Source organism: Taudactylus pleione, unplaced genomic scaffold, assembly GCF_031769625.1.
Source record: "Taudactylus pleione unplaced genomic scaffold, aTauple2 ptg000139l, whole genome shotgun sequence".
Taxonomy (NCBI): domain Eukaryota; kingdom Metazoa; phylum Chordata; class Amphibia; order Anura; family Myobatrachidae; genus Taudactylus; species Taudactylus pleione.
The window spans coordinates 3,965,672-4,196,283 of NW_028284541.1; the positions used below are offsets into that span (position 1 = coordinate 3,965,672).

General features: G+C 44.9%; 1 protein-coding gene across 5 annotated transcripts; it reads left to right on the top strand.

Annotated features, from left to right (window-relative positions):
* The first annotated feature begins 3,646 nt into the window (after positions 1-3,646).
* LRRC9 (leucine rich repeat containing 9) lies at positions 3,647-154,777 on the top strand. 5 transcript variants are annotated; one of them, XM_088473719.1, is made up of 33 exons: positions 3,647-3,815; positions 27,693-27,784; positions 38,220-38,438; positions 40,675-40,815; positions 41,504-41,567; positions 42,193-42,263; positions 47,662-47,844; positions 48,438-48,593; positions 50,353-50,564; positions 57,658-57,789; positions 60,631-60,810; positions 67,789-67,903; positions 74,271-74,397; positions 83,934-84,080; positions 87,176-87,297; positions 87,500-87,673; positions 90,210-90,329; positions 91,123-91,314; positions 96,190-96,315; positions 98,172-98,312; positions 104,319-104,496; positions 108,891-109,111; positions 120,879-121,001; positions 124,618-124,748; positions 131,074-131,182; positions 136,696-136,829; positions 137,956-138,092; positions 138,748-138,965; positions 141,149-141,217; positions 143,450-143,575; positions 148,007-148,190; positions 151,806-151,983; positions 154,592-154,777. In XM_088473719.1, the coding sequence occupies exons 2-33, from the start codon at positions 27,737-27,739 to the stop codon at positions 154,629-154,631; spliced, it is 4,518 nt and encodes a 1,505-aa protein (XP_088329845.1). In that variant the 5' UTR covers positions 3,647-3,815; positions 27,693-27,736; the 3' UTR covers positions 154,632-154,777. The 5 variants fall into 5 exon arrangements, with proteins under 5 accessions (XP_088329845.1, XP_088329844.1, XP_088329848.1 ...); XM_088473718.1 differs by having other exon boundaries at positions 3,647-3,780; XM_088473722.1 differs by having other exon boundaries at positions 3,647-3,780; positions 87,179-87,297.
* Positions 154,778-230,612: the final 75,835 nt, after the last annotated feature.

Consider the following 230,612-nt stretch of genomic DNA (forward strand, 5'->3'; position numbering starts at 1 on the left):
AGCAGTATCGACTCCTGCCTGTCTATACCTTCTAACAATCGATTCCTGCCTATACCTTCTAAACAATATTGTCGCTATTCAGCGTTATGAGTCGCACAAGAAATAAATGCTTCCAGACTTTGAGTGTGGTTCCAAAGCACAAAAATATATTATTCAATATAAAAACAGATGGTTACACGCTGTGATCGAAATACAATTAGCGCAAGTAAATCATACAGACCCAAGGCACAGTTGTTACATACGCACGCGCTCTGGACCCAGATACCGGCATCAGCAATAGAAACCTCCGTCAACAGCACAGCAAGAAGACTGAGGTCTATGGGCCTGATTCAGAGCCAGACGCAATTAGCGCTCGCTCGTCCAGAAAATAGGGGTGGCTATTCAAATCAACCGTTCGCTCTTTGCTGTCTGTTCACGCCTCTAGGTCTGAACGAGCGAACAAAACTTGCGGTCGTTTTTTCTTGAAAAAATACGCCCCCTGGCCACTCGCATCCTACGTCATGTCCGCTATTTATTAGATTAATCGAGTACATCGACCAGGGTATGAACTGCTCGCTATTTTTGGGGTTGGTTTTTGCTACCACAATTTTGCGAGCAGTTCTGGCTATAAAATAACCCAGTGACGTGGTCAATGACGCTGCTGTTTTAATTATGCACACCCATAAAACGCCCGTTTTGACCTTTAAGCACGCCTGCGTTCGGATCTCCACTCCCCGTTTTCAAGCACCTTCCCCGTTACCACCCACATACGCCTACTCCTGTCACTCAAATTATCAGGCATTCGCTATTTTGCGAGCACATGAATTTCGACCGCACTGACTGGTTCGCACATGCGTATAACGATCCGTACGCATGCGCAGTTGGGCAAACAACGCTCGGAGCGAACGAGCGGCCGCTTACGAGCGGCTATGAATCAGGCCCTGAGTTCAGAAAGCCCACATATATACTTACAGGGATAAGCTATACAATAGACAATTTTGGCATGATTCCATTGGTTCTTCTTAAAGGTGCTTCTGTTACAGGATAGTTCATTGGTCAATTCAAATGGACACAAGTCAGCCTCCAACAGCCCTTTGTGTCCTTTTTCCCGCTGCATGCTAATCTAAGCTGATAACATTACAGAGTACATTTTAATGTTTTAACTCTCTATAGTCCATAGTTTGCAGACGCATGTTGCGATCTTCTCACCGATACCGGAAATCTGTTAAGACACAGTGGATCAGTACAACACCAAACACGGTCTGCTTACCATGCACTAAACCTTAGATATCAAATACTCTTTATTTCACAACATTAATAATTACTGAATAAACCTTGAATATTACACTTTAATGCTAGGGAACCTTTTATGTAAGTGTGCAGTGTGTAAGTATTGGGGAATTGAGAAAAGACGCTAGTTAGTGCTGTGCGACTATGTGTTTTGTGGAGTACACCATGGTACATGTTTTGCAGGGTTAGTCATTTTATATGTTTTAATGACTGTCTGTATTTACATGGTGAGGACTTTTAACTTCTTTCTCTTGCGTGGGAATCGCACGGCGCTAAATAATAGCATCGCCGTATGTACTTATAATGGGCGAGATTCACTAAAATGGCCCTGGGCGGCCAGTCGGAAAATGGCGTCTCATTGCCATTCGCAAAATGGTGTAGCGCAGATTTAATTTTAAACCGATCCTGTCTCAGCCAATTGTCCGGCTTCGACAGCAATCTCACACTGCAGCCCAGCACAAGCTGTGTGCTGAGCTGCTGTGATGGGGGGGGGGGGGCAACGCCGGGCCGGGTCCCTCTAGCAAGCCTGGGCCCGGGTAAACTGTGGCCCGGGTAAAAAGTTCTAGAATCATACTTGCCAACTCTCCCTAATTGTCAGGGAGACTCCCTGAAATAGTAGCAATCTCCCTCACTCCCTGAAGAGTCTAGCAATCTCCCTGATTGTACCTTACCCCCATTATCTAGCTGTTATATACAAATGGGATCTTCAGTGCCATTTCCCTACATTGGTTATAAGGCACACTGGGGCAGATGTATTAACCGCCGAAGCGGCATCAGCGCATGTTATGTGCGCTGATACCGCTTCTCCCCTATGCATGATTGGGGGGCTGGGCGGTAAATGACAGGGGTGCTATGCGCCCGTCATTATCGGCACTGCTTCTACAAGATTGCAGCGCCGATGTGCTTGGCTATGTATGAGCGATCAGTTCGCCTGATCGTTCCGCCAGCTGCAGCTATCGATATCGACAGCTGCAGCTTGGCGATGCCCTATCCCCACAGCAGAGATAGCGCTGTCCCTGCTGCAGTGGCTGCCGGCCCAGGAGTGAGACACAGCACTAGGTTGATGCGCTGTGTGCTCTAGTAGGGATCGTCGGTGGGGGGAGTTTTCACTCCCCCGCTCCAGCCGAAGAGATTTTAATACATCTCATCGTTAGTGCTTCCTGTTTCGCAGGAAGAGTTATAGCAGCACGATAAGTGCCGCAATAATACATCTCCCCCACTGATCCCTATGGCTACATCCATTTTCTGAGTGTGTTTTCATCAACAAGTAGATCTTACTAACTGCTTTGGGGTTTATTTATACGTGGCTGTAAGTCAATTTAATGACACGCCTCTCAGATGTAGCAGTACACGCCCACTTTACCGCCACGCTCGCAGACCCTCCAACATGACCCCTTCCATCTGGTACAAATTGCTCTGCTCCTGGACTTCCTTCTTAATTGATGATTGCAGACACCTGTGGTGAAACACCTGTCTCATCTATTAACTAGTTCAACACAGGTGGCTGCAATCATTAATTCATGCTTCCCGACATTTAGCTCCCTCCTTCCGGGAGGGAGCTGTCGGGCTTACAGGGCTGGGGACGTGACGCGGCCAAACGGGGCGGGGCCCGGCACATGATGCGGCATTGGTGGCGGAGCATGGGGGCGTGACAGCATGATCGCGTCATCGTGGCTCCGCCCCCTCTTCACAATGCCGTGATTAATGGCATTGTGCAGCCGGGGGCGAGCCACGATGACGCGATTCAGCGCGAATCGCGTCACCGGCCCCCCTGCTGCCGGGGTTTGTACTTAAAAGCGCGGGGGGGGGTGTGCGGGCACATCGCCGGGAGGATTGCCTGCCTTCCCGGGAGGTCGGGAGCGGCACCCGATTTTCGGGAGGCTCCCGACCAAATCGGGAGGGTAGGCAAGTATGCATTAATTAGGTGGGAAGTCCAGGAGCAGTGCATTTTGCATCCGGTGGAAGGGGTCATGTTGGAGGCTAGGCACTCATAGGCGTTGCTTTCAAAATCTCCCTGAAAAGCTTTTTCAAAAGTAGGGCAAGCATGTCTACAATGTGTCTGTCATTAGCTACTGAAGCAGTCTTGGGAAAAGTAAATTGATATTTGGAAAGGGAATATATACTGTATAGCTCAGTTGTACAGTATATTCCCTTTCCAAATATAAATTTTGTTTGGCGTTTCCCCCACTTCATCAAATAGCCATTCACAAAAGGCATTATATCTGTATTTATAGCTGAGCTGTAAATACTTGAGACAGATATAATGCCTTTGTGAATGGCTATTTGATGAAGTGGAGGAGACGCCATCTTGGCGGAGATTTTGTCTCCCTGTGGAGCAGCTCGCTGTGTTGTCATAGCAACGGTGTCCCGGGTAACGAACACAACATGTGCTGAGAGGTTTACTAGGCCTCGGGTCACGGGTGTTGATGAGAGGCGGACGAGAGACTCGGACCTGACGGGACGATCGGACGGAGGAATTCCCGAGAGGTACCGGGGACCTGCACGGGACAAGTAGGCGGCCATTTTACTAGAGCCTAGGTAGAAAAGTACGTCAGCAGCAGCTGCTCAGTGCTCACCCGCAGTCTTGCAGCTACTACTTTGAACGGAGTAGAACAGAGCCTCGAGGTAGACACTATTGTGGGACTACTAGTCCCAGCATACCTGACATCTGGGTGGCATGGCTGGAGAGCAATAGATTCCCCTGGCTTATTTTAGTATAGGCCAGGTTCTGGGATATCCTTCCCTACGTTTTGTAGAAGGACGTCACTTTTATATACAAAAAAAATCTGAATGATGTTTATTCGCAGATAGTAAATAATTAAAATAAAATATATATATTTATGTATACATATTTTATTCTCGCTAGTAATAAAAAAGTGTTTAATGCAGTAAATTTATGAAGTATTTTGACACATACTGTAACATGCTGATGAGTCTTCATGCATAGAAGTACTAGACCCATTGAAACCTTGACTAGTCCTAATGCCAGCAAAACTGAAATGGGCTTTTTGCTATTTTAAAGGGTGGTAGGTATATTCAACAATGGGTTCCCCATTGGTGACCAATAAAGGATATAATTATAGCTAAAATAAATGTTTGTTTACAAATATATGTTTACATTTAAATTTTCTTGCAAATCTGCTACTGACTGCCCCATTCAGGGAATGGCTTCCGGTGCAGTGCACATAGGTGATCCAGGTCACACCGGTGCAGAAGGGACCCTGACTGGCCAGCAGTGAGATATCCCAGCTTACTTCCTGTATAGCCAGGGAGCTGAGAGCTGAGCATTTTGCAGTGATAGGAAATCGGACACACACACATGGACGGGTGGACACTCTCTCTCTCTCTCTCTCTCTCTCTCTCTCTCTCTCTGCAGACTAGACCAGGGCTTGACAAATGTTTCTAAAATCTAGTAGCCAGGACGAAAGTGTAGGAGCCAGACCCCCCCCCCCCCCTTCCCCTTCCCCTTCGGCAGCATTACTGAGCACCTACGCTTCGGCCACCAACCCCCATGGCCACACCACTAACTGGGTACCCCAGGTAAACCACCCTCCCATAGCCACATTACTGAGCAGCTAACCCCCCTCTCCAGGCAACCAACCCCCAGAAAGACCACCCCTCCGCAACCAAAAAACCCCGGGCAAGCAAAGCCACCGCCGGCAGTGGCCGAACTAGAGAGTGGTGAGCCCAGGTGCAAGAATATGCTTTGGGCACCCATATGCAGTGCCCACAGTAGTGCCCCATTAACATTGCCCCTTATACAGTGCCCCCACAAGTGGTCCCCCTATGCATTGCTAGTGTTCCCTCTAGCTCCGGCGGGAGGCAGGGCGCCGGAGCTAGAGAGGGCATATCCGTCCGAGAAGGGGGCGTGGTCATCGAAAAGGGGGCGTGTCTATAAGACGCGTCCCCTTTTCGTCACTCTTGGGGGCGTGCCCGGCACTTACGGACACGCCGGGCAGCCCCCAAGCCCTGCAGACAGGGAGAATAGATGCCGGGCGCATGCGCTCTGCGTCTATTCTCCGGCGGTGACCGGGCCACCGCACATTTCTTCACCCGCGGGACACTGCGACCCGCGGGTGAAGACGGTTCCCGCAGGCTGTTAGGGCAGGGCGCTTTTTGCCCTCCTTCTGGAGGGCAGGGCGCTTTTTGCCTTCCAGAAAGAGGGCAGGGCGCCGCGCCCCGCTAAAACAGCCTAGCGGGAACGCTACATTGCCCCAGTAGTAGTCCCCCAAAGCATTGCCCCCGGTATTAGTCCCCTCTATGCATTGCCCCCACTAGTAGTCCCCCCTATACAGTCCCTCCAGTAGTAGTCCTCACTATGCATTGCCCCTAGTAGCGCCCCCCCTATACAGTGCCCCCAGTAGCGACCAACCCCCCTATGCAGTGCCCCCAGTAGTGGTCCCCATATAAAGTGCCCCCAGTAGTGGTACCCCTATGTAGTGCCCCTTTAATCAGTGCCCCTAGAAGTGGTCCCCCCTTTGCATCACCCCCAGTAGTAGTCCCCCCTATACAGTGCCCCCAGTAGTAGTCCCCCATATGCAGTGACCCCAGTAGTAGTCCCCACTATGCATTGTCCCTAGTAGCGGCCACACCCTGTACAGTGCTCCAGTAGCGCCCCCCCCCCATACAATGTCCCCAGTAGCACCACCCCCCCTATGAAGTGCCCCCTGTAGCAACCAACCCCCCTATGCAGTGCCTCTTACACACACAAACACAAAAAAACAATAACGCAACTTACCTGATCCTCGCTCCTACCGATGACCGCCGCTGTCCTCTCCGGGCCCGCTCTCGCCCTGCACTATGGGATCGGAGAGACGTCATGACGTCTCTCCCATCACCCGCTGCGGGGGGAGCCGGAAGTCGGAGCTCATGAGTGATGTCCAGCCAGCTCCCTCTGTCTGTCTGACTCTCATCGGCTGCTATAACAAACACACTGCTGCCGCTGACGGCTGTGTGGTTGTTCTGTATTGTGGACCGCACGGTCTGCACTACACTAGCGGCAGCAGGGGGTTGCCCTCACATCTGGTCGCCAGTCAGCCAAATCTGGTCGCAATGGCGACCTGGCCCACGGGTTTTGTCGACCCCTGCACTAGCCGATATGTCGTCCGATCCGGCCGGATCGGACGACATATCAGGCACATCGTCTAGTGTGTACCGTCAACGTCATCACTTGTCGGACCTGCATGGCCCCCGTCATCACTATGCACTTGACGATGCTGGTAACCTGCTGGCTGCCGCCGCTTACGAGATCGGTACACACTAGACATTGTCTAGTGCAGTGATTCTCAAACTCGGAGCCGGGCAGCCACCGCAGCAGGGACAGCGCAGTGGTTGTAGTTTCATATAATGTTACTGTGATTTTTAGACTGTTTTTAACAGTGAAATGTAAGTCAGCTCCTGCGCCTTTTATGGATTTATATGGATTCTTCATCAAACATATGGATAATCATAAACCATGGTTGTACCTTATGGTATTTGTTCTATGTAAAACAGTATTTATTTCATGTAAAACAGCTTGCTGCTTGGTGCTATTATACACTGCTCTTTCATGTAGAATGTAGCTCTCTTATTTTGTTTTTTATAATAATATAAACAAAATGGGGTTTAGATGTATCAGTATTAAAACAGATATGTTATTTTTATACATAGATGTACTGTAAGTAAACACGTTCAGATGTAAATCAACATAAAGCTTAGAGTTTAACCATCTACATACCACAAATCTCATTGAGAATCCTTCCAACCATTTCCTGCCCCCCTCTGTTATACCTTTGTATGCACAGAGTAGGGGGGCGGAGAGCACTTCATTGGATCACTTTCTCCGCGGTGTTGCTGTACGCATGCGTGGTCTGCTGACCCTGCATGTGCAAGAGAACATTACCAGGGAAGGATGCTGCAGATCCCTCTCTTAGTAGCTATTTCGATGTGTAGCCCATAGTCTTCAGTGGCTAATGCCATCTGAGCTAGGTAAAATTCTACAATTAAGCAGCCCCTATAGACAGGGCCAGATTAACAATGGACGGATCTATCTATCTACCTATCTATCTATCTATTTATCTATCTATCTATCTATCTAACAGGTTAAAATAAGCTTACACTACAAGGTCAGTAGGACATATTAACAGATACAGCTGATAACTGACAGTTCTATAGCATGTCACATGATCAGTCTATTAAGGTTATAAATCATATCCTACCTGTATTTCACCATTTCTCTCAGTTGATAATGACAGTTCTCTACAAATTAGTGACTTTTTCTATCAAAGCTGAGTGACATCACAAAGGCTGTTTATGAAGTAACAAGTCACATGGTTAGCATACTGAGATGAAAAATCACATTCTTCAGGCATTTTGCCATTGCTTTCTATTTTTTATCTATCTATCTATCTATCTATCTATCTATCTATCTATCTATCTTTAGATTAAAATAAGCTTAAACCGGGGTACACACGGAACAATATGCTCCATGAGCGATATCGTTCAGTGTTGTCCCCTCACCTGCCGGGCTCAATGTCGTTCCCGACATTGAGCATACACACTGAACGATATCGTTCAGTGACGTCACTGGCTGCATCCCCGATATCGTTAGCTTGGCCTGCAAGTACGGCCGATGAAAGATAACGATCCGCGGGGAAGTGCGCATAACCGACAGTTCTATAGACAGTTGATAACCGACAGTTCTATAGCAAGTTACAGGAGTAGCCTATTAATGTTCTAAATCACATCCAACCTGCACGTGATAACTCTGGGCCTGATTCACTACGGATCGCACTTGTGCTTATACGCACACACAGCGCAGTTACTAATATCAGCGGTGCTATTTAAATGTGTGCATTCACATTGCGATCGCATCCTGACATAAGGACGCCCACTTCCCCTTACATCCGTATACTAGGGGAACATAGTGAAACAATCTGTAACATTGGACCCATATGCACACTTGCACAAGCCCCTGACCTTACTCAGAAATACCCCTTGGCCACGCACGCTATCAGTGCTATGGCTGCTTATGGCCACGCAGTGGATAATTTATGCACGTCCCTGCAATGGCGTTGAAACGCACTGGCATGCCTGCGTTCACCCAACCACCCCCACCGTCACCACCCGCAAACGGCACTTCCTTGCAATCACTCTGCTCTGGGTCTCTGTAGCCTCTGCCAACGCAGTTCACATCGCAATCACTAGTTCACACACTGCGATGCATACTCATGCGCAGAACGCAACAATCGACCGATTGCGTGCATATTAGCAACTGTATTCCTTGCTGAATCAGGCCCTGAGTTTTCTACAAAATGGTGACTTTTCTATCCAAGCTGAGTGACATCACAAAGGCTGTTTAGGATGTAACAAGTCACATGGTCAGTATTCTCCGACTGAAGTCGTTATAGTCGGACTAAGCTGCAATGTGAGTTGAATAGCTCCAGGACCAACTTCCCGGTGCTATTCACCTCGCTCTCAATTGAATCGCCCCCATTATTTTCATATATAGCATTTTAGATTAAAATAAGCATACCTTACATTGTGACATGTCATATCAGCAGATACAGTTGATAACTGACAGTTCTCTACAAAATGGTGACTTTTCTATCCAAGCTGAGTGACATCACAAAGCTGTTTATTATGTAACTAGTCACATTTCCTACATGCATATTGCCATATATTTATGTATAATTATTCATAATCAATCTATCATTAAAGTTAAAAATACGCTATTATTACAAGGTTAGTATACCAATTAACAGATACAGCTGATAACTGAGTGTTCTATAGCAAGTCACATGATCAGCTTATATAAATCACATCCTACTTGTGTTTCTCCAATTCTATCTATCTATCATTATTTTATATACATGTGTCCACATACATCTTATCTCCATGCGCTACAAGTTGTGTTAAACATAGTTGCGTTAAACATAACGCTTGAGTACCACGCGACTCGGTAGTGCTTGGTGTCTTTTCTTTTGACTTTTAACCTTTCAAATTAGTTTTATTCTCAAAGCGATAAATCACATTCTACCAGCATTCCACCATTTCTATCTATCTAAGTTCCTCTCCTTCTCAGTATAGACCCTTGAATTATTTCAGAATAGAATATATAGGGCTGCTTCCACAGTTGAAAACTGGTGATTGCGGCAGATTTCTCTATAATTTGCTTTATTTTTTGAACATTAAGGGGGGGATGTACTAAGTTTTGAAAAGTGATAAAGTGGAGAGTGGCAAAGTACCAACCAACCAGCTCCTGTAATTTTACAGACTATGGGTGGTATTCAATTAGCCGCTATAAAATGAAAACTTATCGCCGGATAAGTTTTCGCCCTATTCGCCAGTATTTGTGAGATCTTTTCACGTATTTTCACAATGTGCGCTCCCGATTTTGCACCCTATCCAATTACAAAACACATGGAAACGTATATGTGGGATAATTGTGCATGGCAAAACTAGCGAAAAGTACAGGACATTTTGGGGAAATCAGTCTGGACCCCATAAAAAGCCTAACTTACATTACTAGCCCTAATAAAAGTATTTTGGGTTCTTAAATTGTGTGAAATGGTTGTTATATGCATATTTGCATAAGGGTGGACAATTGATGAAAAGCAATATTTTTGGGAGAAAATAATTACTGCAGTTAAATTGGGGGTACATGGGTGCAAGTATATTTTTGTGTCTTTAAAGTGCACTTTTATACATTTCTAAAAATATACCTGCTGCAGCCACCTGCTATCCTACAAAACACCTGTCCCATCCACACAGCCCCCCAAAATACCTGACCCAGTACTTTTAAACCCATCTTCCATCACTTTTTAAATTTTCACACCAAAAATGGCATGTCATTATTAGGGGGAATGAAGTTTTTTTTTTTTTTTCTAAATGTTTTTTATTTTTTTTATTTGGATCTTTGATATAATAATAATAATTTTATTTATATAGCGCTTTTCTCCTAAAGGACTCAAAGTGCTTTACATTTACAGTATAAAATATAAAACAAGCTTTTACAAGGGACATTAGTGAATGCTTGGGTGAATAGGTGAGTCTTGAGTCTATTTTTGAAGGATTCTAGAGTGGAGGCCTCTTGAACTGTGCGGGGAAGTGAGTTCCATAAGGTTGGAGCCTCAAAACTGAAAGCTCGACCCCCAGACGAATTCCGTGAGATTCTAGGTACTGTTAATAGTCCTTCGTCAACGGATCGCAGTAATCGAGTGGGACAGTAGAGAATCAGAAGCTGCTTCAGGTACCCTGGGCCATGGTCATGAAGGGCTTTGTAAGTTATTAATCCAATCTTGAAAGCAATTCGCCATCTGACAGGCAGCCAGTGAAGGGAGTAGAGAATGGGTGTTATGTGGCTGGAACGGGGCTGGTTGGTTAATAGCCTGGCAGCTGCGTTTTGTACCATCTGCAAGCGTTGTAATTCTTTTGCTGGGAGACCAAGGTAGAGGGCGTTGCAGTAGTCTAGGCGTGATGATGTATGACTTTAGGCAGATCTTCTGAGGGAATTAAGTGCTTGATTCTGGCTATGTTCCTCAGATGAAATAATGAGGATTTGATTGTGGCTGATACCTGATGTTTAAGTGTCAAGCCACTATCCAGGACAACACCAAGAGTCCGCACATGTTTAGTGTTTTGTAATTCTGAACCCCCAAGCATAAGTCCTGTTGGTTGGCTATGCTGTAGCCCTGTCCTGTGACCTATCATAAGAACCTCTGTTTTATCAGGGTTCAGTCGCAGCCAACTGGCACTCATCCACTCCTGAAGCTCAGCTAGGCAGCCATTTAGGGTTGTTATTGGGTCATTTGTACCTGGAGCAAAGGACAGGTACAGTTGTGTATCATCTGCATAGCAGTGGTAAACCAGGCCATGACGTCTGATTATTTCACCCAGTGGCAGCATGTATACTGCAAAAAGCATGGGAGATAGTATAGAACCCTGTGGGACACCGCATGGAAGTGATACTGGTGATGAAGAGTTTACTCCAGAAGAAACTCTCTGTGACCTGCCAGCGAGAAATGATTTGAACCATCTAAGGACTGTGCCATCCAGTCCACAGAAATTTTTCAGGCGCTCAATTAGAATCCCATGGTCCACAGTATCAAATGCTGCTGAGAGATCCAGAAGGATTAAGATTGAACAATCACCTCTGTCTCTTGCCATCAGAAGATCATTAAGCACACATACCAGAGCTGTTTCAGTGCTATGTCTTCTCCTGAATTCTGACTGGAATGGATCATAAATATCATGGGTAGACAGGTGGGTTTCCAGTTGCATTGCCACCACTTTCTCAATGACCTTTCCTAGAAAAGGAAGGTTTGATACTGGTCTATAGTTGGTCATGCAGTCGGGGTCTAAATTAGGTTTTTTAAGAAGTGGTCTAACCATTGCTTCCTTTAGTGGTTCTGGAAAAAGGGCTGTTTGCAAAGAGCACTGAACTATTTTTGCAATTACAGGGCCAATAATGTCTATACACCCTATGAGAAGCTTGGTTGAGGCGGGGTCCAGATCACAGGTGGTGGGTCGCAACACTGATAATTTTAGCAATGTCTTTTGCATCCATTATGTCAAAGCTGTTCCAGGGAGACAGGTGGCTTACCTTGGCAGGCTTGGTAGTTTGGCACTCCTTTGATGGCACTGTGGGGATTCCAGCCCGGATGGAGGATACTTTATCTGCAAAGAATTTTGCAAACTCATTGCATCTTGACTGGGAGAGGGTTTCATCATGCTGCAGGCATGCTGGTTTGCAAAGCATCTCCACTGTACGGAAAAGCTGAGCCGGCCTATTGTTTGCTGCCTTGATCTCATTTGAAAGGAACTCTGTTTTCTTACGGGTGATTGTTGATTGATATTCTCTTATATGTTTGATTAGTGTTAACTTATCCTCTACCAGGTTCGTCTTCCTCCATCGTCTTTCAAGTCTACGCCCCCTTTTCTTGAGTTCACTAACACTATTGTCAAACCAAGGGGCTTGACGGTGTGGTATGAGGGGTCGTATACGCACAGGGGCAATTATATCCATTGCAGCTTTCACATCCCTGTTATAGTAATGGACAAGGGAACAAGGATCTTCACAGGCCCCCATTACCGCAGAAAGATCCAGGTTTGCTGCAAGAGCCTGGGGAGTCATGCCCCTCCTTGGACGATACCTTGTCAACTCCATGGGTAAAGTTCTATTTTGAGGGGTTGCAACTGAGAAGTGAATTGAGTGGTGGTCTGACCACGTGACTGGGTTTATATTTAGGTCAGAGAAATCTATTCCAATCTGGAAGACAAGATCAAGAGTGTGACCACTTATATGAGTAGCCGAAGGGATGACTTGTGTGAGGCCCAGAGCATTCATTGTGCACAGGAGATCTTGGCCAAGGTGTGAGAGCTCATCATCAACCCATGCATTGAAATCCCCAAGGATCAGCCATCTTTGATGCTCCAGAACTAATCCAGCAACAGTATCTGCAAATTCTTGTAGAAATATCTTTCCATCTCCAGGGGGGCGGTAAATGTGAAGTACTCTGATTCCTAATTATGTAGAACTCCGAGCAGCGATGCACTCAAATGAGTGAGTCATTTCCAATGGGTGGACCCTAAGTTTAAGTGCTTTTCTAAAGCAGATTGCCACTCCCCCTCCCCTGCGGTTAAGTCTTGGGTTGTGAATGGCAGAATAATTTGTTGGAACTGCAGCTTCCAAGATTTCATCTAGCCAAGTCTCTGTAATACAGGCAAGATCTGCAGATTCAATAAGGTCAGCAATTGTGGCAGTCTTGTTTCTTATAGATCTGGCATTACAAAGGACAGACCTGATTGGGCATACCGGAGTGCCTGTAGTTTTCTTTATATTGAGTGTGGGAGCTCTGGGGATGTCAGCCACAGAGCTGGAGTTTAATGATCTGTTCTTCCAAGCACAGGGCCATTTGATATACAGTATTAGATCAGTGGTTCCCAAACTTTTTTGAATCACGGCGCTCTAGAGTATCAGCACATGTTTTCACAGCACCCCTAAGCCAAAATGTTGTTATTCAGAAAAAAATGTAGTAAATTAGTGAAGTACATTGTGCTGACCTGTCATTCTTATGCTGGGCATACACTGCCAGATAACATGTCTGTCAGACCGACAGACATTTTATCTGGCCGGCTGCCAGCCGCAGATGTCCGCGGCATACACTGTGAGAGAAATCTCACAGTGTATAGCCCGACATCCGCGCTCCGCCCCTGGGGGAGGAGACATTTCCCTGTTCCTTCCGTAGGAAGGAACACTGGAAATGTCTGTCTGTCGGCTGCGCTGGGCATACACTGCCCGATGTGGCCGACAGTTTACCGGGTAATATCGCATCGGACGGGCATGCTGGACAATCCAGCATGCCCGACCGAGCAATATTTAACCCTCGGTCGCCCCCCCCACGCTACAATTATCGCGGCTATCCGCCGATATCGGGCGGATCGTGTCCCAATAATTGTAGCGTGTATGGCCAGCATTAGGGTCAGTTATATAGTGGTGGACAGGTTTGTGCTTCTGTTTGTCCACATTACATTGACCATAAATAATTTGATTTGGTGCTGGACATCCATTCTGAGGCACCCCTGCATGTGTCCCGAGGCACCCCAGGGTGCCGCGGCGCACAGTTTGGGAACCACTGTATTAGATACAAAATATACAATAATAATAACAAAGATAATTACAGTATTGGGTGTACATTCAACAAACTGTCAATGATACAAAAAGGAAATTATATTTTTCTTTTTTCCTTTATTTCTTCTGCTTATCAAAGTACCATTGTATCATATCTTTACTAAAAGGAAGAATGAGAAAATAAACACCAAGAAAAAGAAAGGAGAGTAAGAAAAACAAAAAGAAACCAAACCGAAAAGGGGGGAGGGGGAGGATCGCCTGCAGTCCAGTACCCCCTACATGTAATCCGATACATTAAATAAATTGAATAGGAGGGTCAGATTTAAACATTCTAGTTTCATACCATAATGTTGCACGAAAACAACTGTGAACTTGTTGGTTGGTTGAAATATTTAAGGTATCAATAAAAGATTCAAAGGAGTTATGTCAAGCGCTGCACCTCTAAAGATATTGTGTTAGAAGCTATATATTGTACTGGGAGAAAATTGTATCACTGAAGATGTACAGTGGTAGTGGAGGGAGCACCCGGCATACGGTCCAACGACTTGAGCTGCAGTCGCTTCCTCCCCAGACGGCTGCACATCCACATACTTGGATTGGGCGGCGTGTGACTTCCCTCAGAAGCACACCGCCGCTCAGACCACACTTGCGGACAGCACGGTTCAGGGAGACACCGGTCGCGCGCTCACTCGTCCCCCCTCCAGCCTGAAAACATCCCAGGCAATGACTATCATATACAAATCAAGACTTGTTCACATTTGGGCACGATCAATACCTTCCCCAAGAGATTGCGGGACGCCGTGATCTCTGCTGGAACTTTCTTAAACAATACACACGGTCACGGATCCTGTGACAATATAGAGAGACTATTCAATTTATTATCATTGCAACATCTGCATTTGTTCTGACTTTGTGGATGCATGCAGCTGCTATACTGTATTGCCATCACAATTTCCTATGATACCAGATTGCCATTATATACGTGCTAATGAGTACAATTAAGTAAAGTATCTTATCTATTATGTTTGGCTGTGTTAGTTTGAGGACAAACATGTTGAACAGATCTATCAGTAGGTGGTGACACAAACATTCTTTTTCTCACCAATAAACCATACCACTGTACATCTTCAGTGATACTATTTTCTCCCAGTACAATATATAGATTCTAACACAATATCTTTAGAGGTGCAGCGCTTGACATAACTCCTTTGAATATTACTAATACGTGAGAAGGGATTACTTGCCTGCCAAGCTGCTCCCGCATAAACACGAAACACTCCCTCTGGAGCACTGATACTTCCAATATCTATCAATAAAAGATTCCCAAACTTCAAATAATTTCTCAATGCGTTGTTCTTTATGCAGTGAGGTTTCTGTCTATGGAGTTTCCGCACAAGCAACACATCGGCAATTGGGTAGCGCGATACTTATGCGTGAAAAGTTTGCACCTGCAAACGCTTTTCATCAAAATGCGACTTTTCGCACCTAATTGAATTCCCCCTTGTGTTTGAAAAATGGCAGTTAGGAGCTGATTGGTTGGTAGTTTATCACTCTCCACTTTATCACTTTTCAAGGATTAGTACATCTCCCCCCATAGTTGCATTATACTGCATTCATGTGCTGGGCTGCTGTGAGGTAAGAGGGAGGGGCGGGAAGGGTCTGGGACCCTCCAGCAAGCCCGGGCCTGGATAAATAGTACCCTCCCTTCTCGGCACCCCTGGTCACAGATCCTGTAGTGGCTAGCCACACCACTTGAATATTGTCCCCTTCTACTACATTCCTCGGTAGTCCCTTCAAAGGACAGGGGGGGACGGGAAGAAAGGGGTGAGCAAATTTTCCCAACCCGCATTTTTTTTTCAGTTGTATTACTGATGTTCTACTGCTGGGTCCCGGGCTAAACTGAGCACAGGATGTGCAGATGCGGCATATCTACAGTAAACAGTAAGAGCCTGGGGTCGGTTTATAGTCGCAAAGTGCAACTAGAATGACCAGAGAAAAGTCACAAACATATTCCCATTTGCATGGAACTGGGCTTAGGGTGCTCTGACCCTGGTGTAAGCATAACATTGATGATGGCTGAGTCTGATTGGTCAGACTCGGGAAAAACACACCCATTTATGCAAAACCCCTAAAACTGCTGTAACACTAATTTAAAAGTGATTTCACACTGCAGGCCACACTCAATATGCACATATAAAGAATACACACACAGATACACACACACACACATTTTGTATTCGTGCCTGCTTCGCCAAGTACTGTATTACAGATGCACCAATCCACTTAGGTACTTATTGTCTGCACTATCCAGCTATTAAATGTAATGTGTTCCCCTTGTGTCTGCGATTTTTAGCAATTTCAGAACTCACAGTGAAACAACACAAACATTAAACTTTTTTTTTGCAGATGCAAGCTTTCATTATGTTTACTTGCAACTCTGAATAATGCTCAAAGTCCAGAAACCCAGGTTGCTTGTTGCTGCAGTGTTGCAATATTTTCAGTAGTAAACGTTACATGAAAATCTCCTTTCACTGGTCATGCATTGCTGTTACTGCAAACAATGGCCCTCATCAGACACGGTCGCAACCGCTGAGCGCTCGCAACCGGGTCGATGTTAAGGCCCTGCGCACGCGCAAACCCCGGAGCGATAGAGAAGTTCTCTCGCTCCGGAGCTCACTACAGAAGGGGTGGCTGTTGATGTTGATCGACAGCTCGCCCCGTTTTGTAGGCGGGCCGGAGGGGTGGCTACACAACCGGAGGCGTTCCTGACGGAACGCCTGCCGTTTTGTGGGCGGCCGCACTGACATCAGCAGTGATGTCATTGGGGAGCTTCCTGCTTGATCAGAGCAGGAAGATCCCTGGGGCTTGCATTTGCTGAGACCCAACCTTAGGGTCTCGTCGCAAGCCCCTATGGTCACGATGGTCTTGACCATCGCGACCATCAACCTGGTTGGTTGCTAAAGCTGTGGGTGGTAACCCACAGCTTAGCTAGCGACCAGGAGGCCGCACTTGAAAAGGCAAGCGGCCGTCCTCATTCAGAGCGAGCGGTCCTCTGAATGAGGGCCTATATCCTATGTCATGCGTCTAATATGAGGCACGTTCAAATGATCAGTTGTAATTTTACAAATTTATTTCAAAATATATTGTTCCTGTTATCCTGCATATGTAATAAATTGATTACCATATTTTACAAAGATACAAAATGAACAGTGTTTTGGCAATTGGTGTCAAAAACACTGCTAAAGCTGGCCATACACGCTACAATTATCAGGCCGATCTGCCCGATATCCACGGATCGCCCCGATAATTGTAGCCTGTGGGGGGGCGATCGAGGGTTAAATATTGCTCGGTCGGGCATGCCGGATTGTCCATCATGCCCGTCCGATGCGATATTTAGAGGTAATCATCGGGCAGTGTATGCCCAGCCGCTGCTGACAGACAGACATTTCCTGTGTTCCTTCCCATGAAAGGAACAGGGAAATGTCTCCTCCCCCGGGGGCGGAGCGCAGATGTCGGGGCTAATACTGTGAGAGAAATCTCACAGTGTATGCCGGGGACATCTGCGGCTGGCAGCCGGCCAGATAAAATGTCTGTCGGTCTGACAGGCATTTTATCTGGCCGTGTATGGCCAGCATAAGTTGTATCAGCCTGCTCTCCCGGGAACTGCGGGAGGCATCCGATTTTTTTAGGTAACCCCCTGCCCTCATTTTCCCAGGGTTCGGCCGGTCCGCGAGTAGCTGGCGGAGCATAATGACGATATTCTATGAGAATCGCATCATTTGGCCCGCCCCTATTTATATATGAGGGATTCACTGCATTTTACCTTGTGGAGGTGGGGCTTAAATGACGCAGATAGTCTCTCCCCGCTCCCCCATTGCCGGCCATCTGCACCTCCTCTCCGAACTGCTCCAGGAGAAGTAGGCAAGTATGTGCTAAATGCAACATACCCACTCACTAGACATCTTAAGGTGCATACACACGGAATGATATATCGTTACGATATGAACGATAACAACATTGTTCAACGATATATCGTTCCGTTTGTATGCAATGAACGACCAGCGATGCGCACTCCCGCTGAACAATAACGATATCGTCCATCGGGCATGCATGCAGGCCAATCTGCACGATATCATTAATTTTCTATATGGGAGAACGATCGTTGGTAAAATCATTGGTGTGTGGATGAACAATATTGTTCATCCAGCACACCAGGAATTTCAAGGGAGATCGTTCAGCGATATCGTTCGCTGAACAGATCATCCCGTGTGTAGCCAGCATAACAGTCATAAGTATTTCCACACTATGGGGCTGATTCTAAGTTGCAGGTAGCTGCGGAAGCCTGATTCACTACCTTATGCTGTTGCATGAATCTGTAGGGCTAATGCTGGGATCAGTGCATGTGCAAGCAGAAACCTGTGCCGCCCGCTGATTTTACGCCAGCTGCCGCAACCGTCATTGTTAGAATCTGCACGTGCGCTAGATCTGCTAGATCTGTCAGAAACAGGCTGTCTTCTCTGTACGCACAACTCAGATCCTCACAGAGCTTCTGGTACACGCCCACGACACTCCCACGGTTACATGCCATCACATCGTCACTGCCCCGTTCACACCCCCAAATGCCCTATTTTAAGGAAAGACCTCTTGCCATATTGCGTCCGACTCAGAATACAGCAATCAAACTCAAAGATGCATAAATTCGCATCTGCGCATGCGCTGTATGCAAAAACACCATTTACATCTGTGTACAGATATTAGTTTGACTCGGAATTAGGCCCTATAGATGCAAAGTGACTACAATAAAAACATCACATGAAGTAATGATGGGCTGCCTTGTGTTAGATTAAGGAGTACAGTATACACTTAATTACGCACTCAGCTCAGTTATATGTCCAGCAAAATCCTTTTGGATTTGTTTTGTGGCACCTCCTGAGCGTACCTGTAATAGTAGTTTGAGGAGTAAGATGTTTCTTAGGTTTTAAGTTCATTAAGGCATCTTCTAGATCACAAGATCGTCCGAGAGGCCTGGCTAAGATTACAGTATGAAATATGCTGAGGTCTAGACGTCTGAAAAATTATTTTTACTTTGCTTCATTTTCTGTTTGGGTATCATACCAGTATTCATTATATTATCTACACATGATGCAGTCCTGCCTCTTGGCCCAATAGCAGAGTGACAGAATTATAGTCCACTGTATCACATGTAAGTGACCATATTGTATGTGACCAAACCAATCTGACCATGTAGCAAATCTCTTCCAGCATCACAGGGGTTTATTAGCATGGCCTGGCTGGCAACATTTATCCTGGAGGCAAGCCCAGAACACTAAGCAATAAGTAGTGGCCCATCCTTTAAAGGGAGGTTTTATTTACATATAAACAGATAGATAGATGTCACATGCCCCTTATATACCATCAGACTCCACATGCCTCATATGCTATCAAACTCCTCCACATGCTTCTTTTATGTCATCAGGCCCCTCAACTTGCCATCAGATAGTTAATTAGATAGATATCATATACCCCTTATATACTGTCAGACACCTCTACATATCATTTATATGAAATCAGATTCCTCCAAATGCCTCATGTGCCATCAGCCTTCTCCACACACCCCTTTTATGCCATCAGACCCCTCCACATATTTTTTTATATGTCATTAGACCCCTCCATTTGCCCGTTACATGTCATCAGACTCTTCTACATGCAATGCAGGGAGCGTACCAGAGACCGATATACATATTCAGAGATTGCTATACAATACAGAGAGCATCCCAGAAATTGCCATACAATACACAGAGCATTTCAGAGACACTGTTACAGAACCGGGACTTAGTTATTCATACCCAGCCGACGGTGCTTCATCAAGGTGGGCCTTCCGTTACAGAGTGCTGTCATTGCATTGCTAAGAGCGCAGCCATGTTGGTTCCGTTCAGCTGAGTACCAGTGTCCTGTCACTTCCTGTCTGCTACGCTCACATGACTGATTCCTCTTATTCTCTGCAATAGCGCCCTTTTTTTTTTTAAACATCTGTTTAACTTTATTTATAAATATAATGAAGACCATATTCGGAGAAATCACAAAGAAATAATGGATGATACAAAGCAATAAACAATGTGAATAAGAACCTGCATAATTATCCATGACATCAGTGCAAACTTATGGATATCAGGACATCTGATATTGTTTAAATCAGAGGCTGGTAGCTGAAATATAGCAATTAAGTATCTTTAATACAAACTACAAAGTATGTACACTATATAGCAGTTTACAATATAATGCTGGAGGAAAGTCCGAGGTAAAGAGGGGGGGGGGGGGGGGGGCAGCAAATAACAAGAGTGCTATGCTTATGTGCGTAATGGGGTAAAGGCCGCCATATAAGGACAATTCCATCCAAGTAATTAGCATAAAGCCCTAATACATACTGCTCATTCTAATTGTTGGTATAGAAACCAGGTAGTAGTTTCAAAAATGTTGCTGATATGGGTTTGAGTGGTACTATCTAAATGGGAGATGTATAAACCCCATTATCTTTTACATTTTATCACTCCCATCCATACTTACCTACTCTCCCGGTTGTTGTGAGAGGTTTCTGAATTTTCAAGTAGTCCCCTGCACCCACGGAAGAGTATCTGGATCTCACACATCCCGCCCACTTCCTAGTGAAGTGGGCAGGATGGGGAGATGGTTGCCAGGATTTGCGGTTCCGTATGGAGGGGCTAAATGACACGAAACAGCGTCATTTAGCCCGCCCCCTCCTCGTGGTCCTGCGATTCGATGTCATTTGTCGTGATGGGGGCGGGGCCTAATGACATAGGAGCCCGGCCCCGCCCACCAACATCTTCGGCTGTGCCTCCTCTCCAGGCATGTCCGGGAGAGGAGTTATTCAAAGTCGGTAAGCATGCTCCCTTCTCAATATCTGGGGGAGAGGCTCTACGGCCCAAATACAATATTTGTAAAATCATTCGTTTGACTATATCTAGAAAGGGTGGGGTTTTGACTTTTTTTATCGATGGTTACAATTGTTATAAGCAATGGCAAAATAGCTTCTTTTTTTTTTGTTAAGAACGCTCTATTTAAAACTGCACCTGCGACTACCACACCGTCAGAACAATGTGGAAAAATACTCCTCTGTGTGCTCACCAGTATCTACAGACTCCGATCATTGTCTGAACCTGTGCTCCTGTCAGCTGGACCCCTGCAAGCTGCTGCCCCTGTGTCTGCTCCAGTTACTCTGCAACATTGAACTGTTACTGGTATCCAGTCTGCACTCCTCCAGCTTGTGTTCAGGTTGCTGCCTGATCTCCGGCTCCATTCTGGTTTAAGCTGCATCTCCTCTGGCTCCAATCTGGTTCAAGCCCCCGGCTCCAGTCCGGTTTAAGCTGCTGGTCTCCTCTGGTTCCAATCTGGTTCAAGCCTCCGGTTCCAGTCCGAACAGCCAAAGATGCTGTTCAACTCCGGTCTCATTCCGGTTCAAGCATCGGTTCCAGTCCGGATCAGCCTGCATAGCCTTGCCTGTGTCTTTCCTTCCGGATCTAGTCCGGTTAAGCCTGTTTGTTATATTCTTATCCCAGCCTGTGCAGTAGTCTGAAATATCCTGTTTATTCTAAAGATTAATATAGTGCTTTAAGTGCCAAGTCTTCAGTCTTCTGTTTTCCTGACTTCAAGCAAGTCAACTTGCCTACTCAAATAGGGTTCAAGTAGACTATCCCTGTTTGCACTTCAGAATGTATTGCTGCTCAGTAAGACTATTGTTGGTGGTTGTTGTGCTGAGGGTCCTCTCTTTGAATGTTGGGGTTCGTGCTGAGTCTCCGCTAGCGTAGTCACTAGGTGCTGTGCACTGGATCTATATCCCTTTTTGAGGCTGTAGGCACAGGCACCCAGCTCTGGTAATCGGTTTTGTGCTATCTTTAGTGGATTATAGGTGGGCTACCGATTAACTGTATTACTGGTTTCTGCACCCTGATTTCTCAAACACTGGTTCCAGACCCTTACTTCAGAATTAGAGGTTGAGTTCCACTCAATTTGTTCCAGGTACAAACTGGGAACCTTCCAGTGATCACTGACCTCGTTGGTGACACTTGACCATATACCATATGGGTCTTACCCATGAGTAGACATCTAATCTGACCTCTGCAATTACTGCATAACTCGTCAACCCTCAGCGTGTGCAACATCCGAATACAGATTCCAGAAGCAGATGAAGGTGCATAAAAGGTTTATCAGATAGAGCAAACGTGAATTCTGGGTATGCTGAGCCCTTGAACACTGGAGAGTACACAAATAATACAAAACACAGTCAATTGCATGCATGTAGAGAAATAAAGAAACTGTATACAGACGTGACTCAGCAGTGTGCAGACAGATAAATAAAAGTCCCAGTTATCAACATACTCAAGCTGCAGACAAATGAGTTCCATGGCTCAGACAGAGCGCAACAGCAAACACAGGCCCATCAGACACCAAACTACCAAAGAACATAACACAGGATACTCACTGGGGGTGCACAGTCATTAGGAAAATGCAGGTCTGCAGAAAACATTTGGCAAATATCATTGACATGGGATGTAGGTCATATCCTGGAGGTTGGGATGCTGTCGCTGGAATCCCGACACCAGTCAGGATCTCTGCGCCACCATTCCGTCTGCTGGCATCCCGACAGTAAGTATTGGAGTTAGGGGGAGGGTTAGGCTTAGGCTGCAGGGGGGGAGGGTTTAGGCTGCAGGGGGGGAGGGGGTTAGGTTTAGGCTGCAGGGGGGGGTTACGATTAGGCTGCAGGTGGGGAGGGTTAGGATTAGGCTGCAGACGGGAAGGTTAGGTTTAGGCTGCAGGAGGGGAGGGTTAGGTTTAGGCTACGGGTAGGGAGGGTTAGATTTAGGGGAAGGGTTAGGATACTTACCTGCAGGTGTCGGAATCCTAACCCAGTTGGGATACCGGTGTCTGGACTCTGAGTGCCGGGATCCTGAATGCCGGCATCGGGTACCTAACCCCTTGAAATGTGCAGGTATGCTGAATGCTGTGTAACAGTGCTGACTAGTCCAGAATAGCACTGGTAACATACTTGAAGTATCTGACACAGAGATTCAGTACAAGGAATCCAAATGCAAAAAATCCAACAAAGGCAGGAACAGATGCAGACATCGGTGTCCAGCCACTAACTTATTCAGAGACAGGAGTTAAATACCTCCACCACAGGTGCAGCTAATCAGGCAGAATTATCTTTTTACACGTAAATCCGATCATTCCAGGCAGAGTGATATCTGGACAGTAGCTCCTGGCGGAGAACAACTCATCAAGCTTCTAAAAAGAGTCAAGAGAGTGTAGGAGGCTATTAGTGGCCTTAAGCATAGTATAGGAGGCTATTATAAGCTGTCACAGGGTTGAAATTTACAACTTTTAATAATGAATTAAAAATGTTAGCCAGCATCTCTATTTCAGCAAATAAAACCGTTAAGATTACTTTGTGGGTACATTTACATATATCTATTGTGATTAATTGTAAGTATTTATATATATGCATATAAGTGCCCCCACCCCGGTGCTGCTGGAACAGACAACCAGCGGCGGTCTGGGGCAGGGCATATATATACAATATATATATATATATACAGTGCCTTGCAAAAGTATTCACCCCCCTTGGCTTTTTACCTTTTTTGTTACATTACAACCTGTACTTTATTTTAGATTTTTAGTCTGAATTTTATGTGATGGATATGCACAAATAGTCTAATTTGGTGAAGTGAAATGAGAAAAATATATATAAAAGAAAAATTCTGAAAATTGGCATGTGTAATCACCCCCTTTCCTATGAAGCCCCTCAAAAGTTCTGGTGCAACCAATTACCTTCAGAAGTCACATAATTAGTGAAATGAAGACTACCTGTGTGAAATCTAAGTCTCACATGCTCTGTCAGTATAAACACACCTTTTCTGAAAGGCCCCAGAGGCTACAACACCACTAAGCAAGAGGCATCACACCATGAAGACCAAGGAGCTCTCCAAACAAGTCAGGGACAAAGTTGTTGAGAAGTACAATTCTGGGTTGGGTTATAAAATAATATCAAAATGCTTGATGATCCCCTGGAACACCATCAAATCCATCATCATCAAATGGAAAGAACATGGTACAACAACAAACCTGCCAAGAGAGGGCCGCCCACCAAAACTCACAGACCGGGCAAGGAGGGCATTAATCAGAGAGGTAGCACAGAGACTAAAGGTAACCCTGAAGGAGCAGCAGAGTTCCACAGCAGAGGCTGCTGTATCTGTACATGTGTCCACAATAAGCCGTACACTGCATAGAGCTGGGCTTTATAGAAGAGTGGCCAGAAAAAAGCCATTAGTGATAAAAATAAGAAGACACAATTTGAGTTTGCCAAAAGGCATGTGGGTGACTCCCCAAATGTATGGAGGATGGTGCTCTGGTCAGATGAGACTAAAATTTTACTTTTCGGCCACCAAGGAAAACGCTATGTCTGGCGCAAACCCAACACATCCCATCACCCCAAGAACACCATCCCCACAGTGAAACGTGGTGGCAGCATCATGCTGTGGGGATGTTTTTTAGCAGCAGGGACTGGGAAACTGATTTGAGTCGAGGGAAAGATGGATGGTGCTAAATACAGGGATATTCTTGAGCAAAACCTGTTTCAGTCTGCCTGTGATTTCAGACTGGGACGGAGGTTCACCTTCCAGCAGGACAATGACCTGAAGCATACTGCTAAAGCAACACTCGAGTGGTTTAAGGGGAAACATTTAAATGTGTTGGAATGGCCTAGTCAAAGCCAAGATCTCAATCCAATTGAGAATCTGTGGTCAGACTTGAAGATTGCTGTTCACAAGCAGAAACCATCCAACATGAAGGAGCTGGAGCAGTTTTGCCTTGAGGAATGGGCAAAAATCCCTGGGGAAAGATGTGGCAAGCTCATAGAGACTTATCCAAAGCGACTTGCAGCTGTAATTGCTTCAAAAAGGTGGCTCGTCAAAGTACTGACTTTAGGGGGGTGAATAGTTATGCACGCTGAAGTTTTCTGTTATGTTGTCCTAAATGTTGTTTGATTCACAATATTAAAAAAACACAACTTCACAGTTGTAGGCATGATCTGTGACTGAAATGATGCACACCTTCAAACAATCCATTTTAATTCCAGGTTGCGAGGCAACAAAACATGAAAAATGCAAAGGGAGGTGAATACTTTTGCAAGGCACTGTATATATATCTATTATATATATGAGATTACCTGCTCAGGGGCACCAGCCAAAATCTTGCCTAGGGCATCAAATTGGCTAGGACCATCTCTGGACCATATTTGACTCTTTAAACATCTTTCGGGTGTTTCAGTTGTTTATTGCTCCCGTCTAAAGTGACCTGGAGCTATTCAAATTTTTGGCGAACAGCCCAGAGGTTGCACTTTTAACACCCTCCTGTGTAGGGCTTCCCATGCAATTAGGGTGCAAGAATGCTGCCATCACAACCAGTGCAGGGCTGGTCATGCAAACAATTGAATATCTCCCGGTCACATTAGATAGGAGCGATAAACAGTTGAATTGCCCCCTTTGAATAAATTTTTATTCATTGGATGGGGTATGCCTCAGGAATTGCACTATACCCTGATATTTTTACAATAAAATTAGGACTTTTGCCTAGCTATCACCTCCTCTGGAAGAGCGAACTAAAAACCACTCACTCACTTTGGGCCTGATTCAGTAAGGTTCTCTGTTGTGTACGCAACTACGAATTCATATGGAACGCAGCTGCGACTATGCTAATGCCTGCCATAGCTCATCCGGCATAGAGACGCCCACTGCTGCTTTATATCCGTACTACCTCGCACTCCTGCGTATTTATCGTTCCCTTAGACACACATCGGCCCGTTACGCACAATTTGCACCATGTCTGACCAGCTGCAGAAACTTTAAGTCTCGTCGCACGCAGTGAGTACTCAAGGGGCGTATTCAATCGCAGTGGCTAAGTTATGCACGCCCATGCAATGGTGTTCCAACGGACAGACACGCCTGCGTTTCTACGACCACTCCCCCGTCACCACTCCCAGACACAGCCTATCACTCTGCAATGGATTCCTCTGCGCGCGCGAAATCGCAGTGCGTTGGCAGCGCATGTGCAGTGCTGCTTATACGCATGCGCAGTTGTGAACAATCGACCGATGTGCGTAAATGAAATTGCGTATGCTGCTGATCTGGGCCTTTTACGCAGATTCCTTTTTGAATAGCAAGATGTTGTGGCTGCAGGTTTTATCTGCGTTAAAAGCAGGGCTGCATTAAAATCGGATTTAAAAAAAACAAACAAAAAAAACGGATTTATTTGATTTAAATCAGATTTTTTGGATTTAAATAGGATTTTTTAAATTACATTTTTTACATTTTTAAATTGAAAACGTTTACTTTAAAAAAAATGTTTAATTAAAAATCATATTTAAATCAAATAAATCTGTTTTTTATATATATATATTTTTTAAAAAAAACAAAACGATTTTATGGAAGGTTGCGCAACCTAGTGTGCGATTAATTAAATTTGTCCTTTTTTTTTAATAGTGCAGTGAGTTAAATTGCCAACCATATAGTAGACTGTTGGCCAGGCTTCTTGTACATGAGAATCTTTCCTCTATATTAAAAGGTCCATTTTATGGTCATTCTGTTATTCTGCCCAGCACTGATCTATTTACGTCAACCTGATGTTCATTCAGCCTGATGAAAAGCATTGTATAGTTATTTTTAGTGCAGTCATGTAGCCACCTGGTGTCCAACTCTCTGTACTGCGGTTTTACTGTCATGATGGATCTTATTTCACAGCAAGGCTTTATTAGGAACAGGCCATCATTGAACTACAATTTTATATATATATTTAAAAAAGTGGCCTAAAAAAAAATAAAAATAAAAAAAAAAATATATATATATATATATATATATATTTTTTTTTTAGGCCACTTTTTTAAATAATACAAATATACAAGACCAGGGTATACAACATAATCCTTGTAATGAAGAGGAAGTAAAGAATATAGCAAGGTACTTATGTTACAATATTGACAAACACATATTTATTTATTTTATTTATTACCAGTTATTTATATAGCGCACACATATTCCGCAGCGCTTTTACAGAGAGTCCATTCACATTAGTCCCTGCCCCAGTGGAGCTTACAATCTATGTTCCCTACCACATACACACACATACACACTAGGGTTAATTTGTTGGGAGCCAATTAACCTACCAGTATATTTTTGGAGTGTGGGAGGGAACCGGAGTACCCGGAGGAAACCCACGCAAGCACAGGGAGAATATACAAACTCCACACAGTTAGGGCCGTAGTGGGAATCGAACCCACGACCTCAGTGCTGTGAGGCAGTACTGCTAACCATTACACCATCTGTGCTGCCCATATGATTTTAAACATTCGTTAACAATAAAGGAGAACAAAAAATAAGGAGAGGGGGGGTTTGGGTGGGAAGAAACTTTAGATTAACTACAATGCTGTGTTTTTTTATATATTGCACACCCTCAATCTGTCTTAAATTCATATCAAAAATAATATTTCTATTCTATGAGAACCTACTGGGGGATAGTTGATGATACAATCTCATCCTCCAAATATCCTCAGCGGGTATAACTATAGGAGGGGTACTCCACGGAAAAAGGAAAGAAAAAAAATGTATATTCTTTTATTCATTTATTTTATAACCATCATACACTTTGCTGAACATATTGCCTGCTTTTGATGTTTACATCTCTGCTACTTCAATATATATTTTTCTGCTGTATAATGAGTTCATTCTTTGTGCCTTCTTTTATTCAGGAACAGAGACTTGGAATGACTATCGAATACCGATGCTATGAAAAATGGGCTCTATAGACTGCTTGAACACAGAAGAAATTATTAAAGAACTGGTAAAAATCTAGGTTTTTAATTTCATCTACTGTATGGAATGAAAACTTAAAGCACAAATATTTACAGGGACTTGAAAGAAGGTTTACAAAACACTAAAAAAAATGAATGTAACCTTGGGATGCTCAATGAAAGTTTAATGATTCCCTACCTTTGCTTTCACTGAAATTGGCTGCAATTAAACACAGAAATAAATGTGAAATAGCATTATAACAGTAATAGATCAACCGCAAGAACATATTATGTTGCAGTGACAATTACAAGAAAAGTATGTTGTTTTCTTGAAAGTAACAGAACACGAACAGTCACCAGTTTAAACTTAAAAAAGTAATTTACAATTTGCAAAAGTGATAATTTTTTTTTAAAATGGAGAATGTTTTTATTCAGATTGACATGTGATGTGACACGATAGACAAAAGAAAGTCACCAAACATTTGTTCATTCACAGGAGTGGCAAACGCAGAGTTTTTAACAAGACAGAAACATGGGGGGAGAACAATGGACATTGGAGAGATAGGAAGAGGGTGGGGGTCCCATCCGATGCAGGTTCGAAAGACATCCTAATGTGATGTTTGCCTTACAGTAGGAGCATAAATATTATTATTATTATTATTATTAATAATAATAATAATAATAATAATAATAATAGTAGCAGGCAGTATTATAGCTCCTGGACTCCTTGAATAGCCACCAAGGACTCCAGACAGCACGAAGTTCCTGAAGCTTATCTGCACCCGACAATAATACCCCTTTCACACTGCAATCAAATAACCCGGGTTACTGCGCAGTGTGAAAGGGCCCAGTTGAAATAACCCAGGTCGAGCGATCCGGCATTTCAACTTGGGTAACGAGCAGGGTTGAACACAAGTTCACCCCGTATCCACCCGCCAAAGTCCCGAAGCCCGGCATACTGTCGGGAGTGGACTGGCGGTATGTTTAGGGGCTCCCGGGGTGGTTAGGCTAGGGGAAGGGGAGGTTAGGACTAGGCACCCCTACAGGAGGGTTAGGTTTAGGGTGCTGGGAGGGGGGGTTAGGTTTAGGCACCCCTAAGGGAGGGTTAGGGTGGGGGGGGGGGAGGGTTAGGGATAGTTAAAATATTTACCCTGTCGGGATCTTCAGTCTTCTGTCTTCCGGCGTCGGTATTACATCCGCCGGGCTTATGTCTGGCGGTATGTGATACCGATTCCTTATAGCGGGATATGGGGCCTGTGACCACTCCCAGACGCTCACAGCCTATCACTCTGCAATGGATTCCTCTGCTTGGAGTTTGTCAGAATTTATGGGTTTTTGTTTGTCAACCGGCCTCTTGAGGATTGACCACAAGTTCTCAATGGGATTAAGGTCTGGGGAGTTTCCTGGCCATGTACTCAAAATTTTGATGTTTTGTTCCCCGAGCCACTTAGTTATCACTTTTGCCTTATGGCAAGGTGCTCCATCATGCTGGAAAAAGCATTGTTCCTCACCAAACTTTTCTTGGATGGTTGGGAGAAGTTGCTCTTGGAGGATGTTTTTGTACCATTCTTTATTCATGGCTGTGGGGGCGATTCAGACCCGGACGCTAAGCCGCGATCGCTTGCATCCAAATGGGGCCGGGTATGCAAATTCCTCGATCGCACTGTCTGGTGTAAGGACGCCCTCTATGTCTTAGAGAGCGACGGCAGAGTGAGAGCACGCCGGAATAAAAATGCCCACTTTTCTTTCTTAGCACACGTCATCTCCAGGAAGTGTGTGATTAATCAGAACCATCGAGAGCCATCGGAGCTGCACGCAGCGCTTGATGTAGACCCTACCCCACCGCAAGCACTGCGATCACTGCAGGCTGAAATACAACCAAGTGACGTGTACAATGACGCTTCCATGCTAATTATACACACCCATAAAACTCCGTTTTGATGCCCAGACACGCCTACGTTCACAGCACCACTCCCCCGTTCACAAGCACCTTCCCTTGTTACCACCCACAAACGGCGCTATCTGTCACTCAAAGTAGCGTCCAGTCTGTGCACCATGAGCGCACAATTCCCGAGCGCAGTGAGTGACTCGCAAATGCGCATATTGACGCATGCGCAGACGGGCGACTATCAGCCATAGCGAGCGATCGCGGCTTAGCATCCGGGTCTGAATCAGGCCCTGTGTTCTTAGGCAAAATTGTGAGTGAGCCCACCCCCTTGGTTGAGAAGCAACTCCACACATGAATGGTCTCAGGACCATGTAACATGAAGGTCACCAAAGGAAGACACAGGTGAAGAAGCAACTAACTATCCCACAAGTGATACCTATGCCCGTGTCAACTGGTGAAACGCAATGAGGGAAATCCCAGGAGGGAAGTCAGAGTTAGCAAACAATGGTGTCAGGGGGGATAATAAGGTGATGAAACAAGAGCATATCCACAAATTGTTCCAACAAGCCAGTGTAGGACCTTTTAGTTAGATGGCAAACTGTAGGTATCTTAGGCAACCCGAAAGCAAACCATATAGAGGAGGAGAGCACTCAACCTTTAACTGCAACCCATTGTTAATTTGACTCCCCCACAGCTCAATCCAATATCTGCCCCAGCACTACAGCCTCAAAATCTATAGCACAATGTGGAAGTTGATACTCTCCCCCCGCCCCAATGACTGCAGCGGAACAATATATCACTCCTAAAGTGGTATCTCTGACCCCCCACCCCATACAAGATTTATAGGGAGCGTTTAGAGTAAGTGAAGAACTCTCGGGGGCACATTCATCTTTATAATGCTGGATCCTCCCAGCCAAGAGAAGTTCCCATCATGCCACTTCCTAAGGTCTAGGCGGAGTTTATCAAGCAGAGGCCGGAAGTTGTCAGCAAAGAATCGAGACGGGATGTAATTATGTTACCGGCGTCTAGAATACCGTCCACCAGGATACTGACAGTGCAAGCCCGACTTGGGATTAAAGATAGGCGTCGAAATACCAACACCTATCTTTATTCCAATGCCGAGATCACGACAGCCGGCATCCCGAACTGAAGTAAGCTGGGACAGGTTAGCGTTAGTCGCGTGGGGAAGAGGGGGTTTAGGGTCTCCTGGGGGAGTGTGAGGCACCCCTCGGGGAGGGTTAGGGGAGGGGAGGGCTAGGTTTAGGGTGCGGGAAGTGGGTTAGGATTAAGCACCCCGGGGGAGGTTAGAGTTAGGTACCACCGGGAGGAGGTTAGCGTTAGGCACTACTAAGGGAGGGTTAAGGTTAGAGGGGGACAGGGGAGGGTTAGGGTACTTAACAGCCCCAGTCGGGATGTAGAGCCTTCGATCTTCTGGTGTCGGTATTTCACTCAGCGGCTGATAAGTCGCCAGCATTACATACCGATTCCATCGAGACTAGTCATTGTTAATGTGATGCCCAAATACTTAATGCTAGATGGGAGCAAAAGAATACTTCAAACCCTCCGCAATATGAGGAGGTGCCATCAAGTTTACTGCCTCAGATTTTGAGTCAAATTTATGGAATTCAGCAACAAGATTAGGTACTATAGACACAGTCAGAATGGATAAAAAGGTCATGTACAAACAATGCCAATGTATACTTACAGATGCCTATCCGCAATCCAGAGTTTATCTCTGGGTTTAACCTGATCATGCATGCCAAAATGGTACATATGATTTTCTGTGATGCCCAATACTATTTTTAGTTGTGTTAGTGTGAAGGGCTGGCTGGATTGAGGGTATTCCTAGCTATGTGTGTGTCAGTTTTGCTGAGAGGAGATTTAATTTTTCAGCCTGGGTTTATTCATATGAGATAAAGGAGCAGAGAGACATATTTAGATGGTTGTTTTATGCTTTGCAAGAGGGCAAACACCTTGAAATCCACTTGGGAGACAACACGGCACGTATAGAACCATTGTGGGACCACAGATTTCTCCTTCATCCGCTAGGGGACACTGGAGGACTTCAAGACAGTGGGATATAGATGGTGCTGAGTGGAGTTGGCACTTTAAATTTAAATGAAGTGTGACTAGCTCCTCGCCTCTATACCCCCGTATAGGCCAGTATTAGTTTGTGCCCGAGTGGGAGCAGGTCACAAAAAAGATCTCTCCTGCTCTTAGGGCTAGGATAGTTTTTAATAAATAGAATTCCTATAATCACTGAGGACAGACGGGCAGTAGCTGCAACTGCCTGTCTGCTACGCGGGACGCTGCCGGAGGAGACCCACTCGCAAGTGCATGCACTTAGCCTGTGGTCCCCGACACCTGAGACCTCAGTCTTCAGGGGAGGGCCACATGCCGCGGCTTGCAGCGCGCATCGCGGACCCTCCACAGTCAGAGCCAGCACCGGCAGCAGCAAGAAGCCTCCACAGCACTCTCCTTGTGAGTACAGCTGGCTCCCTGATTAGCAGGGCAGCCATCTTAGCGCTGACAGCGGAGGCCTCACAGACCCCCCACAGAGCGCGCCGACGGCAGCATAGCCGCCAGCGCGTCACTTTGTATGTACAGCTGGCTCCCTGATTAGCAGGGAAGCCAGTTTATGGCTATCAGAGGCGGCCTCAGAGACCACCAGTGAGCGCGCCGACGTCAGTACAGCCAGCGCGTCTCTCTCTCTCTCTCTCTCTCTCTCTCTCTCTATGTACAGCTGGCTCCCTGATTAGCAGGGAAGCCAGCTTATGGCTATCAGAGGCGGCCTCAGAGACCACCAGTGAGCGCGCCGACGGCAGTACAGCCAGCGCGTCTCTCTCTCTGTCTATGTACAGCTGGCTCCCTGATTAGCAGGGAAGCCGGCTTATGGCTAACAGGCGGCTTCCTGTGTGCTCCGGCTCCCTGACTAGCAGGGTAGCCAGTGTTTTCCGGGCATTAGGCGGCTCAGCATAAAATTGCAGAGACAGTATATATATATATATATATATATATACATATAAAAGAATGTACTGGGTTAAGCGCCCGTTTACAAAACGGCGCTAGAGTTCAGGGGGCGGAGCTTAGCTCTGACTTCCTTCTCCTGCCTCCCATCAGCCCCAGCGTTTCTCTGCAGACTGCTGGCGGCCATTACAGGGTGAGGTAGCGCTGGACAGCCTACGGACCTGTATGTATCACAGCAGGGGTTTAGGCTAATGTAAAGTGAGTGTTTTGGAGCATAATAATAATTAAGCCTTTGTCTGGCATTCTGGCACTGCTAGGAGTGCCGTTGTGGGCAAGTGTGACTGTCTCCAAACTCTCTGTACCCCAGTATATTCTGTTTTTTCTTACCCTGTCACTTAACCTCTTGTGGTTTGTGTGGGGTTTGTATGTAGCATGACTGGCAGGTCTAAGGCTTAGCAAAAGTTATTTACCTGCAAAAAGTGTGGAGTAAAATTTACACAGGGACAGTCATCTACCTCCAGATTGTGTGACGGTTGTTATATGGATCAGCAATCTGCAGAGATGTCAGAACCACCGTCTTGGACGCAGGTTACATCTGTTATGTCCTCTCTCTCGGCTGAACTGGAGGCTTCTCGCAGAGAAAAAGAGGCTTATAGGTCAGCTGCTACAGAGGAACCAGCATGGGCGAGATCCCTAGCTGTTTCTATGGAGGGGATTTCCAAAGCCATGACAATGGCATCCGCTCCGCAGGTCTATAAAAAGAGATTGTTACCCTCAGTCCTCCATTGGGATGACCCAGAGGAGGAGGAGAATATGCCGGAATTAGAAGAAGGTGAGTATGCCCCAGATTCACCTAAAGAGCCTCTGGAGTCTGAACCTGAACCGGTATCAGAGGGAATAGAAGCCTTGATTGCTGCAATACGACAGGTATTGCAAATACAGGAAGAAGACTCAGGTCCTGCAAAACAGTCTTTCTTTCTTAAGAAGCAAAGACAAGCTACGGCTTTCCCTATATCGGAAGAGCTGGATTCCCTTCTAACGACAGCCTGGGAACATCCAGATAAAAAGTTTCAGATATCCTGGCGTTTATTATCATTTTATCCCTTTCCAGCAGATAATAGAAAAGCTTGTGAAACTCCCCCTACATTTGATACATCTGTATCGCGATTGTCAAAACAGACTACGCTCCCTGTTCCTGGAGTCACATCGTTAAAGGACATGTCCGATCGGAGACTGGAGAGCACTCTTAAGTCCATTTTCACAGCTGCAGGGGTGACTCTTCATCCAGCGATAGTTAGCTGCTGGACTAATAAGGCTATCGAAATTTGGGCTAAGCAATTGGCGGATGGAATGAAAAATCAGCTGCCAGTGGAGGAACTCATTCCGCTAGCAGAACATATAGGTGAAGCAGCAGCTTACCTGGGAGAAGCGTCTAAGGATGTTTGTTCTATTGCCTCCAGAACTTCAGCTCTGGCAATTTCAGCATGGCGGGCGCTGTGGCTCAAAACTTGGCAGGCTGACGCAGAATCCAAAAAGGCTGTGGAAGCACTCCCTTTCACTGGAAGTGTTCTTTTTGGCGCAGAATTAGATAAATGGAAATCTCAGGCTACTGGAGGTAAATCCACTTTTCTACCAACTACTGCTCTTCCACCTAGACGATCATACTCGGGACCTTCGTTTTGGTCCTTTCGGGCCCCAGGGCGCTCACGTGGTCGTTTCAGAGAAGGACCATCAACGTCCCGTGGTTCCAGAGGTCGGGGTAGAACCGCAGCCACCACAGGCTCGAGTGTACAGGTGGTTAAGTCCACTTCTAAACCCAGTGCATGACGGGCTCCACTCTCACCTGGGTGACCACAGAGTGGGAGCGCGTCTTCGGGACTTCAGCGAGGTCTGGACGGAAACCTGTGCGGATGCTTGGGTCCGAGATCTAATAATTTGGGGCTACAAGCTCGATTTCCAACTGCAACCCCCGAATCGTTTTTTTACCACAGGTTTGCCAGTTTTCAACGACAGAAGTATAGTCTTACAGAAAGCAATAGACAGGCTTCTGTCCATGAAAGTGGTAATCCAAGTCCCCAGTCATCAGAAGGGAAAAGGATTTTACTCCAGTCTTTTTGTCGTTCCGAAGCCGGACGGCTCGGTCAGACCCATTCTAAACTTAAAGGATCTCAATCTATACTTATGGATTTTCAGGTTCAAGATGGAGTCTCCTCAGTCGGTAATTGCAGGCTTGGAGGAGGGCGAGTTCATGGTATCTCTAGAGATCAAGGACGCCTACCTGCACATTCCCATTTGGCCACCTCACCAGGCTTTCCTGAGATTCGCAATTCGGGATTCACATCTCCAGTTTTAGGCCTTGCCCTTCTGCTTATCTGCGGCCCCACGGGTACTCACAAAGGTTTTGGCTGTGATGATGAGTCTCCTTCGGAAACAAGGAATCACTATTATTCCATACCTGGACGACCTACTCCTGAAGGCGAATTCCAAGGATCAACTATTACAGGACATCACCCTGATGCACAAACTCCTCATTCGTCATGGATGGATCCTGAATTTTCCCAAATCGCATCTGCAACCGACACAGAGATTGCAGTTTCTAGGAATGATCATGGACACAGTGTCTCAACGCGTGTTCCTTCCCCAGGACAAGATAACTTCCATTCAGGAGATGGTGAGGTTGGTCCTTCGACTTCGTCAGGTTTCGGTTCATGCATGTATCCATCTTCTGGGGAAGATGGTGGCAGCCTTCAAGGCTGTCCAGTACGGTCGTTTTCACTCCAGACCTTTTCAGCTAGATCTCCTATCACAATGGTCGGGATCCCACCTGTTTCTTAACAAAAGAGTCAGGTTACAACCCAAGACTCGGATTTCCCTACTGTGGTGGCTAAACTCAGGTCACCTTGCGGAGGAAGATTCAGAGAGTGGGATTGGACGCTTTTTACCACGGATGCGAGTCTAAGAGGCTGGGGGGCAATAATTCTGGAGCATCACTTCCAGGGATGCTGGACAGCACAAGAATCGAGTCTTCCAATCAACATATTGGAGGTAAGAGCAGTTTTCTACGCATTACAGACAGCAGCTCACTTTCTGAGGGGCCGAGCAGTCAGGGTCCAGTCCGACAATGCCACAGTAGTGGCATACATAAACAATCAAGGAGGCACCAGAAGTGGTGCGGCCATGAAGGAAGTCAGACGGATTCTTATCTGGGCGGAAAGCTACGCAAGGTCGATTTCGCCAATCTTCATACCTGGCGTCGAAAATTGGGAGGCAGATTACCTCAGTCGTCAGGATGTACATCCAGGAGAATGGGCTCTACATCCACAGGTGTTTCAGCAGCTGGTCCAACGGTGGGGTCTTCCGCAGGTCGACCTCATGGCATCCAGGCAGAACCATCAACTTCCCCTTTACTGCTCTCGAACAAGGGATCCACAAGCGGTGGCTGTGGATGCACTGTCAACACCATGGCGGTTCCAGTTCAGTTATCTGTTTCCTCCATTTCCCCTTCTCCCTCGAATACTTCAACGCATCAAGAGGGAACAGGCCAAGGTCCTGCTGATAGCTCCGGACTGGCCTCGCAGAGCTTGGTACTCCAACATTCAGCTCCTGTTGGTAGTCAATCCGTGGCCTTTACCACAGAGAGGATCTGCTCCTTCAGGGTCCTTTAGTCTATCCAAACTTAAAGCAGCTACGTTTGACGGCGTGGTTGTTGAAAGGGCCATCTTAAGACGTAAAGGGATACCTTCCAAGGTGATTCCTACGATGCTTAGAGCCAGGAAGGAAGTTACTTCCAAGCATTACCATCGTATTTAGAAGGCATATGTAGCCTGGTGCGAACGTAGAGTTCTGCCTTCTACGGAGTTCAGTCTTCCCAGATTTCTGCTTTTTCTGCAAGCAGGTTTCTCAGCGGGCTTTAGGTTGGGATCTCTGAAGGTACAAATTTCAGCACTCTCGGTTTTCTTCCAAAAGAAATTGGCCTTATTACCGGACGTGCAGACTTTTGTGCAGGGTGTGGTTAGATTGCAACCACCCTTTGTTCCTCCTACAGCTCCATGGGACTTGGACTTTGTCCTGTCTTTCTTGCAGTCTTCGCTGTTCGAGCCTTTGGAGTCGGTGGAATTGAACTATCTTTCATGGAAGGTATTACTTCTGCTGGCTCTAGCTTCCGCCAGGAGGGTGTCGGAGCTGGGAGCTTTATCATGTTGTCCACCATATTTGGTATTTCATGAGGATAGAGCTGAGCTACGCACCAGAATGGATTTTCTGCCTAAGGTGGTTTCGGCCTTCCACATCAATCAACCTATTGTGGTTCCGGTTCTTCCACAGGATTCTCCTTCTTCTAGATCCCTGGATGTGGTTAGAGCTCTTCGCATATATGTAGACAGGACGGCAGCCATTCACAAGTCAGATACTCTCTTTGTTTTGTATGATGCTGCTCGTCCGGGTTGGCCAGCTTCCAAACAGACACTGGCTCGATGGATTCGTCTGACCATACGACAGGCGTATATGGCCTCGTCTAGAGAACCTCCATCTTCCATTTCCGCACCTTCCACTCGCTCAGTGGGAGCCTCGTGGGCGGCTGCTCGAGGCGTTTCTAAGAAATCTCTATGCCGGGCAGCTACTTGGTCGGGCCGGCATACTTTTGTTCGGTTTTACAGATTTGACACCTTTGCGACTTCTGCGGCACAATATGGTCGGTCTGTTTTGCAGGGTTCGCAGCGCTTTCCCACCCGTGATGGTAGCTCTGGGACGTCCCCACTGTCTTGAAGTCCCCTAGTGGATGAAGGAGAAAACAGGGTTTTGGTACTTACCGATAAATCCCTTTCTCCGATTCCACAGGGGACACTGGACGCCCACCCGGCGCTTTTCTTCCTGCCATACCTGTTATGCCTATTGGTGTCATGTTTGTTGTCTAGGGTGATGTTATGAATGTTAGAGACATGTTTGTCGTCTCTTGTTTCATTCTATTTTACTTTGTTTTCACCTTTCAGTTGTTATGTGTACTTTCGCCTCCTCCTCTTCTGTCAGTCTTTTTTCTCTGCTCCCCTCGGGCACGGTTCTAATACTGGCCTATAGGGGGTATAGAAGGGAGGAGCTAGTCACACTTCATTTAAATTTAAAGTGCCAGCTCCACTTAGCACCGTCTATACCCCACTGTCTTGAAGTCCTCCAGTGTCCCCTGTGGAATCGGAGAAAGGAATTTATCGGTAAGTACCAAATCCTGTTTTTACAGTTCATAAATGACCCTATAAAATTCGTACATATGAAATGTGTTGCAGAAATACTATTAGAATACATTGCTGGTTTCTTTTGAAGTGCAGTTAACTAAGAGTGGGTAAAATAGTAATCATTAAAGGTGATATAGCTTTCAGGACAATACTTAATAATTGTTACCTTTGATGTAAATAAAAGCATAAAACGTTGCACCAGAGGAAATAGCAATCTACAGCTTAGTGAACATCTATAATTCTATGGAAGAATGACTTGATAATGCTGACGTGTTCTTGTACTGGAGATGTAAGTGCTAAAGATCTTTACAGTCTAAGGGTACAAAGTTAATCTGTCAATAAGAAATGTGAGTTACTGCGCAGACCACTAATTACAACTTGCAACCATTGTACTTTATGTTGCAGTGCTTGTGTAACGGTGTAAATTACGAGAAGATTACAAAAGATGGACCAGCAACAAAAACACTTGAAATGTTTTTTTCCGGCTACGCTAAAATGGTGGGACTGTCTTATTTCCCAAATCTTACCCACCTGACAGTGATTGGACAAAGTATAGAGAGCATTAGTGGCCTACAATCCTGTCTGTTACTCCAAGAACTGTGGATTTCTGAGTGCCAATTGACAGTAAGTTTCTCTCCACCCGTGGTGTTTAGATGGGTGTTACAAGATAGCGATGATATTGTTATATGAGCGGAAATAAATAAAAATGCAAAAATAAGAAAATGCAGTTACAAAGGTAAAAATAAAATGAATTATAGATACATCATGGTCTGGCCCAGCAGGAGATGGACAGAGTAACACATAACAGGTCATTCCAGCAGGCCAGCATGCATGGAGCAAGTTGTATTTTAATTTGCTCTTCTTCTACACACCGGGAAGAATTTAAACAACACTATTCTAAGCAAATATGGTGTCTAAGAATATAAAGACAAAATAAGCAGCAGCACATTTAATTCATATTTGTATAGGGAGAAGTAGAGGCATGTTGGTTCTTTCAATGTGGTGAAATTAGTATTGATTTTAAACAGATACTCAAAGCCAGATCATCCTTTATTCAACCTTGGCTTCTGCCTAGGTCCCAATGGGTGTGGAGGGGCATAGATTACTGTATGCTTTTTTTGTTTTTTAAGAAATAGGAGGAAATGGGCCCTAAATCAGTATCTTGCCATATAGTCTTAATAAGGTTCTGCAGATACTATATGAGTACGATACCATCTTCTAAATTGATATGAGTTCCCATAACGCTACTGGCAAGGACAGTTGTCAGGATGCAAAATGGCGTACGTTTCAGTGAATGTTCTGAAATCTGTAGTGACACAGGGCCTGATTCAGAGCCGGACGCCATTTGCGCTCGCTCGTCCAGAAAAAAGGGGCTGGCTATTTAAATTAACCGTTCGCTCTTTGCGGTCTGTTCACGTCTCTATGTCTGAACAAGCGAACAAAACATGCGAACGTAATTTTTTAAAAAACGCCCCCTGGCCGCTTGCATCATACGTCATGTCCGCTATTTATTAGATTAATCGAGTACATCGGACGGCGTATGAACTGCTCGCTATTCTTGTGGTTGGTTTTTTCTACCACAATCATGCGAGCAGTTCTGACTATAAAACAACCAAGTGACGTGGTCGATGACGCTGCTTTAGTAATTATGCACACCCATTAAATGCCCGTTTTGACCGTTTGGCATGCCTGCGTTCGGATCTCCACTCCCCGTTTTCAAGCACCTTCCCCTGTTACCACCCACAAACGCCTCCTCCTGTCACTCAAAATAGCAGGCATTCGCTATTTAGCGAGCACACGATTTTCGGCCGCACTGACTGGTTCGCGCATGCGTATTAAAATCCGTACGCATGCGCAGTTGTGCGAACATCGGTCGGAACGAATGAGCGGCCGCTATCGAGCGGCTCTGAATCATGCCCACAGTGAGTAAAGGCGCGTATCCACATAGCGACATGGAAACGACAGCTCGATTACGACATTGTAATTGTTCTGTCGTTTCCATGTATAGAGATGTGCCTACACTGACCGTTCACTCGTTCAGTCCAGGCACATCCATCATCCCCGCACATGCTGAACCTGACGGGATCGTCAGGTTAACCAGCATGTACGGGCGATGATAGATGTTGGATACGACCAGCGGGCACGCGCATCGCTGGTCGTTTCCGACCAAAACATGCCTGACGCATGTGCGATTTGCAAGCGATTGCACGATAACGAAGTCGTTATCGGGCAAACGCCTGCTAAAATCGTGTAGTGTATACCCCCCTTAAGGGTTCGGTACGTGAGGTCGACACTCACCATAACCACACTATAGGGGAGATTTCTTAATGGTTGGAGAGAGATAAAGTGGAAAAAGATAAAGTACCAACCAATCAGCACCTAACTAATTTTTCAGACACAGCCTGTAAAATGATAGAATCTGATTGATTGGTACGTTATCTCTCTCCACTTGTTATCTCTCTCCAGGCTTTGATAAATCTCCCCCTATGTCCACCATGACAATGCTGGTGCCGAATGCGGACATGGATGCAATGCTGTTTAGAGCATTTTAACCTTGGGTGCTTTACAACTTTAAACATGCATGGTTTAAATGCTCTAAGTAGCATTACACCCTTGTCAGGGTCCCAGTCCGGCATTATCATATGGACGTGCTGTGGACATAGTGAGGCGACCTCCTGACCACATCCCAGCAGAGGGAATGTGATTTCTCAGCACAGATGTTGCACTTATCCTAGAAAGCAAAAGCAGCGAGGGTACTACCAAATATTCGTCTTGCCTTATGTTGTCTTTTTTTTCTCAGGCCTAATTACTTTTCTCAGTCTTAATTATTACCTTATTATTATTATTTTTTTTATTACAGAGAATGGAAGGTCTCCAAAACTGTTTTCATTTGAAAAAACTTTTTCTTTATAATAACCGGATTACTACTATAGAGGCTGTGGAAAATCTAACTAAACTGGAAGTACTGTGGCTGAATGATAATGAAATTGAAATGATACAGGTCGGTACACCATATAACTCTATTATAAACTGAGGCAAATAGACAAATATTTGCCCTATACATTTATGTTGGGTACACACTCCACGATGTTTACCCAGCACGAAGTCGTCCGCAGCGGGTCCCGGTGGGGGTGCCGGCATCGGCAAGTGCGTAAACCCATTGCCACTGCTGGCAGTGACGGAATGACTGCTGATCCGATGGGCGATGTCGCTGATAACACGTGGGTATGCCCCTCGTCAGCGACATAGGGGGTACACACTGCACGATGTGGACGATATGTCGTCCGATCCGCTGCATCAGCTGACATATCATCTAGTGCACAGGTTCTCAAACTCGGTTCTCAGGACCCCAAACAGTGCATGTTTTCCAGGTCTCCTCACAGAATCACAAGTGAAATAATTAGCTCCAACTGTGGATCTTTTAAAATGTGTCAGTGAGTAATGAGTACACCTGTGCACCTGCTGGGTGACCTGGAAAAAGTGAACTGTGTGGGGTCCTGAGGACCGAGTTTGAGAACCACCGATCTAGTGTGTAATCGGCTTTACATTACGTTGTAGTCACAGACAAAAATGTTCGACACATTGTTATTTTCTTCAAACTAAAGTGATTGATTCTATTGCTTTATATTAGTTGCTAGATTTTCATTCATAATATAAAAGTTGTTTTGTTCTTTCCCCCCCTCCGCCAGGGATTGGATACACTGCAAAATTTAAAAGAGCTTAACCTGGCTGCAAACGTGATATACAAAATAGGTATGTTAGGATAAACTTCTCAAAGGATGTGTTGTGAATTCTTCCCAAAAAGATGTAATCACGTAATCCATTTAATCCTACCTCTTCCTGGAGAGTAATGTAGCATGAATCTGGATTAGTAAATGCTACTGTGTATATAGACAGTGTAAAAATCAGTGCATGTAGGGTTGTGTAGCAAATTAAACTGGATCTTCTACCCTGACAACCTGTTACCTTTTAAAGGTTAGATGTCACACATCTTACATCAAATGCCAAGTGCATTTTGACAGCATTTACTTTTTTCTTTTCCTTGAATGGTAAATGTATTCTATTTTAACAATTATTATAATTTTTTGTTATTATTGCAAGCATCACCTATTGTGATGACCCATTGCTTACTCCACCTATTTGTATGTAATAAACAGGTTTGTTATCCTGAATATATGGTCCTTGCAAATTACCGCTAGACAGTACGAAATATGAATTTGTTCTTATGCTTCCATTTTTTTCCTACCCCTACAAAATTACCAATTTATCTTTGTACGTTACGCTTAGTAATTATGGTGGTGCACAAAGTGATAGACCCGGCCAGCCTGTGGTCCATGATAAGCTTGTTACTTATATATATTTGTCTTTTGCTTTACAGGAAATTGTTTAGATCCAAACATTTGTCTTGAGCGGTTAAATCTATCAGGCAATAAATTATCCTCGTTTAAGGTATTTATATATTATTTTATCTGCATATTATTTGCAATATATATATATATATATATATAATTTTTTTTTGTTACTTTGATAAAAGGGTGTGCATCGCCCTGAAACGTTGGAATAAAGTTTAGCATTTTTTCATAAGACCTTTCAGTGCCGCCGTTTTTGCATATATATATATATATATATATGTATATATTTATAAACATAGGCCCTCATTCAGAGCCGCTCGTTAGCGGCAGTACGCTCGTTCCGAGCGATGTTTGCACATCTGCGCATGCGTACGGTTTTTAGTACGCATGCGCGAACCAGTCAGTGCGGCCGAAAATCGTTTGTACGCTATATTGCGAGTGCCTGCTATTTTGAGTGACAGAATGAGGCGTATGTGGGTGGTAACAGGGGAAGGTGCTTGAAAATGGGGAGTGGAGATCCGAACGCAGGCATGCTTAAAGGTCAAAACGGGCGTTTTATGGGTGTGTATATTTAAAACAGCAGCGTCATTGTCCACGTCACTGGGTTATTTTATAGCCAGAACTGCTCGCAAATTTGTGGTAGCAAACACCAACCACAAGAATAGCGAGCAGTTCATACGCTGGTCGATGTACTTGATTAATCTAATAAATAGCGGACATGACGTATGGTGCGAGCGGCCAGGGGGCGTTTTTAACAAATAAACGAGCGTATGTTTTGCTCGTTCGTTCAGACTTAGAGGTGTGAACAGACTGCAATGTGCGTACGGATCATTTGAATAGCCACCCCTTGTTTTTAAACGAACGACCGCAAATAGCGAACGGCTCTGAATGAGGGCCATAGTCCAGTTTGAACGTATGTTTTACGTTTTGCTAATGTCTCTCTGCTACGTTTTCTCCCTCGTAAATCTGTGAGGCATAAGTGTCATGAAGTGTGATGTTCACAATTATATGCTCTGTTTCTATTCAGAAAAAATACATTGTCCTATAAATAGCATTTCTATATATTTTAATAGAGCTCTAGATGAATATGAGTCATAGTTACTTACAGAGTTACAGAGTCAGCGACGTTGAAAAACAAAGTTCTATCAAGTTTTTCTAATACCCCTCTCAGACATCTCGAGATTCCCGGGAATTTGGCCTGCCTCAGCCAAATTCCCGGGTAGCCGTGTCTGTCTGAAAGGTACCTACCCTGGAACACGTTCCCAGGTAGCCGCCCCTGTAATCGACCAGGGTTTTTCCCGGGACTTAAGTCCCGGGAAATTACCCTGCTTCTGTCTGAATGGAGCTACCCGGGAATTTACTACTCCCGGGCAGCACCAAGCAGCTTTTACATGTAGTTGACAGCGCAGAGTGTCCTATAGGACGCTCAGCGCTGTTGCTTTGAGCTGACAGCGCAGAGCGTCCTATAGGATGCTCAGAACTGCTGCTTTGAGTTGGCAGCGCAGAGCATCCTATAGGACGCTCAGCGCTGCTGCTCACCACCCCCAGCACCGGCCGGCTGTGCCACAGCAGGCCGCCTGCACTCCCGCTGGACCACCAGGGAATGAAAACAAATTTTAAAAAAATGATAATAATAAACAAAAAAAATCTGCATTATGATTGGCCAGCTTCCAGCTGCTGAATGATGACATCATCATAATCAGCCAGAGAGGGGATAGGCTAGGAGGAGCAGACGGCAGAGAAGAGCCAGGTAAGCAGAATAACCCTGCTCTTGTCTGAAAGGGGTCTACCTGGGAATTTCCCTGGTAGACACTGTAGTGTGAAAGGGGGTTCTCAACCAAATACCCGGGAATTTGCACAGGAGAAATCCCGGGTCTGAGCAGGAAATTTCCCGGGTTGTATATCTGAAAGGGGTATAAATCCTAGCTGTGCTAATCCTGGGGAGTGGGTGAACAGACCCCAGCAAGGGGGTGTCGTATGTTATGTCGACATTCCGAATGTCAACATTGTGAATGGATAGACCGCAAGGTAGCTGCTGTTTTATATTCACAGCGAAGGAAAGAAATATTTTCCTGGATAAATCACCCCAAAAATCACAATTAATAAGCATGGTTATAGATACCATTTCTTGTCTCAAAGGCTTGCAATTTAGTTCTAAATCCAGTTGATAAACTGGCCATTAACATCAGTATGTCAGGACTTTGCAGGTGTTTAGCGCTGGTTTGAAGGGGTTACCTATCTGGGCGTTGGTGATGCGGTGGGTGAGATGGCAGAGATCTCGGCCATGACGGCTGGCAGCACTGGCTGGTGTACGGTGGCCGGAGATCTGGGGAAGTTTGGCTGGTGTTCCTGTGTGTCTGCATAGTGGGTGCCTCCATGTTGGAGACCATCAGCTGACTACCAGTAATCCAATTGTCAGCCAGAGGGAGTTTCTGGGCCAATCAGTGCGCTGCTATGCCTATAAAGCCAGTCTGGCCCAGAGGGGAATTGCCGGTGCAACAAATCAATAATCCTGGAAGCTGCTTGCTACTGTGCTCGCCACTGCAGTTGTTGGGTCGGTCCTAGTGCCCTGTGAAAACCCTTGTTGGCCTTGTGCCTAGCTATTGCACGGTTGAGTCTCGGCACTCCTCGCCAGTATTGTTGATCCTACTGTTTACATCCTGTATAGCTGTTTCTGCTCCGCAACCCAGCACATCCCAAATAGCTGATTCTGCACCGCATCCCAGCACATCCCGTATAACTGGTTCTGCACCGCATCCCAGCCTTTCCCATATAGCTGAATCTGCTCCGCAACCCAGCACATCCCGAATATCTGGTTCTGCACCGCATCCCAGCACATCCCGTTTGGCTGGTTCTACTCCGCATCCCAGCACATCCTGTATAGCTGGTTCTGCACCGCATCCCAGCACATGATACGGGTCATATTGACCCGAACAGTACATGAGTAGAGTAGACTCGAGCAGAACAGCAGAGTTAAAAAGCAAAAAGTGACATACAGTACATAGCACTTACAGAGCACTTACATTTAAATTTGTTACAGAATATTACATAAAAACTATTGGGTCTTGCAAGTCTGCCTACCAGAACCAAGCATCTTAGCGCAATAAATCATGTGCCCTGGCAAGATGTATTACAGCCTGGAATCCCGGTTATGATATGCCACGTCTCAGTAGCCGTCTGCTGGATGGGGCTTGGACAGCCTACAAGAAAGTTTTATGCATACTGTGAAAAAAACACTGGAAAGGTTGTCAAGGGTAGATATATATGCCCCAGGCTTTTATCTTCTGTCTGGTAGACAGAAGCTGATTAACAGCCTTTATTGCCACACCACCTGTGAGAGGCTGATAAAAGGAGTGTAAAGCTGAGTACACACCTGAAAGATATATCTGCAGAACCTCCTCCCCAAGTCACAGATCTGACAGCAGCACCCGCACCCCTCTCCCCCCACAAAGTCCACAACTCACTCAAACACCTGCACTCCACACCCTTCCCCCGGATCACGGGCGTCTCCTGCACGTCAATCACCGCACAGTCTCACTGGTCTGGACTCTTATTGTCGATTCCATCTTACCGGCTTCCCACCTACCCCACAGGTCCTGTCACATTTGCCCCCGCCTGTAATCTACTTGCCTACAGCTCTGGTGGACCGCGCTGAAACTTCTGTCCCATGCCGCCACACACTGCTGCTCCCATGCAGGCTTCAGGATCTGCGCTCCCTGTCCTCTCCCTCTAACTCAGCCTTCCGTCCACCCCACAGGTCCTGTCACACGCTGGCAGGGCTCCCGTTGACAGCTCCCTCCGGCCTTAGATCTGCCTCCCCTCCAACACTGTCCCGGCCCCCCTCCCTGCCTGTCATCTACTTACCTGACACAGCTCAGGTTGACTACGCCGACACTCCTGTCCCACGCCATCGTGCACTGCTGCTCCCACGCGGACTTCAGAGAACTGCCCATCCAGGTGACAAGCTGAACGGCCAACCTATTGGGCATCGTCGGGTCGGCCATACACACAGAACGACCTATCGGGCATCGGCTGTGCAGCAGAGCCAACTCGATATGGCTGTGAACGACGTCGTTCACAGACATATCGTTAGTACACACCCGCCGATCAAGTAACTATATATAGGCCGATCAATTGATCGGCCAATATATCGGCCAGTGTGTACCCAGCTTAAGTCTCTGTAGTCAGTATCTCCCTGTCTGGGGAACAGGTCAGAGGCCTGTTGAGAGACACTGTGATTACTGAATGTAAATGTTGTGCTAAATACTTATGTATTGTGAGAGGGGCGTTTGCTCTTTTCACTCAGAGAGGGAATCATTTCGATCAATTAGAGCGAGAATTTACTTTTATGTTTTGTTTATTTTTGTGCTGGTAATAAAACAGGATGCAGTCATGCGGCCGCCGGTCACAATCCCGATGACAGAATGCCGGCTAGGGATTATTGATAGGCATGAAAATACCGACGCCTATCATAATCCCGATGCCGGAACCTACGACGACGCAGGACCGAATGAGGTAAGTACGGTCCGTGCGTCCTCATAGCCGCAGGGGGGGGGGTTAGGTTTAGGGCAACCCGGGGGGATTTAAGGTTAAACCCCAGGAGGGTTAGGGATAGGCTAGGGGAAGGGGGGTTAGGGTTAGGCACCCCCGAGGGAAGGTTAGAGCTAGGCAACCCCCCCCCCGGGAGGGTTAGGTTGGTTTAGGGTGTGGGGAGGGGGGGTTAGGTTTAGGCACCCCAGGGGGGAGGTTAGGGTTAGGCACGAAGGGGGGAGGTTAGGGTTAGGCACCCCTAAAGAAGGGTTGGGGGGGAGAGGGGGAGGGTTAGGTAGTGGTAGTCCGGCGGTCATTCATACCGATTCCAATTAAACTAGCTGCAAATTTTGTACCAAGGCCCTGGACTGGGGTACTACTGCTTAGCTGCTTCATGACAAGTGCAACCGTTTACCCCAAGAGAAGGCAACCTTAGCTTGATCTTGCCATAATACATATAAAAGGATTTAAATTCTGTTTTCCACATCGTCTATACTACCTAATAGAAACATTCGAAAGGTATAAAATCAAACACACACTGTGCCACTGATCACAATAGATTATACAAATCTTGGTATTGACCTCAGATACATTTATACTTACGGATTGGGTCAACTCTAAAATATGTCTTTTCTTATTGTAAACTATACCAATTTGTCTAATTTTTATTATATTAACCTCTCCACCCACTTAATTAAGTTTGCGTACCTGAAGTTTGGACCTATGTTGCTCTAGTATACCAGCAGTACCACAGCAGAACTCAATGAATGCCTGAATTTATGGGTTAGAGGTGGTAGGGGTTACTGGTCTTTTAATGAACTATTCAATGAGAATGGGGTCAAGAACTGCATAATAGAAGACAAATAGGACATCATTCGATAATGAGCAAATATATTCAATTCACAGTTTAACACTATCTTGCGTTTTCCAACACTTCGTTCAGTCTTATGTTTCAATTTTTTCAGGAGCTCACAAATTTATCAAGACTGGTAAACCTAAAGGATTTAGGCCTTAAAGATCCACAATACACTCCCAACCCTGTCTGCCTTTTGTTCAATTATGCCACCCATGTGTTATATCATATGCCACAGCTTCAGAGACTGGACACACGTGATGTATGCCACAAACAAATCAAGGATTTAGCAGAAGTAAGTGACCACAGTCTCTGCAGACAATACATGTGGTATTTATCAGTATCACACCAAACTAATCTATGGCTGTGTTGTTTGGTAGCTTAGACAGCTTTTGTAAATTGCACTAATCAATATTTAGAAATGCTGGAACTGAGCAAAAGCCAAAGAGATGGACAAAATGACGGCTCTTATTTCAGATTGGGCGTAACATTAAATTACAGTTTTTCACAATACAGATGTGTACACCCGCTGTTGCACACAGGATATAGGCATGCAAAATATCATTTTAATCAGCAGAAGCTGCTGGAGCGTCCCATGCACATCGCTTTGTGAATTAGATGCATATGAAAGTAAAAAAAATCGCACAAAAAGACGCTTGGCGCTACCGAGTCACACCAGAGCTTGACGCGTCTAGAAGGGCTGTTTAATGCTCAAGGAAGTAAGATGCATGTGGACACATCTGTATTGAACATTTTTACACTTTTCATTCCTGAATTAAAACTTTCATTGAAATCACTTTTTAGTTATCTCCCAATTCCTGTTAATAATTATTTCTGTTGCCTTTTTTTTTTTTTTTAAAGAATGACTTAAAAACATTTTCTTTGAAGTTTACAGCGATGAAAAAAATAATGTTCTATAACATGCATGTAAAGAAGATACATAGAACACTTGGGGAAGAATTACAAAAATTAAAAACACAGAAGTGGACACTGGAACAGGCGCTGGTGGGCAGCATTAAACTACTTACTTTCCAAGTGAAAAGTGTGAGTATTAAATAACAGTGGATAAGAAAAATACTATCCGTTTATCCTAACTTATAATCTTTCTGAAAGTAGACACTTTTACTTTGCATCTCTAAAGTCTTTTCAGAAAATAAAGCAATTGGTAAGAAGTCTAGGTGGAAAAATTAGACATTTGGGGGGCGATTCATTTCAAGGCAATGGCTGCATATTTCCTGCAGAAATGGTCGGAACCCTGGTACCTTGCAGCCAAAAACATTGCACAGTTTTACCTTGAACCCTTTGGAGGTGAGGAGGAAAATGTGCAGCGTTGGACTACTGTAATTTATGCAGAATTGCGCAGCTGAGCATCACGACAGTTTATCAAACCGAAAATCAATTTTGGATGTTTATTCTGTAAACTTGTTGATCATTTTAGAGCCTCATATTGTGAGAATACATGAGCTCTCAGCACAATATTAAAGTATATCAACAGGCTTAGGTAGAAAAATATACAGAGGCAACTTAGGTGCAATCCGAATCCACCTGATCACATTTGTATCTTGGGCAAAGGTTACAGAAGCATAGGGGAACTCTAACCATTGACATCATATATGGTTAAATGTAAACTTAGCATTTCTGCCCAGATATAGTGTATCTGTCCTGGAACTCTTTGTCTAAAATACACAATTAGCATATCCTCAGAGCCAATAATGGCAAAGGACACCGTACGCAACAGCTTCGATCAAAATGCAACTATCCTGGGGCTTTCCTATATAACAGTGTTTCTAATGCCAGTCTTCAGGGACCCCTAACAATGCATGTTTTCCAGATCTCCTAGTTGGTGCACAGGTGTATTCATTACAGTCTGACACATTTTAAAAGATCTATAAGTGGAGTTTATTATATCAATTGTTATACTGAGGAGATCTGTAAAGAATGCACTGATAAGGGTCCCTGAGGACCCCTAACTGCGCTATTCTTTGCACTGTCTTTGACATCTATATAAGATTTCAAAAAGTACCCAAGGGTCCATACATTTCGGACAATGAGAAGTAAATCCAAACCCCAAACTTACATAAACGCTCCGGTGTAAAGGTAGTTCTATGAATAACAAACAATTGGATCTGCTGAAAGCAAACAGCCGCAGTAGATTCCCAAGGACTACCTAGTGCCCCTACCCATTGCTGACCTCTGACCCCTGAGCCTTGCCCGTTGATTTTATACTATATGACTATCTGACCTTGATTTCTAGTTTGGTTCCATTCTGCTCAAAACACACAATGGGCACAGCAAGGTACAGGACATGCTAGTGTTATTCCATGTACATTACCATCAGCAATCCAGAGCCCCAGTTTATTACACTTCATGGTAAAGGAATGTAATGCTGCCCATCCACTAGCAGACCATAGAAACGAAAGCACGATTACGACATTGTAATCGTGCTGTCGTTTCTATGTCTATGATAAGCCTACACTGAACGAGCAGTCGTTCAGTGCAGGCTCATCAATCATCTGGCAACATGCTCAACCTGACGTTATCATCAGGTTGTCCAGCATGTTTGCACGATGATAGATGTCTAAACGACCAGCGGGCACGCGCATCGCTGGTTGTTTTAGACATTTTTGCAGACGATTTGCAAATGATTGAACGATCGTTATCGTTCAATCGCTCAACTTAATCGTCTAGTGGATGGGCAGCATAACAGTGTTTTTTTTTTTTGTTCTATCACATAACTAATTAAGTCACAAATTTCTATAGATGAAGTATGTGTGCACATATAGTATTATCTTGTTATTTTTAGTTAGAACGGGACCTAGCAAATCTACAATCATCAGAAAATTGCCAAAAAGACACTTCCAGACCTTACGAATGTAAAAACCATCAGCTGGTTCTCAAAGACTCTGATTCATGGGTAAAGGAGCAGAGCAGCAAAAATTACTCGGCAGAACACATGTGCCAAAAGCTGGATACCCTGAAACAAAGAGTCCACTTCTGGACCATGAGGATGGATGAGTATGTTTTATTTATTGTGAACCACAAATTTGTTTAAACTTAAAACGTGACTGTCAGTAAGGGTTGTTTACAGACTTCAGCTGCAGAGCATGTTCCCTTATGCTGGGTACACAATTCATTTGAATGGCCGATATATCGTGTGCACTTCTGCCAGTGTGTACAGATGATATGTCTGTAAATGACGTTGTCCACAGACATATCCTGTTGGCTGTGCAGCACAACCAATTGCAGATATATCTTCTCATTGTGCTATGTTTATGGGCGGGCGGCTGACCGCCCGGACACTTGCTGCAGAGGCCATCGGGGAGGGACTTGCGGCCAGAGGCAGTGATGGTTGGTCACTGTGTATGAGCAACCATCAGCTGCTGATATATCTGCAGATCAGTCGATCTGCAGATGTATCTTTCCAGTGTGTACTCACCTTCATGACATGCAATTTTCTATGTGGTCTGCGCACCCATGTACAGATCTGAACATGTCTATGCGAAATAAAATATGGAGACTAAGGGGTCTATTTACTAAGCAGTGTTAGGAGGCAGAGTGAAAAGTGATAAGGTGCTAGCCAATCAGCTCCCAACTGTCATCTCACAGGCTGTGTTTGAAAAATGAAAGGAGCTGATTGGCTGGCACCTTATCACTTTTCACTCTGTCTCCTAGCACTGCTTAGTAAATACTGTAGACCCCTAAGTAGCTTGGGCATATGACACATTGCTTAATGTCTGCAACACACAAGATTTTGTTTTCAAATGATTAAGATTGTGCGAATATGAGGGCACTCATGGGTCTACATGGCGATGCCAAACAAAATTCTAGAAACATAGAATTTTATGGCCTCATACCCTTGTTGATCCTTAGCTTTTTTCAGGACAACATTATGTATTTTCTTCTCGTGTATAAATTTACCTACTGTATTAGCTTCTACCCCCTCTGTCAGAAGACTGTTCCACCTATCCAGAACAAAGTAATTTGTCCTCACGGTTCCCCTAAATATACTATTCTCCAGTTTTAGGCCCTGATTCAGAGCGCTCGCTCTGAATCAGGGCCGTCCTTCTTAATTTTTAGAGCGGCCTCCTGGCCGCTCGTATAGCTGTGGGTGACCACCCACAGCTATAGCGAGCGGCCAGGAAGATGGTCGCGATGGTCAAGACCATCGCGACCATCGGGCTTGCGACGAGGCCCTTGTGGTAGGGCCGAAGCCGGAGCCGAAGGCACTCCCACTGACATCACTTGTGATGTCAGTGGGGCCGGCCCCAGACGGTAGGCGTTACCATGGGCTACGCCTCCGTCTGGGCAGCCATGCCCCTGGCACGCCCACCAAAGGGGGCGTGCTGTCACTCACCATCGACAGCACGGCCCCCTTTGGTACGAGACCCGGAGCGACGGCTTGCCCGTCGCTATCCGGGTCTCGCGCATGCGCACGACGGAGTCGGCTCCGTCGTGCGCATGCGCACTAGGCCAACATCGACCCGCTTGCGAGCGCTCAGCCGCTGCTGCTGCTGCCATAATGGAGATAAATGCAAAAGTGTGTATTCTAGAGTTGCAGCAGTGTTGATGTAATTCTTCTTTCTACAGAAGAGAAAGAGAGGAGATCACCTGGCAGTCTGGTACTGGTACCAGGACTTGCACATTTAGGGCTTGATTCTGAGTTGCAGGCATGCCCAAATGTGGTCGCACTCAGCATGTAGATGGATTATGAATACTACTAATGTGTATGCATCGCGCTGTGCAATTTTTTCCATGTGTCATCACTATCATCGGCATGGAGCACCTACCCCAATGCTAGATGCCAGGGATATACCCACTACTCGTCCAGAGATACACAAAGTTGTGTATATTTTCTTCTGCGCATACACAACTTGTTAAAACTCGCAAGATGCGACTGAATTGCGACCTGCGTGCGACTCAGGATCAGATCCTTAGTGCAGAGCCTCCTGTGCTGGGATAAGGGTGAGGTGAGGGACAGTATATTAAAACTATGCCCCTCCCTGCACACTGCTTCACACTGGGTCTCATGCAGACTGCAGTCCTTTTATTTTTTCCTGGGGGAGTAAAGGAACAAATTAGGAGTCTTCTCCTAAAGCGGATGCCCCTATAATACGTTGGTCAAAGGCCACTACCATTCCTATCCTTAGTGCAGCCTCCCTCTAAAGATGTCTTGCATTGGAAATTAAAAGCCCATTGTACAGTATGGTAGAAAAGTGGCCAGAACAGCTGTTAACTAAGTAAACCGAGATTAGAAGTTAAGACATTGATTGACCACATCAGGGTACCTTATTGGAGCCAAAATCTTCCCTCTATTTAAACCCTTGGAGTATGTGGAGTTAATATTCATGGAAGACCATGCTCCCCTTTTAGCAAGCTCTCTGGAGAGAAGAGTTAGAACTAGGGGCTCTGTCATGCAGATCGCACTAGATCATATTTCATGTAGACAGGGCTTTTTTGCATTCAAAGGGCCTGATTCAGCAAGGATCACTATTGCGATTGCCAGGACCGGCTCCAGGCACGCTTCTTGTGTGCGGCCGCACAAGGATGCCGAGGTCTGGCTGGAGAAGTCCCCCGTCCCCATCCACCTGCTACCATAATTATTTTATACACAGGAGGAGGGCGCAGTGAAGGTAGGGGCGGATGGGGAGCACGGGACGGCGCTGGATGCCGAGACACTTATCATCAGCCCTGGCAATTGCGGTAGCAATTGCACACGCAGTTCTGCTGCGAAAGTATGCTAATAATTGCAATCGCAAAGCACTCACACGGACAACATGCAGACGCCCACTTCCCCTCTCGCACATCCGTAATACCTTGCAATCCAGCCCAAACATCGGTAACATCGAAGTACATCGGAGCCACTCACACATTTAAGGCATGGCTGACCCTACCACTAAATTGCTAACTTTCCTGCACACAGTGAGAGCTCAAGCTGCGTATGGTATTGCTGTGGATAATTTATGCACGCCCCTACAGTGGCGTTCAAACACACTGGCACGCCTGCGTTTCTACGACCACCCCCCTGTCACCACCCACAAACGGCACTTCCTGTCAATCACTCTGCGATGGGTCTACGTAGTCACTGCGATCTCTGAGCCTTATTCAGACCCGCTCACGAGCGCTGAGCGCTCGCAAGCGGGTCGATGTTGGCCAAGTGCGCATACGCACGATGGAGGCGGCTCCGTTGTGCGCATGTGCGAGACCTGGATAGCGACGGGCAAGCCGTCGCTCCGGGTCTCGCTACAAAGGGGGTGTGCTGTCGATGGTGAGTGACAGCACGCCCCCTTTGGTGGGCGTGCCGGGGGTCGTGGCTGCCCAGACGGAGGCGTTCCCATGGGAACGCCTACCGTCTGGGGCCGGCCCCAGTGACATCACAAGTGATATCAGTGGGAGTGCTCTCGGCTCTGATAGAGCCGAAAGCACTCCAGGGATTGCGGCAACGAGACCTTACCACAAGGGTCTCGTCGCAAGCCCGATAGCTGGTCACCCACAGCTATGCGAGCTAAAAATTAAGAGGGACGGCCCTGATTCAGAGCGAGCGCTCTGTCAGAGCGTCCGGCTCTGAATCAGGGCCTCTGTCCCAATCGTATTGGGACATTCGCGCATGCGCACTGTGATGAATACGCATGCACAGTGTGCCACAGTCGGCAGTCCAGTACACTTTAGCAGTTGCGATCCTTGCTGAATGAGGCCCAAATTCCTCCTTTCAATCTTAGGTAGATCACAATGACACATAAATCAGCATACAGTCATCCTGACATTAGTTATTAGTTAGTTACGGGGTGCAAGAAAGCGGTTGAACAGTGATCAAGCAGACTATTTATAGACGGATTATGTCCAAAATTTGGCAAGCATACATTAGAGCTGTGAGGCCTAATAAGGAGAATGTAAGGGACATTCTGCCAATTTGGAGAATACTTCCTCGGCAGCACGGCATAGGGCCTCAACTATGCAGCTGTGCTGGGCGGCCACCTGGTCATTAGAACATAAATGTACTTCGTTAAACAGGTTCCATGTGTTGCATGCAGAGATGCTAGTTTTTTTAAGTTTTGGTATTAGCTACAGTATATTAGAGCATTCCCTCTTGTATAGGCATATTTGGGAGGTCTCTATGGTTCCACTGTCTCCCAATTGGACCTGTGAGAAAATAGGATTTTTCTACTTATGTTAAATTACTTTCTATAAATCCATTAGAGGATACCGGATGCCCACACTTTACGCTCGGGTTCTCCCCCTGAAAATGTAAATTGTCTGTTGTGGGAGGACATTTTCTTCCTTCTCTCTCACTTTTTTTTACTTACATCTCTCCTGTTCTATGGGGCTGAATGAGTAAAATAAGCGGTATCCTGATGGCTAGGGGATATAGAGTAGGAGCTCAGACTTATGTGAGTTTGTTTTCTTAAAGCTCCCATGCTCATGCCTGGACCTCTGTAGCCCATGGTCCAGTCCCCATGCCCCAATGGATTTAGAAAATTTATAACAGGCCTGCGGGCCTGATTCAGCAAGGAACGCACAGGAGAGAGCGCACTCACTCGGCCGATATTTTTGCACTGCGCATGCGTATACATTGCACTGCGCGTGCGCGACCTAGTCAGTGCTATTGATACCTCTAAATCTCTATACCCAAATGTCCCTATTTAGCGCTACAAGTCACATAAGAAATAATTGCTTTCCAATCCAGTTGTGGTTCCAAAGCACAAAAAGTTATATTGTTCAGTGAAAAGTATAACGCGCTGTGATCTAGACAATTAGCGCAAAAAGCAAGTAAATCCAAAGGTACAAGCCGATACATACGCGTGCGCACTGGTCCCAGTATACAGTCGTCTATCCAGAAGACTGTGGTCATCCAAGGAGAATGGCTGTATACTATAATCAGTACTCAGGTTATATACCTTACATAGTTCAGCTCTAACAAAGAAACTAGTTGACAGATTTCCATTGGTTCTTGCTCCCGGACATTCTGGTACGATGCAGGTCATAGGTCAGTTCACGCAGCATCACTGGGGGTATGTCCCAGTTCCTCAGACGTTGCTTTGTGTGGTTTAAACTAGTCAAAGACACTACATACAGATATACATTCTAACCACTAATTTCCTATAATTCATAACTTCCAGATGCATGATGCGATCTCCTTGCCGATAGAACCGGAGATCTGCAAATAAACAGGGATCTAGAATGGTACCAAACACAACATGTCTACTAGCTTATGTACCTTAAATATCATATACATTACATTTCACAACATAAGCATTTGCTAATAAAACCTCTAATATTGACCTTAATGTGAGGGAGCCTTTTTATAATTGCGTGCATGTGTAAGTGTGAGAATATTGTGTAAATTCGCTAGTATGCATTGTGCGTATATGTGTTTTGTGATTATCTGCTTTGATGTACAGCGCAACTATGCATGTTTTATATGTATTATCTAATGCGCGTATAGGTTTTGATTGGACTTTCAACATTATGCTCTAGCAAAACAGACGCACAACGCTAATAATCAAATATAGCATCGTACACAATGGTATCGTACTGAGGATGCAAAATGACGTAGTCAGAGGCGACACAACATGGCGTCGCCAGATATTAATTTACAAGATTTGGTCTCAGCCAATCATCCGGCTTCGACAGTGCGATCAGGTTAGGGTACGCAGACTACACGCAGTGTGTATGCAGACCCCTCTGATATTGATCGACAGATAGTGCCATTTGTGGGTGGTGAGGTGGGGTTGGTCAGGCGAACGCAGGCGTTATAATGCCATTATAGAGGCGTGCATAATTAAGCCAGTGCGGCTGCATATGCAGTCTCATACCGTAAGCTGTACACAGGAAGCGGCCAAAATCCTGCGGCAGGTCAGGTCAACCACTATTATGCTAATGGGTCCGATGGTCCTCGATGTTACCGATGTTTACACTATCTTGCGTGCTGGCCAGGCTGTGAGTAAAGGGAGGTGGGCGGCATAGTATGGGGCTGGGCGTCTGCATATTCCTCTGTGAGGTCACCATTTGGTATGAATACGAGGTGTGGCTATTAAATAACAAGACTGATGCTATAATTTATGTTTCTTTATATTTCTTTATGTTCCCCTTCTATGTACTCCCCTTCTGCATCCACACACCGCTGCATCCTTATTTTCCATTGGTCAAAGCCGTGCTGTAGCTCATTATCTGTCAGCTGTCTCAACAGCTCCATCATTTTCTTCTTTACCTCAGTAAGTGAAGCAAAAGGGGTTCCTTTTAATACAGATGTGACTTTAGGGAAAAGAAAGAAGTCACACGGTGCTAGGTCTGGCGAGTATGGAGGGTATGTTCTAGCACTGCAATCTGTTTCTCTGCCAATACCTGCTTCACAGAGAGAGCTGTGTGGGCTGGTGCATTGTCCTGATGAAGGATGAAACATTTTTCTCTGGCCTTTTTCTTCTGATTCTTTCCCGCAAACTTGCTAGAACATTTTTGTAGTAATGTTGATTTATCATTCAGATGTGGAGTCGACGGTCAATTGGAATAATTTTCTAAATTTTTTCCACATTTACATTTGTATTTGATGTGCAAGGCCTTCTGGGAAGTTCATCATCTTCAACATCCTCATGACCGTCACTAAATCTTTTGTTCCACTCAAACACACATGCATGTGACATACAATCTGTCCTGTAAGGCTCGGTTAGCATACGGAAAGATTCGGTGGGCATTTTGTTCAATTTACCAAAAAATGTAAAGTTAACACCTTGCTTTACCATTGAACTAAGCATTTTTACGACACACGGGAAAAACACAACTTCTTTGAACGCTGTGTGACAACTAACTATATGTTTGAGAGGGGTGGAACTTGCAAAACCATTTGGGGATAGTTCAAGCTCAATGATACCCCACTCCATTTTAACTCACGCAGTATGGGTTTTTTTTATTATAAGTATAGTCTTGTTATTTATTAGCCACACTTTGTATTGGTTCAGTCTATATAAGGACTGCCTCTAATGTACGTATAGTAATTTATGCCCCGATATTTAGGCTGTCCGAATCTACCAATAGCCTTATAGATACAGGTGATCTCTTAGAAGATGAGCAAACAATAATCTGTACATATCTATCTTCCACCCTGTTAATGTTTTAGGATAGACACTTTTCATGAGAGACAAGTTGTAAAGACGAAAGAGTACTTTGATCTCCAGGTCCAGTTCTTACAGACGGAGCTTGAAACCGTAGGGAATGTTCGCTTTGATGAAGGCACTCCATTAGATTCATGGTAAGCTTAGTCCATGACAGCTGTCATGCTAAGTACTGTGTATAAGTGTGTGTAACAAAAGGATGCATTGTGGATCTGAAAGCTGTACTGCATACGGTGGACTGCTAAAGCCTAACAGTGTGAACGTTAAACAGTGTACTATTTATCGCACCATCCTGTGTGCTGTCTTTATCTGTTACCTTATAGTCAGGGGTGTAACTAGAACTATTATGGCCCCATAGCAAAATGTTCAGGGACCTCTTCTGCCATGCACTACTCAACGCGGGGCGGGCGCTCACTTAGTGAGCTATGTGAGCAGCTTCTCCTTTCTTGGCAGTTTGCTGCAGACACATCTGCTGTCCCGGCCAGCTCTATCTCTTCACTGATCATGTTGGGAAGAGGCATGCCTCCCCCCCTCCCCAGCAGCAGTGAGGACACTGAGCTGGCCAGGACAGTAGATGTGCCTGTGGCAGCACACTGCTAAGAAAAGAGAAGTCGCCCACAGGACTCAGGAGGTGAGTGCCCACTGCCCGCCATGCTCTGAATAGTAGTAGTGACTCACTAGGGTTCAACGTAACTCTGTGTAAGAGGAGGCCCGGGCCCCGTAGCAGCCACACCCTTTGCACTTACTGTAGCTACGCCTATGCTTATAGTACTCCATTTTTCAGCCATGTAATACTTATCAATATTAGACGTACGGATGTGTCCTTACACATCTTTGCTGCAGTTGTGCCAAAAACCTCCGCTTGGCGCACCAGGTCTTGTGAGACTTTGCTAGCGCTGGGCGTCTTTTTTGTGTCTTTTGCTGTGCTGATTAATTTGCAGCTTTTTTCATTCCGTTCTGTTGTGCGTCATATACAGACTCACACAGGTGCACACAGATATACAAGTGTAACATGTCAAACTAATCAGCACAGTCTGATGGTGCGTCCTAGTTGCATCGCATTGCGGCTTGGATGCATTCTCTGGCAAAAAAGATGCCCGGCACTAGCAGAGTTGCATGGGACCTAACGGCTCACTCATGCCAGGCAAGTTGTGCTGCGTGGCGTATTGAGGCTAGATGTATGAGGACACATCTGTAGCTACACTGAACATGTATAGTTGTGCTACCATATTCAGAAATGGAGTTCCTATAAGAAATACTTTAGGGGTAGCATGTTCAACAAGGACTACAGATGTTCAGGGGTGAAAATAAATCCAGGTTGAGTTATTTCTGACTTTAATGTATTGTGCCTGTAAAATATATCACCAAATTTATTCTCTTACAGGTAACCTCTTGACATTTTTTCTTTTATTTCTTAGCTAGGTTAGTTAAAATCAGTGCCATAGCAGGGAACAAATGCGCCCAGGGCCGGCCCCCGCACATGTGATGTAATAACCCCTCACAAGAGGTGGCCAGGTCCAGGTAGCTCAGCGCCAGTCTGTGTTTTTAGGACGCAGCGGGCGGCTCTCCAGGCTGCAGGGTGCAGTTCCCTGCTAAATAGGGCTCTAGATGGTACAAGTCTGTGGATTGAAATATTTAATGCCAGCAACCAAGTGACGTGGTCGATGACGCTGCTTTGTTAATTATGCACACCCTTAAAACGCCCGTTTTGACCGTTTGGCACGCCTGCGTTCGGATCTCCACTCCCCGTTTTCAAGCACCTTCCCCTGTTACCACCCACAAACGCCTCATTCTGTCACTCAAAATAGCAGGCATTCGCTATTTAGCGAGCACACGATTTTCGGCCGCAATGACTGGTTCGCACATGCGTATTAAAATCCGTATGCATGCGCAGTTGTGCGAACATCGGTCGGAATGAACGAGCGGCCGCTTACGAGCGGCTCTGAATCAGGCCCTAAATGCTTTACAGATCCTTCCCGACACTTGTATTGCAAAGACACAGGGAGTTATATTTACTAAAAGTAGTTTTTGGCTGATTTTGGGTTGATTATTGGTTGATTTTGTGTTTCAGTGTCTAAATTGCACATTTACTAACAGATGATTTTTTACATCTTTATTTTTAAGCAATGTCAAAAAATCATCTCTAAGTGATTATATGATTTAGACCCTGAAACACAAAATCGACCAAAAATCAGCACAAATTGACATTCAGTAAATACACCCCTAAATAACACATTTACTAACAGATGTTTTTGACATTGTTTAAAAAAAATATGTAAAAAATCATGTTAGTACAACCTGCACAACCAAAGATATCGCTGATGGATTTCCCTCCAACTTTCTGTAGTGCAGGGCAAATGATTTTGGGTGCACACACTGATAGATATCTATGATAGATATCTCTGATAGATATTTCAGTGAAGTCATGTCTTTACTGGCAAATCTTAACAAAATCGTCCAAGTTGGCCTGCATGTACGGTCGACCATACATATCGTTATCGTTCATGCGGGAACGCGCATCGTTGGTCGTTGGTCAATTGTTCACTGCATAAAAATTAACGGTATGAACGATTTATCGTTGAACAATATCGTTATCGTTCATATCGTTCAGGAAAATCGTCCCATGTGTATGCAGCATTGACCCTGAAACATAAAATCAACCAAAATCGACCTTTATTAAATATACCCGCAGGGTCTCAGGGTTATTGGGTAATTGCAATATATCACAATGCTGTACCTAGAGTCTAGAGCTGTGTGTTACATCTGCATGTCACATTATATCAGTAGAGAAAAGATATTTTCCAATGTGATACTTCCCCTTCACGCATACATGATGCAGTTAATAATATGTTAGTAAAAGTTCACCTACAGCTATTGTCTTGCACACGTTATCATTCCTATAAATTCTGTTTCCAGCTCAATACTTTTCTGTCAGTTTAAGTATTTTAAATGAAACATTTTTACTTCTTTGTACACAGGTTTAAATCTTGTTATGACTTGATTTTATCACGCTTCTGTGCATTAAACTTTAAAACCTTCGGGATCTCCGGAGTGAAGATAAATCAAATAATAAGAGTGCACAATCGCTTCCTGCGATCCACATTTGAGGACAAAGTGCAGGATTACATGGACAATGATGATCGCGGTGTCACCCCAGAGTAAGTGTCAGACTCAGGAGGTCATTTACAAAGCACACAGAGGGGCTGAGAGTTGGGAGCAAAGCAAAAAAAAAAAGATGGAGTAACTTTGTACCTGGACAAGCCATGTTGCACTGCAAGGGGTGCAAATACATTTACTCATTGGTTTTGCCTGCAGGGTAAATACCGGCTGCTTTTGCATGTAGCCCACAAATGCTGGCATCCGTGTAACTGCACATAATGTAGAGGTGACAGTGTTCTCCCCAGAAAATGTTTCCAGCCGGGTAGTATCAAGAAGTAGCCGGGTGGGGCCTTCGCAATGATAAAATGTTTTAAACTCTGACCTTATAATTTAAACTTGAAATAAAATTTTTATATATTAATTCTCCTCTTATTAGAGGCCCAGTTGTCTGATTATGAAAAGCTGCAGTCTGTAGGATCTGGTCCTTTTTATACAGCTCCCAGATACTGTCCCCACTTGCAGGCTCCCAATGTGGCGGGTGGTGCACCCGCAAAAAACAGCCTGGGGAGAACACTGCCCTCCCTTACCATTCCAGCCCGACAGGTCTCAGGCTGCTCCCCCACTGGCTCTCAGTCAAAAGTATCCATTATGCAGTGCCCCCTGTAGTTATCCCCATATGCAGTGCCCCCAGTATTTGTTCCCTTTATACAGTGCCCCCTATAGTTTTCCCCTTTATGCATTGCCCCGTGTACTTTTCCCCTTTATACATTGCCCCCTGTAGTTTTACCCTTTATGCATTGCCTCCTGTAGTTTCGTTTTGCCCCTATGCAGTGCCCCCAGACTGGCCCCTTATGCAGTGCCCCCAGACTGGCCCCTTATGCAGTGCCCCCAGACTGGCCCCTTATGCAGTGCCCCCAGACTGGCCCCTTATGCAGTGCCCCCAGACTGGCCCCTTATGCAGTGCCCCCAGACTGGCCCCTTATGCAGTGCCCCCAGACTGGCCCCTTATGCAGTGCCCCCAGACTGGCCCCTTATGCAGTGCCCCCAGACTGGCCCCTTATGCAGTGCCCCCAGACTGGCCCCTTATGCAGTGCCCCCAGACTGGCCCCTTATGCAGTGCCCCCAGACTGGCCCCTTATGCAGTGCCCCCAGACTGGCCCCTTATGCAGTGCCCCCAGACTGGCCCCTTATGCAGTGCCCCCAGACTGGCCCCTTATGCAGTGCCCCCAGACTGGCCCCTTATGCAGTGCCCCCAGACTGGCCCCTTATGCAGTGCCCCCAGACTGGCCCCTTACACAGTGCCCTCAGACTGGCCCCATATGCAGTGCCCCCAGACTGGCCCCTTATACAGTGCTCTCAGACTGGCCCCAAATGCAGTGCCCCCAGACTGGTCCCAACCCAGAATTTACCTTAATATGCTGCTCAGCGCTCCCGCTACCGCTGCCTCGCTCTGACTGGATCTAACTAGATCCAACAGGTGCGCAGAGCAGGCTCCTCACGTCGCGGGTGATGTCATGATGTCACCCGCGCAGTGCATCACTGGGAATGCTTGCCTCTGAAGCGATTGGAGGCTTCTTTAGCCTCCGGTCGCTTCAGAGGCCAGCGTTCCATAGCAGACAGAGGCTGGCCGGGAATGCGGCGGGGGGTAGTGCCACGCGATAGGCTGTTTCTGCCGGGCGATGTGCCTGCAGTAAACAGCCTGGGGAGAACACTGAGATGAGCTAGGAAATGCCCCTTCCACATCTAACTCTCTCTGCACATGTTACATCTCCCCTACCTGCAGTGCAGTATGGTTTTACCAAGGTGCAAAGTTACATTACTGCTTAGATGCCATGACCAGCGCACATCAAGGTCCAAACTTATTCTCCACTCTGGTGCATCTAGCTCTGCAAAGAGGTTGAACACTGTGCAGTAGTGTAAAGCTGGGTTCACATCAGACAATGTCAACAGGACCCAGCATGCGGCAAGTGCATACACATTTGCCATTGCCTGGTTCGACGGGGGGAGGGACGCGCCATGCTGCAATCTGCAGCATGGCATTGTTAATGACATCCCCCGTTAGCCCTGCAGTAGGGCTGACGGGCAATGCCGCTAACGACCCACTGGGTCGCGCATATCATGGGTACACACTGGACAATGTAATTGATAATTGGTATTTCGCTCCGATCCGTGGAATCAGGCGACATATCGTCTGGTGTGTACCCAGCTTTAATATCATATGGAAGTTCACTCTCCAACCAACTTACTACAATCCCCATGATTGAATTACATTTATTTTTCTCCTGAAATACTGCTCAGTCCGTGGCTTATATCAGTGTTTCCCAAACTTTCTTCATGGCACCGTAGAGCATCAGAATTTTTTTCATGGCACCCCTAGGCCAAACTTTTATTATTGAGAAATTCAGCAAAAAATATACAGTTAAGTAATTTGTGCTTATATGTCATCCTTAGGTTCAGTTATGTGTATGTCATCCTTAGGTTCAGTTATGTGTATGTCATCCTTAGGGTCAGGTATGTGTATGTCATCCTTAGGTTCAGTTACAGTATGTCATCCTTAGGGTCAGGTATGTGTATGTCATCCTTAGGGTCAGTTATGTGTATGTCATCCTTAGGTTCAGGTATGTGTATGTCATCCTTAGGGTCAGTTATGTGTATGTTATCCTTAGGTTCAGTTACAGTATGTCATCCTTAGGGTCAGGTATGTGTATGTCATCCTTAGGGTCAGGTATGTGTATGTCATCCTTAGGTTCAGTTATGTGTATGTCATCCTTAGGTTCAGTTACAGTATGTCATCCTTAGGGTCAGTTACAGTATGTCATCCTTAGGGTCAGGTATGTGTATGTCATCCTTAGGTTCAGTTATGTGTATGTCATCCTTAGGGTCAGGTATGTGTATGTCATCCTTAGGGTCAGTTATGTGTATGTCATCCTTAGGGTCAGTTATGTGTATGTCATCCTTAGGTTCAGTTATGTGTATGTCATCCTTAGGGTCAGTTATGTGTATGTCATCCTTAGGGTCAGTTATGTGTATGTCATCCTTAGGGTCAGTTACAGTATGTCATCCTTAGGGTCAGTTATGTGTATGTCATCCTTAGGGTCAGTTACAGTATGTCATCCTTAGGGTCAGTTATGTGTATGTCATCCTTAGGGTCAGGTATGTGTATGTCATCCTTAGGGTCAGTTATGTGTATGTCATCCTTAGGGTCAGTTATGTGTATGTCATCCTTAGGTTCAGTTACAGTATGTCATCCTTAGGGTCAGTTATGTGTATGTCATCCTTAGGGTCAGTTACAGTATGTCATCCTTAGGGTCAGGTATGTGTATGTCATCCTTAGGGTCAGGTATGTGTATGTCATCCTTAGGGTGAGGTATGTGTATGTCATCCTTAGGGTCAGGTATGTGTATGTCATCCTTAGGGTCAGTTATGTGTATGTCATCCTTAGGGTCAGTTATGTGTATGTCATCCTTAGGTTCAGTTATGTGTATGTCATCCTTAGGGTCAGGTATGTGTATGTCATCCTTAGGGTCAGTTATGTGTATGTCATCCTTAGGGTCAGGTATGTGTATGTCATCCTTAGAGTCAGGTATGTGTATGTCATCCTTAGGGTCAGGTATGTGTATGTCATCCTTAGGGTCAGGTATGTGTATGTCATCCTTAGGCTCAGTTATGTGTATGTCATCCTTAGGGTCAGGTATGTGTATGTCATCCTTAGGGTCAGTTATGTGTATGTCATCCTTAGGCTCAGTTATGTGTATGTCATCCTTAGGTTCAGTTATGTGTATGTCATCCTTAGGGTCAGGTATGTGTATGTCATCCTTAGGGTCAGGTATGTGTATGTCATCCTTAGGGTCAGTTATGTGTATGTCATCCTTAGGGTCAGTTATGTGTATGTCATCCTTAGGTTCAGTTACAGTATGTCATCCTTAGGGTCAGGTATGTGTATGTCATCCTTAGGGTCAGGTATGTGTATGTCATCCTTAGGTTCAGTTACAGTAAGTCATCCTTAGGTTCAGTTATGTGTATGTCATCCTTAGGGTCAGTTATGTGTATGTCATCCTTAGGGTCAGTTACAGTATGTCATCCTTAGGGTCAGTTATGTGTATGTCATCCTTAGGCTCAGTTATGTGTATGTCATCCTTAGGGTCAGGTATGTGTATGTCATCCTTAGGGTCAGGTATGTGTATGTCATCCTTAGGGTCAGGTATGTGTATGTCATCCTTAGGGTCAGGTATGTGTATGTCATCCTTAGGGTCAGGTATGTGTATGTCATCCTTAGGGTCAGTTATGTGTATGTCATCCTTAGGGTCAGTTACAGTATGTCATCTTTAGGCTCAGTTACAGTATGTCATCCTTAGGGTCAGGTATGTGTATGTCATCCTTAGGGTCAGTTATGTGTATGTCATCCTTAGGGTCAGTTATGTGTATGTCATCCTTAGGGTCAGGTATGTGTATGTCATCCTTAGGGTCAGGTATGTGTATGTCATCCTTAGGGTCAGTTATGTGTATTTCATCCTTAGGGTCAGGTATGTGTATGTCATCCTTAGGGTCAGGTATGTGTATGTCATCCTTAGGGTCAGTTATGTGTATGTCATCCTTAGGGTCAGGTATGTGTATGTCATCCTTAGGGTCAGGTATGTGTATGTCATCCTTAGGGTCAGGTATGTGTATGTCATCCTTAGGGTCAGTTATGTGTATTTCATCCTTAGGGTCAGGTATGTGTATGTCATCCTTAGGGTCAGGTATGTGTATGTCATCCTTAGGGTCAGTTATGTGTATTTCATCCTTAGGGTCAGGTATGTGTATGTCATCCTTAGGGTCAGGTATGTGTATGTCATCCTTAGGGTCAGGTATGTGTATGTCATCCTTAGGGTCAGTTATGTGTATGTCATCCTTAGGGTCAGGTATGTGTATGTCATCCTTAGGGTCAGGTATGTGTATGTCATCCTTAGGGTCAGTTATGTGTATGTCATCCTTAGGGTCAGTTACAGTATGTCATCCTTCGGGTCAGGTATGTGTATGTCATCCTTAGGGTCAGTTACAGTATGTCATCCTTAGGTTCAGGTATGTGTATGTCATCCTTAGGGTCAGTTATGTGTATATCATCCTTAGGGTCAGTTATGTGTATGTCATCCTTAGGGTCAGTTATGTGTATGGTGGTGGACAGGGTTCCGCTTCAGTTTGTCCACATATTTCATGATTGGCAGCCATCAACCCATGGCACCCCTGCAAGTGCCCTGCGGCACCCATGGTGCCACTGCACCCAGTTTGGGAGCAACAGGCTTACATTATTCATGAGAGTGAGGGAAAATCTGTACCATCTTTATTATATGTACCACTGTATGCAGGGGTGTTGGGGGGGGGCTGACATGGATGCGCAGCCACACACCCAAGGTGTTGAACCATGAACAGCCATGAGCCTATGGTCCCAGTTCTACAAATTTGCAACGGGCCCTGGCCCCCACACACAAAGGCCATACCTCTTTAGTATAGGTGCCCAATAAGCTTATTAGTCATATTTGCAGTGCCGCAACTATGTAAATGGAGAACACTAGACACCCTGTATTTTATGGTAATAATAAGCTCTGCCTGCTAACAATATAAATGAATGATGCGCGTCGTCTATAACTTCTCAAAGGCTTTTCCTGGCTGACTAGCTGCTGGACTCTTAAGTGAGACATTTCTAAGGCAAGGTACAGCGTAAAATCAAACAAAGCTACTTTTTAAACTACTTAAGCTGTCTTTTTGAGCAGATTATAATAAGTATATAAATATATGGGTTTTTAAAAAATAAACTGCATATCACTCAAAAACCTTACCAGACAGAGGCCCTCATTCAGAAGCGGTTGCAAGAAGTGACCGCTCGCTCTGAATGAGGGCGGCCGCTTGTAATTTTAAGTGCGGCCTCCTGGTCGCTACCTAAGCTGTGGGTTACCACCCACAGCTTTAGCGACCGACCAGGGTGATGGTCGCGATGGTCAAGCTCCCCACTGACATCACTGCTGATGTCGGTGCGGCCGCCCACAAAACGGCAGGCATTCCGTCAGGAACGCCTCCGTTTGTGTAGCCACCCCCCCACCCCGCCAACAAAATGGGGCGAGCTGTCGATCAACATTGACAGCCGCCCTTTTGTAGTGAGCTCCGGAGCGAGAGAATTTCTCTCTCGCTCCGGGGCTTGCGCACGCGCAGTGCGGCTGCTGCGCCTGTGCAGGGCCTTAACATCGACCCGCTTGCGAGCGCTCAGCGCTTGCGACCGGGTCTGAATGAGACCCAGCGACCTTTCACTTAATCAGCACAAAAAAATATAAGGATCAGGCATTTTCTTCATTGGGGCATAGCACATGTTGTTTTTCTTCTTCTCCAGTATTTATATTTGGTCACCTGATTTGTATGATTGCCGCTTTATGGTGCATACACATGGTCAGATTTCTTATCAGATAAGAATGATAACGATGGTAAAAATCGTTCATGTCTTTGACATGTAGTGCATGCTTCGACCAACGATGCGCATTCCCGCATGTCAGATAACGATCTCTGACATCGACTGTTTGCAGTCAGATTTTGACGATGTCAGTTCATTTTAATACTGTCATAAATCGTTCAATCGCTCATCGTTGATGAAATCGTTCAAATTGTTGTAAAAATCGTTAAATCGTTCATCAAATCTGACCGTGTGTATGCATCGTAAGACAAATATATTAATACAGTAATGTAAGTGAGTAAAGGGGCCTATCCATTAGGCGACCTGAAAAACTGAACGACTAGCGGTCAGTCCTTCAGGTCGCCTAGGTGCGGTGCCCGCACTGAACGGCGTTCACTGAATGTCATTCAGTGCAGGAGACCAACCTCCCTATCTGAGAACATGTGGAACCTGACGATCGTTCCACAGACAGTCGGCATCGGCAAGGACCCAGCGTGCACGCACATCTGGTTTTGGTCGCATCGTTCAGAAAGTCGTCTAATGGGTAGGCCCCTTAACCATCACAAAAAATATTCATTATCTTGTTACTGATTTGCTTTCACTTTCTGGTTTGTAACAGCTACAAGAAGATGCTGGAATATCTGTTTTACACCTTTGATCCAAAATGCTCAGATGAAAAGGATAATATTCTACAAATTTTGGAGTATGGATTTAAGGCCACAAGAATGTCACAGGTAACATTTATTTTTGTATGCCATGTATATGAAATGTTCCTGATCACTTTGTCTCCTGCCTATTGCCATAGAATGTCCGGGAGACTCCTGAATTTCCTGAAGCTCTCTCGCATCCTGTCCACTTCTGCAGTAAAGCAGGCGGCGCACACTCTGCAATGGCGGCTGGGGTGTGTTGACATGATTCACTGCACCTTGACCCCTGCAGTTACCCCTGGGAGTTCCCCAACAGTAACTCTATAAAGTCAGCAACTATGCTTTATAGATTAGCCAGTATTGCACTATGGGCCTGATTCAGACCCGCTCGCAAATTGTGGCCGCTCGCTGGCAAAAAGGGGCCGGATATTTAAATTAAGCGCCCGTACTGCGTCTCGTAAAGACGCCCTCTATGTCTTAGCGAGCCCCGGGCAATAAGCGCTCGCTAGTGTATAAACACGCCCCTTTGCCACTCGCAACACACATCATCTCCGGTATTTGAAGGATTAATCGGTAACATCGAGAGCCATCGGAGCTGCACGCAGCGCTTGAGGTAGACCTTACCCTCCCACAAGCACTGCGAGCAGTTCAGGGTACAAAACAACCAAGTGATGTGTTCAATGACTCTACTTTGCTAATCATGCACACCCAGAAAACTCCGTTCTGACGGTCAGACACGCCTGCGTTCGCAGCACCACTCCTCCGTTCACAAGCACCTTCCCCTGTTACCACCCACAAACGGCGCTATCTGTCACTCATTCCACTGGGCAGTCTTTTCAGGGCGAGCGAGCAAAATCCGATCGCTCGTACTAGTTTGCGCATGCGCACTGTTACTTATACGTATGCGCAGATGGGCGACCATCGCTCAGAGCGAGCGAGCGCAACTTAGCGTCCGGGTCTGAATCAGGCCCTATATACATAATAAAACTCTGCTTTGATGTATTTGTAAAACAAATAAAATCAACATACATAGAAATTGAATAAATAAATCTGTTTTGATAATCAGATATTAATAATTGAATAAATTCCAAGGACAGATAATTTTAGTAGTAATAGAGCCTGGAGTTCTACAAATATTTGATATAGGCTGTGTCTTTCAACCCTCGATTATAAGAGGTTGTAGTTTTACTTAAATCTGCCGAGGGAGGGAGGGGCACAGACCTCTCTGCGGCTAGTTCCACATCACCGGCTGGAAGGGGGTGTGAGCGGGAGGACCAATGGAAAGCCTCAATCACTGACTAAGGTGGTCAGTGATTTGATCAGTGGTAAGTCTAAAGGCCATTACTCGCTCCTAATTCTCCTGGATCTCTCTGCTGCATGTGACACTGTTGACCAAGCTCTTCTCATACAAAAACTACAATCCTTAGGTCTCCAGGACACAGGGGTCATTCAGACCCGGTCGCAAGCACCGATGTGCTCGCAACCGGTTCGATGGGTACCCCTGCGCAAGCGCAGCGAACACACTGCGCGTGCGCAAGCCCCGTTGCCAGAGATAAGACTCTCTCGCTCCGGAGCTCGCTACAAAAGGGGCGGCTGTCGATGATGATGGACAGCTCGCCCCTTTTTGTAGGCGGGCCGGGGGGGTGGTTTCCAAAACGGAGGCGTTCCTTAAGGAACGCCTACCGTTTTGTGGGCGGCCGCACTGACATCATCAGTGATGTCAGTGGGGAGCTTCCTGCTCCATCAGAGCAGAAAGCTCCCTGGGGCCTGCAAGTGCCCAGACCCAACCTTAGGGTCTGGTCACAAGCCCCGATGGTCGCGATGGTGATCACCATCGCGACCATCACCCTGGTCGCTAGCTAAGCTGTGGGTGGTAAGGTAACCCACAGCTTAGCTTGCGACCAGGAGGCCGCACCAAAAAAAAAAGAAGCGCCCGCCCTCATTCAAAGAGAGCGATCACTTCTTGCGACCGCCTCTGAATGAGGTCCACTGTCCTATCCTGTCCTCATCCTACTTCTCAAATCGCTTTTGCAGTGTTAGTTTGTCTGGATCCACCGTCTATCCGATACTTCTATTATTTGGAGTACCGCAAGGCTAAGTCCTATGCTTTACTCTCTATAGCACCTCTCTTGGGAAACTAATCAGCTATAGATTGTAAGCTTACAGCAGGACCCTCATACCTCTCTCTCTGTCTGGTATGGGTGTGGTATGATATGTCGACAGTCATGATGTAGATGGTGGTGAAATGTTGACATATCGTCCTGGTGGCCCAACGGTGACTTACCTGTTTCGGGTGGCTGCAATGGCTCCAGCTTGGCTTCAGGGTCCTGGTGGTCATGTGACCGTCACTTCCAGGTCAGACCTCCGATCCTTCAACGTTCTGGTATTTTTCTGCTTTCCTTAACTCTCCCTCTATTGCCTAACCCTAACCAACCCCTGGCCTTTAGCTTTACCCTAACCTATCCCCGCAGCCTAACCCTAACCTCCACTGCAGCCTAACCCTAACCTCCCCTGTAGCCTAACTACCCTGCAGCCTAACCTTAATCTCCCCCTGCAGCCTAACCCTAACCTCCCCCTGCAGCCTAACCTTAACCCCTTCCTGCAGCCTATCCCTAACCTTCCCCTGTAGCCTAACCTTAATCCCCTCCCGCAGCCTAACCTTAACCTCTCCCTGCAGCCTAACCATAACACCCTCCCGCAGCCTAACCCTAACCTCCCGCAGCCACCCTAACATTAACCCCCTCCCGCAGCCTAACACTAACCTCCCCCTGCAGCCTAACCTTAACCCCCTCCCGCAGCCTAACCGTAACCTTCCCCTGTAGCCTTACGTTAACCCCCTCCCGCAGCCTAACCCTAACCGCCCCCTGCAGCCTAACCTTAACTATCCCGCCCACAGCTAAATCTAATATCGACATTCTGACAATGTCGACATTTCACATATCAACATTGTGTGCATGTCAACACGTTGCCTGTCGACATTTTGCCAGTGTCAACATCACAACTGTCGACATTGTGGCGTTGACATGATAGTTGACAATGTCCACATTTTGACTACATTCTGTCCATTAATATCCAGTCTTCATTAATTACTGTTTTGTTCCCAATTGTAAAGTGCTACAGATTATGTTGGCTCTATGCAAATAACTGCTAATAAATAAATTATAATAAATCAGTCATCTCACTATTACCCTCACCCAGCTTTGCAGCTATTTGAAAATGTCAAACTTTATAACATAGCATAGCCCTGCGTCTAGGAGACATCATATTCTGAATGTCTAAAGCCATCGTTAATCAAAACTCAGAATCTTCTAACTTCATTTTTATCCTAGAAGATTACTAAAGGTGCCCATCCACTAGCAGACATGAAAACATCTGCACAATTACGACATTGTAATCGTGCAGTCGTTTGTCAGTCTGTGATGAGCCTGCACTGAACGAGCAGTCGTTCAATGCAGGCTCATCAATCATCTGCAAACATGCTCAACTTGATGTTATCAGGTTGTCCAGCATGTTTGCACGATGATAGATGTCTAAACGACCAGCGGGCACGCGCATCGCTGGTCGTTTTAGACATTTTTGCAAACTATTTGCAAACGATTTATGAACGATTGAACGATCATTATCATTCAGTCGCTCAACTTAATCGTCTAGTGGATGGGCACCTTTACTTGTGATTCGGCGTTACATAAGATACAGCGAGACCACTAATATAGAATATTTTACATACAGTCAGCATATTTTCCATTGATAACAGTGGGAGTGAGCAAGCAGCAGTAAGCATGTGTCAGACGTTAGGAATCTCATCAATGTACTATATCGTATTTGGTTATGAGTAATCTAGAAACAAGAACATGTACTAAGAAGAAGTGTGTCAGTTACCAAAAACAAAAATGCGTTACCTTCCCCCATAAATCTTGTAACTTTGGCCATTTTTGATAACGATTTATTACTTTTCTGATAAACATATAAATACAACAAAAGATGGCTGCTCTCAGTCATTCATCCCACATTCACACCATACACTCAGTGTGCCAAAAGGCTAGACTCCATCAGGGCTCGGAAAAGTAACAAAGAGAAGGCACCCTACTGGAAACTTAGAGAAGTAGGATTTCACTAGGACAAACGTGAGTTTGTTGGCTTATCAATCCAAATTGCCCATACGTCCAAAAACTAACATATGTGGCATTACCTTGCCAGTTTCCTCTGCCTCTGTGTAGTCTGAACGTTCAACTGCATTTTGGTTTTGTGTTTGCTAATGTCAACAGGTACTGAACTTAAAAGTATTCTCAATCACACAATCACATTACTGTGCCTAATCAACAGGCTATTTTGCTATTCAGTACTGCTGTCTGTCCTTATCTGTTTAGCAGTTACTGACCTGTTTTTTGTTTTTTTCTGGCCATCCCTGTCTGCTCATGAGCCTTTTCTCTTCTTGTGTCCTGGCCAGGAACCAGAGCTACTTACCCTGATCCGTGGTCTGTACTAGACTATATCTCTGTCTCATCATATTATAATCTTCTTCATGGTGTATCAGCTGATTCCTAGTGGTGTTAGCCTTGGACTTGCTGTGAAGCCCATTACCTTCTTTCAGGGTTCATGGATGAGCAGCGGTCACCCATTATCTTTTGCACATCAGGTGCGCTAGTGTCATGTTCACTTAGTTGAGCTACTGCACATACACAAAATGTACTGAAAACCCCTACGACACATGCGTTACCCATGAGTGTACACCCAAATGCGCTGTTGAGTACAGGGTATCAGAACTGATCAGGGAAAACCATGGGTGTTCCGGGGTGGTGACTGGGAGGTGGCCTAAACAATCCGTTGCCTGGGCGTGTTATGGGAGTGTTGCGAGCGTGTCAGTGAAAGCGTCTCTCAGAAGCAGAGCCATAGCCCTTCCCCTGGTGTACAGTCATGCGCCTGAATGTGCAAGGGCTGATTGGTGCAGCTTTAGACGCTACCATCGGACGCAACATTGAAACTTGCACCAGCCGCATGCTAGGCAGAGTATAGCCTCCAATGTGGGCGATTAAGCGCCTGATCGCCTAATTCAGAATGTGTAGAATGGGCCCTGCAATCTCGCTCGCAGACCCACCAAGCTGCAGCATGATTGACCTGCTGCGGTGTTTGGGGGGCGGTGCGAGGGCGTGCCTGGTCACCGTTCCAGGAAACGGAGGCACAACGATCCTGTCTTCCGGGAGCGAGCCCAGGGTCTGCGTCAGCGGATGCAGATTCCTGTCTGCTTACGTGACTAGCACCAGGTCAGGATGCGGGAAGCTTCAGCTCCCGCAGCCTGACCAAATCAGCAACCATTATGACCATTGGTTGCAATGGTGATCCCAGTGCTGGGCTCGCAAATGCAGCAAGGAGGTGTCTGACACCATTTGCATCTGAGATGGACGGACTTACATAACCGCTTGTCTGCTGCTCTGCAAATGCCCTGAGTTTGCAACCAGTTCAGCAACACTCCCCATAACATGCCCATAAGAAGTACCATCTCCATGCGCCTGAATAACTGCCTCCCATGCACCGCCCAGGAACGGAATTGGTATGAAATACTGGCGGCTCAAATCCCGACAGCAGCATCCCGATATCTGAAGATCCCGACAGGGGTGGTAAGTATTCTATCCCTACCCCTCTCCCCCCTAACCATTCCTTAGTGGTGCCTATCCCTAACCTACCCCCTAGTGCCTAACCCTAGCCTCCCCCCCAGTGGTGCCTAACCCTAGCCCCCTCTACATGCACCGAGACCTATCCCTCCCGTGGGGTGCCTAGCCATTACCCCCCCCCCCCCGGTGGTGCTTAACCCTACCACCCCCTCCCCATAGCTTAACCCTAACCCTCCCTCAGAGGTGCCTATCTCTATGTCCCCCCAGGGGTGCCTAAACCTAACCCTTCTCCCCACCCCCCCACGGCTAAGACCTAAGAAGCCCCGCTTACTTTTGTTCGGGATGCCGGCTGTCAGGATTTTTGGTGTGGGGCTAAAGCTAGGCCGCCGATAATCTAACTACATCCCCCGGGAAAGCCTGATACATTTCCAATACATTTTGCAACGTGCGTCTCAGTCACTGCTGTGACTCTGTGTATACACACTGTGTAACGCATGCACCTTACAAGTCTTTAGATGTTTGCGCACATGCACAGCAGCAAAAATTGCTTAACTCTGTGAACAATGGCATTGCGGGCGACTGAGAATCACGCCCTATATTGCTTCTCCATAGTTTTGTCACTTGCCTTTTAACTTTCATCCCCTTCTGAGTTTTCTTCAAGGTATTTTGTCTTTATACAATTTTATGCTTGTATAGAGAAAGACATTTTAGTTAATGTAATTTGGTGGAAAAAGGCTGCGGAATATTGGCCTAAACTGATGGGGTTACAGGGCGTTATCTCAGATATAATTTGTTTCATTTACAATTGTCTTCATCCCTAATGTGTCATGTTGTGTTTTCCACAGCTGGATGAACAAGAACAAGACGATACTGTTCTTCTCTCTAATAGTTTGGGATTTGTTGAGACTTCTAGATTGGAGCAAGCAACATCCCAGGAGATAAAGCATCATGATCCAGAGCTCTTTAAACATGGTAACCTAATTACAGCTGCACATAAGTGATATATGAAATTCATAGATGAGACGCTGAATCCAGCATAGCTATTTGAGTGCTTTTGCCTAACAGCCAACGAATGCATCATGTTCCATGTAATTACTTTAAGAATCATTGTGGAATGCGTCAAGTTTTACATGAGGTCTTGGTTCCATATGCACATTAATGCAGATAGAATAGCAATTCAAGCACTTCCTGGAAACAAAATACTCACTGTCATTTCCAATCTTCCAACTACACTGCAATCAGCATTAGTCACTGCAGAATTATTGTTAGTTAGATTTACTCTAGTGTTACTAGGAGCAAGACGACTGAATACTTGTGGGATGTTTATGGATGTGAGTAAGGGGTAGGTTGTTACAATGACACAAAATTGTACTAGTTGAAATATGTCAATTCAAAATTAATTTCTCTTCATCGACAATGCCTGAGGCCAGCAAGATTCCATAAATACTTGCAACTTCTGGGGTAATAATTTTTAGTCACACCTGGAAAAACTTAAATGTAATTTTCATTCAGTTAAGAGTGTCTTGGTGCATCTGGTTGTCACAATAAAATCTCAAACTTGTTGCAAATACCAATGACCCTTGCTCCACTGAATTGAAGCACTAACATAGTTAAGTATCTCTCAACATGTAGGAGGGACAGATGTAACTTCCCACAGGTCTACTATTTGGGAACAGCATTTTGTTGGAAATTCATTCCAGGTGGGGCTCTTCTTAAAAGTGTTTGATACTTTTTCTCAGTATTATAAGTTTAATTATTATTTTAAACTCCAACTCTAACAAAATAAACTTGTGATGCAGAGCAAAATTTCGATCACCTTTTGTTAGGGAAAATTATTTAAACAAGATAAAGTGATTTTTGAGCTGAGGCAATAGCCATTTAGTTAGTTCTACAATTGGGACTTTTTTTTTCTAGTGAGAAGAAGGCCAGAGATGAGTAATAGTCTAATCAGGAAATTAGAAGTGCATGAATATGAGTTTTGATGGTGTCCATGATGATGGATCTAGTTGAGGAGGTTTGGCAATGGTGAAGTGACAAGGGTGTGAGACTGTGGGGGGAGCGAAGGAGAGGGTATAGTTGAGGAGGACACCTAGGCACTTGAACAGAAGAGTGTATGATGCAGTCAATAGAAAGTGAGAGCATAGGAGGTGTGGTGGTCCTGGATGGGGACAATATAAAAAGTTTGATTTTGGACATGTTGAGCTTGAGAAAGTGTAGGAACATCCAGGAGGAGATAGCAGAAAGACAGAGACACCAGAAATGACGGAGGGATAGAGGTCAGGGGAGGAGAGGTAAATTTGGATGTTATCAGCACATAGGAGGTACTAGAGACTGTAAGAGTTGACGAGATCTCCAAGGGAGTAGGTGTAGAAGAAAAAGAGAATGAGGCAAAGTACAGACCCTTAGGGGTAAATTTACTAAGAATCGAGATGACAATCTCAGGAGAGTTTAGGCATGTTTTTCAACTCGCACATTTACTAAAGGCAAAGTCGGGTGAGTTAGAGAGAGATTTCTCTCTTCTCACTTGTAAAACTCAGGTGAGATAACAAACTCGAATCTTATCACCATCGGGCAAACGCGGAAGTACTTTTCACCTAAAAGATACAGCTCGCAAATTTGCCAAGAATCGAGATGACAATCTCGGGTGAGATGCCAGCAAACTCTGCCAAATTGTAGTTTTAAACACTCACCTCCAGAGCGGCGAGTTTGCCAGAAACATACACAGATCAGTGTGATTTGTGTATGTTTCTGCATGTAAATAGTTAAATTAGAATTTATTTAAAAAAAAAATTACATAGGGTCCCCCCAAAAGCATAACCAGCCCCAGACTTGTCAGCCTGTCCTGGTACCTAAAATTATGGGGAACAAAACGAGTAGGGTTCTACCGTAATTTAGGTACCAGCACCAGGCTGCAGGAACAGGGCCTGGTTTTAAATATAGGGGGAAAAAATTTGCGGCCTCTGATTGACTGGGGGGACGTGGGAAATCCCGTGACGTCCTGTCAGCTGGCATTCGCATTGTATTGGTATGTGTGACAACACACATACTAATACTTGACCATTTGGTTTCGGGTAATCGGGTTTCCTGTAATCTTTGGAACCAGGACCGGCTGACAAGTTCGGAGACGGTTATGCTTTTGGGAGGGTGGGAGGGCCAGGTCTAACACACAAGCAGCCTGCACATATCTCACTGATATGTGCAGGCTGCTAGCTCTGGAGAGGATTTGCAGAGAGAAAACACTGCAATCTTGGGCAGTGAGTAATCTCATCTTCACTTGCAACTCGGGGGAGATATCTCGATCTGCTTCACCATCGGCCATCTCACTTTCAGCTAAACTCACTTCATAGTAAATTTGATAGATGAAAAGCGGGAAAATCACCCGAGATTCGGCGATGCAAATCGAGATTAAAAAAAGTGGATTTTTGGTATTTACTGTTGAATCCTTTTCTCTGAGTCAGGCTGGGGGACACTGGACCATGAGGTTGTAGGTGGGAAGGTGTGGAGTAGGCACTAATGACTGAAATCTATAAACCCCCCCCCCCCCCCTGCGACCCCTGACTCCAGTGCAACTTCAAAAGTGCCTGGTAAGGAGAAGCAATATTCAGTGACACTGTCACAAAAAAAATAACGAAATTGCCGGTCATTTAAGACCCAAATCATAACTCGTACTCAATACAACTGAGCGTGAGGGAAATCCTCTTTTCTCTTTCCTCAAGGCTGGGGGACACTGGACCATGGGACGTTCAAAAGCCGCCCCCGGGGGAGGGAACGCTCAGGTTGCCTGACCGGAGAACTGTACGTTCAAAGTGGGCGTCACTGGAGGCAAAAATATGAAACTTGTAGAATCGTGCAAATGTTTGGACAGAGGACCAAGTAGCTGCGCGACAAACTTGTTCAGCTGAGGCCCCGTGAAGCGCCGCCGAGGAGGCCGCCACGGCCCGAGTGGAATGGGCCGACACCCTGGCTGGTGCTGGGCGCCCCACATCAGAATAAGCCTTTGAGACCACTGAGCGGAGCCATCTTGCAATGGTCTGCTTCAGGTTTGTGGGCGTCGTAGAGGACCAACAGAGAGTCCGTCCGACGTAAGTCCGAAGTTCGGTCCAAGTAAATTCACAGGGCCCGGACAACATCCAACAGTGACAGATCGTCCTGGTCCCCTGAAGACTGTGAAGGTGAGAACACAGGAAAAATTATTTCCTGGTTCAAGTGGAAAGATAAAACCACTTTCGGTTGAAAAGAAGGAACCATTCTGAGAACAGCCCTGTTGTCATGGAAAACAAGAAAAGGTGGTTTGCAAGACAAGGCCCCCGACTCACCGACCCGCCGAGACGAGGCAATGGCCATAAGAAAAACCACTTTCCACGTGACGAACCGCAGGTCCACGGATTCCAATGGCTCAAAAAGAGCCGACAGAACCAGGGGCAAATCCCAGGGCGCTACTGGCGGCTGAAACGGAGGCTGCAAGACCTGGGAGGAGAACCAGACGTTGCTGAAAGTAAACGTACAGAGTCGAAATCTGTACCTTCAAAGATTGAAGTCGCAAGCCGGCTTCCAAACCACCCTGAAGAAAAGCTAACAGCCTTGGAAGGCGGGACTGGGCAGTATGCACTCTGCGCCGCTCACACCACATGATATAGGTTTTCCAAACCCTGTGGTAGTTCTGTACGGGAACCTGCTTCCGCGCCCGGAGCATGGACCTGATGACTGAAGGGGAAAAACCCTTAGCTTTCAAGAGCTCGGTCTCAACAACCAGGCCAACTGAGGTAGGTCCTCGTGACAGAATGGCCCATGCAGAATAAGATCTGGTCGCAGCGGAAGACCCCAACCTGGACCTGCGGCTAGCTTGAGAACCGCGGCGAACAACGACCGGCGCGGCCAGTTTGGAGCCACTAGGATGACTGAAACCTGCTTCTTCCTGACTTGACGGAGTACTCTTGGTAACATGGGAATTGGAGGAAAGATGTATGCCAGACGGAAGTTCCAGGAAACTGTCATGGCATCCACTGCGAATGCCAAAGGATCTCTGGACCTCGCACAAAATCGAGGGACCTTGCGATTGTGGCGAGATGCCATCAGGTTCACCTCCAGCAGGCCCCATCTCTGGACCAACTGCTGGAAAACCTCTGGGTGGAGAAACCACTCCCCTGGCAGGAAATTGGTCCTGGTGAGGTAGTCTGCCTCCCAGTTCTCTGCCCCCGGTATGAAGACAGCTGAAATTGCCGGGACAAACGTATCTGCCCAAGTGAGAATGAGACTTGACTCTGCCAAGGCAAGCGCGCTTTTGGTTTCCGCCCTGGTGGTTTACATACGCCACCGCCGTGGCGGTCTGTTTGGATCCTCACAGGCCGGCCAGGAGGGCCTGAGCCCCGCACAGGGCCAGATAAATGGTCCAGAGCTCCAGCACATTTATTGAAAAACCTATCTCCAATGACGACCAGGTCCCCTGTAGACAGAGGATCTCCGCCACCGCTCCCAAACTTGCGTCTGTGATGACCATGATCCAGTTGGGAGTAACCAGGGACCGACCCTGGAGAAGGTGATCGGTAATCAGCCACCAGCGAAATGACTGACGAGTGCTGTCTGACAGAACCAGCAATTGAGAAGAGAGGTCGTCTGAGCACCCCGTCCAATTACGGAGAATCTCCCACTGGAGAATCCGTGAATGGAAGTGACCGTACTGGATGGTCTCGAAGGTAGAGACCATCGTGCCTAGTAACTTCATGCTCAGCTGGATGGACGAGGAGCAGACAGCACTTTCCTGATTAAATCCTGAAGGGCCCGGGCTTTGGGCTCGGGCAAGAAAACTCTTTCCAGTGCTGTATCGAAGATCACACCCAAAAACATCAGACGTTGGCACGGCCTGAGGTGACTCTTCTCGAGATTCAGTATCCACCCGTGATACTGTAACACCTGAACGATATGATCCAGGTGGAGCTGAAGTTGGGCAGCCAAATCCGCCTTCACTAGCAAATCATCCAAGTAGGGTTCAATCGTTATACCCTCGGAATGCAGTAGACTCGCTATCGCTGCCATGATCTTTGTGAAGACCGTCGGAGTAGAGTATGATGTCCCGTCCAAATTGGTATGTAGAGATATGCGTCTCTGATGTTGATAGACGCCAAGAACTCGTTTGCCGACATACCCTGGATTACTGACCGGTGCGATTCCATGCGGAACCGATCCACCAATAGGCTGGCATTCAAGGCTCGCACATTTAAAATCGGCCGATAGGTGCCGTTGGGCTTTTGGACCAGGAACAGGTTGGCGTAAAACCCCCGTTCTTGTTGAGACTGTGGAACTGGAGCTATAACCCCTTCTGAACAGAGGGAATTGATCGCCTGGTTTAAGGCCAGTCTCTTCTCCGGCTCCCTGGGCAATGCCGTGGCGAAGGAACGTTGCGGCGGTGGCCCCCTTAGGTCGATCACATAACCTCGGGAGACAACGCCCCCTACCACTGAGCGCTCCATGGTATGGATCCAAGGCGGATCAGGACCCTGGTAACTGACCCCCGCAACTGCGGGTGGTGATGGCAACATAGGGGCTGGCGCTGCCTGAGCTAGTTCCTCTCTCTGGCGGAACAACAGCACCAAGTCGGAGAGCGAGCGGTTCATAACCTGAGCCCAAGCCGGCTCCTCCGCAACCGGAGTGGCTCCCCCTCCTGGATGCGCACACGTGGGCCCCAGCTGACAGTCCACACACAAAGCCCCTGCATCCAGCTGTCCACACGGTAATTTAACCTGACACTGGGCACATGTAAAAAATATAGTCATAGTGGGGTTTTGGCCCTTTGTGGACTTTTTGTCCGTCATTAGAGCACCCCCCTTCCTGCGCTGCCCTGCCTCAGCAGTCAGCCCAGAAAAAAGAATAAATCAATAAATAAATTTATAACATGCAACAATGAAAATGCAAACACTCCCAAACAGGCACCACAAAAGGATTCAGCAATAACTGAAAAAACTACTTAGCTGCACCCCGCAGAGGGAAAGGAGTTTGAGATCTCTCTGTCTTCCCTCCATACTGTCAGTCTTGTAGACTGAGCAGCCCATGCAGCTTCCAGGAAACCTGTATTGTGCCGCTGGAGGGCGGGGGGAACCAGCAGACCATGGCTCCTCCCACCGCCATACTGAAGCAAGCTCCCTGGCTCCTTCCCTCAAGTGCTACTCCCCTCAGTGGGGAAAGCACTTGGAATAACCCGCGTTCATCGCGGGTGACCTGTAGTCGGCGCTCCCCCCTCTGGAGCCGCCGTCAGTAAGCCCGGCAAGATGGCGCCGCCACCCATGACCACGCTAACTGCCTGCACCTCTACCAGGTACAGCAGCGCGCAATCCCCGGGCCCAGAAGGTCTCACAGAGACCGGAGTGTGTAGGATGGGGAAAGAGCTCAGCTTTACACTCCTGCTATGCGCTGCTACCATTAGCGCACCGCACCTATAGGTAAAAATACAAATAAATCTTTACAAATAAAAAGCCCTAAGCTAAAAAACAAAAGGCTGCAGTGCAAGCCCCAGGCAGCTTCCTGTTCTAACAGAGCAGGAAGCACCCTACTGACATCACTGGTGATGTCAGTAGGGCCGCCTACAAATGACAGGCATTCCTTCAGGAACGCCTCCGTTTGGCCACCCCCCACCACGCCTACAAAACGGGGCGAGCTGTCGATCAACATCGACAGCCGCCCCTTTTGTAGCGAGCCCCGGAGTGAGAGAATAGGCGCTTGCGAGCAGGTCTGAATGAGACCCTAAATTCGACCATTCTCGATTCTTAGTAAATTTACCCCTTAGAGTACTTCAACAGGTAGAGGGAGAGGTGGAGTCAGAAGAGGAGACATTGAAGGAGCATTTATTAAGGTAGGGGGACAACCAGGAAAGGACAGTGGACCTTATTCAGAGTCGGTCGCGAGTGCTGAGTGCTCACAACCGACTCGATGTTGGTCCACAGGGCATGCGCACGACGGAGACTGCTCCGTCGTGCGCATGCGCGAGCCCCCGCTAACGACGGATCACCCGTCGTTAGCGGGCTCGAAGCAGACGGAGCGAGCTGTCGATGTTGATTGACAGCTCGCTCCGTTTGCTGGGCGGACTGGGGGCGTACCCGGCCAAACGGAGGCGTTCCTTTCGTAACGCTTGCCATTTTGTGGGCGTCCCCACTGACATCATCAGTGGTGTCAGTGGGGAGCTTCCTGCTCAAACAGAGCAGGAAGCTCCCTGGGGCTTAAGGTTGACAAGACCCTACCCTAGGGTCTCGTCGTAAGCCCCGATACCATCGCGACCATCTCCCTTAGCGGTCGTTAGAGCTGTGGGTGTTAACCCACAGCCTAACGACCGACATGGAGGCGGCCGTTCAGGATGCAAGCGGCCGCCCTGTTTCTGAGCGACCGCTTGCGTCCTACGACCGCTTCTAAATGAGGCCCAGAGTCTTAGGGGTAAATTTACTAAAGTGAGAGTTTTTAGAAGTGAGTTTTAAAAGAGATGTTGCCGATAGCAACCAATCAGATTCTACTTAACATTTAACTAGCACCTTCTAGAAGATAATAGCTAGAATCGGATTAGTTGCTATGGGCAACATCTCATTTAAAACTCACTTCTAAAAACTCTCACTATAGTAAATTTACCCCTTAGAGACCAAAGGACTGGAGTGTCTGATCCACAGTATCAGAGGCTGCAGGTTAGGCCAGGGGAATAAGTAGAGAGCTGACCCTTGGATTTTGCAGCAATGAGAACATTAGTTATTAAACCTAGTGAGTGCCTGTGGAGTGGAGGGAGAGGAAACCAGACTGAAGTGGGTCAGGGAGGTAGCAGGAGGTGAGGAATGTTTTGGCAGCTAAAGATGACCCTTTCAAAGGTCTTTGAGGCAAAGGGAAGGAGAGAGATAAGGCGACCAGATGAGAGGGACAGATTGAAGAGGTGAGTGAGGGGGTATCAGTCATCGGAAGAAAGGAAGCAAAGGAGGTGAGAGGTAATGGGGTCAAAGGGGCAAATAGAAGGGCGAGAAAAAAAAAAGGGCAAGGAGCTCATCCCCAGCGGCAGAGAAGATGGGCAGGCTGTTCAGGCAGTTGGAGTTAGGGTAAGGAGGGGAGGGTAGAGGAAAGTGTTGAATGTGGCCAAAAGATGGCAGACATTGGAAGACTGGGAGGAAATGAGCAACTTGTAGTAAGATTGTTTGGAGAGAGAGGGCTACGAGAGAACGTTGCAAGTGGGCGTCTCAGTCTATGCCCATTTGACCACACGGATGTACATAAAGGAAGGAATTTGTATAAAGTCGCAGACCGCCAATAGATGCTGCTGCATGTGCTTCTGCGTCCACATCTGAATCAGGTCCTCTGACCAATAGTGACATGATAGCATTCTACGTTTCTCCTCATCCCCAAGCTGTTCTATTGGATTGAGATGTAGTGGCAGTGGTGGCCATTGGAGTACACTGAACTCATTGTCATGTACATGGAACCAACTTACTGTTACCTTTTTCCCTCTGTGACAGGGCTGCCTCTTGGGGCATTCGACCAGTGCGGTTAAACAGGGGCGCCACCCCATAGAGGGTACAGTCCTCCCAACCATCTAGATTTCAGCGGGACAGTCCCATTTTCGGACACTGTCTCGCTGTTCCACTCGCTGGCCACAGTGTCCCGTGGGCGGTCGGGAGGTTGGGGACACCCACCGCGGCAGCACTGCTTTGCTAAGCAGAGAGCGGTGGTGCCGGTGAAGATGAACGGATGGCGTGTGCATGCTCGCAGTGTCCTTTCAATACAGGGAGAGGGCTGGGGGACAGCCCAGCTACTGACGGAGTGCTGGGCTCGCCCCCAGCATGATGTAAAACGGGAGGTGTGCCATGCAGACACGCCCCCAAATAACATCATGTGGTCTATGGAAATGATGCCACGCCCACTTTTTGGGCACGCGCTATACTGGCACAGGCCTCTGCTCCACCTGGAGCCTCCTCTTCCATGTGACTATAACATAAGACTAATAGCAATGACTCCTATTTATCACCATATTGCTGTATGGTCCCAACTTTCCCCGCATAACACCTGTATATAAGAAATATGTTTTCTACCATTCAAAAGAAAAAGAAGTTGTTTGAAGATAATAAATAGAGCAATCTGCCATCCAGCAATTCTGCTGAGTGAGTTCCACAAATCTGGACCTGCTAATAGCAACTGATAAATATACATACAAAAACTATACTTTTTAGGTATTTATTTATTTTTTTATTTCCATTTTTACTTAGTAAATACAGTTATTTATTTAAAAATGGTTTCTCTTAAATTTTTAATCATCTGAGTTTAAACATGCCCCTAATGAATACTAGACCTTGCACTCTGTACCTCCAGCCGTGTAATCGTTTGTTTCTGCACATTTGCTTATGTGATAACTTTTTTTCTCTATTTTTATTCCAAAGACTCCGTGTATTTGTCTGTACCTTTTATCTTGGAAATCATTAATAAAACCAATGACGAGACAATCAGTGCTGCTGAACATTCGCCATCTAATATTGTGCTGTATTTTCTATCATCAGGTAAACTTATCATTGCCAAAGTGTTTCTGGGCCATAGCGTTCAGGCACAAAAAGGTCTTCCTCTTACTCCTGCTAATTATCCTAATGCTACTTCAGTCTTCAGACCTCTGAAATTAAATGACCATCTACTATGTTCTTCAGATGATGGTAGGTTGATGTACATTAACTCATTATATAAAAAATTACACGTAAATTGCATGGTTTATTACCCATGCTTTTTACGGCAATGGCTGTCTAAGTATTGTATTTAGAACCAAAGCTAAAACATAATATTTGTGTATGTTGGGTCCTGCATCCTGTGTGACTGTGCCTATTAGACTGGGTGCCCACCAGCCATTCTTTGCAAACAAGTGGTGCGGCAACCACCTAATAATGTCAATATTATTTGTTACAAACCCCTTATTTTCTATTTGTTATATTATTCTGCATAGCACAATTATTCAGCAGTAAAATAATCAACAGGAAGTGCATATATGCTTAACCACGATGGGACTCGTTTATGAACCACTAGAAATTCGGGCACACACCTGTTCTTAATTTGCACATGTGCGATTACTTCTTCATGCATGTCAAGGTGCACCCCCATTTTATGGTCATTGGCGCTGACTTCGGCTCATTAACCTCCACCTACAGTAGCTTTACAGGTTGGTGGATACACCTATAAAATGTGCCTGGTGGCAAACAGTGAACTGTCACTATAATGACCGGCCTGCTAATACTTTAGGACCACCTCCCTTCATTCATTTAAATTAGAAAATACAGAGAGATTTTATATAAAATACTGTTTAGTTTATATTCATTTATGAGTTAGATTAAACACAAGAAAGACGGGACACTGGGAAGCATCTCTATAAGGCACATATTCAATTTGAAGCGTTAAGTCCAGATCCACGTTAAGTTACCGCCGATGACGCCATTATCGCCTGTTTTGGTTTTACCCCGTATTCAATTTGAAAGACTTTCCGCCTGAGCGGAAAGTCAATGCAATGTAATAGGCGGTAAAGTATCGCCTATGAATGGCAGGCGGAAAAAAGTGCAGAATTGGGGTTTTGGGGTGCAACCTTGCGGGAACCCCCCTGCAGCCTTCAGACAGTCCCCCAAAGGTAATATCTGTGTCAAAAAAATAAAAAAAAACCTTAAGGACACCCCAAAAATTTACTTTGAAAAAGGGGGCAAAAAAAATTAAAATGTTGGGGTACAAACTTAAAAACTAGCGAACTTGACTCTGGGGGGGTCCCCAAGTATGCTCCAAGTGTTTTTTTGATTGCAGGTGTTTGCGGCAGGTGGATTTTTCAAGATTTTTTCAACTTCACTTTTTCAACTTTAAATATGCTGACCCCCATTTTCAAGTACCCCAAATTTGATGGGATAACTTATTTTCTGGAAAAAATACTCCTAAATACTATTCTGCATCAGGTATAGAAAAACGCTATTTAGCAGATATTGAGCCCATTTAAAAACACCAAATACCTTCAGCAAGCCAAATCGGGGGGTACCATAGCTAACCGCCATGTCAGAGCATCATTTGGGGGGTGTCAGGCTGATTTCTCCAAAACTGACAGTACTTTCCGCTTGTTAAAGTATCGCTGGGTCCTTTTATGCGTACTTTCAAATTGAATACGGGGTAAAGCATGCACGCGCGCGATACTTTACCGCCTCCAAAACAGGCGAAGTCGGCGTTAAGTCCAGGCCTCGTTAACTTAACGCGGCTCGGCTCAAATTGAATACGGCTCTATGTATGTCATTATGTGAGTAGGGGTATGCAGTACTTGCAAGTAGCAACTTAAATAGCTGAATTTGCAAGTTTTCCTAACGGCACAGACTATTGATGTGAGGCTCCTATTCAAAAAAGTGCAGTAGCAATTGCACTTCTGTATGAAACACATTTCATACTGTACATTCTGTATTTCTTCACACAGGATACATTGTTACTATGCTATAGCTACTGTCACAGTTTTTGGCAACAAGTGGAGTTCCTATTATCATACGTTTTTTCCTCCAAGGAACTAAACTACCAGTAATTGGATAGCATTTACCTAGTGTCATGACACTCAGCCATTATTAGATACATCTGCAGATTTAGGACCATTGTTGGGGTTTATTGTATGTACATTTATTTGTATTGCCATCATTGTTTCTTTTAATAATTTTATATGTGCCTTTGGCCATGTCATTTATATATTAAATATTGTCATTATTATTATTATTTAGCAGCGCACGTCCAGTGTGTGTTTTTTGTTTGGTATCTATTATTGGAACTTTCACAGTAGGTTCCATCTGGACTTGCAGCGCAGTATTATTTTACATATATGTTTTAATACTTTTTCTAGGGGGGACTAGTTAAGCGCCGTGTTTATTTTTATTTTTTCGTGGTATACTGTACATTCAACCTGTTGGTCTGCTTGCTGAGCTACAGTATGATGTACGTCTGAGCTACAGTATGATGTACGTGAGCACTTAAGGGGCCCATACATCTGAGGAACATTTCCCTGATTCCCCAATCTGATCCGTTCCGCTGATCGGAAACACTGATCGGTGGCCATCGATGAATGAAAATGGGTCTGGGAATCAGGGAAATTCTCAGTGTTGAGAATGAGCGAGTGAGCCAGGTTCTGTGCAACTCTGCTAGCGTCTGATACTGTAAAGGGTTCTTGGCATAAAAAAAGCTGCGGCTGCTGCATTATAGAAGTTCACATGCTGATTGAGAGACACACGCACAGATACACAAGTGTTGCATATCAAATTAATCAACACAGGCTCCCGGTGCGTCCTAGGCGCATCGCATTGTGACTTAGACGCATTTTCTGCAAACAAAGATGTCACGCGCTAGCTGAGTCTCATGTGACCAGGCGCATCGAGAGGGGCTGTTTGGCGCGACTGCAGCAAAGACGAGTGTGGACACATCTGTAAGCACTACAGCCTTATGTTTTATATAGTCATTGCCATATAATGTATAGTAAGGACTGCAGAAAGGTCATGCAACTAGAGTTCAGAGAGGACGGCTGCAAATTCAATTCCCCTAGTTGGACAGAAATCTCACTTAATGACCAGCAGAGAACTTGATGGGCGTTTCTTGCCATCAATATTGATCTATTGTGTAATTAGCTAATGTATGCTGATATTTACCTTCCGCAAACATGATGGCCACATTCAGCACCAAGATCAGTATAGTATTACAGTCTATAAAGGTATGTGTAGTTGTATTTCATTTTGAGGTATATTATGTGTTTGCATTCTTTCAGAAGCATGTTCTTCCAATGTATACGGGAACTGTGACTGCAGCCTACGTCGGTGTGAATGGATCTTGTTTGACCTTGAACTGGTCCTGCCAGAGTACATCGTTGACTTTGAATATATTACATCGGTACAACATTCAGTTTTATTCTGTTTTATTTATTTAAAAAATTTTTTTAATAATAGTTGTTGTATTTGACTGAGGTCAGAGGACCTCTTACATTCATTTTTCAAATCTGAGTAGATACAAACAAGTTGGAGATAAAGTGCATCTTTTTCAACTTTTATACATTTTTAATAACATTTTCAATATATTTTTTTCATTTCATCAGGAAAAATCCAATACGTATTTCATTATAAAAGATGACAATCTCTCTAAAGAATTGAAATTGGATGAAGAGCTAATTTCCATGGAACCAATTATTAAACCCAGGCCTAAAATAATTAGTCTTGATGAAAGGACAATTCTTTCTGTAGCAAAAGCCACTGTGTACAGTCAGATAACTGTAAGTATATCCGGACTGTATCTGATGGTATTAGAAAATGACTTAATATCTTGGTTGATTTCTATTCAATACAAAATATATTACGGGACATCTTGAAAATGATGCAATTCCATGGTATGTATTAAATCAAGGCTGTACATTGGTTCAGTCGGCACCATGCAATAGACCAACTCTCAGGCTGCAGTGCTTACTCTTCTTCATTATCTCTGATTTTCTTTATTCTTTTTTGCCTTCCTTAAAATGTAAAACATCTGATGACAACTGATAAATAAACTGTATGAGACTCATTCTGCGTTGGGTGTACACCCGCATAATTACCATTAAATCTGCAAATATATACTGTGCAAGCCCCCCCCCAATAAAAAAGGTGCATGCCTACATCAATGTTTGGATCATGCTTGAAAGATGGAAAGGGGAGGGAAGGGACGCGCAAATACCAACCGAGTGAGTGTATGCGCATTTGTAAACTGAGACAGATCCGCACATAGACTCAAAAAGAACTGTCAGCAGTCGTATCACTTCCGAGGGGCTTCAGGCTGGTGTAAATACACGCTAGTAATGATGATGGTCACTAACGCTAGCTATCTGCTATTGATTGACAGATTGCAGATTCACCTCTGTGCTTTCTTCTGTGCTCAGGCCCATTTCATTTACAATAGTTTTTTTCTTCTATCACTCACACACAAAAAAGAAGATTATACTTTCTGTATCAAAGAGGGTACTTTATAAAGCTGTCTCACATGCGACTGGTGCAGAGCTCGGATGTGTCCTGAGATGCCTCCAACAGAGCACATGGGCGTATATTTTATTTATCGTGGAATTTTTTTACTCATGACTGAGCCCCTATATGATGAACAACACAAATCATTTATGGGGGATCACAAAGTAGACCCTTATATAACCGCAGTCAGCCTCACTAGTACCAGGAAAGATTTGGTGGCAACAGATATAATAATATGTGAGACATGCAACAACATTAAGGAACAAATTCAAATTCTGGATCACATGATAAAAACACTGAATCCAATACAATGATCACACATACAGGTTATTGCAAAACAAGTAGGGAGGCTAACGTGTATTGTAACGGGCACAGTTTCTGCTGTATGAGAACCTTTGGAAATAGCTCCTCCTTTTATTTAGTTAATACCCGGTGGCTCCTCCACAGAAAAGTGAGTCTTGAAAATGCAGCATTCTGCATATGTGTAGTGTGACACAGTTAGGTTAGGGGGTCCCTCTCCTGGGTAGAGGACTCCTTCCTTACACACACACACAGCAGCAGGGAAGCAGCACACCAGTCTGGATGCAAGTACAAGCTGGTCGGCGCCAGTCTTTATTGTACAATGTCAGAAACATAAAGAAAACATAAACGTAAATCCTAGCCCTGTCGGGGCACTAACTTCACAGGTAGTTCCCTCATTACCAGAACCTGGCAGGGCCTAATGCCCTCGCCAGCAACAAAGCACAGCACAGTACTCACAGATAGGTTTTCCAAGTGTCTCTGAGCAAACTCCCTGTCTGCTCTCCCAGGTGAGACAATCAGCCCTCAACACACTAGGCTTATATTGGCCACTCTCAGGTGGAAAACTAACAACTTGTTACCAGGCTGCGAGAACTAAAACCTGGAGTGGCCGTGGGTGGAGCCCTCCCTCTCCTCTCACCCACAACCCCCAGGTCCCAAACCGGCTTTTCACAAAGCCGAAACTCAAGCCTGCTACACTGCAGACTTTCTCCTGGGGATTTTAAACACATAGGACAGGAATCTGGGATAAATGTCCCTGCCACAGACCACTTTACCAGTGATCCTATCACAGTAGTTATTCTTTTATTACATCGACCTGCTTGTATGTGTTCTTTTGCATGATCGTCTGCAGAAATGTTTGGCAGATACAACATTTTTGCACATAGTAAAATGTTCAACCACCAAATGCAGCTCATTTCGCCCATATATTTATTCCAATGTAGATATAAATGTATAAATTCCTCTTTGTCATTCCCTTTTATATGTTGTGCATGTTTTAGTTTCTCTACAGTCTATGGTAATCTGCTGTAATGCCTGTCTCTGGTGACTAGAATACTGAGTCATGGGCAGGCTAATATTTAAATGTCTAGTTTGTTTTATGACTATGTTTTTTTCCTAATTACTAAGAGCTGGGAAATATGCTTGCTATATAAATAAATATTAATAAGAATCTTTGTGTAGGGCTGAGGAGCACCAGTCTCATGCACAGAAAAAGGTTTTTCTATTTAATTTTGGGGGCATACTTACTAGGCAGTGGCTTTGAAAATCCACCACTCGTTGCTGGTTCTGGCTGTGAGATTTAAAAGGGCAATAATATTAAATGCCAAATCAGGATTGTTTTGCATATAATGTTATTGAGCTTTTAAAACCCGATGCCAGAACGGCCAATAAGTGGCTGCTTTTCAAAGTCACCCCTTAATGCGTGATAGCCCTGAACTTTTATAATAGAATAATGAGCACTGATTTTATTTAATATGATCAGGTACAATAATACAATAACTTTTTTTTATACAGATGCTGAACTTACATGGTAACAGTTTAAGTAAACTGAAAGAAATTTCAAAGCTGCGTTGTCTCCGAAAGCTTATAATAAGTTTCAATGAGTTTTCCAGCCTGGAAGATGTCTCATGCCTGGTGAGAAATATTTTTATTAGCTTGTAAATGTGTGAAAAGAAGGGATTTGTATTTTTAATTTTTTTTGATACCCTTTGCCTTTGCTCATTCCTCCCGACAAAACACCATCCACCCGTCTCTAGTTGTATATAGTAAGTAATGACCTGGCCTTGGCATTTGTTCTTTATGCATAGAGACAAACGGGCGCTGACTACCATGCTGAAACTTAATACATAAATTAGATTTCTAATATACATATTGTTTACACTAGTTGTATGTTTATCTGTTAAAATGTTTAAAGAAGTGTGTGTATATATATATATATATATCAGTGATGTGCGGTCAGGTGAGGCAGAGCCTTTCCTGTCATACATAGGTATACTCCAGAGTTTTGACTATAAAAATTTTAAGAAAAATGTAAAGAAAATATTTGTATTATTGTAATCATTTTTATGGTCAAAACTCTGGAGTAAAAAGTGTATGGCAGGTGAGGTGAGGCACTGCCTCCCCTGTCTACCTTTTCCACACATCCCTGATGAAAACACATCAAATTTCCAGCACTATATACTGCTGCACCTTTGTATAATGCCCTCAGTTTCATATATGTATCTGTAAATCTGGCTTTGATACTAGCCAGTGCCTCCTCGGCCATTTACCTCGCTGCACGTCAATGATTGAATGTATGTATATATACATTCAATGTGACAACTGATTTTCTTATCTGAACTGATTAACTTCAAAGAAGTACAGGTGTTATTGTTTATCTCTTTTTTCTGATTCCAAAAACAATTCTCTCTATTCTCACTAATTACAGCCTAATTTGGAATATCTGGATGCCAGCCATAACCACGTGACGACTCTGGAAGGAGTTAAAGCTTTGGGGAGGATGAAGCACTTAGACTTGAGCTGGAACCAGTTAACAAAAACTAGAACCGAAATAAACATTTTGCACAAACAAGCAGCACATCTTCTGTCATTGAATTTAGCTCACAACCCCCTGCAAAAGGTCAGTCTGACTAACAGGAGCAGCATAGACCTGCAAATACCCACCCTTCCTTTATTCTCTTATACAGCCATTTGGGCTAATTCTTAGATGGGAGCAAAGCAAAAAACAGCCAGTAGCTTTACACCTTGATAAGACCATGTTGCAATGCAGGTGGGGCAAATGCAAGAGGGCAGCTTGCCCCCCCCCAATATTTGAGAGAGGCGCCAAGGACACACTGAGGACACTGCACATGTGCATTACTGGGAGCTGAGTAAGTACCATGAGACACCACAAAAGGTCAGCGCTCTGATTGGTCCATGAGTCCCTGACCTGTGTCACCAGAGATCAGCAGCAGCCTCATGGGAGGATTCACCCGAGCCAGGTAGCAGTTCCTGACGGATCTGTGTAATCAGTTGATGCTAGAACGAAGTGGGCTAAAGGGACCTCTGATGTAACAACCATGTGACCCGCAATTGCAGGGAGAGGGGCAAGGTCGGTGTGCTAACAGTTTTACTATCCACGTGGATATCTACTGATAATAGTAACCTGTGGTGGGGAAAACGAGCCACCTTGCCCGAAGAATGGCAAGCAATGCGAGCCCGTGAGGGTACACGTTGGGTGTTCTGAACTTGAGCCATCCTTGCTCCTGCCCTCGCGGGTCACATGGTTTTGCCATAAGTGGTCCTTTAGCTTACTTGAATTTAGACCTAACACTGTGTAATATTTGCTGAGTGCTGAGGAAGAATGGAGCCCCTGTATTGAACAGAAATAGTTACTTTGTTGGATACACAGTTACAGCTTTATGTAACATGTCTATATCCTACTGAAATCTGAGGGCTTTTTTTGTTGTTTTTTATAACAACATTTTTTTGTTGTTTGGTTTTTGGTCATTATAATGTGAAGTCTGAGCATACATACCTTCCTCTTCTCCGTGTAACCAGCCCAGCATAGTGTGTGTAGTGGTGTCTGATAATAATTCCCATGTGTGGCATAGATGCATTGTGCACTGCACCTAGTGCTAAACTCACTGCATTATTAGTTGTTCCAAGAAGTGCGGGATTGGGAGTCCCTATGTCTGTACTTGGGTGGAGTCTGATGTTGTAGTGCGTGTTCATATCTGTACATAGGGCGGCCAAATGGAGCAAAGTTTGTGACATTTGATATATATATTTGTTTTTCATCCTTGAATTTATTTTCTTGTTTTGTACCTACAGAATATTTGCATCGGTATGTGCATATAGTACAGGGAAAAGATGTATACACTGGGCTCAATCCTATTAGGTGCAAGTGCGGTCATGTGAGCTGTTCTCATGGGAAAATCACGTTGCATGATGGTCTTTGTATTCCTAGAACGTGGTTCAGCACACTCTAATGATAAGCTCCTAAGCCTACGCCATTTACAACTCCTGGCAGCATGCAGTTGGTGCTCAGGCCGGGCGACAGGGGCTACAAAGGGTACTCCTGTCCCGGGCCTCAAGGTTTAGTAGGGCCCGAGGGTCAAATGGGGCTATTGTGCTGGCAGCATACCCTTCCAGACGCAGTATGGCACGCCCGGGATCTGACGTTGATACCGGGAGATGTGAGTTTTCCGTACTTACTATGCTGAGTGCTCCGAGCTGCACTGCACACTAGAGGGATGGAGAGCCGGCGGCTGGCCCTTGCAGGGGCTGAGAAAGCTGCTGCTGTCGGCTGTGTCGTGGTATGGAGAGAACACACACACTTGAGGGGGCCCCTCAGAGATATTATAGTACTGGGCCCCACGACTTCTGTTGCCGGCCCTGTTGGTGCTGGTTGGATAAATTGTCTGTAGTGGGACGCGCTATTGGCTGCATATGTTCCCTGAGATGCGCGGTAGCGCTGTGTTAGTGATGTCTCTGTCTCTGTGAGTGAACAGACTGGGAGAGAGCAGCGATGTCTGTATACCGAGGCCAAATTAGCAAAAGCAAAGACCCCTCAGGCTTACTGATCTCAGTCGTCAGGTAGGTGGAGTGCAGTGGCGGATCTGGGGGGGGGGGCGATTGGAGCGATCGCCCCCCCTAGCACAGTTTGTCCGACCTTTATCATCTCTCTCCTCTGCATCATTAAGTTCAGAGGAGAGAGATGATAATGGCTGGGCTTTGCTGTGCTGTGATCGGAGCTCCCGTCTGTCACTTAGGGGGATGTGTCAGTGACAGGCTGTCACCTGACCCGGGAGCCGAGGAGGAAGCTATCACAGCCGGCTCCTCACACCCTGTGATCAGCTGTGTGGTCTAAACAGACCACATGCTGACCATTGCTAAAAAAAAAAAAAGCAACTTACCTCTGTAAGGGAGCGAAGATCGTGGCTCCGATGATGTTCTCCCTCCAGTCAGCTGGTCTCCTGGCTCCTGCACTGTGACCCTGGTCAGCTGCTGCATTAAACAGCTGACCGTGTTACAGTGCAGGATGGGAGAGCAGCTGGCCGAAACCCGGAGGGAGAACATCACCGGAGCAGCGGAGGTAAGTGAAAGTAAAGGGGGGGATGGGGGGTCGTGGGGGGGATTGCCGCGAGGGGGGGTCGCAGGGGGATGGGTGGTTACCGCGAGGGGAGGGGCAGGGGGGCGGAATTAATAATTAACTCGCCCCCCCTAATACAACAGTCTAGATCCGCCCCTGGTGGAGTGGCGGGTTACTCCAGCTGCCCCTGAGGGGGTGACAGTCAGCAATTTAGGGGCACCAAAATTATATTATATCTTTCCACCCCCAACCTAAAAACGTTGTGGCACCCCTGGACAGATGTATAATGTGCAGAGAGAATTATTGGATGGGGAGTGTCCAAATTGAAATCTAAATTGCAGTGTGAAAATAAAGCTATCCAGCATTTGTGGGCTACATGCAAAAGCAGCTAGTATTTACCCACATGCAAAAACAATAAATGTATTTGCACCCTTTGTATTGCAACATGGTTTGTTCCTGGTACCAAGTAACTTGCTTTTTTTTTGCTTTGTTCCCAACTCATAATTGGCTCCAATTTGTGTTCAAGTGTTACTTATGTTACTTATGTGCCTATTGTTTCATGATTGTGTAATTACAGGGCCATACAGATGTGTCCACATACATCTTGCCTCCGTGCGCTACAAGTCTTGCTCAACATAACTCCGGAGCTCCGCGAGACTCTGTAGCGTTGAGTGTCTTTTTTTTGTGCTGCTTTTTACCTTCAGATGCGACTTATTCGCACAGCGATGTGAATAGGACGCACAAGCAGCTTCTGCTGATTAAATTGATATGCGGCATGCCTCATTTCTGTGTGTGACTGCGGGTTTATCTGCATGCGAAGTACTACGTTACAGTCAGCGGCAGCGTCTTTTGCGGCAGTTGCAGTGACACCAGCGGCCATGTTCAGACGGAGATTCTGCACCTCCACAGGGCTGTTGCAATCTTGGATGATGACACCGGTGGTGTGTCTTACTACGCACAATAACGTGCACCTCTGATCAGGCCCTTAGTGTTCACTGTGGTATGTTTGTAGCGCCATTGTTCTTGTATATGAGCATGCAAAGGCAAAATATTACATTGTTTTATTTTCAGTTAATACTTTAACTACTATATTCCCTAACAATACTCTATTGCAGTTGATGTGATTTTTTAACATACAGACATTCCTCACTTAAAAACCTACTCGTTTAACAACCTTACGACCAGCACTCTCACCAGCTGGAACCCATAGTACAATGACTAAAATGTTATTCTGAATGTCTTTTTTTTTTATAACTTTTATTGTACTGTACAGTATGTAAGAGTTATGCAAAGTAAAACAGTCACAGTATCAAGTTTGAGTTTCCTTTAGACCTTTTCTTTATTTAGAATACATAAAAATGATTACCTCCTGGCTCCTCGTTTAGTAACCAATTCGTTTAACGACCTAGGGGCATATCCAATTAGCCCCGAACACTGTTCGGGTGCTAATTAATCCCCGTGATCGGTGAGAAACAGGGATTTTTCGCCGATAATCCCCGATATTCGCCAATATTTTTTTTCTCCCTATCCTATTAATTTGGGTGAATTAATAGGATAGTTCGCCCGTTAACACATAGGAGCCGCGATAAGCTCGCGGCCCTATGTGTTCGCACCTTTTTTTGGGTGAAAAAACGGCACTTATCGTGTATTTTTTTTCGGGACACATCAGGTCCCAAAAAAAACCCCTGATAAGTACCTTTGTCAGGCCGACTTCGGGGCCAATTGGATAGCCCCGAGCGAGCCCTGGGCAAGCTAATTAGCCGCGGTAATTGACCTCGGCTAATTGGATATGCCCCCTAGTCAGTCGTTAAGTGAGGAATGTCTGTATTACAAAAATAAATCCTAACAGAAGATTGTAATTGGTTGCATTTATGCTTCCGCTGGCATGAGAAAGCCATCAATGTTTATTAAGAACCCAGAAATATATATTTTGCTTTGTTACACGGTCTGCAATAGGAAAACATTATCTGACTCAACAAAAACTCAATTACTCAGTTTCATCTCCACTAAGGCTGTCGCACACATTTAGCATATTGTGATGTCTGATGGTCTGAGCGACACCAGATTTTCTGTCTTTTCACTGTCTTCATTACGAGCTCTTCACCCATCCTCATTGTACAAAATCCAAGATTGAATGTCAGAGAGGAAACTCAGGCTTTCTTGTGACTTTAATAAGGAGGTCATCATTTAGCTGAGACTGGCAATTGCAACAGCCACTTTCATGAGTTTTCATTGAAACATCTTGAATACATGACCTAGTTTTTTTTTTTTGTAAAGCCCCTTAGAGGCAACACAATGTGATGCTGCTCCTGTGCTCATGTGTAATACACATGGTCATTATTTCCATTTAACTGCAAAAACAGGACAATAAAAAGTTACATATGATAGAGACCATTAGCTGACATGGCTGTTCTTTCCAAGCCAGCTCTAGTGCGTATGGAAGTGATTGGAAGGTTAAAGTCGCTGACTCATTTGGATGGGGTCCTGATCACCGAGGATGAAGCTTCTGAATCCTCAAAGTTTGTTTCTGGAGCCCGAATTACACAGGTTTCTACTTTTTTATGGTATTAATGTATATTTGCTTTGAGAAATAGTTATAGAAGCAGGCCCTTGTGTTCTGAAAGGGAAATCTGCAAGCTTCACATATCCCTGATTAGAAGTATTAAGAAATAGGCCATTGGGTTACATGCTTATGCACCATATAAATGTCTTCATATGAATGTTAAAACATATAAACATATTTTCCAGTAATCAGCGTTCTCCCATTTATTTGGTCAATGTTTTATAGGGACTTTTATTTTCCTTTTTGACTGCCATTGTGGCCCCAAACAGATACATAATGCAGAGCCCAATCTGGTGACTAGCATACATAGCAGATTTATTATACAATGCAGACCCCAATCTGGTGACTAGAATACATAGCAGAGGTATTATACAATGCAGAGCCCAATCTGGTGACTAGCATACATAGCAGAGGTATTATACAATGCAGACCCCAATCTGGTGACTAGCATACATAGCAGATTTATTATACAATGCAGACCCCAATCTGGTGACTAGCATACATAGCAGAGGTATTATACAATGCAGAGCCCAATCTGGTGACTAGCATACATAGCAGAGGTATTCTACAGTGCAGACCCCAATCTGGTGACTAGCATACAGAGCAGAGGTATTATACAATGCAGACCCCAATCTGGTGACTAGCATACAGAGCAGAGGTATTATACAATGCAGACCCCAATCTGGTGACTAGCATACAGAGCAGAGATATTCTACAATGCAGAGCCCAATCTGGTGACTAGCATACAGAGCAGAGGCATTATACAGTGCGGAGCCCAATCTGGTGACTAGCATACAGAGCAGAGGTATTCTACAATGCAGAGCCCAATCTGGTGACTAGCATACAGAGCAGAGGTATTATACAATGCAGAGCCCAATCTGGTGACTAGCATACAGAGCAGAGGTATTATACAATGCAGAGCCCAATCTGGTGACTAGCATACAGAGCAGAGATATTCTGCAATGCAGAGCCCATCCAAGTAGCAAACCCGTTCCTTTAGGTATTGTGGCTGCTACTGTATGTAACATCTCTGTAATAAGCACTCCATATTCACCAGTTGCCTTTAACCACTTACCTGGCTAGTTTGTACAAATTCTATTTGTCACAATGTGATTTCCTAGTACAGTGTGCTTACAGTGTACCTGTCACGTATGCACTTTAGAGGCAGCCATTTTGTTGGCTGAAACAATATTAATAAAAATGCCTTAATAAAGATTTACAATCAGTGTCGGACTGGACCACAGGTGTACAGGGAAAAACCCCTGTGGGCATCAATGCCTGAGGGCCACACCTCCTCCAGGGGTCAGGTTCCAGACTATGCATTATAGGAGTACATTGTTACTCTAATAGATACTCACTAACTTGGTGGAGCAGGACCAGGGTTTGTTTCTATGGAAACTACATGAAAGTTATCCCTCCTGCCTATCAAAGTGGTTGGTTTTGATGCACCCCTGTCCCCTCCCTGTTCTTTGCAGGATGACTCTCTAATTATTGTCAAAGTCCCTCTGTGATGTCTGACCAGACCTCCTCTGGTGGCTGCTCACACCCCTTAAGCATGGGCCCCTACAACTGCATTCCCCTGGTGAGCCCTTCATGCCCCAGTCTGACACTGCTTATAATTCATTAGGAGTAGGAACTAGTGACACCACTAAGGCACGATGAAAAAAGTGATAATACTCAAATGGTTTCTGCATCTTAATATCACAGCTCCCTTTACACAACATACTGAATTCTTCTGTCCAACCACTAGTTCTTACAAGGGACTAGCAACTTAGCATGAGTGGAAATAATAGAAAGACTCAACTCTTTATTTTCCAGTTAATCAATGTTGTATTTTCAGGCATCCCTGCGGATCAATGCTAGAACCGATGACGTTAGACCGCGCTGTCTTAGTGTTCTACCTACTGCTCAAATCTTCTCTAAAATTAGCAAGAACCGCCTTGATCCATATGCTGAATTTAATGACAGCTGGTATCAAACGGTAAGAAAAACATTTACTCACAGGCATGATACTGTATATTCTCTAACTTTTATAAGTAAAGGAAATATTTACGGAAAATATCAATATGTTAATATATGTACAAGATTAAAATATTCAAACATCTGTAAAAGAGCCCTGACTTTTACAGTGAGTAAATATTCAATGACTGATGTAGAGTTGGAAGCATTTTAGAATCTGGCTGGAAAAAGAGATTCATCATTTTGCACAGTATCTCCAAGTGTTTGTGCATTGTGTGTCCATCTCAGCAAGAGTAACATGCACCAGGAGAAAACACTAGTATATGTGCCAGGTTTATGCTTGTTGTAAATGCTAAAGTTACAGTACACCTTTTGTACACAGTATAAGTATTTAATAGTATAAATAAGACAGTCTGGGGGTGATTTAATCGGGGACAGCAAATTTGCTACTTTTAGGGGTCAATTTAGTTGCAAGCAATGCCAACAATGTGCCATTGCAATGGCATGGAAATGCCAGCAATGACGCACCAAATCACCCCAATTTAGCCCAGAAATCGCAGATTTTGTTTGCAGCTCCATAGGGCTATGTACAAACATACAGTACACATTCTCTGAGCAACCGGAAGTGCAGCATATGCTTGCACTAGATCGCGGGCAATGACACTTTTGACTCAATTAAATTGACCCCTTAGTGTTTTGCAGCAGACTCCACTGAAGTGAATCTGTCCCTCTGTGTCTGGCAGTGTTAGTAATAAACGCTAAAGTCACATTTATTGTTATTTATTATTTACCTTCACTGTTTCAAAAATACTTTAGTGAACCAATATTTGGGATAAATTAATATATATTACTTCCTTTTGATTTGTGCTTTTCACATCACTTAATTATTCTCTTACACCAAAATGTTCAATATTCAAAACATGTGGAAAAACACAAACATTTCCATAGATGGTGCAATATGTACCAACATATATATTTCTTTGTATAACAGCACTAAAATTATTATTTATACTATATAAAACATGCCACAATGATTAAAGATTGGAGGCTTTACCAGATTCTTGTGCAGTGTGCGGGTATGTTTAAACTTTAAAGATGGAGGCTCTGGAACCTCTAACTTGCTTCACAAAGTCATCTTGTGAGGCCCTATGCTAGTGAAGGGGCTTGGCCAAGTATGGGATGTGACCTCACCCTGATTGGTAAACGCTGCTCTATGAATAATGTGCATGCCACCATGTGGGAGAGAAACATTGCTCCGCCGCTTTGGCTGGCTCAGGCCTCCCATACAATTCCAGGCATTGGTAATCTGTACTAGGGTTGGCCATCAACCATCAATTGTTAGAAGCCATAGATGGTCACCCATCGATGGCCGCAGGTTTTTACCATTGATGGCGGACAACCAGATGGTCTACTGCCCTCGATGTGGGCCGTGGGCTTGTTAGACAGTCAATAGGTCATCAGGGACAAAAGGTCGACAGGGACAAAAGGACAACATAGAAAACTTGGACATGGATAAAGATTGACCGGTACAAAAGGTAGACAGGGTAAAAAGGGTAACACAAAAATGGTCGACCCATTTTTTTTTTTTGTTAGGGTTAGTCACTTATCAGAGGGTTCGGTTTGGGCACTAGAAGGAACGGTTTGGGTTAGGCACTTACCCCGACGGTTAGGGTTAGGCACCAGGAGGGAGGGTTAGGGTTAAGCACCAAGGGGAGGGTTAGGGTGAAGATTAGGGTTAGAAAAGAAAAATCATGTGTCAACCATTTTTGTGTCAACCCTTTGTCCCTGTCGACCTTTTGTCCCTGTCGATCTATTGCCTGTCTAACATTTGTTGTCTAGCTAGGCATTGTCTGTCTAATTCCTATCTATCTTTTATTGTACTATGTAAAGCGCTGCGGAACACTTGTGGCGCCATATAAATAAAGGATAATAATATACCAAACCCGCACTGCAGACAGAGGGCTTGACTCAGCTTGGATCGCAATTCTGCATACGCACGCACTTCACCTGCGATAGCAAGCCAAACCACTGCGATTGCAATGCAATCTCAGCACCACATAAGGATGCGCACTTCTGTAATACTTAGCAGAATAGCGAAACCATCGGTACAATCGAGTACCATCGGACCCATACGCACACTTGCACAAGCTCTGACCTTACTCAGGAACTGCTAACAGCCACGCATGCTATGAGACCTTACACTGCATATGGCTTCGCAGTGGATAATTTATGCACGCCCCTGAAACGGCGTGCGAACGCACTGGCAGGCCTGCATGCGGCCGACCATGCCTCCGTTACCACCCACACATGACACTTCCTGTCAGTCACTCTGCGATGTGTCTGCGTAGCCTCTGTGATCGCAGTCCCCATCGCAGCGGCATGCGCAGAATGCAACAGTCGGCCAGTTGAGTGCGTATTAGCAACTGCGAACCAAGCTGAATCAGGCCCAGAGTGTAATGCGCAGCACAGAGCTACTAGGCTGTCAGCCAGCTGCTGCACCACACCTGATTCAGTCAGTCACAGTGTGTATGTGTTGGGAAAAGGCTGGGTTGGGCCGCCTCGCTGACTTGACAGGCTGAGGTAAGCTGTCAGTCAGCAGTCCAGCCCCGCCCCCGGCTCACTCACATACACCACAGTGCTACACTGATTCTGTCTCTGACATCAACGCAGACCAAGTTTCTTGTGCGCATCCACAAACCTTCGATGGTTTAACATTGAATAGTTTAGTACCATCGATGGGTAATGCTGGATCTATGACCGATGGTGGGCGCACCGATGGCCGTCCCTAATCTGTCTCTGTTTTATGCGCAGTGTGGAAATACTTATTTTACCAGACAAAAAGAAAATGTCTTGTGCGCCCAATTATACGTCAGACACTCAGAGCTTATACTATCAAATGTAAAAGTACATGCGCCCCAATTATACGTCAGGCCCTCAGAGCTTATACTATCAAATTTAAAAGTACATGCGCCCCAATTATACGTCAGGCACTCAGAGCTTATACTATCAAATTTAAAAGTACATGCGCCCCAATTATACGTCAGACACTCAGAGCTTATACTATCAAATTTAAAAGTACATGCGCCCCAATTATACGTCAGGCACTCAGAGCTTATACTATCAAATGTAAAAGTACATGTGCCCCAATTATACGTCAGGCCCTCAGAGATTATACTATGAAATGTAAAAGTACATGCGCCCCAATTATACGTCAGGCACTCAGAGATTATACTATGAAATGTAAAAGTACATGCGCCCAATTATACGTCAGGCACTCAGAGATTATACTATGAAATGTAAAAGTACATGTGCCCCAATTATACATCAGGCCCTCAGAGATTATACTATCAAATGTAAAAGTACATGCGCCCCAATTATACGTCAGACACTCAGAGATTATACTATCAAATGTAAAAGTACATGTGCCCCAATTATACGTCAGACACTCAGAGATTATACTATCAAATGTAAAAGTACATGTGCCCCAATTATACATCAGACACTCAGAGATTATACTATCAAATGTAAAAGTACATGTGCCCCAATTATACGTCAGACACTCAGAGATTATACTATCAAATGTAAAAGTACATGTGCCCCAATTATACATCAGACACTCAGAGCTTATACTATCAAATGTAAAAGTACATGCGCCCCAATTATACGTCAGACACTCAGAGATTATACTATCAAATGTAAAAGTACATGTGCCCCAATTATACATCAGACACTCAGAGCTTATACTATCAAATGTAAAAGTACATGCGCCCCAATTATACGTCAGACACTCAGAGATTATACTATCAAATGTAAAAGTACATGCGCCCCAATTATACATCAGACACTCAGATCTTATACTATCAAATGTAAAAGTACATGCGCCCAATTATACGTCAGACACTCAGAGATTATACTATCAAATGTAAAAGTACATGTGCCCCAATTATACGTCAGGCACTCAGAGATTATACTATGAAATGTAAAAGTACATGTGCCCCAATTATACGTCAGACACTCAGAGATTATACTATCAAATGTAAAAGTACATGTGCCCCAATTATACATCAGGCCCTCAGAGCTTATACTATCAAATGTAAAAGTACATGTGCCCCAATTATACGTCAGGCCCTCAGAGCTTATACTATCAAATGTAAAAGTACATGCGCCCCAATTATACGTCAGACACTCAGAGATTATACTATCAAATGTAAAAGTACATGCGCCCCAATTATACGTCAGACACTCAGAGATTATACTATGAAATGTAAAAGTACATGCGCCCCAATTATACGTCAGACACTCAGAGCTTATACTATCAAATGTAAAAGTACATGCGCCCCAATTATACGTCAGACACTCAGAGATTATACTATCAAATGTAAAAGTACATGCGCCCCAATTATACGTCAGACACTCAGAGATTATACTATCAAATGTAAAAGTACATGTGCCCCAATTATACATCAGGCACTCAGAGATTATACTATCAAATGTAAAAGTACATGTGCCCCAATTATACGTCAGACACTCAGAGATTATACTATCAAATGTAAAAGTACATGCGCCCCAATTATACATCAGACACTCAGAGCTTATACTATCAAATGTAAAAGTACATGCGCCCCAATTATACGTCAGGCACTCAGAGATTATACTATCAAATGTAAAAGTACATGTGCCCCAATTATACATCAGACACTCAGAGATTATACTATCAAATGTAAAAGTACATGTGCCCCAATTATACGTCAGGCACTCAGAGCTTATACTATCAAATGTAAAAGTACATGTGCCCCAATTATACGTCAGACACTCAGAGATTATACTATCAAATGTAAAAGTACATGTGCCCCAATTATACGTCAGGCACTCAGAGATTATACTATCAAATGTAAAAGTACATGTGCCCCAATTATACGTCAGACACTCAGAGATTATACTATCAAATGTAAAAGTACATGCGCCCAATTATACATCAGACACTCAGAGATTATACTATCAAATGTAAAAGTACATGTGCCCCAATTATACGTCAGGCCCTCAGAGCTTATACTATCAAATGTAAAAGTACATGCGCCCCAATTATACATCAGACACTCAGAGCTTATACTATCAAATGTAAAAGTACATGCGCCCCAATTATACGTCAGGCACTCAGAGATTATACTATCAAATGTAAAAGTACATGTGCCCCAATTATACGTCAGGCCCTCAGAGCTTATACTATCAAATGTAAAAGTACATGCGCCCAATTATACGTCAGACACTCAGAGATTATACTATCAAATGTAAAAGTACATGCGCCCCAATTATACGTCAGGCCCTCAGAGCTTATACTATCAAATGTAAAAGTACATGCGCCCAATTATACGTCAGACACTCAGAGATTATACTATCAAATGTAAAAGTACATGTGCCCCAATTATAAATCAGGCACTCAGAGATTATACTATCAAATGTAAAAGTACATGCATGTTGCCCCTACACAGTGGAGACAATGATTTTGTTAACTGAATGAGAATGCAGCCTGTCAGTGACATCCCTGAGGCTAAAGCCCACAAAATGGTCAATTTCTGGCAACTGGCAATGAATGTAGAACTCGCACATGTTGTCTTTCTAAACCTTTTATTTTTCTATATACTTAGAGTTTTTAGCAGCAGGAAAGACAGCTATTATTCGTAATCTCAGAACACGGCTCTCTGAGGTAACATTTCTCCCAGCTACGATCTGGCTGATCATGTGAAATCTTGTCATTCTCTTACAAAGAGAGGTTAAGAGCTTGACTGTCAGTTTAAATTCATCTGTTTCCAATATGGCTGTAAGAATGATGTATCTTATATGATAACCATAGTGTTCAGCGCTCAGATATAAAGGAAGTACACATTTGTAGCTGTTGCCAAGGCAACCAGGATTCGTTGTGTCTTGATTTATTAACCCAGGATAACCATTGCGGTGGAAATGCTTTGTCAGCATAAAACTGGTTTAAAATAGTTTTATCTCAAATCTTTAACTTGCACATTTCTTCCAGATTACATCAGTAAATTTTGATGGACAGAACCTCTCCAAAATGGCACACTTAGAGAAACAAAAAAACCTGCGCTGGGCATCATTCAACAGCAACAATCTGGCCAGCATTGAAGGCCTAGAACATTGTGTGATGATAGAAGAGCTCTGTCTGGATGAAAACTGCATCACAAAACTAGAAGGTATTCTGTTTTCCCACACGCTATGTAGCACAAAGGCAGCTTCCTCACTGCCTGACCCCAGGGGCCAGACTGTATACTGCCAAAAAGTGCACCACCCCTATAAACTCATATTCTCAAAAAATGCCGCACAAACTATTATCCTGTTTCTCATAATGGGCCTGATTCTCTGACACTATGCCGACATTCACACAAATGATTGAGCACATGTCCCATCGTGTTAGCGCATAGCATCGCAGGACTGATTGCACTGTCCCAGAAGTGTAATGGGTGTTTCTGGGCAGTGACTGGGAGGTGGCTATTCAGGCGCATAGAGATGCACTGTTTTATGGGATTGTCGCGGGCATGTTGCCCAAGTGGTTGCGAACTCAGATGCTTAATCGCTTATTACATTGTTAGCCATACTCTGAAGGAGTTTCTGCACCTAGCATAGGGCTATCATATATAGCTGTCATATATACAGTACTTGTCAAAGTCTAAGCACACCAGTATATTTTAAGGAATTTTAAATTTAACTGCACAGTAACTAAATAAAACCTGTTTTATTGGCTTTGTTTACAATATAAACTGTTTGAAAAATAAGGAAATAAAAAAAAATACTTGTTTTGACTTTTAGGCAAGTTTATTTAGGTAGTTTTAGGTAGTCTGCTTTCTTTGAAGTGATGACCCTTAGCTTTGATAAGTGCTTTGCATATCCTTGGCATCCTATCTACTAAATTTTCCAGCTTTTGGCAATCCATTAGACTCCAGCAGCTTTGAAGATCCTCCCAGAGGCCCTCAGTGTTGGTAGGCGTCTGTTTTCGGACTTCCCTGTCTAGTTCTTCCCACAAAAGCTCGTTGGGGGAAACATCTGGTGATTGAGGTGGCCATTCCATTTTTGTTACGACTTGAGGGTCTTGTTTCTTTTGCAATTATTTAGTACACAACTTGGACATATGTTTTGAATCGTTATCTTGTTGGGAAACGAAATTCTGACCCACAAGTCGCCTTCCGGAGGGAATCGCATGACATACTAATATGTTGTGGTACACCTTTTGATCCATTATTCCGTCAATTCTGACTAAGGGCCTGATTCAGACCCACTTGCGAGCGGCTGTCCGCTCGCAAGTGGGTCGATGGTCTGCACTGAGCATGCGCACGACGGAGGGAGCTCCGTCGTGCGCATGCGCCAGACACGACGAGCGAAGGACTTTCCTTCGCTCGTTGTGTCCGATCAAAGGGGGCGTGCTGTCAATGTTGATTGACAGCACGCCCCCTTTGGTGGGCGTGCCGGGGGCGTGCCTCCCTGACGGGGGCGTTCCCACGGGAACGCCTCCCGTCAGAAGCCGGCCCACTGACATCACTAGTGATGTCAGTGGGAGTGATTTTGGCTCTGATAGAGCCAAAATCACTCCGGAGCTTGCGGTTGAAAACCTCAACCGCAGGCTCCGGCTCGCAATTTCGATGGTCGCGATGGTCACGACCATCGCGGCCATCAAAATGCACGCTCGTATAGCCTGTGGGTGGTGACCCACAGCTATACGAGCGTCCAGGAGGACGCTCCATGAAAATGGAGCCCGGCCCTCATGCAGAGCGTGCGCTCTGCTCAGAGCGTACGGCTCTGAATGAGGGCCTAAGTCACCAACTTGCCTCCTCCATGCTTAACTGTTGGCGCTACACAGTCTGGGAGAAAGCGCTCACCTGGATACGACGCACAAAAGCCCAGCGATGCGAGCCAAAAAATAACAAATTTCGATTTGTTGTTCCAAAGCACCCTCTTCCACTGTTCCTCAGTCCAATCTTTATGCTTCTTAGCCCATGCGTACCTTTTTGCTATGTTTGTAGCACGTAGAAGTGGTTTTCTTACCGCAACCCTACCACTAAGGCCATATTCCTGCAAGTGCCTGGCCACCGTCCTATCGGACAAAGGCTGGGAACGACTTTTCCGCAATTCCCTTCCTATTTCCGGAGTGGTCAAACGTCTGTTTCGCTTGCTAGTAGTCACAATGAAGTTGTCCTCAGGAACTGCATGTGTGTAGCATTATTATGTGTATAAGTGGCTCTGCCACCGTGGGCATTTATTATATATACTGTAGAAGTGGTACTGCTACCGTGGGCATTTATTATGAGTATAAGCGGCACAGCTACTGTGGCCATTATTATAGTATACTCATTTTTTTTACACATTTCTATCAATTCTCCGGGTTGCATCAGTGCGGAAATAATGTATTTTGTTCTTTTTATCATACCCCATTCATACACAAGTAGCAGAATGTACGATAAACAAGCTTCTTTTCGATTTCAGGGGGTGTGTTCAGACTTTTGACAAGTACTGTATATATATATATATATATATATATTTTTTTTTTTTTTATTTTTTTTTTTTAAATAAATGCAAATTAAGTACTGTAGTTTGTTTTTTATGCTCATTTTTATTTTGTTCATATAAGAAGATATCTTTACCTATGATATTGCAAATTAGTTTTCTATTCATTAAACTCTTATTATTGGTTGACATTCAATTTGTTTTCCAGACCAACCTTTGCAAACTGATTCGGTAGCCACATAATAATGACTTTTTTTAGAAGCTTGGTTTTGTGGGCGTTTGTGCTGATCTTAGCGTTTACCTTCAGTATATCACTTGTGCAGAGCAGATCATTGTGCAGATTTTCCATTGAAATTAGATTAGTTTCTGAACCTGCACACCCAAACTTTCATGCTGGCTGTCTGGCATGAATCTCATAGACGTGATGTATTAGAATGGTTATAGGGAAAAGTACAACTTCCTAAGCTAGCAAAAGCCACATATATTAACAGAAAGACAAACTCTTGATGAATGGCAATTATGGTTCAATGTATCTCTAAAGACAATAAGACTCATTTAAATAAATGTGACCTCTTGTGCCAACTTTTGTGCAAATTGATTTTTTACAGGAGCAAAGATTTGTGGGCCAGAAAGTGGCACCTGTGGGAATGCAAATGCTTACACGTCTGCTGGGAGGAGCTCAGTGGACCCATGGGTGTCAACTTATGAGCACAAATAAAATGCCCCTACGTTTGTATAAATGCATAAGATTGAAATGCCATTTTTGTGGGACAAGATAATATAAACATACTTCCCAACATTGATAAAGTCTGTAGCGGGTCTCCTTGCGCGCTCGCATGCAAAATGGGGCATGACCCTGTGACCTGCCTAAAATGCGGTTTTCTCCTCGCCCTCCGTCCTTTGAGACCAATCTTCTGAGGTTTTCAACACACCATTCATGGTGACACACTCAAAACATGCAATTTTGCTCCTACCAACCATTCGGAAAGCAAATATGAAGACATCAAGTGATGATTGTTTAGGCCACTGATTCTCAAACTCGGTTCTCAGGACCCCAAACTGGCCATGTTTTCCAGGTCTCCTCACAGAATCTGAAGTGAAATAATTAGCTCCATCTGTGGATCTTTTAAAATGTGTCAGTGAGTAATGACTACACCTGTGCACCTGCTAGGTGACCTGGAAGATGTAAGTTGTGTGGGGTCCTGAGGACCGACTTTAAGAACTACTGGTTTAGGCGAACGAATAGCAAAATGTGATCTTGACGTGGCAAAGTCTTCCCCGGTCTCCCAATTCTTGGCAGATCATTGGTAGATCCGGTCTCCTTAAATGTGACAAATTTCGTGCCAACAGTAGACTGGTTATACAGCCTATTCGTTCAACAAACTGTCTTCCAGAATACCCCTTCTTGGCAAACACTGTCACCTGAACATGTGTTTGCTTTGCTGACACAGGTCAGAGGCTTTAATTGCTAACGACAAATGGAGAGAATGCAGGTTCCATCATCAGGAAGCCGATCACCCGACGCATTCTAAGAATACGATGGGTGGCTTTTCAGGGCAGCGATTGTGATGCCTCCTTGGCCTTGTGTTCTTGGCAGCGCTATCGGTCGCACACCCCAAGTGACAGCCCTGGCTGCTCCAAATCATGGAAAACACTTCATCCAAAAAACCCAAGTCCTAAGCACTCCAGATAACACATCCTATACCTGAACATGAAAGAAGTGACTACTATGGTGGACTTTCTGGAGTGTATGGTATAAGACCATGGGAGGAAAATGAATGAATAATGGTTTCTATGGTAAAAAGTGCCATTCCAGAACTGAAGTAAATATGAGAATTCTGTATGTGATATAAAGTAATACAATATTTACACCCATAGTTCCGTATGCAACAGACACCTATTTCCCCAAACTGTGTAGCACTTTGTCTATGTGATACTGCTATCACTCCTATCACAAAGAACACGGAGGTGCTTTTTCAGCATAAATGGTTGAGTGACAGGTCCACTCAGCAACCGCAGGCACTGCCATGGACGTGCTTTCTGTGTAATCTGCATATTTTAATAGATTTCTCTTGTTAAAATTATTTTCCAGGGCTTTCAAAGCTTGTGAGACTTCAGCATCTCAGCATTGACAACAATCATCTTACCAGCTTTGACAGGGAGGTTATTGATAATCTGTCTCATCTTCACTACCTCTCTGCTGAGAGCAATAACATCACTTCGCTGGCAGGATTGCAGAAAGCCCACTCACTTATAGAACTGTATCTGAGCAATAACCAGATAACTAACAACCAAGAAATCTACCACCTTAAGGTAAAGATTTTATATGCAGTTATTTTGTGTTTATGCAGTAAAAACCGTTGACATTTAATGCAGCAAGAGATTTAATGTTTTATACTAATCCCTGTGTAAATGTACAATGGTCAACTGTGGGATTTGGAGAGTTCAATCAGTTACCTTGATACAGGTTGCCTACCTCTGTCTTGTTACATACTTTAGATGTAGTTTATGTCGGCACTTGGAATACCAGCGCCGGATTCCCAACCGCCGGCATTCCGACGGTAAGTATTAGGGCCAGGGGAAGGGTTAGGGTTAGGCACTAGGGGGAGGGTTGGGTTTGGCTGCAGGGGAGGGAGGGTCAGGCTGTGAGAAAGGTGGGTTAGGGGAAAGGTAAGGGGTTAGGGCGTCGGGATTCTGATAGTCAGGGTGCCACTGTTGGCATTCTGACTGCCGGCAACCTGACCGCTGGCATTCCTTACCCAACCCTTACATCTTTAGTGATCTTCAACTTACACTGGGTACACACTTGATATATCATTTGTTCTTTCAACGAGCGATATATCGCGAGTGCAGCAGCGGGTGTGTACACCTGATATGTCTGTGAACGACGTCATTTACAGACATATCAGGTCGGCCCTACATTACAGCCGATGCCTATATATCTGAAAGATACAGCAGTATATCGGTGCATCTGGCTGTGTATACGGGTACCCACTATCCGTCCATACACTTGCTGTTGCGATGTCAGCCCAGGCATATCAAGAGGCCGATCGGTAAGTGTGTATAGCTTACCAATAGGCCGCTCAGACGCCAGTTCGGTCTGCTGACCGATCCGTCGGTGCAGTGTGTACCGGGCATAAGGACGACAAATAACATATTTGGAAAACTTCTGAGAAGTGCATATTATATACACTAAGCTTCCAATAGAAACTATAGCGCCGTTATGATGGGAGATGTTAGGTTGTATTCTTTACTTTTATATTTAACGCCTTTAGATCACCGTTTCCCAAACTTAGGGCCTGATTCAGACCCACTCGCAAGCGGCTGTCCGCTCGCAAGTGGGTCGATGTTGTGCACTGCGCATGCGCACGACGGCGGGAGCTCCGTCGTGCGCATGCGCCAGACGCGCCGAGCGAAGGAAAGTCCTTCGCTCGTTGTGTCTGATCAAAGGGGGCGTGCTGTCGATGTTGATTGACAGCATGCCCCCTTTGGTGGGCGTGCCGGGGGCGTGCCTCCCTGACGGGGGCGTTCCCAAGGGAACGCCTACCGTCAGAAGCCGGCCCACTGACATCACTAGTGATGTCAGTGGGAGTGATTTTTCTCTCTGATAGAGCCAAAATCACTCCGGGCCTTGCGGTTGAAAACCTCAACCGCAGGCTCCGGCTCGCAGTTTCGATGGTCGCGATGGTCAAGACCATCGCCGCCATCAAACTGCACGCTCGTATAGGCTGTGGGTGGTGACCCACAGCTATACGAGCGTCCAGGAGGACGCTCCAGAATTATGGAGGGCAGCCCTCATTCAGAGTGTGCGCTCTGCTCAGAGCGTACGGCTCTGAATGAGGGCCTTAATCCTCAAAGCAGGGGTGGTTTAAGAGAGATGGGGACCCATGTGTAGTCTCCATACCCCCACACCCTGCCAGATCTACTGCGCATGAACAGATCTTTGGAAAAATTCCACCCGCTCCAATTACCCTGTGATAGAGAGGTCAGTATAGGTAATAGGGGCAGGGTCTACTGGACACGGGCCAATGTGCATTATTATAGATACGCCCATGCCTCAAAGACTCCATACAGTCCAGGTTTTAAGGATATCCATGCTTGAGTACAGATGGATAAATCAAAAAGACAGAGTGTCAGAGAGACGGAGCCTCACTGTCACTTTGGACAATACATGTAATATTTCATACGGGCAGAAGGTGGCATTTGGGGTAGAAGAGACCCCTTTGTTATTTACATCATATATTTATGTATTGTTTGTTTTGTGGTTTTTTTCCCAACGAGTTTAATAAATAAAACAACATTGTAATCTTACAAGCCCCAACAAATTGCACTTTCTAGTAATATATAGTTAGCAAGATATCTAAGACAATAGTAGGGTGAGCATTACATGACACGTAAAACATTGGCAGACATTATTACTACACAAACATTAAAATCAGGAAATAATACAAAGCAGAAACGCGCCACCTGGGAACCAAAACTAAACGGTATGGGTATTGTGTGGCTTATCGACATTCAGAATGTCGACAAAAAAAAGGGGTACAGCTTTATGACGAACATGGCATGTCGACATGGTAGTGTAATGCAGTGTACAGCATTGTAACTATACCCGCTTTAGAACTTTAAACATAATGATAAATCATTATGTTTAAAGATTTAAAGCCGACACAGTTATAATGCTTTACATCACATTACTACCATGTCAGCATGCAGGGTTCAACATGCCGCTGTCCTCCTTGTCGACATTCTGAATGTCAAGCTCACTACATCCCAATCACACTCTGGGCTTCATTCAGAGGCGGCCGTACGGTCTACGACTGCACGGCCGCCTCGATGTTTGTCCAGTACGCATGCGCACGAGGGAGCCGGCTCCTTCATGTGCATGTGTGAGACCCGCTACGACCGTCTCTCTTTCCAAAGGGGGCAAGCTGTCGATGTTGATTGACAGCTCGCCCCGTTTGGAAGGCGGGCCGGGGGGGTGGCAGCCCAAACGGAGCCAGAAGCGCCGGGACAGAGCCAGAAGCTCTCCGGGGCTTACGACAAGTGAGACCCTACCCTAGGGTCTCGTCGTAAGCCCCGATGGTCGCGATGGTCTATGACCATCGCGACCATCACCCTAGCAGTCGTTAGAGCTGTGGGTGTAAACCCACAGCCTAACGACCGAAAAACAGAGGCCGGCAGTCAGGATGCAAGCGGCCGCTCAGTTTCTGAGCGACCGCTTGCATCCTCCGACTGCCTCTGAATGAGGGCATCTATTCCCAGACACATCACCTAGAAACAGACAGAAATGTCTTAATCATAAACTAAAAACAAGTACACCTATTATATGCAGCAATGACTACCACAGTGCACCAAAGCACAGATAACAGACAGTTTAAATGCCATTTTTTGGCAGAAGTTAAAGTAGGTATTCATAAGAACTATTTAACAGAAGTAAAACCATAAACACTAGAGACAAGAAGTGACTGGATAGTTCCAGCCTAAAAGAAAAGTCTGAATCAAAGGTCCCTCCCCCAATGACTAATATATTTGGAAGGGTTAGATACGGGATCCCAGCGGTCTGGATGCTGATGGTCAAAATCCTTATGGATTTTGGTAAGTATTTTAACCGTAGCCTAACCCTAACCACCCACCCCTCCTGCAGCCTAACCTTAACCCACCCCTCCCGCAGCCTAACTCTAACCATCCTGTCCCACAGCCTAACCCTAACCCTCCCCCTAGTGCCTAACCCTAACCATCCTATCCCGTAGCCTAACTCTAACCATCCTGTCCCACAACCTAATCCTAACCCTCCCGCTAGTGCCTAACCCTAACCATCCTATCCCGTAGCTTAACTCTAACCATCCTGTCTCACAGCCTAATCCTAACCCTCCCCTAGTGCCTAACCCTAACCATCCTATCCCATAGCCTAATCCTAACCCTCCCTCTAGTGCCTAACCCTAACCATTCTATCCCGTAGCCTAACTCTAACCATCCAGTCCAACAGCTTAATCCTAACCCTCCCCCTAGTGCCTAACCCTAACCATCCTATCCCGTAGCCTAATCCTAACCCTCCCTCTAGTGCATAACTCTAACCATCCTGTCCCACAGCCTAACCCTATACCTTCCTTCTCACAGCCTAACCCTAACACTCCTCCTATTGCCTAACCCTAACTATTCTATCCCGTAGCCTAACTCTAACCATCCTGTCCCATAGCCTAATCCTAACCCTCCCCCTAGTGCCTAACCCTAACCATCCTATCCCGTAGCCTAACTCTAACCATCCTGTCTCACAGCCTAATCCTAACCCTCCCCCTAGTGCCTAACCCTAACCATCCTATCCCGTAGCCTAATCCTAACCCTCCCTCTAGTGCCTAACTCTAACCATCCTGTCCCACAGCCGCCTAACCCTATACCTTCCTTCTCACAGCCTAACCCTAACACCCCCCCTATTGCCTAACCCTAACCATTCTATCCCGTAACCTAACTCTAACCATCCTGTCCCACAGCCTAATCCTAACCCCCCCTAGTGCCTAACCCTAACATCCTATCCCGTAGCCTAACTCTAACCATCCTGTCCAACAGCCTAATCCTAACTCTCCCCCTAGTGCCTAACCCTAACCATCCTATCCCGTAGCCTAGCTCTAACCATCCTGTCCCACAGCCTAATCCTAACCCTCCCCCTATTGAATAACCCTAACCATCCTGTCCCGTAGCCTATCCCTAACCCTCCCCCTAGTGCCTAACCCTAACCATCCTGCCCCGTAGCCTAACTCTAACCATCCTGTTCTTCAGCCTAACCCTATACCTTCCTTCACACAGCCTAACCCTAACCCTCCCCCTATTGCCTAAACCTAACCATCGTGTCCTGTAGCCTAACCCTAACCCTCCCCCTAGTGCCTAACCCTAACCATCCTGTTCCACAGCCTAACCCTAACCCTCCCCCTATTGCCTAACCCTAACCATCCTGTCCTGTAGCCTAACTCTAACCATCCTGTTCCGCAGCCTAAGCCTATACCTTCCTTCCCACAGCCTAACCCTAACCCTCCCCCTAGTGCCTAACTCTAAACCTAACCCTAGTACTGTCGGTATCTGTCGGCATTGTGACCGTCGGCAACCTGACCGTCGGGATCCTGACTACATCCCATTTGGAAAGCAGTTGCTGTACCCTGTAGATGTAATCAGAGGGAGAAGTTTACGAGCCTTTGGTGGTTTCAGTGTTAATATTGCAGGAGCACATATGAAATGCAAAATATAAATTAATCATTTTCATCAATGGAGGGAGGTGAAATTCACCAACATATTTGTGTCTTATCTGATACCTTCAATAGCCCTTGTTGTAATCTGATTGCAGCAATAAGTGCAAATCACTACCTCAAAGAGCCTGGGAAGGATACTCTCTGGGCAGTGTGGAAATGACAGTCAGTGTAGCCTGGAGACCGCACAGCTCGTGTGATCCAAGTGTCTCCATCTCCTCCTCTTCCCAGGAGAGGGCATCTTTGAGTAGATATAGTGTGTATATATATATAATTATATATATATATATATATTAGGCGTGTGCACCGGCCACTTTTCGTGTTTTGTGTTTTGGTTTTGGATCTGGATCTTTCTTCGTGTTTTGGATCTGGATTGGTTTTGCCAAAACCACCCTTCCGTGTTTTGGGTTCTGGGTTTTGTGTTTTGGATCTGTATTTTTTTTAAAAAAAGCATAAAAACAGCTAAAATCACAGAATTTGTAGGTTTTTCTGCTCCTATGCTATTATTAACCTCAATAACCTTAATTTCCACTCATTTCCAGTCTATTCTGAACACCTCACACCTCACAATAGTGTTTTTATGTCCAAAAGGTTGCACCGAGGTAGCTGGATGACTATGCTAAGCGACACGAGTGGGCGGCACAAACACGTGACCCGTCTAGGAGTGCCACTGCAGTGGCAGACAGGATGGCAGTTTGAAAAACTAGGCCCCAAACTGTACATAATGCAGAGAAAAAAAAGAGGTGCAAGATGGAATTGTCCTTGGGCCCTCCCACCCACCCTTATGTTGTATAAACAGGATATGCACACTTTAACAAACCAATCATTTCAGCGCCAGGGTCTGCCACACAACTGTGGCTGAAATGATTGGTTCGTTTGGGCCCCCACAAAACAAGCTGGCAATTAATCTGTCCCTGCACAAACTGGCTCTACGGAGGCAAGATGTCATCCTCATCCTCCTCATCCACCGATTCCTCACCCTCTTCAGTGTGTACATCCTCATCCTCACAGAGTATTAATTCGTCCCCGCTGGAATCCACAACCACAGGTCCCTCTGTACGTTCTGGAGGCTGGTCTCCCTGGAAGAGTTGATAATTCATTTTATGAACATCATCTTCTCCACATTTTGTGGAAGCATCCTCCTACGCCTTTCGCTGACAAGGTTCCCGGCTGCACTAAACACTCTTTCGGAGTACACACTGGAGGGGGGGCAACTCAGGTAAAATAGAGCCAGTTTGTACAGGGACCTCCAAATTGCTTCTTTTTCCTGCCAGTACAGGTACGGACTGTCTGACATGCCTACTTGGATGCTGTCACCGATGTAATCCTTTAACAGACAGACGCACGCTTGTCGCTGCTGCTTTGAGGATGCAAGTGCGGCTACAGCCCACACAATTCACAAAGACAGAAAAAAAAATAAGAATATTTTTATTCTTTGTGGAGCGCACTTTGAGGGTTACACCACCCTTTAACAGACAGACGCACGCTTGTCGCTGCTGCTTTGAGGATGCAAGTGCGGCTACAGCCCACACAATTCACAAAGACAGAAAAAAGAAGAAGAATATTTTTATTGTTTGTGTAGCACACTTTGAGTGTGTCACCACCCTTTAACAGACAGACGCACGCTTGTCGCTGCTGCTTTGAGGATGCAAGTGCAGCTACAGCCCACACAATTCACAAAGACAGAAAAAAAAAGAAGAATATTTTTATTGTTTGTGTAGCACACTTTGAGGGTGTCACCACCCTTTAACAGACAGACGCACGCTTGTCGCTGCTGCTTTGAGGATGCAAGTGCGGCTACAGCCCACACAATTCACAAAGACAGAAAAAAGAAGAAGAATATTTTTATTGTTTGTGTAGCACACTTTGAGGGTGTCACCACCCTTTAACAGACAGACGCACGCTTGTCGCTGCTGCTTTGAGGATGCAAGTGCAGCTACAGCCCACACAATTCACAAAGACAGAAAAAAAAAGAAGAATATTTTTATTGTTTGTGTAGCACACTTTGAGGGTGTCACCACCCTTTAACAGACAGACGCACGCTTGTCGCTGCTGCTTTGAGGATGCAAGTGCGGCTACAGCCCACACAATTCACAAAGACAGAAAAAAGAAGAATATTTTTATTGTTTGTGTAGCACACTTTGAGGGTGTCACCACCCTTTAACAGACAGACGCACGCTTGTCGCTGCTGCTTTGAGGATGCAAGTGCGGTTACATCGCACACAAGTCACAAACACATTAAAAAAATAGATTTTTATTTTTTGGAGCACTTTGAGAGTTACACCACCCTTTAACAGACAGACGCACGCTTGTCGCTGCTGCTTTGAGGATGCAAGTGCGGCTACAGCCCACACAATTCACAAAGACAGAAAAAAGAAGAATATTTTTATTGTTTGTGTAGCACACTTTGAGGGTGTCACCACCCTTTAACAGACAGACGCATGCTTGTCGCTGCTGCTTTGAGGATGCAAGTGTGGCTACATCGCACACAAGTCACAAACACATTAAAAAAATAGTTTTTTATTTTTTGGAGCACTTTGAGAGTTACACCACCCTTTAACAGACAGACGCACGCTTGTCGCTGCTGCTTTGAGGATGCAAGTGCGGCTACAGCCCACACAATTCACAAAGACAGAAAAAAGAACAATATTTTTATTGTTTGTGTAGCACACTTTGAGGGTGTCACCACCCTTTAACAGACTGACGCACGCTTGTCGCTGCTGCTTTGAGGACAGTATCATATGCAGTGACAGTAGACTTGTCATTAATTGTTGGCACGTCCTTCAGTCCGGACCAGATGTCCAAACCAGCCCTTGACTTATGACACAGGCGCACACTTGGCGCTGCTACTATGTTGATGCACGTGCGGCTACAACGCACACAAGTCACAAACACATTAAAAAAATAGTTTTTTATTTTTTGGAGCACTTTGAGGGTTACACCACCCTTTAACAGACAGACGCACGCTTGTCGCTGCTGCTTTGAGGATGCAAGTGCGGCTACAGCCCACACATTTCACAAAGACAGAAAAAAAAAGAACAATATTTTTATTGTTTGTGTAGCACACTTTGAGGGTGTCACCACCCTTTAACAGACAGACGCACGCTTGTCGCTGCTGCTTTAAGGATGCAGGTGCGGCTACAGCCCACACATTTCACAAAGACCGAAAAAAAAAGAAGAATATTTTTATTGTTTGTGTAGCACACTTTGAGGGTGTCACCACCCTTTAACAGACAGACGCACGCTTGTCGCTGCTGCTTTGAGGATGCAGGTGGAATCTAGACGGTATTTGGAACCGGGGACACACTACCTCCATCAATTGTCTAAATCCCACTGCACTAATGGCGGATACCGGACGCACGTCTAACACCAACATAGCAGTCAAGGCCTCAGTTATATGTTTTGCTTCAGGATGACTGCTGTCGTACTTCATCCTCATCGCTAGGGACTGTTGGAGGGTCAGTTGTTTAGTAAAAGTAGTGATGTTCCTACTTCCTCTCTGGGATGATGAACAACTCCCAGCAGCAGCAACAGCACTAGGAGGAAGTGGTTCTTGATCTTTCCCTATTTTATTTTTATCGGAGAAAGTTTGGTCCTCCATTTATGTTATATTGATATATACGTGCGGCTAAAGCGCACACAAACACAGAAAATATTTTTTTATTTTTGCTGGAGAGTAGTGCACTTTGTGGGTTACACCACCCTTTAAGAAATGAGCCAGCCGGCTCTTTACTTATGGGACACAGGCGCACGCTTGGCGCTGCTCTTTTGTTGATGCACGTGCAGCCACAGTGTACACAAGTCACAAACACAGAAAATAATTTTTTTTTTGGTTTGGACTGGAGTGTACTTTGGGGGTTACAGCACCCTTTAACGGTCAAGCCAGACGGCCCTTTACTTATGACACAGGCGCTCGCTTGGCACTACTTTGTTGATGCATGTGCGGCTACTGCGCGCACAATTCACAAACACAGAAAATATATATTTTTTTGGTTTGGACTGGAGTGTACTTTGGGGGTTACAGCACCCTTTAACGGTCAAGCCAGCCGGCCCTTTACTTATGACACAGGCGCACGCTTGGCACTACTTTGTTGATGCACGTGCGGCTACTGCGCACACAATTCACAAACACAGAAAATATATATATTTTTGGTTTGGACTGGAGTGTACTTTGGGGGTTACAGCACCCTTTAGCGGTCAAGCCAGCCGGCCCTTTACTTATGACACAGGCGCACGCTTGGCACTACTTTGTTGATGCACGTGCGGCTACTGCGCACACAATTCACAAACACAGAAAATAATTTTTTTTTTGGTTTGGACTGGAGTGTACTTTGGGGGTTACAGCACCCTTTAACGGTCAAGCCAGCCGGCCCTTTACTTATGACACAGGCGCACGCTTGGCACTACTTTGTTGATGCACGTGCGGCTACTGTGCACACAATTCACAAACACACAAAAAATATTATTTTCTTAGCACTTGGGGGGAGCACCCCTGATGGACAGAGCACCCCCTGGAAAACACTACAGCACCCCTTTAGGACTGGGACACTGCACAGGACTTTGGAGTGGACACAGCCCCTATGGAGAACTGACTGCACAACACAGTCCAGCCAGCCCCTATGGACTTTGAAGTAGTGGACACAGCCCCTATTAACAACAGCAGCACAGCACAACACAGCTAGCCCCTATGGACTTTGAAGTAGTGGACAGCAGCAGCACAGCGCAGCACAGCACAACACTACTCTGCACTACACTACACAGCCCAGCCAGCCCTAACTTCCACCCTCCCTCTTCACTGTCCACAGCCGAGTGAGAAAATGGCGCCGACGCGGGTACCTTATATAGGTTCCAAAACCCGCGAGACTCGGAAGGCGGGATGATGACGTTTTGCCTCGATTTCAGATACGAGTCAGGCGGGAAAAGTCGAGCCTGACTCGGATCTGCCTCGGATCGGGGGGGTTCGGATTTCAGAAATCCGAACCCGCTCACCCCTAATATATATATATATATACATACAGTCAGGTCCATAAATATTGGGACATTGACAGAATTTTCAGATTTTGGCTTGTATTCACTACCACAATGGCTTTGAAATGAAACAAACAAGATGTGATTTAACTGCAGACTTTCAGATTTAATTTGAGGGTAATTACATCCAAATCAGGTGAACGGTGTAGGAATTACAACGGTTTCTATATGTGCCTCCCACTTTTTAAGGGGCCAAAAGTAATGGGACAAACTAAACAATCCTAAATCTAACTTTCACTTTTTAATACTTTGTTGCAAATCCTTTGCAGGCAATTACAGCCTGAAGTCTGGAACACATAGACATCACCAGATGCTGGGGTTCATCCCTGGTGATGATCTGCCAGGCCTCTACTGCAAATGTCTTCAGTTCCAACTTGTTCTTGGGGCATTTTTCCTTCAGTTTTGTCTTCATCAAGTGGAATGCATGCTCAATCGGATTCAGGTCAGGGGATTGACTTGGCCATTGCATAACATTCCACTTTTTAGCCTTAAAAAACTCCTTGGTTGCTTATGCAGTATGCTTCGGGTCATTGTCCATCTGCACTGTGAAGCGCCGTCCATTGAGTTCTGAAGTATTTGACTGAATATGAGCATATAATATTGCTCGAAACACTTCAGAATTCATTCTGCTGCTTTTGTCAGCAGTCACATCCTCAATAAATACAAGGGAACCAGTTCCATTGGCAGCCATACATACCCACGCCATGACTCTACCACCACCATGCTTCACTGATGAGGATCATGAGCAGTTCCTTTCCTTCTCTTCTCTTCCCATCACTCTGGTACAAGTTGATCTTTGTCTCATCTGTCCATAGGATGTTGTTCCAGAACCGTAATGGCTTTTTTACATGTTGTTTGGCAAACTCTAATCTGGTCTTCCTGTTTTTGTGGCTCACCAATGGTTTGCATCTTGTGGTGAACCCTCTATATTCACTCTTGTGAAGTCTTCTCTTGATTGTTGACTTTGACACATATACACCTACCTCCTGGAGAGTGTTCTTGATTTGGCCAACTGTTGTGAAGGGGTTTTTCTTCACCAGGGAAACAATTCTTCTGTCGTCCACCACAGTTGTTTTCCGTGGTCTTCCCGGTCTTTTGGTGTTGCTGAGCTCTCCGGTGCATTCTTTCTTATTAAGAATGTTCCAAACAGTTGATTTGGCCACACCTAATGTTTTTGTTATCTCTCTGATGGGTTTGTTTTGATTTTTCAGCCTAATGATGGCTCGCTTCACTGATAGTGACAGCTCTTTGGATCTCATATTGAGAGTCGACAGCAACTGATTCCAAATGCAAATGTCACACTTAGAATCAACTTCAGACCTTTTACCTGCTTAATTGATAATGAAATAACGAGGGAATAGCTCACACCTGTCCATGAAATAGCTTTTGAGTTGATAGTCCCATTACTTTTGGTCCCTTAAAAAGTGGGAGGCACATATTTAAACTGTTGTAATTCCTACACCGTTCACCCGATTTGGATGTAATTACCCTCAAATTAAATCTGAAAGTCTGCAGTTAAAGCACATCTTGTTTGTTTCATTTCAAAAACATTGTGGTGGTGAATAGAGGCCAAAAGCTGAAAATTCTGTCAATGTCCCAATATTTATGGACCTGACTGTATATATATATTCACAGTACTGCTGCATACAAAGATGCAGCTGTGAATGATATAGTGTCCACCTCTGAAACAAGCTCTACAGTATGTCCTGTTCACAGATCTTATTAATATTCTGATTTCTGTACAAAAATATATATATGTGAGCATACTGCAAAAGTCATAATATGTTTTCACATGTGACATTTTTTCCCCCCACTAGGGTTTAAACAACCTGGTTATTTTAGACTTGTCCAGTAATCCAATATCTCTGAAACATGACAACTATCGATTGTTTGTTATTTTCCATCTGTCATCTGTAAAAGCTCTGGATGGCTCCGCAGTGGTAAGTAATACTAAGCATAGTGCAACTAAGCACATTTGGGCTGATACAGAGTTGTTTGCAAAGTGGCCATAAATTTATTAAAAAAGAGTACACGTAAATATAATATATTTCCACCCATATGCAGAGATACGTCCACCAAATCATTGGCAGCAACAAGCCGTCATTGCAATCCTGTACAGATGTGTCCACATTCATCTATTCTCAAATTGCGCCAAATAGTGACTTAGCTGAGCCAAACATTTTCTATAAATATGCATCTTATGGTGCATACACACGGTCAGATTTTTCCTTCAGATATGAACGATAACTATTTAAAAATCGTTCAGTCATTCATATCTGAAGGAAAATCTGACATATCTGACATGCCTGAACGATGGACGATCTACGATGCGCGTTCCCGTTTGTCAGATAACGATATGTGACATCTGATGTGTTTGCAGTCAGACTTGGACGATTCCATTCATTTTAATGCAGTCAAAAATCGTTCAATCGTTCAAAACTTTGGTAAAATCGTTCAAATCGTTCAATCGTTCATCTGACAAATCTGACCGTGTGTATGCTCCATTAGTCACATCATTAATGTGACAAAAGTTCATTGTAAGGGGGGTACACTGACTGCTGTGGTTGGTATTACTTGTACTTCTGTGTGCATCTAAGTCGCAAATCTGGTTAAAAAAGACTTCCGACACTAGCGGCCGCGCCATGTCTCGCCATGCTTAATCTGCGACTTTATACACATTTTATACCAATTCCTTTGTGACAAAAGTGCTAATCTAATGATTCAGAGGCACACGCAATGCCATAGGGGCCATAGTCAGACTGAGAAACTGCATCTACTATAGGGCTGGTTCTAGTGACGATGATGTGGGTGATGATGTGAGTGATGGTGTGGGTAATGGTGTGAGTGATTCGATGGTGTGGGTGATGATGTGAGTGTGGGTGATGGTGTGAGTGATGATGTGATGGTGTGGGTGATGGTGTGGGTGATGGTGTGATGGTGTGGGTGATGGTGTGGTTGATGGTGTGGTTGATGGTGTGGGTGATGATGTGGGTGATGGTGTTAGTGATGGTGTTAGTGATGGTGTTAGTGATGGTGTTAGTGATGGTGTGAGTGATGGTGTGAGTGATAGTGTGGGTGATGGTGTGTGTGATAGTGTGGGTGATGGTGTGTGTGATAGTGTGGGTGATGGTGTGTGTGATAGTGTGGGTGATGGTGTGGGTGATGATGTGAGTGTGGGTGATGATGTGAGTGATGGTGTGAGTGATAATGTGGGTGATGATGTGAGTGTGGGTGATGATGTGAGTGATGGTGCGCTGATGATGACATCTAAAGAATAACCGGTGGTGTTAGCGCGCAGAGACGCTGAGAGTGGGCATCTCATCTAGCTCAAATGGGAGACAGATCTCCAATGTACTTACACCCTTAATGGGAATCTCTTCATCTTTCTTCTTTCTCCCTATCTGAATGCACTAATCATACTGATTTGCATGTCAAACTATTAAATAGATTGTATTTTAAGATATGGCCGATAGTTTCCAAACATCTTTGCCACTCTGAGGGTACTATTTTCCATGTTTTTTGGTACTGCCCCATCTTGTGCCCTTTCTGGGCGGAAGTGTGTGCCCTTATACAAGACCTCCTAGGTTTCACTTGAACTCCAGACCCCTCTTTAGCCCTTTTACATTGGTACCCCATCACTGTCCCTAAATCTGCCCGCTATGTTCTCGGTCACATTTTATGATCTGCTAGGGCCACCATAGCTCAGCATTGGAAATCTCCTTCCCTCCCTCCATTTACTAAAGTTATATCCAAAATGCAATTCTATTTCGAAATGGAGACTAGAGAGGTTCCTGACTCCATGGCCCCCTCGTCCGCTACTATGAAATGGTTTCCATGGCACTTATATCTCACAGGGGGTCAGGTGTGCCCCCTGCACAATCTATTTCACGGAGACCCTCTCCCCCTTTTATCCTAAATTAACCCCCACTGGTGGATTTGGATGTGTGATTTATTTATTTATTCTGTTATTTCAAATTTATCTGTTTGACGTCTGTAGATGACCTGTTTCCCTTACCCTTTTTGTCCTTTATCTCCCCCCCACCCATATTATCCCCTTTTCTTTTCTTCTGTAACCCCACAACATTTTGCATATATTCAATAAAAATTTATTGATGGGAAAAAAAAAGAAAGTGGGCGTCTCAGTCAGACGCAGGTTATTACACAAGGGCATGACTGATAATAGCATTTACATATTGTCACAGCCGCGACTCCGGCAACAGAAGCAAGAGCGGACGCAGGAGTGTCCATCCCTGAAGCTGGCCCCTAGTGTCCCTGGTACAGTCTATGCGACTTTGTATGCGGCTACAAGATACAACATTTAGGAAAGAGTACACATTGCTACCCATGGCAGAGCGCCTAAGACACATCAGCGCTAGGTGAATGAGGACGCATCTGTATTTGTACCTGCTGTATAGCAGTAACAAAAGATACACCGCCTAATAGGTTTATGTGTGTTTCTGTAGGTCTGCGTGAGCTGCATTTGCATAAACACGTCTTTACTGTACTCAACGTAAATTTTTACGCTATCTCCTCCTTCTCCCTTCCTGCTTCACCAGGCACAGGTGGCCGTAAGTGGCAGAATGGCAGAGTGATTTAATGTAAGATACATTACACAAACCTGCAAACATCCCAGTCTTTCTATGGCCCTATAGCTTCATCTAGTTGCTTTTCTGGACTGTGGTCTCAAAATGAATATAGTTACTCTTTTATCAACAGGCCAGTTTAATATTAAACAAGAATTCCAATGAAATGTGAAAAGAGAATGGTAAATGTAGCTTGCTACTGTACGTTTAGATTCCCTGTGGTGTATTGTTTCCTTGTAGTCCGGTTCACCTGCTGTCTGCCAGGTCTAAGCTCGTACTGGTCCCTGCTTTGCTCTATGTAGAGTATTGCCCACTTCATTCAGTCAGCCAGATATCTGACAAATACCATTATTATTAAATGTTAATGTTAATTTTTCTTCATAAACAACATAGAACATGTAGATAACCAGTTGTTTGGCCCTTAATTGTGGTTAGCCAATTCATGTCAATTTCCTAATCACTTCATACCATTTTATATGTTACTTCATTTTTACCACCATTGAGTGTAATGGGGAATGTATTTAGCGGCAAACCCGTAATCTCGGAACCTATTACATAACTCCCCTAAACAGTGTTTTCCTTCAGTTACCCTATAATCTATGGGCCTGATACAGAACTGGATGGAAATTGGGCATACGTATTCCAATACGGCGTGCATGGTATATACTTACATTCGCCAGTACTCAGAGTTGTACACATCTGGCTGTGTGTCTGCCCTCTCTCTCTGCACTTGGGCCTGAATTGGAGATGTACACCAACCCGATGGTGTGCGTACATCTCCGATTGTTGCGGTTTACACATGTGCAGACCGGACCCTGCGTGATCACTCACAGTTCCCTCAGTTGCAGCATGGTTCGTGGACCCGGCTGTCCAGTTCTGACGGCCAGGCTGAGCAAGTTTCAGTGTCTACAATGGTGATCCGAAGCAGCGTCTGCGTTTCCTGGATTTCAATATCATATTTTCCCATTTACAGGACCCAGTGGAGAGTGACAATGCCAAGGACATGTTCGGGGGTCGGCTCACTTCTGATATGATTGTTGAAAAAATTGGACACCAAAACTTTACAGAACTGCAAGAGCTAAATTGGAGATCCTCCTCTATCAGGTACAATTCCCCTACATACGCACTAGAGACTTTGGGCTTGATTCAGACCCACTCGCGAGCGGCTGTCCGCTCGCAAGTGGGTCGATGGTCTGCACTGAGCATGCGCACGACGGAGGGAGCTCCGTCGTGCGCATGCGCCAGACGCGACGAGCGAAGGACTTTCCTTCGCTCGTTGTGTCTGATCAAAGGGGGCGTGCTGTCGATGTTGATTGACAGCACGCCCCCTTTGGTGGGCGTGCCTCCCTGACGGGGGCGTTCCCAAGGGAACGCCTACCGTCAGAAGCCGGCCCACTGACATCACTAGTGATGTCAGTGGGAGTGATTTTGGCTTTGATAGAGCCAAAATCACTCCGGGCCTTGCGGTTGAAAACCTCAACCGCAGGCTCCGGCTCGCAGTGGCGATGGTCGCGATGGTCAAGACAATCGCGGCCATCAAACTGCACGCTCGTATAGGCTGTGGGTGGTGACCCACAGCTATACGAGCGTCCAGGAGGACGCTCCATAATTATGGAGGGCGGCCCTCATTCAGAGCGTGCGCTCTGCTCAGAGCGTACGGCTCTGAATGAGGGCCTTTGAGCCTAATGTACGCAATGCCGATTTTCGCGCAGAACGAGCGATTTTTTTTGTTGCTATTGCACATGCGTAAAATTCACACTGCACACACGCTCAGCGGGAATCGGTATGTAATGCTGGCTGTCGGGATGCCTCCTGTTACAATACCGACAGCGGCATCCCGATGGTTGGTATCCCGACAAGGGTTGGGTAAGTACCTTCTCCACCTAACCTCCCTTATTGTAGCCTAACACTAACCCTCCCCACACCCTATCCCTAACCCTCCCCTTTTGTGCCTAAACCTAAGTCTCCCCCCTTAGTGCCTAATGCTAACCCCGCTCCAGTGGTGCCTAACCCTCCCCCTTAGGGGTGCCTCCTAACCTTCCCCCCCAAAACCTAACCTTAACCCCGCTACACTGCTAAGCAGCCATAGCACTAATAGCTAATTTCTGAGTAAGGTCTGAGCTGTGCAAGTGTGCATATGGGTCCGATGGTACTCTATGTTACCGATGGCTTCGCTATGTTGCCCTAACATACGGATGTGAGTAAGGGGAAGTTGGCGTCCTTATGTCTGCCTGCGATCGCAATGTGAATGCAAACCTTTACATAGCAACGCTGATATTAGCAACTGCGCTGCGTGCGTATTAGCAGAATTGCAGAGTGTAGTGAATCAGGCCCAATATGTCTGAGAATGCAACTACTTCAGCGTCACGTCAGCAACACTCCCATAACACTCCCATAACACTCCCATAACACACCCATAACACTCCCATAACACTCCCATAACACACCCATAACACACCCATAACACTCCCATAACACACCCATAACACTCCCATAACACACCCATAACACTCCCATAACACTCCCATAACACACCCATAACACTCCCATAACACACCCATAACACTCCCATAACACTCCCATAACACACCCTTAACACTCCCATAACACACCCATAACACACCCATAACACACCCATAACACTCCCATAACACACCCATAACACACCCATAACACTCCCATAACACACCCATAACACACCCATAACACACCCATAACACTCCCATAACACTCCCATAACACACCCATAACACACCCATAACACTCCCATAACACACCCATAACACACCCATAACACTCCCATAACACACCCATAACACTCCCATAACACACCCATAACACACCCATAACACTCCCATAACACTCCCATAACACTCCCATAACACTCCCATAACACTCCCATAACACACCCATAACACACCCATAACACACCCATAACACACCCATAACACTCCCATAACACTCCCATAACACACCCATAACACTCCCATAACACTCCCATAACACACCCATAACACTCCCATAACACTCCCATAAGGCACCTACTACATTTTTTTAAGACATTCCTAAGACCGTGCATCCCAATCGCAACTGCGACTCAGTGCGCATGGACTCTGGACGCATGCGCAGTGTGATTTAAATTCATGCGCAAAAGCAAAACATTTCTCAACTGTGTCCAATATCGGCTTGGCGTCCGACTCAGAATCTGCTGCTAAAAGTGCAAGTTCTGCAAATATCTACACAAACTTGGATTCGTTTTTACAGATATTATTATAACTTTTACATATCATTATTATAATGTGACTGGTATGTTATTTATTAATATGTTTACAGATAAATATATAGGCAAGGGCTAGGCAGTATTATGTAATCATTGTACATACCCTTAATAGCGGGATGCCGACCGCCGGCTTCCCAACTGTCTAATCCCGGCAGGGGACTAATGACAGGCGTCGAGATCCCGTATCATTTTACCTGCGCCGGGAGCCCGATGCCCTGCATACCGATCGAAGGTAAACCGGGCAGCGGGCGTGGACAGCCGCGGGGGGGGGGGGTTTAGGGGCTCCCGGGGGAAGACCTATCGGTAGGCCCCCCCGGGAGGGTTAGGCTAAGGGAAGGGGGGTTAGGGTTAGGCACCCACGGGGGGGAAGGTTAGGGTTAGGCACCTCCCCCCCCGGGAGACTTAGGTTTAGGCTGCGGGGATGGTTAGGCACCCCTCAGGGAGGGATACGGTTGGGTGGGGGGTTAGGTTAGTAAATAGAAAAGGATACTTACCTGTCGGGATCTTCACTGCCGGTGTTCCAGCGTCGGGATTCGAACCGTCCGGCGGTATTTCATACCGATCCCCTTAATAGCAGCTCACCTGCAGTGAGACATTTGGACATATTCAGCACCATGTATCATATGTCCCTCACTCGCATGGGTGCAGTGGTCATAAGATTGTTGCAGTGTTTAAAATAAAAATGATTCTTAAAAGGTGATATGTACATACTAAATAAATCCCAAACTGCTAATTCTGAGAAAAAAAAATAATAACAACAAAAACAAACAAAAAAGCAATGTCAGCATTATTAACGATACGGACGTGTCCTTGCTCATCTAGCCTTAATACGACGTGCAGCGCGATATGTCTGGCGTGAGTGACCCACCAGGTCCCATGCTATTCTGCTAGCGTCGGGCGCCTTTGTTCCCGAAAATGTGTCTAAATTGCAATGCGACAACACTGCTAAATCAATAATAAATTTAATCAGATATATATATATATTGTGATGACTTGGGGTATTTAGCTTGGCAGAGGGTGGATGGGTGCAGTGTTTAGGTGCATATTGAGGGTCCATACACGGTTTTCAAGTAAATAAACAATGCTTTTACTTCCAGCTTGTGAATTCAGGATACAGAAAACAACAAAACACAATCCTGGTGGCTTTCCCTGTATCACACAGATATAGGCCCTGGCTTTCTCAGCCCGCAGCTTTACTGCTTCAATGTCCCACGGTCAGAGAGTTTTGTGGTCCCCCCTTGCCTCCTGCAAGGTCTGGACACCGGCCTCCTGGCCCCCAATGGCTCGCTCAGCTTCACTGGGCTCTCTGACTGTTACAGTCCCAACTAGACTGTCTCTCCCAGCCTGACTGCTCGGCCTTCTCACTAGCTCACACCTGAGCTCTCTCCACCTGACAGGTGTATCACCACCCAGTATTTCAACCCTGTGTGGGAGGATCTCTCCAATCCCACACAGAATCTGCTGCTCACCAACGCCATCTCTGGTGATACTGCCACAATTAGTGGATCCACAATAATTAAAATCTAAAAAATGATGATTTGTTGAATCCCATTGAAGAGTACTACTTCAATTTCACCATGGAGATATATTCAAACATGACCCAGCATTCATTAGTCCTGTGCATTCGAATACAGTCTGACTGTTGTTCGTACTGTGTTGTTAGTACTGTATAGCAGGATTCAGCATTGGTCCATGCATTAAAGCATAGTCCAGCAATGGTTAATATTTTTGCATTAAAACTTAGGGCCTGATTCAGACCCACTCGCGAGCGCATTGCACTCGCAAACGGGTCTGCCTCCGGCAGACGCATGTGTGAGCGACGGCAGCTCCGTCGCTCTGGGGCTCACTACAAGACGGGGTGGCTGTCGATGGTGAGTGACAGCTCGCCCCGTTTTGTAGGCGGGGAGGGGGGGTGGCTGCACAAACACAGGTGTTCCCTTAGGAATGCCTGCCGTTTGTGGGCGGCCCTACTGACATCACTCGTGATGTCAGTAGTGGACTTCCTGCTCTATTAGAGCAGGAAGTCCACTCGGGCTTGCGGGAGACGAGACCCTCCCGCAGAGTCTTGACGCAAGCCCGATGGTCGCGATAATCGCGACCATCGCCAGGCCGCTCGCACAAGCTGTGGGTAGTCACCCACAGCTGTGCGAATGTCCTGGAGGCCAGGACATAAAAAAAAGATCGCCCTGATTCAGAGTGAGCGCATGCAAATAGCTCTGAATCAGGGCCTTAGTCCAAAAAAAGAAAAAGTCAAGCACATACCAGTAATCGTTAGTATATTAGTTCTTTAAGTAAGAGGACTTCATCCAGTGAGGCTTGGTTAATATTTATTTATTTATTACCAGTTATTTATATAGCGCGCACATGTTCCGCAGCGCTTTACAGAGAATATTTAGCCATTCACATCAGTCCCTGCCCCAGTGGAGCTTACACTCTATATTCCCTACCACATGTACATACACATACACACTAGGGGTAATTTTTTAGGAGCCAATTAACCTACCAGTATATTTTTGGAGTGTGGGAGGAAACCGGATTACCCGGAGGAAACCCACGCAAGCATAGACAAACTCCGCACAGTTAGGGCCGTAGTGGGTATTGAACCCACAACTTCAGTGCTGTGAGGCAGTAACACTAACCATTACACCATCTGTGCTGCCCTAATAACACTCAATAATATCATATGACAAGCTAATTTACATGATCATCCTACTTCCGATTCGCTGAACACTCTTTATCCTGCAGGTGTAGATGAACCAGCCTTGCAGGGAAGCAAAAATGTCTTATGTGCTGTTTAATGCACCCAGGTACAATCAAAAATTCAGCATGCCACCCTCCTGATCGCTATAGTCAGAAGATCCTTTCAGCAGTGGGGAACACAGGATAACGCGTTTCTCCACCTTCAATCACTATCACATTTTTGCTTCCCTGCAGGGCTGGTTCATCAACAGAGTGTGCAGTGGATCGGAATGACTACTGTAAGCTAGACTAGCTCCCATACATTTTGTGTGTTCTGGTTTAAATTGCAATGCGATGTGACTAGGATGCACCGGGAGACGGGAGACAGTACTGACTAATGTGTTTAGTGACACCTGTATATCTATGTGTATCTGTAAACAGAACAAGCTGCGGCTGTTGCATCATAGCACTTCGTATGCTGATTGAGAGACTAAGTGGACACAAATATACAAGTGTCACATATCAAATGAATCAGCACAGTCTCCTGGTGCGTCCTAGTCGCATTGCATTGCGACTTAGACGCATTTTCGGCAAAAAGGACCCCCGACACTAGCAGAGTCTCACAGGACCAGGCGTGCTAAGAGGGGCTGTTTGGCACGACTGCAGCAAAGACGAGTGAGGACAATCTATATACAGAGTTATTTAGTGACATTGTTCAGTGTGCACAGTGTTTAATGTGAAAGCTAAAATGTGGGTTCTAGCATATTTCTGCACCTGACAACATGTCTTTAAATAAGTTCTATAACCACTTTATAGTACAGGTTGAGTCTCCCATATCCAAATATTCCGAAATATGGAATACTTTTGTCATGATTGAGATAATGAAACCTTTGATTTTTATGGTTCAATGTACACAAACTTTGTTTAAGGCACAAATTATTAAAGATATTGTATAAAATAACCTTCAGACTGTGTGTATAAGGTGTATATGACACATAAATTAATTTCATTTCTGAACACAAACTTTGCTTGAGCCACAAAATTTTGGAAAATATTGTATAAAATGACCTGCAGGCTGTGTGTATAAGGTGTATATAACACATAAATGTATTCTGTGTGTATATTGGGGTCCCATTCCCAAGATATTTCATTATGATATACAAATATTCCAAAATACGGAATATTCTGTTATCCAAAATACCCCTGGTCCCAAGCATTTTGGATATGGGAGACTCAACCTGTATTGGCATTATTTTATGTACACATCATGTAAATCTAATGGAGCCCTCTGCACCATCCACAAAACTGCTAGCAGAATATACAGGTGTTCACAGCACATGAAAGCCTTGATAATAGAGCCACATTTCTAGTCTGTCTATAATCATATATATGTGATGTACAGTGTATTTCTATCATGCCTGGCATAAATCTAACGTTTGTAATTGCTTGTCGTTTTGTGTTGTGCTCTAGATCCGTAGACCTCTCTCCGTATGACCAGTTTAGCAATGTTCATACTGTGAATTTAGAGAATAACAATCTCACATCATTTAGTGGTTTAATTTACCTATCACAATTAAAGGTAAGTTTATTTTAGTTTATTTTATTAAAGAGTTTGTCCACTGTTAGGTCATACAATGTAGCCTGGTTGCCAGGTAATGGGGAACCAGCCCCCTCTGTAATACATGGTGAAACAACCTTTATTCTTCTGTATGTCAGTAATGTAACCAGTGATTTGTCCGGCACACTCCCATGTTCTATCTCACCACAGAGAGTTTAGTAAATATACCGGTGGTAGCGTAACGCGGCTCCCACCCAATTACTTGAATTCACATCCTACATCTTCTGATCCTACTCTAAAGGATCATGTATACTGTAGTTTATACCGTCATCAAAAAAAATATACACTACACAAGTCGTGGTCTGCATTCGGCATCCCGGCGGTCGGGATGCCGACGCTTACACTACCGGCGCCAGAATACCGACGCTAGTCAGAATCCCGGCCGCCGGGATGCCGAAGGTAAGTAACGGGGTTGAGGGGAGGGTTAGGTTTAGGGATAGGCACTAGGAGGGGGGTTAGGGTTAGGCTCTAAGGGGGGGGGGCTTACGTTTAGTTGCGGGGAGGGGAAGGTTAGGTTCAGGTACTAGGGGGGGAGGTTAGGGTTAGGCACCAAAGGGGGAGGGTTAGGATTAGGCACTAAGGGGGGCGGTGTTAGGTTTAGAGTGTGGGGAGGGGGAGGTTCGGTTCAGGCACTAGGAGGGGAGGTTAGGGTTAGGCACCAAAAGGGGACGGTTAGGGTAGGGAAAGGGGGAGGGTTAGCATACCGACCAAAGTGTGTTGGTATGTTAACCCTGTCGAGATCCCGGCTGTCAGTATTTCATAGTGATTCCCAAGTCATATTCTTGGACCTGCTTCAGACAAAAGCTTAACTATATCTCTAACAATGGTGGAAGTAGATGAATAAATTGTGGGGTAGATTTCTGTGTTGTGCATTCATTGTTAAAACCATAAGGGGCAGTTGTATTAAGCCTGGGAGAGAGATAAAGTGGAGAGAGATAAAGTACCAACCAATCAGCTCCTGTATTTTTACAATCACAGCCTGTAAATTGGCAGTTAGGAGCTGATTGGTTGGTACTTTCTCTCTGTCTCTACACTTTATCTCTCTCAAATGGCTTAGTACATAGACCCCTAAGAATCAGAGCAAAAATGTAAAATAATTACAGAAATAGAACATGTAATGATCTGTACTTTTACATTAATCTTTCCATGCACTCACAGTCCAGGACCTGTAGCGATCTGCCCCTGAATGATGAATGATATAGATTATACCCTGGGAGTGACCGCACGCATACATAGAGTCAATGACAGCCACTTGAAAGGGTTAAATATACAAGCATAGTTTTTGCATGGCCTAATAATAGCGCAGCTCTTAGGAAGGATGTGTCAGCGACTGACATCACTATAAATAAGTAATATTAATATAGAAGCTGTTTATCCATCCACCCTGACTTTCTTACTTAAGTGCTCTGTGAATAATACAAGAGAACACATTCAGTCTTGTTTAATATATATGGTTACAGTAATGTAAGGGATGTTGATGGCTTCATTTGTGTTCCATTAAAGGTAATTCAACATATATTTATATTTCATACTGACATAGAGTATACTGTATATTATGTACATGATATATTTAGTTTAAGTAAAAAAAATTAAAAATGTTTTTGCTGTAATCCATATAATCTTTAGTATGACATGAGAATCAGTGGGCCCTTTCCTCATCTCATTACTACAAGGGTGGCCAGGCCTTTCTGCAGTGAATTGTTTGCACATGCTCACTTGTATTAGAGTCCAGCATACTGTATATAATGTAGGGGCTGATTCAGCAGTGGATGGAATTGCAAAGCCGCACACAAGCCGCTGTGCAACTCCGTCCTGCTAAAATTCAAATGCCTCCTGTCAGCATCTGCGATCCCTCCACTGCAACCGAGGTCGCAGCCTGGAATCACCATCGCTACCACGTGCGGCACCGGCCAGCTGAGTAAGCTTCAGCTTACGTAGACTGGCCGGCTTGCAAGGCCAGGAAGTCTGCGACCCTGGCTTCAGCACTCCGGGAACGCAGGCCGTCCCCCCACCCACCCCCTGCACCGCTACGCAAATGCCTCTACTTGTCAATCAGGCAGAGGCTTAGGGGGGCCTGGGTGCGATCTCGCAGGACCCATTCTGCACATGCACAGATACCCGGTAATTGGGAGTCTGCATGAGTATCACCATCTGCGTCCTGTCCTGAATCAGCTGCATAGCCTTCCTGCAATGTATCAGACTAGGGTAAGAGTATATCCCCCACCCTCCCTACAGGTTTGTGAGCTGGAATATCCACAGCAGCACAGCATATTTCAGGAAATTAGGTTGATAATCTTGTGAGAGGCTGTGACCTGTTCCCTGTTGGTGAGGACAGTGCTGCATATTGATAGATGCAAAGTCACGATGTGCGGTGTAGAAAAGAGACTAGAGGAAGCCACAGACTGAGAGCTTGATAATGGGGAAGGACAGAGTACTAATGTTAGGTGACTATATAAACAATGCAGGAATCTTGTGGTGTCAAATGCACCGGTATATGCACCAGGATTAATATAAACGACTTGCATTGTCTGCAACCTTTAAAGGGCCTGAAGGTCAGACTGCTGATAGGTATTTTATCTTTTATCCTCTAGCAGGAAGCAGCTACATTATCCTGAGATTAAGCAGCCATTTTGGTCCAGGTTATTATAAAAATAAATGCTTTCTGTCCTCCTGACAAAATATGGTGATATTGTTAGTCTAGCAAAGTTCTCATTTTCTATGAAGTGTCCAGGGCCCGTCGGACATGTGAAATCTGGGCCTGATTCAGACCCGCTCGCGAGCGCTGAGCGCTTGCAAGCGGGTCGATGTTGGCCCAGTGCGCATGCGCACGACGGAGCCGGCTCCATCATGCGCATGCGCGAGACCCGGATAGCGACGGGCAAGCCGTCGCTTTGGGTCTCGCTGCAAAGGGGGCGTGCTGTCGATGGTGAGTGACAGCACGCCCCCTTTGGTGGGCGTGCCAGGGGCGTGACTGGCCAGATGGAGGCGTTCCCATGGGAACGTCTACCGTCTGGGGCCGGCCCCACTGACATCACAAGTGATGTCAGTGGGAGTGCTTTCGACTCTGATAGAGCCGAAAGCACTCCAGGGCTTGCGGAAACGAGACCCTACCACAAGGGTCTCGTCGCAAGCCCGATGGTCGTGATGGTCTTGACCATCGCGACCATCTTCCTGCCAGAGCGTCCGGGTCTGAATCAGGGCCTCTGTCCTATCAGTACTGAGACTGCAGTACTTATGTAATTATTAAAGTAAATGGACACTGTGTAGACCTTTCAGTAAACATAGCTCAGGTCAATGTACTCGGGGCTCTAACTACCTGCAAATGCTTGGGTCAGATTTGTACAATGTCCTAAACATCATAGGGCTAAAATCCAGGTAGTAATTTGGAAAGTAAAGACTGCAAAATGCCTGTATATTTATGGTCACACAGTAGTATTCCCAATTCAAATTACGCCACACAGTAGCACAATCTTGATTCACCCCTGATTCACATTACACCACATAGTAGTGTCCCTTATTCATGTATGACACACAGCAGTGCCCCTTTTACACAATGCTCACATTTGTATCCCTTATATACAATGCCCACAGCAGTAGTGCCCCTTATACAATGCCCACAGCAGTAGTGCCCCTTACACATAATGCCCACAGCAGTAGTGCCCCTTATGCAAATGCAATACCCATTGTAGTGGTGCCCGTGTTGCAGTGCCCCCAGTAGTGGTGCCCCTTATGCAGTGTCCCTTATGAAGTGCCCCCAGTAGTTGTAGTGCCCCTTATGCAGTGGCTCCAGTAGTGGTAGTGCCCCTTATGCAGTGCCCCCAGTAGTGGTAGTGCCCTTATGCAGTTCCCTCAGTAGTGATATTCCTTCTGCAGTGCCCCCAGTAGTGGTAGTGCCCCTTCTGCAGTGCCCACAGTTGTAGTGCCCCTTATGCGGTGCCCATAGTGGTAGTGCCCTAATGCAGTGCCCACAGTGATAGTGCCCCTTATTCAGTGCCCCCAATAGTGGTGCCTCTTATTCACTGCCCCCAATAGTGGTGCCCCTTATGCAGTGCCCCCAGTAGTGGTGCCCCTTATGCAGTTCCCCCAGTAGTGGTGCCCCTTATTCAGCGCCCCCAGTAGTGGTACCCTTAATGCAGAGCCCACAGTTGTGGTGCCTCTTATGCAGTTCCCCCAGTAGTGGTGCCTCTTATTCAGTGCCCCCAGTAGTAGTGCCCTTTATGCAGAGCCCACAGTAGTGGTAGTGCCCCTTATGCAATACATACAGGAGTGGTGCCCCTTATGCAGTGCCCCCAGGAGTGGTGCCCCTTGTAGTAATGCCCCCAGTAGTAGTGCCCCCAATAGTAATGCTCCCTGTAGTAATGTCCACTGTAGTAGTGCCCCCTATAGTAATGCCCCCAGTAGTAGTGCCCCCTGTGTAGTGCCCCTAGAAGTTATGCCCCCTATAGTGCCGTTTACACACACACAAAAAAAAAAAAAAAACAATACGTACCTTAAGCCCTGTTCCTGCGTGCCTCTGGTCCACCTGGCTGCTCCGAGTCCTCTGAACTATGGGAGAGACGTCATGCTGCGTGGGAGGGAGCCGGGCGACCGCTGGTCACAAAATCTCAGCGGGCGCCAGGCAAATGTAGACTCCCTGCGGCGCTGGACTAAGGTGGGTTGGTGGAGGCGGAACTGGTTCCGTCTCCAAATAGAAGTGACGGAACCCAGTTCCGCCTCATTCTGGCCCACACATGATGAGTGGGCATGGGGCAAAAATCATGGTGGGTATGATTTTATGATGGTGTCTTGGAGGGACCAGTGACAATTTTGCTATGGAGCTCAGACAATTTTAGTTATGAATCTTCCCAATTCCTATAGATGAACCTACTGTACAGTTTGTGACCAAAATAACGTGTTCTGCCTCTAGCAGCCCTTTATCCCTTAAAGGTTTACGTGTGTACAGGTACCGAGCTACCCCCTGGTACACAGGTCAGATGGGATAATTGTGTAGGAGGCTTTATGTTGACTCAACACTCACATAGGCACACCAAATACTGAGGGTGATAGATACCGGGACTGAACTGGTACACATTACACCCGAAAAGGGTAGAGACTGTTTAGAAGTCTTCCGGGTCCTCAACATTTGTAAGAGAACCCAGAATCACTGAGGTGCTAAGAATAAACGTAGTGTGGATTTTTTAGGCCTGTAATTTAAGGAAATAGTGGCCTGATTTGCAAAAAATGTTTTCTTTACAAAACCACAAATCTAAATTAAATGTTGTATGAAATTGTATTGTGTATGTTGTGTGTTTTAGGCGCATGTGTGAAACACAACATGCATTTTGCAGGGAACTATGAGAACATCCGTCACCTATAATAGACCTCTCCTCTTAGATTTCTTTTGCACAACGAAATACGTTTTCTAACATCAATCTTTTTTTTTTTTTTTATAGCTGCTATTAAAATAACGCAACTAACACATCTTATGTCTTTAGAAATTGTATCTTAGCTACAATCACATTGAATCAATCCTGCCCAGACAGAAGTCTCAAAATCACTTAACCAACCGGCAAATACTTCATCAAAAAGTCAACTCCAGCGGATATGGGCAGCAAGGCAAAGGCAGCAGGTAATACACCTCACTGTCTCCAATGTGCTAAGCGCTTGTCCTACTAGATAAGGAAACAAGTGGGTGCCATGTGTTATATATCCAGGGCAGATTGTCAGCAGTTTCTGCATGATTACCCTTATTTATTAAGGGAGATATCACGTTATCTGTCTTACTCCAATATTGGAGCACACCGCTGTCCCCATTATACAAGGTATGTGGATGTTGCAGTTGTCCTATTTATTAAGCTCTGAAAAAGGAAAATTTTGAGAGCGCGACTCCGATAGCTAACGCCATCTTCCGTCTCAAGGCCTGATTCAGCAAGGAACGCAACTGCTAATACGCACGCAATCGGTCGATTGTTGTGTACTGCGTATGCATCGCAGTGCGCAAATCGGCCACTGCGATCGCAGCAGCTACGCAGACCCATCGCAGAGTGATTGACAGGAAGTACCGTTTGTGGGTGGTGACTGGGGGGCGGTCCAGGAAACGCAGGCGTGCCGGTGCATTTGAACGCTGTTACATGGACGTGCATAAATTATTCACTGCGATGCCCTACGCAGCCTGAGGCCTGATAGCTTGCGATGAAGTTAGCAATTTCTGAGTAAGGTCAGACCTTGTGCAGGTGTGTATGAGGCTGCGATGGTTCTCCATTGTAACGATTGTTTCGCAGTCTTGGTAAGACCATCAACAGCCGCCCCTTTTGTAGTGAGTCCCGGAGTGAGAGAATTTCTCTCTCGCTCTGCGGCTTGCGCACGCGCAGTGCAGCCGCTGCGCGTGCACAGGACCTCAACATCGACCCGCTTGTGAGCACATAGGCGCTTGCGAGCGGGTCTGAATGAGACCCTAAGGGTGCCCCGGACCTACCTTGTTTGGGCTGGCGTCCTTCGGCTTTTTGGCGTCGGGATTAAGATAGGTGTCGGTATTTTGACACCTATCTTAGGTCCCTTGTCGGGATTCCTCTGTCGGTATTGAGACTGGCGGCATCGCGGCCGCCAGTCTCATAACTACATCCCCATTTTATCTGACTAGACCACATTTTTTAACTCTTCTATTTCCAAAACATTGAGCGCAGTGGCTGGGAGTTACATACTTAGGAAATATGATTTTATTAAATCGATTGTGTTTTCATTTTTCTCTTTTGCAGAGATGCAATGTTTGGGGAGACTCTGCCTCCTTTAATGCAGAGTTTAGAGGAGCTTCACCTGGGTTACAATGGTATCAGTAACGTGCCCCAGCTGGAGCTCAGCAGACTAAGGAATCTAAAGTCACTGTATTTGCAGGGTAAGTTCAAACTGCTTGACTCCGAAACCTCTCTCCACAGAACGCAAGTCGTCCTAATTACTCCCGCATCGCGTGCATGGAACTAAATGAGTGCATTTATCCATTTGCAGAGATGTATACATCTCCAGACCGGGCGCATGCACAGACTGAAAACATCCACCGCTTGTGTCCGATATCGCTATTGCGCATACCTCTGAATACGGCCCATAGTTTGTTAGTCGTCATCATCAGGGCCTACTTGCATTTACTGTACCTGTAATTGGTGCAAATGATACGCTTGGAACCAGGCGTTTTTATGCTGCATAGCCCACAATACCGGTGACATGTCCTCACGGAATTTTGCGTACAGGAGAATGCCCCACTACAGCCCAGTTACACCCCTTCAGTCGCTAGTGGGGACACAAATAAAGTGTCACTCAGCATCAATCCCTTTGCGTACACTAATTACTCTGTCATGGGCAAAACATGCACTGACGGGAAGGCCCAAGGACAGGTTGGAAACAGGCATTAATAGTACATACCTCACAAAACAATTAAGACTTTTATTAGGAAATGACACTAAATTATGACAAAAGAACTGATTCTGTAAATAGAATAGTCTGGTAATCCTCACTGCATAGAGAGTACAATAGTCCTGCTCTATCTCTCACACCAGGAAATGAGATCAGCCATGTGGAAGGACTTGATGGTTTACGGTTTCTCCAAGAGCTTGTGTTGGACCATAACCGTATTAAACTTATCACTGAGACTTCATTTGCCAAGCAGAGTTCTCTAGTCTCCCTCCGAATGGAAGAGAATAGACTCAGAGACGTGAACAATCTTCTTCATCTCGTCAGGTTAAAGAAACTATTTATTGGATTCAATAAAATTCAGGTACGTTCTGTTTGTTAATGTACATAATGGTGCGTACAAACGGAACGATCGTCAGCGATCACGATATCGCTGAACTGTCTCCCTTTAAATATCCTGGTGTGCTGGATGAACGATATTGGCCCTGATTCAGACCCACTCGCGAGCGGCTGTCCGCTCGCAAGTGGGTCGATGTTCTGCACTGAGCATGCGCACGACGGAGGGAGCTCCATCGTGCGCATGCGCCAGACGCGACGAGCGAGGGAAAGTCCTTTGCTCGTTGTGTCTGATCAAAGGGGGCGTGCTGTCGATGTTGATTGACAGCATGCCCCCTTTGGTAGGCGTGCCTCCCTGACGGGGGCGTTCCCACGGGAACGCCTCCCGTCAGAAGCCGGCCCACTGACATCACTAGTGATGTCAGTGGGAGTGATTTTGGCTCTGATAGAGCCAAAATCACTCCGGAGCTTGCGGTTGAAAACCTCAACCGCAGGCTCCGGCTCGCAGTTTCAATGGTCGCGATGGTCAAGACCATCGCGGCCATCAAACTGCACGCTCGTATAGCCTGTGGGTGGTGACCCACAGCTATACGAGCGTCCAGAAGGACGCTCCATTTTCATGGAGGGCGGCCCTCATTCAGAGCGTGCGCTCTGCTCAGAGCGTACGGCTCTGAATGAGGGCCATTGTTTAACCACACTAAAAAAACACCAACGACCCATGATCAACGGTTGCGGACCACTATGGAGAGGTAACGATATCATGCATGGACGATGGTTGATATCGCAATCGTCCAGCGGGAGCGCACATCGTTGGTTGTTCATTGCATACACAGGGAACGATATATCGTTGAATGATATCGTATCGTTCATATCGTTGAAATATATCATCCTGTGTGTACGCACCTTACAGACTGTGGAAGTTTTATTTTGCCGCTTGGCAAAGTTTGTTCAAAATGCAAAAACAATTTAAAAAAGTGTTGCATTTAATAAAAGTATTAAGAATAATAACTGTAATTCATATGAAGGACCTAGGGTCTGATTCTGAGTCGCACGCAAGGCCAATTTTCATGTAGCTGAGATACTGCACGGACGTGAAAATCCTTACAAATTTGTACGGACAAACGTTACACTGTGTGTCCGCACAGAGTCGCAGTTGCGATTGAGACGCGCGGGGTGTGAAATTTATTGGAACTGTATTGGGTGTTCTTGGATGGTGACTGGGAGGTGGCTATTCAGGCATGCGGAGATGTACCGGCTTATGAGCATGTAAAGCTCCGTACACACAGAGCGGTCAGACAATGATAAAGATATCGTTGTCTGATCGTCTTGCATGTGCTGGATATTCGATATTGAACATCCCGCACATGCACCAACCCCCAAACAACTTTAACGACCCGCGATCATCAATCGCGGGTCCCTGTAGTAACCAGGCTAACCTAGTCGATATTGACCAGGTTAGCCTGCATGCATGGGCGATGGTTGATATCGACCATCCGTGCCCGCGCATCAACCGTCGTTTGGGGGTTGGAAGGGTCCAAAAACAGGACGATACGAACGATAATGATATAATCAATATCGTTATCGTTCATATCATCCTGTTTAATCGTACCGTGTGTACGCACCTTTACAGAAGTTTGCCGCAACTGCTTGCGAACTCAGGGCCTGATTCAGAGATGGACGCGATGCTGATATTTCCGCAGAACGAGCGACTGTTTGCTAATGCCCATGTGCACGCACGGCGATTGTTTTCCGACTACGTTTGTTCAGAGGAACCATTCACAAAGTGAGTGACATGTAGTCAGCATTTGGGGGTGGTGCCGGGAGGTTGTTAGAAGGATGCAGGCGTGTTTGACTGTTTAAAACACTGTTACATACAGGGGCCGTGAGAGAATGCATTACTGTCTATCTCTGAATCAGGTCCTCAGACGCTTAATAGCTCACTTTGGAGACCATACTGTGATGGAGATTCTGCATCGAGCATGGGGCTGCTGCAAGCTGTGATGGTGCATCTGGTAGTTAGGTTTAAAGACGCACAAGTTGGGCGTCCCAGTCCTTGCACAGTCCATGTACCAGTAGAGGGGCTGATACAGGCATTAGCATACATTTGCAGATGCAACTTCTACAAAAGACATAAAAAAAGTTGCCGCAGCGAGCGACTCAGCGTCAGGCTCATAGTTCAAGTAGCCATTGACCAATATCTCTATTAAACAGGAAATTTCGGAAGTAGAAAAGTTGGAGGCTATCCCTACATTACTAGAGCTTTCTATTGCTGGAAATCCAGTGAGTATCCACTAATGCAAATGATTTTGTAGATCATTTAAAAAAACATTTACATTACACTGTGCACCCTCTGAAAACAATAATAATGCATATGTATTATATTCATAAAGATGGATGGATTCCCATTGCTTTACAGGTAACCTTTGTAGAAGATCCTTTTCCCATTGTAGGTGAATAGGGGCTTTATCCATTGGGTCTGTTGGTGACAGTAGACAAGGAGAGCTCCTTGGGAAGAGGGGGTGTTTAACCTGGCCTGAATCTGGGTAGGAGGTTACAGAAAACAGCAGTGGAGGTGCTCATCGTCTGCACCCAATGTCCGATCTGGAGATAACGAAACCAAGGGAAAGGCTCCAGGCAAAATCTGGTGCAGAGGTCAGAAAAAGAGAGAAAATAAGTGGTTGGGGGGGGGGAGAACATATCAGCCACAGTTGTAAGACCCATACGCAGCCAGTAAGAAGCTCGAAGGTGGAGGAGTAATTTTCCTAAGGCCTTAAGGGGTCTATTTATCAAGCAGTGAAAAGTGTGGAGAAGTGGACCAGTGGAGAAGTTGCCCATAGCAACCAATCAGCTCCTACCTGTTATTTTATAGACTGTACTTGATAAATGCTAAATCAAAGCTGATTGGTTGCTATGGGCACTGGTTCACTTCTCCACTTTTTTCACTGCTTGAAACATAGACCCGTAAGGGAGAGATTTCTGGTAGGTAAAGTTAAGTGAAATTGGGTCGGGATCGTAGCGTCCCACACCTTCTGGGTGTCCAGTATGGCCGTGACACAGAGGCAACGCTGTCGCCTAAGATGTCTAGGGGTCCAAAATGACAGCCAATATTTTTTTAAGAGTTTTCAGGTTAGGCTGCGATTAATGTTAGGGATGCTTACCTCGCCAATGCAAAACTGCATGTTCTACATGATGATTGTTGACATTTGGGCAATGTTGGCATTGTGAAATTCTACATTTGACATGTCAACCTCCTGCCCAATGTCGACAATCTAAACGTCAACATTTTATACCACACCCCCTCAGGAAACACAAACCTAGAGCATCTTAACACTGCTGCAGAGTAAAAAGTACATTCCCTAGCATTCAGTTATCTGACACTTGGAGATCTTCTAGGCAGGGGTCTTCAACCTTGGCCCTCCAGCTGCTTTGGAACTATACATCCCAGCATGCACTGCCACTTTTTTGACATAACAGCATGCTAAAACTATGGCAGTGCATGATGGGATGTTTAGTTCCTCAGCAGCTGGAGGGCCAAGGTTGAAGACCCCTGTTCTAAGGCTTGTCTGAATTGGCATTATATTCATAGTTACTATTTTGGCTTGTATATTTTCATTAAGTTTAATGTTTGGTTCTAGACATCAGCAATCCTATAGCAGCTACTGTATGTGTATATACTGCTCCTGCTGAGCCTCTGCACACCCTGAGCTACAGAATGAATGCTGGCCATGCTCAGTGATCACTCACTTCTCAGTAACAGGACAACTTCTGTCCATCCCACTCAGATATTAATGTTATAGTGATATGTTGCCTTTCCACCCATTCTTGCTTAAATAAAAAATTGACATCTGCATTTTTTGGCAAAGCATTTGGCATTGGTGGGATGCAGCTTTCACCACTAGCAGTGAATCAGGGGGAGGAGGCAACAATATGCTTTGCTATGCTAGCTCTTCACTATAGAAACTATCGTAGATCTGCCCTGGTGGTTTGCAGCCAAGAGATAGGGGGGATTCCAGTTGCTCCTCAAAACTAAATAATGGCTAGAAGGTCTCCTTAGCAGGGGTACCGAGAATGACAAAGAAGTAATATAGTGTGTGCTGTATATAATTGAAAGTCCTTAATTCTGAATGTATAGAACTCGGATAATGAGGGGGGGATTTTCTCGTTGTTAGTGAAAACGCTTCCCGACGAGGATGTCTGCTCAGTAAAGGAAATTCTGCCAGCAACCATCTTTCGCTTTTCATTTAATTTCATGATCCAAATAGTCATAGAATGATTGGCAGTATTTGCCATACAGCATAAGTTCTCACAATGTCCTAGATACAACAAACAGGAAATGAATCCGGGCAGATATTAAATGCTAAGTAAGATTCTCTGATTGTGACAAAGGAGTTCCAAAGATAAATACTTTTCCCTGAAATGCTTCTTTGAGAAAATGGACTTATATTAAATCTCCAATGAGCAATAGCTATTGTAGTATTTCCAAAATGCTGCTATAATGTACTCATTCTCTAGATTTCCCGTAAGATGTTCCATCGTCAGCTGCTTGTACTTCGGCTGCAGAACCTGAAGATATTAGATGGCATCGCTGTGACCGCTGAGGAAAGAGCCATGGCCGAGATGCATTTCCTGGAGCAGCAAGTAAACTCCCACTTTATGCATGTGACTGCACTGGATACTGGGCATTAAACGTTGCACACAAAAAGTGTATTTACAGGGGTATTCAATTTGGAGCGAAAATTTCAGAATCTGCGATAAATTATCGCCGATGACGTCATTTTCGCCGATTTCAATTATCCCCGTATTCAATTTCAAAGACTTTTCGCAGGTTCGAAAAGTCTGAAAAAAAACGGGGATAACTTTTCACCACTGAATAGGTGGCGAAAAAAAAATGCAGAATTGGGGTTTAGGGGTGCAGGCTTAAAAAAAATAGCCTGCACCCCTGGGAATGTCATTTAAAAATAAACTGTGTCAAAAAAAGTAAAAAAAATTATTTAAAAATTGTGGTGAAAAAAAAATAAATGGAAAAAAGTGTTTAAAAATAGGGAAATAGGTTCAGGGCTATTCTGTAAGTATGCGGCAGGTGTTTTCTAGAATAGGCTATTAGCGGCAGGTGTTTTCTAGAATAGGCTATTAGCGGCAGGTACATATTTGCAGAATTTTTTAAAAATGACTTTATATGCTAGTACCCATTTTCATGTACCCCAAATTTGATGGGACCACTTAAAAAAACGAAAAAAATAACCTAAGTGCTCTTCTGCATCACTTCTTCAATGTTGGAAAAAAAAACACCTGCAGCCGCTATTTAAAACCCCGACTTTCATTTGCAGGCTAAAACGGGGGTACCCATAGTGATCCCCCATGTTTTGACAGCTTTAGGGGGGTCCTACAATTTATTCCAGGTAAATCCCGTTTTTTTCGCCGATCCTATTTCGCCGGCTCCCGTTTTCATAGCTTTTCAATTGAATATGGGGATAAAGCGGGCGCGCGCCCGATACTTTATCCCAGGAAAATCAGCGATCACGGACTTTTCGCTCCAAATTGAATACCCCTGATAGTCTGCTTTGTGTGTATGTTTCTCCATTACACTTGTTCATGATTATATCTTTAAAGCAGCAGTTTTGTCAGATACATCTGACATTCCATGAAGAGCTGACAGCCATACAGAGTAGCAAGGTATTAAGGGCCTGATTCTGAGTTTCACGCAAAGCGCACATAGAAGCGCCTATTGGTGGTTGGACTTCTGTGAATTTATGCAAATGACCTACAAGCTCCTTCCCTCGTGTACATTCGTGCAGCGGATTGTGCAAGGACAAGAGACGCCCACTTTTAGCGCCTCTGGAAGCGATTGGTATGTCCACATACGTCACCATCGGTCGTACCATGGAAACATGCCTCAGCCCTATGGCAGGCGCAGTTTCTCTGTCTGACCACGGCCTCCTATGCTTGCGGCTGTTGGCCTGTGAACGGAGCCGCTTACAGAGACATGCCTGAGAAACTACCATAATACGCCCACTGAGCGGACCATTTTTGAGTGCACTACTGGCCACTTCCCGGGTAACTGCGCAGGAGTGCCGATCGCTTTACATCCACGTTTATGATACCGTCTGAACCGATTGCAACAGCTCCTCTGTGTAACGCATGGGCCATAGGGGTTTTCAGAAAATGTAGTAGCAAATTATCACTCAATTTCATGAACATAGACATTGCGTGCGGATCGTGTGCCTGATTAGCGTGCACTGCTGAACGCAGATTCCCGATGTTTTGGTATCTGACAGGGGCCAGACCCGTTCTGCGCATGTGCAGAATGGGTCTATGAATCCGCTTGCAAACTGGCAGCAGACTGTCAGTGATTGAAAGTCTGCTGCATTTTGGGAGTGGGGAGGGGGCGGCGACAGCCTACATTACCCGAACTGGAGGCGTTTCGCCGCTGTTGAAGGGGAGGGAAGAGGACATGATCTCCGTCGGGTGACGGAGATTTCCTGGCATCTTTCTCTAACTTGCGGCGGCCGGCTGCGGGACCCTATGGGCTCAGCCGGCCAATGGTACGCAGATTAACCGATGCTGCATCGAACAACGCAGCTCGGTTAAGTAATGCACAGGGGGCGTGATGCCTCCTGTGCATTACCATATCTGCAAGGATCGCAATTGTAAAGCTGCCATAGTGCATACATCTTATATCTATAGCCTGAGTGCAGCTTTGCAATTACGATCCTTACAGAATCAGGCCCTGTGTGAGGCTCTGAAACAAATTCTGAGTCTGTTACCCAAGGATGTTAAAATCTTCTTTTATTAGGGTTTTTTGCACCAGTAAAAGCATGCAAATGGGTATGTTTGCTGTGACGCTATATTCAGTGTCACCTGTGCCCGCAGTAGACATCTGCATGCTCCATTTACTTATGTTGGCTAAAGTGAACATGAGGGGGTAAATTTACTAAAGTGAGAGTTTTTAGAAGTGAGTTTTAGAATAGCAACCAACCAGATTCTACTTAATATTTAACTAGCACCTTCTAGAACAGTGGTTCTCAAACTCTGTCCTCAGGACCCCACACAGGTCACATTTTGCATGTCACCCAGCAGGTGCACAGGTGTAATCATTACTCATTACTAAGACCTGGAAAACATGCACTGTTTGTTGTCCTGAGGACCGAGTTTGAGAACTTGTGTTCTAGAAGATAATAGTTAGAATCTGATTGGTTGCTATGGGCAACATCTCTTCTAAAACTCACTTCTAAAAACTCTCACTTTAGTAAATTTACCCCAAGGTTTGGTACTGTTGTTAGGTTACACCACATGTGAAACACATTTGTTTTCTTAATGCCAGTGGGTAACTGGCCTGGCAACATAGATATAATGCAATATAGCATTAATAACTTGTGTTTCCGAGCCAATGCATAACCACCATAAACATTAAAGATTTGCCTGTCCCAGCTACCCACTTACAGATACATCATACTTAAGGAGAAATGTATCAAGCTTTGGAGAATTATAAAGTGTAGAAGTCAGGGCTGGTGCTAGACTCTTAGGCACCCTAGGCAAAACTACTGCAGCTGCCGGGGGGGGGGATAGTCAGGAGGCAGGTACCGTCGGGGTGGGGTGGGGGGGGTAGAGAAGGAGCCGGGTGGCCGCTGGTAACACAATCTCAGCGGGCACTCGGCAATTGGGCAAGGGGGGTGATCGGGGGGCTGAGCGCCCCCTAGTAGCCGGCACCCCTAGGAAGCTGCCTAAGCTTGCCTAGTGGAAGCACCGGCCCTGGTAGAAGTGGCACAAAAGCAGCCAATCAGCTTCTCACTGTCATTTACCTAACAAAATCTTTGAAATGACAGTTAGATGGTGATTGGTTGCTTGGGGCAACTACTCTACCTTATCGCTCTCCAAGGCTTGGTAGATCTTCCCTTAAGTTTGATGCATCTGGTAGTGGGTAGCTGGGACAGGCAAATCTTCTCCAATGGTTGTGGTGATTAATAAGCCAGAAGTCTTTCCTTTATTTCTATACAAAATATAACACACGATGATAGTTTGGATGGCACAACATTACATATTAATATGTTTAGTTTCCTTCTGTAGGAAATAACATCTGCACTTGGTGATGTTGGCAGCATGATGGATAAATGTATTTGCCAGGTAGAGATTGCAGCTGGTACTGGTGCTTATAAATTGTTGGACCACAGTAGACTATTTTAAAAATGCACATTTGGATAAACTGACAACAATTGAAACACATTTTATTAAGGTGAACGTATCTAATAAAACCACACTGGGGGGCATTCATGAAAACTAAAGCACAAGAAAAAGTTGTGTTGCCCATAGCAACTAATCAGATTTGTTCATTTAGCAACTGTAGAACACAAAAGCAGACACCTTTTTGGTTGCTATGAGCTACACATCTTTATCCTCTGCTAGTGCCCTAAAGGTTTCCTTAAAAATCAATGATGGATTAAAACTTAAATTTAATAAGTATTTGAAATTTGTGCAGAAATTATTGAATCTTTCCTTTGGATCGTATGGGATCCCATATATAGGTGCAGCGCAACTGATCTCTTATATGGGCGCAAATGCCCAATGTATACTGCGCATACATCTAAAATGTACTGCGCACGTGTCCCAATGGTTATAGCCGGTGGATGCAGATCGGAATTGTATAGAGATCCATGCAGTTCTGAAGAGCGGTGACTGGGAAGGTAGGGGGTTGGCTATCTGTGACGGGAGTGGTAGGAGGGGGGGGGTGTCGGGTGTCAGGGAATGCATCGAAAGACGCAGTTTCACTGGCAGAGACGGCCATGTACCGTCAGACATTCTGAGCTACCATAGGGTTGCTCTAGTCCAAAGGTGTGGGCGATGCCCAATCAGTGGTGCGGCTTTTTGCGCACATCATCGGATTAGAGGCGCGGCAGGTGGGCGTCTCAGTAGGAAGCCCATCGGCGGCGGCATTAGCATAAATTCGCAGCTGCTACTGCACCCCCGTCCACCTCTGAATTAGGCCCATAGATCAGTCACTCATTCCAAAGAGGAAACACAAAGTACAATTTCTAATTTATTGGTCATCTTTTCCTCCGATCTACTTGTGTGCAGACATTATCTTGTCCAAACCCCGGTGTGGATGTGGTGAATCCAGTTTCCACATTAATCTTGGCCAAGCCACCGCCGTTATGCATCACGAACGTCGGCCTGCCTGGAGGTTTCCACCACTTTGCTGGACCTGATCTCCATTTAAATAATGCACAAGATGACATCTTTCCAAATGAATCAAGCAAATGTAAGTAAATTGCAATCCATTCAGTGTGTGTCTCTTGTTTTGTTATTACATTCAAATGCCTGTATTGTACACATATGTAAATGGATGTTAAACGCAGAAAATCACAATCAGGGCACTAATTCAGGCTTTCATTCCAGCGACACACTCGGGGCTCTCGGCTGGCCTGTGCTGAGCTGGGTGGCTCTTAAGTGCTAATTTCTGCACAAATTATTTTCTGCCAAGAGTTGTTGACATAATTGAGCAACCCTAAACATAGCTTTTTCTTCTAAGCACCATGTATTAAAATCACAGAGACTAATTTCTAAGCGTATGCTTAGTGCTTAGAAACAGAATCAGCTGCAATTAAATAAGGACAAAGATGTCAGCCTGTAGCAATTAAGTTGACATCCAAAACAGCCTTGCTGTGTATTAATGAAAATGTGTTTTTATAGGTGCTTCATAAACACAGACATGGAATGTGCTATATACACACAATGCATGCCAGCGTGTTTTATATACATACAGTCAGTGGGGGTGCAAAATAAACACAGGCTTTCAGAGCAGCAGGTACCAGAATAATAGCGGTCGTGGAATTATCTGCGTCACGCACAAGACTAGCAGGGTTTTGCCGTCTACGTTTGAGATCCTGAGGGTTTTTCCTTTCAGTACCACATGTTTTAGTTGTCATAATATTTTTACGCTGATGGTTTCAGCCTGAAAATAAATATTAAGTCTTAATTTTTGCAACTGGGATACAAAGCGCCACCTTAAATGCTGCTTCATTTATTGTAAATCGCTATTTTATTTTTGTTTATTTTATACCTGTTCATCAAAGTTTGCGATTGGAATCTCTTAAAGTATGTAAGTGACATGATGGCCAGCAATCTCTCTCCAGACCAGTAAGCAGAGCTAATGGGGAGGAGTGGAACCAGTTCAGAGCCCTGACCAGCATGACTTAGCTTGCTAATGAGCTTGTGATTCTAGTTGGGCCAATCTCTGCCCCTGCCAATTATGTCGGTACTCCTAGCACTTTTCTCAGGCATTGAGCATGGTGTATGGTGAGAGAACCAACAACTGGAGGACAGAGAGCTACTCAGATAATTATTTATATACCGGACACCCATATGTTCTCCTGGAAAACACAGAAGGCCAGGTTTAGAAAGAAAGATAAAATAGATTGGGTAGAGTGGGTAGGTGGGCGGTCAGAGATGCTGAATACAGTTATGATGGGTGATAGGCTTGTATAACTGAAAGTCTGATAGGGATGGAATAAGTTCCAGATTTGCAGAGCAACACGAAAGTAATCTTTCTTTTAAATATGTAAGAAATTTCACATGTGATGCACATATGAGCCACCCAGTGTCTGTGAGTGTCCACTTTACACGTGATGCACACACAAGTGGCCCAGTGTCTGTGAGAGTACTCTTTACATGTGATGCACATATGAGCCACCCAGTGTCTGTGAGTGTCCACTTTACAGGTGATGCAAACATGAGCTGCCCAGTGTCTGTGAGTGTCCACTTTACATGTGATGCACACATGAGCTGCCCAGTGTCTTGCGTGTGCACACATCACTTATGTTGCAATTTTGCGTTGAATATAAATATTCTATAGTTGTGATACTTGATCCAGTTTAAAAGTTCCACAGTCATGTCCAATTGGAATGGTTACAAATAGACAAGCTGAGATGTCACAAGGAAATATATCCAAAGTACCTGCGGTTGATCTGTATAGCGAGTGTCTCTATACACTAATACAGCAAGTGGTGGATCTGGCTTCTCGTGTCTCCAGGACAACCACCGGAGCTGGGTTGACGCTGCACCAGCAATTCCTCCATCTCCCGTGCTCACCAGCTAGGCATGCCGTGCTGTTAATACCGGAGCCTAATGAAGATCCAGCAGGCTGATAAGAGTGCTCGCATCTGACTTTCCGCTTGGTGAATTGTAATCCTTCAGAAAGGCTTGTCACATATGGAGGTACTAACAACCAGGGGGTCCTCTGATGCTTTTCACCCCATATAGATAAAGCCCCCATACTATAGGGGCGAAACGCGTCAGCGACCCCCTGGTTGTTAATTTCCTTGTGACATCTCAGCTTTAACCAGTCCAATTGGACATCATTGTGGAACTTTTAAACTGGATCAAGTATCACAAGTATAGAAATATTTATATTCAATGCAAAATTGCAACATAAGTGATGTGTTGCACACACAAGAGACTTTTTAGAATGATTATCATTATGCTTTAATGTTTGCATAATTTTCATTATTTCTTATTATTTATTTTATTGTGTATCGATTGTATATTTGCATACAGCGTGAGAGATCTATATGCTATATTAACTAATTGTGAGTAAATAAAATAATTTACCTTATGATCAACTGAGCTGTGATTGCTATATCTAATTTTCTGTCATTTCACAATTGATAGGTTTTTTAATTAGCGCAGTCCTTTGAATATATTTGTCCACTTTACATGTAATGCACACACGAGTCGCCCAGCATCTGTGAGGGTTCACTTTTGCACATTACAGCAAATATATGTTAGTAAATAAAGTGAAACTTTCTGTGTGGAGTGTTGGAACTTATGTGTGTGTACAGGTGTTGATACTGCAGAGTTATGTAAGCACACACCAGTAGATGACTCAAACTATGAACAGCCCCGTTACTCCACCAATGGTGTTGATTTAGTGATAGATATAGCAGGTACAGCTGTACTGCATACTGGAGATGGAGTGGAGCTTGATCGGAATGGGGTTTCATACAGCTCAACAGCTGGTGAGTGTATGCTGCTTGCGAGTAGTGGTGCAGGATGCTGGAACAGCTTTATATACAGGTATGAACTAAGTACAGGGCCGGATTAAGGCCCACATGGGCCTGGAGCTGAAGATGTTCATAGACCTATACTGAGAAGGGGAAGAGCTGTGATCGGTGCTGTGTGAGTGTGTTCAGAGTCACCTTGGTGGGTACACCCCCTACACTATGAACACTATGTCTCCCTAACTACATTGAAATTGAAAAATGGCATAATTTATTTTTTAGGCGGAGACTAAAAAAAACTATTTAAATACTTAACATTTTTGGCTAGTTAGGCAGCTGGTAATCATTCTGTCATGTTGATGGGCCTATTTTTATCTGGAGGCCTGGAGCTGTAGCTCCATCCGCCCCATTGTTAATCTGTCACTCTTACTCAGTACAGACAAGATGGCCCCTGCACATGTTCAATAGTAATCACAGTGGCCATCTTGGGAAAGGGCATGAAGCTTCCCTGGAGAACAGGAAGACTGGAGTTTGTCCAATATTGTACTCATATTTCTACATGGAGTTTGTGTGTTCTCCACATGTTTGCATGAGTTTCCTCCGGGTGTTCCGTTTCCTTCCACACTCCAAAGTCATACTAGAAGTATTGGCTCCTGACAAAAATGAACCCTAGTGTATGTGTGTCCATGTGGAAGGGACTTTTCAATTGTAAGCTCCTCTAGGGCAGGGACTGATGTGAATGATAACTTTTCTCTTTATATTTATCAATCAATCATCGGTTTCTGCTTCCTTTTTCCTTTAGAATGTAGGAATATGAGAAATTATAGGCAGGTTTTTGAAAATTAATTCAAGTCTAAATATACCCTATTGTATTTTAGATAAGAAGGCTAAGCACCATGGAGGAGGTGTGCCAGGCAATCCACGCAGCGTGAATGCAGAACTTGCTTTCAGGCCACTCAGAGGAGGAACAAATATTTCTTCATCATACATGGTGCAACCAGCTGGCCAAAGTCGGGCAGCACACACACAAGCCAACCATTTGGAGCACGATGGGCGGTGTGTACGACTAGTACTACTTAATAGTCACTGCTCGGGCTGTGGTCTGCATAACCCTTATCTACTTTAGTGCATTCCCTGCACCCAGTGGAGGTATCTGTTTTAAAAGCTGAACCAATAATCATGAGCACAATGCTTATCAGTGCACTGGGGACATAACTGACCATGCATCCTATGATTTCATCACCAACCTGATCAGTTATTGGGAGACATTTATATCACTGACAAGTGGGAGCCAGTGATATCACAGAGGTACACAAAACCTCCCTGATGTCACTGGTTCCTTGTGAGTTGAGGTTGCATTCACAAGCTTCACGCCTCCTGCATGCATTACTGATCCGAACTGCGTCCAAGGATGCAGCATCAGATCATCTGCGATCCCTTCGGTCGGTGGAGAGACCATGGGGGTCACACAAGCCGGCCGCCGCAGATGAGTAAAAGAGGCCAGGAATTCTCGTCAGCCGACGGATATTCTGGCCTCTTCACTCCCCAACAGTGGTGACACTCCTCTGTTTTGGAAAACGGAGACTGTCGCTGCCCACTTCCTGCCCAGAAAAGGCAGCAGACTGTCACTCACTGACAGACTGCTGCTGGACTGCGCGTAGGAACGCAGGCCTGTACTGTACATGTGCAGTACGGGTCAGGCACATTCCAATAATCGAGAATCTGCGTGGTTCCTGTCACTGCATCTGCGGCTGAATCACCCCCTGAAATCACTCTGCAAACCAACATTGAAGATCATGTCTAGCAGGGCTGCCATCAGGGGGAGAATGCCATGATTGTAGTCACATTCCCGGACAGTAGGGGGGACCCCTTCCGCAGTGGTACTGTGTGGCTGTGATCAGTGTGAATGTATGGAGTGGAATGTATTGATTGTTGAACTGCTCATGAGCCTGCCGGAGTGTGACAGTATGAAGCCAGCCCCAGACCCTGTGTTATTTAAGTGTGTCTCAGTTTTAAGGGATTGTGTGACAGTGGGTGGCCCTTACGAAGTTCAAACCTAGGCAAAAACCTAATCCTTGTCAAGCTACACCACCATGCCAAATTTGGTGGAGCTAGATACAAAATTTTGGCCGTGCATAAAGGACAATCAGACAGACACATACTTTCTCGCTTATTATATAGATGAATTAATTAAGGGTAAATAACTTCAACTGGGAATGCATAGGAATTTCAGGAACAAATAATTTACCAGGTGGAATAAGACAGGAAAGAAGCAGTCAAATGAAACGTAATGTTGACACTATATAATTCAGTAAATGTAAATAATATGTGGCTAGGGGCTTAAGTTCATACCAGGAGCCTGGAGGCAAGATGGTTGTTGGTGCCCCCCTCCACTCACATTCACTACCAACACCATCCAGTCCCAGCAGCACTCACACGCACTCCCCCAAGCAACACATTTACTATCAGCACCAATGCAGCGCCCAAGCAGAACCCACACACTCACCCTCTTTGCATTTACTGCTGTGCCAGCACCGCAGCAGCAGCAACCAGACACACGCTCCTCCCCCAATGAACTACCAACACCACAGCACATAAATACTACCTGTTGTTGGTCAGGGATTTCCGTTCTTGCTATTGTCTGCTCCAATAGCAACAGCAGGTCCTGCATGTGTGAGGAGGATGAACGAACAAAGGAGGCAGGGGCCATGCACTCAGACCTTTGCCATGCCCCTTTTATGTACATTGGTGCAGTTCCTTGCTGGAGATCCATTCCTAGAGACCAGACTCCAGGATGGGGGCCCTGGGTGAGAGAGGACCGCGGCACATGCCCCCTGGGCTCCCTACTTATTTATGCCCAGAAAGCAGAACCTGGAGCAATGGAGTAGGTCACACACCCTTACATAATGGCACTGTAGCTGTGTTCAGAGCTAACCAATCACATTCAAAATCATGTTCAGAGGTAATCACAACCACTTCCAGCAATGAAAGTGATTGTGATAAGCCACAAATAAAGATCGTCTGTTCTTGTAGCATTTCCTACAGCTTTCTTGTTTGTATCCTACCAGAACAGCCATGGTCCAGAAGAAGCTTTCACAACCTCTCATTGTTAAAAGGTACCAATATCTAGTGGGCTGTAAAAGAAATGAAAATTAACTACATGTACCATGGAACATTGAGAACTATAAGAGAAGCTATGGCACAACAGGGATATTGTAAAGATCACGATGTGTCTCAAAATGCAATGACAGGACTAGGAGTAAACTCATGTGACTTTAAACTCCTAGGTTTTACACAGGTTTGGGAAATGGTCTTAATTTTAAAACATATGTTGGGTGCTACGACAATACTGGTCATGACCCAAAGATTGCCATACCTACTGTGACCCATGGTGGTGACAGCTGCTTGGTAGGGCTGCTTCTTTTCAGCCTGGACAGGAGCTCTTGCCACGGTAGAGGTCATAATGCTTAGATACCATTATCAAGATATTTTGGCACAAAACCTGCTGGCATATGTCGGATTTTCACATTCCAACATAAGAATGATCCAAAGATCACATTCAGGCCCAAAATACATACAGTAGTTTATCGGACCCATCTGTGAAATGGAAACACTTCAATACATGTGGCTTATGTCATATTTTGCACATTTGTTTCCCCTGCAGGTTATTTGGAAATGGGAGTTTCCGTCAAAATCGAATGTGAGGTGCTGGGTCTAGAAGCATCGATGAGGAGAGCAGTTCTGAAGTTTCTGGTTGTTTATAATGATATTACAAATCTACCTCATTAACATAATTATTGCAGATATATTTGTAACACTCTGTATATGTACCCTATTTTATTCATAGGCAATGACAACTCTATTTAATAAACATGTAAATAAAATGATCGTGTCTGAATTCTATGGACGGAAATGCTTGCAGCTGCACTCAAAGGGGTGGGATATATTAGGCAGCAAGTGAACACTCTGTTCTTGAAGTTAATGTGCTGGAAGCAGGAAAAATGAGCATTGTAAGGATCTGAGTGACTATGATATGGGCCAGAGCATCTCCAAACCAGCAGGTCTTGTGAGGTTTACGCAGTGGTTAGTACCTACCAAAAGTGGTCTATGGAAGGACAGCCAGACCAACCGGGTCATGAGCACCCAAGTCTCATTGATGCACGTGGTGAGCGAAGGCTAGCCCGTGTGGTCTGATCCCACACTTTAGCACAAAATTGCTGAAAACGTTACTGCTAGCTATGATAGACAGGTGTCAGAACACACAGTGCATTGCAACTTGCTGCGTATGGAGCTGCATAGCCGCAGACTGGTCAGAGTGCCCATGCTGACCCTTGTCCACTGCCGAAAGCGCCTGCAGTGGGCACGTGAGTGTCAGAACTGGACCATGGAGCAATAGAAGAAGGTGACTTAGGCCCTCATTCAGAGCCGTACGCTCTGAGCAGAGCGCACGCTCTGAATGAGGGCCGCCCTCCATGAAAATGGAGCGTCCTCCTGGACGCTCGTATAGCTGTGGGTCACCACCCACAGCCTATACGAGCGTGCATTTTGATGGCCGCGATGGTCGTGACCATCGCGACCATCGAAACTGCGAGCTGGAGCCTGCAGTTGAGGTTTTCAACCGCAAGCTCCGAAGTGATTTTGGCTCTATCAGAGCCAAAATCACTCCCACTGACATCACTAGTGCTGTCAGTCAACATCGACAGCACGCCCCCTTTGATCAGACACAACGAGCGAAGGACTTTCCTTCGCTCGTCGCGTCTGGCGCATGCGCACGACGGAGCTCCCTCCGTCGTGCGCATGCTCAGTGCATAACATTGACCCACTTGCGAGCGGACAGCCGCTCGCGAGTGGGTCTGAATCAGGCCCTTAGTCTGATGAATCACATTTTCTTTTACATCATGTGGACAGCCGGCTGCTTGTGCGTCATTTACCTGGGGAAGCGATGGCACCAGGATGCATTATGGGAAGATTGGACCTGGTGCTGTTAGTAAAGCGTTGCAAAAAGTGTTTTTGCGGCTGCACAGTTAAAAAAAAAAAAAAATCAGCCTAGTGGGCCATAAATAAATCCTGAATCTCTGCTTTTTACGGGACTTCATAGAGAAAACGAGACACAACACAGCGGTCTGAGCTGCTAATTAATAAATCTGCCTCCTAGTGTTATCTCCTGGTAAGAGCTAGGCTCCAAAAAAGGTTAATGTTCCCCCCTGTATAGCAGGGGCAGAACACTCTATTATTATCTGCAGAGCTGGTAGAAGGCTCTGCCAGGAATCCATTATTAAGCTCATTTGAAGAGGCTTGGACAGCTCTTGTAGCTAGTTATTTTTCTACAGCGTGCTACTTGACATTGACAGCTTTCTCGGCAGATAATCATTTTAAAGAAATGCTCTCCAGCTTTCGCCAATATAATAAAATACAAGGTGTTTTGACGACGGAGACACCCTACATTTATCGTGCGAAGAGACAAAATAATACACATCTGACATGTTGTGTATGACCATGCTACTTACTAACTTCACTGCTTAATACGTTCCTTTGCTGAGCACTGCACAAGGTATTAATCTTGTTTTAGCTAGTAAATATTATGTGATAGATTGTGTGTGCATCATCCACTGCAGCCGTTGATCGTACATATTTTACGAATCGCAACCAGCCACCAAAATTTTTCTATTGTATTTTTGTAGCTCTTACGTGGACTATTTCATATCACAATAGTATTTCACAATTTGCCTTCACAAGTTTTAAGCATGTGAAGTAATGTTTCAATTGTAGTTTAAACAGATTTTGGTGGCAGTGTCAACGTTATACACAGAAAAAAAGTTGGGTTTTTTTGGCTTTTTTTTAACTACGCGTGTGGGATTTTATTTAATGATTATTTTACTTTTTTCAAACTGGAATTATATCAGGGAATGATCAATGATCAGGTTTGCACGTACTGTAGGTAGACGCTTCTGTACGTCTTGTGATTTATAAGTAAATGCAGAGTCTCTTTCGGATGCTTCAAGCAAAGAAAATGATCTTTCCCAGTCAGGGCTGATGCAGATTTCATTCTGTGAAGAACTGAGCATCCTAACTTAGGGCATCATTCAGCTTGGATCGCAAGTCTGCAATCGCACGCACCCGCATGTTGCGAAAATATGCAATCACAGTAATATACCCAGGGGCGCCGAGAGGGGGGAGCGGGTACTAATTATGCGGGCCTGGGATTGCTGGAGGGGCCAGCGGGGGCCCGAGTCCAGCACCACTCACCCTCCCTCTTACATCAGAGCAGCCCAGCACACGCTGCTGTGTGCTGGGCTGCACTGGGAGACTGCTCGCGGCTGCTAAAGCAGCAGCCAGAGCAGTCTACTATGCCTATGGGGGAGCGATCACACTGATCGCATTCCCCAATTGCTGTGTTCCAGGCTGAGGGGCACACAGCTTCGCGGCAATGCAATTTTTCTTTCTAAGGGGGCATGGCCACGCCTCCTGCGATTAGGCCACGCTGCCTGTCACCTGGGCCCGGCGCGGCTATCGGCCACCGATTATACCAAGAGAACCACCAGTTTATAAAGCCATAAGTCAGTGAAAACATCGGTAACATTGAGTAACATCGGACCCATACGCAGAGTTGTGGTTGAGCTGACCCTGACTCACAAACTGCGAAACTTCCTGTCCCCATCTAGACCTCTGGCTGCGTATGCCCTCGCAGGGGCTTAATTATGCACACCTATAACAGCGTTCAAATGCACAGACACGCCTACATTCCTTCGACCACTCCCCCCTCTCCATCCCCAAACGTCACTTACTGTCAATCATTTTCCCATGCCACTGCGTATCTGCTGCGTTCGTGGTCGCAGCGGCTGGTTCGCGCATGCGCACTGCGGAACATATGCATGAGCGGACCGGAAACTTCAACCAGGTGCGTGCGAACGCAGACCTGCGATCCAAGCTGAATGATGCCCTTAAGCCAGACACACCCTATCTGTTATTGTATTGACATGATTATTTGGAGTTCTTTAACCAATCACTAGAGAGAAATTAATTAAATGATCTTCTTTGCATAGCTTTCTTTACTAGGAGTATCTTTAAAACTAGATGTGTTTATGTATTTTGACCCGGTAATTACAAAACTTCTGCAATTTTATTATTTTTTGCCATTCCTACAAAAAACTTTGCCTATGACTTGATTGCACTGAGATACCTTTGGTTGAAAAGTAAGTTATCAGGCTTACCATGACCTCTGTATGTTCATACGTGCTAATCTCTGGATTTTAATGGGGTTTTCACTACTGCATTGGTCGAGCAAGGTTTAGGTGTATGAACCATTCATCTGTGGCAAAAGGGAGGCGAGCAGTGACAGAAAAAAAAACCTTGCACCCAGCTGCTATATAGCAGGTGGCCAGGCTGCTGAAACAGCAAGACAGCATCTGAAACTGAGGCTTGGAGCAAAGAAAGTCACAGAAAACACTGTTGTACTGTGTGAGTGACTGACTGCTGATGCTGCAGGGCTGAGGAGTGTTTTCTAATTGGCTCACTCTGAGACAGTGAGAGTCAATCAGAAATAGCAATGTGCCTTGTTGCTTAACAGCAGCCTAGAGAGTGGAGGAAGTCAGAGACTGAGCAGGGTCATGTTTGAGGCAGACAGAGTGAGAAACATCCTCCAACAGATCCATTAAGATGCCCTGATGCAGACACAGTATACAGGAAGGAGCCAGGGGAGGTATAGCTATGAGGAAAAAAAAAAACAACCATCGGAACACCATCAAATAATTTCCATTCGATGGTAGCAAACATCAGACCAAATGGTAAAACCAATAACATTGGAACAAAAACATTGATGGTTAGTAACCATCGGATTCTGATGTCCATCCCTACACTAAGGGCCTGATTCAGACCCACTCGCGAGCGGCTGTCCGCTCGCAAGTGGGTCGATGGTGTGCACTGCGCATGCGCACGACGGAGGGAGCTACGTCGTGCACATGCGCGAGACGCGACGAGCGAAGGACTTTCCTTCGCTCGTAGTGTCTGATCAAAGGGGGCGTGCTGTCGATGTTGATTGACAGCGCGTGCCGGGGGCGTGCCTGCCAGACGGAGGCGTTCCCAAGGGAACGCCTACCTTCAGAAGCCGGCCCCACTGACATCACTAGTGATGTCAGTGGGAGTGATTTTGGCTCTGATAGAGCCAAAATCACTCCAGGCCTTGCGGTTGAGAAACTCAACCGCAGGCTTCTGCTCGCACTGGCGATGGTCGCGATGGTCAAGACCATCGCAACCATCATCCTGCACGCTCGTATAGGCTGTGGGTGTTGACCCACAGCTATACGAGCGTCCAGGAGGACGCTCCATAATTATGGAGGTGGGCCCTGATTCAGAGCGAGCGCTCTGGTCAGAGCGTCCGGCTCTGAATCAGGGCCTAAATCTGCAGGATTCCCCCACCGTGAAGTGATCCTTCTCCAGCAGGACATTCAGTGAACAGGAGGCACCTCCCATGGAAGTCAGCACTGTTCTCGGACAGGGGCACCCCAGCGAGGAAGCTCAACAGGAAGCCCATTTTCCACCTGGAAGTGAGCATACAGCTGTGGAGATTGTGCAAGTGTAGGAAAGATTAAACCCATTTATTATACTTCTAGGATGAGTACAACAGCAACAATATAAATTGTGGGTGATTTTCCTGTTCTTTGCTCTAAACCAAGATAAAGATCGAAACCACAAGGTCAACTGGTTCTGATTGTTGACAGCAAAAAGGTCAACACGGTCATTAGGCCGACCATCATTGTTTAGACATGTATTTAGGTTAACAGAGTGAAATGGTCGACACAGTCAAAATGTCACCAATTAACATTTATTATACATTTATTATAAACCTAACTCCTAACTCTAACGCTACAAAATAATAGAAAAAACGTGTCAACATTTTAGTGTCGACATGTTAAAGGTTGACCTTTTAAACGTGTTGACCATTTAACACTGTCGATTTAAATAGATGTCTACAGAATGATGGTCGACTTTTTTTACCTTCGCCATTCAGAATGTGTCAACCTTCTGAATGTTGACCTTTTTTATTGTCAACCAATTGACCGGTATCCAAGATGTACACACGCTGTAGCAGTACATAAGTGTCAGTCATCCCTACACTTGTACTATTTTCAGAGCTGTTTGATCACTTCTTGGTGGAGTGTGACATAACCTGATTCTGAGAAAACGCCATCTGTACAAGCGGTTAATGCATATTTACATTGAAAGAAGTGCATGTATTTATATTACAGTATGTTTATTTAATGAAATACTAATGCAATCATTGAATGTGATTTAACATTTTAATCCTAATAATCTAAAATATTGAAGTGAAAGATGTACTTGTCTACCCCATTTATGTTCTTTGCAAGTTCAAGTAACATTCAATTTTCCTTTCTTTCATCATTGAAATGTAAAATAAATTTCAACAAATACCACTAGATGGCCCTAATGTTCTTTATAAGCCTGGACAATATATCTATGATAAAGGAAACAACATTCGCCATATTGTATTTATCAGTCATGTGTCAGAAGAAACCTTAATCATGGTATGTATATTTATTGGTATGAGCACCTAAAATTAGAGAATGTATTTATTTTATATAGGTAATAATCAGATTTGGCAGCACTAAACGGCTTAAAGCTAACAATTGTATTATAATAATCACATAGTATATCATTGTACTATAATCACTGTGATTTTGTTTAATAATAATTATCTAAGGGCCTGATTCAGAGATGTATGATCATCCGATGCTGAACGTACATCTCTGATGTTTCCGGGTCTGTGCCTGCGCTAGACCCTTACATGTGCAGAACAGGTCCAGCGATTACACTCACAGACCCCCCCCCCCAAGCCGCAGGATGATTGACATGCTGCCGCATTTGGTGCATGGAGTGGAGGCATGGATGGTCACCGCTCCCAGAAAGGGGGCGTGTCCCCCTGTTTTCTGGGAGGGACGAGGCCAGGGTCTGCGCCACTGAAGTGATCAGCACCCGGTCAGGCCGTGAGGAGCTTCAGCTCCCGCAGCCTGACCAAAGGGGCAACCATCGGTCGCTATGGTTAGGATGGTGCTTGCAAATGCAGCAAGGAAAGATCTGACACCCTCCTTCTGCATTTACATTAAGATGGATGGATAGCAAAGCTGCTTGTGTGCGGCTCTGCAATTTCGTCCATCTCTGAATCAGGCAATAAGTGCACATCATTATCAGGAATATAGTGTTGATAATGCAGAGTTGAATGCAAGTACATTAGCACAGAGGATCTTGCATATCTTTGCTTTTGGACCAAGCGTGTCCAAAAGGCTTGGTGTCATTTTGCTCAACTCATTGGACCTCATTCTCAGCGCTCGCAACCGGGTCGATGTTTAGGCCCTGCGCACGCGCAGCGGCCACACTGTGCGTGCGCAAGCCCCGGAGCGAGAGAGAAAATCTCTCGCTCCGGAGCTCACTACAAAGGGGTTGCTGTCGATGTTGATCGACAGCTCGACTCGTTTTGTAGGCGTGGCGGGAGGCAGTGGTTTCACAAACGGAGGCGTTCCTTAAGGAATGCCTGCCGTTTTGTGGGCTGCCACACTGACATCAACAGTGATGTAAGTGGGGAGCTTCCTGCTCGAAGCTCCCTGGGGCTTGCGGTTGCCAAGACCCAACCTTAGGGTCTCGTCGCAAACCCCGATGGTCGCGATGGCGTTGACCATAGCGACCATCAACCTGGTCAGTCGCTAGAGCTGTGGGTGGTAACCCACACCTTAGCTAGCGATCAGGAGGCTGCACTTCAAAAGTCAAGCATCCGCCCTCATTCAGAGCGAGCGCTCGTTTCTTGCGACCGCCTCTGAATGAGGGCCATTGTCTTTTCCTCTTAAGTTTACACTAGGGGTGTGCACCGGCCACTTTTCGTGTTTTGGTTTTGGATCTGGATCTTTCTTCGTGTTTTGGATCTGGATTGGTTTTGCCAAAACCACCCTTCCGTGTTTTGGGTTCTGGGTTTTGTGTTTTGGATCTGTATTTTTTTTAAAAAAAGCATAAAAACAGCTAAAATCACAGAATTTGTAGGTTTTTCTGCTCCTATGCTATTATTAACCTCAATAACCTTAATTTCCACTCATTTCCAGTCTATTCTGAACACCTCACACCTCACAATAGTGTTTTTATGTCCAAAACGTTGCACCGAGGTAGCTGGATGACTATGCTAAGCGACACGAGTGGGCGGCACAAACACGTGACCCATCTAGGCGTGAAACTGCAGTGGCAGACAGGATGGCAGTTTGAAAAACTAGGCCCCAAACTGTACATAATGCAAAGAAAAAAAAGAGGTGCAAGATGGAATTGTCCTTGGGCCCTCCCACCCACCCTTATGTTGTATAAACAGGACATGCACACTTTAACAAACCAATCATTTCAGCGCCAGGGTCTGCCACACAACTGTGGCTGAAATGATTGGTTCGTTTGGGCCCCCACAAAACAAGCTGGCAATTAATGTGTCCCTGCACAAACTGGCTCTATGGAGGCAAGATGTCATCCTCATCCTCCTCATCCACCGATTCCTCACCCTCTTCAGTGTGTACATCCTCATCCTCACAAAGTATTAACTCGTCCCCACTTGAATCCACCACCACAGGTCCCTCTGTACCTTCTGGAGGCTGGTCTCCCTGGAAGAGCTGATAATTCATTTTGATGAACATCATCTTCTCCACATTCTGTGGAAGCAACCTCCTACGCCTTTCGCTGACAAGGTTCCCGGCTGCACTAAACACTCTTTCGGAGTACACACTGGAGGGGGGGCAACTCAGGTAAAATAGAGCCAGTTTGTACAGGGGCCTCCAAATTGCCTCTTTTTCCTGCCAGTACAGGTATGGACTGTCTGCCATGCCTACTTGGATGCTGTCACCGATGTAATCCTCCACCATTCTGTCAATGGTGACAGTATCATATGCAGTGACAGTAGACATGTCAGAAATTGTTGCCAGGTCCTTCAGTCCGGACCAGATGTCCAAACTTGGTCCTGCCTGCCCTGCATCACCGCCAGCGGGTTGCTTAGGATACCTAAGTTTTTTCCTGGCAGCCCCAGTTGCAGGAGAAAATGAAGAAGGAGCCGTTGACGTGTCACGTTCCGCTTCAGCTGACAGTGTGTTCACCAGCAGGTCTTTGCACCTCTGCAGGCTTGTGTCGGCCGGAAAGAGAGACACCACATAGGCTTTAAACCTAGGATCGAGCACGGTGGCCAAAACGTAGTGGTCTGATTTCAACAGATTGACCACCCTGGAATCCTGGCAAAGCGAATGAAGGGCTTCATCCACAAGTCCCACATGCCGAGCGGAATCGCTCCGTCTTAGCTCCTCCTTCACTTTCTCCAGCTGCTTCTGCAAAAGCCTGATGAGGGGAATGACCTGACTCAAGCTGGCAGTGTCTGAACTGACTTCACGTGTGGCAAGTTCGAAGGGCTGGAGAACCTTGCACAACACGGAAATCATTCTCCACTGCGCTTGAGTCAGGTGCATACCCCCTCCTTTGCCTATGTCATAGGTGGATGTATAGGCTTGTATGGCCTTTTGCTGCTCCTCCATCCTCTGAAGCATATAGAGGGTTGAGTTCCACCGCGTCACAACCTCTTGCTTCAGGTGATGGCGGGGCAGGTTCAAGAGTGTTTGCTGGCGCTCCAGTCTTCGGCACGCAGTCGCTGAATGGTGAAAGTGGCCAGAATTTTTTCGGGCCACCCAAAGCGTCTCCTGCACGCCCCTGTCGCTTTTCAGAAAATTCTGCACCACCAAGTTTATTGTGTGAGCAAAACATGGGACGTGCTGGAATTTGCCCAGATGTAATGCCCGCACAATATTGGTGGCGTTGTCAGATATCACAAATCCCCAGGAGAGTCTAAGTGGGGTAAGCCACTGGGCGATGATTTCCCTCAGTTTCTCTAAGAGGTTGTCGGCGGTGTGCCTCTTACTGAAACCGGTGATACACAGCGTAGCCTGCCTTGTAACGAGCTGGCATTTCTGAGATGCTGCTACTGGTGACGCTGCTGCTGTTGCTGCGTAAGGTGATACATCTACCCAGTGGGCTGTCACAGTCATATAGTCCTTAGTCTGCCCTGTTCCACTTGTCCACATGTCCGTGGTTAAGTGGACATTGTGTACAACGGCATTTTTCAGGACACTGAGGACACTTTTTCTGACGTTTCTGTACAGTCTCGGTATCGCCTGCCTAGTGAAGTGGAGTCTAGACGGGATTTGGAACCGGGGACACACTACCTCCATCAATTGTCTAAATCCCACTGCACTAATGGCGGATACCGGACGCACGTCTAACACCAACATAGCAGTCAAGGCCTCAGTTATACGTTTTGCTTCAGGATGACTGCTGTCGTACTTCATCCTCCTCGCTAAGGACTGTTGGAGGGTCAATTGTTTAGTAAAAGTAGTGGTGTTCCTACTTCCTCTCTGGGATGATGAACGACTCCCAGCAGCAGCAACAGCAGCAGCGGCAGCAGTAGGCGTAGCAATGCAGGATCCTCCGGAGGAAACCCGGATAGGAGAGTCAGTCATGCCAGTGACATGGCCTGCAGGACTACTTCCGATCCTAACTAAGGAGGAAATTGACGAGGAGGGAGTTGACGGTGTGGTTTGCAGGCGCTTGGATACAACAGGACAACGGGATTTAGGTGTCCCTGGACTGCTTACGGTCTTAGCCAAAGTTTCTGAACTTGACAGTAACTTTTTATGAACGCGCTGCAGGTGCCGTATAAGGGAGGATGTTCCTAGGTGGTTGACGTCCCTACCCCTACTTATTTCACCTTTACATATGGTACATATGGCAAGACAGTTGTTGTCCGGATTTGGATAGAAATATTGCCAGACCAAAGAGGTGGAATGTTTGGTCTTCTGCCCAGGCATGACCGTGATGGGCTTTTTCATCCCACGGACAACAACTGTCTCCCCCGGAGCCTGATTTAAACAAACCACATCACCATCAGAATCCTCCTCGCCAACTTCCTCCTCAGCGCCAGCTACACCAGTATCCTCATCCTGTTGTACTTCAACAGTGACATCTTCAATTTGCATATCAGCAAGTGGACTGTGGGTGCTCCTTTCAGCACTTGCAGGGGGCGTGCAAATGGTGGAAAGAGCCACCTCTTCCCGTCCAGTGCTGGGAAGGTCAGGCATCGCAACCACCACCACACTTGGACTCTCCTTGGGGATTTGTGATATCTTCTTAGAAAGCACAGTTCTTCGCTGTGCTTTTGCCAGCTTAACTCTTTTGATTTTTTTAGTGGGAGGAGGGCTTCCATCGTCATGTGAAGCTGAACCACTAGTCATGAACATACTAGGGATCGACCTTAGCCGTTCCTTGCCACTCCGTGTCGTAAATGGCATATTGGCAAGTTTACGTTTCTCTTCAGCTGATTTAAATGTCTTTTTCAAGGTCATTTTCCTGAACTTTGCCATTTGGGATTGTATGTGCCCTCTACTATGACATTGGGCATCGGCCTTGGCAGACGACGTTGATGGCATGTTATCGTCTATGTCATGACTAGTGGCAGCAGCTTCAGCACTAGGAGGAAGTGGTTCTTGATCTTTCTCTATTTTATTTTTATCGGAGAAAGTTTGGTCCTCCATTTATGTTATATCGATTTGATATATACGTGCGGCTAAACACAGAAAATAATTTTTTTTGGGGTTTGGACTGGAGTGTACTTTGTGGGTTACAGCACCCTTTAACGGTCAAGCCAGCCGGCCCTTTACTTATGACACAGGCGCACGCTTGGCACTACTTTGTTGATGCACGTGCGGCTACTGCGCACACAATTCACAAACACAGAAAATAATTTTTTTTTGGTTTGGACTGGAGTGTACTTTCGGGGGTTACAGCACCCTTTAACGGTCAAGCCAGCCGGCCCTTTACTTATGACACAGGCGCACGCTTGGCACTACTTTGTTGATGCACGTGCGGCTACTGCGCACACAATTCACAAACACAGAAAATAATTTTTTTTTTGGTTTGGACTGGAGTGTACTTTGGGGGTTACAGCACCCTTTAACGGTCAAGCCAGCCGGCCCTTTACTTATGACACAGGCGCACGCTTGGCACTACTTTGTTGATGCACGTGCGGCTACTGCGCACACAATTCACAAACACAGAAAATAATTTTTTTTTGGGTTTGGACTGGAGTGTACTTTCGGGGGTTACAGCACCCTTAACGGTCAAGCCAGCCGGCCCTTTACTTATGACACAGGCGCACGCTTGGCACTACTTTGTTGATGCACGTGCGGCTACTGCGCACACAATTCACAAACACAGAAAATAATTTTTTTTTGGTTTGGACTGGAGTGTACTTTCGGGGGTTACAGCACCCTTTAATGGTCAAGCCAGCCGGCCCTTTACTTATGACACAGGCGCACGCTTGGCACTACTTTGTTGATGCACGTGCGGCTACTGCGCACACAATTCACAAACACAGAAAATAATTTTTTTTTTGGTTTGGACTGGAGTGTACTTTCGGGGGTTACAGCACCCTTAACGGTCAAGCCAGCCGGCCCTTTACTTATGACACAGGCGCACGCTTGGCACTACTTTGTTGATGCACGTGCGGCTACTGCGCACACAATTCACAAACACAGAAAATAATTTTTTTTTGGTTTGGACTGGAGTGTACTTTCGGGGGTTACAGCACCCTTTAACGGTCAAGCCAGCCGGCCCTTTACTTATGACACAGGCGCACGCTTGGCACTACTTTGTTGATGCACGTGCGGCTACTGCGCACACAATTCACAAACACAGAAAATAATTTTTTTTTTGGTTTGGACTGGAGTGTACTTTGGGGGTTACAGCACCCTTTAACGGTCAAGCCAGCCGGCCCTTTACTTATGACACAGGCGCACGCTTGGCACTACTTTGTTGATGCACGTGCGGCTACTGCGCACACAATTCACAAACACAGAAAATAATTTTTTTTTTGGTTTGGACTGGAGTGTACTTTCGGGGGTTACAGCACCCTTAACGGTCAAGCCAGCCGGCCCTTTACTTATGACACAGGTGCACGCTTGGCACTACTTTGTTGATGCACGTGCGGCTACTGCGCACACAATTCACAAACACAGAAAATAATTTTTTTTTTGGTTTGGACTGGAGTGTACTTTCGGGGGTTACAGCACCCTTAACGGTCAAGCCAGCCGGCCCTTTACTTATGACACAGGCGCACGCTTGGCACTACTTTGTTGATGCACGTGCGGCTACTGCGTACACAATTCACAAACACAGAAAATAATTTTTTTTTGGTTTGGACTGGAGTGTACTTTCGGGGGTTACAGCACCCTTAACGGTCAAGCCAGCCGGCCCTTTACTTATGACACAGGCGCACGCTTGGCACTACTTTGTTGATGCACGTGCGGCTACTGCGCACACAATTCACAAACACAGAAAATAATTTTTTTTTTGGTTTGGACTGGAGTGTACTTTCGGGGGTTACAGCACCCTTAACGGTCAAGCCAGCCGGCCCTTTACTTATGACACAGGCGCACGCTTGGCACTACTTTGTTGATGCACGTGCGGCTACTGCGCACACAATTCACAAACACAGAAAATAATTTTTTTTTGGTTTGGACTGGAGTGTACTTTCGGGGGTTACAGCACCCTTTAACGGTCAAGCCAGCCGGCCCTTTACTTATGACACAGGCGCACGCTTGGCACTACTTTGTTGATGCACGTGCGGCTACTGCGCACACAATTCACAAACACAGAAAATAATTTTTTTTTTGGTTTGGACTGGAGTGTACTTTCGGGGGTTACAGCACCCTTAACGGTCAAGCCAGCCGGCCCTTTACTTATGACACAGGCGCACGCTTGGCACTACTGTGTTGATGCACGTGCGGCTACTGCGCACACAATTCACAAACACAGAAAATAATTTTTTTTTTGGTTTGGACTGGAGTGTACTTTCGGGGGTTACAGCACCCTTAACGGTCAAGCCAGCCGGCCCTTTACTTATGACACAGGCGCACGCTTGGCACTACTTTGTTGATGCACGTGCGGCTACTGCGCACACAATTCACAAACACAGAAAATAATTTTTTTTTTGGTTTGGACTGGAGTGTACTTTCGGGGGTTACAGCACCCTTAACGGTCAAGCCAGCCGGCCCTTTACTTATGACACAGGCGCACGCTTGGCACTACTTTGTTGATGCACGTGCGGCTACTGCGCACACAATTCACAAACACAGAAAATAATTTTTTTTTGGTTTGGACTGGAGTGTACTTTCGGGGGTTACAGCACCCTTTAACGGTCAAGCCAGCCGGCCCTTTACTTATGACACAGGCGCACGCTTGGCACTACTTTGTTGATGCACGTGCGGCTACTGCGCACACAATTCACAAACACAGAAAATAATTTTTTTTTTGGTTTGGACTGGAGTGTACTTTCGGGGGTTACAGCACCCTTAACGGTCAAGCCAGCCGGCCCTTTACTTATGACACAGGTGCACGCTTGGCACTACTTTGTTGATGCACGTGCGGCTACTGCGCACACAATTCACAAACACAGAAAATAATTTTTTTTTTGGTTTGGACTGGAGTGTACTTTCGGGGGTTACAGCACCCTTAACGGTCAAGCCAGCCGGCCCTTTACTTATGACACAGGCGCACGCTTGGCACTACTTTGTTGATGCACGTGCGGCTACTGCGCACACAATTCACAAACACAGAAAATAATTTTTTTTTGGTTTGGACTGGAGTGTACTTTCGGGGGTTACAGCACCCTTAACGGTCAAGCCAGCCGGCCCTTTACTTATGACACAGGCGCACGCTTGGCACTACTTTGTTGATGCACGTGCGGCTACTGCGCACACAATTCACAAACACAGAAAATAATTTTTTTTTTGGTTTGGACTGGAGTGTACTTTCGGGGGTTACAGCACCCTTAACGGTCAAGCCAGCCGGCCCTTTACTTATGACACAGGCGCACGCTTGGCACTACTTTGTTGATGCACGTGCGGCTACTGCGCACACAATTCACAAACACAGAAAATAATTTTTTTTTGGTTTGGACTGGAGTGTACTTTCGGGGGTTACAGCACCCTTTAACGGTCAAGCCAGCCGGCCCTTTACTTATGACACAGGCGCACGCTTGGCACTACTTTGTTGATGCACGTGCGGCTACTGCGCACACAATTCACAAACACAGAAAATAATTTTTTTTTTGGTTTGGACTGGAGTGTACTTTCGGGGGTTACAGCACCCTTAACGGTCAAGCCAGCCGGCCCTTTACTTATGACACAGGCGCACGCTTGGCACTACTGTGTTGATGCACGTGCGGCTACTGCGCACACAATTCACAAACACAGAAAATAATTTTTTTTTTGGTTTGGACTGGAGTGTACTTTCGGGGGTTACAGCACCCTTAACGGTCAAGCCAGCCGGCCCTTTACTTATGACACAGGCGCACGCTTGGCACTACTTTGTTGATGCACGTGCGGCTACTGCGCACACAATTCACAAACACAGAAAATAATTTTTTTTTTGGTTTGGACTGGAGTGTACTTTCGGGGGTTACAGCACCCTTAACGGTCAAGCCAGCCGGCCCTTTACTTATGACACAGGCGCACGCTTGGCACTACTTTGTTGATGCACGTGCGGCTACTGCGCACACAATTCACAAACACAGAAAATAATTTTTTTTTGGTTTGGACTGGAGTGTACTTTCGGGGGTTACAGCACCCTTTAACGGTCAAGCCAGCCGGCCCTTTACTTATGACACAGGCGCACGCTTGGCACTACTTTGTTGATGCACGTGCGGCTACTGCGCACACAATTCACAAACACAGAAAATATATTATATTTTTAGCACTTGGGGGGAGCACCCCTGATGGACATAGCACCCCCTGGACAACACTACAGCACCTCTTTAGGACTGGGACACTGCACAGGACTTTGGAGTGGACACAGCCCCTATGGAGAACTGACTGCACAACACAGTCCAGCCAGCCCCTATGGACTTTGAAGTAGTGGACACAGCCCCTATTAACAACAGCAGCACAGCACAACACAGCCAGCCCCTATGGACTTTGAAGTAGTGGACAACAGCAGCACTACACTACACTACACTACACAGCCCTAACTCCCACCCTCCCTCTTCACTGTCCACAGCCGAGTGAGAAAATGGCGCCGACGTGGGTACCTTATATAGGATCCAAAACCCGCGAGACTCGGAAGGCGGGAAGATGACGTTTTGCCTCGATTTCAGAATCCGAGTCAGGCGGGAAAAGTCGAGCCTGACTCGGATCGGACTCGGATCGGGGGGGCTCGGGGGGGTTCGGATTTCAGAAATCCGAACCCGCTCACCCCTAGTTTACACTAACCTTTCCTTAGATGTTATATTACTGTGACCCTTGTATCCAGTCCATCTGTGTCACCCGTCTATCTGCCCCCTCTCCTTTAGAATGTAACTCTCACGAGCAGGGCCCTCTTCCCTCATGTGCTTCTCCTTCACTTAATTATACTTTAATTTACAACAGCACCCTTGGTTGCTGACACTATGCTGCTTATTTAAGCGTTATGCAGCAATGTATTAATGATGTATCTGTCCTGCATTGTCTGTACTGTTATTAACTGTTTTCTTGTGTGCACATTTGTTTATGTACATTGTAAAGGCGCGGCGAAACTCTTGCGGCGCCATATAAATAAAGGATAATAATAATAACTATGGGTAATGCAGAGTCGTACACAACTTCACGCTTCTCCACTTGTGACAAAAGGGGCATAAATGGGTTCTAACAGGGTGTTAAGTACACAGTTCATGTAAACAGAACTGCGGATATACATACATCATATTTGCCAATGCACTCTGAATGTCAAGGAGACTACCTGATAGAGTAGCAATCTTCTAGACCAGTGGTTCTTAAACTCGGTCCTCAGGACCCCACACAGTTCACATTTTGCAGGTAAAGGTGGACAAACAACTGCGATGGATCGTCGCGAAGCATGGATGCGATCGAAAATTTTCGTTCGCCCATCGAAAACTTCCGATCACCCACCATCGATGTTCTGCGATCCGTCGCCGGATCGCAGACATTTGCCATGTTAAATGTCGGCGATTTGACGATCACGATCATTTTCTGATCACGATCGGCAAATCCAACATGTTGGATTTCTGCAATGCTGGGCAGCATTGCGGGATCGCGGCAATCCATCGCAGATGGATGGGGCCCATTACCCAGCAGGTGCACAGGTGTAATCATTACTCACTAACACATTTTAAAAGATCCACAGGTGGGGATAATCATTTCACTTGTGATTTTGTGAGGAGACCTGGGAAAACATGCACTGTTTGGGGTCCTGAGGACCGAGTTTGAGAACCTGTGGTCTAGACTCCCTGAAGTGTCTAGCAATCTTCCTGAGGCTGGGCAAGGTAGCACAATAGAGTTATGAAGTCATCACTCCAGTGGTGTAGCGTGTAGCCATGTCATCATGATTACATGAATTCCATGGCAGCCTCCCATGTAGTCACAATAAAGTTATGATGTCATCACTCCAGTTGTGTAGTGTGTAGCTACAGTATGGCGCATGAGCAATTTGTCGCTTAACCATTATGATTGTAAATGATCTAATGTTTGATTCGTTGACATATAGGATTAATAGTGATTAGCATATAGTATTATAAACAAATAAATATATATATTTTTTAAAAACGATATAGTCTTCCTAATCCTAATTATGTACAATATCAAATGGTATTTAAGAAGGCTTTGTTCACTAATAATTCAGTCTAGTAGTATGCTCCTTGCAGGAGACATGGGTGAAAAGGTAAACTTGTAGTCAAACAGTCTTTTAGTTTAGCTGACTGTATGTGCCAGTGAGGAGGCTGGTGCCTCATAATGTCATACCACAGGGGAAATTAGATTGCTAGAGAGGTCAGTGGTGCAGTGAGTAGGGGCATAATAAAAAATCCATATGCAGCTTTGCAGGTAAAATGAAATAAATGGTGCTTTGCTGTCACGTATTAGACACAAAATAATAATAAACCTAGAGGCTGTCGATGTTGATCAACAGCTCGCCCCGTTTTGTAGGCGGGTAGGGGGGGTGGCTGCACAAACGGAGGCGTTCCCGAAGGAGCGCCTGACATTTGTGGGCGGCCCTACTGACATCACTCGTGATGTCAGTAGTGGACTTCCTGCTCTATTAGAGCAGGAAGTCCACTTGGCATTGCAAGTGCTGAGACCTTATCTTAGGGTCTCCTCGCAATGCCGATGGTCGTGATAATCGCGACCATCGCCAGGCCGCCCGCTAAAGCTGTGGGTGGTCACCCACAGCTTAGCGAGCAGCCTGGAGGCCAGAATATAAATAAAAATACCCCGCCCTGATTCAGAGCGAGCGCTCGCAAATAGCAAGCACCTCTGAATCAGGCCCTCAGTCCTTAAGTCCTGTCTCTTACAGGTATAAATATGGCCTTCTGGCCTTCACACAAAGGATCCGATTCAGACCCGGTCGCTAGTTGCTTCCGCTCGCTCCTAGCATATGCAAATTCAGGTTAGTGACGGCATAGCAGGCGATCGCATTCCAAAGCATAAGCATTCCCACTATGTTTTGGCGAGTGATCACTTTGTCAATGTAGACGCCCATTAGCATGTCTTTACATGCCCACTAGCGCACGTCATCTCCAGGAAGTGTCTTAAAACATTGGTACATCGAGGACCATCAGAAGTGATCGCATCGCTTGTGGTTGACTCTACCCAACCGCAAGCACTGCGAGCTCTTCAGTGTAAAAACAACACTAAGTGACATGTAGTAGGATGCATCTTTGCTAATTATGCACACCCACAAAACTCCATTTGGACACTCAGACACACCTCCGTCTGCACATCCACTCCCCCGTTCACAAGCACCTTCCCCTGTTACCACCCTCAAACGGCACATTCTGTCACTCAAAGTAGCGGGCAGTCTGTGTACTACGAGCGCATTATTCCCCATCACTGAGACTGGCTTGCGCACGTGCACTGCGAATTATACGCATGCGCAGATGGGTGACTATCGGTCAGTGCGAGTGGCCGCAGCTTAGCAAACAGGTCTGAATCAGGTTCAAAGTCTCTCGCACGCTCTGAATGAGGGCCGTCCTCCATAACTATGGAGCGTCCTCCTGGACGCTCGTATAGCTGTGGGTCACCACCCACAGCCTATACAAGCGTGCAGTTTGATGGCCGCGATGGTCTTGACCATCGCGACCATCGAAACTGCGAGCCGGAGCCTGCGGTTGAGGTTTTCAACCGCAAGGCCCGGAGTGATTTTGGCTCTATCAGAGCCAAAATCACTCCCACTGACATCACTAGTGATGTCAGTGGGCCGGCTTCTGACGGTAGGCGTTCCCTTAGGAACGCCCCCGTCAGGGAGGCACGCCCCCGGCACGCCCACCAAAGGGGGCGTGCTGTCAATCAACATCGACAGCACGCCCCCTTTGATCCGACACAACGAGCGAAGGACTTTCCTTCGCTCGTCGCGTCTGGCGCATGCGCACGACGGAGCTCCCTCCGTCGTGCGCATGCTCAGTGCAGAACATCGACCCACTTGCGAGCGGACAGCCGCTCGCGAGTGGGTCTGAATCAGGCCCTTCGTTTTTCTACCTTGTGTGGGCAGATCCCTCCAGCCCCATACATAATACATGGCTCACTATCGCCATCTTTGGTGATGCTGCCACACTATATATATAGGTGTGCTGTGAGTATAAATGTGTTTTTGTATGTACATTTGTTTGACCTTGATGATGGGGCAATAAAGGGCCCTGAAACGTCGGTGGTGAATTGATCACATTCCTGTGTCTTATTAATTTTTCTCGGAGTGCTGCCTATTTGGAATTATATTGGAAGACGGCTGTTGCTGTCTTTCTTGGAGGGCACCTGTTGTATTATTGATTATTGGGAGTGCCACCCATGAACATTTCTATATATATATAGTATATATACTGCGGGGTCGGAATCAGTCTCAGCATACTGCAGCTTCTTTTGGACTTAGCATATTCCATATCCAATGGCGTAAAGTTGGGGTCCCACACTGCGTGAAGGGAGAGACATCATGACATCCTGACATCTCTTCCACAGTGCTGAGCGGGGTAGGAGCAGCGGACAGTGGAGGTGGGTGCAAGAGGGGGAATTCCGGTAAGTAAATTATGTGTTGTGTATGTGTCTATGGGTGTCTTATGTGTAAAAGGCACTACTGCTGGGGGCACTGTATATTGGACACTATATAAGGGGCACTATTGGTGGCACTGCATAAGGGGTAATATGGGGGGCACTGCATAAGAGGTACTACTGGGGGCATTATATATTGGGCACTGCATAAGGGGCACTTTATAATGGGTACTACTGGGGGCACTGCATAAGGGGCATTAATGGGGGCACTGCATAATGGGCACTACAACAGGGGGCATTGCAGAAGGGGCACTACTACTGGGGGCACTGCATAATGTGCACTACAATGGGGAATTGCATAATGGGCACTACTACTGGGCCACTGCATAAGGGGCACTACTACAGGGGATATTGCATAAGGGGCACTACTACTGGGGGCATTAAGGTACATATGGAATGGAAAGGAATGTTCCCAGAGTGATGAGAAATGGGTGTGTCATGTTGGCACGCCCCATTTTTCAGTGGACACTCCCCCTGTGGCATGTGGCCATGCCCATTTTTGTTCCACGCGCGCATAGCTTTCATCTTGGCCTGGGCTCCAAATACCCTAGTTATGCCCCTGTCCATATCCTCGTATTCACTGGAGTGAATGCAGGTGTCCTCCATTGACCTTCCCCTAGCTACAGGAGTAGGTGCTGGTCAAACATATTTAACATGTGTCACTGGCATTCTTTAAACGCGGGTGGGCAACCAGCCTGCAAGAAAGGCAACAATTGACAACATAAATGACCAATTGGTTTGTGCCAGCCCAGAATCACTACCTTATGTTCCAATCCAGATTCTTCTCCTTATGTGCCAGCCCAGAGTCCCCCACCTTATGTGCAGCCCAGAGTCACCTCTGTCCTGCACTCTATCAGGGAGCAGGCAGTAGTTTGGCCACCCCTGAGTTTAGACTATCTATAATATTTCTTATAGATAGATTGCACGTTTTTAGAGCTATCTGAATCATTCAAATACAGATGTGTCCTCATACATCTAGCCTCAATATGCCCTGCAGCATGACTTGCCTGGCATGAGTTAGCCACCAGGTCTTGTGCAACTCTGTTACCTTTGGGCGTCTTTTTTGCTGAAAATGTGTCTTAAGTTGCAATGCAAGGCATGTTGGACACACTAACAGACTGTTACTGAACAATTTGATGTGCAACACTTGGTCATGTATTAATCAATATGTGTATGTTATTGTTTGTCATTTTATGATGCAATATAGCTTTTATGTGCTAATATGGGGTATATTTACTGAAGATCGATTTTAGTCGATTTTGATAGATTTTAAATCTATGAAAATTGATCGACATCGATGTTGTGTTTCTGGAGCTAAATCACACATTTACTATCAGATAATTTGTTTTCTTTTTAAGTGTTAGTAAATGTGTGATTCAGCCCCAGAAACACAACATCGATGTTGATTGAGTTTGATCGTTTGAAATCACTTAAAATTGACCTTTAGTAAATATGCAACCATGTATCAAATAAATAGCTTTTGGCTCTAGTAGAATGTGTTCTCATAATCACCATTTTAAGTACTTGTCAGGGGGTCAGTGTCCTATTGTAGTGGTAATATTCAGCTAAATTTAGGCATGTGAAAGCTAACACTAAACCTTCATGCATATTATTAGTCCACAGACTGATTTGGGAGCTGTCAGAACAAAAGTCAAATCACAGTATGAAAGTAGAAATACAGAGTGTTTTTGTTCTGCATGCAAGATCAGGCAGTATTTTCCCAAAATGCTATATATATATATATATATATATATATATATATATATATAAAGGTCTGTGAGAGAGCGCCTGAGTACCTTTACAGTTTATACTGTAGAATTAATAAAAAAGTAAAAAAAATCAAAAGTAAAGGCAGTTCTCGATTAAAACTATTGGAGTATAGAAATGTTCACATATAAAAACCTAGTATTTTTTTTGGACAAGAAGCTGTTGACACCCTTATAAGAGCATAATGCAATTTATTACAATAAAAAAACATTTTATACAGTACCAATACAATTTTAGACAGTGCTGATTAGGTTTACAGGGTCCACATTTGAACTTGGACCAGGTTTGCCTACCCTCCCGATTTGGCTGGGAGCCTCCCCGAATATCGGATGCCGCTCCCGGCCCCCCGGAAAGGTAGGCATGCCTCCCGGCGGCCGATGATCCCCGCCCCCCCCCCCGCACTAATGATAGAAACCCCCGCAGTGCAGGTGGGGGGGGCAGTGACACATTTCCCTTGAAGAAGTCTGTGGATCAGATGAAACGCGTTGGTACTCCACACCCTTGCTATACATGAACTTGCCTAAAGAAATTCAGATAAGATAAGCACTTGCCACTGTTTGCCTTTTATCTATTTGCCCTATTTTGCACTAAGAGGTGTTTTTTTTTATAAAATGTTTCCTTTACTCTAATAGCTTATACATGCTTTTATCCAATTTTCCTTTTTTTTTTTTTTTAGTTCTTTGTATTTATCTATAGATTATTGATGTTGTGAATAGGTTAATAAAACTGTATTTATTTTTTATATCAAAATGCCACCTGTCTCTGTTTTATGTAAAATTAAAGAAGTATATCTATATCATCCCAGTTATAAAATACGTATTTTTGTGTGTACACAGGTTATATGTTTGAAATATTCACTTTGCATAATTGCACAGACACTTCATTCATTTATTGTATTCTTAGTTATTATAGCATATTTATTCACTATGTATATTGTTTACTAGAAGTGTAATACAACTGGTATTAATACTTAGTAAAAACACTCACATTGTTATGTCATATATGCTTATTGTTAAAATTAACAAGCTTTAATCACTTTAAATAATTAATGAAGCAATACAGTCGCTTCATATCAAGTCCACTATATATATATATATATATATATATTGTGTATGTATGTATATATATATATATATATATATATATATATACTGTGTATGTGTGTGTATGTATATATATATATATATATATACACAGTATAGATATGGAAAAAGGTCTGTAAGACAGCGCCTGCGTAACTTTACAGTTTATACTGGAGAATTAATAAAAAAGAAAAGGCAGTTCTTGATTAAAACTTCAAAATACAACTACTGGAATATAGAAATATTCACATATAAAAACCTAGTAGTAGTCTTGTGGACAAGAAGCTGTTGACACCCTTATAAAAACATAATACAATTTATTACAATAAAAATTTTTTTTTTATATAGCACCAATACAATTTTAGACGAACATGGACCAGGTTTGCCTACCCTCCCGATTTGGCCGTGAGACTCCCGAATATCGGGTGCCACTCCCGGCCCACCAGAAAGACAGGCATGCCTCCCAGCGGCCGACGCCCCCCCTCATGCCCCGCACTAATGATAGAAACCCCTGCAGCGTGGAGGGGGTGACGCGATTCGCGTTGAATTGCGTCATTGTGGCCCCGCCCCCTTCTTCACAATGCCTTTAATTTCAACATTGTGAAGAGGGGGCAGGGCCACAGTGACACAATCACACGGCCCCGCCCTCCCCCCAATACAGTGTCATAGTCCGGTCATGCCCCCATTGCATACAGGCATTCAGCTCCCTGAATTATTAATTATTATTAATTATTGGGCATGTTGGAAAATGCAGTTGGACGATTATTGCTGTCATTCCGTATGTGTTGTCATTTTCCAACCGAACAAACCATTCACAGTTAAGCCTGGAGACATCTAGCTGCTTGGCCTATGTGCCCAAAGGCCATATTTTTTACTTTGCCCACAGATGTGCAGTGTAAATATCAAAGTAAAGTGCTGTGTAAAAAAGGACCTGGTTCCACTGATCAGTTCCATTCCGATATGATGTGCAAGATACCTGGTTCCATTGGTATGAACCGTACGATGTGCAAAGGGCCTGGATCCACTGATGTGGGACGTATGATGTTCAAAGTACCTGGTTTATTGATGTGTCTTTGTACAATGTGCAAAGGACCTGGTTCCACTGATGTGGAATGCATGATGTGCAAGGTACCTGGTTCCACTGATGTGGACCATACAATGTGTAAGGTACCTGGTTCCACTAATGTGGAACTTATGATATGCAAGGTACCTGGTTCCATTGATGTGGACCGTACGATGTGCAAAGGACATGGTTCCACTGATTTGGAACATATGATGTGCGAAGTACTTGGTTTCTAAGTTAGAAATATTTTATCAGCATAGATAATAGAGGAGACATTTTCATGGCTACTAATATATTAGGTGCACACAAAACAAGGTTCTAGTCTTCTCTGTGTTTCATAAGCCGTACTAGATAGAGGTTGGACTATAAATAGTTGGACTTTAACGTAATACTTTCTCCAACAAGTGTAGTCCATTATGATTACAGGGGAAGCGTATTTCAATTGAATGCCGTTATATCAAGTATTATATACTAACAATTTGTATATTGTAATTATACATACAATATTTATTTTATAAATGACCTTTAAAGAAATTATTAATTTTGCCATTTAAGACGGCATATTGAGTACTGTTGTCGCTTCTATTTTCTAATAGTATGTACGAGACAGAGCAAAACAAAATAACCATATGATATTATGGCTGACATTTTTGCTGCTTTCTTTTTATTGCATTTTCCAGTCTCCTCATTCTCCACAAGCAACTCTTTCTTTCAGGGGGATAATCAGTTCTCCCCAAGGTGTCATTGCAATGTTTGGCTGCTCATACCATGGTAGAATAAGGTTCCCCAATACCAATTAGTTTCCTGTGCACTCCTATGGGGCACAAGGGAAAACTAGCAGTTGCTGGCTGTGAGGTTCCCAGGCCTGACCATTGTGGCGGCACTTTGCCGCCGTCACTTAAATCGGATCTCTCTCTTAAAGTCGGTGGCTATGTATGCAAATTACAAGGAGGAGACCGGACCAACGCATTTCACAAAGACCTAAAAATGATGGTTTACTCTAGCTCAGGAGAGAGAAAACGTGATTAGAAAATGTGCTGTCTGTTTATTTAACTGCACATCCAGACACCTATTTATTAAATGCTTTAAATGTAAAGCTGAAATTTTCCTAATAGAGCATGTGAGGACACACATTATAATGTCATATTAAATCAATATTGTGGGACTAATATCTAATTGTATCATGCCTGCTGTACTTATACCACCTCAACATGTATGTCAAAATATGTTACTTACTCTTTAATTTGGAAAACAATTCTAGAAAATAAATTTAGCATATATTAATTTTGATACAGTAAACTCCAAATTTTCTGTCCTTTGTATATGCCTATATGTTTTCTTATATAATGGAGATATCTGTTATTATGATTTGTTTTATGCACTTTAATTAAAAGAGAAACAATTAGTATTAATGCATTATCTGGCTAGTCTCTGTAGAGACATAGGGGTAAATTTACTAAAGTGAGAGTTTTCAAAAGTGGAGATGTTGCCCATAGCAACCAATCAGATTCTACTTAACTTTTAAATAGCAGCTTCTAGAACATAACAGCTAGAATCTGATTGGTTGCTATGGGCAACATCTCCACTTCTAAAAACTCTCACTTTTGTAAATTTACCCCATAATATACAAACAATGAATGGAATAAGTAATTTTTTTCTTGAAATGACTGAATAACATGTAATAATTTTTAGGATTTTATATATCCAGAACTTATCATTCAACATGTTGCATACATCTGGTATATTTATTTTTGTGTCTTTGTCTATGCAGTTCCTTCTATGGACATGCCCATTTTAGTTACTTAGGACAATAGTCTACTGCTCTGAATTATTACTGTATTTTTGTAGTTCCCAAACTGTCTGTTACTGTGCAGATAATTCTCTTTCAAGAAATCTTATGTAATATTTTTGTAATTAAATAATGGTGATTAATTGTGTGTTTTGGAATTTAAAAATAAATTACAACTACTGTGTGTAATTTATCATTTAAATATAGTTCATATATGTTCTCCATGTCATATTCCACTTAGAGTTTTATTTTATGCATCGCCGCCACATTATTTGATAACAATTTAAAAATATGTATTGATTAACCTATCATTACTACATCAATGCTCTTATTGCCATAGAACTTGGTCAGATTGTAAGTATTACATATGACAAATGCTTATGTATAAAACTTTTTTTATTAAAGTGTTGTATTATGTGCAAATTTATTATATTATTTCTTAATTATTTGTCTTTTATGAACCTTCAAAATTACATTTAGTGCAAAATATAACATAAATGTATTTCAGATTTGTGTACATACATAACAATATATAGTTTATTTCAAATAATAGATGGTGTATAAAATTTTTTAACTAGTCTAAATGTAGTGTTATAGAATTAGCACAATTAAATGTGCATTGTTCTTGTTTTTTTTTTTATTGTTTGAAAACCTGTTTTTGTTTTATCTCATATCAACAAGCCCAATGTTAGTTGCAAAACCATTTCACAAAGAAAATTATGCTGGAATGAGGGATTGTGGAAAAAAAAACCTTCACAAAACCCACAGTATCTATGGCTTTTATATTCATTATACAATAGATATACATAGCCTTGTACTGTGGAGTGCCATCCTTTAAATGAATTGTCAGCAATATATTTTGGTAGTTTTATCTTTTAAAACAAAAAGTACCTTTGAAAAGAAAATATGTAGTATATATACTGGTATTTGGTAGTTAGTTGTGATGTTTTCTTGTGTCTTTTAATAACCTATAATAAAATGTTTAATTAATCATCCTGTGGCTAATAACTGCCATGGTGCAAAATATATTTAATAGCATCAATCTGGTATTTTGCTATATATCTACATAGGCTTTGGAATAGGGTGCACTCCTCAGCAAAATAATAATGGGTGCCAGAAACAGTAATACAGTTTATAATATAGAGCACTCCAAACATCAATTAGCTAAATAGATCCATTGGTTTATTCAAATTGCAATGTTTCGGACTACATAAGTCCTTTCTCAAGTTTGTTTGCTTGAGAAAGGACAAAATGTTGCAATTTTAATAAACCAATGGGTTTATGCAGCTGTTTGGAGTGCTTTTTATTCTGAACTATACAGCAATATAAATATATTATATAAATGATATAATGTAAAGAATGTAAATCCAACACATCTATAAATAAATATATATATATATATATACTGTGTATATATATATATTTACTGTATATTTATATATATTTTGTCTATTATATATATATATATAATATAAACTATACAAATCAAACACATCAACATATACATGTATATATGTGATATATTGATATATGTGTGTGTAAAATGTTATTTTATATTAAATATATATAATGTGCACAGTTTATATTGTCACTGTTTGACAATGTTCTCAAACCAATATTTGTCTTTATATAAAATTATATTTGTATAACACAATTATATTCATATTTTTATGTCTAGCTAAATAAAATGTGCAGTGTATAAAATCAATATTTTGTATAAACACAGAATCACTCAGAATAAATAATAAGAAAAAAAATTGTTATACATTGATCTTGGCAGAAATGTATTACAGCTTAGAAAACGAGAAATAGGTAACGAAAAAGCATGTATCAATTGCACGTGTAAGTTTTCAATTCCTTTCCCATCATTTTGACTGGAGAAAAAAAACATTATTTGCAAACACTGGTAGCCTAATTTGTTATGGTCTTTCATTTTAGGAAGTGTTTTTCAAAAGAGTTCAATCACGCTTAATGGTCTATCTTTAGTTAAGGAAACAGAATAGAGTGAAGTCAATTTAAGCCTCCCAATGAACGAGTGTGTACAAAAAGAAAAGGCATAAATGGGCCTGGAAAACACAGAGCACAAGTAAAATGCAGCACGACAAGCACTCAGGGAAGCCGGATACAATAGACAGAGTCAAATACTGCAGAGCTTTTTAAACTATACACAATCTGAACAATAGGCTGAGCCCAGACATCTATGAGTAACTGGCTGGGAATAGGGAAAAGCAAGCTGGGATTGTATAACACTGTTAAAGAACATTAGAATAGTGAGATTTGTAGCTAAAGACATTGAAGGCTATAGGTCAGGAAGATAAAAATTGAAATCTATATTTCATTTTATCTTTTAACCATGGTACAATTATCTCATTTTAAGCTAGTTAAACAAAAATGAAATGAAATAATTATTTGAATCATTCATAGTCTGTGTACAAGGACATTTTCAAAATCTGGAAAACTATGGACTTTTTTTCTCTTTATATGTTTTTTTATTTTTAAATATACTACCGACTAATCATTTAATAGGAACTTAGCATTTTATTGTGACTTTTTTTAATTTACTGTTCAATAAAATAAAAATGTCCCCATTTCTAAACATGTTAATTACCTTCTGCTTTTCATACAATGTTAGAATATTATTAATTTTCTTGCATTTAATTATTTTATTTCAATTAGCATGTATAACAGTTGTTTTGCAAATCAGCAAAAGAACCCAGTACAAATAAGAAATGCATTTTGTACTTTTATCACTTAAAACTATTGAGGCTATTTTCTCCTGTTACTATATTATGTATTTGCAGTTGTTTATAGTATTGTACTACTATTGTTGTTATAATACTGTTTACAAAACATAACTTTAACCACTTAACTGACATTTTTTCACCCACCCCGCTGAGTCTATAGGCCCCCATTGTAAAATCACCTCCCAGCCCTCATCAAAAATATTCCCCCAGTGGCTGGCAAAAAGACACCCCCACCCCCCTAGTGGTAATAGATAGCAGTGGCAGAGCACTCACCCCTAGTGTAAATGGGCCCCACCGTATTAAGGCCCTCCCCCCATGTGTCACCGCACATGAATTTGTATTTTTTTTATATAATCACCCCCCGGCTAAAGAAAGTTGTTGTTGGAGATATGCCAACACTCTACCTCCCCCACTCCCCCTTTCCAGTCCCACCCCAATAAAAAAAAAACAACATACCTGTGGCATAGCCCTGTCCCTTCACCTTTTTGTGCAGTGGAGCGTGGGGCTGGGGGAACTGAGATCAGAGATCAGCATACAGTATATGTGCTTGAGGCAGAACTATGTTCCCTTCTTCACACTTTTGTTACAGCAAATGTGCCCCAGAGTGCAATTCGCACTGCATTCTGGGGCGGGATTTTGGGAGTGATGTCGGCGGTCACAGACGGCAACATCACTCCCAGGGGCCTGTAGTGGGAGGAGTACATTTCCTCCATACAGATGGGGGGCATGGGATGTGGCTGTGTCAGGTCAAGCACTCCTAGCTGCGGACTCATCACATGCATTTGTGCCAGGCAAATGACTAAACGCAAAAACTGTTTTATTGAAACAACTATATTTTCTTTAATCTGTTTAATATTACCACTATCTACAGTATATAATGAAGGATTGCTCATTATTTCAAAGGTGATGTCAAACTCAGCCCCATACCACTTACGGGTTGTAGTGTCCAGAAGAATATTAGAACCTTGCATCTGTTTACAGAAGGTTCTACAAGTTTATACCACTTTAGTGCCTGTTATTTTTTTTTTCATCGGATCTCATCCTGTCATTGTATAGAAATGCCCCATCCCCTCTTTCGGATTTATCCTTGTACTTAATTCTAGATCATACATTTCTCCGATGGTTGAGAGTGAGAATCCTAGTCAGTGACCTCTGAACCCATGCTGGTGAGTTTTCTGTCTTCAGTGTTTACAAGTAACACAATCTTTGACCAATGACAGCTGAGTCCTCTAGGATGCTAATAATTCAAGTAGTTTTTCAAATTAGAAATATGACAGAATACATAACTTGTTTTACTTTGTGGGAATGTGTTTAGGAATTCTTTCTGGGTTTCACGTTCCTCCATCAAATACTAATAGGAGGAATACAATTCACCATGATGTTGGGCTGCACACATTACCGCCAAGTATGGTAGACAATCTTCAATCATTTTCCTGAATGCAAAGAAAAATGAGTTAAGACACTGGTCATGAAATGTGTTTGCCCGACTGTTTCGGAATCACTATGCGGCCATCACGCAGAATTAAATTCCCTCCTAAATTTCTTGGGACAATTCCCCATTTTAATACTATATGTTTATGTCATTTTGAATCAAGATGGGACTGAAAGTACTGGGACACCTGCGATAAAACATCAACGAAACACTAGATTTTTTTTTCAGAGGATCCGACCAATGGTACAATGGTCTGGGTGATTCAAACAATCCTGAAGTGCCTCCATGCATTGTGCAATTTATCATCACAATGTACAGTACACTGATTGAAATCGGCAGGACAGATCGAACATGACAGATCGAACATGTTTGAAAGTTAAAAGATCACAATAGTTTTCTTTTTTTGACGATTATCAGCTTTGTATGATTATCATTCGTGTATATACACTGAACAATAATCATTCAGAACTGTCAGACATCAGCCGGATTAGCTGGAAAAATGGCCAGCTTTAGATATAGTCAAGAATTTTCATTGGTTTGAGTTTAAAATCTTGATTATTGATTCACGCAACAATGAACTTAGATCAGGATTTGATTGGACTCAATCCTGAACATGTGAAATGTGTGCAGGGCTGGGACCTGTTTTCTGAGATGTTTGTGAGCTAGGGTTTTGTGTTTAGGGATTTTCATGCCTAAATTATACAGTATTAAATTTGGCATCCTCAAACTGTGTGAATAAAAGAACACGCTTATTACAGCTCTCACATACTGTATGTCAGTACATATAAACTTCATTGCTTTGAGCTTGGAGGAAATATAATAAACCCTGTGCCTGCATGTACTTAAATTAGTTGTTCTCTGACGATTAATATTGTAGAAAGTAAATGTGAAGAAAATTCCTATTACACTTATCTATACCAGTTTTTCTAATCTCTATGGCACTCTTTATGATGTGTAATGTTTACAGAGTACCCCATAATGTGAGTCAGTTTATCTCAAGTAACCCATAAACTGTATATATTTACAGCTAAACACCCAACATGGTTGCCCCTTCAGTGATGCACCCACGTGGTGCCCCTTAAGTTCTAAGGTGGCATTACCATGCCCAGACATCATGATCTTTTTTTCTTTCTATTTTTCAGTTTTTATTTTACTCTTTTTGTTTATGATTATATGTTATTTTGATGGTATAATGTATTATTCTTTTATATAATCCTTTAAAAGATTTAAACCAAGCTATAATTAGATATATGATATGCAGGTGAGAAACATATTTGTTCCCCCCCCCCCCCTGGTTTCTGTGCTTTTCTGTTTCACCCTAAAGTATATGAATATTGTGGTAATTGTCTTATTATGTATATTTATTTTTATGGTCCATTTGTCATATGTATTAGTGATTTCATATATGCACCTTAAGAAAATGTTGATTGCAACAAGATTCCAAAAGCTAAATGTATACAATGCAATATAAGCTCCCCTGCGATCAGGCTGATATCAATCTAGCCTTAACGAAGCAGGTATTTAAGGAATACCCTTACACACAAGAAGCATCTCTCTAATGAAACCAGAGGAATACTGGAGAAACACGTAAGAGTTTTGCTGTCTACCATCTAGGATTTTGTATTGCTGGATAGTACTCACAGGATACCCATTGGCTTTATAGTGGGAATTAGAGACCACACTTTCATGCACATTATCTGGACTGGTTATTATCTTCCACAATATTTCAACCTGGGCTAGGTGCCATTCCGCTCATTACATTCCACTGTTGTTTTTTGGACTGGATGAAGTTTTGATATTTGAGGGACCTACGTCCATTTTTGCTTTAACTGTCCCCAAGTGATTTCATTGGACAGTATTTAGTACATAATATTTTTAATCAGTCTGCTATATATTGGCTACTGTCAAATGTTTGTTTTAAGGATATAAATACATGGAAATTGCAGTGTATGATTTTCACAGTATTCCTTTTGGGATTTGCACAACTCATTATCCTTTTCTTTTGTATTGCTTATCAAAATTAACATTTATTAATTGAAACCAGATAAATTTTTATATTTTTATATAATCTTTATTTAAAAAGTCACATGTACAATATAGCGGAACATAGTTGTAACACAGAATAGTAAGTAATAATGACCATGCACATTGTGGGACCAACATTTTCAAATATAACAAAACTCAGTATAAAGCGGACTAACATACCAAGGAAGAGGGGGCAGTGAGCAAGGAAAGGGAGGGGTTGGGGATCAGATCTCCATCAGACAAAATATGTTACAGTACATCCAAAAAAACATAACAAAGTAAATTCTTAAACCACTAAAGCCTTGTATATGGCAGACTCCTTGAACTCCAGCCAGTAAAACAGAGGTGGAAGTATAGTAAATGTTGAGGAGCTATTTGTTGCTGACAGTGATGATCATGTACGTGTCTAATCTAACTAGCCAGTCCTTAATCCAGTTATTGATCTCTATTTAACTGGTATAATTGCCTTTGCGCAATTGTTCATGTGTCACAAAATCTACTTCTTATACTTAGAGATAGACCATGCAATCCCATTCAAAATCCAGGGCCATCAGGAACACCGTCTCCCGCAAATTATTTAATTGTGTAATCTGGTTCCAAAATGGAGTTAAAGATTGACAAAACCACCAAATGTGTCAAGGGGATCCCACGCTCCCATTACATTTCCAGCATACATCAGGGAGATTCTACTTAGAACACTGGGGTATCTATACCATCTAGTGATAACTTTGTATTGTGTTTCAATAACAGAAACACTCTGAGATAAAATATGCAAATATGAAAAGATATTCCACCGGTGCTTAACAGTAAGTTGTTGCCATAGGTCCCAGTTACAAGCAGTGGTAACCCTGGGCAGGGAGGCGAGAACACTATCTAGTGAAACCAGATCAATTTTTAAACTGCCACCTGTGGCGTTGATACTTTACACATTGCAAGAAGGATTATCAAATATATTTTCTTACATAAGCACGTTTTAGTAGATGAATATGGCAGATAATTGGGACTGATGGGGGGGGGGATCTATCTGTCATTTCCTAAACTGTGCTAGATGACAGTTAAAAGCTGATTGGTTTAACTTCTCTTTATCTCTCTCCAAGGGTTGATACATCACCCTGTTTGCCAGTTCACGGTCATTCCATCCCACCTGTAACCTAGTAGACTAGCTGCTATGCATACCTGCCAACAGTGGCGTCCCTACCCGTGGTGTCACCTGGTGTGGGGAGGGATGCTGTGCTTGCGGCATAGCCGTGCGCCACCAAAGGGGGCGTGGTCACACAGGAAGGGGGTGTGGCCTCATGGGCCGAACCCTGTAGTCCCAACTCCTGTGCTTTTTACTGGGGGGGCCCTGAAGGGTGCAGGACATGCAGACTGCCCTGTGTGCAGTGCCGGCTCCCTCACAGTGTCAGGAGCCGAGTGCTGCACTTAATACTACAGTGCGGCACCTGGCTCCTGTCACTGAGGGGGAGTCTGGACCTTTGTGTCACCCCTTGGCGCCACTGCCTGCCAACACTCTATGCATGCCTGCCAACTCTAGATTTCCAGTGTTTGGGGAAAAGGGCTTCAGCCAAAATGGCTGCGGCATGTGAGAATTAGGGCATATTTTGGGTTGATTGGGCATAGTGTGTGTAAATGGATATGCAATGATTAACCAACAAGATATGTTGTCAGGTATGTCTATACGACTGAGGGTGATGATGTAGATAGCACATTATTATTTATAGATTTAAGTGTAGGTCCAAGGTGGTCATAATTCACCAATGGCTCATAGTAATAATCAATGTGTAGGAAAGATCTGTAGGCAAGAGGGGAAAAGCAGATGGAATTCTGATAATTATGATGATGAGTTGACATTGATGACAGTGCAGCTCAAAAGAAATATTGCAGACTAGTGCACAGATACATAAATAAATACATCAAAATCTCTGGATGAATATATATATAATATATATATATATATATATATATATATACAGTCAGGTGCATAAATATTGGGACATTGACAGAATTTTCATATTTTGGCCTCTATTCACCACCACAATGGCTTTAAATGAAACAAAGAAGATGTGCTTTAACTGCAGACTTTCAGATTTAAGTTGAGGGTAATTACATCCAAATCAGGTGCACGGTGTAGGAATTACAATGGTTTCTATATGTGCCTCCCACTTTTTAAGGGGTCAAAAGTAATGGGACTATCAACTCAAAAGCTATTTCATGGACTAGTATGGGCTATTCCCTCGTTATTTCATTATCAATTAAGCAGGTAAAAGGTCTGGAGTTGATTCTAGGTGTGACATTTGCATTTGGAATAAGTTGCTGTCGACTCTCAATATGAGATCCAAAGAGCTGTCACTATCAGTGAAGCAAGCCATCATTAGGCTGAAAAATCAAAACAAACCCATCAGAGAGATAGCAAAAACATTAGGTGTGGCCAAATCAACTGCTTGGAACATTCTTAAAAAGAAATAATGCACCGGAGAGCTCAGCAACACCAAAAGACCCGGAAGACCACGGAAAACAACTGTGGTGGACGACAGAAGAATTGTTTCCCTGGTGAAGAAAAACCCCTTCACAACAGTTGGCCAAATCAAGAACACTCTCCAGGAGGTAGGTGTAAATGTGTCAAAGTCAACAATCAAGAGAAGACTTCACAAGAGTGAATATAGAGGGTTCACCACAAGATGTAAACCATTGGTGAGCCACAAAAACAGGAAGACCAGATTAGAGTTTGCCAAACAACATCTAAAAAAGCCATTGCAGTTCTGGAACAACATCCTATGGACAGATGAGACAAAGATCAACTTGTATCAGAGTGATGGGAAGAGAAGAGTATGGAGAAGGAAAGGAACTGCTCATGATCCAAAACATACCACCTCATCAGTGAAGCATGGTGGTGGTAGTATCATGGCGTGGGCATGTATGGCTGCCAGTGAAACTGGGTCCCTTGTATTTATTGATGATGTGACTGCTAACAAAAGCAGCAGAAGTGTTTTGGGCAATATTATATGCTCATATTCAGTCAAATGCTTCAGAACTCATTGGACGGCACTTCACAGTGCAGATGGACAATGACCCGAAGCATACTGCAAAAGCAACCAAAGAGTTTTTTAAGGCTAAAAAGTGGAATGTTATGCAATGGCCAAGTCATTCCCCTGACCTGAATCTGATTGAGCATGCATTTCACTTGATTAAGACAAAACTGAAAGGAAAATGCCCCAAGAACAAGCAGGAACTGAAGACATTTGCAGTAGAGGCCTGGCAGAGCATCACAAGGGATGAAACCCAACGTCTGGTGATGTCTATGCGTTCCAGAATTCAGGCTGTAATTGCCTGCAAAGGATTTGCAACAAAGTATTAAAAAGTGAAAGTTAGATTTAGGATTGTTTAGTTTGTCCCATTACTTTTGGCCCCTTAAAAAGTGAGAGGCACATATAGGGCCTGATTCAGAGGCGCTCGTAAGCGGCCGCTCGTTCGCTCCGAGCAATGTTCGCACATCTGCGCATGCGTATGGGTTTTAGTACGCATGTGCGAACCAGTCAGTGCGGCCGAAAATCGTGTGATCTCAAAATAGCGAATGCCTGCTAATTTGAGTGACAGGATGAGGCGTTTGTGGGTGGCAACAGGGGAAGGTGTTTGAAAACGGGGAGTGGAGATCCGAACGCAGGCGTGCCAAAAGGTGAAAATGGGCGTTTTAAGGGTGTGCATAATTAACAAAGCAGCGTCATCGACCACGTCAGTTGGGTGTCTTTTAGCCAGAACTGCTCGCATGATTGCGGTAGGAAAATGCAACCACATGAATAGCGAGCAGTTCATTCGCCTTTCGATGTACTTTATTAATCTAATAAATAGCGGAGATGACGTATGATGCGAGCGGCCAGGGGGCGGTTTTTACAAAAAAAAGTCAGCATGTTTCGTTCGCTTGTTCAGACATAGAGGCGTCAACAGACCGCAAAGAGCGAACGGTCAATTTAAATAGCCAGCCCCTTTTTCTGGACGAGCAAGCGCAAATAGCGTCCGGCTCTGAATCAGGCCCAGAAACCGTTGTAATTCCTACACCTTTCACCTGAATTGGCTGTAATTACCCTCAAATTAAATCTGAAAGTCTGCAGTTAAAGCACATCTTGTTTGTTTCATTTCAAAGCCATTGTGGTGGTGAATAGAGGCCAAAATATGAAAATTCTGTCAATGTCCCAATATTTATGCACCTGACTGTATATATGTGTATATATATATATATATATATATATATATATATATATGATTGCATTAACAACTATTGGCAGTTCTCCAACGGATAGTCACAGGCAATACAATACACAACACACCACACACACATTCCTTACCTTCACCCAATATTTGCCGTGTGTGCTTTCTTTATGATCTATTCTTCCGAGAGATTAAAAAAGGGAAGGCTTTTGTTTTACACTTTCAATGCCACAGTAATATCATCTTCATCCTATTTAATATAAAGTTACATTTTTTTAAAGTAAGTTTAGATAACAGAAGTGAATGCCTGAGAGCTGTGAAAGAACACAATTACCAATACATATGATAAATGCATAAAAAAGCATACGTGCTTTGTAAATATCAAGCAGGACTCAATAAATTAAATGTTTAAAAGGTTACAACATGCTATGTTCTGAAATCTTTAAAGCAGCATTGATAAATTCTGCGTTGAAATGCAAACTCTACATTTTAACACTTGTGAAAAGTCTTAAATGACAGCACTTTGTGTGGAATCTATGGGTTACCCCCTGGTTGAATAATTGAATAGCTCTGGGAGTGGAGCCTGGAGCTACTCCCGACTACTCCCTGTACTGCAAACCCCGCTCCTATTTGAATAATATGCGTGCTTGAGCACAGGTGACTTAATTAACACCTCATTTGATTTTATTTAATCATCTGGGCTCAAGCACCTCCTTAGTACCTGGGCTATAATGGCGGAGTTTGGGAACCTCTGCTCTAGTGTATTGTTGACATGTGTCTCATCATGCCTGGAGAGGCTGAGTGGGGTGGGAGAGACGTGTTCAAGTGGGAAACAGTCGGGAAGCCGATGGACGGAATCCCGACCGCCGGCTTCCCGACTGTATAATCCCAGCAAGGGTTAAAATACAGGCGTCGATATCCCAACGCCTGTAATTTTCCCTACGCCGGGAGCCCGACACCGGCTTACTGATCGACAGCCGTGGCGGGGGGGGGGGCGGCTAGGTTTAGGGTTCCCGGGGGGGGGGTTAGGGTTAGGCACCACCCCGGTGGACTTAGGTTTAGGCGGCGGTAAATCATACCGAATCCGTTCAAGCATAGGCTGGGCACAGTTAGAGTGCAGTCATTAAATTACAACCCAATTAGACAAGGGAGTGCATTAGTTTTAGGAGGTGTATCTCTTATTGGTGCTGGAGGCTTGGTAACATGATACGTAATGGTGATGATGACTGTCAGGTGCAATATCTAGCCATTTCTGATTGGCTGGTTGCTTATTGACCCTTGCAGTTTAAATCATTAGCATTGTAGCTGTATTATAAGAAGATTGTTTCCATTTATTCACATTATGTTACTGATTGTCATTTCCATAGGACTGCTGCAGGGAGAAAATTCACTGATTATTAAAGATAAAACAACAGATGTATTTAAATTGCATGAGTATGCAATTCACTGCAAATTGCTTTATTAGAATTATTGTTATTATTATTATTATATTTTATTTATAAGGTGCCATAAGGGTAATGTAGCGCTGTACAAAGTTACATAACTATCAATTGGTACAAACATATTTACGACATCACATAAATACATAATGTCAGTTCGCAGTTGGCATAATCATGTAGAGAAGACAAAGGAGAGAGGGCCCTGCTCGAACCATGGCCTCACCCCCTGCTGTGTGATGCTGCGAATCTAGCACCTCACAAGACATTGGCATAACTAGGGATGTGTGGCTGGTGCAGCCGTACAGAGCGTTGTGCCGCTCCACGGTCCTTGCTTCAGGCTAGCAGGGTGCCTGGACCCTGCAGCCAGTATCGCTCTGGCAGTGCTGTCTGTAGCATGCTATTGATGCTCCAGGCAGACACCCTGCCTTAATTACAACTGCCCGGAACGCCTTCAAGACTCTCTTGGCACTGCTGCAGTTTCGGGTGCAGGCGGACCCACTTCCTATGGGTGACATAAAGACACCATGCGCAAAGGGGCGGGCCGGCACAGAGCACTCAGAGCCCTCAGAGCCCTTGTTATGCTCTAGCACAAAAGAGGGCACAGTAATGAGGATGCAAATTGCACCACCATGCTCCCTGTACTTGCTGGGGATGGGGGGGGGGGTTACAAAATGTCAGCAAGTTTGACTTTACCTATCACCACAACACATGTAAAACTAAATTGTGTGCTTGTGGAATGAGAAAGAGAAACTATTAAGAATTTCTTTTAGTAAAACGAATGTAATTGAACATATAATTGTGCATTGCAATTAATATAGTTTAGATAGTACTGTAAGTTTGCTGCTCTAATGCTCCGCCTCCTTTGTGTGCTATCATTACAGGCTAAGGCCCAAAGCTTAATAGTCATTTTCCTCTATTTAACAGATAATAAAGAATACACAAGATGCTAAATTAAGCTGCATACACACTAGACAATTATTTTTGAACGATATGGACGATAACGATATTGTTCAACGGTATATCGTTCAGTGCGCTCCTGCGGGTCATTAACGGGACGTGGCAGGATGACGTCACTGAACGATATAATTAACAATATCGTTCAGAGTGTACACCCAATATCTTTCACCAATATCTTTCACCAATATCTTTCAACACATCGTATAGTGTGTATGAGCCTCAAGAGAAGTAATGTAATAAAACTATGAAATAATAATAAAATGACTAACTGTCGCTAACAAGGCAGCTTATATAGTGATTTTGCTTAGTTTAGGATGTGGGATGGTCTAGAATAAGACTATAGAAACTTTTTACTGATGTTCTAACACCCAATAACAGGCATGTCAGTATGGTTTATCCTTATATAACATATAACAATATGTGTTTATCATACACTAATATAATATTGTAAATGCATATTTTTGGCGGAGTTCCCATGTCCCCCCTATAACTTGTAGGATAACAAGAATAGAGAATAAATCATTTTATAAGCCTTTCTAAACCTGAATCTAGTTGTCGGACTTGTGCCCAGTAAATATTTTTTTTTCCCAGCAATTCAAACACACAACATTATAATACAGCTTCAAGATAAAATTACCATTTTTTTTTTATAAACCAATCTCGAGACTCATCAGCATAGACAATCAATCCTTTCACTTCAGTCATAATAGGAAGATTTCAAGCAATATCTCCTGATTGGAGTCGGACTTTTAAAATGACTTAGCTGGGGGCCTTGCTTTAAATGTAACAAGCCTGGAATCTGAAGAGCAATTTTCATGCAGCCTCACAACAGAATGAGGCACTTGCCCCAGCACTCCTAATTGTCTGTGATTGCTGTTTGTGCTGCCCAGTTACTCCTCCATCTTCAAAATCACCTTCAAGGGCTCCGGTACTTTTTGACTGCTTGGTTTTTAATCACGAACTTCTAAACAGCAAATCATTTGGCCATTACAGCAGTAGGGGCTTCTACCAGCCTTTACATCTTGTTTATCTAATTCACCTTAAAGAGCATCCTGATAACGATGTAGAGGTCACATCACTGCTGCTTGCTGCATTTTAATTTTAAGGTACCGTAACTATTTGGTTCCTGGTAACATTCTGCATTTGGAGACTGCTAGGTGCTGACAAAGAATAGGCCACAACTGCTCCCCAAATTGCTGGCGTAAAATGCAATCACTGAAAAGGGCAAAATTACATGCATATGCAAAGTTGCAACTATTGAACATGCGTGCATATTAGTACTAATGGCATACGCCCCAGGTTTACACTTACCATACAACACATACACGTACACACATGCTTTTAAGAATTAATTTTGCGCGCAAAATACTTGTTTGCTTTAAGGTTACACAACTCCTGTATTACCAGATACAACTCTTTTTCATGTGTATTAGAAAACATTAACATGCACACACAAACTTTATATATGCACAAGCAATGAAAAAATCACCTAGCAGCGTTTGCGAAGCATTCACAATCAGAAGTGATTAGTTGGTGCTCGTGACAGTCATCATCATCATCGTTTATTTGCACCTACCCTAATACTGGCCAATAATATGCCCTTCTTAGACTTGTATTCATACGTGTGTCAGTCTGCATGTGTCTGCAATTCCTCAATACGCCCTTACCATACTCCTCCTAAGTTAGCATGCCTGGGCATGTGTAGCGTGATTTTATGCAGCTTAGGTTACGCGCACTGGTATAGTTCTCACTGTCCATCAGCCATCTTGGGGTAAATTTACTAAGATGGGAGTTCTATTAAGAAGTGATGTTGCCCATAACAAGCAATCAGATTCCAGGTATTATCTTCTAGAAGGTGCTAGATAAATGAGAAGTAGAATCTGATTGGTTGCTATTGGAAACATCACTCCTTAAATAGAACTCCCATCTCAGTAAATTTACCCCCTAGAGTGAAAGACAAAGGTCATGAAGTGTCCTTACAGGTTTCTCATCAGATCATAGTGAAACAGGCATGGTAATGCTGAGTAAAACAGTAAGAAATTTCAAAACTTAATGACTTTATTTTTGATTCCCTTATGTAAGACAATACATTTATTAAGATAAATGTAACACAAATGTAGCTGCTGTAACCCTGAGCTCCCCCTATGCACCTTAAGGGTAGAGGGGAGTTGGGCCTCACAATTAGACTTCTCTCACTATTCATGAGTTCTCTTCTCAATGTAGTGCCCCACCGAGTCAATGTCACCATTCAGGTTGGGGGTCCTTGCAGGATTTACAAGGGGTTGACTTTGGAAACCCCTACCTGGCTACTTAAAAAACACTTTCAGGAACAAACACTGACAGGTTAAGGGTATAAGCCACTTGGCACATAACCCATGGCCTGATACATTGTGACTAGAGGGTGGTGTTTGTAAATGAGTTTTTGTAACAAACAATAGGGCAGTGGTTCTCAAACTCTGTCCTCAGGACCCCACACAGGTCACGTTTTCCAGGTTTTCTGGCAGGAGCACAGGTGTAATCATTACTCACTGAAACATTTTACAACAGCCACAGGTGGAGCTAATTATTTCACTTGTGATTCTGTCGGGAGATCTGGAAAACATGCACTGTTTGGGGTCCTGAGGACCGAGTTCGAGAACCTGTGCAATAGGGTACTGATCAGGACAAGCATAAATAACCATTTTCTGGGTTAAGTGTTACAAAAGTAATCACATGAAGTAGAATGGAAGTTGGTAATACAATACTAAAGCAATGTCAAAATGGAATAACAATTTAATATAATAGACAGTAAAATGAAAACCAGAATAGTATAATAAAATAATAACACACATGCAGAGGTAATAGTGCAATGACGATGATATACATGTAGTGTTCTTATAATAGTAACTCATGAGCTAAAACACATAGGGCCCGATTCAGACCCGGACATTAAGCCGCGATCGCTCGCTATGGGTGATTGTCGCCCGACTGAGCATGCGTATGCTTCGCAGTGCGCGTGTGCGAACTAGTCACTGCGATCGGGAATCGTGCGCTCGTAGCACAAAGACTGAACGCTACTTTGAGTGACAGATAGCGTCTTTGTGGGTGGTAACAGGGGAAGGTGCTTGTGAAAGGGGGAGTGGTGCTCTGAACGCAGGCGTGTCTGGGCATCAAAACAGTTTTATGGGTGTGCATAATTAGCATGGACACGTCATTGTAAATGTCACCTGGGTGTATTTTCAGCCTGCAGTGATCGCAGTGCTTGGGGTGGGGTAGGGTCTACCTCAAGCACTGCGTGCAGCTCCGATGGCTCTCGATGGTTCTGATTAATCATACACTTCCTGGAGATGACGTGTGCTAAGAAAGAAAAGTGGGCGTCTTTATACCGGCGTGCGCTCACTCTGCCGTTGCTCTCTAGGACATAGAGGGCGTCCTTACACCAGACAGTGCGATCGCGAGAATTTGCATACCCGGCCCCTTTTGGATGCGAGCAATCACGGCTTATCGTCCGGGTCTGAATCGCCCCTATAGTGTAGTCTATGAGAATGTCTCTGCTAGGCAGATACTTAAAATTTTTTTAGAAAATACTGATAATATATTTGGTAGTCCCTATATTCGTCTCATGTCAGGGAAGTTCCTGTAACAGTTAAGAGTATTTTAAGGGTGTTTTCAAAGTATGATGTAACGGGAGATTCAACCCACTATAAGTATACACTGATATACATATCAAGGTGAGGGAACCCTGGCTGAGGGTGCACAGTAAGCTGCTTCCAAATAATGTCACCCTGGGGTGTCACCCAACCCCTGAGAAGTACAACAGTCCAAAAACAAAGAGAGGGAAATAGTATGGATGCGCTATGGATGTTATGAGTGTCACTAGACGATGTGTGTACCCAGGGATGGCAGGTGTGGCGGCACGATATGTCGGGCAGTCCATACACCCCAGTGGCAAACGCAGGATTTCTAGAGGGGGGTTTCCAAATGCTTGATTTTAGAGCGAGTGTGGCCAGTCCATGAAGAGGGCATAATTAGCACTTATCCAGCTTCAATATGCATCATACAGAGTATATTGTGTTGCATAATTCCAGCATATACAAGACCAGCGATCACAGTAAGCACTAAATGCAGCAGTAGGGCCATCCTGTTTGAGCTGAATGGTTTTTTTTTCAGATGTGGGCACCATTCCAGGGCATGGGAGCAAGTCTGGGAGTCTGGGGGAGCAGCAGAAGAACCTAGCACTGCCCTGGACATATATGTACATATTGGTCTCCTTATTGGGGGCAGGGGCTGGTAAATCATTTTATCTGGCCCCACCCCCACACTGCATAATGCCACGATTTGCGGGGGGTATGGGAAGGGGCAGAGCCAAAATGACACCCACGAATCGCACCATTACACCTGAGTCAGTAGGTAGGTAATTAGGATACTCCCCTGCATGCAGCACTGCATCAGAGCAGTGTCCCTGCTGCACACTTGGCCTTGAGCACTGAGTGACGGCATCAGTCGCAGCACCCCTTGCTGCAGCCCTGCAGTTTTCAATAATTTAACATTGTGAGAGAAGTAGACCTATATAATTGCCAACGATGTCATCTGTTCCATCACTAGGCACTCTTACAACAACAGCGACCAAGATGGAACCCCACGGTTTGGCTACCACCTCAAGTCATCATGGACATTCTGAAGATTGTTGGGCACATTACATTTCTGTATGTCTTCATTTTTCCAGACCACAGTGGCGGTGATGGAGCAGAAGCAGCACTACGGCACCAGGCGCGTCTGTCTGTTGGTGCCTGTGCTGAGCCCTAATTGAAGGAGCTCAACACATGCTCCATTGATATGATCCCCCATTGCTCCACCTCGCCTCTCAAAAGGTTCTTTCTCCATCTCGCCGCCCAAGTTGCGTCACTGCTGTGTGCACACTGTGCAGTTATCCAGTTTTCTGCGGGATTGAAAGAACAATGGGGTAGATGTATTATAGTGACACGGATGGTGGCACTATAACTCTTCCTGCTTCGCCTTTTTACCGAGGCAAAGCAGGAAGCACTACTGATGAGATGTATGAACATCTCATCTGCCGGAGTGGGGGAGTGAAACCCCCCCATACAGGAAGCCCTGTCTGAGTACACAGTGCATCAGCCTAGAGCATCAGCCTAGTACACAGTGCATTAAACTAGTACACAGTGCATCAGCCCCTTAGACAGTGCCCCCAGTAGTGCCACTTATACAGTGGCGCTAGTAGTGGTCCTCCTATGCAGTGCCCCATATACAGTGCCTCCCAGTAGTGCCCCTTATATAGTGCCCCCATAGTCATCTCCCCTATGCAGTGCCCCTAGTAGTGGTCCCCCCTATACAGTGCTCTCAGTAGTGCCCCTTATATAGGGCCCCCAGTAGTAACCCCCCTATGCAGTGCCCCCAGTAGTTCTAGTCCCCCTTATATAGTGCCCCCAGTAGCGCATCAGCCTAGTACACAGTACATCAGCTACTTATATAGTGCCAGTCAGTAGTGCCACTTATACAGTGCCCCTTATACAGTGCCGCTAGTAGTGATCCCCCTATGCAGTGCCCCCAGTAGTGGCCCCATTCCTGGCCAGCTACAGTGGAATGCGCGGGATCTCAGAAGCATTGCAAGATCTGACATGCAGCTTGGTGTCTGGCAGGCGCCAGCTGCAGCTGTCAGAGCGGTCAGTGCCACTGACCATTCATACATTGCCCTGCATATCACCGGTGCTATCCTGTAGATAGAAGCGCCAATAATGACAGGGGCACATAGTGCCCCTGTCATTTCACACCAGACCCCTTAATAATACATGGGGGAGAAGTGGTTATTAAGGGCTCACACCGGACCCCTTAATAATACATGGGGGAGAAATATACATATTGCCGGATAATACATCTACCCCAGTGTCTGGAAGAAGCTCCTCCGAGCAGCAGGCTCAGCTGCATGTTAATGAGGATGGAGAACCTTGTGTCACTTTGGGGGAAGTTTGAGTTTATGTTCTCATATAACAAAGACCTAAAGCTATGTATGTATTATTATTATTTTAATCCTTTATTTATAAGGCACCACAAGGGGTCCGCAGTGTGCTTACAAAGTACAGAGGGCCTTTTCACTACAGTACAAAACTGTAATTACGCACACTATCGGTCAATTGATGCGTTCTGCGCATGCATCACAGAGCGCGTGCATGAGCCGGCCATTGCGATCGGGACTGCGATCGCAGTGACTACGCAGATCCATTGCAGAGTGATTGACCGGACGTACCCTTTGTGGGTGGTGACGAGTGGTGAAAGGGTGAGCGCAGACCTGCCAATGCATTTTAACGGCGTTGCAGGGGCGTGCATAAATTATCCACTGTGATGCCTTACGCAGCCTGAGGGCTGATCGCGTGCATGGAAGTTATGGTGCATACACACGTTACGATCTGTACCACCAATGGGATATCTTTCAGTGAGTCATCCTGCCACATCTCTGAGCAAGCAAAGTTGATGATATCGTCCAAGTTGGCCTGCATGTATGGATGATGAAAGATATCTTTATCGTCCATGCGGGAACGCACATCGTTGGTCGTTGTCAGGTTAGTGACTGCAAACAAGTGAACGATAAGAACGATATTGTTATTGTTCATATCGTTCATGAAAGTCGTACCGTGTGCCCACACCATTAGCAATTTCTCACATGCTGGCTAGGGAAAGACAGTATGATTACGACATTGTAATCGTACCGTCGTTTCCACATCCCCTGCAGTGCCTACACTGAATGATCAGTCGTTCAGTGTAGGCACCCTCCATCATCCCTGAACATGGCCAATCTGTCGTTATCAGCAGATTGACCATCATGTTTGGGTGATAATTGATGTCGGAAACGACCAGCAGGAACCCGCATCGCTGGTCATTTCCGTCATTTGCACGCCCGATTTGTGCCCAATTAACGAGCGATTGAATGATAACGATGTCATTATGGTTCAATCACTCTGTTTAATCGGGTAGTGGATACCCGCCTAAGGTCAGAGCTTGTGCAAGTGTGCGTGAGGCTGCGATGGTACTCGATTGTACCGATGTTTTCACAGTCTTGCTAAACATTATGGATGTGTGTAAGGTAAAGGGGGCGTCCTTATGTGGTGCAGCATTGAGATTGCAATGAATTAGCATACTATCGTAGTTTAACTGCGTGCGTAATCGCTATTGCATTCGCAGTTGTGTTCTGTAGTGAATCAGGCCCATAAACTATATAAACAAAACAAGAACAGAGTGACTTACATAGAGAACTTTGCAAGGTATGGACAAGGTTATAAACATCAGCAGTCATAATAACCAAATAAGCAGCAGGGCGTAACGTGGGGGGATCGAGCAGGGCACATGCCCTGTGCACTGTCGGACCGGGCGGTGCAGGGGGCACCACCGGCTGCAGTCTAGGACACGTGCGGTCCGCGGCACTACACACTAATACAAACACGGCGGCGGCGTTGTGTTTGTTTGTTTTAGCACTGCAGCCAATAATAGTCAGACAGACTCTTATTGGCTGCTGCACCCAAGGCCGGAGCCAGGCTAGAGTTCACTCAAAAGCTCCGCCTTCCGGATCCTTCACTGGGTGAAGGGAGACACGTCATGACATCTCTCCCACAGTGCCGAGTGGGATGAGAACAGCAGACAGCGGTGGTGGACGCAGGAGCAGAGATTCCAGTATATAAATTATGTGTTGTGTGTGTGTGTGTGTGTCTATGTGTGTCTTATGTGTAAAAGGCACTACTGCAGGGTGCACTGTATAAGGGGCACTAATGGGGGCACTATATAAGGGGCACTATATATTTTCATAGTTGGTGGGACTGGCTACAATTTAAGAGGCTCCAGCTAAAATCTTTCCCTCCCACCCAGAGTAAAGGCCCCCATACATCAGCAATTGATTGCAGCAATCATGCAATTTGCAATCGATTGTGTATAAAAATCTTTCCCTTTTTCAATCGATTGCAGATTGCAGAATTGCCACAATCGATTGAAAAAGCTAAAGATTTTTATACACAATCGATTGCAAATTGCACGATTGCTGCAATCTATTGCTGATGTATGGGGGCCTTAAGATGTTGGTGTAATGCTGCTTTGAGGTGTATCTATCTCTGGGGAATGTGTGGACTTTCCAGCTAAAATCTTATCAAGGGCGCCAAATTGGTCAGAGCCCGCCCTGCTCAACGTGATGATAAAAATGCATGAATGAGTGTAGGCAGATCTTCTGAGGTACTTATGGGGTCTGTGTACTAATGGTACCCATCCACTTGCCGATAATACTGAGCAATTGCACGATTACAACACTGTAATTGTGCAATCGCTCAGTTATCAGCTGCAAATCGGGCATTTAAATGTCTAAAACGACAAGCGAGGCGCGTGCCCGCTGGTCGTTTCCGACATCTATCATTGCCCGAACATGACGGTCAACCTGACGACCGTCGTCAGGTTGCCCATGTTCGGGGATGATTGATGTGCATACACCGAACGTCTGAACGTTCAGTGTATGCACTTCACCCCTAGGGAGACGACGGCACGATTACGATGTTGTAATCGTGCCGTCGTCCTCACATCTACAAGTGGATGGGCACCTTAAGTCTTGGAGAGAGATAAAGTAGACAGAGATAAAGTACCAACCAATCAGCTCCTGTCAGTTTTGAAACAAAGAGCCGGATTCAATTAGACGCGGAAAGCCATAATCCGCAAAAAACTTTCGCTTATTGCCGCTTTTCGCCTGTTTGCGTCTTATCTCAAAAATTCAATTCCAGGACGTTTTAGCATAAGCGGAAACTCAATGCACTGTAGCAGGAGGAATAGTTTATCCAATGAATGGCAGGCGGAAAAAAGTGCAAATCTCTGTTTTGGGGTGCAAATGTGGGGAATTGATTCAGAACCTTTTGACACCCCCCAAAGGACAAAAAAAAAAACCTCAGAACACCCCAAAAAAGACATGTAATTTTTGGGGCGAAAATGAAAAAAAGTGGGGGGACAAAGAAAAAACTAGTGAAATATGTTTCTTGGGGGGCTGTATGGATGAGGCAGGTGTTTTTAGGATTGCAGGTGCATGCAACAGGTGGATTTTTAACTTTTTTTTTCAAAGTGCACTTTAGAGACACAAAATTATGCTAGCACCCATTTTCAAGTACCCCAAATTTGACTGGACTATTTATTTTTTTTACCAAAAAATACTGTTTTCTCTCATTCTTCACCACTCCAGAAAAGCTTTTAGAAAGCTTTTATCACAACAAAAAGTACATTTATTAGGGCTAATAGTACACATCTGTAACGATTTCCAGTGTCAGAGCGTCTTATTTTGGGGTACAGACTGATTCCCCCATCCTATTCAGTACTTTCTGCCTGTTATGCATTCACCTATTTGCGTTTTCGCCTTTTCTGCAATTGAATAGGGCAAAATGCAGGGACGCGCAAGATGCAAATTCGCATCCCAAACAGGCAAAGGCAGCGGAAAGTACAATAGGCTTATTGAATACGGGCCACAGCCTGTAACATGACAGGAACTGATTGGTTGGTACTTTATCGCCATCCACTTTATCTCTCTCTAAGGGGTAAATTTACTAAGATGGGAGTTCTATTTAAGAAGTGATGTTGCCCATAGCAACCAATCAGATTCTACTTCTCATTTATCTAGCACCTTCTAGAAGATAATACCTGGTATCTGATTGGTTGGTATGGGCAACATCACTTCTTATGCTGGGCATACACTGCCAGATAAAATGTCTGTCAGACCGACAGACATTTTATCTGGCTGCCTGCCAGCCGCAGCTGTCGCCGGCATACACTGTGAGAGAAATCTCACAGCGTATAGCCCGACATCCGCGCTCCGCCGCCGGGGGAGGAGACATTTCCCTGTTCCTTCCGTAGGAAGGAACACAGGAAATGTCTGTCTGTCGGCCGCGCTGGGCATACACTGCCCGATGCGGCCGACAGTTTCCCGGGTAAATATCGCATCGGACGGGCATGCTGGACAATCCAGCATGCCCGACCGAGCAATATTTAACCCTCGGTCGCCCGCATACACGCTGCAATTATCGCGGCGATCCGCCGATATCGGGCGGATCGTCCCGATAATTGCAGAGTGTATGGCCAGCATTAGGTAGAACTCCCATCTTAGTAAATTTACCCCTAAGGCTTAGTACATATCCCCCTAAGTGCTTGATTAATGGATAAGTTCCACTGCTTTTATAATTAATAATGCAGACAGCATCATAAGCTGTATTTCAAATGTTTGCTCAAATACGTAGCTTACATTTTAAAAGGTTATTTCCAGAAAGGAAATATTAACTTCTAAATAACTAACTAATCTAACTATTCACATAGGATAGAGACACTGGACTCAAATCTAACTTAAGACCTATCAAAATGTACTTATACAGAAAATACTCTAATGGTAGCAGAAAACAGATATTTATAATATCACTGTTACTGTACTTAAGAAACCTAAATAGGATTTCATTATAAGACATTCATGGATCTGGTAATGCTACATATTTCACTTAACATTCCATCGTGGAGGGTCCTGACCGTATGTATTTAGTTTTATCTAGTTTGATCCAAAAAACAATAGGGGTTGAGCACTAAAGAAGCCAGTAAGGCCATTAGAAGGTGTGTAGACTTTTAATATAATGGTCTCAAGCAGAATTGTTTTGCTCTAAAATATGTTTAACTATGGATAAAGGAAGAAATAATTATTCTTCTATTTAAGAGTCAGGCTAATGTAGCCTTATATCTGTATATTACTCATATCTTACACAATGATTCAAGGACAATGCTTTGGCCTTAGCACATAGCTATCCTTTGTCACACCTTTCACGTAGACTTTCACAAGTGATCTTTCTTTTGTAATTGCAATGCAATGTTCTACTGATTCTGTGTACAAGATAATACAAACATGAGAGAGTTACATCTTTCTGCTAGAGATGTTAGCCCATTAACTGACATTATAACACCATGTTGTTAAGTCAGGTCACAAAAAGACAGTAGGCATTGTTTGGCGGTTTAAATTTCTCTGTGGCTGAGTGAGTGGCTTTGTTCATCTGTGTATTGTTCTTGTTAGTGGGCAATTTGGAACACATTTATATTGTGTGTGTTGAGTAGCTATAATGTTAACATTTTATGCTTATTTGTTTCTGTATGAATGGTAAGTGAAAGCCAACTGCCGTGATCCCTTTCCACTCCAGATTGCAGCTCTTGCCGTGGGGAACTCAAATGCATTCTTCTTAATGATAGGCAACTAGTACTTAATGTCATGTTGACATTCCATATTGACAATCGTCACGTCAATGCTGAGGAAATGTCAACATGATTAGAATGTACACAAATGATCCTAGTGGTCTAGTGGTGACTTACTTGGTTTGGCTGGTCCGGCAGCTCCAGTGGTGTCTTCCTGGTCAGACGACATCCAGATGACTTCCGGCTAATTATGCCACGTTTCCGGCTGTGTGTATGGCTAACTGTAACCATCCCCCATAGTGCATAACCCTAATCTTTTCTCCTGCAGCCTAACCCTAAACCTCCCCCTAATCGGGGCTAGGTTAAGAGCCACATGGGCCTACGATGGAAAATGTTCAAGGTCTATACTGACTAGAGGAGGAGCTATGGCTGTGGATGTGGCCAGAGCCAGGTGGGTGTGTACACCCCTACATTATCAGCCCCACTGTCTCCCTAAATACAGAAGAATAGAAAAAATGCAGAATTTTTTGGAAAAAAAAATAAGAATAAAAAATAAATAAATACAATTTCAACACTTATGATTTATAGATATGGATCTAGGGTCTGATTCACATTGCGATGCATAGGAATGCACAACAATCAGCCGATTGCATGCATAATGGCAGTTGCGTACAGTAGTGAATCAGCCCCGTAGTCTCCAGGATAAAAGAAGGGGTTGTATTGCTGCACCAAATCTCACCTAACTGCGCTCAGTAGTTGTTCTTGTGAGTTGCTAAGCTTCTCAGAAATAGTTTTTAATAATCTCCTAATAGAAATTCAAATGAAATCCTATCTTATATATAGGAGTGCTACTGATGAGCCCAAATTTGTTATAGGAAAAAAGAAAAGAGAGGGGGTAACTTACTCACATGAATGCTTTTAAAAGAATAATTTTTCTTATTTTATTTATTTTTTATATTTTTTTAGTTCATACAGTTTTGTTCCTGAATAGAGAAGAATGTTTACACCTATTATTTTCTTAAATTATGACCTTTATTTTTTATTCATAAAATATTCAAATAACATTAAAGCAATTGGAACAAAATTTTAAAAGATATAAAGTGAAGTTAGTTTGAAATAAGCAAATCTAAAATTGAATTAAATAGATTGTGTGTGACATTTTATTATTTATTCCTCCAATAGATAATTATCTATTATAACATATGTATGTATGTATCTTGAGAATGTAAGCTCTTGCGAGCAGGGCCCTCTACCCTCTTGTGCTTCTCCTTACTATATGTTCATCTACCTCTTACTCACCACTAGGACACCTAACACTTGGTGCCTATGCTTTGCTGCTTATGTGGGTGTTATGGCCACCTATGTATCAATGTATATTATCCATGTCCTTGTCCTTCATTGTATTGTATTTTACTGTAAGTCACTTTTTGGATATGTACCTTGTAAGGCGCTGCGGAACACTTGTGGCGCCATATAAATAAACGATAATAATAATAATAATAATATGTTGATAGGTAGTCACTTTTAATGTACAGTAGTGGGTTGTTGAATTACACTGTATTGTGCTTCTTGTTACCAAAATCAGTTTTTACAAGTTTAAATTCTGTTCTGTAAATAGATCTAGCTGCTTGTGCTGATTTATGATGCTTTGGAATTATTTCCCTCTTATAATCTGTTATATTATTAATTTGTTACAATGTTGCAAGGATATTTCTTTCCTATGAAAGTATTTTGCAGTAAACCAAGATATTTTAAGTGAGTGCTACAGTTATTTAATGTATTTTGTAATGTTAGGGTGGGTACACATCAGACGATATGTCGTCTGATCCCGTGGATTGGAGTGACATATCTTACACATGGACTGATGTATGCACACTACTGCATGCTCCCCCTCGCTGATATCGGGGTTGCCCCTTCTGCTGCGCTGCACGGGAAGATGGGACGACCCGGCAGCCGACAGCATACAGCTGAACAAAACAATTCCAAGATATGATAATACTAACAGGCAGTCCCAGGGCCACATGTGGCCCTCTAAGCCTTGACTTTTCCTATCTGCTTTGTCATATTTGTTTATCTAACGCTTGTAAAGCTTGCTGATTTATTATTTGTAGATAGGTGTCTATTTTATTGATATTTATAGATAGGTGTCTGTTTTATTGATTAAATGTATCAATTTAATTTATTATTGAGATTAAGAGTTATACAGTATGTGGCCCCTTTGACAGCTAGAAGGCTGCCCAATGTGGCCCCCAAGGTTTATCTTGTTGTCTATCGCTGCATTAGAGGAAACAAGGAACTTTATAAAGTTGTTGTTTCTTTGTGTTTCTTTGTGTTAACAGCTCAAGAAATTAATACTGTTACCAGTTATTAGAGCCCATTTATCAATCAATATTTGCGGTGTATTCCCCCCAAAACGCCCCTTTTCGGGGGATACATACAAATATTAATTATCCTCAGATGAATTATGGAGGGATCACAGCAGATATCTCTGATACCTGCTTCTGTCCCTCCATTTCCGCCAGTATTGTAACCCCAATAGGTTTCTATAGGGGATGTTATGCTGTCGGATTTAACCAAGTTCCAGCCTATGGACTACATATGGCATAACTAGCTGGAAAAGGGGGCCTGATTCAGACCCGGTCGCTATGAGCGTACGCTCGCACGATGCATATGCAAATATTTGAAAGTGACGCAGCGGGGAGCGATCGCTCGCCAAGGCATAAGCACGCCCATCTTACCTGTACGAGCGTTCGCTTTGTGAATGCAGACTCCCCTTAGCGAATGCAGAGACACCCACTGCCCCACATCATCTCCTCGGTACATCGACCACTATCCGATGTGAACGCAGTGCTTGTGGTAGCTTTTTTCTACCGCAAGCATTGCGAGGAAAACTGAGGAAAAAAAGGCTGGTGACGTGTACTATGACGATGTACTATTGCGGTGCATACGCATGCGCACATTAGCAACCATTGGCAATTGCAAACGGACTGCAGATACCGTCTGAATCAGACCCAGGGTCCCATATGAACCCTCCCCCTGGCAATGGTCGCCATGCGTGTGTGGTCAGTAGTCCACTCATGCACAGGAGTTCAGGCACGGGAGTGAGAAGAGCGCTCACACGGTCACTTCACTCCCAGTACATCACAGGGATGGTCTCCTTTCAGAGCCCCTGTGGGTGCTTTTTGTTACATCCAGGCAGCGTGATTGCATCCTGCAATGCGATGATGGGCGCTAATATCTCACCCAGATCGCATTGCAAATGCCATCATTAATAAATGGGCCCCATTGTCACAAATTGTATATTTCTATAGCTCATTCTGGTAGAGTTTATCTCCTATGCAAATAATGAGTTGATTATTATATATACTTTTTTGACCAAAATATATAATTGTATATTCCATGTATTCATAATAATTGAGTGTCTGAATGGCTGCATGCAAAATGCTGAGAAGGGTGTAGTAGGTATCCCGACAGCGACAGCCCGGCAAGGGTGAAAATCCTGATCGTCCCTAAGGTAAGTATCGCTAACCTAATTCCCCCCCCTAACCCTCCCTTAGGGGTGCCTAACCCTAACCTCCCCCCCAAGTGCCTAACCCTAATCCACCCTCTAAGTGCCTAAACCTCACCCCCCCTTCCCCACCACCTATACCTAAGTCCCCCGGGGGGTGCCTAACCCTAACCTCCCCCCAGGGGTGCCTAACCCTATCCCTCCCTTTCCCTAGCCTAACCCTAACCTCCCGGGGGGTGCCTAACCCTAAGTCCCCCTGGGAGCCCTAAACCTAACCCCCCCCACCGCGGCTGTCCGCGCCTGGCGCCCGGCATCACTTCGATCGGGATGCTGGGCGTCGGTCTGCCGGCGTCTGGTTAGTGACAGGCATCTAGATTTAGATGCCTATCATTAGTACCACGCCGGGATTAGAACGTCTGGAAGCCAGCGGTCGGGATTTAGACCGTCGGCTTCCAAACTACATCCCGTTGATAAATATACAGAGAACTATATAAGCATATAGAAGTTCTTACAGTGAACAGATCAGAAAATTGTAAATCATACAGTATAACTATGTATATGAAAAGCTTGATACATGGCAGAGCATCGCGGTCGGCTGTATATGATCTTTGCTGTGCATAGCCTAATATTGGCACATGGAGATGCTGTGGCTAATGGGCTTGACATGAAAAACTTGTATGCCTGCCTGCTCTGTGCATTGGGCAGATCTCCCTGTCTGATTCTATGCAGCACTACTATTTGTGTTGTGTGAATTGTGGGGGCTACTGTTTGGCATAATGTGAGCTGGTGGCCCTGATGCCTGGTATAATATGAATGGGGCAGTGCTTTTTGGTATAATATGAACTGTGGGCACTACTACTTGGCATAATGTGAATTGTGGGGATTACTGTTTGGTGGGCCCCAGTCCCACCGTAAAGACAGATGAACACTCCTGTCACAATCCGTTGAAAGTGATCCTCTGTGGAGGACGGTGAGCCGGGGGGTTCAGGTGACTGTCGGAGTGACTGTGGCTAGGTCTCCTATTTGCGGCCGAACCCAGGTTTGGCTAGACCTGCCCAGAGGCGCGGAGTCTAACTCAATTGGTGGTTTTCTCCAGTGACCCCTCCAATTGGGATTTGGTTTTCCGCTGCACCAAGTGAGCAGGTCGCGGCCCTCTGGACAGGTACCTGGGAATGGCAGAAGACCGGAACTATATTACGTTAAGTTATTGCTAGAACACTGGAGATACACTGGAACACAATTACAAATCCTGATCACCGGCTTGCATTTGCATAAGATTACTGAGAATGTACTAAGAATCACTAAGAAATCCAGGAGCTGACTAGCTCAGCAGCTCAGGGAGATGTGGACACAGGCAGGTACTGGAGTTTGCTAAATATGCAGGAAAACACAACATATACTAGGGATTGCACATACAAGAGTAGAGTGGACTCAAGGAATATATTGGGAATGCTAGAAATGTGGTACTGGACAAAGGCCAAATACTGGGAGAGCTAGAAATTCTGGTACTGGGTAAAGGCAAAATACTGGGAGAGCTAGAAATGCCGGTACTGGGCAAAGGCAAAATACTGGGAATAATTATATATGCAGGTGCAGATTGTACAGACAAGACATATAGAGAAGATAGGCATACACTGGGAGAGTGCTAACTGCAAGTGCAGATTTGCACTGACAAGACACAGAGCAGATTGACACAGACATGTGCTGGGGGGTCCAGCTGTGAGCTAATTAATACCAGTAGGTAATCTGACACTTCAGTGATACAGGGTAATAGCCACAGGAAAGCTGCAATAGAATAGCAACACATATACAAAGACACACAGGGAAGGGACATGAAACACTGAAGTACTGTGAGAAAGCTAAAGTCTCAGAGTAAGGTTTAGCATGGAAGCTAATACAGGAAACTGGGAAACTGTGAGCAGGCTGAAGCAACACGCTGAAGGATTTAGCACAAAGCAACAGTGGGAGTAACACAGGCACTTGGAATAACGAAGTTGAACAGCATCTTCCTGGAGTTCTGGAGGCGGATTTATACCCAGGGGTAGCAGATTACTGGAGCACAGCATCAGCTGACTGAAATCATGCTACCATAGGTTAAGAGTACTGTCACATGAGAGGAACTGTCATGGCGGTGATGGGAACTCCGATCCCCAGCACACACAGCCGACCATGGAAGCTCGCAAAAAGCACCTAAGGCAGAATACTCAGCCCCACATCCATCACTGCACCAGACGTCTGACCGCAAGGGAGTCAGGGGAAGCCGGCAAGGAGGTGAGAGAGGCCGATCCTAGGATGAACCCTGACAGTACCCCCTCCTTTTAGGGTGGGCACCGAACACCCATAAAGGCTCAACTGGAGCTCCTCAGAAAGACACAAAAAAAAAATATATATATTTGAAAAACACAGGAAACTCGAAAATCTTGATTGAAGATACAATAAGAACTGGAAAATTTAGAAGAACAAGGTTCCCAATACCAGATGGATTCTGAGACTAATAATTGGAAGAAATAGTCAACTTGGTCCAAGAAAGGTTGGTCACCAGGAAGTCATCGATTCTTCTTCTTTTTCCAAGACTTTTTCGAACCACTTGAAGAAGAAGAAGACTTAAGTTGCAAACTGTCTTTCATGGGAACTACCGAAATTCTTTTTTCATCGTACTCAGGATCATAGTCAGAATCTGTGTTATAAAACATCATCCTTATGCCTCCTTGATTCTTATCCTTCTGGACAGGTTGTTTTTGTACTGGATCTTTTTGAGAAGGACTCAAAGAAATGCATCTGAGCTTAATAGCAGAGGATGGTACCCCAGAACTGGAAACTTTGTTGAGATGAGGATCCTCGAGAGAACTGTAAGGATAAGTTGGACCAAATTCTTTAATGACTGCTGCAGAAAAGGCTACTAAATCTGACAGCATCGGATCCTTTGAATCATAAATAGGCTCAACCCAGTCCCAAGCTTTACCTCGGAAAGATGAAATTATAAATTTTACTACATTAATAGGCTTGATTTCAGACCATGGAGAGGATTTCATAATAGCGATGAAATGATCCACCAAAGCATAATACTGCGTTATATCTCCATAAAAAAAAATGGACATAGAAACATCAGATGGATCCTGAGGTATACCTTTAAATGTAGTGGTAGCATCATCTTGTGAACCTCTTAACGGATTGGGCACTAAAGCATTTGACTTTGACACAATATTGAATATTCTTCCTTGAGTAAAGAACCGGAGATCTTTCCTTGGGATACAGATTTTGAAATCCCTTTTTGAGATGTAAAACTTGAGACTTTCTCCTGGACTATGAGACTTGATACCCCCTGCCAGGGTACATAACTAGAAACCTCCTCTGGAGGTATGATGCTTGAACCCCCATCTTGGGGAGTAACACTTGTAAACCCTTGTTCTTGGGGTACAAGACTTGAGACCCCCTCCTGGGGTAAGACACTTGAACTCTTCTTCGGAAATGTAATACTCGAAATCCCCCCCTGGGGGATGGCACTAGGAATCCCATCCTGGGGTGAGACACTTGAAGTCCCCTCCAGGGGAATAATACCACAAACCCCATCTTGGGGCATTACACTGGGAACCCCATCCTGGGGTAAGACACTTGAATTCCCCTCCTGGGGTATAAAACTGGGAACCCCATCTTGGGATGAGGCACTTGAATTCCACTCCTGGGGTATAACACTGGGAACCCCATCTTGGGATGAGGCACTTGAAATCCCCTCCTGGGGTTTAACACTGGGAATCCCATCTTGGGATGAGGCACTTGAAATCCCCTCCTGGGGTATAACACTGGGAATCCCATCTTGAGGTATAACACTTGGAACCCCATCCTGGGGTGAGACACTTGAGGTCCCATCTTGGAGAATAACACTTGAAATTCCCCCTTGGGGCACAACACTGGGAACCCCATCCTGGGATGAGACACTTGAAATCCCCTCCTGGGGTGAGGAAACTGAAACCCCCTCTTGGGGTGCGAAGCTTGAAACCCCCTCCTGGGGTGAAGAACTTGAAATAAGGACTTTCTCTTGAAACGTAACACTTGAAATCCCCTCCTGGGGTATAACACTGGAAACCCCATCCTGGGGTAGGATACTTGGACCCTTGTCCTGGGGTGAAGAACTTGAAACAAGAACTTTCTCTTGAAATGTAACACTGGAAATCCCCTCCTGTGGTATTACACTGGGAATCTCATCCTGGGGTGAGACACTTGAAGTCCCCTCTAGGGGAAGGACACTAGGAACCCTCTCTCTGGGTAAGAGGCTTGAAACCCCCTCCTGGGGTAAAGAACTTGAAATGAGGATTTCTTCTTGGCGCGTGACACTTGAAATCCCTTCTTGGGGTATAACACTAGAAACACCCTCCTGGGGGATAGCATTTGAGGCCCCTTCCGGGGAAACAAGATTTGAAACCTTCTTTTGGGGTGAGAGACTCAAGACCCCCTCCTGGAGTACAGAACTTGACACTCCCTGTTGGAGTATGGGACCTAAAACCCCCTTCTGGGGAAGCTGACTTGGCTTTTCCTTTCGGGGTACGCAATATGAAACCCCCTTTTGGGATGCAAGAACACAGACTTCCTCCTGGGGTGAGTGGCTCAGAACCCCCTCTTGAGGTATGGAACTTGAGACCCTTTCTTGGGGAGTAACACTTGAAATTACGGTCCGCTCCTGGGGCATAACACTCGAAACGAAGGCCTCCCCTTGAGGCTTGAAACTCGAAATGAAGGCCCTCTCCTGGGGCGTGAAACTCGAAACGAAGGACCCCTCCTGGGGCATGAAACTCGAAACGAAGACCCCTCCCTGGGGCGTGAAACTTGAAATGAAAGCCCCCTTTTGGGGTACAACACTTGTAACCACCTTCTTGGGTGAGAGATTTGAAACCCCCTCCTGGGGCATGAAACTTGAAACGAAGGCCCCCTTCTGGGGCGTGGAATTTGAGACCTCCTGCTGTGGTGCGAGACTTGGGACCCCCTGCTGGGGTAAGGAAGTTGAGACCCCTCCTGGGGCTACTTACTGGAGTCCCGTATTGGGAAAAGCAGAATCCGGACTGGGACCGGAACAGGCAGAATCCGGGCTGGGACTATTGGAAATGGAATCCGGGCCGTGACCAGTAGAAGTGTAATGAGTAGTGTCCCTGACTTTAGAAGGTTGAAATATCCTCCCAATATTTCTTAGACGAGGGTTGTAGCAGGGCCCCAATCGAAAACTTGAACTTTCTTTTGCTTAGTGGACATCACCTCCTTATCTGTAACTGAAGAAACGGGAATCACTGATGGATGATGGGGAGAACTGAAAATGCAGACATTAGGAGTCACACACTTGTCACCACTTCTCAGTGGGCGCAGAGTACAGTCCTTAAGAAAGTGATCGTCATAACCGCAATATAAACACAGATGCAGTTCCTGACGTCGCTGACGTTCAACCTCAGTAAGTTTAGGGTGCAGGTAACTTTGATGCTTTACTTTAGTTTGCTTGGAAAAGCTGTTAGTCAAGTCAGGAGTAGCACTAGAAAGCTTGGAAATAACTTTAAAAATTTTGGGACGGAGATTTTGTAGTTGTTCTAGAAGCCAGTAGAAACTCTTGAAAGGTTCAGGGTCATGAATATCAGGAAATTGGGGAACCAGAGGACACTTGAGAGGTTCCCTAGCTTGCACAGAAAATTTTTCATCTGTAGGGGTAATTGAAACTTCGGAACGAAACTGTGGAGAATTCACTGGCGGAACTTGTGGTGTGTCTGGGGACAAAGCAGCTAGAACTCAATGAATAACCGTCATTTGACTAGAGAGTTCTTGCAGCTGCTGTCTGATGGATTGCAAAGCTGTCTCCTGTGCAGACATATGAGAGAGTAAATCCTGAAAACCTGCTTCAACCTGGAACCCGGCGGCTTGCATATTAGGCTGTTCAAACTGTCACAATCCGTTGAAAGTGATCCTCTGTGGAGGACGGTGAGCCGGGGGGTTCAGGTGACTATCGGAGTGACTGTGACTAGGTCTCCTATTTGCGGCCGAACCCAGGTTTGGCTAGACCTGCCCAGAGGCGCGGAGTCTAACTCACTTGGTGGTTTTCTCCAGTGACCCCTCCAATTGGGATTTGGTTTTCCGCTGCACCAAGTGAGCAGGTCGTGGCCCTCTGGACAGGTACCTGGGAATGGCAGAAGACCGGAACTATATTACGTTAAGTTATTGCTAGAACACTGGAGATACACTGGAACACAATTACAAATCCTGATCACCGGCTTGCATTTGCATAAGATTACTGAGAATGTACTAAGAATCACTAAGAAATCCAGGCGTTGACTAGCTCAGCAGCTCAGGGAGATGTGGACACAGGCAGGTACTGGAGTTTGCTAAATATGCAGGAAAACACAACATATACTAGGGATTGCACATACAAGAGTAGAGTGGACTCAAGGAATATATTGGGAATGCTAGAAATGTGGTACTGGACAAAGGCCAAATACTGGGAGAGCTAGAAATGCTGGTACTGGGCAAAGGCAAAATACTGGGAGAGCTAGAAATGCTGGTACTGGGCAAAGGCAAAATACTGGGAATAATTATATATGCAGGTGCAGATTGTACAGATAAGACATATAGAGAAGATAGGCATACACTGGGAGAGTGCTAACTGCAAGTGCAGATTTGCACTGACAAGACACAGAGCAGATTTACACAGACATGTGCTGGGGGGTCCAGCTGTGAGCTAATTAATACCAGTAGGTAATCTGACACTTCAGTGATACAGGGTAATAGCCACAGGAAAGCTGCAAAAGAATAGCAGCACATATACAAAGACACACAGGGAAGGGACATGAAACACTGAAGTACTGTGAGAAAGCTAAAGTCTCAGAGTAAGGTTTAGCATGGAAGCTAATACAGGAAACTGGGAAACTGTGAGCAGGCTGAAGCAACACGCTGAAGGATTTAGCACAAAGCAACAGTGGGAGTAACACAGGCACTTGGAATAACGAAGTTGAACAGCATCTTCCTGGAGTTCTGGAGGCGGATTTATACCCAGGGGTAGCAGATTACTGGAGCACAGCATCAGCTGACTGAAATCATGCTACCATAGGTTAGGAGTACTGTCACATGAGAGGAACTGTCATGGCGGCGCCCATGATGGGAACTCCGATCCCCAGCACACACAGCCGACCATGGAAGCTCGCAAAAAGCACCTAAGGCAGAATACTCAGCCCCACATCCATCACTGCACCAGACGTCTGACTGCAAGGGAGTCAGGGGAAGCCGGCAAGGAGGTGAGAGAGGCCAATCCTAGGCTGAACCCTGACAACTCCCCTCTGTGCCGCTGTGAGGCAGAGGCAAACAAAATCGTCTCAGTGCATCTTTTACCAAGTGGGAATGGCCACACCACTGTGCTTGGTCATGTTCTTTATAGCAACAGGTCTTGCAAGAGGTATTGGTGCCATGGGAGGTTGGAAGTGGGAGGCATTGGTGGCCATGGGTAGTTGGAAGTGGGACCATACGTTACCAAATGTCTAGTTTCGCCTATGTAGTCGCATATGCATGCACTTGTTTTTCTGCACATGCTGAGAGTGATTTCCTGCAAAGTGGCATAGCGCTAATGCTCCATCAGACTCAATAACAATTCATTGATAAAGTCCTTATATATTACGGCGAAATGCGTCAACGGACCTCCCGTTTGCAGCACTTTGATCTGACCTAAAGACACTGGAGTGTCGTGCCAAATACTAACCTTACGGAGGAAGCGCAGCAAGCGCACAAGATATCATCACAGTGTTTACACTAGACCCCGGTGGACGCTAAGTGACTAAACTGAGCTGGAACACATGGGAGCCAAACAAGACTACTGGGGCAGGGCTGCCCGATCAGGCCATTTCCCAGAGCAACCCCACGGTTCAGGTACACCTAGGGCCTGATTCAGACCCGTTCGCTAGATGCGGCCGCTCGCTCCCAGCATATGGAAATTCAGCTAAGTGATGTCAAGAAAGGCGATCGCACGGCAAGGCCTAAGCATGCCCACTATGTCTTGGCGAGCAATCACTTTGTGTTTATAGACGACCACCAGCCTGTCTTTAGCAGCCCACTAGCGAACGTCATCTCCAGGAAGTATATACAACCATCGCTACATCGGGTTCCATCGGATCTGACCGCAGCGCTTGACTGTACCCTACCGCAAGCACTGCGACCACTTCAGTGTATAATTCAACCAGGTGACGTGTACTATGACGCTGCCTGTTAATTATGCACCCCTCTGAAACGGCGTTGAAACACTCAGGCACGCCTGAGTGTTTGCAACTCCACTCACCTGTTACTAATGCCCTGCTCCTGTTACCACCCACATACGGCCTCTCCTGTCACTCATTTGCTGGATGAGCGAGCGCTACCCGATCGCTCAAACTAGTTCGCGCACTGCGATGCATACGCATGCGCAAATGCATAACATCGGCCGCGTACGAGTGAGCAGCAGCTTGCGAACGGGTCTGAATCAGGCCCCTAGTGCGGTCAAAGCTGGTGACATCAAATAAGCTTTATAAACATTACCTCACGATTCCTTCCTATTTGGAACTGTTAAGTCATATCTGATCCTCACAGAGCAATCTGCACGGAATATTTTATTCTATTTATACACATGCAAGTGGAATACTATCTAACCATCATTGAACATTAGATACAAATTATTTGGTTCCGTCAACAGGTGCTTTTATGGGACTATTCTATTCAATGTACTGAATGTTGAAATTATACAGATCGTTTTTATCTAATTCATGATTTAAGAATTATAGTTATTCCTAGTAATATATATTGAAATGTATTGTTATATAGTTGTATTTTATTCTTATATGTGATTAAATTATTATTATTATTGGAAAACCTGACTGCTGTATAATTTTTTCTGCCATTTCACAACTTGGTTCTAATAAATAAACGCAGTCCCATCTTTAATATATAGTTTATTCAATAACAAATCTGTATTAAAGCTCATACAGTATTATGGAAAAGTGTCTCACCAGATAAAGCAGGAAAACTTGGTTTGTAGAGTAGCCTGTGAGGAGGGCAGGATAACTTGGTTAGATGAGTTGCCTGCCAGGAGGGCAGGATTTCTTGGCTAGATGAGTTGCCTGCCAGGAGGGCAGGATTTCTTGCCTAGATGAGTTGCCTGCTGGGAGGGCAGGATTTCTTGGCTAGATGAGTTGCCTGCCGGGAGGGCAGGATCTCTTGGCTAGATTAGTTGCCTGCCGGGAGGGCAGGATCACTTGGCTAGATGAGTTGCCTGCCGGGAGGGCAGGATCTCTTGGCTAGATGAGTTGCCTGCCGGGAGGGCAGGATCTCTTGGCTAGATGAGTTGCCTGCCAGGAGGGCAGGATTTCTTGGCTAGATGAGTTGCCTGCCAGGAGGGCAGGATAACTTGGCTAGATGAGTTGCCTGCCAGGAGGGCAGGATTTCTTGGCTAGATGAGTTGCCTGCCAGGAGGGCAGGATAACTTGGCTAGATGAGTTGCCTGCCAGGAGGGCAGAATTTCTTGGCTAGATGAGTTGCCTGCCAGGAGGGCAGGATTTCTTAGCTAGATGAGTTGCCTGCCAGGAGGGCAGGATTTCTTGGCTAGATGAGTTGCCTGCCAGGAGGGCAGGATAACACAGGCTGAAAATAGTTCAGGTGTAAATGTACAGTTTGATTACACACAGTAGGGCTGAGAAAACTGTAGCTGCTGATTATACAGAGGAAGCACGGACCCAAAGGCTTGGGCCTGCATACACTGAGCACAGCATGTGGATGGTGAATAGTTCAGGTGTAAATGTACAGTTTGATTACACACAGTAGGGCTGAGAAAGCTGTAGCTGCTGATTATACAGAGGAAGCATGGACCCAAAGGCTTGGGCCTGCATACACTGAGCACAGCATGTGGATGGTGAAAACAGACCGCAAGCTAACAGCAATCAGAGCAGAGTGGAGCAACAGTCTTGAATAATTGAGCTACCTGCTGAAGCCTGGAAGGCGGCGTGGCGGGAGATGGAGAGTGGTAAATAGAAGCAGCGGCTGAAGTGTAGACAATCACGGAGGATAGCTGGAACAACCAGACCGAGCTGTATGAGGAAACTCTATAACCGGTGAGGGAGAATGAATCTGGAAGCTACAAATAGGAGGAGCAGCCAATCAGCAGCATATGGAGTATGAGTCACTCTCTGCAGCATCCCCGGTGCTTGGTAATCAGCGGAACCAGATTCTGAGTCAGTGTAGATCCTGAGCCGGTGGGAAACAAGCCGCTGCCATGGCTTGTGACAGTACCCCCCCCCTTGATGCAGGGTTGAAGAACCCCCAGAGCCTGGTTTAAAGGGAAATTCCTGAAAAAACATCCTCTTCAACCTGGGAGCATGTAAGGCATCTTCTGGAATCCAGGAACGTTCTTCCGGACCATAGCCCTTCCAATGGACCAGAAACTGCAACCGACCTCTAGATACTCTAGAATCCAGCACTTTCTCAACCACAAGCTCTTGTTGACTGTGGACCACCACCGGAGCAGGTCTGAAAGAACTCCAGTTCCCAAATCTATCTGATTTATGGACTGGCTTTAATAAAGAGGCATGAAAAGCGTTGTTAATCTTTAACGAATTTGGTAGTTGAAGTTTGAAAGCAACTGGGTTAACTTGAGAAATTATCCGGAAGGACCAATAAACCGAGGATGCAATTTGTGAGAGGGTTGCCGGAGTTTGATATTTCTAGTGGACAGCCACACTAAGTCCCCCTTTTGAACGTGCAAGGCCTCCGATATCTATCTGCCAATTTTTTAGAATGGAGAGATGCCTTGCGGAGATTATGATGCACCTTGGCCCAAATACCACGGAGTCTGGAAACAGTCCCTGCATCAGAGGATATGGAGAATGATAAATCAAATGAATTGCCCCGAGGATGTTGGCCCGTCACACAATAGTAGGGTGAAACTGAAGATGCAGAGTGACAGGAATTGTTAAAAGCAAATTCAGCCATGGGAAGATGAGACACCCAATCATTCTGGAATTTTGAGATGTAACACCGTAAATATTGCTCCAGGGTTTGATTAGCACATTCTGTCTGCCCATTAGACTGTGGGTGATATCCTGAAGACAAGCTGAGACTGATACCCAGTGTAGTGCAGAAACATCTCCAAAACCGTGCAACAAATTGCATCCCACGGTTGGAAACAATGTCACAGGGAAGACCATGCAAACGAAAAATATGTTCCAAGAAGAGGACAGAAAGTTCTTTGGCAGATGGCAATTTGGGCAGAGGAATAAAGTGCGTCATTTTGCTAAAGCGGTCCACGATAGTCCAAATAACTGAACAGCCAGCAGAGCGAGGAAGGTCCACAATGAAGTCCATCGCAATGTGTGTCCAGGGTCTTTTTGGTGTGGAAAGAGGAAGCAGTAATCCTGATGGTGGGGTACAAGGATTCTTGTTACGAGCACAAACCTCACATGCCAAAACAAACTCCCAAAACGTCCAAAGCCAAAGACGGCCACCAAACCACACGAGACATTAATTCAATGGTCTTATTGATGCCTGGATGTCCGAAAGCCCATCTCACATGGAAGTCCTGTAGGACAGCTTTTCTCAAATTTACAGGAACAAACAGGCGATTGGACGGTCTACCAGGAGGCGAATCCTCTTGAAACACGGATAGATCCTCAGCCCAATTTCGAGATAAAGCCACCTGGATACAAGATCTGGGAATGATGGATTATTTGATCACAGTATCCTGTTGGACAGGAGTGAAACTCCTGGACAATGCATCAGCCTTGATGTTAGTAGATTCAGGTCTAAAAGAAATGAGAAAATTAAATCTGTTAAAAAATAGTGCCCATCGTGCTTGCCTGGAGTTAAGCCTCTTGGCCGATTCAATGTATGCCAAATTTTTGTGGTCAGTGAGGACAGAGATCTGGTGTTTGGCTCCTTCAAGCCAATGTCTCCAATCCTCAAAAGCTAACTTAATGGCAAGCAGCTCCCTGTTCCCAACGCCATAATTACACTCGGCTGAAGAAAATTTACGTGAAAAAAATGCACATGGATGGAGTTTGCCATCCAACGGATTATTCTGAGAGAGAATACCTCCTGCCCCAATCTCAGAGGCGTCCACCTCAACCACAAAAGGCAGATCTGGATCCGGATGTTTGAGAACAGGGGCGCTGGTGAAAGCAAGTTTGAGCTGTTCAAAGGCCCGAACTGCCTGACTAGGCCAGTTAGAAGCATCCGCACCTTTCTTGGTTAACTCTACTATGGGGGCAACAATGGAGGAAAACGAGCCAATAAATCTCCGATAGTAATCGGAAAAACCAAGGAAACATTGAATGCCTTTCAATGTAGTAGGCTGAACCCAGTCCAATACTGCTTTAACCTTTCCAGGATCCATGGAGAAGCCATGAGGAGAAATAATATATCCAAGAATAGATACTTGCTCCACATGAAACTCACACTTCTCCAACTTGGCAAATAACGAATTCTCTCTCAATTTAGATAGGACCTGACTGACATGCTGGTGCATGGAGTGAGAGTAAATGAGGATGTCATTGAGATAAACAACCACAAAAATGCCAAGAAACTCCCGGAGTACATTGTTGATAAAGTCTTGAAAGACTGCTGGAGCATTAGCCAATCCAAACGGCATAACTAAATTTTCATAGTGCCCCATATGCGTATTGAACGCCGTTTTCCATTCATCTCCGGTCTTGATCCAGATCAAATTATAAGCTCCACGGAGATCAATCTTGGAAAAAATGGAAGCTTGCCGGAGCTGATCAAAAAGTACCGAGATCAAGGGCAAAGGGTACGAGTTTTTGATGGTGATTTCGTTCAATGCCCTAAAGTCAATGCAAGGACGTAATGACCCATCCTTCTTCTGGACGAAGAAGAAACCAGCCCCAACCGGAGATTTAGAAGGATGGATGAATCCTTTAGCCAAGGCATCCGCAATATACTCCTCCATGGCCTTATTCTCAGGTATAAAAAGAGAATAGAGATGACCCTTGGGTAACATGGCTCCTGGTAACAGCTGTATGGCGCAATCATATGGACGATGAGGTGGTAGAGAATTGGCCTTTGATTTAGAAAAAACATCTGCAAAAAGATGGTATTGAGCAGGAAGTCCTGGAAGAGACTCTGAGACAGCAGAGATAGCCGTCCGGATGGGTGTAGATAATCAGCAATTTTGACATGCTGGACTCCATTTAACAATATCCCCCGTAATCCAATCAATGACGGGATTATGGGTCATTAACCATGGAAACCCCAAAATGACGGGAGCAAAAGGACACTGGAGTAGCAAAAAAGAAATCATCTCCGAATGCAAAATTCCAACTGAGAGACGAAGAGGTGGTGTCTTCAATTTGATAAGACCATTAGCCACCAGACTACCATCTAACCCACAAATAGGAACCTCTTGAGGTAAAGGAACTGCAGCTAAATCTAAGGAATGAAAAAATTATAAGTCCATGAAGTTCCCAGCAGCACTGCTGTCCACAAACGCCGATACGGAATGGACGGATTGCGACAGATGTACCACCGCAGGAACTAGCAACACATTTTTTGAGGAAACAGATGCCAGGCCTAAATGTAACTCCTCTTTTACATTCAGACCCGATCTTTTACTGGCCTATGTGGGCAAGATTTCAGCGGATGACCTCTAGCTCCACAATATAGGCAGAGGCCTTGAGATCGTCGTCTTTGTCTCTCCCTGGGCGATAGCCGGAAAGATCCCAGTTGCATGGGTTCCTCAGAGTCCTCCGCCAGCAGCCAGGAAGGTAACTGAGGCGACTGTACAGAAAGACTGCGTTCTCGTTTATGTTCTCTGAGGCGACGGTCAATACGGATGGCTGAAGAGATTAAGTCGTCAAGGGACTCAGGTGATGGATGTTGGACCAAAATGTCCTTGATGGCATCCAAAAGACCCAAGCGGAATTGGCTACGCAATGCTGGGTTGTTCCATCCTGAATCCACTGCCCATCTCCGAAACTCTGACGAATAATCCTCTGTGGGATTCTTTCCCTGCCGAAGAGCCCGCAGCTTGGATTCGGCCAAAGAACTACGGTCAGGATCTGCATATAATAATCCAAGAGCATTAAAAAAGGCATCTACTGATAAAAGCGCAGAATGTGTTGAAGCGAGACCAAATGCCCAAGTCTGTGGATCTCCTTGTTAGAGTGAGATCACTAATCCTACCCGCTGAGTCTCGGATCCAGATTATAAAGGTCGGAGACGAAAATAGAGTTTACAACTCTCACGGAAGTTCAGGAACTGAGTATGGTCTCCAGAAAACCTATCAGGGAGATTCAGTTTAGGTTCCTTGGGAATGGCTCCAGGAGTGGATGCCCAAACAGCCTCAAATCTTATAGAGAGCTCCTGAACTTTTTGGGTAAGCACTTGGATCTGTGCGGCAAGGATTTGTGCAGGATTTTGAGCCTGCTGCATAATGAAGGACACGGAACACACAGACTTAAATAGGCTAGATGAGTTGCCTGCCGGGAGGGCAGGATTTCTTGGCTAGATGAGTTGCCTGCCGGGAGGGCAGGATTACTTGGCTAGATGAGTTGCCTGCCAGGAGGGCAGGATTTCTTGGCTAGATGAGTTGCCTGCCAGGAGGGCAGGATTTCTTGGCTAGATGAGTTACCTGCCAGGAGGGCAGGATAACTTGGCTAGATGAGTTGCCTGCCAGGAGGGCAGGATTTCTTGGCTAGATGAGCTGCCTGCCAGGAGGGCAGGATTTCTTGGCTAGATGACTTGCCTGCCAGGAGGGCAGGATAACACAGGCTGAAAATAGTTCAGGTGTAAATGTACAGTTTGTGTCACGGCCAGGGTATTTCAGCATGGCGCTAGGCGGGTGTTACCTGTGAGGTCGTTGTGGCGCGGGCTGTCTGGTGGCGGAGCTGGTGTCTGGCGGGGGGCTTTGGCTGCGCGCGTTGTTGTGCGGCCCTGTTGTCACTCTACGCTGGTGAGGCCTGGCGGCGTCTCCGTTCCGTTTGGCATGGGCGCCGCCATCTTGCCTTCTGGCCATGTGATGCGGCTGGCCAATCCTGGTGAGTCACATGTTCCCTCCGGCCAGTAACAGCATGGCATGGGGTATTTAGGAAGGGTCAGTGCCTTCCTTCTTTGCCAGTGCAACGTGTATCTCAGCCTAGCTGAGAGGGAGTTCTCTGTGCTTTCCTGTTCCTGTGAATTCGCTGTCTGCCAGTATGCCTGTCAGCTCCTAGCTCCCACTGGACTACCCCGCTTCCTCCATCACCCTTGCCCATACCGGAGTGCCTGAGCCTGCTGACATCCTGCGCTTCAGTTCACTACCTGTATACCTGGCTTGTTTATTTTCAGTTTCACTACCTGCACACCTGGACAGCTCTAATTGTTTCAACTTGGACATTAACCCTTTTACTCCCACCACAGAACTCTTGTGCACATTATATATTCCTGGACTTTTATTTACTGCCATTATATGTCTACTCAAGCACTTATTAAAAATTCTAGTTTTATTTTTAAATCTGCTTCTGTGATCGCTCCTGCTACCACCCCGGGTCCACAAACAACCCAGAACATCACAGTTTGCACTGGCCTCATGGAGCCGGCCACGGATCAGGAGTGGATTTGTTCAGGTGCATTTCTGGTCGTTTAGAAAATCTGGAAAACATGCAGCATCAGATGGCTCAATTTCTGCAAGAGATGTCCAAGCGACAGGATAGTTTGCAAACTTCCTTTTCTACCCCTGAAGTACCAGCATCTACATCCGCATCAGCGTCTGGGAATACAGGAGGCAGATCATCTCCCCGCTTACGTCTTCCTTTACCAAATAAATTTGACGGCAATCCTAAACTCTGCCGAGGATTCCTAAATCAGTGTGACATACATTTTACCCTGCAGCCTGACAACTTTCTAACTGCAAGAACTAAAGTGGCTTATATAGTCTCTCTGTTATCCGGCCAGGCCTTGGAATGGGCTTCCCCACTCTGGGAGCGCTCAGATCCGCTGCTGGATAATTACGCAGGCTTTGTGTCATCCTTCAGGAGGATTTTCGATGAACCTGGGCGTACTGTATCAGCATCATCAAACATCATGACACTGAGACAAGGGGTCCGTCCTGTCAGTCAATATGCCGTGCAATTTAAAATTTTAGCATCAGAGCTCAAATGAAATGAGGAAGCCCTCACCTCGACCTTCTGGCATGGGTTGTCAGACCGACTAAAGGATGATCTAGTCACTCGAGAGCTTCCTACTAATCTGAACGACATGATTTCATTGTGTATCAAAGTTGACCTACGCTTCAGGGAACGTCAGGCTGAAAAAAACAGAACTGACCGGCAAAGGTCATTTACCCCCTCCATTTCTACCCATCCCATTCCTTCCCCTACTGAAGAGGAGCCTATGCAAGTGAATCATACACACCTCTCTAAAGAAGAACGTCAGAGAAGAATGCAAAAGAACCTCTGTCTAGTTTCATAGATAAATTTAAGATTCCTTGTTTGTCTCTCAACCATGCCATCTCTCTGACCTCTATAGATGGACGCCCTCTAACTAACGGGATAGTCACCAAAGAGACTCAACCAGTATTGGTCTGAATTGGGGCACTTCATTCTGAGTCCTTAAAATTCCTGGTGATATCAGAGGCCTCGCAAGAAATTGTTCTTGGTCTACCCTGGTTACGTCAACATAATCCCAGGATTGATTGGAGTTCTATGCAGATTCTGTCATGGGGTATGGACTGTCAGAAATCCTGTCTTCCAAAAATTCGACCTGTGAGAAAGACAGTTCCATTAGTTTCTTCTGCCATTCCCAAGGAATATCAGATGTTCGCCGACGTTTTCTCTGAACAACAAGCAAATATCTTACCCCCTCATAGGGAATGGGACTGTCCAATTGAATTGATACCTGATAAGATACCACCTCGTGGTCGTACCTATCCGCTATCCTTGCCTGAGACTCAAGCCATGACCGAATACATCCGGGACAACCTGGCAAAGGGGTTCATTCGCCCCTCTACTTCACCTGCCGGAGCTGGGTTTTTCTTCGTTGGCAAGAAGGACGGTGGTCTAAGACCATGTATCGATTATCGAGGCCTTAATGACATTACTGTAAAGAATCGATACCCTCTTCCCCTGATTACTGAGTTGTTTGATAGGGTCAAAGGCTCTGTCATTTTTTCGAAATTAGATCTAAGAGGGGCTTACAACCTCATTCGTATCCGAGCTGGCGATGAATGGAAGACCGCTTTTAATACCAGAGATGGACATTTCGAGTATTTAGTAATGCCTTTTGGATTGTGTAATGCCCCTGCTGTCTTTCAAAGTTTCGTTAATGAGATTTTCCGGGATCTGTTATATGTTTCGGTTGTTGTCTATCTGGATGACATACTGATTTTTTCACCCTCTGTGGCTAAACATCAAGAACATGTTAAAGAAGTTTTGACCCGTTTGAGAGAAAACCACCTTTACTGCAAACTGGAGAAGTGCGTCTTTGGAGTGCCCAGTGTACCTTTTCTCGGCTATGTAATATCTGGCTCCAGTTTAGAAATGGACCCCAAGAAGGTACAGGCAATTGTGGATTGGACCCGACCTCAGACACTGAAGGCCATCCAGAGATTGTTGGGCTTCGCAAATTATTATAGACGCTTCATTAAGGGATTTTCTACACTGCTGGCTCCCATTACAGCCTTGACCCGCAAAGGTGCTAATCCTGCCCAATGGTCACCTGAGGCAGAGTCTGCCTTTCATCTTCTAAAACAGGCCTTTATCTCAGCACCAGTCCTCCGACAACCCAATCTGGACAGGCCTTTTTTGTTGGAAGTAGACGCATCATCTGAAGCTGTGGGAGCAGTCTTATCTCAACGTTATGAGGACAACCGAGTCCATCCGTGTGGGTTCTTTCTAAAAAATTCTCTCCTGCCGAAAGGAACTACGCCATAGGTGAGCAAGAACTACTAGCTGTAAAGTTGGCGTTGAAGGAATGGAGATACTTGCTAGAAGGCGCCAAGTTTCCATTTACTGTATTTACGGACCATAGAAATCTCCTATTTCTCAAAAACCTCCAATGTGTGAGTCCTCGTTTGGCCCGCTGGGCAATATTCTTTGCCAGGTTTCAGTTCACCCTGACCTTCCGGTCTGGAGCACTTAATCAGAAGGCTGATGCCCTATCGAGATCTCTCCTCTGTGATGATCAATCTGAAAATCAAAGCAATACCCCTGTCTTGGAATAAAGAGTTTTCGCCGCATTACAACTTCAGCCTCCTACTTGAAAATCATTTGTGGCCCCGGAATTAAGGAAGCAGCTTCTCACTTGGGCACATTCCTCTCGCCTCGCAGGGCACTCAGGCACTCGGAAGACCTTGGAGTTCCTGAAAAGACACTATTGGTGGCCTTCTATGAAGGCAGATATAATGGAGTTTATCTCTTCCTGCTCCTCCTGTGCCCAGCATGAATCATCACGACAAGCTCCAGCTGGGGAATTGCTTCCATTACCCACTCCATCACGTCCATGGACGCATCTCTCCATGGATTTCATCACAGACCTGCCAGTCTCTCAAGGTTTCAACACTATCTGGGTTGTAATAGACCGATTTTCTAAGATGGTCCACTATATACCGTTGAAGAAGTTACCTTCTGCCCCTGACCTGGCACAGTTGTTTGTCCAACACATATTTAGTCTACATGGCCTTCCTGCTGAAATTGTCTCTGACCGTGGTGTGCAGTTTACTGCAAAATTCTGGAGGGCTTTGTGTTCTGTTCTTCAAGTGAAGTTAAACTTTTCCACGGCCTACCATCCGCAAAGCAACGGCTCCACCGAGAGAGTTAATCAAGATCTAGAGACTTTCTTAAGAATTTTTATGTCATCTTCCCAGGACAATTGGGCTGCCTTGCTGCCGTGGGCTGAGTTTGCACATAATGCTTCCTACCACTCGTCAACTAACCAAACGCCATTTCAGGTTGTATATGGCCTTCATCCTCGTGTTCCCAAATTCCGAAGCCTGCCTGTTTTCGATGTTCCGGCCGTGGAGGACACGGTGCGGAATTTTGCTGCCATCTGGACTCAAGTACGGTCTGATTTGTTGAAGGCATCCTCTCGCTATAAGACCCAGGCCGATAAGAAGCGTAGAATAGTTCCACGCATGCAAGTAGGAAACCAGGTCTGGTTGTCTACTCGGAACCTTCGTCTAAGAGTTCCGTCTATGAAATTCGCACCCCGCTTCATCGGTCCCTTCACCATAACAGAAGTCATTAATCCAGTGGCCTACCGTTTACAGTTACCCCCATACCTAAAAATTCCCAATTCCTTCCATGTTTCCTTATTAAAGCCCCTAGTCCTGAATAAGTTCCATAATGCTCTACCTGCTTCTCCTCGAGTCCAGACGGAGAGAGGAGTTGAGTTTGAAGTCGCCCAGATCTTGGACTCTCATCTGCGCAGAGGTCATCTTCAGTATTTGTTGGACTGGAAAGGTTACGGTCCAGAGGAACGTTGCTGGACCGATGCTCGTGATGTCCACGCTCCCACGCTCATCAGGAGATTCCATTCTGCCCATCCGGAGAAGCCTGGTGAGTGTCCTGAGGCCACCCCAAAAGGGGGGAGTACTGTCACGGCCAGGGTATTTCAGCATGGCGCTAGGCGGGTGTTACCTGTGAGGTCGTTGTGGTGCGGGCTGTCTGGTGGCGGAGCTGGTGTCTGGCGGGGGGGCTTTGGCTGCACGCGTTGTTGTGCGGCCCTGTTGTCACTCTGCGCTGGTGAGGCCTGGCGGCGTCTCCGTTCCGTTTGGCATGGGCGCTGCCATCTTGCCTTCTGGCCATGTGATGCGGCTGGCCAATCCTGGTGAGTCACATGTTCCCTCCGGCCAGTAACAGCACGGCATGGGGTATTTAGGAAGGGTCAGTGCCTTCCTTCTTTGCCAGTGCAACGTGTATCTCAGCCTAGCTGAGAGGGAGTTCTCTGTGCTTTCCTGTTCCTGTGAATTCGCTGTCTGCCAGTTTGCCTGTCAGCTCCTAGCTCCCACTGGACTACCCCGCTTCCTCCATCACCCTTGCCCATACCGGAGTGCCTGAGCCTGCTGACATCCTGCGCTTCAGTTCACTACCTGTATACCTGGCTTGTTTATTTTCAGTTTCACTACCTGCACACCTGGACAGCTCTAATTGTTTCAACTTGGACATTAACCCTTTTACTCCCACCACAGAACTCTTGTGCACATTATATATTCCTGGACTTTTATTTACTGCCATTATATGTCTTCTCAAGCACTTATTAAAAATTCTAGTTTTATTTTTAAATCTGCTTCTGTGATCGCTCCTGCTACCACCCCGGGTCCACAAACAACCCAGAACATCACAGTTTGATTACACATGGTAGGGCTGAGAAAACTGTAGCAGCTGATTATGCAGAGGAAGCACGGACCCAAAGGCTTGGGCCTACATACACTGAGCACAGCATGTGGATGGTGAATAGTTCAGGTGTAAATGTACAGTTTGATTACACACAGTAGGGCTGAGAAAGCTGTAGCTGCTGATTATACAGAGGAAGCATGGACCCAAAGGCTTGGGCCTGCATACACCGAGCACAGCATGTGGATGGTGAAAACAGACAGCAAGCTAACAGCAATCAGAGCAGAGTGGAACAACAGTCTTGAATAATTGAGCTACCTGCTGAAGCCTGGAAGGTGGCGTGGAGGAAGACGGAGAGTGGTAAATAGAAGCAGCGGCTGAAGTGTAGATAATCACAGAGGATAGCTGGAACAACCAGACCGAGCTGTAGGAGGAAACTCTATAACCGGTGAGGGAGAATGAATCTGGAAGCTACAAATAGGAGGAGCAGCCAATCAGCAGCATATGGAGTATGAGTCACTCTCTGCAGCATCCCCGATGCTTGGTAATCAGCGGAACCGGATTCTGAGTCAGTGTAGGTCCCGAGCCGGTGGGAAATGAGCCGCTGCCACGGCTTGTGACATACAGAAGCGGGCATTATCTATCCAGAATTCCCTGGCAGCAGTAATCTCTTGAACTGTTTTTAGTTCAAAGAGTGCAGATCCCCACATTTACTACACTATAATGAGTGTATTCAGTTCTCTGCAATGTATAGCTGTTATGTATGGTTGTGTACATCATGGCAGAAAACAGTACCCCATCGCCAAATTTCCAGCATATCTCTATGGAGTGTGAGGGAAAATTGGCGAATTATGATGTCACGAAATGCTGTTTTTATGACTCTCCTGGTGGCACTTTGCAGATACTGTCCACAATTGAATACTCCCCTTAACTATTTTTTGAATGGTCTTTCTGGGAACAAGAGGGTGATGTCAAGGTGGGAGATGTCAATATCCCCAACTATACAATGTATTGTGAGCCTGGGGTAGGGCCGCGATGCTGACAATGACCATGAATCACCTCATGAAGCCTGCAGACCACCAACCCCACTGTAGTAGTTGGCAGGATCTGGGAGATGGATCTACTGTCCCTGATATTCAGCAGCCTCATTAGAGAGGGGGAGAGTGCTGAATTTGTTGAACACTCCTTCAATTTGCCTGTTTGAATCAGCCAGGAGCAATTTTGACTGGCTTATTATATATATAATAATTATTTATATAGCATCAATATATTCCACTGAACTCTACAATTGGAAGTAAACAATAATAAATCAAGAATAGACCACAGAGCTAAGAGGCTGCTCACAAGCTTACAATCTAAAGGAAAAAAGGCATTGATACACAAGGATAGGTGCCACCTATTTCATAGCTTATGGATGTTACGTGGGTGGATCTGGCATATCATAGGCTGCCTAAAGAAGTGAGTTTTAAGGGAACACTTCAAGGTTTGGAGACTAGAAGTCTTGTGTGTGGGAGGGCATTCCACAGAGTAGGTGCAGCACGGAGAAATCCTATAACCGGCAACAAGATCAGGTAATGTGTGTGGATGAGAGACGTAGGTCTTAGGCAAAGTAGAGGTTTGAGCTAGAAGATATTTTGAGATTAATAAAGAGATATATGTTGGTGCATTGTCTTTTATGGACTTGTATATTGGCAAAAGTATTTTCTATTGTATCTGATAAGATACAGAACTGACAGAGCGGAGCAGCAGAGGAAGGTTTCGCGAGGAAAATCAGTCTTGCTGCTGCATTCAAAACAGATTGTAGGTGAGAGTCTGTTTAGGAGAAGACCAGTAAGGAGAATATGGTAATAACCAATGTCGGAGATAATGAATGCATGAATCAGAGCTTTCGCAGTGTCTTGTGTGAGATATAGGCATATACTGGATATTTTCCTTAGATGTACGTAAAAGGATTTAGAAACATGTTGAATGTGAGGAACAAAGGACAGTACTGAGTAAAGGATGACACCTAGGTAGAGGGCTTGAGGAGTAGAGTTGATATCAAAGCCAGCCCTGATCAATTTGGTACCCTAGGCATGATTTAATCTGATGCCTCTTAAATGATTGGGAGGGGGTTGCCCCCTGGAACATTGGAGCTCTAGGGATTCACCTATAAGGTCAATGCCCAGGGCCGGCTCAAATTATTATGTTTTCAACAGAAATAGAGATGTCAAGAAGGTAACTTCTGTGGACTGGTGGGAATATTATTAGTTCTGATTTTGAGATATTAAATTTGAGGTGGTGAGAGACCATCCAAGATGAAATGGTGGAGAGACGGTCAGTGACACGACCAACACAGATGGTGAGAGATCTGGACAGGATAAGTAAATATGGCTATCGTCCGCATGATAAATGAGATTATTAGTTTTCCCATGGACATGGTATAGACAGAGAAGAGCAGTGGACCTAGGACTACACCAACTTGTAAAGGAAATGGAGAGGAGATGGATCCAGAGAAGCGAACACCGAAGATGGATTTAATAAGTAGGAGAATAACCAGGATATGACAGTGGTCCTGATTCATTACGCATCGCAACTGCGAATGCAATGGCAATTACGCACGCAGTCTGACTGTGATAGTATGTTAATCCGCTGCCATCGCTATGCCTTCGCAGCACAACATAAGGACACCCACCTTACCTTACACACATCTATAACACTTATAAAGACTGCAAAATCATCAGTAACATCGAGTACCATCGCAGCCTCACGCACACTTGCACAAGCCCTGACCTTACTCAGAAATTGCTAACCTCATTGCACGCTATGAGTACTCAGACTGCGTAAAGCATCGCAGTGGATAATTTATGCACGCCCCTACAACGGCATTCAAATGCACTGGCACGCCTGCATTTCGACGACCACCCCCCATCATCACCCACAAACGGCACTTCCTGTCAATCACTCTGCGATGGGTCTGCATAGTCACTGCAATCGCAGTCCCGATCGCAGGGGCTGCTTCGCGCACTGCGATGCATACGCATGCACAGAACGCAACAATTGGCTGATTGCGTG

Excerpts from the sequence above, each read along its gene's own strand:
- LRRC9 (XM_088473719.1), top strand. The coding sequence starts at position 27,737 with ATGGGCTCTATAGACTGCTTGAACACAGAAGAAATTATTAAAGAACTG. Across the intron at positions 27,785-38,219 it reads AAGAAATTATTAAAGAACTG|TGCTTGTGTAACGGTGTAAA; the intron begins GTAAAAATCTAG and ends TTTATGTTGCAG. Across the intron at positions 143,576-148,006 it reads TGCATTTCCTGGAGCAGCAA|ACATTATCTTGTCCAAACCC; the intron begins GTAAACTCCCAC and ends ACTTGTGTGCAG.